General features: G+C 45.0%; 1 protein-coding gene and 1 long non-coding RNA gene across 9 annotated transcripts; one reads left to right on the top strand and one right to left on the bottom strand.

The window, feature by feature from the left end:
• Positions 1-51,085: 51,085 nt before the first annotated feature.
• Positions 51,086-73,320, bottom strand: LOC101692197. Of its 4 annotated transcripts, none has more exons than XR_001178266.2 (9): positions 73,256-73,320; positions 66,484-66,587; positions 64,003-64,034; positions 60,528-60,670; positions 58,063-58,164; positions 56,422-56,592; positions 53,918-56,026; positions 52,625-52,779; positions 51,086-51,607 (listed from the first exon to the last, which is right to left on the bottom strand). It is a non-coding gene; the product is annotated as an uncharacterized LOC101692197 (long non-coding RNA). The 4 variants fall into 4 exon arrangements; XR_006609179.1 differs by lacking the exon at positions 66,484-66,587 and having other exon boundaries at positions 53,918-53,970; positions 55,823-56,026; XR_006609178.1 differs by lacking the exon at positions 66,484-66,587 and having other exon boundaries at positions 53,918-53,967; positions 55,823-56,026.
• A 2,592-nt stretch (positions 73,321-75,912) lies between these two features.
• Positions 75,913-285,783, top strand: DGKG (diacylglycerol kinase gamma). 5 transcript variants are annotated; one of them, XM_004745197.3, is made up of 27 exons: positions 75,913-76,201; positions 113,540-113,850; positions 126,058-126,134; positions 134,135-134,297; positions 134,865-134,927; positions 143,316-143,486; positions 148,543-148,592; positions 151,806-151,880; positions 152,548-152,670; positions 157,256-157,373; positions 158,959-159,047; positions 162,288-162,404; positions 163,362-163,454; positions 164,933-164,992; positions 167,665-167,744; positions 168,886-168,960; positions 171,140-171,225; positions 175,140-175,229; positions 177,250-177,410; positions 185,881-185,945; positions 216,910-217,000; positions 237,247-237,424; positions 259,448-259,568; positions 262,167-262,227; positions 272,603-274,919; positions 284,552-284,693; positions 284,793-285,783. In XM_004745197.3, exons 2-25 carry the CDS (start codon positions 113,784-113,786, stop codon positions 272,699-272,701), a joined length of 2,373 nt encoding a protein of 790 aa, XP_004745254.1. In that variant the 5' UTR covers positions 75,913-76,201; positions 113,540-113,783; the 3' UTR covers positions 272,702-274,919; positions 284,552-284,693; positions 284,793-285,783. The 5 variants fall into 5 exon arrangements, with proteins under 5 accessions (XP_004745254.1, XP_044944652.1, XP_004745255.1 ...); XM_045088717.1 differs by having other exon boundaries at positions 272,603-275,227; XM_013052597.2 differs by lacking the exon at positions 75,913-76,201 and adding an exon at positions 127,814-127,974 and having other exon boundaries at positions 113,834-113,850; positions 272,603-275,227.
• The last annotated feature ends 2,575 nt before the right edge of the window (positions 285,784-288,358 follow it).

Genomic DNA, 288,358 nt, shown 5'->3' with positions numbered 1-288,358 from the left:
TTTAAAAATGTGAAGACCGTGCAGTGCCAAGTGAAGACTGGGCAGATGACCCCGACTGATGAAGCTCAAGGAGGCCAAACAGTTAAACGCAGTGCGGAATCAAGTGTCATATCTGGACCAGGAAGAAAAAGCCAAAAAGAAAGATGCTGTTTTTGATGTTGTTGTCTTTCTATACTAGTGATTATTGGGATAATTGGCAAAAGTTGAGTTGAGTCTGTACCTTAGATGGCCAATTGTATCGATGTAAATGGGTTAATTTTGGCATGTTTTGACTGTAGGCAAATGTCCTTATTCCTAGGAAGCATCCACTGAAGATTTGGGGATAAACTTACAACTTAACTCCTGAATGGTTTAGAAAAACAAATATGTGTGTTTGTGATTGTATGTGTATGCTTGTGTGTGTGGAGAGAGAGAGATAGAGAATAAAACAAATGTATTTTAAAAAAAGAGTATATAGGAGTCTTTTTTTTTTCTTGTAACTTTTCTGTAAGAATAAAATTATTTTTTAAAAAAAGATTAGATAAAAAACATTTAGGGGCGCCTGGGTGGTGGCTCAGTTGGTTAAGTGTCTGACACTAGGTTTCAGCTCAAGTTGTGATCTTGGGGTCCTGGGATAGAGCCCTGTGTCACTGCTTCTCCCTCTCCCTCTGCCCCGCCCCCCTGCTCATATGTGTGCACTCTCTCTCTCTCTCTCAAATGAATAAACTTTTAAAATATAAAAAGCATTTAATAGATTACAAAAAAGATTTGAAAAATGTTTAAAAATCAAATACCCGTAGAAGGGTAATGGGCTCATCAACTGTTCACATCTTAGTGTGAATGTATCCAATAGAATTGCTTTTCTCCTAAAGTCTACTTGACAGCAGCTGCTCTGAGGAAACAGAAGTTTGCAGGGTCATGGGAAAAGATAGGCTGTTTGAGAATTTGAGACACTGGGGAATAGAATAGTCTGGCAAAATAGAGGTACTTCCAGGGGGAACTTAATAAATAATAAAAACACAAAGGACCGAGGGACAAGGACCTGAGGAGGTAGAAGAGGAATTCAGGAAATGAGGCAAGAGGAGACAGAGCCACAATTCCTTTTGGAGCTGAGAAGACTTCCTTTGCTCTATCACGGTATTCTTCTCAACCCAGCTGCACCTTAGAATGCCTAAATCCGGGGTGCCTAAACCCACTTCAGAACAATTAAATCAGAACCCCAGGAGGGGAGGGCTGGGCACCAGTGAGTTTTAAGACGGTGACTCTGATGTGCACTGGGGGTGGGTAAGGCACTTGGTCATCTCACCAGCCTCCCATATGGCCCTCCCGTGACTACCCTTTCCCACTCCGAACCAGTCTTCCCAGGCTGGGTCTTCACCAGGCTGAAGTGGTTAATGCATGTGGGTATACTGGAGGGTGCTGGAAAGATATCTCTCATCAGAAACTTCCGGGATTTCTAACGTCCTGACCCTGATGTACAAGTCTTCCTGGTGTCTATTCCCAATGACCTGGATGCATAATCCCACACCATTCTCTTCTTTAAACATTCATTCTTTTATTTTGATTGGTTTTGGTGACACTGTATTGTTCCCAGCTCCCCAGGACTCAACAGGTACTAGCTCCTGCCTTTCCTGACCAGTTCCTCCTTCTGGCTTCTAATCTGAGACTACAGAAGTCCTCTCATTCTTCATGACGCATGTCCAATGTTCTTTCCTTCATGAAATCCAATATCACTCCTTCCCTGGAGCTTTATTGACTTCTATCATAGCACTCAAATATGGCCTGCTTTGTTTTATCGGTATTCGTTCCAAGATTATTTTACCATTAAATTGTACATTTACTCAAGGGTGAGGTGAGGGTAGGCCATGAATGATGGACAGGCCAGGTCTTTGTAAGTCACCAAACCTTGGTTTGCCTTTGGGGTGGATTTAATCATGTGTCCACAAGTTCTTTGATACTCTCTCCTTTAAGAGGTAGAGTTTCAGGGCATCTGGGTGGCTCAGTCAGTTAAGTGGTCAGCTCTTGACTTCAGCTCAGGTCATGATCTCAGGGTCCTGGGATAGAGCCCGCCATCAGGCTCCATGCTTTGTGGGAAATCTGCTTGAGGATTCTCTCTCTCCCTCACCTGCTGTCTCTCCCCTAATCATGCTCTCTTTCTCTCAAATATACAAATAAATCTTAAAAAAAAAGAAAAAAAGAAAAAAGAAAAGAAGCAGAGCTTCATTTTTCTCTCTTTGAATGTGGGCTAGCCTTAGTGACTCGCTTCTAACAAATAGAATTAGGCAGAGTTAACAGTGTGACTTTGAGACTGGGTATTAAAGGCTTTGGAACTTCCTCCTTGTTCCCTCTAATTCTGTCTCTCTGTCTCTCTCTCTCTGATGACTGGATCTAGGCAAATCAGCTATCATGAGGAGACTCAGGCGGCTTCTGGAGAGAGAGAGCCTGAGTAGTGTGGTTTCTGGCCAACAGTCAGGTAGAAGATGCCAACACATATGAGTCAACCATCTTGTGGTGATCCTGTGGCCTCAGTCAAGCCTTCATTCCTGTAAGGTTGGGGTCCTGTGAACTAGGAAGTAAACTGATCTTTCTGGGAAGTTTATATAAATATTGTCTTCCTAAGTTCCATTAAATGAGCATTATTCTAAACTATGACATTCCAGGCAAGGCTTTAGTTGCATAATTGGGAACCAATTATATTTTGGTTAAAGAGATAAAAAGATTTTTACTAAACCTGTGCAAATAACTATATTGCCATGTAAAGTATGGAGACTTAGTAAGAGTTTCTGATTTCACGGGGAATTAATCAGAATCAGATATAATTTTGAAATGTTTTATTTCAGTACTTAAAGGCATGACATTGTTCATGAGTTATGGAAAATTTAGGAAGGAAACAAATAGTTGCTTTTCTATCTGAAAAATAGAACATTAAAAGATCAACAATATTCTAAACAAATAACCACATCGCATTCTTCTCATAGGTTCATTCAGCCCTATGTAATTAATTCCTATTTTACTGGGTCTTGAGTTAGGTTTCGGGTCTAGAGCCTGCATACTTCTTAAAGGAAAGAATTCTGGAAATTCTGCTCCAACCCGCTGGTATGGCCTGAAAATTGTCCAAGTGATGCATCAGAGGCCTACCCAAGAGTCTATTCTTTGAAGGGTTAATACTTTATAATACCTGGTATAGTCCTTTTCCATGGAGCTCTGCGATCATCTTTCTTTGTTGAAGACACACACTCAGGTCTGTAGCTGATAACAGACTTTAGCAAGTGTCAGCAAAAATAAAAAGTATCTTAGATCACAGGGAAAATGGCTATGGTTAATTCGTTACAGATAACTTTCAAATGTAAAGGGCTAATGAGAGTTTATAATAATAATAATAATAATAATAATAATAATAATATAACTGACAAGGAAATTTGCCTGCTTCTTTAGCATGCAAAACAAAATGATAAAGCCATTCCAAAGCAAATTCTAGACAACTTGTCTCTAAGAATAATGATAAAACCCAGTTTCAGAGAAGTCAGAGAATATCTGATTTATATAAATGGGTAAACATAATTTTATAGGGAAGAAACTGGAGACATAATAACATAATACTCTCGAGACATAATATACCAAGACTGTACCAAACATATACAGGAATATATCAAGAATATAAAGAGATTCAGTAAGTCTGGCACAGGTCCTAGACAACTGTATCTTTATAAAACTATATAGGTAAGTCTCATGTGCATTCCCAAATTGAAAACTAGTGCAATAAAAGATACTCAATTCAAATTAAAGAAGACTGTGACAGAGTTAACATTTTCTTTTCTTTTTCTTTCAGAGTTAAGTAATTATGTAATTTTAATTTAATGTAATTTTTAGTAGTAATGGAAATGAAAGCTAACATCATATTGTTGTTGTCTAACATTGGTTGAGGAAACGCTAGGATTCTGACAAATGTAAGAAAACCAGACAGAATCTAAGCAATGTTTCCTCTGAAGCTAGACCTATTACGAAAAGTAAGGAGACAATCTAGAGACTTCCATGATATATAATTTCTGAGATCTTTATATTAATAATGTTTTACCCATCTGAATTGAAATCCAACTATCTCTTTGTTTGATAACTTTTCCCATGAAACTACAATAGTAACATATAAAAAAAACCCTAATTATTTCTAGCATCTTTCTTTTTATAAGGTGAAGGAACAAATCTTTTTGTTTTTCTAAAGATCCTCTGAGAAATCTCAAAATACATTTTGGTGTAAAAGATATCCTGAAATATTCTTTTTTAAAAAATATTTATGTATCTGAGTGTGATTAGAGAGGGAAAAATAAAAAAAACTGTTAGAGGAGATTTGGACATTTGATTAAGATGGGATCATGGGTACCTGACAATCTTTAGTTATCTATTTAATCAAAATAGCTATAATTTTTTAAATATTTTATTTATCTATTTGACAGACAGAGATCACAAGTAGGCAGAGAGGCAGTCAGAGAGAGAGAGGGGAAAGCAGGCTCCCTGCTGAGCAGAGAGCCCGATGTGGGGCTCGATCCCAGGACCCTGGGACCATGAACTGAGCCGAAGGCAGAGGCTCTAACCTACTGAGCCACCCAGGTGCCCCAAAATAGCTATAATTTTTTTAAAAAACAAAAGCATTAGCATGACTATAAAGAATATATAAGTTCTTTCATAACCAAGATTCTTTTCCTAAAAAATCAGAAATATAAAAAATTAACATAAGAATTTTGCCATGTAGGCAGATTACACAGAAAGTAAAGAATAATCCTTCATATTGTCAGCAAAGGTATCAATCAAGTAAATAGAGTAGGCAAAATCAGTAAATCAAGAAGGCAAACCCATTAAAGTGAACCAAACTTTACTTAAATTTTAACATATTCCTCAGCTTCTTTTGAGATTCAAGTATTAAAAACCAAGGAAAGTAAAATTCATTTGCCAGATTTTGTTCTTTATCATCTTCCTTCATATTCTGGAACATTCTGATACTTTATGATGGGCCTCAGGTTTCCATTAGGTCAAAAGCAATTTCAGAGTATTTATACTAAGGTGTTATTTTCTCAATGTGCAATGTGTTCCTCACCATTATCTTCAAATGAGAAGTATTTCAAAATGTTCTCCGTTTTAGTTTCTAATACAGTATTGATAGTGATCACCCAAATAAACAAAAGTCCTCTGGAGGTCCTCAATAATTTCTAAGAGTGTAAGGGGTCCTGAGACCCAAAATTCAAAAGGCGTGAAATATCTTCCACAATATGGTGCTGTCTCCTTGGTAGGTAGGACACACGGCTCCAGAAACTAAAAGACAGAATTAGGAGTTGCTCTGCTCACCATCATGCCTAGCGAACCACCCGTGGAATTTGTGTTTCCCATGCCCAGAACTCCAAGAATTACAGGTTTAGAGAGAAAATGCTTCCACCAGGGAACCCAGCAAGGTTCCCATTACACTTTTAGCTATGGCTCTCAGGGGGCCAGTGTTGATTCCTTGTGTGAGAGAGCAGGAGAGAAGGAAAGGAGTCACCATCCTGGCAGGTAATTATGAGGAGGTTTACAAGGCTTACTGTTACTCATCAGGGACAGGAAGAAAATATTCAGCATCCAATTTTGGTCATAAATAGGAGTATGCGCCAGTCATGACTTTGAGCCCCTCCTGGGGTTTAGTCATCAAATCATGCGAACCACCTAGACCAACAGAGTTATTGGGTATGGATGGGAGGTACTCTGGGACGGTGGTCAAAGGAGACAATGAGTATTAGTTGCAATTGGGCTCCTATCTCTTTTCTCCTCTATGTCTCCCCAAATAAAGGGACTAACCAGAATTCCGAAGGAGCTGTTTCCAGAACTTAAGGCACAAAGCAAGTGGTGCAGAATGGGCTGTCGTAGAACTTGTGGCAATCCCCCTAGATGCCTCTTTAGGACTGAAGCACTCCACCTCCCTACTGGTGATGGCCTGAGAATTGGAGACTCCAGCTGCATCCTTCCCCAAGAACTGCCCTCAGCTGAAAAGAACTGCCCCACCCAGGGTCACACTCCTGCCATGGAGGCAGCATGGTCACCTCAGGGTGAGGCCACTTGGTAGGGCCGTCCCAGCTTCTGCGATTTCCTCCATGATAGCCTGAGGCCTCTGTGGCGGCTCAGAAATAGTTCAAACCCTCCCTCTGCCCATGACTATGTCTTAACTCCCCACGGGTGTTGCTCCCGAGGACCCCACCCTGTACACTTCCCACACCCAAGTTTTTGTGTCAGAATTTGCTTCCTGAGGAGCTGATTGGAATCAAGGCCTATACACTATACTCACTCACAAATGCATTTTTGCATTTTGCATATTTTTCCAAAATATACACTGGCCCTAAAGTTTACAAAAAACAATATATCCTAAAATTCGGATCTGGGGAAGCAGGAGACAAAAATCAAAAATGATTAAGTGTTCAGGTAAATCTGGAAAAAGCCTAGCTAACAAAAATAAATTTCTTTAAGACGGCGCTTCTTGGGACTTTACATATTCTGCTCAGAGACTGTGTGTCCAAGAGAAGGCCGTTGTGGAACACAAATTCTTCCTCGAGTTTTCTGACCATGGATTTAAATGTTTTGATTTATTTACTTATTTTTGCTGCGTATCAATGAACATTTCCCAGAAGCTGTTTCTACAGGGCACGGTTTGGGAAATACTAGCTCATGTTTATAGATACTTAATTAGTAATCGTTCTGTGTGGCACCTTGAAAAGTTAAAATGGCATTGGGGATGCTGTTGACAAGTCACTTACAAAAAGCATCGTGAAACTGAGAGCTAATGTCTGTGTTTTCTCTCAATAGAGCGCTCAGTCACAGAGATCCTGAAAATCAGTTCTCTGAGCCACGAACTGCCTCAAAGCTGGAGTCATTATTCGGAAAGTTAGCCCCACCATGACTTTAGCCACAAAGGTTTATAAAAAATGTTCCCTGAGAATAATTACATTGGACCCGGGGAGGGGATTCCTTTGCCAAGGCCTTCATGCCCGGAGGGCTGACTGGTTCCCTTTGGCAAGAAGGACTTGTGCAGGCTCCTGTCGGCATCATTGCCATGGTTCTTGCCAAGTGAATCAAGGGGCACCATCCTGATGACCTCACCCCACACGATGGGCCCACGGGTGGACTGAACAGAAGGAAGGCTAAAGGCTGTGGAGAGGGTTGGCGTGAATCATGTCTCCTCAGAGGCACTTCATTCAGAGGTTAGTCACCTAACTCAGTCAAACTCTCTATTTTTGGAAGTACAAATGCCAGGGCAGCTCTCTCCAGCTAAGGCTGTAACCCAAGCCACCCTGGGCTTTTTCTCTGCTTCTGTACTAGGGTGGTCGCACTTCTGACTCCCAGCAGCACCGGGACCCCGATGCCAGGGTTGCCCGGGACATGGCTCCCCTCGTCCCTCCACCAGTCCCCATACCAGTGGGAATCTTTGCCGTCATGTGAAAACCTGCTGCATACAGACACTGGGACAGAGCGTGTAGTTCCAAGATGGCTCAGTGGAGGCACGGACTGGATCAAAATGCCACCGGCTGGAGGAAAGTCAGAATACCCATGTTTTGCAGACGAAGACTGGCAGGTGTGTGGTTGGGAGCAGTGAAGCAGTTAATTACACTCTCATATTTTGGTCTCAGGATCAAAGGGAGGTGCCCATCCAGGTTGAGGCTCTGAGGCAATGACAGATGGCACGTCAGAGGCTAGGGAGAAGTTTTAGGCAAGGACAGGTAGGTTGTTTCTAATGGCTCAGTGTAACCTCGGGAGAGGAATTGACTCGCCTGGCTGCTCTAGGTGAATAAAGCAGCAGACCCCATTCACGAAGTATCTTTCCCTGGGATCCATTTTCTTGTAGACAGCTGCAAGAGAATGCGATCAGAAACTGATTTGACTCTGAACTTAAGCTGAATTTCTAGACATAAGTGTCTCTGTCAGTGCGATGGTCCTCTGGCAAACACAGGAATTGTGAAAACTACAGTGATATCTGCGAAATCTCAGGTAACCAAAGAGTTAAATTATTCCCAACATAGCTGGAGTTACTTCTCCAGATAGTCATTCCCATTTCCACTGGACATAACCCTCTGCCCCAAAAGGTGTAACTTGTGACTATAAAGTAAGTTCAAATTCATACTCAACCATGCTGTGTAACTCAACCATGGAAGAGAAAAATTAATTCTGAATTCATAGCAGGCATGGAGAGAGAGAGAGCGCGCACGCACTAGATTTCAGGGAGGGGACACGTGGAACTGGGCATTACGATCAAGGGAGAATGACCACATGCAGGACTGAGCTAATTTTAAGTGTCTGACTTTGACCATGAGTGTTGACTTTAATGCTTGCCTGGCCAGAGCCTTTGTGTATTTGGTTTCTATATATTAATAATGCCCATAGTAGAAATTATTATAAACATGGCTTTAACATGTGGAATCCAGTAACAGGTCTCTGGGAACCCAAGGGATCGGCGGATCATACTTTGGGAACCGCTCAGCTGAGGACATTTTGGGGTTTCCTGGAACACCACCGAGGATTTGTACATTTTGTGTGTTGGTTTTTATGATAAACTAGAGTATGCATCTGTGAACACATGGAGGACCACAGCGGGAACAAAACCATGTGCCCTGAGGCCCACATTTACACGTGTCCGGCTGTCTTCACATCTCACTTGGAAACCGTAGTGAGGGGGAGTGCAGGAAAGTACAGGGAACCTGAGCAGGGACACACTCATGGGCAGAGGGGATTTACTGCAAGAATCTCAATTTAGGAGCAAGGATATTTGAAAGTAGTCAGTGAAAAAACATTCCATTTCCAAATCTAGAAACCCAGTGGAATTAGCTGCCCATTTCAGATATCAATATTGCTGTAAATACAGCCCTTACCTACAGATAAAACGAGGGAGCCAATGGAGTCAGCAAGAAGCACCTCATTAAGACTCGTGCTCCAGGGCAAGGCTTTGGCTAAATACGAGTCCCAGTTCTTCTGAGCTAAGAAATCCAGTTTGTTTTTAACATGACTCTGCACAGGGCATTCTTGGTATTATTAAATTTAAAATACGGAAACGCAGTTAAGTAAAAAACGGACACCAAGATACAACTTTTTACTGTTAAGCTCAGCATGGCAACTTAGTTTCAGTAACACATTATCACATGAAGTTAAGGTCGTTGGGTTTATTTTTATGGATTTTGCAGTCTTGTTTGTATTTAACCTAGAAAGCCTATTTGAGCTTGATAGTTGAATGCATATTACAGGCATAAGGAATTGATACTCTTATCGGTACACACCCATCTGAGATGATCATAAAAACAGCTCAACGCTGAGAGCCCATGAGAATTTCTCAGCCTTTAGAATGCACGGGTGCACGCATGACCCAGGTGAGGAGCAGAGAGAATGAACAGATTGCTAGAGAAAGGTGTGGCTGGTCGCAATTTTGTGGGTCAGGACCCTCCTGGACAAGGTCAAAGGTGTTTCTCTTTCACTGACAGTGAATAGTGGGCAGATGGGAAGGGCCCCAGCCTCAAGGGAGCTGGAGGGGGCGGGCCCTGGGAGGTGGCTGTTAGCAGGAGAGGCCAGTGGAATAGGATTCCTGGGGCTTGAGAGCCGTGACCAATGAATGCGTGACCCTACCTCTCTTTGGATACTCAGGTCGGGCAGGTTCAGCCCTGACATCTGTGAGAGCTCAAGGCCCAGTGTTCAAATGGAGACCTCCATACCATATGCCTACACTTAAAAGTTATAAATCTCAAACAGTCCAACAACATACTTTCTATCCTCCTTTCTTGACAAATACATCTTCATGACGATTGGGCAGAAAAAAATAGGTGTGAAGCTGAAGGTTTCTGTGTTGACAAAACATCAAAGATGACTGGACATAATTATTATCGCATATGCTGGGAGTTCTGCTAATGAGTGTTCGGATGAGGTACAGATGAGACACTCATAATTTGTAAATTATTATTTTTTAAACAAAATTTATTTTTTGCCTTTGTTCTGGCAAACTCACTAATTATGTAGTCATATCAAGACTTTTATGTAATTTATATTCTAGGGAGAGTAGGATCTAAAGCTTCATTGTACGATGAGAGCCACCAGCTAAATGAGGCTATTGAAATTTAAATTAATTAAAATTATATAAAATAAAAATTAAGTTCCTCAGTTGCACCAGTCACATTATAGGAGCTCACTGGTCCCATGTGGCTAGTGGTTACCATACTGAACAGCACAGATGTAGAATATGGCAACATTGCAACAAGTTCTATTTGACTGCACTAATTAAAAGGATTAAAACTTAAAATGTCATCATATTAATATTATTCAAAATGGAGTATATTTAGTAAAATTATAATTAAAAGATTAAATGTAAAAGATAAAAAGATAAGATTCCTGTCTATTTTTAATGTTATGTTTTTTAAAATATTCAAAATTATTTAAATTAAAAGACAAAATACAAATTATAATGAGCAGAATATCAGTGTTTTAAATACTTAATAGGATATTCAGTAAAATATATTTTCAATATTTAATCAAATGTTTAAATAAAGTTGAACTATAACTTATTAAATATTTTAATTAAATAATCTTAAATTTTTATACAAAGAACACTACTTGCAAAACGCTTCCACCCTGCAGATGTTTCCCACATTTCAAAGCAGTGTCCATCATAGTGATTGCAGGGACACAAGTCACCTACATACTTTCCCAATGGTTGAACACAGTAGTCTTTTGTCTAAAGAACATAGGGAAGAGAGGTAAAGACATGCTTCCCTATATTAGTCCTTGGATTGGACGTTAGGGTTGTGGGTTATGCTGTGCTGGTAACAGAGGGAGCCGTGTGTTCTTTTAAGCTTGTGATATATGGGGCCTACTAACACGGGACCAAGATAGAAGCCTTTTTGCCCAGAGCCATGGCCAGAGCACCCCACATAGAGGGCTGAGCTTTTTCCTCTTACAGTCTGTTACTGAGCACTTTCAGTGTTCTTTCTTCTGGTTCACCACACCTGGGCCCTGCTGGTCTGGAAAGCTTAGTGCCTGAAGAATGGAAAGTGGTTGGAATATCTGGAGTCTCAAAACTTATTTATTCAATTATTTTAAAAGTATTTACATAGGGCTTATTAATAATCAGGCATAGTACTTTATATATATTCATTTACCTAATTCTCATAATAACTCTGTGAAGTAGGTGCTATCATTATCCTAATTTTATATATGAGGAAACCGAGGCACAGAAAGATCAAGGAACTTGCCCAGGATCAGTCAGCTTGCTTGTGGAGAAGCCAGGATTCAAACCCAAGCACCCCTGCTTCTGAGTTCACGATCTTAACCACATTATCAATTTGCTTCTCTTTCTGCAAGGATTATATCCTTCCCATTTAAAAAATTATTTAATTCTTGGGTAATATATTTCTCCTGTTTAGAAAAAGCAAAATGATATTAAAAGTCGTGTGTTCAGGGCTAGGACGGCTGCACATGCAACTGTCCACATGCAAAAAGAATTAATTGGAACCCCTACCTCACACTATGTACAAAAATTAACCCAGAAAAAGGGCTTCTGGGTAGATCAGCTGGTTAAGTGTCAGACTCTTGATTTTGGCTCAGGTCATGATCTCAGGGCAGTCAGATGGAGCCCTGTGTCAGGCTCCATGCTCAGCATGGAGCCTACTTAAGTTCTCCTCTCTCTCTCTTCTTGTGCCCTTCCCTGCAACCTCCACTCACACTTTCTTAAAAAAAAAAAAAAAAATTAACCAAAAATGGATGAATGAACTAAATAAAAGAGCTAAAACTCTTAGAAGAATAGAGAGGAAAATCTTCATGCCCTTGGATTTGGTAATAGATTCCTAGATACAACACAAAAAGCATGAGGAACAAAAGAAAAATAGACAAATTGAACCTCATCAAAATTAAAACCTTTTGTGCATCAAAAAGCATTTCTAAGAAAGTGAATAGAGAGCTATGGTTTCTGATTCAGCATGTAAGAAGCTTAGAGGTCACTCCTTTGTCCTAAAAAGTAAAAAGCTGAATAAATTGAAAAAATCATCAACACTTCATATATCAAAAAGAGAAGTGAGGTTACAGGGCAAACTGCTGCCCCCCTCTACCCCCAGACTGGAGGCAAGACAGATGCAGAGAATTACAACTTACCAGAGCAGGAGCCCATGAATAGGTCTCTCCATTGGAACCGGTGTGGGGTTAGGAAAACCAGAACTGATATTGACAAATTGCTGGAGGCTCAATGAGGACCATTCTGAGAGTCAAAAGCTCCAGGGGAACCCAGTCATGAGAGCGGGGGGGCAGGTGGCAGTGCCCACCTTTTTCTGGGTTTTACCTTCTCAAAGTGAATACTGGAGCAGGGAGGGACATTCTCACATGCTTCTGGCAGGACGAAAGGAAAGGAAGCATTTTGAAATTCACTAGCGCATTCTGTTCCTAACAAGATTCTCTTCTTCTTTTTTTAAAAGATTTTATTTATTCATTTGACAGACAGAGATCACAAGTAGGTAGAGAGGCAGGCAGAGAGAGAGGAAGGGAAGCAGGCTTCCTGCTGAGCAGAGCCGGAGGCTGGTCTCTATCCCAGGACCCTGAAATCATGACCTGAGCCAAAGGCAGAGGCTTTAACCCACTGAGCCACCCAGGCACCCCATCGGCAGAGGCTTTAACCCACTGAGCCACCCAGGCACCCCAAGATTCTCTTAAAGATTCTCACTCATCTTTTCCTAGCATCAAGGAAGACTACACTTCCCAGTCTCCCTTGCAGCCAGGTTGGGGCCATGTGACTAATCTGGCTGATATAATTGGGTGGATGTGATGAATACCAAGTTCAGGCCTGGCCATAAAGCCCCCAGTGTGATGTCCACCTTCTTCCTAGTGTCTTCCTAGTCAATGGCTAGAAGTGAAAGATTCTGAGATAGCAGAGCCACAGGATGGAAGGAGCGGGGAATCTGAGTCACCATTTGGAGGACAGCTGCTGTGGAAAACTTTTTGCCTCACAGCGGACTGTCATGAACCAGAATCAAACCTTAATTGTGTAAAGTCACTGACACTTTGGGTTTATTTGTTACAGCCGTTAGCATAGCAATTAACTTCCTTTACAGGGCTGGCCTTAGGGTTGTTTATGGTGTTTCTATCTTGAGGGTCACTTTCTTCTGCCTAGAAGGGAGTCTAGTACATAAAACAGGTGCTCCTATGATAATGATTACTACTATCAGTTTCCACAAGAGCTGCCTCCTCCTCCCCAACCTGCTGCTTCAGCCTTCCTAGGATCCTGCCAAGTACCAGCATTGTAGGTATTTTGACTCCTTAGACCTGTTTGACATCACTTAGGGACAAAAGCTCAAAATGAAGGAGTAAGAGTATGAGCTAAGGTGTAGACTATTTTTACACAGCCTCAAATGAACATATAAATGCTAAACAGTAGAAGTTGGGAACTGCCTATAGTCACTTAGAAATTTCTTTTAATAGGGGCGCCTGGGTGGCTCAGGTCATGATCTCAGGGTCCTGGGATCGAGCCCCACATCGGGCTCTCGGATCCTGCTTCTTCCTCTCTCTCTCTGCCTGCCTCTCTGCCTACTTGTGATCTCACTCTCTGTCAAATAAATAAATAAAATAAAATAAAAATTTCTCCTAATAACCTGAGACTCCTTTCTTCCCTCTACAGCAGGTTTTGCTATAAGCAGCTCAAAATACTTTTGCTATGAACCATCCAGCCTTGACATAAATGAAAACTATTGCCCTAGGCTGTTTTAATTAAGACATCTGATTTCTAAGTAGGACAACCATACATCCCAATTTTCCTGGGATAGTTTTGGTTTATGCCTCTAGTCCCAGGATCCTACCCGGTTGGCACCCTCTCTCACTCTCCAGAGTGTCCTGGTTTGGATGATAAGTTATATGGCTACCCTATTTCCAAGTCTGAAATGTGTGCTATTATGTTATTTCCCTCAAGTTATTTATTTTAAGTTAATGAACTGTTCTTGACTTACTCTCTGAACCATCACTCTTACTCTACAGCATGTTTTCCCTTTGACTAAAGACAGAATCATCAGAGAAATAGAAGCGTAAAGGAGCAGAGGCTGGAGAATGAATAGGCAGCAACAAAAGTAGAAATAAAAAGTAGATGAGTCGATATTTCTCACCTTACCCCGCTCATATTTCTAGAAGTTGCCATCTCTGTATTTACTGGTAGCTTTCCTAAACCCATAGTGTAAATACACAGGATGAGGACTCTATGCTTGGATGGTTGGCACACTTTTCTAAATTCTTTTTTTTTTCTGGGTGGCTCAGTGGGTTAAACGTCTGCCTTCCGCTCAGGTCATGATCCCAAGGTCATCAGATCGAGCCTGTGCAGCAAGAAGTCTACTTCTCCCCCACCTACTGCTTCTCCCTCTCCCTCTGCTGCTGTTGCTCTCTCTGTCAAATAGATAAGTAAAATTTAAAAAAAAAAAAAAACAACCACAAATAATGTTCCTTTCCCCCAGTTTTATTGAGAAATACTTGACATACATTACTGTGTAAGTTTAAGGTGAACAGCATGATGGTTTTATTTACATATTTTGTGAAATGATTATTGCACTAGGTTCAGCTAACATCCATCATTGCAAATAGATACATTAGAAAGAAAAGAAAGAAGGGCACCTGGGTGGCTCAGTTGGTTAAGTGACTGTCTTCAGCTCAGGTCATGATCCCGGAGTCTGAGGATTGAGTCCCGCATTGGCCTCTCAGCTCCATGGAGAGTCTTCTTCTCCCTCTGACCTTCTCCCCTCTTATGCTCTCTCTCACTCTCTCTCTCTCAAATAAATAAATAAGATTAGAAAAGAAAAGAAAGATGAGAAAAAAATTTTTTTCTCTTCATAATGAGAACTCTTAGGATTTACCCTCTTAACAACTTTCCTCTATATCATACAGCATTAGCTATAGTCAGCATCTTGTACATCACATCCCTAGTACTTACTTATCTTGTAACTGCAAGTTGATAACTGTTGATCATTTTTCTCCTATTCCCCCTCCCCCTTCCCTCAACCCCACAGGACCAGACCTACGTCTGATCTCTTTTTCTATGAGTTTGTTTGTTTTTGATTCCACATATAAGTGAGATTATACATTGTTTGTCTTCTTATTTGACTTGCTTCATTTCGCATAATGCCCTCAAGATCCATTCATGTGTTCACAAGTGATAGATTTCCTCATTTTATATGGTTGAATAATATTCTATTATATATATATCTCATAACTTCTTCATCCATGCATCCACTGATGGACACTGAGCTGTCTGTCCATGTCTTGGCTGTTGTAAACAGTGCTGCTATGAACATGTTAGGGGCAGATATCTTTTCGAGTTAGTGTTTCATTTCCTTTGGATATTTTCCTGAAAGAGGATTGCTGGATCATATAGTGAATCTATTTTTAATTTTGTGCAGTTCTCCATATTGTTTTCCCTCATGGCTGTACCAATTGACAATCCATGCCAGCATGTGTTATGTCATCTTTTTGATGACATAATCTTTTTGTTGATGGTCATTGTGACAGGCTTGGGGTGGCATCTCATTTTGATTTTAATTTACCTTTCCCTAATAACTAGTGACGTTGAGCATATTTTCATGTACCTGTTGGCTTTTGTATATCTTCTTCAGAAAAAGTCTCTTCTGGTTCCTTTACCCATTTTTAAATTGAGTTACTGAGTTTGGTGGTTTTTGCTTTTTGTCTGTTGTTGTTATTTTGCTATCGAGTTTTATGAAATCTTCATATATTTTGGATATTAACCTCTTATCAGATGTATAGTTTGCAAATATTTTTTCCCATTTCATAGATAATGTTTTCATTTTGTTGATGGTTTCTTTTGCTATTCAGAGTTTTTTAGATTGATGTGGTACAACTCATTTATTTATTTTTTAAAAGATTATAGAGTGCTTTTTTTCTCCTTCTGTAAAATGCTATTGGAATCTTGATAGGGATTGCATTGAATCTATATGTGGCTTTCAGTAGTATTAATATTTTAACAATATTAATTCTTCCAATACATGGACACAGGATACTTTGCCATTTCTTCATGTCTTTGATTTCTTCCATCACTGTATTAAAGTTTTCAGAGTAGAGATCTTTCACTCCCTTGGTTAAATTTATTCTCAAGTATTTTTTTTTTTTGATGCTATTGTAAATGGGATCGATTCTTTATTTCTTTTTCAGAAAATTCATTGTTAGGATATAGGAACCTCACTGATTTTTTGTATCCCGACACTGTAATTTTGTATCCTGCACCTTTATTGAATCTGTTGATTAGATTGAACAGGCTGGTTTTTTTGTTTGGTTGGTTTTGGGTTTTTTTTTGGTTGAGTCTTTAGGGTTTTCTTTTCTTTTCCTTTTTTTTTTAAGATTTTATTTATTTGACAGACAGAGATCACAAGTAGGCAGAGAGACAGACAGAGAGAGAAAGAGAAGCAGGCTCCCCACTAAGCAGAGAACCTGATGTGGGGCTCGATTCCAGGACCCTGAGATAATGACCTGGATCGAAGGCAGAGGATTAAACCACTGAGCCACCCAGGCGCCCCATGTCTTTAGGGTTTTCTATGTATAAAATCATGTCATCTGAAAATAGAGATAATTTTACTTCTTTCTTTCCAATTCTGGTATCTTTTATTTCTTTTTCTTGCCTGACTGTTCTAGCTAGCTAGTACTTCCTGTGCAATGTTGAATAGGAGTGGCAAGACTGGCATCTTTGAGTTGTTCCTGATTTCAGAGGAAAAGCTTTCAACCTTTCACCACTGAGTATAATGGTAACTGTGGGCTTGTCAGGAAAAATATGTGCTTGTGTTTTCACAATGTCAATAGCGACTTGTTGGGGGAGCTCAGAATCCCATTTATGTCTCCATGGAGATAACTGCCAAGTTCTCTACTAAGAAGTTGGGCTAAGCTCAACCTCCTTTGACATAGGCTGGGGAAATATTAGCCTGAGAATAAGGCAGCATGAAAGATGGGCCAGTAGTAGTCAGGGGCTTACTCTAAGGGAAAAATCCTTTTGCCTTCATGAAATAAGAGAGAGGTTCATGGAGGAACACAATAAAACTCCAAATCCAGGGCTTGATTGAACTCTGGCTGCCAAGCCTTTTATTTTAGGTAGCTAGAAACAACACAGTAACGGACATTTATCAAAGAATCCCTGTGTTCTTACTGAGCTAAGATTTGTCTAGGATATAAAGGTGATCTTTGTCCTCAAGTGGCTTTTATTGTATTAGAAACTGGAAACTCAGCTGCTTATAAGGGTCAGACAGCAAGAGTAAATGAGGAAGACCTGATGTAAGAAAAATTATGAAGCAACCGCCATTCAGTATCAGAGTCCAAGGGACAGTAGGGAATGACAGGTACTATGAGCACCTGGAGACCACGTCCTTCAGAAGGGACAGCCACCACTCAGATCCAGGAGGTTATTGCCTGGAGGGGCCAGTGCTGCCAGATTTTATGCTTTTCTAAGATATTCCAGAAATACAGGTTTTTATTCCCAGTGTGCCTATTTTTAAATATCAGGTGCTTTTTTTTTTTTTTCTTTTTAAATTCTTTGCCCTTCTAACACTGTCAGCCAAACAAACCATCTCTACAGATTGGATACAATCCTTGAGCCTCTGGCATGTGCTTGCATCCTGGATTTGAAGTTAGCACTACAGCAAAGATTTCACAGGGTGAATGGGGTTTGGCCACATCCAAACACTTGAGAAGCAATTGTTTACCTGCAAGCGGCTCTTATCAAATCCTAAGGACACAAGGAGCCTTAGAGTTCATCCAGTGTATTCTTCATTTCACAGGAAAAGGAGCTGAAGTCAAAGCACAGAGAATAGGCACTAAGGCCCAGCCCAAGGTGAGGTTCTGTCTGCCCAAAGTCACCATATGTAGTCAGAAGACACGTAAGGCCACAAAGGCCACACTGTGGCCATCCACCTTGTCACACCTCAGCAGAGCTGTGCCCCCCAGGGTCCTGGGATGCAGCGTCTGTGCCTGGGCACACCTGATAGGTGAATGCCTGGCCATGGGGCCCTTGTTCATCCTGGAACCCACTGGGAATGTTTTACAGGCTAGTGTGGAGAGATTTGGTTCAAATGTAAGGAAGTAAATTTTGATCGATGATGAGATCAGATCATAGAGAAGGCTCTGAGTAGCTCCCTCTGGGAGGTCCCTGGGCAAGTTGCTATTCAGTAGTGATCTGAATTTAGGAGCTAAGAAAGTTGTCTGGTCTGTCCCTCTGCCTCCAAGGAGCCTTGCCTTTGCTCTACATTCTCTGGGAATTTCCAAGGGAAAGTAAGGCCACTTCTGCCACTGGGCCACTGTTCTGTCTTTATATGGGTGTAGCTAGCAGAAGAGCCCACAGTTTTTTTACTTTGGTAGCAGAGACTTCTTAAAAATCACATTAGGATTTTTCTAAGGCCACTTATAGAAAATACAAACTATAAAGAAAAGGATAAAGAAGAAAAAAATTATAATCGAGCTATCCAGAAATAATCTGATATCATATTTATATTTTTATACACATGTTATAGATATATATTATTATATGTGTAATACATAAGTATAATATTTATATACATATATTATAATTTCTAATAATAAATACATAATCTTTGGTGATCTGTTTTTTACAGTTTTACATATTTTTAATTATTCTTTTACTATTTTTTAATGGCTTTACCATATCCCATGAAATGAGTACCATAACTCGTTTTGGTGGCATTTCTGAGGGATCAAAACCTGCTTAGCAGAGGCACCTGGGTGGCTCAAGTTAGTTAAGCTTCAACCTTCGGCTCAGGTCATAATCCTGGGGTCCTGGGATCAAGCCCTGTGTCAGGCTCCCTACTCAGTGGGGAATCTGCTTCTCCCTCTTCCTCTCCCCTGGCTCATATTCTCTCTCTGTCTCAAATAAATAAAATATTTTTAAAAAATACTTTTTTAAAAAACTGCTTAATAAGGAAGTTTCTCACATAGTTCAATGCAAGTGTCTTGGCTCTTTTCCTGAATAAAGAACTGCTTTTGATTTATCCTAAAGCCCGATAATAGTGAGATACAGTGTCTTAAGTGGAGAAGGGAGATCTGGAGAAAGATCTAAACCGTAACAGCTTTCTGGGACACCCATCACGTAGCTAGTCGGTTTATTGGGACACTTGACCTCAAGCCCTCATATACAATAGGGAAAAGTTCATAAAGTTGGCATGGCATCTGCCTGGAGGTTTGGCTAGTATTACCCTGGGTGGGGCACCAACCCATTTATGTTGACACCAAAAATGGGAATTCCTGGTGTAAAAAGATGAGGAGGAGGTGACTGACCTCAAGGTCAGCCAAATCCCTTGTTCCTCCCACCGTAAACATCCCCTTTCCGACAGAACTGCTGTATCCACAAAGCCTGGTTGGCAAATCCCTCCCTGCTCGTGCAGCCGGAAGGGTTGTCTGCACTTGAACATGGAGGGTTTCTTCCCCAGACTGCCAGTGTCCTCCTGGCTGCTGGCCCAAGGAGTAAACAAGTCCTTCTCCAGAGGCAGATGGGTCCTTCCAGAAAGAGACTGCAGCAGATCACGTGCAAAAAGGTTGTCCTCAAGGCACGAAGTATAGTAAGCTCAAGAGCCCCTCCCAGTCCAGATGCAGCGTAGGCGGGATTCACTGCCGGTAGTTTTCCTGCAAAAGGCTACTTATCTTCATTCTTTCCCCAGAACTCCCCTCCCCCTTCTTTGGCTGCAGAAGCTATTTTTAAATTGCCCTGGCAACTGGAGGACACAGGCAGGGCCTCCTGTGAAGCTGCAGTCACCAGAGACTGATCTGGAAGGTGGTACAAGAAGAAGAGCCTGTTTCTTTCCCTCTAGCCAGTCATGATACCTGGTCCCCTCCCCCACCTCCGCCTCCGTTCCCAGGTTGGCCATCATCAATTTATTCTGAGAGAGCATCTCAGGCTTTAGCTCTCAGACAACTGTGATAGGTGTTCAGAAACTTGAGCTCAAACCTCGCCCTGTGGGCCAGGGCGTAGCTGGATAGGGGACTGAGGGTAAGGAGCTATGGGGGTGGCCCAGCCCACACAGTAAATAAAGGTACACTGTCTGCAAAGAACGTAGAGTCCGTAACGAAACCAGCTTAAAGCTATCCTTGTGGACCAGCAACTCTTTAGTCGGTGATCAATATTCCCTGATGATCCTCCTCTCTTTTTATACCCTGCTGCTTTGCTGCCTTCCCTGCCCCTGTGCTCCCCCTTCCCCCACGTCCGGTGATGACCCAGCTCCCAGTGCCTATGCCTAGGAAACGAAGCCATTGCTCAGCTCAAATATTATCCAGCCCCGCTCTGGACTGAATGTGTTCCCCCAAACTTCCTATGTCGGTGGCCTAATGCTCCCCATGATGGTATTTGGAGATGGGGCCTTTGGAAGGTAATATGTTTAAATGAGGTAATATGTTATGGATGAGATTAGTGCCCTGACAGGAAGAAACTAGAGCCCTCTTTCCACACACCCCCAATCCCCACCCGCATGTGAGGACTCAGCAAGGAAGCAGCCACCTAAGCCCTCAAAAAGACTCTCCGGAGAACCCAACCAAGCTGGCATCCTGATCTCAGACTGCCAGCCTCCAGAACTGTGAGAAGTCACTGTGTGTCATTTAAGCCACCCGCCTATGGTATTTTTGTGAGAGCAGCCCGAACTGATTCAGACACATTCCTCACGCTGTTGCTTGGCTGTGAGAAACAGAGCCTTCCAGGCTGCACGAACCACCCCAACCACACCCCTCAAACATAAAGTGCCCACGGCTCTGCGCCTTTTCACACCAAGCTCAGGAAAAAGGAGTCAGAGTGAGGATGCCCCTGATGCCCTCTCCCACCCCCTCAAGATGGTGCCCCAGAGCCTGCTGGCAGAGAGAGGGTCGCTCCTCTGGAGCCTGAGCGGAATGTGAACTTCTCACTTTCTTTGTAAAAGGGATTACCCCCTAAGCAAAAAGCCCTGGTCCCTCAGAGTGGCTTGGATTGATCACAGAAGAGAAAACAGGAGGAGGGATGGAAGACCAGATCACACATCAGGAAATCATTTTGAACATTCTGGGTGGGGGCTACCCCTGCATTTTTCAGTTCTGAGACCAAACTTGTAAATACAATAAATACATGCTAGGTGAAATCTTATCACATGGCCACATTTCGTACTGTACTCTAAAGGGGCGTCTTGTAAGTGCTGTGAGCCCCAAGAGCGTAGAAGCATGTACTGAGCTGGGGCCTTCGGTAGCATTTACTTGTTCCGGGAATTCTGTGTTCTTTTGGCATTTTTGTACTACGCCATCTAGAACTGTTTCCTTACCCTCCCTTAAATGTCCCTCAGTTGAGCTAAATTCCCTGTTGCTTTGGTAAGAGCCCCGTTCACATCAAGGTGTAGAAGAAACAGGCGTTCCAGACTTTGGCAGGCTGAAAATACACTTGTGGTTTGGATTAATTTTCTTTTTCTATTTTTAATCATCTTGCCTATTTACGTAGGACTTGCCTCCTCTGGGGTTCTTACTGCTTCTCAGTAAGGATTTGTTCTGGTTCCCAGCATCTCCTCGAGGCATCAAGTGGGTACTGTTGAACTACCCAGCATTGCGGAGAATCCTCTTTTCCATCGTCTGCCCAAGAGCCCTCAGAACTAAGAGCCCCTGGCTCAGTGTCCCTGGACAACCTCCCATCTCTACCCATCTCACTTATTCTGCACCAGGTTACTTTTTAATGACTTCCTGGTTGGGTAGCTGGTATCACTTGTGACCACCATCTGAGAACAGACAGGATAACTGAAGGGGCGCTATGATGCTAGCTGGAGACCCTTCAGAGCCAAGCAGTCCCCCTTTAGATGCTGCAGGGGACAGAAGGTGGGGTCCCGGGGAAGAAGCTGGGAATAACAGGGTAGCTGGCAGCGCCCAGGATGGTCCAGATGGCAGTTCTGTGACTAAGGGGTACAGAAATATTTTCAACACTCAGAACACCTGGGACAGCTTTGTCTGTGGCTGAATACCAGTCCCTACCAAAGAATAAAGACAGGACTTCTTAGTAGGTATACCTTGAGGGAGAACAAAGGTAACTTAGTCCGTTGGTTTGCTGGGTTTATGCAGGTTGCATGCAAATTAGAAGGAATCTTACATAAGTTTCCCCCTTCAAAGAGATCACAGTAGCCCTTCTTGCGCTCTCAGCGGTTGGCCCCAAAGTTATGTCAACCCTCCCGTGCCTCCTTTAGTGGTGCTCAGGTCAGATCTGCCCCCCTATCTTTTCTTTCTCTTCCCTGGGAACACAAGTAGCCAACTGAGGGTCAGAATATGACCTAGAATGGAGAGTATGTACGAAGGGCAGACCCGTGTCTGAGCACATGTCAAGGATGAAGACCCAGGGCACCTGGGTGGCTCAGTCGTTAAGCATCTCCCTTCGGCTCAGGTTATGTTCCTGGGGTCCTAGGATTGAGCCCCACATTGGGTTCCCTGCTAAGTGAGCATCCTGCTTCTCCCTCTCCCACTCCCCCTGCTTGTGTTCACTTTCTTGCTGTGTCTCTGTCAAATACATAAATAAAAAATCTTTAAAATAAAAAAGCGGGGGGATAAGGACCCACTGAGGAAACATACTTTCAGAAACTTCATTTTTAGAGGAAGAAATTATATAGAGACAGCTCTCAGGACAGCTGTGTGTTCAGGTGTAGCCTTAAGGAAAACCAGCTGAGCAGAGTCACCCCTCATCCCCTGTCCCTGGTACTGTGTTCTGCCTCCTCGTTTGCAGCCATTCCCACCACTGACCAACTTCTGCAGACCCACCACTTCCTCAAGCCGTTCTGGGACCATCCGGGCTGGCTTTCTTTCTTTCTTTTTTTTAAAGATTTTATTTATTTATTTGACAGACAGAGATCACAAGTAGGCAGAGAGGCAGGCAGAGAGAGAGGGGGGGAAGCAGGCTCCCTGCTGAGCAGAGAGCCCTTGAGGCGTGAGGTGAGGCTCGATCCCAGAACCCTGGGATCATGACCCAAGCGGAAGGCAGAGGCTTTAACCCACTGAGCCACCCAGGCGCCCCCATCCGGGCTTTCTTAAAAGGATTCCAAAGAAGGATTAGCTTGAAGATTTAACTCTTTCATGAAGTGACTCTAACCACACTAATCACAATTACATTGCAAGAGCCTAAATACACACTGGGGCATTGCTACTGTGCTCCAAGTGACCATAGCACCAAACTGTTTGCATCGGCATCTTCTTTTTTTTTTTTTTTTAAAGATTTTATTTATTTATTTGACAGAGAGAAATCACAAGTAGACAGAGAGGCAGGCAGAGAGAGAGAGAAAGGGAAGCAGGCTCCCTGCCGAGCAGAGAGCCCGATGCAGGACTCGATCCCAGGACCCTGAGATCATGACCTGAGCCGAAGGCAGCGGCTTAACCCACTGAGCCACCCAGACGCCCCTGCATCGGCATCTTCTGTTCATGTCGTGTCACCATTCCCTCACGGTGTTTTTTTAAAAGTGAAATTTCAGGGACGCCTGGGTGGCACAGTTGGTTGAGCCTCCAACTCCTGGTTTCAACTCAGCTGGTGATCTCAGGGTTGCGAGATCAAGCCCCAGGGCGGGCTCTGCACTCCGCACAGAGTCTGCTTGAGATTCTCCCTCTCCCTTTGCCCCTCCCCCCTAAAATAAATGGATGAATCTTCTTAAAAAATGAAATTTCAAGTTTTATTTCTATTGTTTGTTGCCTGAAGTATATTTTTTCAGAATCTGAGTGAGACGATAAGGATTCACTTGGGTGCTCAACATGACTCTGGAAATATTGGAGTGGGGCCAAGAGGTTGATTAATACAAGAATGTGCAGCTAATGAACAGTGCTAATACCACTGCAGGGTATGTAGGGTATCATCTTGGTGAGCAGACTGCTCGTTTTGTTAGGAGACTGGCATGGAAAAAGTCAATCTGCAGGAAGTTGTTTCCTCCAAATGTAAATTTCAGACTTGACAAACTGTAGCTGCTTTGATCGTATGAGACTCCTCAGAACTCAGCATAAAAGCTAGTACTTTTTATGATCTGGTAGAATGGGAAAGAAAATTTGTTTGGCTATTGGCTTCCTGAGATCAAAATGACAAACAGCCCTTCTGTGAGATCATCTCGAAAATATTTGAGTTCTTTAAATCAGTGGGTGGTTGAGCCCCAAACTTATTAGCTAATATGTGAAATTGTTGGAATTATCATCTTTAATCTCTTCTGGGGGTAATGAGATTCATGGCATTAGGATCTACTGTGCTTGTACTTTTAAGCTTCCCCAGTCATCCTCTACATTCTGGCATTTTGCAAAAAACGCCTGTGCATTCTCTTTAGAATGCTAATACTTCTATGGCTGATCATATTCTATGTCAAGGTTTTTTATTTCTAGATTGAACCTCCTTTTTTTGCTTTTTAGTTTTTGTTTTTTCTTTCAGGCTGGCCTCCTGTGGCAGCATTTCCACCCCCTACATAAATCCTCAGCTCAATCATATCTGCCCTAATATGAGCAGCCAAGATCTGACTTACAGTTTTCTAGTCTGGATACCCCCATGGTTTTATAGTGACAGGATAATATTTCTGATCCATATTCCATATAAAGGCCATCCACATCCCATTAGGGGTAAGTGATGTTGCCTGGCCCGTGTATTTTTTGGATTGTACAAGCTCCTAGAGTCTAGAGATCATTATTTTGTGGGACTACAAAAGTCATTGTCCTTAACTCATCCCTAAGCTGCCCATCACCTTATAAGTATAATTTTACTTACCTAAAGCCTCCAACTCTGTAAGGTTCCATGAGTTTGTTCCATTTGGATCGACACTCACAAATCAGAGATATTCAATATCAACTTCATTTTCCATAGGACACATAAAAAGGTTAAATAAGGCCAATCCGTGACTTGGAAACCTGCTCTTTCTAATTTGTCATACACAAAAATATCCTTTTTTCATATCTCTTATGTCCTATATCTTAGGCAAATCCTTGGACATAATCATGGAAAACTGAATTATCATTGATACTGGAAAAATATTGTCATAAACTTTTCACAGAATCTTACTACAGTGTTATTGAAAATATCAATAATGTCCTCTAATTCATTTTCTCATGATTGTTCTTTACCCCTCTAAAAACTATGGTGTGTAAGTCTGTCTTCATTTTCTGAGAAATATCCATTTATTCCTTTACTACCTTATGTTGTATTTGCCTAAGATTTCAATAACTTATCCTTTAGTCTAGCATCTGCCACTTACCTGATATGACCATTACCTTCCATGCTTCATTGCTGTAACATTAAACTTGCAAATTTTGGCATTTTTTTCCCAGCAAGGAACACACAGAGAACCTGGTCCAAGTAGCTCACTTGAAAGATATGGAAACTGAGATCCAGAATGTTGAACTGGCTTGATTAAGCTGTGCAATGAGTTGTCTCCAAGATCAGGTTTCTCACTAGCTCTCCAGCATTTCAATATGCCCATTTAGATTTGGGTGACTGTCATTTTTAAGGAAGCATTTTAAACATTCTGATGGGGAATCTGTGCCATGGGCCAGTTGTCCGGAAAGATGGGTCAGTTATTCAGTCGTGTCCAAACTTAGCCTGTCATATAGCTTCTTCCTCATATTCTAGTAGGCCCTTGACAATGAAGGATGAAATGATTGATTCAGACTTTATGTTTGGCCAGAGGATATGCAGCTGTTTCTTTCTGCATCTTATCATAGTTCTCATTGACCTGTGTTTCTCCTACACTAGAGAATAAACACTTTATGGACAGTCATCATTCCCGATCAGTATCTTGGATTATGGTGGGTATTTGACAAACACTTAAATGAGTGAATGATTATAGGACTTACCAAGGACACATCAGTAAATAAATTATAATCAACTCTGTGTGTTCTTGCTGTCCAGTAACCTATGTTACACACCACTCAAAAGTGGCAATCAGACAGCCAAATGTGAAAAACCTGATCTGTGCCTGGCATCGTATGTGGAAAATGAAAACAAAAACACAAATAACCCTGAAAATAGATCATAGACCTAAAAATAAAACCTAAAATTATAAAACTACCAGAAAACATAACAAAGTCTTTGCTGTCTTAGGTTAGAGGAAGATTTCTTAAGTATGATACTAAAAAGTATCATATGATACTAAAAAGTATGATATGATACTAGCATAGCATTCATAAAAGAAAACAAGAATTACATGGGACCTTATCAAAATTAAAATATCTGCTCTTCAAAAGATTAAAAGACAAGGTACAGAATGGGAGAAAATATCTCCAAAGCCCATATCTGATAAAAAGTCCTTGATTCCAGAATATATAAAGAACTCTCCATGTAATAGTTAGAAAGCAAACAACCCAATTTTTTAAAATTGTCGGAAGATTTAGCAGACCATTCAGCAGAGAAAAATGTGGCCAGGAGATAAGCACCCGCAAACATGTTCAGCATCATTAGGTAGGAGGGAAATACAAATGATGTGCACTTGAACCACCACGAGCCTGCTGCATGAGTCTATTTGAATGAAGGAAAAAACCCGGCCAACAATAAACCTCTCCTACATTCCAGGGGAGCACACAAAATGCTACAGCCATTTTGAAAACAGTTCGAGTGTTTGAAATAAAACTAAACATATACTAACCACACGATCTAGCAAATGCCAATTTGGAATAAAAAAAAAGAGAAACAGAAAGAACACCTATGTTCACATAGTAACCAGTACCTGAATGTTTATAGTAGCTTTATTTGTAACTGCCAAACCCCAGAAATAATGTTCTTCCAAGTGTCCTTCCACCAGTGATTGGATTTAAAAAAAAAAAAAAAAAAAAAAGTATGGGACAGGTACCCAATTGGACACACGCCAAAAAGTTGATGGATCTCAGCAGGATTCTGGTAAGTGAAAGCATCCAGACTCAAAGAGCTGCCTAGTAAGTGATTTAAAACATTAAGGAAAAGGTAAAAGGTAGTAGGAGACTGAAAGGTGATTGACAAGGGTTGAGAATGGAGGCAGGGGCAGATTATAAAAGGCATGAAAGTATTTTGGGGGTGACGGAAATGGTTTACTTCCTAACTCTGAAGGTAGTTATACATTATATGTATGTGTTAAAATTCACAGAGCTGTACTCCCCAAAGGTGAATCTTACTCTAAATTATATCTCAATAAACTTGACTTCAAAAACAGTATGGGGGGGGGTGCCTGGGTGGCTCAGTGGGTTAAGCCTCTGCCTTCCACTCAGGTCATGATCCCGGGGTCCTGGGATGGAGCCCCACATTGGGCTCTGTGCTCAGTGGGGAGCCTGCTTCCTCTCTCTCTCTCTCTCTCTCTGCCTGCCTCTCCACCTACTTGTGATCTCTGTCAAATAAATAAAATCTTTAATAATAACAAAAACAGTATTTGGGGCTCTTCCTTTGTTTCCAGGTTCTTAAATTCTGCAAAGTTCACTTAGGTCTTATTAAAAACAGAACAACAGAACTGGGTGGATACCTGTCCACACCCCACCGAGTACCTATTTCAGACTTTGGCAAGACGCTCCACTAGGATCAGAGTTATCCAAATATCTGTTAATCCATACAGAAGCTGTTTATGGTTTGGAGAAGGCACAGGAGTTTCATCTTTACCAGGAATATAAATTTTTATAAGACATGTCTGCTTTGGGGGCACAGAACCTTAAAACACTTTCCATCACACATTATCCTGAGCTTTCAGAGACAAAACTGTTAAAGGTACTACCTGATACTGGTTGTGAACACAAATCATAGTGCCTGGGTGTGGTGCCTGGGTGGCTCAGTTGCTAAGCGTGTGCCTTCTGTTCATCTGCCTTGCAGGACCCCAGAATTACCTGGCATGGGGCTCCCTCCTCAGTGGGAAGCCTGCTTCTGGCTCTCCCACCCTTGTGTTCCCTCTCTGGCTGTGTCTCTCTCTGTCAAAGAATAACTAAAATCTTTTTAAAAAGTAGCAAAGACACAGTCATCCCTTCTATGTCTAATAAGCTTTTGAATATAGTATGAATTTATGTTAGGGTAAGAACGTTATGTTAGTGTAGGAATAATAATGTAAGCAATATTGAAAATATTAATGTTTATGTCAAAATAATGTAATTACAAATGATTTTTTAAATTTATAAAAACTTTGTACATAAAAGAAAATTGTCTAATGGGCTGTTAAAACTGCAACAGCTTCTATTTTGGCGTCTTTTATTACTTTCAGTTTCCAAAATCATGAATGTTTTTAATCTACTTCCAAAAATAATCCACATCGGTGGTAGAGATTATTTTAAAAATACTGGAAAACGTGCGGGCGCACATGTCCCTATTTTCAAGCCGATTAATATCACCGCTCTAAACTTTGGCGGCACCGAGTCCCACTTCTTGAAAAAAAGGTGCATAGTATATAAATATGTTCCCCATTCTTTCACAAACATGGACTCATCCTACTTCACAACAAGCACTTTTCCACTTAATGCTATTTTACGATCCCAGATTCCTCCGGGTCTGCACCCGCTGAAACGGACCCGGCGGCAGGAGACTAATGTTCTCCGCGGCAGCCTGATTTGATAAGTGGCCCGCACGCTAAGCAGACTGTCTTTTCCCAGCGCAAGTTTTCTAGGCTAATGCAGGAAAAATGTGTAATTGAGATAAATGCCCCCTAATGTTTTCCCAGAGTGTCATCAAGCTTCCCGAAGGCTTGTTTCTGTGCCTGTGGTGGGGCCAGGGAAGAGGCTCTCTGCAGCCCCAGGCTTACCTTTACCACCACTGCTCTGCTTCTTTTGGAAACCTAACAGCCTTGATTCTGCAAGGCAATTGGGAACCGCGTGGGAAAGCGCCCTTCATTAAGCGCCCTGAGGCTGCTCTATCTGTACCCCTAAGTCACCACGGGCCGCTCCGAAACAGTGACCAAAGCGAGCTCTTCCTAAAGTTGCCACCCTGCAAAGATAACCCCAGGCCCCCGGACTCCTTGGTTCTCTGAGCCAGCAAGGTGGTGACTTTGGAACCACAACCACCACCACCCCCCCACCCCCCAGCATCACACACCTGCCTTCGGGTTTCCTGACCTCTCCCACCTGGGAAGTCTGCCTAACACTGTGGCCGGCTGAGAAGACCTGCCTGGGAAAGAGCTAGGTGAGCCGAGGCCTGATCAGATGGCCCTCTAAGCAGGTATCTGATCTGAGCGATGCTTTAACCTAGCAGCTACGTGCAGGACCTACTGGAGCCCAAAGGGGCTTTGAGGAAGGGGACCCCGGAACAGCCCAGTTACGGGTTTAGCGCAGATTACCTTGGACTCTTCCTCTGTATAATGAAGACGCGATGACCGCAGGTGAAACCCTGTCTCCCTCCAGTACTTCTAGGTCTGGTAGAAGCAGGAGGGGCAGCAAAGGACCCTGAGAAACCACAGCCAGCAACTTGGGGGGCGGGGCAGGTGAGTGTGGGGATCGAGCAATCACCCCTATTTCAAGAAGGAGGCTATGGATGACTGCACCCAAAGTTGCCAAGAGATTCAGTGAAGAGCTTTCTCTGGAGGGTTCACAAGGAGTCCCATAAAGGTCAAGCTGTCCAAGACATTTAAAACATGATTTAACCTACAAAAATACAAAAATTCGATTTACCCACAACTTCTTGGTAACAAATCAACTCAACACATATGGAGTTACTACCATGACTCACTTATTTGCTTAGAAATCATTGGAACAAAGGCAATTTTGTTAAGTGTCTCAAATTAAGGCAGCCTACGCTTAGGGGAGGTGGGGGAGGGCAGACAACGATTTTTCCTTCCAGAACTGCAGAGGTGGGGGGGGGGGGGCGGCATGGGGGGATGCAGTTTTTGATTATCGGTGCCAATCAGAAACACACAGGGTAGGGATAATAGAACCCATCAGTAACTACACAGTCCACCGATGATGACTTTCTAGGCGAAGGTTTTCATCTCTTCCACCATTTAGATTTGAAGTCAGAGATGATAAGAAAACTGCCTTATATTGAACTGATTTTTCTTTTTTCCTCACTGCTTTTAGGAAGGGGAGAGAAGAGGAAATAAAATCACCTCAGGGCACAGGGAAAGGAAAAATGAGAGCAGAGGGCTTCTGGATGGTCAGTCTGGTTCACAAGAGCTATAGGAGGTGAGGTACCACGCTGTGCCCTGCCGGGCTGGGAAGGCCCCCACCAGGCAAGCACCTGGCCTGCTAAGACAGCTTTTCACAATTCCTGATTTGCATTCAAAAGACGACTCTTTCTGACCCAATATGCCACCGGCAGAGGCTTCTCCGCCTCCTGCCACGTCTCAGCTTCCCGTTCTCGCTTTAATCCCTTCCCTCCGCTGACCGAGTCTCTCCTTCCTGCCCCTGCAAATAGCAGATAGGCTTCCAGAGGCTGGGAGGTGCGGTGATGAAGGGAGTACCTGTTCTATGAGGAGGATTATAAAGCTTTCCCCAGCTTTTGCCTCCAACCTTGAGCCTGGTAATGCCCCCCTCAGGGATCAATGAGCTAAAAATAGCCCGAGGCTTGTAAATGAACTGGAACTGTTTCTGCTGCCTTCTTAGTCCTTCACAGTCCTGGGGACACAGGGGAGGCCCACAGCTCCAGTGCTGTTGCTTTTCCCTGCCATGTCCCATGGAGGCCAGAACCCCCCCCCTCACCCCCCCACCCCCATCCTCCCACTGCTTGCGGACCAATGATGGCATTTCCCTCCTTTAGCTTCCCTGTTTCCCGAGAAGGTACAGCTAGTCCCTGTTCTGGGAGCCCCTTTGGCATTCCTTCTGGAGAAAGTGCGTCGCATTTCAAAAGAAATGTAATGCCACATTGATGGGTTGTACATTCACCAGCCTGACTGTCAGAAGTCCCATTTCCCAGAGCTCCAGCTCTCTTCTCCCTGAGGGTTCTCCTTGCCTGGCAAGCTGCACCCAGGAGACAGCGTATCTGGCCCATCTAGCCGCTAATATTTTTTGAATGCCTGCTAGGTGTTATGTGCTATGCAAACTACTGCTGGGTACTAAGCCAGATGCTCAAAATTCACAGATGAATAAATGCAGTTTATTGGCAACTCCTCATTTGCCCTGGGAGGTTTTGGGCAGTCAGCACGTCCTCAAGGTCTTTCGGTACAGCTCAAGAGCAGGCAAGGTCAAAGCTGACTCCAGGGGGTAGGGGAAGGGGGAGTATTGTCCTTGGGAGGCCCCAAGGCATGGCCTTGACTGCTGTATTTCTAGGATGGTCTTATGCTCTATTTTGGCACCTACTAGGCACTTGGCAAATGGTGAGAGAGTATAGTTGTTAAGAGTATGCGTTTTGGGGATCAGACCAGATCTGCCTTACTCTACTTACAGGTAACACGTCACCTCTCCAGGCCTCAGTTTCCCCACCTGTAAAACAAAGGTCCATTGAAAAACTCTTCCTGGTAGGGTGCCTTTGAGGCTTGAATGAGACAGTGTGTCTTAATCAGTTATCTTCCTGGCTGGCACAGAGTAAATAAACAGTAAATAGGATTGTTTTAACATACAGTGTATTTGTACAAAAGTTAAGGTCCAGTTGGCCAGTAGACCAGGACATGATGGTCATTGAAAAGATAGCTTAGGGACATCTGGGCGGCTCAGTCGTTAAGTGTCTGCCTTAACGACTGGGATCAAGCCCCACACGGGGCTCCCTGCTCAGCGGGAAGCCTGCTTTTTCCTCTCCCACTCCCCCTGTCTGTGTTCCCTCTCTTGCTATTTCTCTGTCAAATATATAAAATCTTTTTAAAAAAGAGAGAAAGAAAAGATAGTTAATTACAGTTCCTAAGAGGAGGGTGTACACTAGGCCATGAGGGCCACATAGGGATGCTCCAGGGTGGGTCAGGAGGCAGAGGGAATGAGGGGAGGATGTAGATAACAGACCTGATTGTGGTTTCCACAGGAAGGAACAGGCAAGGCAGAGTTTGGGATTGGCAAGTTTGAGTAATCTGGGGATCGCTAGAGCAAAAGGGATGTTCCTAACTGGTACTTTGCTCCGAGGTGATTAGGTAAAGGAGGTGGTTGGGACGGTGGGCTCTGACTGGTGTACCGGAAAGGTACACCCTTGAGCAAGTTGTGGATTCTCTCTAGGAACTGACTAACTCTGGGAGGGGCAGCTGCTCTCATTCAACAAAGCCCCAGATGTCAAAGCGTCTGCATACAGAAAATAAAAGACACGGTTAATGCAGGTATCTAGCATTTTCTATACCTATGTAGAGAGTATGACACTCCGTCCACAAAATTGGGAAAGTCATGTTACTTTTCTTCTAATTAAAGTTAAGTCTAGGGATGCCTGGCTGGCTCAATGGGTAGAGCATGGGATTCTTTTTTTAAAGATTTTTTTTTTTAATTTATTTATTTGACAGAGAGAGATCACAAGTAGGCAGAGAGGCAAGCAGAGAGAGAGGAGGAAGCTGGCTCCCTGCTGAGCAGAGAAGCCCGATGCGGGACTCTATCATGACCTGAGCCGAAGGCAGCGGCTTAACCCACTGAGCCACCCAGGCGCCCGAGCATGGGATTCTTGATCTCTGGGTGGTGAGTTCAAGCCCCATGTTGGGGATGAAGCCTACTTAAAATAAAAAAATAAATAAGTGAATTAATTAAGCCTGACTTGGAGAACTTGATTCTGCTGGGTTGCAGTAATCCACTCTGTTTCTCTTAGGGCCCTTCTCTCACAGCGCGAACCTCACCTCCTGGAGATAGAGCAGAAACCTCTGGATTCTTCAGCAGAGCAAAAAAGTCTAGGAGGTCTCCTAGTCCACCAGGCCTCAGTGGTCCCTGCTGAAGTCCAGGAAGTCCAGTGGGGGAGCTACTTTTCTGCCATGTGGGCATGAGTGCCATTGCCAAGACCAGGAGCCTCCCAGATGCATAGGGTCATTACTTCAAGGCCAGGGAAATGTGGGCAGCTGAGTGATAGAAACTCCTCCAGAAGCAGAACTTAGATGCACACATGGCCTGGCCCTGCCTTATTTGGCTGCATTGCCCTTAACAACCCCCAGAGCTACTCCTCATTCTTGCCCCCTTTACCTCTCTGGGTGGACAATGGTATCTTAACCCTCCTTGCTGTTCTTTTTGCCCAAAACTCACTTGTCTCTCTTCTTTGTTCATCTAATTTGTGTTCACATTTAGCTAATATTTACTCAGACCCTGCTATGACTCGTTTAATCTGCATTCTATTCTTACAATAATCCTATAGGATAGTCACTCTTACTGGTACCCATTTTCCAGATGAAGAAAAAGGCTCAGAAGGGTTAAGTGATTTAATGTATAGTCAAAAAGCTAGCAAAACCCAACTCTATCTGACCAGAAAGCTGTTGTTCTAAAAAAATGTGTCATACTGCCTTTTACCAGTGTTACCTACTCCAGGAAGCCTTCCCAGATCTCTCCCTCAAGGCTGAACTAAGAATCTATGGGAAAGGACCAAATAGCTGCTCACCAAACTGTCTCTTCTTCTCCTTCTCCTTCTCCTTCTCCTTCTTCTTCTCCTTCTCCTTCTTCTTCTTCTTCTTCTTCTTCTTCTTTTTCAAAGCCTTATTTACTTGGGGGGGGGGAGGAGAGGAGAGAGAGAGAGCGCGCCAGCACATGAGGAGAGGGAGGAGCAGAAGGAAAGAGAGAGAGAAGCAGACTGTCCCCTGAGCTCAGAGCTAGTCATGGGGGCTCAAGGTGGAGTCTGAGATCATGACCTGAGCAGAAATCAAGAATCAGACACTCAACCTACTGAGCCACCCAGTACCCCTGTGTTTATAGCTAAACATTTTATCTGTGCATATAGCTAAACATTTCCCAGCCTCCTTTGTGGTTAGGTGTGGTCACGCGACTGAGTTCTAGGTGATGGAATATTAGGATGTTAGTGGAAATGGTGAGGGTGACTGCTAGGCCCGGCTCATAAACACCTCCCATGGGTATTCCACGTGTATGGGCTGGATGCCCCTTGCCTTTTAAGCTACAAAGGCCATGGGGTAGTGGCAGCCTGGGTCACAAAGCACTGAGTAGATCAGATCGCCCCTCCGCCAACCTCCACCCCCAAAGCGTTGAACTACTGCGTATGAGAGACAGCAAGTCCTATTGTGTTAAGCCCCAAAATTGATACTTATTTCTTGCCGAGGCTGGTGTGACCTTCACCAATAGCTTCCTTTGAGGCTTTCTTTTATCCGTACGCTTCCTAATGATCGATTTACATAGGATCTCATAGAAGTGACCTGAATTAGATTCCATTGACTACCAAACGCAGTTTGGAAGGGGAAAGATTATAAAAGGCGGCTCACAGGGTATATGTACAAAGAGGAGAAGAAAGGAGAGTTTATAGGTAGATCAGATTTGTCCATTCCAGACCTTTGGCTTGTTGATGGCCTGGTGGCCTCTGCCAGCCATAGCCTAGGCCCACTGCCACTCCCATACCCAGCCTTAGCCGCTGTGGGGGCTGCCAAGCCTCTACTGCAATGGTCTTCAAATTCTAGAATCCATACCAATTACCTGGGGGCCTGATTGTAGAACAGATTCCAAACACCCCTAATCTCTAAATTCTAAATGACCCAGTTGCATGAGGAGTCTAGATATCTACATTTGTAACAGGCTTCCCCATGAGGTGAGTGGCTCACACATAGACCAGACACTTGGATAAATGCTTCTCAAAGAACCCCAGGTCTCTGTCTCCTGCCGGCAAGCCTAGGGTGGCTATCAGGCCCCATAGGCAGGACTCATGGGACTAAGGGCTTGACAACCATTTTGTTTCTGGATAGCTACTTTGTGGGTGATGTGGCATTCTGTATACTGGTCTGGAATTTACCTTATATCGAAGTGTTCCTATAGGAAAAGGAGCTCCAGTTTAATTACAAACTAACTTTGGTAGGAAAACCTACTCTTAAGGAGAAACTGTCTATACTGATGGACACGGTAGAGTAGTTCAGACCTGGGGACTAGTGGGAGACTGTCCTCCAGAACCTGAGATCAGAGGGTCATCTGAGCAGGGTCACTCTAAAATCAGCACGTGACAGATGGCCTGATGAGCAACAGGAACATCCACCCTTAACTGGTACCCAACTCATTGTATTCATTCACGGTTCCCCAAGCTTCCATCCTTGTCTCACCTTCCCAGTTCTTGAAATATGTGCCCATCCTCTGTACGATCATTATGTAACATTTCCTTGAAATTGACAGCCCTGCATAGTTTTTAAAAAATTTAAAATATTGAAAAGGAAACTCCTGGGTAAGTGGAAAATACATACAAATAAAAATTAGGACAGATCCTGGGCCCAGAAAAAACGTGACCCTTGTCCCCTGACCAGAGTGAGCGAGCAGATGAAGAGGACCAAGGGCAGGGAGGGCCTGCAGCTGGTGGAGGAGAGAGGGAAGGGGTAGGCGGTGTAAGGGTTAGAGAGGAAGAAAGAACTCCAGCAGGAGAGGGAACACCATTAGCTCTAATGTCAGGAAGACAGGGTGAGGAGGACTGCTCGTGGAGGAGAGAGACAGGTCGGCAAGCCTGCATCTGGAGAAGGAACCTCAGCAACTGGGAGAAGTGTCGGGCCTAGAGAGGGGGTGCCGGGGGATCACCAACGCCAGAGGAGGCACGGGCGAGGAGACAAGATATCTGACACTGGGGTTTGAAGGGAGAGGATAAGATGGAGTTCTGGGGTAAACGAGGTCCAGGGTGGGATACCGGCACGGGTTGGGGGGGGTGTTAGGGAAAGGGAGGTTGAGGTGGGGGGATGCAGAAGGGAGAGAGCCAAAGAGGCCACAGCGAGGTCACGTGGGCAAAAGTCCTGGAGAGCAGGTAGCACGGTGAACCCTCAAACACTGGGCCCCAGGCATTGTCTTCCTAGGACAGGTCGGTGGCAATGGGGTGCTGCCCGCAGCCATGGACTTGGGTTTGACCTTTTGGTCTAGAATTTGCTAAATGTTGTTTTGAGCAAATCCCCCCCCCACTTCCTGAACCTCATTTTCTTCAAAAATACAAGAATTGGGGACGCCTGGTTGAGCAGTTGGTTGAGTGGCTGCCTTCAGCCCAGGTCATGATCCCAGCATCCTGAGATCGAGTCCCACATTGGGCTCCTTCCTCAGCAGGGAGCCTGCTTCTCTCTCTTTCTCTTCCTGCCACTCTGTCTGCATGTGCTCGCTCCCACTCTCTCTGACAAATAAATAAATAAAATCTTAAAAAAAAAAAATACAAGAATTGTTGCCACATTGGCTCAATGAAGGAGTCATTCTTACACCACAACCCCATTGCACAAGTCAAACAGTGTAGACAACAACACTCAACAGAATATAAGAGACAAGATTATAATGGTATCAGAGTTCTGTGGCCTCACGCTGTTGAGATGGTTTGGGCCCTAAGAGCACAGCACTGTCTCCTTCTTCTGATTCCCTAGGCCCTGACTCGGAGCTCGTCTTTCCAACAAGGGCCTGAGGGCCATGACCTTGTCTCAGTGAGGACTCTCCCAGGGACCTGAGGCAGGCGTGACAGACAGGGAGGGTCAGGCCAGGGCCAGGAAAGCAAAGAAGAAAGAGACACCCATTCTCCATCTAAGGCTAAGGTGGAGAAATTGAAAACCCTGAGAGAAGGGACTTCTCCACATACTTCTGGATGGTTGACTAGCTGGGGGAACCCATTCCCTTACCTGACCTTAGCTCCAGGTAAACCCATGCCTCTGGGTTAAGGCTCTTTCTGCGAATGACATGGGCCATCCTGACTCTTTCTGGCTCCAGTCACTGGCTGAATAAGAGACCCTGGCAGCTACCTCCCCAACATGTCTGACTGTCTTGGGTTTCCTCAGGGTGGCTCTCAGACCCTGGCGACTCTTCCCAAGCTGGAGGCCTGTTCAGAATCTGCTCAGATCCACTACAAGCCCTCAGGGTCTGGGGAGTCTGTGCTGCTCCCTGAAAACACCCAGGTCCTGACCCTTCTCTTTAGGGGGCAGCCTCCACATGGGAATAGATGTGGTCACCACCCCAGAGACACGCCGTGGGCTTGGGCAAAAACTTCAGGCCCCTCAGAAGCTTTACTTCAGCTAGGGACATCTCTGTTTTTCTTTTTCCACTTAAAGGGCAAACGAGTCTATTGCCAGGCTATTTTAGGTGAACTCACTGAAAAAAAAAAAAAAAGAAGAAGAAGAAGAAGAAAGGAAAGAAAAAAAAAAGGAAAACAAAAAATCAACGTCGGAACGTCATAGCTATTTTTAGCTGGATCTTCTCTCCCTCCAGGACTCAGGCTCTATTTGGGAACCTTGTGCCTTGGTGGGCAGCCAACCTTGTGCTTTTTCACAGAGTTATCCCCTGGCATATGGCAAAGGCTCCTGGTCCTTGTCACTGTTTTATGAGGAGGAGTTTATGGGGGACAACCTCCGCTCTTTCTGGCTCCTCACACATGGGCCCTTGCCTCCCACGACTCAGTGTCTTTCGCGCCAGGCAAAGCCCTTTGCAGTCAGGACCACTGTTCTGCCTCTCTGGGCTGCAGACATAACAGAACAGGACAACTTTCCATACATTAATGGATCTGCATCCAGGCCACGTGGGGTTATAAGGAACAGTTCATTATTTGCTAGCCTAAGAACCCTTACCAACCTCAGCACTAAGGTCATGGGCAAATATTGTCTGATCTGGGATCCTTTCTCCTGAATATACAGCCTAAGAGTCACATTTCCCTTTAATTCAATTAGACGCAGCTTCTTTGGTTCTGAGACAGGTCACCACAAAAACAGGAAAGGACAAACATAAATAAATGGGATTGAAACCCCAGGCCAGGGGCCAGATCTAGGAGTGTTGAGATCCAGCCCTGGCTGGGATGAGGTTCAGTATTGGGGGGTAATCGAGCATTATAGCGGTCCCCCCAAAAATAGACCATGGAGAGACCCAATCCCTGGTTTCTTATCACCTAATCTCACTCCCAGAAAGAGCCATCAAGGATGGGGAAACCTTGGCTCCCACTTAGGAGCTGTTGGAGTCAGAAATGTGGGAGAATCCGATCTCTGTTATCAAGTGTTGGCACAGGGAAAGTACTCAGAAGAGTGTTGAGTATTTGGCCAGAAGGAACACTATTTCTTGGGATACATGGAGAGTTTATTTTTCTTTTCCCTAACAGGAGGGGCTTTGTGTTCTAAGTATAAAAATAATTGACTTGCATTGTGGAACAGAAAAGCATCCCAGACTTCACCAGCCAGAATTCATCAGTTACCATTACAAAGAATAACATCCAGGCAGGCACCTAGATGCACATGTGTTCACTTGCATCCAAACAGGTTCATGCAATTCTTGAAGAATGGCCTTACTTTGATGGTAAGAGACCCAGTTATCTGCTTTCAAGGACATAAAACAGATAGAGGGACCTATGTTCTCAGGAAGGGGCAGAGGAACAAGTTTCTTTTTCCTGACACATCTATCCCAGGGCAGTCCTTGGGAAACTAGCCTGTTTATCTACAGGGGGTTGCTTGCCTTTGGAAACATAACGATTTATTCCCTCCCTCCATCCTGGACTCTTCAGCTGGGTGGGAGAAAGGACTTGTATCTAACTTTTTTCAGGGGTGGCTAAGAATCCCTCCCTTACTCAGATGCTGCAACACAAGGTGGGTGACATCCCAGAACTGGCCTGAGGGGGCCAAGGACTTTGAAGCCAAGGAACCTAGGGGCAGCCATGACTTCAGGAGCCTACCTACCTCTGACTCTACCAGCCCTAGTGATGGAGCTGAGTTCCTGCTCTTCATCACTGTGAGGCTGGCTGCCTCAACGGTGATAGAAATTGTGGTTTATGCAAGCAAATGCTTCTGGTTGACAAACATCATCCACCTGAACATGCCATTGTTCTTTATCTGTGACCACATGGCCTGGTCTGAGACGTTGGCTCCTGGGACTGGAGGCCTCTGATTTTAGTTCTGGCTGCTCTTACGGTCAGACTCCTTTCTCCCATTGACTGACTGCCATTGGGTAAATAAACAAATGTGCTCTTTGTCTTAAAATGAGGGTATTAAATGGTCGTGACTTTACATTTTGGTTTGTTTCAACCAGGATCCAGATGATATTCATCCATGGCAAGTAATTGATCTTGTCTCTTAAGTTCCTTTTAATTTATAGACATATTTTTTTCTCCCTCACCCACTTCTTATCTTGTTTGTTTGTTTGTTTTCTGTCAACTAATTTGTTGAAGGATCTGGCAGTGTTTCTATCGTTTGGATTTGCTCACCATGTGTGGTTTCATTACTCTCTATTTCAATCTATTGCAGTTAGTGTCCTGTTGATACTCAAATTGGCTTTATCTTTTGTCAGTGAGTTTCTTCAGTTTGGCTCCTGAATCCTTATCCTCCTCCTCCTCCTTCTTCTCCCTCAAGATTTTATTTATTTGAGAGAGAGAGAGAGAGAGAGCATAAGCAGAGGATGGGGCAGAGGAAGAGGGAGAAACAGACTCTTTGCAGAGCAGGGAGCCCGATGTGAAACTTGATGCCAGGACCCTGGGATCATGACCTGAGCCAAAGGCAGACGCTTAACTGAGGGAGCCACCCAGGCGCCCTGTTCCTGAATCCTTCTGATACAACCTCAGTAAGTCTTTATTAGCTTCCTTGTTCTCTGTATGGTAAGACATCCTAGGCTCATTTTATATCATTCCTTCTATAGACCTGTATCAGTTTCTTCTCCAAGGAGCCCTGGTCCCTTGTCATGGGAAATAGAATTTAGGGGCCACAATTTGGTCATTAGGGACCCTCATTGCCACCGACTGGTCATTGTCTCTTGTCCTCTTGAGTAAACTAGGGAATATGCATTTATACTGTGATATGATAAAAAAAAAAACCCTCATGAATTCATATGGATACTTCAAATTCAAGGTTTTAACTTAATATCATTGGTCTTCTATCTGTACTTCTTTCTCCTATGTCAAAATTCCCAGCTCTCAACAATATCTACATAATTACTCATTTTCTTTATCTCATACACAACAGTCTTGAAATAATGATACCATCAGTACCCCCAGCAATATGATTACTGAGAACAGTTTAAGGTGTGCGTGTATAGATTCTATGTAGATTCTATCTCTGTTCCTTCCTGTACCATAGGTAGCATTATTATTACTATCATAATAATAATGCTTATTTTAATGGCTTATCCATGCATATTTTAATATAACCAAGTATGTATAAATTAAGTTGAGCTATATGATCCTAACATTTTTATAACTCAAAAATAGTCCACTTATGAGTAATTTCCTTTGGTCCTATCTAATACTTTGATATTCTTCTTCATAAATAAATAATAGCATACAACATATACTTTTCTCCACCTTGCCCTTTTCATGTATCCTAGAAATTCTTCTATAATATCAATACCGTCCCTTGCTTTAAAACACTTGAGGGTACTCAGTCAGAAGAGCATGTGACTATTGATCATGGGGTTGTGAGTTCAAGCTCCACGTTGGATGTAGAGATTCCTTAAAAACAAAATCTTTAAAAAGAACTTAAAAATAGGGGCACCTGGGTGGCTCAGTCAGTTAAGCGTCTAACTTCCATTTGGGTCATGATCTCAGGGTCCTGGAATTGAGCCCAGAATTGGGATCCCTGCTCATCAGGGAGTCTGCTTTTCCCCCTCCCTCTGGCCCTCCCCACACTCATGCTCTTGCTCTCTCTTTCAAATAAATAAATAAATACCTTTTAAAAATGCTAAAAAGCAATAAAACACTCAGTAGAACTTAGTTACTAGATACTTCCCTAATGTGATGAAATACAACTATTTGAACCCCAAGGGCCTACTGCTTGCTTAAATGGCATTAGACATTTCCCATAAAGTTATGAAAAAAACAAGTCCATATTTGCTACTACTTTCCTTTCTTTCTCTCTTTCTTTTTTTAAAATTTTATTTAGAGAGAGAGAGAGAGCATGAGTGTGAGTAGAGGGAGGGGGAGAAGGAGATGGAGAGAATCCTAGGCAGACTCATACTGAGCACAGAGCACAGCGCACAGGTCTCACGACCCTGAGATCATAACCTGAGCTAAAACCGAAAGTCAGAGGCCCAACTGACTGAGCCAACCAGGCACCCTGCTATGACTTTTCTTTAAATATTATACTAGCTTAAGTAACAAGAATATACAAAGAAGTTAAAGCTATAAAATAGGAAAGGATGAAAAAATATCTATAATCTTTCATTCTGTGTTCCAAGATGGAAAAATGTTCAAGATGTATGAGATGAAAGCAACAAGGGTAAAACTCCAAGGGCGGGGTGCCTGGGTGGCTCTGTGGGTTAAGCCTCTGCCTTTGGCTCAGGTCCCGGTCTCAGGGTCCTGGGATCAACATCGGCCTCTCTGCTCAGTGGGGAGCCTGCGTCCCCCTCCCCCTCTTCCTGCCTCTCTGCCTACTTGTGATCTCTCTTTCTCTCTCTCTGTCAAATAAATAAATAAAATAAAATAAAAACTACAGGGCTACTGTAAAAATGTTTGCATAAGCATGGGGTGGAAGATAGAATATATGTTTGGACTGGTTCATATAGGCTGAGGAAACTGGAAAGCTATCCAAGAAATTGGCAGTGGTTGCCTGGAGCAAGGAGGAGAGCTGTGTACGTGAGGGTTGGGGGTAGAGGAGTGACTTTTTGCTGTATATACTTACATATTTTAAAAATGTATAAACTTTGTGAATGTATTACATATTTAAAACTAAAAAAAAAATTTCAAAGGTGAATTATGAAGTTAAAGAAAAAGGGTGCCTGGGTGGCTCAGTCTGTTGAGTGTCTACCTTCTGCTTAGTTGTGATCTCAGGGTCCTGGGATCGAGTCCCACATCAGGCTCCTTGCTCAGCAGGGAACCTGCTTCTCCCTCTGCCGGCTGCTCCCTGTGCTTATGCTCTCTCTCTGCCAGATAAATAAATAAAATCTTCTAAAAAATTTTTTAAAAGTAGTTATAGTAGTCCCAGCCCAGCTTAATTCCTGCAGTCCCATCATTGTTACCAGTTTCCAGCAGCTACCTCGTGAACGAAGCGCTGAGCTCCACAAACACTGGGCAACGAGCCATGTCATACCTAACTGACAGAAATAAATTTAGCTTGTGGAAAATAATAATGTAATCGGGAATGTAGAGAACCCGAGGCAGGTTTTTCCAAGGGAAAATCATAAGCTTATTAATTTTCACAAGTTGTGAGAGTGTTAATTAAGTATCCTATTATTGAAATAAAGTTTATTTTTTGAATGAAAATTGACAAGAGGAGAATGAGAATTATGTTCACCCTGTATTCTTCTCCCTGAACAGAAATCTCTGTGAGAGTTTTCTTTTTACTTTTTTTTGGAGAGTGAACGAGAGTGCACATGGGGTGGATGGGGGGCCGAGGCAGAGAGAGAATCTTAAGCAGGCTCCACACCTAGCACAGAGCCCAACATGGGGCTCAAGCAGACAACCCTAAGATCACAACCTGAGCTGAAATCAAGAGTCAGATACCCTTGGGACACCTGGGTGGCTGAGTGGGTTAAGCCTCTGCCTTCAGCTCGGGTCATGATCCCAGGGTCCTGGGATCAAGTCCGCATCAGGCTCGTTGCTCGGCAGCGAGTCTGCTTCTCTCTCTGCCTCTGCCTGCTTGTGCTCTCACTCTTTCTCACTCTCTCTCTGTGACAAATAAATAAATAAATAAAATCTTTAAAAAAAAAAAAAAAGAGTCAGATACCCAACCAACGGAGCCACCCAGGCACCTCTCCTCACCTTTTTTTGTTCACACTTTTGATAGTCTGCCTGTGGTGAGCTCCAGGTACATCTCCAGCCCTTTGTGCACTGTTGCAAACTCCCGAGAAACAGCCTACTGGTCCTCTCTCCCAATAACCCCACGGGTCCTTCAGCTCCACCTGCCCAACTCAACACACTCAACACATGGCTCCTGAAGTCTGTTCTGATTTACTGCTGGTGGGACAGCTGTCTGCCCAGTTTCCTAGTTAGGCACCTGAGTAGGGGTCATTCATTCTTCCCCTTTTCTGTTTCCTCACCAATCATAAAATCCCAAAGCTCTTACCTCCTCAGTCTGCTTTCATTCCTTGAAAAATATCCTTATTTTTGTCTTTTTCCACCACCATCATCTCCAATGGATTCCCAGTCCCACTTAGGCGTGTACAAAAGCCTCCTAAGCCATCCTCCTCCTCTTCCAACCCATCCCCCCATATCCATGTCTGAATGGACTTTAAAGAAAGTAAGCGTGATGTTGCCACCTCTCTGTTAAAGCCTTCAGTGTTTCTTCATTGTTCATAGACTGATGTCTAAATACTGCAGTGTGGACTTTAGGTGAGAATGACTATATACCCCAGGGGCCCAAGGACAGTTCCAGTTTATCCCTCCTGTCTTGAGGTCCTAGCAGGCATGATGCCCTTTCCCACTCTCAAAGTATCCTGGTTTGGACAACACATCATTCGGTCTCCCTAGCCAATAGGCCATCCACAGTCCAGCTCTTGCCTACCTCTCCAGCTTCATCTCGTACATAGGTTCCAGCAACGCCAAACTGCTGGTCATCCATGTCATAGGTACAACCGTCTCTCCTGTGTACGTGCTTCCTCCTGTTGTCTCCTCTGCCTGGAACATGACATAATCTCTCCTCTCCTACATACTCTTATTCACTCCTGATTGTTCTTTGCTTAACATCAGCTTTCCATAAAGTCTTTCCTGGCTGTCCTCCTCTGACACACACAAACGCACTCAGTTTCACTTCTCTGTTTCTATTTGTCTTTCTTTATTTCTTTTTTTCTTTCTTGAAGATTTTTAAATTTATTTATTTGAGAGAGAGAGAGGATGTAAGAGAGAGAGAGAGCATGAGATGTTGGAGGGTTAGAGGGAGAAGCAGACTCCCCACTGAACAGGAATCCCGATGCGGGACTTGATCCTAGGACCCCAGGATCATGAGCCGAGCTGAAGACAGCTGCCCAACCAACTGTGCCACCCAGGTGCCCTCTGTATGTCTTTCGAGAGCTCTAGTAATGCATTTGATCAGACTGTGTTACAATTATCTCTCTATGGTTGTACTTCCCATCACTAGATTGCAGATTCTTTTTTTTTTTTTTAAGATTCTATTTATTTATTTATGTGAGAAAGAGAGAGAGAGAAAATCTCAAGCAGAGAGTACAGAGCTTGACACAGGGCAAGATTTCAGGACACTGAGATCATGACCTGAGCTGAAACAAAGAGTTCAACATTCAACCAACTGATCCACCTAGGTGCCCTACTTGACCTCATGTGCTTTTTTTTTTTTTTTAAAGATTTTATTTATTTATTTGACAGAGATCACAAGTAGGCAGAGGCAGGCAGAGAGAGAGGAGGAAGCAGGCTCCCCGCCAAGCAGAGAGCCCAACGTGGGGCTTGATCCCAGGACCCCAGGATCATGACCTGAGCAGAGGCTTAACCCACTGAGACACCCAGGTGCCCCTTGACTGCATATTCCTAAGGGCTGGACTGTGTCTTACATATCTGTACATCCCCAGAACTTGCAAATTTTCCTACCTTCCAGGCACAGCAGGCCAGAAGAGCAAAAGCACATTAGCAGAAACAGTCTGGATGCATTTAAGGAACAGAATGGGGATCTGTGTGGCTGGAGCATAATCAGGCTGAGAGTAAAGTAGAGGATGAGGACCCATGGGAGACAGAAGTCAGAACACGCCAGGTCCTCAGAGCTCCAGTAGGGGCCTTGACCACCCAGACTGTCGAGCAGGGAATATGGGGTTTGAAGTTCAACAGACTTGAGTTTGACAATTGGTTTTCTCTAGCTGGGTTGGTGGGGATAATTTTTAATAATTCTAAACCTCGGGGCACCTGAATAGCTCCATCGGCTACATGTCTGACTCTTGATTTCAGCTCAGGTCATGATCTCAGGGTCCTGAGATCTAGTCCGGTGTCAGGCTCCACGCTCAGCGGGGAGTCTGCTTGAGCTTCTCTCTCTCCCTCTGCCCCTCCTTTTCCTTGCTTGTGCACACGTTCTTTCTCTCTCTCAAATAAATAATCTAAAAAAAAAAAAAATTCAAGCCTCTGTTTCCTTGTCTACAAAACGGTCATAATAAATTTATGGTGAAGGGTAAATGAGATAAGGGATGCTAAGCCCTTAACCACAGTGTGAGGCATGTCAGAGTGATTCATTAAATGGGAGATACTAGGTTTATTTCCCAGCAAAAATGGAAGGAAGGGAGCCAGTTTCCAGAAGTCCCAAATGTGGTGTCAGTATCCTTAGGCACTAGAGAACTCCCTAGGTTGCTGTGGTGGTTGTTGTTGTTGTTCTTCTTCTTTTTTTTGTTTTTTGTTTTTTTTTTGCATTTACAGTCCCGTGCCATATTTATTGGGAGTAAGTTTATACCATCGGTTTACAAAATGAATTGCCTGAGGGCTGACAGGTGGCAGCAGACAGTGACTCCCAAGGTCATTCAAGTGTTGTAAGTTCACAAAGTCCTGCAAGAGCAACCCCATATCCCAATAGCCAGCATGAGCAGGCACAGTCCATTTCCAGCTCCGCCTGATCAGAAACATGTCCCTTTGTCAATAATGAGCTAACTACTCCAGTATGATTTTGACTTTTATCATGAGAATCAATAAGCCAATAGGGCTCATTTGAAGAATCAAATCACATATCTACTTCTGCAGGCACACATCTTCTCTGCATCATCAGGGATCCTTGAGCAAACTTTCAGCAGTGCTCAGAACCTCTCTCTATGTTCCAAGTTACCAAGTGACCTCTGACAGCAGGCTCTTCTCTTAAGCCAGAATCCAACTAAGCATTTCATATATTGCTCAGTGTCCAAGGGCCTCCAGTCCGCAACTCTCATTGGGTCAGATGGTAGTGATGCTAAAATTTATAACAACCACTATGTCGTGGGCACAGATGGCCAGTCAGAGTGGACAGTGACCGCAACATTGGGATGACCACAGTCCTGAGGTCCCTGAGACTTGAGCAATAACCCTTTAGCTAATGGGCTCTGAGGATGTTCTCGGGACCAGCCAAGATGCCTGGGGTACTGCAGAGTCACTTGGGTAGCCGTTTACCAACTGGCCAACATTTAACCAGCCTGCTCAGCCTTAACAGTGTGTATCTGCCGCATACCAATGAGGCACAGGTGAGCTTGCTCACCTACAGAAACCCTACAGCAGTTATCATTGCTTCCTTTCCCATATGTCCATGCCCTCTCCATCCAGAGTGGGCAAAATGAGCCCCAAAGCAATACAGTGAGGTTGAGACGTGTCCAGAGTGCATGGCAGGACCTTGGGTCCTGATCTGGGCTTTGCTTACCACCTCCTGTGTGATGCCAGGCCCATTAACCTCCTCACCTGTAAAATGGGATGGTTATATTACCTTAGAGACAAGATGAGAATCAAATAAAATAATGCATATAATGTGACAAACACAAGACCTGGCATGTAGTAGGCACTCAGTAATGGCATCAGACCTCCCAAGGGACCCAGAGACATAGCAGTGCCCTCTGTGACTTTTATTCTGGAAGGCCCAGCACCATCTACTCGAAGGTTGTGCTGCAGGGGCCATGGGTCAGGGCAGCTACTGGACTCTGCCTGCAGCAGCCTCTTGCACCCCACCCTCACTGCCCCTGGGGGAGGTGCCCACAAAATCCAGCCTTCGCAGACCATCCTGAAGCAGGATTGCGGAGCAGGGGTGTCGAAGGAGGGAGAGCACTGGATGATGACTCGCTCACGTCAGGACCACAGGCACTGGGGAGACAGGGGAGGGTAGCAGGAGCTGGCACCCTTCTTCCTCCATCCTGGTTTTCTTTCCTTCCCTGTCAGTACTCTCTGGGCAGTTTAATAGGGTTGCCATGGGAACAACCTGCGGTGGAAAGAACAAAAAAAAACCCTCTGCCTGAAGACGTGGGTTTGAATCCTGTCTCTACCGTTTTCTGGCCACACGACCTTGCCCACGCTAGGTCATGCCCACTACCCCCCCACATCCCCTTTGTTCCCTGAAAAATAGGGAGCCTGGACCCCCCCCCATAGAGTTGTTTGGCGCTTTTCGAAATATGTAGACGAAAGCAATTTGGGCCATATACTCTCTAAACACAATGCTCTGTAATGTGACTGTGTTTGCTTAATGTAAGCTGTATTTCCCCAGATCTGCCAGCCAGAGGGGTGTCTGGAAAGCAGTTAGCAGTGACCACCCACGCTCCACCAGCCAATACCTTCACAGGGCAAGCTAGGCCCTGGTGCCCGATGAAGAGCCCCTTGGGGTCTTGTCACACTCCCCGGGGACATCCATTAGGCACCCCACAAAATATGATTCCCCTGGGCACGCTTTGTTCCTCTCCTGCTCTGGGGTTGCCCCTGTGGGCATGCTGCCAATATCCAAGGACCCTACCCCATCCCACCCCCACCCCATGTCACATAGGGTGACTTGGGTGCCAACAATAGGAGTTCCTGCAGTCCCTCTCCCCTGAAGGCTCAGACAGCATTCCCAAGGCCAGACAGGGGACAGACATCCACCTGCTCTGTTCATCATTTCTCTTCCTATATCAAATCCGCCTTCTCATCCACTCAAACCAAAAGGCTGTGGGCAAGTTACTTCACAAAAACGGACTCTTCTGGGACCGTCTACAAGTTAACCAGACATGCTCAGAGCAATTTGGATCTCATTCTGAGCCGCGGGTGGTATGCTTGCTACAATATTTATTACAAATCTCCATTTTTATTCCTGCAAGTAGCAACACCCCCATCTGTGGTTCTTGAATCGAGGTGGAATGGTCCTGGCGCTATGTTTACCACATTCCCACACGGCACATGTGACCGTGGAGGCAGCCCTTTCAGATGTCTCTGAGGAGAATCCAGGCAGATGAGCTCTGGCCATAACAACGATGGAGAAAGACGTCTGTGTCAGAAAGTTCACCGCAAGCAATTCAAACTGAAATGTAAAGAGTGAAGTAAAAAACTCCAGAGAAGTGCAGGTCCCAGAAAGGTTTTGTGTAGGTCATGTTTTTCTAAGGCCACAGGTCGCATCTCTTTAGTATATCATGAAATCAGGTTAGTGGGTCGTGACTAGCATTTGGAAAGATGGAGTAGGAGAGAATGGAATTATCTCGGTGCATTATACATACTAAGGATGAGCATTGTTTTGTGACATTCTTGGTTCTGTCACATCATACCTAGAGATTGAACTCTAGGAACTAGCCCCTGTCAGGTCACACCCTTCAGATACCAGCTGTTCCGTATGACTCCCCATAACAGGATACATATATATTTGGCCTCATGTAAAAATTTCTTTGTGTGCATCACAATTTGAAAAATCTGAAGAAAGCGATTGGATTTGGAGTTAGAGAATTTGCACTTAGATTCCAGCAGCAGTCTTTACTAGCTGTGTGTCTTTTTAGCTTTGTTTCCTCTCTGTGATCTGCCTAGTCAATGGGACTGATGCGGAGAACTGTGGGAGAGAAAGCCTGTACTGGCACCTATGAGGTACTCACTTAGTGTCAGTTAAATGTGGGAAGAACCGAAGATACCAAGAGTGTGTTGCTCAGGACTCTTCAGCTACAAATGTGAAAGCCGACACAGAATACCGAATGCAAAAAAAAAAAAAAAAAAAAAGAGAGAGAGAGAAGGAAGTCCGGAAGTAGGGTGGCCACAGGCACACCTGGATTGAGGGACTCAGATGATGTTACCAGATCTCTCTTGGTCTCTCCCTCCACCCCTCAGTTCTACTTGCCTTCAAGAATAGGGTTCTTTGAGCAGAAGGAGAGAAAGCACAGTGGCCCACAGTGCATCACCGCACTAACAGCCTCGCAGATGCTCCCAGAGGAAGACTGACGCAGACTGGAACATGTGCTATGTCTCTGATAGGGAGATGGGATGAAACCCCTGGGAGGGGGGGTTGCTGCTTTCTCTTCTCTCCCCTGTGACCAGAAGTGGGATGTTGCGATTGATGGCTCCAGCAGACAGGAGGGGATCTGGGGAAAGGGGTGGGAGGGGGCTGCAGTTTCCAAAGGAAGAGCAAGTTGTGATCTCCAAGAAAAGGAAAGGAAGCTTGAGTAGACTCCCAAGATGGCAAGATGAGTAAGACGATCCGAGGGGCCTGTGTGGGACACGTGAAATCATATTTCTCCTTACAGAGGTCCATAGTGTCTGTTCATACAACACAGAGAAGGCGCCATGAACAAAGTGAAGCAGGTTATTATTCCCCATGGCAGTCCACATGCTCTCTGGGTCACAGCAATAGGGGCCTCAAGGCTGATAAAGGACTGCTGAAGGATGGAAGCCGTTCATGAAGAACCATCCCCATTACCAAGAGGCTAGAGAAGAACTGAGAGCCAAGAAAACTTTGTGCCGCCTGGAAATAACACAGGAGTAACTCCAGCCAGAGGGGCAAGCTGGAGAACTCCAGACAGGAACTGACACGGTAGCACCTGGTTAGAGGAAGTGGAGAGTGTCTTTCTGCTACACATCATCAAACTGTTCCTGGAGAAAATACCCTCAGCTGGGAACTCAGACTACTCTGTTCTGTGGAAATATTACTTGGCTAAAAGCAGAGCAACTGATGCACTCATAATGTGCCTCGCTGACTATTTTATGGCCCAGAAAGCCAAGGAAGCAGCAGATAAAGGGCCCTAAAGGAAATTCCAACCAAGAAGGAAGCTGGGAGAGTGACGCGGGAGGAGGCGTATCCTGGAGAGGAACTTTGGGGGAAAAATTCCCAGCAGCCGCAGAGCCAGTTCATGATGACAAGAGGACACAGCGGGACACGGAGATCCACCCTGGACCCAGGACAGGCAGATGTCAGAGCCTTCACAGACTAAACGTGACTTTACGGTGAAAGGGAAGCTGGAGAGGACTGGTGAGCTCTCCTAAAACACTTCTGCCGCGCGACTACCCATGAGGAAGGGATGGTGATAGCTTACAAAGACAGAAATGGTGAAAATTCACGTAAATGACTAGTATTCTGTTTACAGTGAAACCAAGTTTTTTTAAAAACCATTTTTATCTTCCTGTGAGCTCCCCCAAGTATTTGTCTTCAGCCAGTGGCGGTGCCAAGAGGTGCCAAGAGGACCTCTCATCCTCCCCCTTCCCCGCTCCTGGTCCGGCTCTAGCAAGCGCGCATGCGCCAGCGTCCATGCTGGGTCTCCAACAACTGAAGTTCCCCATTTCCCTAACTTCCTCTTTTTCTATTGTTGATGGAAAACTTGGCCAGTTACTCACTTTGTCATCGTAGGCTTGCCGTGCAATATTCAGAACATAGATACACTTAAGAAATGGGTTTATCTGAAATTCAAATTTAACAGGGCCACTGGTTTTTTGTGGTGTTGTTTTTTTGGAGGGGTACTAAACCTACAACCCTACCCCCTGTTGCCGCATCCCCTTCCTCTGGGAGCCTCCAGTAGTGGAGAGGACACTTAGTGGGCGGGGTGTGGGGCAGGGGCCTGCCTCCCGTTCCCTGGGTTCCCCAGGCTCCAAGAAGGGGGTACCCCAGCCTCTGCCCTCTCCTCTCCACCCGCAGATCTTTCCACCTGCTAAGCCTAGTCACCCTAGGGAAGGAGTGCTCCTTGGTGTGCCCTTTTGGCTACCCGGCTCCCAGGAGAGTGGTTTATTTTCATGTTCACAAATGAATGCTCTGCTCAGAGAGCAGAGCACCCTTCATCTCCCACATGGAGCTGTGTTCTCTAGGACCAACTGGCTCTTTCATTTCATAGAGCCTCTCAGGATTGTCTGTGTCACACCCGTCTGTCTTTGCCTCATTGTGTAAGCAGGTATCACCTCACCCTTTCTGCTGCCCACAGAAGCTTACCATGGAGCCACTGTCCCCTTCTTTCAGTCTTTTCTTCTAGCCCCTCAAGTGGTTATTTTAGCTTCCCTGTGAGCACACCGTACTTTGCTATGGCTTTCTGGAAATGAGCTGAGCTCTACTGGACCTAAAGTTCTGGGCAGCTCCCTTGCAAAGGGGGCCTCCAGGCATTCAGGGACAGAGACTACTGTTGACGGTGAAGGGGCCTTCCCAGTGGACAGAACACACCTTCTGGCTTGCTTTTAGGCTGCTGCTACTCTCTTTCACCAAATATAGCTACACACTGAAATTCTTTTATTTAAGTTATATCTCCTCTTTCCCCCTCATCAAATAATCCTTGATGAGAATTGGTAAGTACCATAGTTTTCTGGGTTTCAGGTTCTATATTTGCATGGGCAGTTTTCCCTTTCCTCCTAAAACAAGTTTTTTTCTTATTCAGTTCTAAATAAGAAAGAATTGGTCCCATGAGAAAAAAAATCAAGGTTTTATTATATACCAGTTTAAAGAAATTGAGAAAGTCATTTATTCCCAGGGAAAGCGTTTTATATGTCTGGAAGAAATACTTTGATGACGATAGGTGAGGTAGTAGAGATGGACTGGTTTATTTTAAGCCCTATTCACTAAATTGCCTTCTACAGAAGGTAGGTGGGTCCCAGTATTCAGAGACCCTTTGCTTTCCCAAGTCCCAGGATGAGCATAAGGCTGGGAAGCTAGGAACTTTTATAACAGTAATTTAAAAATATGATGGGGTTGGGGGAGTGGTATCTAGGAAGAAGGAAAGAAGGACCAGGAAAAACAAAAAAAAAGAAAACTCCTGCTGGCGTTCTGGCCGCACAGGGGCGTAATATAAATCAGAAGTTGAAGGGATGTGTTTATTAAAGTTATTTGTTGTAGGATGTATAATGTAAAATCTTTCTTTTATCTTTGCTGTGAAATCTTCAGTGAAAGTCTATACTGCTCATGCTCATTGTGGCTCTGGAATGAACTAATCCGTAGAGAGCTCGAGGAGATGCTGCTGAGTTCTGCAAAAAGATTGTCCAGGGAACAAAGAAAACGGGGCTCAGTTAAAGCACTGAGGGAAGGCCAACTCTGGATTATGCCTGTAAATCATTATTAATATGGGACTGAAGAATGTTATACAACCACTAAAAATGATATTTACAGAATATTTTTGGTGATGTGAAAAAATGGTTTATGTTAAATATTACATTTAGAAAGCAAGGTTAAAATTGCATATACTCTGTGATGTAAATTATGTAAGAATTATAGAAAAATGACTGAGTAGAAATGCACCAGAATGTTAATGGTAATTGACCCTAGATAGTGGAATTATGATGACTTTTTTTCTAATACTTTGTGCTTTTATGTACTTTTCAAGTTCTATGCAATGAGCATGGACTACTGTAACATCTAATATAAAAGAAAAAATCAGGCTTCTCTGATTCCATTTGATCTATAGAAATGTTTGGTCCTCCCTCCCAAGTATATTTCTATTGGAATCTGGGGGAGCCATGATGGGACCCCAGCAGCCCAGGTGAAAGAGTTTAGACCTGGTGGGAGGGGAGTTGGGGGACACGAAGTCTGTGCTGCTGCTGGTCTGAGGTGCAGATGGGTGGTCTACCAGCATGTGGGACAAAGAGGGTGCTGCCCTCTGGGTGACCAGGACAGGCTGCTGCTGTATCTGTGGGGCCCACAGCAGTGGCTGGAAACCCATTACAGATAATAAGCAGGAGATTCAGGGGAGCACCACAGACTGTGTATATATATATATATATATATATATATATATATGAATGAATGAAGGGACTCTTGGATTGAGACCTGCTAGAATGTGTCCCAGCCAAGCTCAGAACAGAGGTCCAGATAGACAATGTGAGATGGTGGGATGGAGATTACATGTAGGCAGGGATAATATTAATGGACATGAGAAGTTTGTGGCTGAAAGGTTCTATGGATGTTCAAGTCTCATTTCCATCCATTCAGTCATTCATTCACTCACGCACGCACCCCTTCATACATCAGTCCATTCCTTCACTCACCAACAAACATTTACTGGGTCTACCATGCTAGGCACTGGGGACACAAAGCAAATAAGACATTGCCCACAAGTGATCAGACTCATGCCAGGTACTTTCATCAGGGTGGTGCAGAGGTCATGAACACACCTAGGATTTTCTTTACGGTGTTGAGCGATCTGTAGATAAAGCACATCCATGACTCTAGGTTAGGGGAGCTGGGAAAGGGTTTACATCAATAACCGCCCCCCCACCCCTCCAGGATCCCTCGAACATTCTCCACTGCTTCCCATCACACAGAATCAGAGAACAAGCACTGGGAAACATGGGAGCTAGCAAAGGCCATAGAAGATTCTATCACCCTGACTCTTAGTTGCATTTCCTAAGGATTGTGGGGTGATATTGCTAGAGATCTTCCCAGGATTATGTCCAGGAAGCAAGATTTAATGAAAAATAATAAGGGTACATGGACAGAGCTTTAAAGAGGCCAAACTACTTTTAAATCATTCTCTCATGTAGTCCTCACGTGATGGAAGCAAGTAGTCAGGGATTACCGTTTGAATTTCACAGACAAGAAAACAGGCTCAGAGAGCTGAACTCCTCTCCTACTACAAATTGGTGACAAAATGGGATCTCCATTTCAGGTCCTCTCTGTACCTCCTAGTCCGTGGCTTTTTCCTCACAGCTCACCCAGAGAGTCCATATGGCTCTGTCGCTCTGAGGGAACAGCCAGCCCATGGCACACTCAGAACACGGGACATGTGTGCAGAATGTGTAGGTTTGGGGTGGGGGGAAGGAGGAAGCTGGGTGCATTTTTTTTTCCCTAGGGTTGATGTAATAGATTACCCCAAACTTAATGCTTAAAAAAAAAAAAAAAGGACAGAAATTTATTTATTCTCTCAGTTTTGGACACCAGAAGTCCAAAAGCAGTATTGCTGGGCAGAGATCAGTGTGTTGTAGGGCTGCACTCCCTCTGGAGGCTCTCGGGGAGAGAATCTGTTTTTGCTTTCCCAGCATTCCTTAGCTTGTGGCTGTGTTACCCACATCAGTCTTCAAGGCCGGCAGCTTCAAATGGACTTCTCCGAGTCAGATTCCCCTGCCTCTCATTTATAAGTATGTATGTGATCGCCTTTAGAACCCACCTGGATAATCCAGGATAATCGCCTCATCTTAAAAGCCTTCATTTAATCATACCTGCAAAGCCTTTCCCCTCCCTCTTCCCCCAAATAAGGTAACTCTACAGGTTCCTGGCTTCTGGACTTGATTGATATCTTCAAAGGAATGAACTCAGCCTCCCACCCTGGGCTAGGGACGTACGTGTTCATAACATCTTCTGCCTCTGGGTTGTCACTCAGGAGAAGCTGAATCTGCTGGTGGAAAAGGAAACATGGGAAGGCGACAAAATAGTTTTGAGGAACTTCTATGGATGAGGGTAGGACTAAGATTGCCTTCATGATGAAGCAGCTTGTTTATTGATTCAGTCTTAAAGCTGCTGCCTCTTCCCATGCTCCTGCAGAGTTGGCTCAAGTCCCCACGCTCTTAGCCTCCTCACCCTCCAGCCAAGTTCAGGGAAGATGAGATGGCCCTGAAATCCTGGAATGTCAGAGCTGGAAGGATCACCTCGTTGATCCCCGCTCCCCTCTTTTATGGACAGAGAGCCTGTGCTTTGAGTGAAACCAGGCCTGCTGAGTCTCTTCCCCCAGAAAACAGTCCTTCTAATATGTGAGTCTGTATTTTTAAGGACCCAGCACAGTATCTCCCAAAGAGACTGGGACACAGGATTGCGGCCAGGAAACTGGGATGGGCTGACCATGGGGACATCCTGCTCCTGCGCCCTTTTGAACTTGGCTATGGTTCTTCCTGCTCATCCTCTCTGGATCTCTCAACCATCTCTTTCTGCTCTGTATCCTCCTATCCCCGTTCGATACTCTCTGCTTCCCCTCACCCTCTCCACTCATCCAGTCCTCTGTTAGGCCTGCATCCTCACAGCACCCCCCCCCCAGGATATCCTCCTATTTCCCTCTCCCTCTGTCTTCCCCAGTTATCCCTCCTTTCCCAACCCACCCTATTCCCTCCTCCTTGGCAGTAGGCTCTTTGTCAGTTTCAAGGCCAACATGATGGAATAGAGAAGCACAGTGGCTTTTGGAGGCTTTTTTTTTTTCCTTTTGTCAAGTGTAAGACTTCTGAAACTGAGAAAGATAATGAGGAAGGAAGTGGGGATATGAAGCAGGAGGGCTTACCTTCACTTCTCTGTTTGTGGGTTTCACTTGCATGAATTTTCCTATCATGTCTGGGCATCTACTGGTATCATTGCTCAGTTGAAGCTTGTGTGCATCAGCAAAATAGACCCTCAAAGTTAGGATATCCATTACCAGGGTGGTCAGACAATTCTAATTATACCAGAGTTCCAATATCGTTTATTAGCATGTGGCCTTTGGACTCAAGTTTCCTCATCTTTGAAAAATCACAGGGATGATACTATCTACCTCACAGAGTTTTTGTAAAGCATAAATGAGATAATGCCTGTGAAATCCTCTAGCCCAGAAATCAGTGCAAGTTGATAGTCAGTAAATATTCGTGGAAATGATATCTGAGTCACTTCCTCTGTGAAGACTTTTCTGACCTGCTACTCCAAGGAGGACTGACCCCTCCTTTTTTAGTGTGCTCTTTATACCCTAGTTACAGCCCCTTTTAGAACCTGTAATACTTTATTACCCTACTCAGCCTGCATGTGGCCCCCTTTCTCCTCTCTTTCCAGCGCTAAGCATCTTGAAGACAGAGATACCTCTTACTCCTCTGTGTAATCCCAGAGCCAAGTGCAGTGAGAGGCTCATGGGAGGTGCCCTGGAAATATTGGTTGAATTGATTTGAAATAGTGAGAGTGCTGAGCGTAAGCCTTCCAGGCCAAGACTGCTTTGGATTTCTCCTGCCGGTTGCTGCCTTCTTGTATTTATTAGATCAATGGCAAAACCTGTTGAGAGGCATCTGGTTCTAGTAGCCCCAGGAGATTTGGTCGGCTCCACCTCAGGAGATGGGCCGTAGTAAGAGAGATCAGACGGTTTACCATGCTGGCAGTGCCCAGCCCTGCTTCCATCCCAAGCTAGCATGGTTTGCCATTCAATGCCATCATGTCATCGAAACGGCAAAGACTCAAGGGAGAGCCATGCACCTCATTTCCAAGAGGACCGCTTCACGGGTTCATTTGCCTAGGGGCAGTCCTACCTGGTTATCTCCAGAGTCTTTCAAAAGCTTTGGGGTTGGTCCAGCTTAGATGTGTTGGATAGGAGTGTAGTCCAGGAGGACACATTTAGACAGGACGGGTTCTGGGCCTGGCTGTACCAGAGGCCATTCAGAAATGTCTGTAGGACGTTGTCATGGTATAGTAACTCAGCAAAGAATAAGCCGCATGTCAAACCTGAGGGTGACCTAGAAGCCCAACAGAAGAAAGAGTCGTAAAGACATAGGCATCTCTAGAAGAGACAGGTCACAGAAGGAAGTGGAAGCTGAAGGGTTACTCATAACTAAAACTACCACGTTTGGGAAACTAGTAATGTGCCAAGCACACTATATACTTTATCCTTTGAATCATCATGACAACTTATGCAGTGGACTCGCACAAAAGGAAACGGAGGCTCAAAGGACAAACGACTTGCTTAAGGTCACACAATCAACAAGTAAGAGAAATAGGGTCAAAACCAGGCAGTGCGCCCAGTCTTCTACTGCCAGCATGGGAATGGAGGGTACGGACTGTGATATCCCTTCTGTGTTGTACTCAGTATGGGCCAAAGAGGCACGGGCCCAGCAGATTCGGGAGTCCATACCAGGAAAGGAGGCATGATGCAATGCATATCTTATAAAGACGTAATTCCTGTGTGCTCCCTTCTGGCTGACTTCTGGCTCTCATATCTTATATCACTGCACCATCCTGGGATTCATTGTTTGGCAACGTTGTTCATTATTGCTGCTGTGGCTTCAAGCAGTGCCTCTTCTTACTGTTGAGAGATGTGGTCTTTCCTGAGTCAATCACTCAAGCAAGAGGTAGGACCTGATACAGAAAACTAAGAAGGTGGGAGAGACACTTCCCCTTCCTCTTGGGGCCTTTTCTTCGCTCCCAGACTAGATGTCAGAAAGCATGGATTTCTAAGGCAGGACTCTGGGATGCTCGATGGTACCCAGCATGCAAATGCGGGCTGAAACCTAAAGGGACAGTCTGAGGAAGACCAAGCCCTATCTTGAGAACCAGATCGTCTAGCTGCAGATTACTTTCTAGGCTTATTTTCCTGCTACCATCTCTAAGATGTCATGAAAGATTGTTTAACCCACTGTGCCACCCAGGCACGCTTGCGAAGGATTGTTTAAATACCCGCCCTGACCTCTGCTCGACAGAGGAATTTTTAAGAGGAAGACTGTGGTCACGACATGAAACAGGTGCTCTAGGAAGTTACCACGAAAGGCGGATCGTTGGAAACAGGAGTTGGACTGGATTGTTTTTTTCTGCCTCTCTTCACAGGGAGAATCTTCTTCCCCAGCCAGCCCTGTGATGAGCATCACTTAGGGTCCCTTTGGTTGCAAGACACAGAGCATGTTGAATCAAACTGCTATCCACAATAAGAAAATGTCTTATTGGACGTGATGGGGGGAGGGCAAGAGAGAACAGGCGTAGGTTTGATGCAATCCAGGCATCAGATACACAAGTTCTTTCTGATGGTCCACCCTGCTGTGCTCGGTGTCAGCGTTTACCCAGAGCTGGTTTTTTCTGTGGTTTTAAGATAGCTGCTAATGGCTATGAGAGCTCCATCCGTTATGGGCCTCTCAAGAAATCTGATGTTTTCTCAAGCACGGATGCTAATTCCTTGGCCTGACTAAGTCCACATGCCAACCCCTGGACCAGCAACAGATGCCAGTGGAATGCCATGAGCTGGGAACAGGTGGATGCCTACAGTTGGCTAGAACGTGTCCTCACAGCCTGTGGTCCTTGGAAGTCCTAGGGAGCTCTGTTTGTGGACTGGCGACTCTGAGTTGGGCCCTCTGCTTCCTAAAGGCTGTTGAAGCTCCAAGCTGACTCCTTCCTTGTGCTGCGGTTACCGTGGCCTTGAAAACACTGGGGAGCTGCCACATCTGTGCCCCCAGCCCTCCTTCCCATCACCGACTGCTCATTTTCTGAGCACCTCCCACGAACGAGGCACCAAGAAGGAATGGTATTTGCATGTCCTCCCACGTCCTTGCCCTCGCAATTATTACTCACTCATGTGAGGAAGGAAGGGATCGGGTTAGAGGAGGCACTTTAGTGAGTCTGCGATTGGGGTGGTATGGCCGGGAGCGTGGGGGTGAAGGGAGAAGGAGTGCACGGAACAGGAAGAGCGCATACTTTTGTAGGGAAGGGGTGCTGGGGAGCACCAAAAATGGCAGGAGTCCTTGTGGGTCAAGGCTTCACGGAATCAGCCTTGCAAATATTTACTCACCAAGGGAAGCCTATAAATCACACCAGTGGATGTAGACCATACCGCGTGGGGGCTTCCTCTGTCACGTAGTCCATCTGTCCCTCCTGGCAGGTGACACAGGTGCTAAAACAACAGGAAGCCATTTGGCGGCCACGATGGCTGCCGTCGGGGCCACCCTTTGTGACTCTTCATCTGCTACGCTCTCACTTCAGAGAGGGAAACAGCAGAGTGACTTTCCTCACTGGTGGTGTCTCGATGACTAAGTCGGTTACAGGGCTGCCAGCACTGGGTAAGCAGCCCGATCAGGATGGCGGAGGTGGGCTCGTGGCGCAGTAAACACACACTCCATCCTGTGTCTACTGGCTCTTAAAGAAGAAGAGCATGAGCTTCTGTGGAGACTCTGTGTGTGAGTGTGAGCATGTGTGTAAGCTGCTTGGCAGGGGACCTGAGGATGGCTCCACCCCAACCATTCCCACAGAAGCCTTGAACTCTGCCAGGCCCTATTGTCTGGCTACCTGGGAACGGAGGACACTGGCTGTGTCTGGGCAGCTTCAAGCCTAGGCAACCATCAGAGCCACACAGCACCCTGAGCTCAACAGGCCAGGCAGGAGCTATGGGCTTTTTATTCTCCTCCCAGCAACGAGCTCCCCTGAGGCAACTGGGCAGTTGTTCGGGGTCCTGGGAAGGAGCTGGCCTTCTGCCCATCCTGGGCCTGGGGCTCCCCCTGTGTGTACTGGTTCCCAGGCCTTGGGGAGCTCAACCTACCTTAAATCTTAGAGGGTAGAACACCATTCCCTCCAAAACCACTACAAATAGCACTTCTGCTTGTATTCCTGCCTCTTCCTCTAGAGACACGTTCCCTCCTTTTCTAATCACCATCACTGCCACCACCTTCAACTCCAACCACATTCTACCACTTCCACCATTGGTGGCCACCATCACCACCTCTGCCAACATTGCTTCAACCACTGCCCCTTATTGCTCCCACCTCCATGGCCACCATCACTGCTCCTGCTGCTCCCAACACCACACCATCTCCATCGTGACCACTACCACCACATCATCTGGGTGCCTACAGCCTAAGCTTGTGTGTTGTTGGGGCCACACACCTCTTGTCACTATTTCTTACAACAGTTTCTCCTTTGGTGGCAACTTGTAGTCTATAAATCTCCAAGCATAGACTAGAAAGTTGCTCGATTTCATTCCTGCAACTTTAGTCCATGAATCAGAGATTTGCATTAAATGGCCTACAAATTCTCTTCCAGTTCCGAGAGTCTTTGGTAGGTGCATGTGTGTCTCTGTCTGATTGTGTTCACACCTGTCTGGGCCCATATGCCTGGAGTCTGCCAAATTGGTCTGTGATTCATCTGACTTTCCATGAGAATTTCTGATAGAATCTAGATCCAGAGCACATAGAATGAGACAAGGCACAATGATCCACTGTGGGTGTGTAAGCCCCTCCAACCTCGGACTATTCATCATTGCCTTCTAAACCAGTGATGCTTCCCAGAAATCCTGGCTTGTGGCAAAAATTGGAGGGTGTGTGACGTAAGGAAGAGTTATCACAGAGAATTAGAAGACTGGTGTGAAGGATCATTTAGGCCTTTTACTCACTGAGTGACCTTAGGTGAGTCACTTCTCTTAGCTTCAATTTCCTCTCTGCAGAAGTGGGACAATTTTACTCTCTTCTTAGTGTTACTGAGGGGATGAAAAGAAAAGCCGATCTGTGACAATACTTGATGCCTGGAATCCAAGGGACATTCGTTCTTTCCTTCCTCTCCCCCACTGCTCTGAGATCCTGTAGCCTTCAGGTGCTTGGAGAACACCATTGTTGATCCAGTCCTCTGAGACAGTGGGCTTCCTGTTCCCAGTTCTATATCAAATGGTTCTGAAGAAAGAACAGAGTGATCCCGCAAAATGTCACTGAATCAGAAGCTCAGTGGCTTTGCCAACAATCTGGGGGAGTGGACTACAGAGCAGCTACAGGGAGAGAGTGAGAGGACGCAGGCTTGGGCTTGAGTTCCAGGATGAGGATGGACCCTAGGACTTCCATCTTTTCTGCCTCTTCAATATGGAAATGCAACACACACACACACACACACACACCTCAATCCCATTGTTGGGACAAAAGACAAAGACAAGGAGCAAGTGAGATCGGAGTCCCTAGAAGCCCAGAACTGGTACCCATGAGCTTTGATTGATTCATGGCCCACATCCACATGGCTGCCCAGACGGTGCCTTCTGCTGCAGTGCTCCTGCGCAGAGCATACAGCTGAGCAGGCTGGTGGCCTCCCTGTCAGCCCCTCCAAGTATGTGTCCTCGCTCCACACCTCTCCCTTTTGACTGTGAGAGTCTCTTGCCAGCCTGTAGCTCAGGTCTCTTTCTCCATCCCACTGGACTCAGCAAGGCTGGTAGGGTCTCTGGACAGGGACTGGCTGGTAAGGGGGCCGTGAAAGTGCAGGTTGGGGGTGGTGATAATACCTCACCTCTGTCCCAGCTGCTAGCCCTGTCCTTGGAAGCCCAGAGTCAGCTCTGGAATCAGAGAAGGAGGCCAATTGGGTCTTCCTCTTCAGCAGTCATGGTGCTTCCTGGAAGGTGCCTTCTTATTTCCTTCTTGGCTCACAGTACTCTGCATAGGAACACATTCCAACAGACCTTAGGGTTCATGTGTTGGCATTCACTGGAGGTAGAGACTTCACTAAGCCCCGAGCCCTGGATTGGACCCCTATTATTCTACATACTACTAGTTAGATGACTTTGGACAAGGGACTTATCTTCTCTCTTTTTTTTGTCTTGCTATCTTAATCTGTCAAAATGGAAATAAATAATGATATCTGTTTAGAAGGCTTGTTGTGAATTTAAATGAGATTATTTAAATGAGAGTTAAATGAGAGTTATTTCTGGCACTTGAAGACTTCCTAGTGTTCTGAAAATGTTAGTGAATGCTGCTCTTACTACAACTACCCCCACCGCTACAACAATGGCTGTCACTATCAGCGAAGCCTGTTGGAAGAGGTAAGCCCAAACCTCAAACAATCAGCTTTGGGTACTATTTAACGAGTGCCTACTATGAGAACATTCTACTGGGTGCCTTTGCTGACACTGACTTGTCTAGCTATAGTCAGACATGTAATTTTGCAGCCATTTATAGATGAGAAATAGGGGGCTTTCCTCAGGTCCCAAGGTGGGGATTAGCGAGGGAACTTTGCATATTCTTGATTTGGCATTTATCTAGTTATCTAGATATCTAGTTATTGATGCCTTGCCTCATTCAAAAATAGTTGAGGGCATCCATCTATAAATCATCCATGTGCCAGGTCCCAAAATGACCCAGAAAGTACAAAAGCAACAAAATGGATGAGCGCGGGGTGGGAATCCAGCCCCATCCCTTACTAGCCAAGTGACTTGGATGGTTAAATAGAACCTCTGTGAGCTCCAGTTTCCATGGCCCACCGATTAGCTACACAAACTGAAAGGTACTCATCAGTATCCCTGTTTTTCTGCTGAGGAAATCAAGATCCAAAGATGTTGCAACTTTACAAGTTTGCAAAGCTATCAGGTAAGTTAGTAACAGCCAGATATTGGTTCTGGGTTGGTCTGATTTCAATTTCCAGAACTCTTCCCGCTGTTCTGAGCTATTTCAGAGGTGCCTTTTGCAAGTACAAAGCTGGGATTTGAACACAGGGCAGCTCTTCCTGTCACATGGCGGTGCTGTCCATTTTCCCAGGGGACTGAATTTAGGTAAGAAAAACAGACATTCTAACACCCCCATTGGTGCTTGTCCCATCTCAAGTGATGTTCCAAGTCCCAAGTACCTCAAGTCCTTCTTTCAAAAGCAATTAAAAATAATACTGCTTTCAAGGTGAAGAAGGAGAGGATGGGCTAGTGGAAAGTAAGGCAACCCAGAGCGTGCTGAAGTCACTGGCTCGCTTTCCCTTCGCCCCCTAGTCCGTGTACCATTGTAGTCTGCCATCAGCCCCAGGATACCGCAGGAAGATGCTTTCCTCAGGACCTCAGTGGTCTCCTGGTCCTCAGACCATTGGCCTTTAAACATTTTCCCATCACTTAGTACCAGATCAATCCTAACAATCTGCTACACAAAGGCACTGTGGTAGATGATTCAACATTTATAAAGGTGCCAGGCCTGAAAGGGATTACAGTCAGCAGTGGGGAAGGAGAAGATGAGATAAAACATAATACAAGGCAGGGTACCTGACACAAGGCATAGGCAGCTCTGAGTGCCATCCTCATCGCCATCTCTCCTTCTTCCCTCTCCTCAGCTTACTCTTCTTCCCTTTGTGGTCTCTCCATTTCCGTGAATGAAGCTACCTTCCCCTCAGGGTCTCCAGACCAGGTCTCTCTCCCTAATCAAGTCCTAATCACTCAGCTGCCATTTTGATGGCCTTTAAGACCAACATGTCCACAGCTCTAGTCACCGTCTTCCTGATGCCAGCAGTCCCTTCCTGAGGGAAGGCAATTCTGTTCATCCTTAATAGCTTTCCCTCCTCCTTCCCTCCAATTTAATTCGTCTCCAAGTCTTCTCAGAGCTTCCTCTTGCAGAGTCCTTGAACACATCTGCTCTTCTATCCTCTATTATCACCTGGTTTAATTCAGGCCTCTGTGTGTCTTGCCCCCACTGTTTCATTAGCCTCCCAGACTTTGTCCTTGCCTCTTGAGCACATCACTCATCCACTGTCCATGCGTTATCAGAATGATCTTGTAAAGAGCCAAATCTGATCTTATACTTTCCCATGTGTTAAAATCCCCTTTGTCTTTAGCATAAATCCAAAACTCTTCAGCCTGACCCACAAGGCTCATGAAGTCCTGATCCCAGTCTTCTCTCCTTCCTCCCTTCCCCCACTCCACATCCATTATGATCCATAATTAGAGTGACTGAATATTTTTTCTTCCAAACCAGAATGCTTAGGAGGGTGAAAGGAGGCCCTAGTCATAATTAAACTGGGATAAACTGGGATTCCCTGGGGCACACTTAGACGTACGTGTCATCTAATCCATAATGGCCATCACAGACCCCACATGTACATGAGTTTTTCTCTCTCTTCCCCAGATCCTAACTAGCAACTTCTCTTTGTGCCTCTAGACTCGGGTTTTCAGAGATAGAGAATTTGTCCCCGCTCATCTTTTCAAGGGCAAACCCAAGTTATAGCTCCTGCCGGCCTCCAGACTGGTAGGCTACCTTTATGTCAAGTGACCAGAATGGGCTAATTCAATATGGCTGTCCCAGGCTCCTCACTGAAGCAAGGCCTGTGGATGGGGACTTCCTTGGGATATTGGGTATTGGGGGGTATTGGCCTCTATGTCATCTGGAGCTGCCTTCATCAATACTTTAAAAACCCCCTCCCTTCTTTGGGATCATCCGCTAGGAGGTGATAGGCTGGGCCCAAATACAACCAAGGTCCCGGCCTGTTCTTCCTCCATACCCCAGCCACTCTGCCCCACCTCCCCCAGTATAGCCAACCCTTCAGCTGGCTGACTTGGAGGATGTCCTTTCCCCCCAGCTGAATTTTCTTCTTTCTCCCTTTCAAATCTTGCTGTGCTGTTACCCAGTAGTGGAAACAGCAGAAATCACTTTAGAAAGGAAGCCAGCTGGTTCATTAGTCTGATTAAACTCAAGCAATGGAATCTGAGCACAGTTCACATGATGAATGGTGTGCTTTCTCCTTGGCTGCAGTGAATTTTGCAGTGATTTTTAATTGTGGGGCTCAGTCACCCCTCACCTCTGCAAAATCACGTGAGACAGAGAGACAGGACAGGACTATGAGAAGAAAATCACAGGGCTTTCTGAGTAGAGTGGTCCAGTCTTTCCCTCTCTGTCTCTTTCTCTCTCACTGCAGACCTGGTAGACTGCACAAGGAATGCCAGGTTACCTGAGTCTGTTAGGAAGACCCTGGTCTTCAGAGATAGCAAGATTTGTCTTTAAAGTCAGGTTGTGCTACTTACCAGCTGTGTGTTTCGAGGCTCACATTTTTCACCTAAAAGAGGGTGTAAAAATAAATATTGTAGAGTATCATGAGGACTAATAACTACTTAAAGCTCCAAATTCAGTGGTTCAGTATGTATTTGAAGTATAGGCAGGAGTGGGCAGAAGTAAGAAGTAAGTAGGAGCAAGTAAGCAGGGCCAAATCACAAAAGGTCTTATAGATTGGGCGAAGGAGTTTATGATTTTATATTGAAAGAATGGGGCAGATTGTCAAAAGGTAAAATTTCAGAACAGTGATAGGATCAAATCTGCATTTGGGGACGCTCACTCTGGCTACAGGGCAGATTGGACTGGAACTGGACTGGGAGACAGAATGATCTGGACATTGACCCCAGGACACATGATAGGAGTCTAAGTGAAGGCAGGGAGTGGAGTAATGAAGAATCTGCCTCTCTTGCAGCAGACTTGGAAATCGGCAAGGAAACAGACTGAACTGTGCTTGCTGAGGGACTGAAAAGCAACACAGGGAGACAAGTTGATTGTGGGACACGTTGAATTGGAGGGAAAATTGCCAATGTTCCTTTTGATGGCATAGAATCTGATTGTTGGGGCACATAATTAGACAGACCCTGTCTGAAGAGGTCATCTCTCCAGGCCCTATTTCCGGGAAGATGAACAGCCAAACTAGCTAAAACCAATCTGAACGTTTCCCTGGGAAGTTCTTCTGAAAGCTGTCAGCAACCATGGCTGCGTCTGGAAATGCCTCCAAGTTTTCTAAGCAAGAAATCTCCCTTGCTGTGCAGAACACCAAAACCTACCATTTCTTGTTTGCCTTCATTGTAAATATGCCTTTTCTCTGCTGGTCGCAGGTATGGGAAAGGGAGGGCAGCAGCTTCAACTGGAGGATATAGCGAAAGGTTAGTGGTCCTAAGAAACTGGTCAAAGGTGACCCAGGGGATTGCTGCTACCTTGGCAGGAAAGTCACAAGCGTGGGAGGACTGTCAGAGCAATGCAGAAGGATCAGAGGGAAGCAGGAACAATGAGACAGAGTAAAAAATGACAAAAACCTATGTATAAAGGAGGCCCTGACGTGATCTACACTGGGCGAAACAAAGAAAGTAGAGCCCAGAGTTGCCTGCAGAGGACGGCTTGACCTAACAGAAAGAGCTTGGGTTCTGGAGCTCTGCAGTCTTAGGTTCAAATTTCAGGGGGAAAATCTGACTGTGTGACATTGGCCAAGTCATGGAAGCTCTCTGGGGCCCAGTTTCTTAATCTGTAGGATATGTAGGGTAAAACCTTCTTTGCAGGGTCAGAGTGAGAACTGGCCCAGCAAAGAGACAGTGCTGGGGAGGTACTGGGTTAATTTCAGTAGTTCTTACTATGTTATTTTCACCGCCACTCCAGCCATGTGACCTTGGTCAACTCACTTCATTCCCTTAATTTCAGCATCCTTATCCCTCCCTTGATGGGCATTTCAAGAATGAAGTGACATAACCTAGAAGACAGTACTGCCACCCATGGCACCTCCCTTTTCCCTTCTTCTCCTTTCCCATCTTCTCCTTTCAAGATCTTTGAGATCTCGGAGAAGATCAGAATTTAAGTATGAAACAGCTCATGGCTAAATGATATGAATCAATCTCTTAAGTTATTATTAAATGTAATTGTCAGCAGAGAGAACAGAAAAACAAGCATCCAGAATCCAACAAAATAAGCTGACTCTGATTTTGGGGATTGATGGCTAACTGGCCCAGTTCCTGTCCCTCCCTTTTTCTGATACTGCAGAGATGAGGTAACACCAATGCCCAGGCTGCAGAAGAAAATGTCTCAGTGCATTTATGTTTTGTGTCGTCTTTTCGAATCCAAGAAGCAGACAGTCATCTAGAATAAAGTAGCCCAATGATGCTTTCCACTTAAATGACCACTCAGCATCTGGAGCTCAGCTGGGAACTCTGCTATTCCCACTGACTGCCCAAAAGCAAGGGGATAAACAGCATATTTTTGTATTATTTCTCTTTGTTTCTGTACTGAAGAACCATGAAGGGGCGCCAGCGGCTCAGTTGTTTAAGCATCCAACTGTTGATTTGGGCTCAGGTCATGATCTCAAGGGTCTTGAGATCGAGCCCTGCCTCGAGCTCCATGCTCAGCAGAGAGTCTGCTTCTTTCCTGTGTTCTCCCGCTCCCTCCACCCCTCCCCCTGCTCATGCACACACACTCTCTCTAAAATAAATAAATAAATCTTTAACAAAAATCCTGAAATGATCATGGAGTTGAAGTCCAAATTTATATGTATTTTAATGGTGAAGAAATCTAAAGCTTGCACTAATGTGTTTCCAGTTTTGCCTTAAGACCTGAGGAGAAAGACACAAGTTTACATTCCAACAACAGTGATTTTGGAGGGGGGGGAGGGGAACTGTTTGACAAGTGCTATGCGGCCTATAGTCTCTACCTTCCTACCTTCATTACCCTTGGACCCACCGTCAGAAACCAGCTCATGGACTCACATCACAGTGGTACACGCTGTCACTCCTAGAGACTCTGTTGGGCTTCTGCTGAGGGACCCAGGGAAGGGCAGTGATCACGGTGAGTGTCCCCAGGAAGTGTTTACCTGGGAACCAGGGAGAGGTAAGAGTAGGCAGACAGGCAGACTATTCACACATTAGAACCAGAGACTAAGTGATTTTATCTCTTCTTCTTCCCAGTGACACTTTTTCTACCACGGCATGAGGGTGGTGGGACAGGACCAATATCATGTTCGCAGATATGATATTGACAGCCAGCTCTGGCGGGAAACGAGCAGGGGTACTTGATCTATAACATTTGCAGACTGCAGTTGTATAAATGCTCCCACCATGGCTGATTTCAAACTACCAATGTGGGGTCACACAATGCGGAATTGAGAAGAGAGGCACACCATTGTCTCCCGCACACCACTGGGTAGGACTCCGAGATCACCACTCCCTGCAGTTGTCAAGAGGTCCCACATGGAAGGTCCTGACTTGCCCTCAAGATGTAACTAAGGAATTGTTGCCTGCCTCTGAGAAGTGTTCCTGCAGCTCCCCTCCCCCAACCCACCCCGCCTGGATCCCCTGTGCCTCTCCATCTCCCAGATCACTTGTGAAGCCCTGGTGTCATCATTTGTCCAAACACCAGTCCTCTCATTAAACACAAGGCCCCGTCTCCATTTCCACAGCCCCAGAACCTAGCAGAGTGCTGAGACAAGCAGGTTCCTTAAGAACACTTGGTAAATCCATGTTTATTGGATGGACACCCAAATGAGTGAGTGAATGGTCTGGGGAGGAGAGGAGGCTGCTGTGAGGCAGCTGCAGTGATGTGCCATTAAAAAAACCACCAACAACAAAACCAATGGTCAGAGCTAGAACCAACACGAAGAAATGTCAGGAAAACATGTTTACGGTCTTTGAAAAAAATAACTAGAGCTCCTAGGCCCCACAAAGTGTTAGAGTACAAGGTTCTAAGTTGGCATGTCCTGCTGTTCACTCACTTGGAAACTAGTTCCAGTCTATCTGCCGGTTTCTGGCCCAGCTCCCGCACCCCAGCACAGGGAAAGGAGCTTTTGCTAATTGCCATAGATATTAAGGAAACATGGCCGGGTGTGTGTGCTTAGCCCAGAAGAGGTCGACATTACTCAAAGGAACAAAGTCATGGTCCTGAATATCTCTCTTCCCAGTATATAAATGAATCAAAGAACTCCTGCTGGGTGTTCTGGATCTCTCTTTCATCCTTCCTCCACTGACTGTTTGACTCTCTCCCCTTCAGAGTTGAACTCGGCGGCAGCACCCTTCTCACCACCGACTCCTTTCCCTGTGTGGTCTGTAATATTTGCTCCACCTCCTAGACTCTGAGCCTCTTGGGAAGGAGATTACTGTCTGGATCCCTAGCATAGCATCTGGTACATTGGAGGTGCCCAGGAAGCATTTGTTAAATGAACAAATTCACAAACGAGAAAAAAAAAATCCACTTCCTACACCTTCAATGTATATGTCCCAAATTGGCAAACCTCCCAGAAACGTAGACAAACAGTATGCAGATCAAGTAAGCCACCAGGCTACAGCCAGGGTTCTGTGAGAAGTCAATTTGGAAAATCTCAGAGTCCCCCAGCCCACATCCTTCTAGGGCCAATTATAAAAACCTTTTGCTTAGAGACAAATAATTACAAAAACTTTAAAATACAGACAGTTCCCTAGTTAGGAACATGTTGTGTTCCAAAAGTCTATTTATGAAATTGTTGTTTGGAATTCAGAATACACTCTCTGATAGAGCCCTGTTCAGAAGAGTCACTGACAATGTGGCTCTAACTTGAGACGTTTGCAAAGGGAAATAATAGGAAGCAATAAAGCTATACGGAGAGGCAACTTTTCTTTTAAACGTCATAAAATAGACATGCGGAATAATGGAACATAGACACACAGTAGCCTTTGGACAAGAGGCAGCACTGGGAAGCACTCAAGTGAAATTCTAAATGGTTTCTTTTTATTGATTATGGATGCTGACACTTGAGGAAAAGCCCGTTTTCTTCAGAACTCTAGTAGAGGTTAGAAGGTTCCCCCCAGTGGAGCAGCGTAGGCTGTGGTGAGTCACCTGCCAGACTTGTTACAACACAGGCTTCTGGCCTCTGCCTCCAGGGAGGGGAATGGGGGGGGTGGTCCCAGGTGGAGAGAACCCAGGGATGTGTTTTTGGTTTTTTTTTTTTTTTTTTAAGATTTTGTTTATGTATTTGAGAGAGAGAGCGGAAACTGAGGGAGGGCACAAGCAGGGAGAGGGCAGAGGCAGAGGGTGGAGGGAGAGGGGGAAGGGGAGATGGGAAGGGGGAGGGGCAGCAGGGAACTGCCCTGGGGCTGATCCCAGGACCCTGAGATCATGACCTGAGCCTAAGGCAGATGCTTAACTGACTGAGCCACCCAATCGGCCCCTAGGGGGATGTGTTTTTTAGCCAGCACTCAGGAGAGACTGACCCGGATGATAGGAGGACTTCACCTGGGCCTGCCTGGAGGGGAGGCTACATCACCTCAGCGGGGTTGAGATGTCATCACCCCAACCTTTCTCCCTTTGGTCCAGTGCCATGCCCCTCCTTCCTCCACCGTGTTCTTTCAGTGGTGGGAGAAGGCTACCTGTCAGTCCACAGGATATGCTTGCATTCAGGGTTACGAGCACAGATTAGAAAGATGAAAGAAACTCCATCACTCATTCATCACACATCTAGGGCTGAGATTCAGCTGGTATGCTGGTGATTAAAATAGCGAAACAAACAAACAAAAAACTACTTTGTACCTCTTGGAAAATGGCCTCTGCCCTGGGTCTCCCACACCCATAACACTTCCCTGCCAGCAGCTGCCTTGATTAAACTCTCTGCAAAATGGGATTAATAACATCTTCTTTGTACAATTCATGTGTCCTTGTAAAGTGCTAAATACATATGTGCTTAACAAATGGTTATTTATTTCTGTGATTATTTAGCTTTCCAACTACTTGGAGAATCAAGACAAAATTTCAGGCAACGATAAACCAGTTCTATAGAATACCGTTCAATTTGTTCACAAGGGCTACTATAGTAAGAGAATTAAGGCAAGCTCAGCGTGGGGGATGCTCTCTTAGAGGAAGTGGAGACTGCACGCTAAGACTTCTGGTTTCTAATACCAGCTCCCCTCACCCCTTACTGGCTGGGAGAACTTGAACCATCAACATCAGTGTAAAGTGAGGCTGGTGGTGCTCTCTTCCCAAGGCTCCCGGAAGGGTTAAGAAGCCAGGCGCCTGGCACCTCGAGGCGCTCAGTGAATACCAGCTCTACAGAAGATTTGCAAGTGGGAATAAACCTTCCCTTGATGGTAGAATCTCAGGGCCAACCGGGACATTTAATTGTCTTCTTTAAGTTCAATCCAGTTTTATTGATCCCCTATTATGTACACTACTCAGTGGGTGATAGGAAGATGATTAAGATGTAGTCTAAGGAAGATCAATTGCAGTCACAGGACTAGGGCAGGGCAGCCTGTTGTAAGTAGCAGAATAAATTATAATCAAAGTTCAATGGACCGGAGAGAGGATAATGAACTTTGGTGGGGTAGGTGTAAGAGGTGGTCCAACAAAAAGAGCCAGAGAGAAGACAGGCAGTTCTCTCGGCCGCAGGATCAGCCTGAGCAGGATACAGAGAGAGATGTGTGCGAGGTAGGCTTGGGTGATGAAGCTGGCGTACCGGGTCCTCGCAGGGCTTAGTGGATATATGAGTAAGAGGACTAGACTGGGGCCACGTAATGGAGGACCTTGAGTGTCCTTGTAGGGGATACCATTTTATTCTAAAGCAACTATAAAAATCATTGCAGTTGTTGGGAGCTTGCTATGTGACTGACACTTTGCTAACCTTTTTCTATTTCTTCTAAACCCCACAGAAGCATATGCATAAATACCATTAGTACATTTTATGGATGAAGAAGATGAAGCTTTGAAGGCTTTTAAGCGAAGGGAGGACTCTGGGGCTTATGCTTTCAGAAAGTAATTCTGGAAGCAGCAAATGGGAGGGATGAATGCGGTAGGTGTTAGCACTTAGGGGCCTTCCTTCAATTCTAACATATTGTGACATGTGGTCCCCCCAAACTGGTTAACAAGAGATAAAGAAGTGACCGATAGTTCTAAAGATGGACTGATGCTCTCCAAAGTCTTGAGTTGAGCAGGCTTTGAAGCATATGGTCATTTATGGAATGAGAACCTTTTCCTCCCTGTGGTTTTCCCCAGGGGCCCTCATGAACGCTTCTCCTCCAGGGAACACAGTGAAGAATTCTACAGCAGTGTCCCTGACCAGAGTAATGTAAGTGAACCAAAATTAGCCTCTTTACAAGCTCATTAAAGCATAAAGGTTAGCACCCATTGCCCAAAATATAACAGAAAGGTGAAAGGCTCTTCTATTTCTTTTTCTCCCTGCTTACTCACACTTCCCTTCTTTCCACCCTCGCCCTCCTGACAGGCAGTAATCAAAGCAGGGTCTTGGATGGGTGAGTATCTGTTTCATGGTCAAGTAAACTCCATCAAAGTTTCTGAGAAATCTACTGTGAGTAACTCAAGGGACAGTGCAGACTTCTTAGATGGCAGGCCTTCTTATTCAACCCTGAAGTTTGCATGTTAAAATAATACTATCCCTAGAAGTTTGGAGACAGTTGCTGACCCAAACTGTTCCTTCCTAGGAAGCAGACAAGTGAGTAGCTGATTCAACTGGGCTTGTTTTGCTTTGTTTTTTAAACAGAGGGTCTTACGGAAATGGACTATATTAACTATACATTTTCTGCACAGCACTTCTAAATATATGAAGTATTTTCCCACATACTTCCTCATCATTACCCACCCAGTGGTGCAGATCTTTCCATCTCCATTTTACAGAAGCGGGAACTGCAGCTTAGAGACACAGAGGCGAGACTTCCAGCCCCATCTAAATGGTCTATTATTCTTAACCTGATGGTTTCTCTCTTGTGCTTTTCCCCAAGCTTATCAGTTGGCATTATGGGAATTTTCCCAGCATGCTTTGGGAGAGGGGTCCACACCCTACTGATGGGTCAGTACTTAAAAGTTGTTCAGTTGATAGTACTTAGACTATCAGAACCAGAAGGAGGTGTAGAGACCATTTCCAACCTCCTCATCTTACCAGTAAGAAAATTGAGGCCCAGAGAGGAACTGACCTGCCAACATTCCCAGGGCTGGATCCAGGAATCTCATTCATGATTAACTGTGACCAGGAGCGAGCCTCCCGTCTCTTCCAACCCCATCCCACTGCCTCACAATCTCTCTTGAGCACAGCCCTCCCATTCAAAGCAAAGAGGAAAACAAAGGTCAGGTCTTGGCCAGGATCAGTCCCCATCCTGTACTTGTCGGATAAAATGGAAAGATCCCATCAGTTATGGAATCATGAACTATCCGGTGGAAGGCAGCTTGGAAATCATCTGGTTTCCAAGGTATATTCCATGGTATAATCCTCCGGTTCTGTAGGTGAGAAAAGTGAGGCCCAGAAAGGCAAATGGAGCCCCTGGAGAGAGACTTGAACACACGTCACGGTGTCCCCTGTCACTGACCCCACCTCTGGGACCGCAGCTGCCTGCAGTGTCAAAGGCAGTTCACCCAGTTTGTCAGGCAGTCCGACTTAAAGATTTCCAGACACAGGTACCCGAGCCCTGGTTTTGCCTTGGCAGCGGAGATCAGGCATCAGCTGCTGGCTTGAATGATGTGTTCCCCAAGCAACATGGCGTACGTGAGCTGCCAACATTCAAGTCTCAGGGAACGTTAAGTGTGGAGCCAGTTAAACATCCAAAAATGCCCTGTCTCTCAGAAACAAGGGTGACTCATCGGAGTGCTTGGGCTATGACTGGGAATGGCATTACAGTGGCCGGAGGAGCTAAAAACTCGCACTCACAAGCTTGTCTGCCACTGGCCCCCTTTTCACAGCTCCTTCTCCAACACAGAGCCCAAACACCACCCCCAGGAAGCCCAGACCTCCTCCTCCCTGAAGACTTGACTGCTCAAGCCTGGAGAAGCTCTCCCTTCTCAAGCCCTGAGACTCTGTTCTGTCTAACTGAGCACTTGATTTTATACTCTTTTATTCCTTCTTAATCATTTTGAGTGTTTGTTTCAGTGCTGCATGGACGGCAAACGCTCCAAGGGGAAGAAGTAAGCTCCCTTCTCCTTACCCTGTAGCTCATCTTGGAGTATCACTCCCAATCAGAGACATGTTCAGGCTCACAGCTACTCCTGGCTTCAAGGCTCTTCCCGCTTCACCTTGCATTCACACACACAGCAAACGCTCAATAAATCCTCACTGGTTTCCCTGTGGCTTCAGAATTTTCAGGCCTCTGTCAGCCACACCATGTCTCTGTGCACATTAGGGAAAATTCCTTCCCCCTGCAGACACAGCCCTGCCAGGCTGCATGGCTCCGTGGAACATGGCGGGACCTCAGCCCCTCAGCTGGGTGTCCTGGGCAGTGAGCCCCCTGCACTGCCCGGACTCTGGTCCCTCATGAGGGCAGCAACCACATCTCACTGGCCTGGGCCCTCCCCTGCTCTCCATGCTGACAGGGGTGGCCTTTATTGAGAAAGCTACCATCAGAGGCTTCCCAGCTTTTTCCCCAGCCCCTACTCTGTCAAAACCAAACAGGAACAGAAAAGGTCCCCCTTTAAGAGCTCCTTGGTACTCAGGGACTGAAGTCTATGGGCAGGGCACTCAGGGGCCCTCTACAATAGGGTTCCAACCATCCTTCCCTACAGCGAAGACCCAGAACTCACCGTGGATTTTCCTCCTACTGTGTCCTCAGCCTAGACTGTCCTTGTCCTGCTGAGCTTCGTGTCAGATCCCCACACCCCTTTCAAACACAAACCTTACCCCCTTCCTGATGTCACAATCAAAATAACCATTCTCGGGGCACCTGGGTGGCTCAGTTAGCTAAGCGGCTGCCTTTGGCTCAGGGCAGGATCCCAGGGTCTTGGGATCGAGTCCCACATCAGGCTTCTTGCTTAGCAGGCAGCCTGCTTCTCCCTCTCCCTCTGCCTGCCACTCTGCCTGCTTGTTCTTTTTCTCTCTGTGTCATATAAATAAAGTCTTTTAAAAGAAAAAAAAAACACCAAAATAACCATTCTCCTTGGTGCTTCTCCCCACCTACAGCCCTCCTTGCCTTCCATATCACTTTGCCCTCTGTTACAACCTTTCCGCGATATTTTCTTAGTGTGCAACCCAGGGGCGGGCTGTCTTCAAGCCCTCTGTCTACACAGGCTTCTCTGTGTTCACCCTGCATCAGGCCAGATCTTAAACTCAGCCCCACCCTGAGTTCCCCAGAGGAGTCCTCTCACAAACTAATTGAGGCACAACATTGTCTTTACAAATGATTGTGTTATAGGAAGTAGGGAGAGCAGAGACTTCACAGCCCTACACACCCCCCACCCTCCCTTCCCAGCAAACTATTTATGAATCTCTGCAAGTCCTACTGTTCTCCAAATCTTGGCTCAGGGGGTTTCTCTCCTTCATCTTCCTCAGTGAGCACCAGGTCGAGTCAGGCCTCCATACTCTATCTCTGCGTGGTTCCCACATTCCTTGCATCCGATGTATTCCCTTCCTTCTCTAAGAGGCCGAACCCCCTCCCTGCAAGCACGCACCCCCCCAAATCCATCATAGTTCTCAGCCAAATGGAGGCTCTCCCTCAGTTCTGCCTCCTTTAGAGAGTCGAATGGACAGAGCAAGAATGTTTCTCTTATGACATGCACGTGAGTGTGTTTTCCTTCACAGATAATGCAGTTCAGAAGGCAAGGAGTGTTCTTCCACGTCCACCCAACCTGGCACTGTGAGAATACAAATAGCAAGCCTGTGAGAAGCCTTCTCCTCTACAGCGGAGAGAGGCGGTTACAAGCCCTTTCTGTCTTCCGGCTCTTCTTTCTTCCCAAGGAAAGAAAAGAAAGGAAAACCCAGGACTAGAGTTAAGGGAAAGTGCCTGAAGACACAGTAGGAGCTTAACAGATAGTTGTGAAATGCATGAGTCAGTGAGTGAAAGGGAAGCAGGATAAAAGAAAAAACGTCAAGAGCACCCTCACTAGGGTTGTAACAGTCTAGCTAAAGGGAGTCCTGAAAACCAACCAGGGTGACAGAACGAAATGAGAATAGTGAGTGATAGGGTGAAGTGTGAACACGGGGTTCTGGTATTGGCTCTGCCTTCACTGCCACATGGAACCTTGGGGAAATCTCGGAACCTCAGTTCCTCATCTGTCCCATCTGCCTGGCTGCAGATGGACCATGATCACCCGGGTCCTCAGAGCTGTCTGACATTCATGTTGGAGCCTTCTGCCCCAAATGCCCAGACACCCAAGTCCCCTCGGCGCCTCTGCATCTGCAGAAAGCTTTTCTTGGCTGCAGTCCTGACCCGGGGACCTTCACTGCCTGCCGGCGGGAAAGAATTCTCAGTTGTGGAAAATGGCAAATTCTACATATTTTACAAATGAGAGTCCAAACTCCCGATGACTCTAAATGTTGTGTGAAATGGACAGAAGTCATCCTGCTGGTGTGACACGCCTGAGATAGTGTCCCTACCACCACCACCAACCCCTGCTGACAGGCACCTCATGGAAAAGCAGCAGCAAGTCAGGGCGCCTAGGCCAGTGTTGGCCCTCATCCCTAACCTCTAACCCTCCGACCCTTTTCCGTGCTTTCTTACATTTTTAAAGAACAGACTGTTTGCTGTGCAGGAAAACAGTCCACAGTCGCCTAAAAGTGAAGGAGGAAGGGAATTAACAGCTCTTAGACCTGAGCTCTGATCCGGCCAACGCCAGCGGGATGCCGTCTTCCCCACCACACCAGCTGAGGGGGAAATCTTTTCAGACTGAGTAGTCACCAATCTCCTGCCACCAGGGCCAGAGCTGTCAGAAAATGGGCCCTGGGCACGGGAAGCGATTTAGAGGTTACACATCGAGTTCCCAGGAAATGGAGAGAACTTGTTGATATTTAATTTGCCTTTTCCCCCATCTGATTTGGTCGGGATATTAAGGCAGCCTAGACTTCGGCTGAGATGTGGAAATGCCCAGTGGGGATTCGTTTGTCAAGCAGTTGTCCTCTGTCCCTGGAGTCAGCTGGCCTCTGGCTCCCTAAGGCGCCCCCACTCCCTGGGCATCCTTCCCGAATCCCTAAGTCTCTGACTCCTCCTTCCGGACCTAAGCTCTATCGGGGAGAAGTGCCCGAACTGCGCGGTGCCCGCGCGCCCAAGTTGCACCAAAGAGACGCGTGGTCGCTGCGAGCGGATCTGCATTCACGCGTGTGCGGAAGGCGCGCGCGCGTGTTTGTCTGTGGCGCGTGTGTGTGTGCGCGCGCGCGGGGGTGCGGGGCGGGCTCCGCGCCCGGGGGCAGGGCTCCGCGGGAGAGTGGCAGGCGGACTCGCCGCGCGGCTAGGGGCGGGGCGCCGCAGTGCCGTAGTAGCGGGCAGCGGGGACGCACTGCTTTGGGGCCGAGGATCCGCTGGCAGGCGCAGGACCCCGGCTCTGCCTAGCCCCAGCGCGGCCGCCCCGGCCCCGCGGCGCCCTCCCGGGAGAGGGGGCTGCTTCCCTTCTTGAGAGGGCTACGCCGGCGGGAAGGAGCCCAGACCGCAGCCTCCGTCCCCCTTCGGTCTCTCGGTTCCTCTTTCCTCCCAAGTAAGGGAATAAGCCCCGAGGAAGGAGCGCCCCGGGGAACCGCGCAACCAAGTGTTGCATGGTGAGGTAAGACGGCCGCCCGCGCAGCGGAGGGGGCTCGGGGCTCTCGGGCGCGGGCGGCCGCAACTTGGGAAACGAGGGCAGAGCGGGAGCCAGTCGCGCGGGCAGGGAAGGGAGCCTCGGGCGACGCCACTGTGCCCACCCCGGCGCCGCCACCTGCCGCAAAGCCCCTGTGGGAGGAGACGCCCCGCTGGAGGGCTGGGGACGCGGGACCGGCACGGGTGGGTCATCGACTCCCTCTTCAACTGAGAAGACCTTCCACGACCCAAAGGTGTGCAGGCGGGAGGCAGCCTTGCTCCCGGCACTTGGCTCCAGCATCTGGCCAGATTTTCCCCTTCTAGGCATACTTGCTTCCTTGGTAGCCTTCGCGCGCGAGGGTGCCCAAGGGCGGCGAAGAGCAGGGACACTTTTCTTAACGTCTGGCCGCCAAAGCCTCTGACGGTCTCGCGGGGTTCCAGGACTTCGGGACAGTCCGCAAAGCCTCTGAGCTAGGGGAGCTTGAAGGGAGGCTGGCGAGAACACAGACACCTTGGGCAAATACAAGCCAGGGAGGAAGAGGAGGGTCGAGAGAGAATATAAAGCTGACCTGTTTGGTGACCGAGTCACAACATGTGTGCCCGTGTATGTGCGTCTTGAAGGGCGCGTATCTAGTATCACCTGTGGGGCTTTCCAAAACTCCACTAGTCACCTCACCCCGAGTATTCGGACCTTTTCTTCCTCTGGATGGGTGGGCTAGAATTTGCGGAGGGGGCCCGCGGAGTTCTGGAAGGCCCTACAGGTGACTCTGCCGCGCCTCCCCTACGCCCGCCATCGCTGCAGCGGAAAGCCTGGGACAGGAGTGAGGAGGCGTCTCCAGATGTGAGCGATCCAGCTGCGGAGCTCAGCGTGGCGGGCACGACTCCTCCTCCCCACCGCCGAGGGTCTGCGGCAGCGCGCGGTGATCGGTGGCTGCGCCGCAGTGGTGCGCGGGAGAGCTGAGAACCCGCCGACGCGCTGGCGGGCTGGCGCGGCCCGACCCCGCCGGCTCCTAGGACTGCATTAGCATACGGTGACCTCGCCGTCCCAGGAGGGCCCGGCAGCGCTCTTTGTCGTTCTTTCGTTTCATGGTCTGGGGGGCACCATCTTGGGTCTGGAGGTGTGCACCGGCGGTAGAAACTGATGAGGGGCAGGGGTCAGGACAGAGGGCTGGGAACTGGCCCTCAGGTTCCAGTGGGGAGAACCAGTCCGTGATTACGGTGCCTGGGATGCTTTGTGTAAAATACAGTCCCCAGAGCCACTTGCTGGAGCACAGGGCACCCTCGTTGTCAGTGAAGGACATTAGATCGTCAGGGCAGTTGTCATCACGCTTGGTCACGTACATATACGCACATATGCACACACCCCTACCTTTGGGCTTTATGATCCTCTCATTCCAGGGAAGTGTCCTAATTAACGTGGGAAGGGACTTTGCGGCGGCTTGACGTGTTAAAAAGGGCTGGACTTGCCATTCTGCATATAAATTATATGCATTAAATAAAGCAGGTGCAACTAAGCTAACTTCCCTCTTGTACTCCTGGTCTAAGTCTTCTCTTTGCGGGTCACCCTGAATGTTTATGTGTCTGGGTAGGGTTTATGTGTATCACTCTAGGCATTATCTCAGGTATTTCTGGGAGGGGTGCCAGTAGAGGAGTCTTCCCCACCTTACACTTTTAGTTCAGTGTTTGGATCAGATCAATCAAACATGGGAAGAAAATGATAAATACCAGAGCATCTTCAAATCTAGACTCTCTGAGATAGGAGAAATCCCTTGGGACACCAGTTCCAACTCCCCCTACAACTCTCCACAACTTGCCACAGAGCACTTTCAACAGGTGGCACCCAGAGGTCCCAGCTCTGCACTCTGAGGCGCTGCCAGGGGAGAACCCACAAAGTACTAACTCTTCCCTCTCCTGCTGATGCTTGGGGGAGGAGGCTGCCCCCTGCTTCTGCTTTGGAAGAAGAAGGGACAGTTGTGGTAAAATTCTTAAAAAAAAAAAAAAATCGTATTGTATTCCATCGTTACATATACTTTTTTAGTGTGAAAATCATTTACTGTTGAATGAAAAAAAATGGGGAAGTTGGTAAGTGTGCAAAGAATCAACCACCACCCACAATTCGTCCACCTGATTTCCACATTGTTGCTATATTGGTATATTTCTTTTCTTTCCTTTTTTTTTTTTTTTTTTTGCCCTGTGATCATGTAACCTATAGTGAGCCTACATTGATTATCTACTAAATGTATGTTTTATGTGCTAATTCTTTTATATTCATTGTGTCATTTAATTCTCAGAAGACTCTCTGAGGCAAGTATTATAGCCAACCCCACAGAGTCAGGTGACTTGCCCCTCCCACACAGCTAGTAAGTGGTAGACCCAGGATTTAAACCCAGGCTGAGTCCTGAGTGATTGCCTGTCCTCTGTAACTATTGCTTCTCTGCTCTCCCTGTCCCCCTCAGTTAGTGTTAATAGCCAAAGTCGTTCACGAACATCATTTTCATGGCCATATATTATTACACCTATTTGCCATTTAGCAACTACAAATAACTTGGCATACATTTCCAAATACTTTGTTTGGATAGATTCCCAGAAGCAGCATCACTGGGCCACGGGGCATGAATGTTTTAAGACTCCTGATATATAGGACAAGCTGCTTTTTGAAAAGGCGACACCAGTTTACATTTCTATCCATCAGAGGTGACTCTGACACAATCAAAGCAAATGACCTCTACAGACTCAAATAGACCAGGGCCTCCTGAGACCAAACAATACCACCCGAGCATCCCCCTGGCCTCCTGGGAGAAAGAATCACAGGGATCATCCAGCTTTATACACACCCCTGTGTGTATGGAAACCATACAATATAGAGCCGTACCTGGTTTCATGTGAGCAATGGTCAGTGGCAGAATTCTCTGGCTAGATGTCACATATTAGCTTTGGGCAAACCAAACATTATGTAAAATACACAAAAGTGTGTAGGATCCCATTTCTCCATGTATGTCAAGAGAATAACCCTTACTCCTATTAAAGTGTATCACTGTCACAGCCAGATTCAGCCAGCCCAGCCAATCCATAGCAGCTTCTGCACACACTGGCCATATTCACAGAGCCTTTTGTTTTTACCAAGGAAAAGAATTCTACCACAAAATCACAGTGGGAGTTGATGTCACCTTGTATGTAACAGAGTTCATCTGTCTCCCTACCCCCCACCAAATCAGTTATGGTTAGTGACTACTAATAAAGCTCTAAAAAATAAGGTTATATACACCATCCAAAAAAAAATAAATAAAATGCACCCAGGTAAAGAAGATGTGGCTGCAGAAGAGCAATGAAATTAAGCAATACAAAAAAGACACAAAGGGGAAAGGTTTGAAGACAACAAATTGGCCCTAGGCTACAAGTTTTCTCTAAGACAGTGTTTGCTCCATGGCCACCTCTGCCACCAGCCCTGGGTCTCATGGCCCTGGAATATAACCTGTTGTTGTAAATTGAATAAATTTACATTTTGGCTCCCCTCTCTGAAATCTATTCAAGACTCTGCTCAGATCTTAACCATCTTTCTGGGGAGCCCTCCCGGCTTACCCATCTGGGTTAGAGACCTCTCTCTGCTTCACCCATAGCACCTGTGCATACACTTCCCTCACTATGGTGAATGCACTGCTCTGCATAGCCCCCACGAATCTGGGAGCTCATTGAAGGTACAGCTCTCACCATACCGTGGCTCCAGGGATAGAACTTATGCACCACAAACAATTGAATGTGGTGAACGAACAAATAACAGAATTTTCCAGGTGGTGTCCTGGGTGCTTTATGTGCATTTCTCTCTCCATGCATTTTTATTTGTTCAGACTAGGCAGCCTCAGAAATGTACCAGGAAGGTATCTAGAGCTGTGCTATGTTCACATGGGACTATTTCCATTTCATGTGATTTATTAAAATTGGATAAAACTGAATGTTCCATTCTTCAGTCACGTCAGTCCCATTTGCAGTACTTAAATGCCATATACAGCTAGCACATTAGAAAATGCAGATGCAGAATATTGCCATTGGAGTAGAAAGTTGGTCTAAACAGTGGTGGTTGGGTTGTGAGCTTGGTGAGGACAGGAGATGTGAATCCACCATATTCCCTAGAACCAGCCCAGTACCTGGCCTAGAGGAGGGTAGGAGAGGGGAGAAAGCAAGCAGAGGGATTCTGGGTAAATAAATGGAGTAGTAACATTAGATATACTATCCACTGGTCTCCTACTTTGTGCTCAACATAGTGCTATATTTTGTATATGCATTGCCTCACATAATCTTCACATCATTCTGAGTCTGGCATTAACCCTGTTGTACAGACAGGAAAACTGAGTCTCAGGGAGTCTTAAGTAAATGCTCATGAAGTTAGAGGCTGCATTTTAACTCAGAGTCTTGTGATTTCAGAGCCTGTTCTCTTAGGCGTTTTTCTTTCCTGCCTCCGTTTATGTCGTATGTGGTATTGGAGATGTGAACCGCCATCAGCTTGACTTCCCAGGGAGCCAAAGAAAGGGTATATTTGAAGGCTTCCTGAGGGAAATAATTGGTATAATTTGCAAGTGTTAGTGGCATTTCAAGAGTGCAGAATTTTTCCTGGGCGCTCCAGAGGCCTTGTCCCTGGGTGAGTGACAAGGGAGAAAGGAACCCACCCGTATTGTGGTCTGACCAGAAGGCCAGAACTGAGGAGGGCAGACCAGCCAACCACCACCACCCAGGCTTCTCAGAGAGGCCTATCACCAGCTCTGAGAGAAATACTGGCTTGGCTAGGATCTCATAGCCAGTTCATGGCCCAGTCCAGCTCCTGCCTCCCTAGCCAGTGCTCTTCGTGCTGCTCTGCCCTGCCCCATACATCATTGGCATCAGTGTCTTCACTATCATTGTCATTCTTCTTTTAGTTTTCCCTGTCTTTGTTCTTTCTTTCTTTCTTTTTTTTTTTTTTTTAAGATTTTACTTATTTATTTGAGAGAGAGAGAGAGAGGGAGGAGAATGTCAGAGGGAGAAACAAACTTCCCATGGAGCCAGGAGCCCGATGTGGGACTCGATTCCGGTTCTCTGGGATCATGGGATCATGACCTGAGCTGAAGGCAGTCGCTTAACCAACTGAGCCACCCAGGTGCGTCCCCCCATCTTGTTCTTAAAGAGTAAAATACAGAATTTCAAGGGCAACTGAATTAGTCCCAAGTAGAGATTATTACCTCCTTCATTTTACGTTTCATATATATTTTTTAAAAACTCTGTAAGGTTGAATTGGGAATCTAAGCCAATAGTAACTGGTGAGTCTAGTGCCAAATGAAAAAAGCCAACTCTTTTTCAAACTTCCTCTCAAACAGTAGCACCTGCAGCACACCCCCATGTGCTACCGTCGTACAGATGCTACCTGGGATGTGAATATAGAGCCCTTGCTTTTATCACTCATTTCGTCCTGTTCAACTCAACTCAGTCACTCATTTTGTCTTGTTTAGTCTCTCTTGCCAACTTGACTAAATATTTTTAGCTTTGATTCTGTTATCCAGTGTATTTACTGTCCCTTCCAGCTGGCCTCCTGTCATCCCCAAATCTGACGAGTGTGTCCTCTTCAACTATGTCATCAATAAAAATGATGAACGTCACGGGAATTCTGAGGCATGTCACTATTTGCTCTCTCAAGGTAGATGTTCATTCATTAAGTAAACAGCAGCCTTTCAGAAAATTTATTCAACTTTTCCTACCATTACCCGGCCCATATTTCTTCAACTTTTTCAAAAATTCATCAAAGGAATCTTCTCTAAGGTTCTGATTAAGTTCAGATACTTTTTATCACTGGCATTTCCCTGATCCACCTGCCAATTATGTTGTCAAAGCAGTTATTTTGCTAGTCTGACATAAGCTACTTTCAGTTAACCCTTGTTGGTTCTTAGAGGGCACAACTTTAGTCATAATGTCTTATTCCACATCTGTTCCAGAATGTTCTCTGGGATTAATATCAGCCCCTCAAGTTAAGAAATTTTCATATATTATTTCTCCCATTAAAAAAATCACAACTGTCTTTGCCTTGGAGGTGATGGTGTCCATCGTAGTGATGGTGGTGGAAACGATGGTGGTTGGCAGTGAGGATGGTGGTAGTGGACCCCTTACTCTGGATTCTGAACAGATTAAGGAGAGTGGTCTGGTGATATCAGTTGCATGTTGTCTTAGCACTCTGGGGCATTATTCATTTAGGCCATAACACTGGATTAGTTTGAGGCCGATAAAAGCGTTTCTATCATCATAGAAAATGAAATGAGGGAAGCAGCCTAGAGAGTACCCATTCCAGGGCTTTGTCTTCAAGCGTGGAATCCTCTTCTTTCTAAAGGTGAAGTGTCCTGCATATCTGATAGGAACTGATGTCTCCCACTCTTCCCCAGGGCACAACTCCAGCTCTTCATCTTCATTTCTGAAGAAGCACAGCCTTTGTTTTTTTGTTTTTGGGGGGTTTTTTGTTTTGTTTCATTTTTTTAAAGAAATGTCCACTTTCCTCTTGGAATTAACCTCTGACGTTATTGATGCCTCAGTGAAAATTCAAGATCCTTTCCTGGTATTGTGATTTAAAAGGAGAACGTAACAGAGGTTCTCGTTTTCCAAGTGGGACATGGAGCCAAAATGTCTTCAAGGCAGGAGAGGGGCACAGAGAGAAAAGGTTCAAGTTAGAAAAGATTTTTTAAATTAATAAAAATCATGAGAATAATAATCATCTTTTGGATGTGTACCACACTTAGAAGATAACAGGGGCTCATATTCATGAGATCTCCTGATTCCAGTCATGATTGTGAGACAGCACAGACATCCCTAGCCTTCTTTCAGCTTTGGGGTGAAAGGAGTCTAGAAGAGTCTCTTGTGGCAAGACAAGGGATGACAGGTAAAACTCAGTGGTACATCGCTGCTGACAACCCCAGACCCATCTGCCCAGCTGGCCATTTGGGCCTACCATGCTCTTCTAGTGGTCTACATGGAGAGTTGGGTCCTCACTTAAGGCACAAACAATATTTCATCTACACAGAAACTGAGTTTTCACTTCCCTAGTGGCTGATTAGATGTGAAAGTTCCAAGTAACCAGAGGTCAGCAAGGCCACTTTGACCCTTAGATGCTGAAATGCTTGAAATGTTTGGCCCAAATATTTTCATTCCTTCCTGTATTTCTCCACTTCTCTGCTCTGGGACAGTGGCCCACAGCCCATTACCAGCTGCCTCAGTGCCCCTGCCTTTCAGTTAAAGTGGAGCTAGAGAAAGCTCTTTCAGTCTCTGAGAGGGCCAGAGGATTCCTTCCAAAATCCATGAAGTCCAATGCGAAGTGGGTTGGATGTTCTCATCCAGTTTCCCATTCTCTCAAGCCAGATTGTCATCAATAAGTACGTTCATGATCCTCAGAATCTGACCCCAGGACACCCACTGGTGGAAGTTGGTCCCCTCCATTTTCTCATACATGGATGTCCAGCAGCCTTTGGCTGATCACAAAGTGATCTTGCCCAAGCATTAGGAAGTGAGTAGTTATATGTTCCCACAGCTGGAGAAATTTCCACTTTGCTCCAAAGCTTCCATTGTTCCTAATCTGTAAATCATGCAAATCATGGCAAATACATTCTTGAGGAGATTCACCCAATCATTTGACTAACATTAAATCAGCAAATATATACTGAACATCCCCTCTGTGGTGGGCAGAGGAGTAGTTTCTGGGAACAGGACTCACTGCATTTCCAGGAGCTGGATGGGACAGATCCAGAAACAGATACCATGTACCTTTATGTTTAGATGAGATTTGGAGGAGGGTCACCTCTCCAGCCTAGGAAGGTATTAGACCAAGGAGGTCAGGCATTACTTTTTGGAGTAAAAGAACTTCAGCTGAAATTTGAAGGATGGGTTGAAGTGAGGAAGTGGATGTGGGCAATACAGCCTGAGTGTGGGTAATGGAACAGCATAAGCAGAAGCTCAGAAGGATTCTTGTCTCCAGTTCAGTGTTGCTGGAGCAAAGCCATGATTCAAGAAATGCTGGGAGATGAGACTGGAAATGTGGGCAGGAGGGGCTTGTCGTCAAATAAAAGAATGTGGATCTTTCCTGGTAGACAGCAGAGGGCCACTGGCAAATTTTAAGTGGGAACTGACATGTCCAGATTTTAAGATTAGAGCAATCCTTCCAATTACAACGTCAAGAGGGGAGAAGACAAAAAGTGGGGCTGTCCACTGAGGGGTTTCCGTGGGAATTTAGGTAATATGAGGACTGAACAAGGTGGTACAGAGGGAAGGACAGAATCAGGAAAGAACCTGTAATTAAGTGGATGTGAGTATAGTGAGGGAGGCAGATGAACCAAGGGTAGCTCCCAGGCTTCCACCTGGTGTGCCTGGAAGGGTAGTGGTTCCATTGACCACGAGAACCAAGAAACAGGATAGGTTAAGTAATGAGTCAGTTTGGGATATGTTACATTTGAAGTGTCCGTGAGAGATCCAGGTGGAGATGTGGATGATAGATGAGCTCTGTGGCTAGAAACCCAGATTAGGGAATCATCACTCTAAGAGGTAGGTGAAACCACAAGAGCTGATGAAATCATGGGAGTCGATTTTCATTTATCTTGATATATATGTACTGCCAGTGTCTGAAAGATCCATGTCAAGGAGACCCGTGTCTCTTCAGGAAGGGAAGGACGTTTCTCACAGCACTGAGAGTCTGGGCTTGATAGACAAGCTGTGCCAGTAGCCATCTGCTGACTCAGCTAGACCTTCAGTGTCCCTTCTGCCAGGTGCATGGTCAAGGGTGGATTTTTTTTTTTTTCCTGAAACACTTCTTTTCCTCTGCTGCATTCGAGCTTCACAGATTTATAATCAAGGTCCTCTTCTCAACATTGGTTGAATATTAAAATCACCTGGAGAATACTGCAGCCCTAACAGTTCTGGGTTCCACTCCTAGAGATGCTAATTGAATTGGTCTGGGGTCAAGGCTGGGCCTGAGGGTTTTTTTTTTAAGGATCCTCAGGTGACACCAGCATTCAACAGAGTTAAGAACCACTGCTAACCAAGAAGTTCCCTCAGTGATTCCTCTACGGTGTTTTTAATTCCTTACCTTCTCTGGTAAATCCTCAGTGCAGTAGGTTTTCTCTAAAAGCCCTCTTGAGCATGTCAGAACCTACACTGGACACTGCACTCCAGTCATGATCATGTCTGCAAATTATCCCTGTCTTTGCATTCAACAGTAATTTCTCCCTCATGCCTGAGAGGCTTCTGGGAAGCTTTGTTAAATATCCTGTCTCTGAGCTGCATAAGTAATATACCTGTCAAAATGACTTAAGAATCACCTGCTATGACTTCTGAAACTTGGTTAGTTCCAGGGAATCATTGCTTTCTCTCCCAAGTTCTCACAAGGCAGCCCTCAATCTCGCAGTTCTTGAATTTTGATTTTTTGCCTGGTGACTTTCCCATCAGAAATTCTGATTCAGAGACGTGCAGTGGTGGCCCAGAAGCAGCATTTTTCACCAGCACTCAGGGTGATTCTGGTGCAGGTAGACTGCCTTTAAGAAATACTGTGTTAAAAATGGGAAGTGAAGAAAACACATTTAACTCATGCCTACTCCCCTGATTTTTTATTGAATTGATCATATTAATAAACAAATATTTGAGGATATTTATTATAGTACTGACAGACAGAAAAGGATACCAGTGTAATCCACATGTCAGAAATTTTGACAGCAGTCCATGATAAAGAGTATTGGGGGAAGGCTCAACTAACCCATAAATCACCATAGTGGAAGGAAAAGTTGGCCTACAGATGAAAAAGAAGGAACTCCTAGAAGAATTTTCACTAGCATCTCTAAGGGTAGAATGACAGGGACTACAAAAAATGGGAGAAAATTATTTGCAAATTGTATATCTGAAGGTGGGTTGATATTTAGAATCTGTAGAGACCTCAATAAGCTCAACCAAAAAACCCCCCAAATAATCCAATTAAGAAATGGGCAAAGGATTTGAAAAACATTTCTCCAAAGAAGATGCACAAATGACCAATAAGTACCTGAAAAGGTGCTCAGCATCACTAATTGTTAGGGAAATGCACATTAAAACCACAATGAGATACTACTTGTATCCATTAGGATAGCTGTTCTCAAAAACAAACAAACAAACAAACAAACAAGAAAAAGAGAAAAACAACTGATGGCAATGTGAGAAGTTGGAACCCTTGTGCACTGTTGGTGAGAATGTAAAATGGTGCAACCACTATTAAAGACAGTATGGTGATTCCTCAAAGAGTTAAAAATAGGAATATCATATGAGCCATCAGTTCCTTTTCTGAATATATACCCAAAAGAATCGAAAGCAAGAATACAAAGAGATATTCATTCACTTAAATATATAGCGGCATTATTCACAATGGCCAAAAGGTGGAAGCAACCAAGTGTCTATTGATGGACAAAGGAATAAACAGAATGTTGTATATGTATAACATACATGTTGTATATGTATAACAGTGGAGTGTTATTCAGCCTTAAAAAGGAATGATTCTGATGCATGCTACAACATGGATGAAACCTGATGACATTTTGCTAAGTGAAATAAACCAGTCACAAAATGACATACACTTATGGTTTCACTCATAGGAGGTATTTAGTGTGGTCAAACTCCATAGAGACTGAAAGTAGAATGGTGGTTTCCAGGAGCTGGGAAGAGGAGAATGAGGTGTTATCATGTAGTAGTATAGAGTTTTAGTTTTGTAAGATGAAAAAATTTTTGTGAATGGATGATGGTGGTAGTTGCACAAAAGTATAAATGTACTTAATGCCACTGAACTGGATACTTAAAAATGGTTGAGTGGTAAATTTTCTGTCATGTTTATTTTACCACTGTAAGTAAGCATAAATTCTATATTAGGTATATTTTGCCACTATTTTAAAACATATATAATATTTTAACATATATCTTAATATATTTTATATATGTTATATATATGTTAAATATATAAATACTGTGTGTATCTGCTAGCCACGTTGGTGATGGGAAGCACCACCTCAGCATCTCAATCATGTTAGTTTCTCCTCAGACACACCCTGGCCAAAACACATGGTGATGGGCCATGGGACTCACTCAGAGTCAACACATCGTCAAAGCTCACAAAAACAGTATTTAGTGGTTCAGAAGAAGGAAGACATCTAAGAATGTGAAACTAATTTCTCCCTGTAAAATGGACACTATTAAAAAAAAAAAGAAAGAAAGAAAGGTCCAAGTTCTATTTACAGAGATTCCAAAGAATGTAACAGGAACTATCAAAAGAAAGCAATCTGAGATTAGGAAACTTTCCTTTCTTTAAAATAAAAATATTTTGCAGAATTAAAAGCATGCAATGGAAGCATGGACATTAGGACAATGCAGAGCAATAAAGATGAGCATAAATTCTCACAGTTTTGATAGAAAATACATAAAGAAAGAAACCAAAAGGGATTCCTGGGTAGCTCAGTCGATTAAACAACTGACTCTTGGTTTTGGCTCAGGGTCCTGGGATTGGACTGGAGATGGGCTTCCTGCTCAGTGGGGAGTCTGCTTCTCTCCCTCTCTGCCCCCTTCTTACCCCCCACACACATACTTTCTCTTTCTTCCTCTAAATAATTTTTTTTCAAAAAAAGAAACAAAACTAATGAGTGAAAAAGAGGAAGCTATTTCAACACATTAAAATATTAAAATATGGAATTTTTTAGGAGAAGAGAAAATGGAAGATGAGTTATAAAAAGTATAGAGAAATATTTTTATGATTTCAATTCAAAATACTCATTGTGTACCAGGGAAAATTAAAGATACGTTCTGGTGGATGTTGTTAATTTATAAGAATCTATTGGTGTGCAACCGGGAAAAGAAACAGTATTTTTAATAAGCATGTGTCAGATATTTTGTAGTGGTAAATGTTAGAAGGAAGTTGATACATAGCTATGGAGTTTTAAGGTAATAAAATTGTGACCCAGAACTGTATTCAGTACCACATGAGGGGAAAAAAAGATATTGTCAGACAAAAGAAATACACAGAAAGTAGACCACCAAAATCATTTAGTGGAAAAAGTATTCAAAATATTCTGATCAACAGGGAAATTAATGAATATTAAAATTGGGGGATGGAGATGATGTGATATAAAAGATAAACAAAAATCAGAGCAGATTTAATGTTTAAACTTTATTAATTTGGTTATGAAACAATGCAACTGTCAAAAATAGTTCTTAGTTAAAAAGATAGATAAGAAATTTAATGATAGTAATCTGGATCTAAAAACTCAGATTACTCCAGAAAAACAAAAATGCTTGAAGTACTAAAGCGCTCATTTTGTGCTGAGAGACATCAAATACTAAATACATTTTTAAAAGAAAAGAGAGTAGATGAATATAAGAGTAGAAATGCCATATTTAACTTCAAAATTAGGAGAAAGATTTGGACTGGTAAGGCCAAGATTAAAAACTAATAAAGAAAATAGCAAGGGAACATAAAAAAAGAAAGTATAAAATAAGACGGTAGAAGTGAGGTCAAACGTGTTATCACATTAAGTGTGAATGGCTTAATTGTTTCTATTAAAAGACAAAGAGACATGGATCGGGCAAAAACTAATTCTAAATATATGCTGTTTAAAACAAAGTGGGACAGAAAGGAGAGAAAAAAAGGAAAGACAAAAATATACCAGGAAAATGCAAACCAAAGGAAGAAAGGAGAGCAATATTAATATTAGACAAAGTAAAATGGTGCATTAACTGTGGCTAAAAGATATAATCCATTAAAAGGCATACCCTCCATGAATACTTTTATTCTAAATAATATAAATAGTAAAATATATAGAATAAAATTGTCAGAACATTCATAGTGGGAAACAATATATTTCTATCAATCTTTAATACTTTGAGTGACAAAACTGAATGAGTATGTAAAGAATTTTAAGGATATAAGGAATTTGATGCAATGGATATATATGCAATGTATTTCACATTCTAGAGTGAAAAAATATATATATATCTGTTAAAACATTGATAAAATACTGAGAAATTTTGATCATTTTGTAACCCTTGTGATGCATTCCAAAAAGTAGAAATTGTCCTGGGACCAAGAGGAAAATAAAATTCAAGTAGAATTTCTCTAGGATAATATATTCTAGAAAGTTGATGTAGCCTAGGATGTGTGCATATCCAAAGTAGAATTTCTCTGGGATAATATATTCTAGAAAGTTGATGTAGCCTGGGATATGTACACATCAACCTGCCACTATTAATTCAACATTCAGTGAGAACAAGACTAAAAACCTTTATTTGACAAGCATCAAACCTGTAGAATGCTTCCTTCTCTAAGAATGAGTAAAGAGTAAAACAGATAGGAACTAAGGAAAACACAAAATAAAGGAGCAAAGAATAGCAAACAGAATGAAAATAAATGAGCTCCTCCAGCTGGACCTAAGAAAATATTTTAGGAGACTGGAATGCTTTTAAGAGGGCAGGAAACCATGGCCTTCACAAATCAGAAGAGAATGAAAGCAGGCAGAGATGAAAATGAAATGCAGTATGCAGAGGTACAGATGAGATTGCAAGGAAACTAAAACACAACAGAATTAAAATCTCTTAGATGCAACTAATGAGCAGAGTTTGTTTTATAGAAAGTCGAATCCAGTATGTGGAGAAGGTAATGTTATAAAAGGTAGAGGATTAGTACTGAAGCCAACTTAAAAAGAGATGTTTAAATTATTGTGTGGATCCAGTTTTAAAATTATGTGGAGGGGGCACCTGGCTGACTCAGTTGGTAGAGCATGCAACTCTTAATCTCAGGGTCATGAGTTTAAGCCCCACATTGGGTGTGGAGCCCACTTAAAATTAGGAAAAAGAAAAACAAAAAAAAATTTTAAAAACACTAAAAAAATAAGGGCTCCTAGGTGGCTCAGTTGGCTAAACATCTGCCTTCAGCTCAGGTCATGATCCTGGAGTCCCATGACCGAGTCCTACATAGAACCCCACGTTGGACTCTCTGCCCAGTAGGGAGTTTCCTTCTCCCTCTTCCTCTGCCCCTCCCCCTGCTTGCTTTCTCTCTTTCTCACTCTCAAATAAATAAAATCTTTAAAAAATGAAATGGTATGCAAATTCAATATATTCAAAAAAAGATACGCATTTGATACAAAAACTTATGAAACAGCAAGTTGGGGTTTAAAGCCCCAGACTACATTCTTAAAAACCTGCAAAGACTGGTGTTTGTCTGACGTCTATGGGAAGGGATAGGACAGTGAAAATCAAATGTTCTGAATTCCTTGGTTCAACTATGAGAGAGTCATTCTGTTCTTGACATTTAATTTTAGAAAATAATAGTTATAGAATTTCTTTTTCCACTAATCCATCTTCCAAACCCAAGGACTCTAAGGAAACATATATACTTCATATGAAACAAGACAAAATAAAGGAGATGCCGAGGAAATGTTTAAAAAGAAATTAAAAGGACCACGAAAATGATGAGATCAAATAGTCAGTTATAACAGCTCCCATTAATGAACTAAATGACCCATTTTTAATAAAGGTCTTCATTGTGTGCCAGAAATTAAAACTCAGCCATACACATTGTTTACATATTCATCCCTGAAATGAAAGGATGCCCAAAGATTAAAATGCTGAGACAAGGTGTAGTGGACAGATGACACAAACACTAAAGCAGAAGTCATGACATTGATCTAAGACAAAACACAGCTTAACACAAGTATCATTGAATAAGGCAGTGAGGGTTGTTTTATATAAACAAAGGGTCCAGTTCACAGTGAAGCTACATGGTCGTGAAAATATATGCATCAGTAAATGTTGACAGATGCAAAACTAATGTTGCCCCCAAAACACAGTGGTGGGGAAGATTTAAAAATGCCGCTCTCGGGCACCTGGATGGCTCAGAGGATTAAGCCTCTGCCTTCGGCTCAGATCATGGTCTCAGGGTCCTGGGATGGAGTCCTGTGTCAGGCTCTCTGCTCAGCTGGGACCCTGCTTCCCCCTCTGTCTGCCTGCCTCTCTGCCTACTTGTGATCTCTTTCTCTCTGTCAAATAAATAAATAAAATCTTTAAAAAATAAAATAAAGTGAAAATGCCACTCTCGGGCTTTCAGAGTCCAAGTAAACAAATAAGAAATAATATAAATTACAGGAATTGTATAATATAATTATACAATTGATATAATTGAAATAATTATATAATTCATATACAAGATTGAATATATGCTGCATAATATCTAAAATACAGAGAGTGACATTTTTTTTCCAGGATCCAAAGAACATTTACAAATATTAATTATTAGGGTACAAATAAGACCTTAGGAAATTCCTCAAAGCAGAAATGCTAAAGGTCATAGTCTCTGAATATTAGAAATGAGTAATAAAAAAAACAATATGAGGGACAAGTCATGAATCACAGTTGATTTATATAATATATATGTGTAAAATATATAGCCATGGAAAACAATATTGTATGTCAGAGAATATTTAATAACACCAAATAATAGTCACCATATTCTGTTATGTGAAAGGAGTAAAAAAGAGATAAAAGGAGTTCAAAACAAAACAAAAAAATGCATGCATCTATTCATGAATTTAAGTAACATGTTACAATTGTGGTTGTAGTTGGTAGTGGAATTATATGTGATTTTTCTTTTGAAATCATTATAAAATATGTTTTGGATTCTTGACTAAGATTAATATTATGCTTATACTGTTTATAGTTTGTAGAATCTATATTCTTCCACATTTTTGCTAATTAATCTAAGATTAGATAAGCTTATTTCTCGACCTTTGGCCTTTCGTTGTTGCTGTTATTGTTCTCCAAAATTCCTCAAAAGTCAGTAAAAGTGGTTCAGTAACCACTGAAAGTTCTCCTGGTCATACTTGTTCCCAAGCAATAGACCAAAGTGTTCTTTGCTCTTCTTGCTCTGGAATTAACCAGCCCACTTCCCAAACATCCCCCTAACCTTTTCCTGGCTAATATAGTTGTTGTTTTTTGTACTGGTATTTTCAGATCAATCTCAGCTATTTTGCATGATGTAATTCATATACATCTTCCTATGTATTCCATGATTGTGTACCCTTACCCTTATTTCTAAATATTGTTTTCAGATGTGAAACATGCATTATCATGTTTCACAGGCACTTTTTTTTTTTTTCAACAAATCATTCCTTTTTCCTCTGCCTAAATATAGAGACCTTGGCTTTTTTTTTTTTTTTTTTTTAAACAACCTAGTGTCTGCCTAAATCTAGAGACCTTGGTTTTTTTTTTTTTACAACCAGGTTTCTCCTTGACAATCATGACCTCTGAGTTGGAGTGAATGCCTTCTCTCAAGATGCTTTCTATGCCTGCTTCACTTAGCAAGTTAGTTTCTGATTTGGTATTGAAATTTTGGGAGAAGGAAGGAGGTTGAAGGTAAATAATACAAATTATCAAGTCTATCAAGGCTGTTGAATGTGGAGAAGGACATTTCCATTGAAAAAGTGAGGAAAATCTGTTGGAGTGCGGTCCAGAGGACTTTATTCCATTAAATTTCTTTACTCCATGTCAACAAAGGAAATAAAAACACTAGTCTGATTTTCTACTATTAGCCAAATGGGCTTTCTGCAGACATTCAGCGGGTTCAAGTTTCCTTTCTCTGCTCCTGCTTCCTTTGTCCCAGAGCAGTAGTGGTTAGGAGAGCACCCCTCCATTTCCTTCTTGTGGCCAACTGGCCTATAGAAAAGCTTCACAGTGATATTGCACATGTTTCTCTCCCTTTTCTGCTCAGTCATGAGCTCTACCTTTAGAGACATGAGTCCCCATTATAAATCAATTTTAGATCCAAAGCCGTGGGGCCATAGTGACATGCCAGTCCATAAATACAGCTTCTAGCACTCTTAGTAAACACATGTATGTGTGTTGTGTGTGTATGTGTCTCCAAGCACCTGCCTCTCATGTTTGTCTTTGTTTGGCCAGTTGTTCTACACTTCTGAAATACTCATGGCATTATCCCAGCTCTTCGCTCCTTCCCCATCAGCCTCTAGGCAAATATATGCCCGCCCCCCCCATGCTCAAGAGGGGCAAGCCTCTCCTTACTACACATGAGTTCCCCCTTTTAGCATTTGGTGAATTGTGGCTAGAAAGCAATAGCCAGTGTTGACACTGTTTGTTTGGGTTTTTTTGGTCCCAGAATCCCAACTGTTAGCAGAAAGAGTGGATGACAACACCATCCCCATACCCAGGTTTCCCCACCATCTTGCCTAAAACTAGTGGGAGATCAGGTCACACTAGATCATAAAGGACCTCCAATGCCTGGAAAAGGAGTTGAACACAAATTGATAGTCAATAAGAGGCAAGTATTGGTTCTTGAGAACCAATATTGGATTTTGTAGGGTAAAGTCCTCAGGCCCAGGGAACGCTAAAATGGAGGGAGGCAATTCTAAAGATCAGAGACAGAAGCTGGAGCCAGTTACTCAGAAATTGGGGATACTGTCTGGCACAAGAAAGGGACATTGCTGAGAGATAATATAAAACAGTTGCTAAGTTGGTTTCTGATTTCGTATTGAAATTTTGGGGAGGAGAAAGGAGGTCGAAGGTAAATAACACCAATTATCAAGCCCACTGAATGTGGAGAATGACATTTCCATTGAAAAAGTGAGGAGAATCTGTGTGATTTCATTTTGGAGGTGGAGGTAGGAGGAAGATAAGTTTGAGAGTAGATCTATTTATATATTTAAAAGTCACACCTAGGAAATGGTTGGAGGACTGAATAAATGCATGTGATTTCATCAGCAGCAGGATGTCTTTCTGACCAAACTAAGCTCTGCATGTTCTTTCACGCTCTGTTCGAAACAATGTCAGTCAATCAAATCAAATGATTTCTTTCCTTCTTTCTTCTTCTTTAGTGGGGGCTGATTTCTGTTGGCTATTTTTGTTTAATTGAAAGTGATTCACCCAGGGAGGCCTCTCCAATTGAAAGATAATTTATTAAATTCATTCAGCCAAAGGACTAACTCTGTGCTCTCTTGAAGCCTCCCAGTGTCCTAAGTGTAGCTCTTATATTCAGTCACTCCTAACCACTTCAAGTAAAAGTTATGAAAAAACTCTCATGTCATAGCCTGAGACTTTATTCGTCAATTGCTTCTAGAGGTGAAACTAAAATTTGTACCATTTCAGCCGGCTCTGAAATGCATCATCTTTCCCTTCAGTCCCTGAATTCATACCTTCTCTCATCTTAGACCCCTTTCTCCATTATATGAGGGCCCTATTTAAAGGTATCAAGGAATATTGGCACAGTTACCTGCATTCAACAAGGAAAAAGGGAAAGTATTTGGCACCATGGAGCCATATGTACCAGACACTGTGCTGGGAAATCTGTGTTCATGATGTCTAATCCTACTCTGTAAAGTGACACCATTAGTCCCATTTTCCCCATCTGGGAAAACCTGGGCTCAGAGAGATTAAGTAAAAATAAGTAATATGCTCAAGACCACGAATCTAGCAGATGTCACAGGTGAGAAGCAAACTTGGGTTTGTTGGACTCCAGAGGGATACTATTATCTGTTTTCTGACAGGTGTAGATTTCCATGCATAGGATACTGTTGGCATGTTGTTGTCATTGTCAGAACCCAGTAGTGTGAAAAAGCAGTGGAAGAGAAACCGTTTACAGCCCAGGGGCCCCAGGGTCCTGGCCCTTTGATGTCTCACCCATTGCCAACCTGTGGAAACCGATGAGTGAACAGGACTCATGAGTCTGGAAAATTTGGGGGAAATGAAATGGCACACTCTACTAATTAGCTTAAACTGAGGAATACATTAACTGTAATTTTTATTGAAATTGAAAAAATAAGACAGTTTTGTAGCATGGGGGAACCTGTGTGGCTTAGTCGGTTAAGCATCAACTCTTAATCTTAGTTCAGGTCTTGATTTCAGGGTCATGAATTCAATCCCTGTGTCAGGCTCCATGCTAGGTGTGGAGCTTACTTAAAAAAAAAAAAAATCTCGTAGCATGAAGAAACTCTTAAATCAAATTGTGTTTAGGAGTCTTGAGGTTTTGATTTCAGTTGTTCCTCCCTGCAGTGTAAGCATGTTGGTTACACTTAGTAAATGAGTTTTTTCCTCTATCCTTTCTTCCCAGTCAACCATATGAGCATCCTTGTGCACTGAGCTATTCTGTCTCTGAACCCCACAGCTTTGAATTCACACAGCTAAGCTTTTATTGCAGCTTTGGGGCATCCCCCATGGACTGTCAGTTCACTGAGGACTGAGATCATTCCTTTTTCCTTAATCATCCCTGAAACCCTCATGGCTCCTAGCAGAGTATTGTACGAAGGGATGGGCAAATGTACAAGTTTAATTGCCCTTTGAACATCATTATTTTAACCAAACTTCCTAGAAAAAGAGAAATAGGAGATAGAATGGGATTTCAAGTTGGAAAACAGTCCACTGTGGTGTACAGAATAACAGTGTCAGGGGTAGGAAATTCATTTATTTAACTGTGGTCTGTGTTTATACATAGTTCACAAACACTGAAATTCACATATATGCATACTACTTATAAAGTACAAAAAGATGTACCTTGCTCATACTATAAGCCCATACACAATACATATCCATATGTAGTCTGAATACCTTCAGGTACTTCTACCTTCAAGTCAGTGTTCTTCAATCTCTAACCAATATAGGTAAATTTGGAGAAGTTTGATTTGGACTGTGCCAGAGGAAAAAGAAAGAAGCAGACCAAAATGGTGGGGGAAAGAGGAAATCTCCTTTATACTTAAGAAATTATATAAATAATATATTCTCCCAGGTATCTTATGGTTCTTGGTGCTATAGTAAATGGAATCGATTCTCTAATTTCCCTTTCTATATTTCCATTGTTAGTATATAATAAAGTAACTGATTTCTTTTTTTTAAATTAACATATAATGTACTATTAGCCCCAGGGGTACAGGTCTGTGAATCGCCAGGTTTACACACCTCACAGCACATACTCTCCCCGATGTCCATAACCCCACCCCCCTTTCCCTGCCCCCCTGCCCCCGGCAACCCTCAGTTTGTTTTGTGAGATTAAGAGTCTCCCGACCCCATCTTGTTTCATTTATTCTTTTCCTATCCCCTAAATCCCCCGTGTTGTCTCTCTACTTCCTCATATCAGGGAGATCATATGATAGTTGTCTTTCTCCAGCTGACTTACTTGGCTAAGCATAATACCCTCTAGTTCCCTTCACATGGTCACAAATGGCAAGATTTCATTTCTTTTGATGGCTGCATAGTATTCCATTGTATATATATACCACATTTTCTTTATCCATTCATCTGTTGATGGACATCTAGGTTCTTTCCATAGTTTGGCTATTGTGGACATTGCTGCTATAAACATTCGGGTGCACGTGCCCCTTCAGATCACTTCCTTTGTATTTTTAGGGTAAATACCCAGTAATGCAATTGCTGGGCCATAGGGTAGCTCTATTTTCAACTTTTTAAGGAACCTCCATGCTGTTTCCCAGAGTGGTTGCACCAGTTAAGCAACTGATTTCTGTACATTGATTTTGTGTCCTGCCACATTACTGAATTGCTGTATGAGTGCTAGTAGTTTGGGGGTGGAGTCTTTTGGGTTTTCCATAGAAAATATCATGTCATCTGTGAAGAGAGAGAGTTTGACTTCTTCATTGTCAATTTGAATACCTTTTATTTCTTTTGTTGTCTGATTGCTGCTGCTGGGACTTCTAATAGTATGTTGAACAACAGTAGCAAGAGTGGACATCCTTTTTGTGTTCCTGATCTCAAAGGGAAGGCTGTCAGCTTTTTCCCATTGAGAATAATATTTGCTGTGGGGCTTTTGTAGATAGATTTTATGAAGTTGAGGAATGTTCCCTCTATCCCTATACTTTGAATCATTTTAATCAGGAATAGATGCTGTATCTTGTCAAATGCTTTTTCTGCATCAGTTGAGAGGACCATGTGGTTCTTCTCTCTTCTCTTATTGATTTGTTCTGTCACATCAGTTGATTTGTGAGTGTTGAACTACCCTTGCATCCCAGGGATATATCCCACCTGGTCATGGTGGATAATCTTTTTAATGTACTATTGGATTGTATTAGCTAGGATCTTGTTGAGAATCTTGGCATCATATTCATAAGGAATATTGGTCTGAAATTCTCCTTTTTGGTGGGGTTTTTGCCTGTTTGGGGGGTCAGGGTAATGCTGGAATGCTGGATTCATAGAAGGAGTCTGGAAGTTTTCCTTCTGTTTCTATTTTTTGAAACATACTGAAAAGAAGGGCCATCTGTACCCCAATGTTCATAGCAGCAATGGCCACAGTCACCAAATTGAGGAAAGAACCAATATGCCCTTCAGCAGACGAATGGATAAGGAAGATGTGGTCCATATATACAATGGAGTATTATGCCTCCATCAGAAAGGATGAATACCCAACTTTTGTATCAACAATGGACAGGACTGGAGGAGATTATGCTGTGTGAAATAAGTCAAGCAGAGAGAGTCAATTATCATATGGTTTCACTTACTTGTGGAGCATAAGGAATAACATAGAGGACATTAGGAGTTGGAGAAGAGAAGTGAGTTGGAAGAAATCGGAGGAGGAGATGAACCATGAGAGACTGTGGACTCTGAGAAACAAACTGAGAGTTTTGGAAGGCGGGGGTTGGGGGATTGGGTGAGCCTTGCGGTGGGTATTATGGAAGGCACGTATTGCATGGAGCACTGGGTGTGGTGCATAAACAATGAATCTTGGAACACTGAGAAAAATAAAATAAAATAAATAATTTATCCTCCTTTTTAAAAGAACTAAAATGTTACAGATAATGGAAACTCAACTTCTAATTTCTATGTGTTCTTTGGAGGTATTAATTATGGTATTTTATGTGTATCCTTTCATAAATCTCTTTTTTGAGGTTACATATATACATTTGTTCCATTAAAATATTGCATATGATTTTGAGGGTTTTTTCAAAATGCTATTTACTTCTTTTTTTTTTTAATTTAAGATTTTATTTATTTATTTGATAGAGAGCACTAGAAGGGGAAGCGGCAGGCAGAGGGAGAGAGAGAAACAGACACCCTGCTGAGCAAGGAGCCCGATGTGGGGCTCTGGAGTTTGATGTGGGGTTCGATGTGGGGTTCAGTGCAGGGTTCGATCCCAGAACTGTGTGATTGTGATCTGAGCTGAAGGCCGACACTTAACCGACTGAGCCACCCAGGCACCCCAATGCTATTTACTTGTCCTAGTTCTAATATTCACAATAACTGTAAGGGAAATTCTGTTATTCACATTTTACATGTGAGGACTCTGAGGCTCAGATAGATTAAGATTCAAAAATTTTTCCAAGGTCACATGCATAATAAGTAGTAACAGATCTAATTTGAGCTTTCCTTTCCATGAATAAGGTATTTCTCCATTTATTTAGGTTTTCCTTTATGTCCTTCAGTACATTTTTATAGATTTGGTCTTACATAAAGGTCTTACACATTTCTTGTTAGATTTATTTCAGGGAACACTACTTTTCATTAGAATTTTGAAAGAGATCTTTATCTAGCCTCATTGACTATTGCTTGTGTAAATGGGAAAGCAATTCATTTTTTAATATTGATTTTTATATACAATCACTTTGTTGAAATTCCTTAATAGTTTATTTTATTCTCTTGGTTTCTCTAGGTATACTATCATATCATTTAAAAATTGTGACGGTTTCCTGTTTTCTGTTCTAATATGTACACCTCTTATTGCTTCTTATTTAATTGCATTGGTTAGGAGCTCTAGTAGTGCGTTGAATAGTAGAGATCATAACATGCATCCTTATCTTGTCCCTGATTTTAATAGCAGTGCTTCTAATAGGTGGCCATTTAAGTGTGGAGTTTGCTGTGGGGTTTTGGTACAGGGTTATTGCAAAGTAGAGGGTGTTCCGTTTACCTTCAAATGTGCTTAGAGGTGCATTTGCTTTTTCATCCTACTTGGATATTGAATTTTGCCAAATTTCTTTTTCTGAATTTATTGAGATGATCATATGAATTTCTCTTTTATTCTGTTAATATAGTGAATTATGTAAGTTTTATCATTTTGCTCTATCCTTGCTTTCCTAGAATAAACTTTATGTATTGTCCTTTGTCCTTTTAATGCCGTACCAAATTTGGAGGGTTCATGGGGGGATTGCTTAATTTAGTAGGGAGATTGGTCTGTATTTTCATTTGTGTTCTCCTTATTCCATTTTTGTAACTGGGTTATACTAGCCTCATAAAATAAACTGTAACTTAACATCTTCTTCTTTGCTCTGGAACAACTTATATAAGAGAATTATCTATTCTTTGATGATTCTTAGAACTTGCCTGTAGATAATACTGTTTGGACCAGGAGGGTGGGGCAAGTAGACTTTTAAAAGATTTTATTTATTTATTTGACAGAGAGAGAGAGAGAGAGATCACAAGCAGGCAGAGAGGTAGGCGGTGGGGGAGGGGGAAGCAGGCTCCCCACTGAGAAGAGAGCCCTTTGTGGGGCTTGATCCCAGGACCCTGAGATCATGACCTGGGATGAAGGCAGAGGCTTAACCCACTGAGCCACCCAGGAGCCCCATAGACTTTTTTTTTTTTTAGATTTTTGAATATTGATCCACTGTCATCTGTTATTATTGGATTCATTAGGCTTTTCTACTTTTTGAGTCACTTTGAAAATTCCTATTTTCTCAGAATTTTGTCATCTGGTTTTTCTAATGTGGTTCTATAAAATTGACTATCTTATTTTTTCATAATTCAATAAAATCTCTTAGATTTATAGTTATGCCTCCTTTTTCATTCCTAATATTGCCGGCTTTCTATTCTCCTCCTCCTCTCCAGCCTCTCCCTCCCCCTCCTCCCTTCCTCCTCCTGGTCCTCCACCTCCATCTCTCCCTTGGTCTTTATCTCTCTACCTGAAAGAGTTGTCTGTCTTACAGACTTTTTACCCCCCAAACAATTAAAAGGGCCTTTGCTCTTGTTTACTAACCATCTGGTTGTTTTGTTTTGGTTGCTAGCTCATTCCTTTCAGCCTTTATCTTTAGTGTAGCCCTCCTCGCTTTATTTAGATTTCTTTTCTTCCTTTCCTGACTTCTTTTTTTCTTTTCTTTTCTTTTTTTTGAAGATTTATTTATTTTTTTGGTAGGCAGAGAGGCAGGCAGATTGAGAGGAGAGAGCAGGCTCCCCGCTGAGCAGAGAGCCCGGGATCATGACCTGAGCCGAAGGCAGAGGCTTTAACCCACTGAGCCACCCAGGCACCCCTCTTTCCTGACTTCTTGAGTTGAGGTTTAGGTCATTTTTTCTTTTCATCTCTCTTGTTTTCCAAGACATTCATTTACGGCTTCAGCATGTCCTTTAAGCATTGTTATGTCCAAACTACACAGCTCCTATGTTTATATGTAATGCTTCCATGTTTTCGTTTTCTTTTTAAACAAGAAGTTATTTAAGAATATGAGGGTTTTTTCCCTCCTTTATTTCCATATTGTTGCAGATCTGATTTCCTGGGGAGCAGATTCTGAGATGGAGTTGGCATGGAGGGAGGGGTATTAGTTTTAAAGGGAGTACTTTTGGGATCACCACTTATGGAAGGGAAGGGACAGAGAGGATTTAGCAAAGAAGCTGGGCTGGGACAGTGCTCCTCAGTTGCTTTCAGTTGGCTGAAAGGACTGGGCCTTTATAGGCAGCACCCCCCCCCCACCCCCTTGTATCATTCAGGAATTGCCTGGGGGTTGCCCAAGGAGGGGCCATGACCTTGGGCAAGGCAGCTCTTACCAGCTAAGGCAATTCCTAAAAAGGGTTGACAGCTAAGAGCAGTCTGCCAGCAGCACTTCCAAGCAGCTAGGGGAATAAATCTTTCTTTCCAAAAGGAGATCTGGTTGGCACAGTTCAGCACCTACTACAAATATAGTTTTAATAAGTTAACTGACTTCTGGCTGTTGATGTTCAATCTGTATGAGGCGTTTCTCCATGGATTCTTTTTTCTTTTCCTTTTTTTTTACACTGAGTTTCACTGTCTTCAGGGTATTTACTTAGATCTATGTAACCAAAATATATTTAACAATCCCATACTGTGAGACATTTAAATGGTTTGGAATTTCTAACAGTGCCGCCACAAATATCCTTGGAGTTGAAATCTTGTAGAGGTAGTAATAGTAATTGTAGGCATAGTGCTGTTATTATTGCCTGTAGTTAATTTCTGAAGATAAAATTACAGAAATAAAATTACATGGAACTGTATATTCTGAGGCTATTGATAGAGCGTGCCCATGCTATTTTGGCTATTATACTTCCAGACCAGCAGTGCTGGAGAGTTTCCATTTTCTTGCTTTCTTACCAGTAGGGATATTAACTATTTTTTAAATGTTAACAATTTGATAATGTGGCAGAAGTAGCTTACTATTGTGGCTATCCAATAAAGTATGATTTAAATGAATATAAAAACAAATGACCTTTCCCAGCTTAAAGTGATGGCACCAGATACTATGTGTCAAAAGCCAAGTGTTGATGTCTAACATTTCTAGAAGGAAAATGGAGTTACAGTTAGAAAGAACCTTAAACGTTACTACTCCACTCTCTGCAGTTATCAGATGAGGAAGTTGAAGTCTAAAGAGTAGAAGTGGCTTGTTCAAAATCACCCAGCTACTACATGTCAGAACCAGCATTAGACCTGAGGGCTCCAGGGCCTGTCACTCCACCTTCTCTGATCTCCTTGGGAAACTAATGTATCTTTCTTCCCAGTTTCCAAAACTTCACCAAACTGTGGTGTTTCTGAAGCTGGGATTCATGAGGCCCCATGAGATGTTGTAGATTTTGTGTCTTTTCAAATAAGACTCATTTTATTTTATTTTATTTTATTTTTTTAGAAAGGAAGAGGGAGAGAAAGGAGGGGCAGAGGGAAAGGGATAGGATCTTAAGTAGGCTCCACGTCCAGCACAGAACCCAGTAGAGGACTCGATCTCATAACCCTGAGATCATGACCTGAGCTAGAATCAAGAGTCAGACACTTAACCGACTGAGCCACCCGGGTGCTCTCAAATAAGCCTCTTTTAAAATCATTACAAATGAATTTGCCTTTTTTTTTTTTTTTTTTGATGACTGCCTTACACCAAGTACTGCACTATGACCTCAGTGCCCCTGTTATCTTTGTGTCACATGGCATAATGGTGAAGAACAACCTCCAGAGAAATATTACTTGGACTGGAATCCTGTCTCCAATCTGCCAATCGCTACGTGACCTAGGACAAGCTCCTTAAACCTCTATGCTTCGGTTTTCTCATCTTTACAATGGGCAAAATATTTGTATCTACCTCATAGGATGGTTATGAATAGTCAGCCAGATAATTCACATGAATTAATTAAGATAGTCTGGCATGTTGTAAAAGTTAGTTTTTATTGATGAGGTGTTTTTCATACTGGGGCCTAGACACGTCTGGGGTGAGGAGGGCAATCCAGGGATGTTTGTCTGGAGTCAGAATGAGATGTAAGCACCCCCGGGAGCCGTTGTCCATGGTGCTTAATTATTATTGCATGATTGCCTGTAGGGACATTGTTATTCTCTGCAGTTGGTGGAGGAAGAGGCACCTGACAGCTCAGAACCTTTTATGAACTAAGGCCTGGGATCCTCAGATGAGGCAGAAAACTGATCCTCAGGCAGTTTATAATCTCGAAATGGTATTCATGATCTTACTAGGTGTTCAGGCTGACTTGGGTTTGAATGATGGCTCAGCTGCCTGCAAAGAGTCTGATGCTAGGTATGGTGGCATAATAATTCTTACTTTGAAAGATTTTTCTGAGGGTTCTGTTCATGTAGAAAGGCATTAGATTCTCCATGAATGGTAGCTGTCGCTGAGGTTGTTATGAGAAGCAGAAAGTGGGAGGAAAGAAACAGAAAGGAGAATCAGAGAATGGGAGGCGTAGAGTTGCAGAGGAGGGAGAGGAGAAAGAAGTAGAGAATGCTCTCAGGCCAGCTCACCAGGGCTCCTCCTGGTCTGCAGGGCCTCTCCAAACTAAATGGGGTTTCACACACTGTTCCAAATGTGAATGTTGTTGCTTTGGTGTGGTTTTGTTGTGGTTATTGTTACCACACACATCATCACAAGCATGCCGCATGTCACGCTGTGTTTTCCAGTGCTCTCTTCTAGATCTGCCAAGCCCTCCTCATGCCTTGCCATGTCCCTTCCCTGACAGGTCCATTTCTGATGCAGGAATGAGCTGTGGTGCGAAGGGGCCTGCCACTTTCTCACCCTTCCAGCCTTTTCTGTTTGTTGGGTTTTGCCCTTTGCTTTATTGTAGGAAACTCCTGTTATCTGTTCTGTACCCTCTCCAGATGATACATTTGGCACAAAATGTCACAGGAGGAATATGATCCAGATTGTAAAGAAGGGAAAATTCTGCAAGGAATATAAATCAAAACATGAAAATTTTAGTAACTAGGCAGGGTAACAGGCATCTGGCAGTCACAGAGCTCTAGCTTCCCGAGAATGTTTTCCTGCCTCGGGAAAGTGGAACTGAGAGATCTGTAATCTGTCTGCTTTAGGGGCCTCTTAAGGAGAAGGAGTAACTCCAGGTATTCCAAGCTTCTTTCTCTCTCTCTTTTTTTTTTTTTTTTTTAAAGATTTATTTATTTATTTGGCAGACAGAGATCACAAATAGGCAGAGAGCCAGGCAGGGGGAGAGCGGGGGAAGCAGGCTCCCCACTGAGCAGAGAGCACAAAGTGGGGCTTGATCCCAGGACCCCGGGATCATGACCAGAGCCGAAGGCAGAGGCTTTAACCCACTGAGCCACCCAGGTGCCCCCAAGCTTCTTGTGTTAGTTCTGTCCATTACATTAAGGTAAAGCAGAGGTTACAAAATACTGGCATAAATCAGAATCTCCAGGGCTCCGAGAAACAGATTGTTGGGCCACCCTAAATTTCCCGAGGTCCATGGTGTGTTCCAGGAATATACTTTTCTTTCATCTTCCTGGCAATACCAGTAGCTGCTGGTGAGAGTACCATGCTTTAAGAACCACTGTTAGGGGCTGCCTGGGTGGCTCAGTGGGTTAAGCCTCTGCCTTCAGCTCAGGTCATGATCTCAGGGTCCTGGAATCGAGCCCCGCATCGGGCTTTCTGCTAGGCAGGGAGCCTGCTTCCTCTCTCTCTCTCTCTGCTTGCCTCTCTGCCTACTTGTGATCTCTCTCTGTCAAATAAATAAAATCTTAAAAAAAAAAAAAAAAGAACCACTGTTAGGAAATTTTACTTGCTAAGACTTTCATAAAACTTTATACAAATTATTCTCATACCAATCCCTGTAAAACACGTGTTACCATTATTATTATTATTTTCATTTAGAGATGAAGACCACGTGTTTAATGTCACATAGTTGTAGGTGGTAGAGCCAAGATTTAAATTCTGGTCTAATTTCAATACCAGACTGGTGCTTAATGCTTTGGGAAGAAGGTTCCCTGACACTGGATAGGAGTCATTTTCTCCAAGCAGTAATTTCCTGAAGGAGGCTTCCCCTCACAGTCCAGCACATAGCCCCCACACCCTCCAAGCTCTGGAGCGAAATCAGGCCATGGTGTTGCTCTTTGCAACCCCATTTCCTTAGCATTTCCCTTGTAGCGCCCCTAGTGGCCAAGCCAAGACTACATTCTCCCATGTGGAGAGAACAGAGACGTCCCAAATGTTAAGAGCAGTTTTTTTTTGAAGTCTCATGTGTTTTTGTTTTTGTTTTGTTTTTTAAAGATTTTATTTATTTATTTATTTATTTAACAGAGAGAGATCACAAGCAGGCGGAGAGGCAGGCAGAGAGAGAGGGGGAAGCAGGCTCCCTGCTGAGCAGAGAGCCGGATACGGGACTCCATCCCAGGACCCCTGAGATCATAACCTGAGCTGAAGGCAGCGGCTTAACTCACTGAGCCACCCAGGCACCCTTGAAGTCTCATGTTTTACCTCAAACTCCCTGCATATTTCACATTCTTCCATTCCAGTATGTGCTTGTGCTCAATATAATGTAGTTATTTTCCTCAAATACTGTTGGCTTTCCAGGAGCACGCCAAGGTTTTCCCTCTGGCTTCCAGTTCACCTTCCAGTTTGAGGATGAGGGTGTAAGTCCTCCCTAGTTGGCTTATCGATGGCATCAGCACCTAACACAGGACCTGGCACTTATTCATTATATTGTATTATAATGAATGGAAAGATCATGGGCTTTGATCAAAGACCAAACAGACTTAAGTTCAAGTACTAGTTCGGTCACCTACTGATGAGTGAACTTGGGAGAATCACTCTGGGATAGTTCTTGCCACTGTAAACTGGGCATAGAAAGGACCTTCCTCACAGGGTTTGGTGAATAAGGCAGACGAAGTGTGCAAAGCACGGGGTGTGTGGTAGTCTAGAAATGGAGGTTCATGCTGTGGCTTATTGTTAGAGTGATATGTTGAACGGGTGAATAATAACATGAATGAGTGACCCACACTCCTGCCCTGACGCCGCTGGGCTATAAATGCTCCCCCACCTGACTCTGCCTGCATGTGCCAAAGGCAGCCCCCCTCAAGACACAGGTCTCCACTTCTCCCCAGAAACTGCACGCCTCTCCTGGGTTCCAAACTCCCCAGCCCACACCCAGGCAGCTTCATTCCCCTAGACATTTCCACACCACCCCCCAGAGTAGGGATCCCTAGGCTTGGTCTGAGGCTGCGAGTGAGATGCAAAGTCCCTTAACTACAGTTATCTCTGAATTGTTCTGGGTAGCACGCCATCCCCAGACTTCTATTTTTATGTCTGTATAAGGACTGTAGCCTAGTAATTTGTTAAATGAGTTATTAGAAATTACTCATATTTGCTATTCATAAACTCAAATTAGCTCATTACTAAGTTCCCCAGGGGGCTCTAATTCAGTTATCTGTGGGGTCCAGCTGCTTTTCGACACTCAGCCACTGCTGCCTCCTCACTCAGCAAGACGGTTAGAATGCTGAGACCTGGGGGAAAGTCATGTTGTCTTGCAGCATCAGGCTTGCTTTGAGTGGTTGTAGTGTTCAGCGACTGCTAGGCTTGCCTTTTAATTAGAAATCAGAGTTCATTTACCTTCATTATTATCGTGTTAGCCTGTGGAGGATATTTGGTTAACCTAACAGCGTGTAGTGACACATATCTTCCTCACAAATATTTGGGGCCTATAATTTTCCAGTTACTAGATTTTAAGACACAAGCAAGTTTCAGTTCGAGCATGAACCATGCATATTCTCTTGCTATACAGGTACACACATTCTCTGCACCCAGAAGGGCTTGTGTAGTTGTTTTAGTGATCTGTGAATGCATGATTAACTGCCTTAGAATTCAGTGGCTCAACCATCATTGTATTATTCAAAGTCATTCTGTGCATGAGGCATTCAGACAGGGCTCAGCAGGGACAGCTTCTCTCTGCTCCATATCACGTCTGCCGAGGGGCCAGATCCAAAATAGCTTCTTGTCTTCTGTGTCCGGAACCACAGCCAGAACAGCTTAAGAGACTGCTTGTTGGCCAGGAGGGCTTACGTAGGATCATAGAGTGGGGTCTTCGGTTTCAACATCAGCTGGATTCCTCGCTTCTCCTCCAGAGGATGTTCTGCCTCCCTCTGTCCACGCAGTGCCCCTGTGATCTCACCAGCAAGATGGCCAAGCACCTGACATGGCAGTTCACGGCACTCTCAAGAACACAGAAGCGGAAGCTGCCAGGCACAGTCCCACTTCTACTGCTTTCCCTTGGTTAAAGCAAGTCCCAGGCATAGTCCAGACGCAAGGGGAAGGGACCAAAATGGGCACGAGTGTCAGAAGGCATGGTTTGGGAAGGACCCCCAGTATGATAAACTACTACCCTATTGACAATGTATTAAGGAATTCAAACAACTTAAGTAACTCGGAGCATACTGTCAAGTTAAGCTGAATAAGATGACTGTTAGAAGTTTATAGATGGTAGTTTAGTTATAGATTTGCAGGTCCTTATTTTCATATGAAAATGTGTGCAGTTTCATATTAAAATTTGGATTTTAATATTAAACTTCTTTTCCTATTGGGAGGTGCCAACAGGTACGGTAAGATCTTTTGCTCCATGCAAATGGTCTCTGTTGAAAAAGGTTGAGAACTACTTTTCTACTGGTCAAGAACTGAGCCATCATAAATACTGTAGTTGTTGGGGCCACAAAGGAGGCAGGAGGACACTGTTTCTACCCTGAAGGAGCTCAAGAGTCTCACAGGGAAAGTTGGGAGGTATATTCAGTGTGGCAAGTGCCCAGGAACTCATGAAGAGCAGAGAAGACAAGCCCAGGCCTGACCGGGCCATTAAAGGGGCTTCTTGAACTGAACTCCAAAGGCAGTATAGGCATTAAAGAGTTTAAGAGGGATCAGCAGGAGCACAAGTCAGAGATAGGACAGTTATCAAGAAGGGACTCATCATAAGTTTGATATCTTTCTAGCTCTTAGTCATTCTTCCCATAGAAAAAAGTACTCATTATGGGATTGTTATAAATCATTGCGTGCATACCAATAAGATCCCCCAATCTGATGCCATGTTCATGAATTAATGTTTTTATGAGAGCAAAGAGGAGATGAAGAGGTGTTTGTTCTGGGTAATTGGCTATGGCTGATTCATTCAGATGAATACAGACCTGGGGCTCGAGTCAATACCCATTGAATATGCCGTCTTCCTTCTGACTCGTGATTTCCATGCTGACATCTGTACAGAACAAATAGAGTTTGATCTGGGATCTGAAATTGCAGAGCTAGAAAATGTGTTAGCAGCCATTTTTCCCACCCCCTCATTTGACAGACAAGGTCACAGGAGCCTGGGGAAGCTGAAGCAAGTGCTTAGAGCGGCATCGCCGTCGGGAAGTAAAACACTTTGCTCCCATCCAAGCCTGACAATACCCAATCTGAGTGTTATTTAGAAAACCCCATTACATTTTCCCCTGTCAGGAAAGATATTCAGGGTGGTAATAAGAAGATTGTGCGTACTCTACAGGGCCGCCGAGGGGGCGTGTCAGGCGGGCTGCTGAAAGGGATGTGCTGAGTGATGCCAGGAGCAAACCTCTTGCACGGTGGCTGCTGTCTCTGCCGAAGGCAGAAAACCAGAGGGGCCGTCACATGGGAGTGTGGTCAGCAGTGACCATCTGGACAATCAGGCCCCTAACGTCTCCCGATGGAGAGAAAAGGGGCAGCTTCTTCCTTCCTGAAGCCAAGCACTGAGCTACCACGCAACAAGGATGATAATAAGTATTTGTTGAATTATTGCAAAATATACCTCTTCACCTTGTTACTCCTCCCAGCTCCTTCACGCGTCTTTCCTTGCCCCTGTGGCTGCTACAAGAGGGCCTCCTCGTAGCCTGTACCTGTCTGCACCGCCACGCTTCCCATCCTGTGTGTTAACTATCGATCGGGGTGCCTGTCTCCTGCATGGGACTGTTAGCCACCACAAGAATGAAGCATAGAGGACCTATATGTTCAGTGGGAACAGCTGGGAGAACAGCTCAGTTTGCTCACAAGAGTCGGAAAAAACTGGAGAAGAGAAATGACCTTTCAATCTGGACCCAGATATGCATAGTGGTTTGTTATGGGAAGGAGAGAGCAAGGGACATTCCTGGTAAATTAAAGGCACAGTGTGTTTGTGAGTCCACTAACTGATGTTTATGAGATGCTGCCACGTGCCGTGTGCTTGGCCTGGTGCCAGGAGGAGGCAGTAGGATGATTTGGCTGGAATGTGGAGTGTGTGGGGCAGGAGATAATTGGAGTGAAGATGGGGAGGTGAATTGTACCACAGGGAACAGATTTTTCTGGAACTGGCGAAAAAGCCTGCCCAAAAGAGTCCAAGAGAAGCCACTGAAGGTTTTCAAGCAAATAAGTGTTGAGGTCCAATTTAATTCTAACTGAGAAAAATCTCTATGAGCAGATACAGAATGATTCATGGGATATATTGTTAAGCAAAAAAAAAAAAAAGTACAAAAGACTGTCTTGAGTGTAATAAAGAAGGGGAAATAAAAATATATCCAATAATCTGTTCACTGGGGCAAAAATAAACAGGAAAGATGAACTCAAAACTAGAAGGGATGAGTGGGAATAAGATGGAAAAGAGAGGGATGGGCACAGAGTAAAACGAATGGGGGCAGCCAGGCCTCTCTGAAGAAACCATATTAAAAAAAAGAATCACTGGGAATGGAGGGGAAAACTCTAGAGTGAAATACAAGCAGAAATGAATAGAAGTGTGAAAGAACGGATCTAAGTAACTTTTGCAAATAGGACTTGGAAGACGTGCTTTGTTGGCTGAAAACAAAAGAACTGTTAACAAATCTCCAACTCGTTTTTGTTTTTCACAGAGTTGTGGCTAGCAATTCTGAAACTCTCTTCTGTGTATTTAAGGATTGAGCAAATAAATATATTGTAGACAATGGAAATGAAGTTTGTTGGGGAATGGAGCTGAAAAATATGGAATGAGGAGAGTCTAGAGTTGACACAGTAATATTGGATTATGGCTGGAGGTCTGAGTATGAACTTGGGGTTTTTTACATGAACAGGTGGCTGGGTAGACAACCAGCCAGCCAGAGACGAGATGTGTGTGTATTCCTGCATGTATTTCCAGGCCCTGATAAAGTCTAGAAGCTACAACACTCCAGTAGCGATGCACATACCTAGTGCCCAAAACTTGATTTCAAATACTATTCTCCAGCAAAAGGAATCTGTGCTTTGGAGAAATGACTGATTTCAGGACAACTGAGGAAGTGCAGGGTGAGACTGAAACATTTTGTAGTACTAGAAAATAAAGATGTACTCAAAGAATGATGGGGAGGTGTCTGAAGAACAAGAAATCAACTTGAATGAGTTCCACTGGCCAAATCTGGGACAATTCCAATCAAAACAAGTAATGATAGTGATGGATTATAATCCCCTGAATAAAATAAGAGTCTGTTAATAGAAATATATATCTAATATGTAAACATAACATACATTCATACTTACTTATATATTTACATATGTATTTATAGTTTATATAGATATAGCATTTATAATATAAAAAATATAAGTAAACTGATATAAAGAAATAAAGAGAAAGCTCTTCCTTACAGTAGAATCCAAACTAATAAATACAGAGGGAGTGACAGAATTAGAAATTCTCTTTCATAATAATAATTAATCCAGAAACGCCACAGAGGTGGCTCATTGGATTAAGCATCTAACTCTTGATTTTGGCGCAAGTTGTAATCTCACGGTCATGGCATAGAGGTCTACGCTGGACTCTGCACTGGGTGTGGGGGCTGTTTAAGATTCGCCCTCTCCCTCTCTCCCTCTGCACCCTCCCCCACTTGCGCACTCTCCCTCTCCCTAAAAAACAAATAAAATAATAAAATAATTAATCCAGGCAAGATTCATCACTGGGTGCTAAAACTCGTGGATAAAGTCTGGTGAGCAATTATAAAATTGCAGCAGTTTGGAGCAGAAGATCAAGTTCAGAAGTCTGCCACACAGCACAAAGACTTGACACCTGACTGCCGTCAGCTGATTGCTTAAGTCATATTGCTAAGTGCTGTATTTGCAATTAGGATGATGATGATTACTTATTGAGTGCCCACTGCATATTAGGCATTATGTTAGGTGAGGTTTTGGGGTTCTCTGTTTGGGTTTTGTATATATTAATTCTCTCCTAGCACTAGCTCAGTGAGATTTTTATTAGTATCCCCATTTTTGAAGGGAAGAAACCAAGGATCAAGAAACACAAAATTTGTCTAATGTCAAATAGCAAATAGGAGGTAGAGCAGGTTTCAAAGCCCCTGTCTTGAGACTTGGAGTTCCATGGTGTTCTCTCAGGCAATGCGTCTCTCTGTCCCCTCCGCCCTACCTCTGTGTTTCTGGAAGTATGCAGAATGATACGGCCAAAGAGTCATGCTTAAAAGCTTGGAGGCTCCTTTTTTCTCTGTACCATATTTACTGAACACCTTGCCTCATTTTTCTCATAAAAATAGGGAAGGCGATGCTGAATGTACATCTTCATTGGGAGGACAAATGGGCTAATCTCTGTAAAGCATGTAGGGTACAGTAAGTGTTCTCTAAATGACAGCCACAGCCATAGTAACATCGGTAGTAATGTTGAATTCCCTGGTATGATGGAAAATGTTTCTAAAGGTCACCCCTCACTTTTGGACTGAATTGATCATCAGAGGGCAGATCTTAAAGAGCTTTATGTATCACAAAAAGAAGATTACATTTTATTCTGTAGGCCATAGAAAACCACTGAAGAATTTTATTGCCGGGAGAGATGTGGACTAGTTGGCCATGTAGAGCAGACCCAGGGCAGGAGAATAAAAGGCAAGGCGGGAGCCCATTGGGACGCCGTTGGTAGAGACTGGGCGTGAGGCGATGAGGGTCTGAGCTGGCATGACAGAGGAGGGGACACACAATGGACGGTCACTCTGGAGAGCGGCACCTGTCTTTGGCAGGCGAGGAAGGGGAAACAGCTGAGGCTGAGCCTTGGGCTTCTGGCCTGCGTCCTCGCTCATCTCAGGGTGTGACCAGAATGTAGAGGAGGGACAGGTTGGGACCCTGGGAACGTGCTGATTGGGGGTGGTCTGGGACACACAGAGGAGTCACAGCAGACAGTTGGATATTCAGATCTGGACTGAGGAAAGAATTCAGGGCTTGGGGACAGCGGGCCTGGGGTCACTGAAGCTGTGGCAGTAGGCCCCTCAGGGAAGGAATATGGAGCCAGGAGAGAGCCTGTTGGGATTTGGGAAATGCCAGTATTTAATGATGGCCAAAGAAGTGGAAGGAGACTGAGGGGGAACACTGTAGAAGATAAGATAAGATGGTTTCCTGCCATGGCAGAGTTACAAAGAGAAGCAAACGAAGCAAGGAAGGCCTGAAAATGCTTACTGGATTTGACAGTTGTGTCCCAGGGACCCTGGGGAGAGCAGGTACCAAGGAGCAGAATCCAGATGGGCAGTGGATTAGGGAGAGAATCGAACATTTTAAGAAGAGAAACTGGAACTTGTGCTCCTGGGGATGCAGATAACCTCACTCCCTTGCCATGCATTCCCACCTGCTGGTGGAGCTCTCTGATTGTGGAAGGTCCTCCTTCCAGAGCCAGAGTCTCCTTCCCACCTCTTCCCTTAAGCTTCTGGCCTGTCCTTGAGGTCCACACCAACCAAGTCCACGAGCTCCCCCAGAGAGCTGCACAAACCCGCCTCCTCACCAGGTGGTCTCATCCAGCCCCTCCACCGTCCCTCATAGGCTCCAGGCTTCCAGACTTAACTTGATGTCTGACCCCCCAGTGTGGATCCTGTTTTACGAAAATCAAGCTTCTTTGGTAACATCGGTCTGTATTTCTCCCCCTATTAGGCTGGTGGCTTTCCAACATTTTTTTTTTAAACCTCAACCCAGAATAAGAAATACATTTTTACATTATGGTCAATAAACATGTATTACGAAAGGAGATGTGCTCTTATTTTTTACTCCATTTCATACCATCCCACTCTATCCTATTCTATTTGGTGCTTTGTTTTTTTGTTTTTTGTTTTTAAGATTTTATTTATTTATTTGACAGACAGAAATCACAAGTAGGCAGAGAGGCAGGCAGAGAGGAGGAAGCAGGCTCCCTGCCCAGCAGAGAGCCCGATTCGGCGCTCGATCCCAGGACCCCGGGATCATGACCTGAGCCGAAGGCAGAGGCTTTAACCCACTGAGCCACCCAGGTGCCCCTATTTGGTGTTTCTAAATGCTGGCCTTGACCCACCACATCAGTTTCAGAACTCGCTCAGTGGACTTCATGACTGAGGGTATGACTGACTGCCAGAGCTCACTGTGCTAGGAGGGCTTCACGGAAAAGATGTTAAGCTTCTGTCTGAATCCATCCCCTTTCCCTCCCACAAGTTCCCCTGCACTGGGACGGACAGGTCTTTTTTCTAACCACCTTCGTAGAAAACCACCTCAGTCACTGGGATGTTAGCTAGCCTTGGGGGTATTTAGGTGTCCAGAGTAATGGTGGAATTTAGAAATCCATGGAGGAGAGACTGGCTTAGCTTTCAAATCACAGCAGTTAAGTACTGCCCCTACTTAACTCATGAGGCATCTGGTAGCCTGACGCATTTTCACACCTTGAGGATGCCCTCAGGTGGTCCTACTACACCTTTCCTGAGTGTGAGTACCAATTCAGACAGGCCACCCAACTGGAATTGTGCTGGTCTGGTCCATACGTCCTCTGCAGACTTCCCAGAGGAGACCCCCACACACACCCTGGGAACCGCTACCTCCTGTAGGTCTTTCCCCAGAGAACAGTTGGGGATTTCTTAATGTAAGAAAGGTGACTTATGAATTCTAACCCTCCCATTCACAATGTCTTTTCTACTTCTGCCCAGGAGGAGACAGGATTTCTGACGACATTGACTACGGATAGAAGCATGCTGTTGGAACACTAGCACAGGTCTTCTCGCATCTGCTGAAAGGGGCCCACCACTGCCAGAGACCCGCGGGTCCTCAGAGTCTCCCGAAGGGCCAGTGCATCACCTTCCTGCAATGAGCTAGGCCCTGGGCTGGGCCTCAGTTTCACCCTGGTGACCAGAACTCCATTGCCTGCCTCAAGCACTCACACCCAGCTTAAAGATGAGTGAAGAACGGTGGGTCTCCCTCACGCCGGAAGAATTTGACCAACTCCAGAAATATTCAGAGTGTGAGTAAATGGGTTGACCCACCTGGGGCAGGATTTCCTCTTGGTGGGGGAGAACATTTCTGGAGAGAGCCCAGTGGTGTAATTGTTGCAAAGCCACAGAGAATGAGGTTGAGACAGGTTATATTTCCTTATAAACACAGAACCGGTGTCCTTAAACATAAAAACAATTATCTTTACACTTCATAAATGATACCCGCTCACCATAGAAATTTGGAACATACAAGGGAAAAAATAAAGAATAGGTTGAAAATCACAGCCAAAATCACGAACATTTTGGAGTACTGCCCTCCTGTGCTTATTGTGTTATGTGGTTGAGTTCCTGAGTATACAGTGCCTTTTTTTTTTTTTTTAGTCTACATTTTCTGCCTAACATAAAATGGTATTTTCTCAAGTCATTAACGCCTGTTATTATAACATAATTTTTGAAAGGCTGAAGGCTGCATAGTTATAAAGTTACTCAGTCACTGGCTTTAATATACTCTTGTGTTTGGACCCAGGGCCTTTTTTCAGTAAGATATAGAATTCTGATGTGTGTCTCTTTCTTGACTTTGTTCTGAATAAGCCTGACCTTTCAATGGGGGCTCTTGGTTTCCTGGTGGTTATACCCAGGAACAATTGCAGTGTATCAGGACACACTGATGACAAAGCCAATGTTCCCATGGGGGCACAACAGCTGGGCCCTCCTTAGACTACTCCTAATCCTGACAAGATGGGAATTTACCCGGGCTGGGACTCCACTGGACCACTGCCCTCGGCACACGCGGCAACCATAGTGTTTGTGCAGTGACCCCAGCGTTTTACAAGAGCCCTTTGCTGGGCAGACCTCTCCGTGGCATGCCTGCCCCGTCTCTTTGTTCTAATCACCTCTCCCTTCCTGTTAATTATACTGGCGCTTTTGTAAATCACTAGGCTGCTGGCAAGTTGACCTGCCCTACAAAGCTTGCCCAGGGAGCCCTTGTATGCCCTTTTGGCAGCTGCCCTGCTCCCACAGGGCCAGCAGCTCTTGTCCACAGTACTGGTCTGGGAATCTAATGATTGGGTTCCAGTACCACCTGCGGCTCTTGCTCTCTGTGATGTGACAGCCTCGAGCCCTCCAGAGCCTGTGTCCTCTTCTATATGATGAAAGAGTTGGACTAGATGATCTCTTCCTGTGATTCCTCCCAGGCCTGACACCCATGACGCTGTGCTCCTCACAGTCAACCGGAACCCCCATGGGACTTCTGGTTAGTTTCCCTCTTGGCTCCCTAAAGCTCAGCCTCCTGTCTGACCTGGATGGGCTTAGAGAGACTCTATAATGTATTGACAAGGAGCAAGATGTCATCTTCTGGGGTAAATTCCATATAATTCAGCACACTCTGTATGTCATCCAAGTACTGGTCCCTCTCAGGGATGAAAAGGAAGCACAAAGAAAAGGTTTGCTCTTGAGGAATCAGAATCTGGTTTGGGAATCAGAAATGTGTTCATAACACAAGCAAAGAGCAGGTTTAAGGCAGCAGGCAAATACTTCTGGCAGAGCTGTCTAAACTGAGCACACAAGGGAGAAGGGAATTGAAAGCTAGAGGAAATTGGTATGGGGGAGTGTATTAGTTTGCTAGGTTCCTGTGACAAAGTACTCACAATCTGGTTGTCTTAGACCCACAGTAAGTATCTAATGGTTCTGGAGGTTAGAAGTGCAAAGTCAAGATATCAGTAGGGTTGGTTCCTCCTGAGGACTGTAAGGGAAGAATTGTTTTAGGCTTCTGTCCTTGGCTTGTAGATGGCTGCCTTCTACCTGTCTCTCCATGACATTCTCCCTAAGTGTGTGTGTGTGTGTGTCCATATCCAAATTTCCCTTTTTATATGGACACAGTCATATTGGATTAGATCCACCCTATTCCAATATGACTTTATCTTAACTAGCTACATCTGTAAGGATCCTATTTCCCAATAAGGTCATAGTCTGAGGCACTGGGGCCAGGGTCGAGACTTCAAAAATATGATTTTACAGGGGAGGGGATACAATTTACCCCACAACAGAGGATTCAGCTGGGAGGACCGCTATGGAGGACAGAAGTATAAAATGTGAGTACTATGTAGATAGTAGGGGAGGGCAAGAAACAACAGGAACAAAGGGAGAGAGGCACAAAGAGGGTTGTGTATGGGTGGTGAGGAGAACCTATGGGCTCTGTGGAGAGAAGGAGAGGAGGGTGGGTTTAGTAGGATGCCTTGGGTCAAAGCATGGCTTGGGACCAAGGTGGCTGAGTCCAGGGCCATGGATCTGGTGGCCTGAATATAGAAGCTGCCAGATCAGGGAGGTAGAGCAGGGTCCGTGGGATGAAATCTAGTCTGAGCGGAGTATCGGGGCTAGGGAGGACTGTGGCAATGAACAAATGCTGACCTGTGGAAACCTGTGCTGGAAGAACCAATGGAAGCCAGCAGAGATAATCCCTGGATAATCCCTGTGGACCCAGGGCAGATGCCGACATTATTATTCAAGGCTGGTGGGGACGGGTTGGCAAGGTTGATTTGGGGATAGTGATGACATATCCCCTTCTATATTCAGACGCACCAGGTTCCAGGGAACCAGCAATGAGGGAGACGCAAGCCCTGCCCTCAAGGAGCTCCCCGCCTAGTAGGGAGAGATAGCTGGGACTCAAATGATGATGTTCCGTATGACAGGTGCTAAGGAGTGGGGAGCACCGAGGAGAAGACCTCGCCTAGCCTGGTGGGAGGCTTCCTGACGCAGGGCTGGTTTCCGGATGCCAGAAACACTAGGAGGAGGCAGTAGTGGAGAGCACTGCAGGCAGAGGAAGTGGTTGGGAAGGCAGGGAAGAGTGGTCATCATGGTACTGCAAGCAGGTCACAGACTCGGAGCCTAGGACCCGTGGTGGTGGTGGTAAGAAAGGATTGGGGGCAAGAATGATAAATAAGTGCCCATTGTGGAGGACACTGCTTTGCAAGAGAGGTTTCCTATGGGCCTGGGAGGATTGGTGATGGGAAGAGAGTGGGAAGGAGAGCTAGGCTCCAGCTCTGACATGGGAACCATTGTGTGGAGGCAGCAAGGAGGGGCGACAACAAGAATGAAAGCACTTCAGATAGCAAGCACATGAGGGCCAAGGGTCTGCCTGCAGCCTCCGGTCAGAGAAGGGAAAGAAGTGAGAAGAAGACAGAAGAACCTGCAAGATGGCCTGGCAAAAAGAGGAGTGGGTAGAGGGAGCAGAGAAACAGAGGGGTCCACATGTGGCAAAGCAGTACAGGAGGCAGGGGTCAAAAAGAAGCCGGAGTATTTACTAGGAAGGGGTTCCTTTGTGGCTCAGGTCTCTTTTTCAACGATTAGCGTTGTCTTTTTCTGACCCCTCCTCATCTTGTTTGTGTCCTGGGACTGAACAAGGTTCCCGGGACTGCACAAGGTGCCCTGGAGCTGTTATTGTAACAGGAGAGGGAAAAAAGCTACAGTTCTTGGAAAATGGTTAATCCTCAGAGGAAACCCTGGAAAAGGCACTTCTACCAATTTTAGACACATGCTGGTATTCAGTCAGATTGCATTACCATAGCAACCGCTCTTCCGTAACTACATAAACAGGAGCTTCGTGGTAGTGGAATAGCCAGAGTGTACAGCCCAAGAATGGGGAACTTTCCCCAGTGGGGTTACCAGGTAGAGGGGGCCAAGAATTTCAGGATAAGAGGCTCTTGGTGTATTCTGTTTATATAACAAAACCCCTATACCTTCCTGGTGGCCTTCTGCTGTGGGGGGGACGCCATGTTAAAACTGTCCTTGGAGATGTAGATAAGTATTTTATATGCACACACACATACACACGGAGTTGATACGTTTCTATCTGGTAAGCTTAATGTGATTCAGTAAAATGCTTGTAAAAAACATACTGTGGTATTAAGAATATTTTTGTCACAAAATAAAAACAAGTATAAAAATGAAAACAGATGAAATGTAAAGCTACCCACGATCCCGTCTCCCAGTGATAACCATTATGTGCCTGTGCATGTGTGTAAAATAGACATGCGAGGCTATTTCGTATGCTGTTCTCCTCACCCTAACAATTATCTGTGCAATCTAGTTATCTACTGCTGCATCAAAACAACTTCAGCCTCTTGCGTTCTAACAGCCATTTTGTTTTTTTCCCATGATTCTGTTGCTTGGGAATCTGGACGGGGCCCAGCGGGGATGGCTGGGCTCTGCAGTGTGTGGGGCTTCAGGTGGGATGCCTCACAGGGTCCAGCAGGCTTACTCACTGCCATGCTATTACCTCAGCATTCCTCCATGGGACTGCTTTCTCCCTAAGTGCTTTGTCATCTCCCAGGGCCTCTCCACGCAGCCTTTTTCCAGCCGGCTAGCCTAGACTTCTTACATGTGGCCCCGAACTCCTAAGAGCATAAAAGCAGGCCTTTTTAACACCTGGACTCTGAGGTCCCTAAACAGAACTATCTCCACATTCCACTGGGCTGGCCCAGTTGCAACGGGGTGAGGGCATGAACTGCGCTTCTCATGGGAGAGCAGCTCACACAGGGTGCAGGGAGACTGTGGACAGTGCTCTTTGGAGACTAGCTGGCACAGAGTATATCATGAGGTGTTCCTGTGTTGTTCAGTACTTTCCAGAAGCAAGACTTCTAGGAGCTGGGGAGATATCTTTTGATACATTATCTTATTTAGCTGAACAACTGATTGTGATCATCGGATGTATTAATAGTCTCACAGTATGTCACAAGGCAAACTGGTACCCACATTCTGTCTACCCTAATCAGATTCCTTTGAAAGCTGAATTCGTCCCTAGGCACCACAGTGTACAATGGATAGGGACAAACCAGGAGGTGTTTGAGAAGTGTGGCCAGTATGGTGAGGGGCCTCACAGCAGGGTTACGAAAAAGTGCCTGCGAGTACTATGCCTGTTTGCAGGAGAAGGGGAGATTCAAATAAGTAAATAAATAAAAAGTGCTGTTGGGGGAGGAGGTGTGTAGTTAATTTTGAATGGTTTCCAGAAGTAGCCCTAGGACTGGGAGAAAATCATCAAAGAAGGACTTAAAGCAAGGGATTCATTGACCTGCCCAAGATAGAACAGAATTGACTTCAAAGCAATTGAGTTTTCTTTCCCTGGGTGTCCAGTTGATTAAATGACCATCTTAGCCCTTCTAATACTTAGTTTCTATGCTGAAACAGGTTTCTTTTCAGCCTCAGAGGGCATGAGCTCATGGGGAAGCCTCCTACTGACCCTCTTCTAACAGCTTCAAATAGAGATAAAATGGGGTTATTGTACTAATCCTGATATTCGGGGAGAGGCGATTATTTTTCCATAATTTGTCAAGGACAAAGCTATCAGCTTTTTCAGAAAGGGAAAAATGATAAAGCATCAATTTTAACTTTTAATTCTCCAAAAATTAAACATTTTCGACATCAGTCCATGGTTGCTAGATTTTGTAGACTTTTTTACACCTGGGAGAAATTTTAAGGCACCATCAGATCTAACTCCTACCCATCTTACAATGAGAACACTGAGTCCTGTGTTCAATCACTGAGAATCGCTCCATGATTTCCCCAAGGTCACACAGAAAGTCAGTGGTAGAATAAGAATTAGAACCAAAGTTCTCAGTCCCAGGTCAAATTCAGTTTGCTTCAATCCAGTTCCAGTAAATTAAACAAAAAGTACCCACTGGAGCTCAGCCTTCAGTGATACAGTGGAGGGATTAATGTATATATTATATATTTGCATGTCAATTAAACTATAATAGAGCAAAATTTTAAAGTACATTTAAGAAGCATGAATCAGATAAATTGTGCTATTCAGAAATATATTTCATTAGAAACAGATCAAGATCAACGCAAAGTCTCTGACTTTAAGATGTAGGTAAATTACAGTTCAAAATTCAAACCTGTCAGTGTTAATACGGGAGCCAGAGAAAATGTTTAGGGCTAGTTTATGGAACAATGTAAGACTCTAAGTAAGCTCCATTGAAACCTTATTATTTACATGAGTCAGTGGAGTGAGAGTTAATCCAATGTTCTTGAAGTCCTGGGTCCATAAAGGGTCATGTCTCATTGTCATTGTTTCCAACTCGGAAGGAAACCACCACTATTTCTCCCTTACGTCTCTCGTAGCACAGCTGGCCTTCCTTTCATTCTGATGACCAGGCCTCTACCCACAAGCAGTCAGAATCTATGGATAGGGTTAGGCTTCTATGGAACAGTAGCTCTCAGGTTTGAATATGCATACGAATCTCCTGGAGATCTTGTTAAAATGCCAATTCTGACTCAGTAGATCTGGGAGAGTTCTGAGATGCTGCATTTTGGACAAGCTTCTAGGCTGCTGATGCTGCTGGTCCATGGGCCACACTCTGAGTCACAAGAAGATGCAGATTGTCTGATCCATTCCTCCCCCTTCATGTGGGCTATGACTAATGAGGCCAAATTATTTGAAGAAAAAGTGGGAAGTTTTGCTATCAATACCAATGTCCCTTGTACAAATAAGCCGTACCAGTCATTCATAGCACTTATGGTGAATCAGAAATTCTCAGTTTCTTAAAGAGGGCTCTCGGATATGAGCCCCCAAACCCTCTACTTTTGATGTAAAGTAGTTTTCTCTTATTCTATATGTAGCACTGTGCAGAATTAACCACCTCCACTGGTTCCCCTTAGTAGATTCGCAGACCTCAGAGGTCCTCAGCCTTGGCTGTGCACTAGAAATACCTAGGAGGCTTTCAACCCTTCCAGTGCCCTGTCCACCCATAATCCCACCCCAACCCCAGGATCACTGAGTCCTAATCTGTAGGTGTAGGATCCAGGCATCAGTGCTGTTTAAAGCTCACCATGTGAGTCCACCATGCAGCCAAGGTTGTCCACCACTGGTCCAGCTTTTCTCCCTATGCCCCTGGAAATACAGGACATATGGAATGAGGACAATAATCCCAGTGCCTTTTCTAGTCCTCCTTCATTCCACCAACCTTTATTGAACGTTGAATTTATTCCAGGCAGTGGCTCTAGGCTGGGCAGAAACAGTGCACAGGAAAAGAAGCGTAGCTGGGAGAATGTGTCGATGCTTCCAAAGCTGGGCTTCTTACACGTGTTCCCCACATTTCACTTTGGGGCCTGACTCCTCCTGGATGAAAAGGTGGGCCTCTTGATGTACGGCTCCTGGATCTGGCATCTCTGTTCTCACCTCATTCTCCATCTTTCCAGAACCCTTGGGAAACTCCACTCTTGCTTTTGGGCACCTCACTGTGTTCTTGACTCCCTGGAATACTTAGAAAACTTATTCATACTTCCAAGCCATCATCGAAAGAAGGAAAATCTAGGTGGTGGTGTTGGTTTCTTCCCCCTTTCATGGGCCAACTTTCTCTTTTCTTCTGTGTCTTTGTCTCCCAGGTTTGAGTCATTTTCAGTCTTCTCAGTCTATGGACTATATTCCTCTAGCCTCAGCATCATGGTTTTGTCTATGTTGTGACAGGCAGGCCTTACTAGTCAACCACAAATACACAAGAGCGTTACGGAAGGCCTTCTCATCAAAAGTGAGGTCCATGCACCTGCATAATTAGTGTCACCGAGGGTTTTGCCTGAAATGCAGAATGTCAGGCCCGGACTCAGTCCCTGCTGAATCAGAATCTGCATTTAAACCGGAACCTCAGGCAGTGGCTGCATGTGTTCAGTCTGAGATGCTCTTGGGGGACTTTGAGGCATGGAGAGTCATTATTCACTTATAATTTCACGGCCATTTATGGGTTTTCAGGTTCCCATTTCAAAATGTCGAGTTATAGTTATTTCAGAGTTTAATGGTCTGACTAGTGGTCACATACTCAGGGTTCTTAGCTAGAAGATGACTCATCAACTTTGGGTTCTGGTTTAGGCAGCATCACTGCCGTTCTCCTGTAAACACTGAATCTCCTAATTTGTCTGCTTGTTCAGTTGGAGGGCATCCCTCTCCCACACAAGCGTGGCAGTGAAGGTGCCTGTGAGTTGGGCCAGTTTTTCTCCTTAAAAAGGCTTTGAATGTGCTTAAACACTAGGAACGAGTGTTTGGTTAAGGTCCCAGAATTCTTGGCACATAAAGCAAAAGAGACAATTTTGGATCAAAACTTCTTAGGGTAGTTGTTACTACTAGTGACCTTGATCATGGAAAAGAGGCTCTTGACCCCTGATTTGGAATAAAACTGCATGCTGATGGTTCTGCCAGTGCGAGTTACAGAATGTATCCCTGCCTTGCCACAAAGCTGAATAAGTCGACCTGTTGGGTAAAATTCCTTCATTTTGTCCACTTCAGCAATAGAGAGTGTCTGCCAAGCGTGGTTGATTTTGGATTTAGCAGAGTTACAAACTTTTCTTCCTTTTGCAATAATTATCCAACAAGTTTAGCTGCTTCTTAAGATAGTCTTCATTTCTAACAATAAAATTACATTCACAGAACAGCAGTTCTTAACCTTGACTGTACATGTGAACATCCAGGAAGCTTTAAAATATTTTGATTCCTGAGTTTCCAAAGAGATGCTGACTTAACTGGTCTTGGGTGAGTCCTGGGTTTCAATGTATTTAGGCTTCTCAGGTGGTTCTGGTAGCCAGGTAGCCAGGTTTGAGAGGCACTGTTGCAGAGGAAAGGCCTTATCTTCTGATTTCCCCAGGTTCACATATCCAGTGACTTTAATAGCTGTGTCACATTATTAAATATGCTAAAAATCAGAGTCACCCACTCACTAGCTATGTGCCCCTGAAAGAATCATCTAAATATCATAAACCTTGTTTTTTTTCTTCTCTGAAATAAGGACCACTGGTGGGCCTGGGGGTTCAGTCGGATGAATGTCTGCCTTCAGCTCAGGTCATGATCCTGGGGTCCTGGGATCAAGCCCCACTTCAGCAGGGGAGGGCGCCTGCTAAGCAGAGAGTCTGTTTCTTTCTCTGCCTTTCCACCTGCTGTGTTCTCTCCCTCTCTTTCTCTCAAATAAAATCTTTAAAAATAAAATAAAATAGGGATCATTATTACATTAGCGAGTAATTATGGAGATTTAAATAAATCATATAAGATAAGTAGGACGGTACCTAGCATACAGTAAGCACTCAATAAAATAGGAGTTCTTACAAAGAACTGTGGACATGGCCCTCCTGTAGACACTTAGGAATAGAATTGGATCTCCTCTGAGTCTGGTGGTGATGCTCCTGTATAGGCTTCTGCTCTCTACTGAGGCTATGCGGTTGGACCCACAGACGGTGCCTGGGGTAAGATCAAGGAATGTTCTGAAGATGACCCTCATTGTTCCTTGCTGTCATAAGATGAAACAGAATGGAGCAGTACCCACTTACTCCTCCTTGGGCAAATAGAAACCCAGTCCAGAAGCCTGTCAAAAATAGAACTAATAAAATATCAAAGGACATCTCAGGAGAAAGGAATGGGTCTCAAATTTGAGAATTAGATTTTCTCCCTTTTTTTAAAAAAGGGACAGGTGTTAACACTATGAGCTCATTAAAGCCCATGAAGCAAATGGAAGTAAATGTGTGGTGAAGAACAACTCTCACAGAAATCTAGGAACCAGCAATCTCTTGGATGTTTTTTTCTACTTAATTTTAGGCTAATAATTGGAGATTTTAATATACTTTTTGTGTTTTTCTTTTTAAAGTCTATTTATTTGAATGTGAACATAGGATGAACATACTTGTGTATGTGTATATACATATGTGTGTGTGTGTCATGCATTTATAGCATACATTTAAATATAAATCAGGATTTTGCAAATATATAGTCACTTAGAACCAAAAATAGGATTTCTGCTAGGATCAACTGTGGAATTTCCAAAATGTGACAATAATATCAAGAGTATGAATTCAAGTGAAATCACTTCCCTGGTTCTCAGTCAAAATGTTGGCTCTTTACTACTCTTGCAGAAGCAACACCAAGGGTACCCATGCTTCCAAATTCGTACTTTTTAATGCAGTCCAGATTTGGCCACTCTGGTTGGCCTGAAAACCTCCCATTAAAATAGATTATAAAATGTAGTCTTCTCTAAATAATTGAGCTACCCATAGAATGATTTGAACATAATTTATGTGTAATGTTAACTGAGCTCTGGCCTAATTCTAAGTTGTCTTCCATTCTGTTGCCAGAGTGGCCTTTAGAAAACAGACTTGATTTCAGTACTCCACTATTCAGGAAATCTTTAACAATTTCAAATCAATGTCCTTAGCTTGGCACTCAAGACTCCCACAAATCTGGCCCCAAACTATTCTCTGGTTCTGACCTTTCCTAGATGTCTTATAATGCCCATTTCTGTATTTTTGTTCACCCTGCCCCTTCTTAGAATAGTCTTTCCACTTTTTGTCCATCTTTTAAGCCTCACTTATTCTTTACACCTCAGCTCTCAAATTCTACCTCCTGTATGGGACATCCTTGGACCCCCACCCAAGTTTACTGTCATCCTAACTTTACTTCTTTCCTGCTCGTTCTACTTCTCTGGTCTGTTCTTCATGGAGCTTCTGTATTATAGCTATTATTATATTTTCTCTTGTGTCAGCCACGGTTTGGGGAGTAACAGTGAATAGTGCTCAAGGGAAAGTAATATAGACTTTGAGCCAAACTAGACCTGAATTAAAACCCTTTTACTCAAGTCACTTAATTTTTCTGAATTTCAGCTTCTTCATCTGTAAACTGAAGAAAATATAACCAAATGTGCATGGATCAGCAGGGGAGAGTATATGAGACTATGCAATAAAGGCCCCAACTAGAGGCTGGCCATTAGAACAATTATTCAGATAATCTCCCCAGCTAGTTCATCAATAGTACCTTGCAGCCTCTCACCCTCCATAGTGTTTCCTGAATTGAGTGGAAGCAGCCCAAATTGATGACATCTGCTGCCTGGATCTCACTGAGCTATTAGTTTTGAATTTCAGGAAGAAATGTCCATTTTTAGGCAACATCAACATTTTCCTGTGGCATTTCAATATGTCTCAATTCTAAAATGACTATAACTTGTGCTTGATCGAATCCAAGTCAGCAGAGCTGTGGAGAGCAGCCCATGTGCACATCTACTTTATGCAGGCCTATGAGAGAGTATAGCCCTCTGTAAAAACACCAAGGAACACTATGTCAATTTTTAATAACATTGCCCTTTGCTCAGATCTTCAAATCATGGCAGTAATGGAGCTTGGGAAGCTCTTAATTATCTACAGTACTCTGAGACAAGGAGAGCACAGAGACCCTGGTTTTCTCTGATGTCTAGAGTTCTGATAACTGCACAGGATATACTCAGGATGGGTTTATAATGACAATTATCGAATCCCTTTTCTAGACTCCCAATTTCCTTATAAAACTCAAAAGAAGAAGAAGAAGCCATACTTTTTTCTGTTAGTTTCCAGGTTATTTCCAATGGAAAGGAGAATTTTCTAAGTCATTATGCTTCACGGACTCTGAGTCTTTGTTTCAGCACCAAGGACAGAGCATCAGTGGACTGAATGCCCATCCATCTTATTTAGTCAACAAAAATTTAAATGTTTTAATATTTCTGCTCAGATTTTATGTAGTCACCTAGTAAACCGGTTTTCTGAACCTTTCTTATGTGTCAGACTGTGATATGGTATACAAAGACTCACTAACCAATTATAGATCTCAAGGTAGAACTGGGGCAGGAGAGGAGTAAGAGAGGCAGTTATAACACTATATGGCAAGCTCTGTTACAGAATTGTGTACAAGTCATGTGGGATGCAGGAGAGGGAACTCTGACTGATAAAGGAAGACTTTACAAAGGAGTTGTCATTTGAGCTGGATACCAAGAATTGAGTGAAGTTTACAACATAGAGAACAGACTCCATGAAAGAACGAAGGAGTGAATGAATACACAGTGTAATCAGGGACTGATGGAAATGTGATTTGATGGGGCTGAAAAGCAGGGTGAGTAGAGGGTTAAAGAAAGAGATGAGGAATGGTCTAGGTCAAATCACCATACTTATGTACCAAGCAAGGGAGTTAAGCTTTATCCTGGGAAAACTGAGAGCCATGGAAGTGTACTGAGTAGGGACATGATCAGATCACATTTGTGTTTTAGAAAGATAGTTAATAAAACAGGAGAGAGACTATAAGTAAAGAAATAAGAGGGGAGAAGGGCAGATAAGGGTGAGATTTTTCCAGATAGCCCTGGGAATGAGGATTGGCGCCATCATAACCAAGGTTAGACAGGGAGAATGTACTTGGCCCAGCTCCCATGAGCTGTTCACCAATATTTCACATGTGCATTATGTCTCTCTAGATTCTTCCAAGAAGATAAGGGATGTCTTGGCTGAATTTAATGAGGGTGGAAGCCTCAAACAATATGACCCACATGAGGTAAGAACGTTTCCATTTCAAGCCTTTGAAAAGCCCTATGTTCTAGCTTTTCCATAATTTGTTCCATTCTTAGAAGTTTAGCTCCTTTTAAAGAACTTGTTTCTCAGCATATATTCTCCTAAGTCTCAAATGAACCATTTATATGTTTGCCAAGTTTAAGCATTCTCTTAATGTCCTAGAAGACTCCATCATACTTTCCTGTCTTCAAATTTTCCCTTTTCCTGTCCTCATGCTAAGTCATCAACCATGCTTTCTACTTCACTGAGAAAATAGAAAGAAATCAGAAGAGATCTTCAATAAGATCCTCACATGCCTCTGTACCTTTAATCCTATAACTAGGAATGAACTCTCCATGTTCCTAGTCAGTCCAGCCCCTCCAAGTATGCACTCATTCCCATCCTCTTCTAATCTATTGGGAAGCATTGCTCTCTCTGTATATGTATATGTATCTCTTTCACATCAGCTTTCCACTATTTGCTAGGTTTTTCTCATCAACATATAAACATACTGTTATTTGTCCTCTATTAAAATTGTTTTCCTGACTCCAGTTTTCCAGTTACCTCATTTCTTTCCTGTCCCTAATAGCAACACTGTGCAAAAGATTTGTCTGTAATCATTGCCTCTAATTTCTCTTTTTCCCACTTTCTTGAAAGTTCTTCAATCAGAGCATAACCCCCTACTCCTCCACTAAAACCACTGGTGAGGATTGCCAAGGATCACAATGTAGCTGAACTCAATAGGCATTTTACTCAATGCCAATAGGCATTGGACACAGTTGGTCAGGTCCTCCTCTGTTGTCTTCACTTGGATTTCAGGACACTGGTTTTCCTTTCATCCCTCTAACTTGACATTTCTATTGAAAAATCAAACTGCTGTCTCCTACTTAACATAAGCTAGTCTGAGTTCTTTGATCTTCCCTTGTGACGCCTGTTTTTCCGGCAGTCTACCCCATTTCCATAAATGACAACTCCTTTCTTCAAGTTCTTCAGTCTTAAACTATGGAGTCATCATTGAGTTTTCCTCTCACATCCCATGTCCAATTCATCAGCAAACTCTGCCACTTCTACCTTCAAAATATATCCAAAGTCTAGTCACATCTCACCACAGGCACTGCTTCCACCCTTACCTGCACTACCATATTTTGTCCAGATTATTGTAATAGTCACCTAACTGAGCTCCTTCCTTGTTTCTGCTCTTGACCTTTAAACCCTATTCTTCACACTCATCCTGAGCAATCTGTTAAAATTTAAGTCAGATCATGTCACTATTCTGCTCTACAATCCCTCATGGCTCCCCAACTCCCTACTCAGAGTTAAAATCAAAGTCATTACCATCTGTACCTCCGTCTACTCCCTAATCTCATCTCTTGCTACTCTCCTCATCCTTCCTTTCCAGCTCTTATAGCCTTCTTGATGTTGTCAAACAAGCCAAGGTTGCTCTACCTCAGTACCTTTGCATTTGCTTTCGTCTCTTCATGGAATGTTCCTCCCACAGATACCCACGTTGTTTATTTCCTTACTTCTTAAAGTGTTCGCTCAGATCACCCTCTCAGTGAATGTCACCTTCTCTATTTAAAATTTTAAGCCCTTTTTCCTGATGTTTCTTATCCCCCTGGTCTGCCTTATTGTCCTCCTTAGTATTCCTCACCAACTGTCATGCTATATATTTGTTCATTTCAGTATCCCCAGTGCCCAGAGGAGTATCTGGCTCATAGCACGCACTCAAGAAATATTTGTTGAATGAGTAAATGAATGCAAGACCTCCCCTACTTTCCGATTCCACTCATCTCATGTTTCTTGAGCATCCAGGCACCGTGCTGGGCACTGTAGAAGATATTAAGGTGAGGAAGCACGGTTCTTGCCCTCTAGAACTTACTCCCTGTTGGCAGGCTCTGAAGGTTCGTGGTCTTAGGTTAGACTTCTGCCTTTGCTGCCAACCAGCAGTGTGGCCTGAAATAATATTTCACGTCTCTGAGCCTCAATTTCCTCATCTGTGACCTGAAGATCACAACAAGCAAAGACATTGAAGTTTGCAGATGAGTGGATGGATTGAGATAATTTTTGCAAAATGTCTAACACTTTATAGGACACTTAAAAAGTGGTATCCATTATTATTCTGACTCCTTTCCCCAGAATGTGTTAAATTCAACTTCCTTTTCCCTGATCCTAGGTCCTTTCATGAGGGCTAATTGCAGAAAAATGACTGATCAGCAGGACAGACTTGGGACAAGGCAGGTCATTATTTATTGGTATTGTCATCCTTTCAGTGACCCTTGAGTCAACTCTGCTGCTGGGCACTGGCAGGGAACCAGCAAAGCACATGTCCTTGAGGTTTACCTGAGCAGGGGCTTTGGATAAAGTGCACAGTCCTCTGGAGAATGAAACAGGAGGAAGATTGCCCGTACAGGAGACAGACTGAGAATGAGCCATTTCAAAGAACATTCCTGAGGAGAAGCCATGCAGAGAAGATGGGGAAGCCGCAAAGAACTTGTTGCCCCTCCCACCCCTCACCCCCAGCTCCAGAAACACAGGAACAAAGAAGGGTGGGGGCTGCTAATCAGCCCGACAGCCTTGAGGCTGAAGAGTGGGAGGGGAACAATTTGGTCAGGGCCACCGAGGGTGTGAAGGCCACGGGAGCTTTCAGAAGTGGAGAGCAGCTTGGCTGTTAGGAGCCTGCTGCCACCCACGCCTCATCCAGCTGGCCCCCCACTCTTTGCATGCCTGGAACTGCTGTGTCGCCGGGAAGCTCTGTCACTCTGGTTTTATTCTCTCTCCCAGTGTGGCTGGCTTCTAGTAGGTGTAATGTCCCGGCACGGGGTGGGGGAAACAAAAAGCATGTACTTGCTCTTGAGCTTGATGGCTTACTGCTGCTAAAATGTCTCAAGGAGGCATGAGTTAGTCGTGGGAAGGGCAAGTAGCTAGGAAAGCGAGGCCAAGAATAAAAGTTCGCATCTGGCCGTGACAAGCGGGGCCGCTGCCCATAAACACTGAGTGATACTCTGGAGAATCGAGTAGAGCAAAAAACAGCCAGAAAGTGAACCAGTACATGGTGGAGTAAGAGGAGCAAGGTGGCTCGGTGGCCTTGTGATCTTGGACTCAGACATGTGGAAGCACAGAGCCCAGCTCTGCCCAGGCTGTATGACTCTGAGCAAGTTATTCATGTTTTCAGAATTTTTTTCATCCACTGCTATTACTAGCGGTAATAGTCCCACCTCACACGGTGGTTGTTGTTGTTGTTGTTTTAAGATATTTTCTACTTGTTTGACAGATACAGCGAGAGAGGGAACAAAAGCAGGAGGAGTGGGAGAGAGAGGAGCAGGCTTCCCACTGAGCAGGGAGCCCCGTGTGGGGCTTGATCCCAGGACACTGGGATCATGACCTGCACCAAAGGCAGACACTTAAGGACTGAGCCACCCAGGTGCCCTGGTTGCCTTAAGACTTAAATGAGATCATGAACGTAAACTGCCTGATGCACAATAAGCTGTCCATCTAGTTCCCCCCTCCTTTTTTGACCTGTGCAAGAATTCACTCTTGAAGCAGACTGCAGAAAAAGCAAGTGCCCAGTTAGTTCCTATATGAAAGTGGCAGTTTCTGGGAAGAAAACAGGCCTGCACCATGACAGTGCCCAGCATGTTATTCCAGAACACAGAGAGTTGCCAGCATGCCTGAGTGTTTGTTTGTCTGGCTTGGGCAGAGTAAGCCACTTTCTACCCATCACACATTCACTGGCAGCGCATCTGAGCCTGGCCTGTGCTCATAAAGAACTCACTCTCCACAACTCAGATACTGCTCTGAGAGTGGCACACAGCCACATTTTTTTTTTTTTTTTTTTTTTTGCATACTATACTTGAGGTTCTTAGAGAGAGTGGCAGGGAGCCATCTGTTAGCACTGGGACCTAGAACAGACATGGGAGCAGGAGCACTGGACTGGGGGTCAGAAGATCAGGCTTCCGGTTTTACTCTGCTGCTGGGTGGCTGGGGCAAGTCACTGAACTTTCAGAACTTCAGTGACATGAGGAGGTCTGGGCTTTTCTGATGTGAATGATCTTTGTTTCTGGGCTTATTCTATGACATCCTGTTCCCCTGATTAGGGTCATGAGTGGTTGGACATGCCTTCCATCATTGTTTTCTAAGTTCTTATAGTAGTTTGTCAGTACTTTTCCCATACTCATCACTATTGAATTATTTCAATACCTGAGTCTTTTGAAGGTATAGACCTATGTGTGTGTGTGTCACAGGTGTGTTCCCCAAGGTGTTTCTTGTACCTAGGAGGTTCAGTACATAGACATTGACTGAATAGGCCCTACAATAATCGATGGGAGCCAAGTATACAGCAAGATACCCCACATCCATTAAAATACCTGTCATAGATGGTTTGGGGGGATACTTAGATGAAATAGGATATTTCACTACCTTCCCAGAACTCTAGATCTAGTTGAGGAACTAAGGATGTAGTTATCATAAACAACTATGTATTAAAAAGAGAGCAGCTGATGAAAGTGTCATAGGACATGAATGGAAGGGACAAAGTACAGAAATTCAGGTACCAGGCTTTCTGAAGGAGGTGCATCTGGGCTTGACCTTAAAGTCTAGCTAAAATATGTTGGAATATTAACCGGTAGAGAAGGACGCAGTTTATGAGATACGCGTGGAGGCTTGACCAGGAAAGAACACAGAGATAAGTGTGGACAGAGTGTAGAGGTACACATAGGGAATCATAGGAGAAAAGATCAGAATGACCTCAGAGCTTGAAGTAGCTATGGATCTAGGTTGGAGTGGGATTATGGGAGGGCTGTGAATCCCAGAGGACTCAAGGAATACAGGAGATGACCCACTGGAGTGTGGGAACACTGCAAATTAGACCTTCCAGTCACATTGATTTTTTTTATCTTATCTTCTGTTTTCTAATTTCTTCTCTAGTGTATGTTTTATGGGGTATAATAGAGGAGCACAGTAGTACATGTATTAATTTGTAAGTATAGGGAAATGGGAATGCATGCTCAAAAATGTTATAGAGGGTCATGTGATTTTAAAACTGATCTCACCTCTCCCATGGGCAATTAGGAGGCATGGAAAGTTTTTGAGTAGAGAAGCAATCTGTTCAGAATTATGCTCTGGGAAGATCAATCTGGCAAGGATAGATAAGATGGGAGGACTGACAGATGGGGGTGGAGGCAAATTGAGAAGTATTGCAGTGGTCCAGGTAGGAGGCACAGAACAGAAGTCTGAAACCAGGGAACATTGGGCCTCCAGAGCCTTCTTGTATGGGTGGAGGCAGCGGAACAGTGAACACACAGAAAAGACCCAGAGGTGACAGAGGTGGCAAAAGAACAGTGAATAGAAGGAAGGGACAACACCTAGTCTCCGATGACTGGGAGTTCAAAACAGAGCCTGGTATTGTCAAAGGTAGCAGAAGCTGCAGGGTCAGGAGGGGACTGGCCGAGGGAGGGGGCTACTAGAAGTTGAGAACTTGAGATCTTCTCAAACTTACCATCTGCTGAGGAAGAAACTGAGGTTCACAAAGAGAGGGAAATGGGGTAGAGCTGAGACCAGTCACGAGGTCCCCTGAATCCCATACTGCTTTCTTTGATGATCTTTCAGCTTTGGTTTTTGAAGAGTGTTATATTAGATGTGTTAACCAAGTGTTCTCTTTTTTTAAAAAAATCATTTAGTATAGTCAGTGTTCCAGAAATATTTTCTGCTGCTAGTTCTCAATTTGATAAAAAAAATTAACGGGACACTTTGGGGCTCAAAACTATAGTTGACCCTTGAGTAACATGGGGGTTAGGTTCGCCAATCCGCAACATAGTTGGAAATCCACATATAAATTTGACTCCCCAAAAAGCTTAATTACTAATAGCCTACTGTTGACTGGAGGTCTTACTTTTAACACAAACAGTTGATTAACACATATTTTATATATTATTTGTATTGTATATACTGTACTATATTCTATAATAAAGGAAGCCAGAGAAAGGAAAATGTAATTAAGGAGATCATGAGGAAGAGAAAATACACTGATAGTACTGTACTCTATTTACTGAAAAAAATTCCACAAGTAAATGGGCTCGTACAGTTCAAACCCATGTTGTTCAAGGGTCAGTTGTACACTTCAAACAGTACTTGCCAATTTAAATAGTGTGAAGATGAAGACCATGCAAAAGGAGCCTTCTAAAGTATAACTGTGCCATCAATAAATACTCAGGCAAATCAAAGTAGAGAATGAAGAAACCAAAATAGAACAACAATGTGGAAAACAGAAAGTTCAAGTAAAGAGGAGGGAATGCTACAGAGAAGCCAAAGATGAGCAAGTCAAAAAAGAGACACCTGAATTGATGACCTTCAAGAGAGTGGGTTCAGAGGTGATGGGCCAGAACCCAGACTGAATAGGACTGAAGAGTTAACAGGCTAGTGTGGTCTGGCCAGGGAACACAGAAGGGGAAGAGAAGAAGGACAGGGTAGTAACTCAAGTATTCAGTCATTTCTTTGGAACAGTGACCTTGAACATGCTTACAGGTAGAGAAGCAGATGCTGGGAGATGCCTTCAGAGGGAGGGCAGGTGGAATCAAGGGTCATAGTTGGTGGGTTCCACTTGGAAAGTAGAAAGAAAAGCTTTTGCTCTTGCAGACTGATAAAAAAAAAAGAGAGAAGGTTGTGTGGGGAAGAACACTTGGGTGATGAGGCTGTGGAGATAGGGTCAGAAAGAGAGACACAGAGACTCAGGAAAGACAGAGAGATAGAGACAGATCGGTGGTAGTTGTCACAAGAAATATGAATCCACCATTTGCTTAGAGATGCCTTAATGAGCTAAGAGCCTGCATTATCCTCTGTTTAACCAAATCAGGCTTCCTCCCCTCGGCAAAGGACAGCCTAGGGCAAGTGAAAACTGCCTCCTGAGCTCCCTCCCAATGGGGTCAGGAGATCATCCCTTGTTTTGGGGGCCAAAACTTTGCATCCCAGACTTGATGGCATATATTTGAGCCAGCTCATGGCTCCGGAAAGGCTCCCAGATTTTCTAGAAGAGACAAGGGGTTAAATGCTATCAGCATTTTGGAAGGAGAGCCAAGTAGGCTCCCTAAAAAGGGATTTTTTTTTTCTCTCATGGCTGTTATTATTTACAAAAGCCTGCACAGCAGATCTTAGAGGAGAGCTTCCTCAGTGATTTCCAGGAGCATCTGCCGATTTGATGAAGAATCTGATGCCATCAGAGAACGAGCCAGTGATGACTCATTGCAGACTGTCTTTGTTGAGCGTTTGCTGAGTACAGCAGCCCTTTCTGGCACGGTTGCTCCCAGCCCGGGACCAGAAGCCAGGCAGTGGTGGGAGAGAGGCAGCTGGGAGAGGTTCTAGTTTGGGGCGCGTTTCTTGATTCTACCTTCTGCCCTTCGGCTCTTCTCCCAGTGCCGAAAACCTTCACAAGGGCATGTTTTGAGAACAGCTGAGCCAAACACATACCCTCTCCGGTTCTCTTGAGGTTCATCCAGGGAAGATCAGTTATGAGACTCCTGAAGGATGGAGCCTGTTTTTCCCTCTTTTCTGAGACCCGAGCACTCAGAAATCACATCCCTCACAGCCTAAGTAGAAAAATGGAGACCCTACAGAAGAACCATCTTTCCATTGTGTTTTCCACTCCGTCCTTCTTCATCTTACTAGGATTCCGTGACACTGACCAAATCCAGCTCATTAGAGAACCGTCTGGCTTGTGGGCATCGACTCAGGCAGAGTCCCCCTGTGTGGTCATGTTCATTCCCCATCACCCGCTTTCTGCCTAGTCTTGGACATGTCCTGTTACAGAAGCCTCCTGCCAGTCCCGACATGCAACCACCAGTGTCATCTCTTTCCTGCTTCCTGTCCCCTGCTCCCTGTGCCTGCCATTCTCCATCACCTCCTGGCCTTTTCATTCCTGAGCCCACCAGTGCCCCCCACTTCTTTCTGCTTCCCTTCCATTTCTCTCGCCTGCCTGCCCTCCCCAGTTTTTCTGTCCTCTTTGTTTCTTCTCAGCCAATTAGCTACGATGTCTTCAAGCTGTTCATGAGGGCGTACTTGGAGGTGGACCTTCCTCAGCCACTGAGCACGCACCTCTTCCTGGCCTTCAGCCAGAAGCCCAGACAGGAGACCCCTGACCACCCAACAGAGGGGGCCAGCAATGAGGCCAGTGGCCCAGGTATGTAGACCAGTGTTCCCCGAGACAAGAAGGAGATTTTGTAGCTCTGACGCATTTGGCACAGGCACAGCTGCATTCCTAGGGGGTCCCCTGTGTGCAGTAACTTCTTTATGGGGTGGGAATGGGGACTGGGGCACCAGGACTCCTTTCCCCATAGGGACTCATGGGAAACCCTGTCTGATGGCTCTCTCAGAGGAACAAAGAAGGGCAAAATTCCTGCCCCCAGGATCAGAGGGGAGGATGGGGAGAAGAACAAAATAATGTATGACAGGGGGAAGAGAAGCTTCTGCAAAGAGGGCAGGAAGCCCTTGAAGGGAACACCTTCAGGTCATGTGCCCAGGCTGGGCTGAGCCCAGTAGTGGCAGAGGAAGGGGGTTATGATCCTTGTCTGCTTGGTCTATAATGGGGGTGACACAGCCAACCCCAGTGAGTCAGCATGAACCCAGCTGACACTCAGGGACGCACAACTCAAGTGATCCAGGTCCCCACAGGAAGGTGTGCCCTTCCTGTGTCTCTAAGAAGCTAGAGATCATGGGCTGGTCCTCAGATCTTCTTTTTCCTCCCCAGATACCAACATACAGAATGTGGATAATGCTGCCAAAGCAGATGAGGCCTGTGCCCCTGATACAGGTAAGTCTTTATAATACGAGATTTGCGGGTTGGGGTGGAGGAAGGGGACATCTAACCAGCGGTTTGTTTCCATGTCCTTTAAGCACATCTTGTCTGCTTCCATCTTAGGGGCCTCCACCACTCACATGTGCTGGGATCATGAGGCTTGGTGCAGGCTCTTTCTTTACTTGCCGTGAAACAGGGTAGCTCATTAGCTGTTTACTTCTGATGGGGTTGCCTGGCCAGACAGGGGAGAAGGGGAACCTTCTGGGGAGTAAATATATGTGGAGGTTTGAGCGAGAGTGTGTGTGTGTGTGTGTGTGTGTGTGTGTGTGTGAGAGAGAGAGAGAGAGAGAGAGAGAGAGGTGCAGAGAGAGAGAAGCAGAGCATATTTATAAAGAGGGATCTAGTGCTGAGATACACATGACTGCCTGTGGGTGGTTGAAGGTTGGTCGGTCAAGAAGGGAGGAGTGTGTTCAAATGGGCAAAACTGTATAGAGCTGCACTGTAAGAAATGGTAAAGGGAATCTTTTTAGTAGAATTATACCATATGGAAACCTGGGTTTACACATGTAAATGAAGAATGTTGAAACTGGTAACCACATTGGGACATATGAAGAATATTTTTCTTATTAGTTAAATCTCTTTGAAAGGTAATTAACTATTGAAGAAAAAAAAAGACATTGTGTTGTGCAATTTCTAACATATGTAAAAGTGAAATGTAGAACAAGAGCACAGAGGCCTAGATGGGAAAATTGGTGGTACTTACATGCACCGGTTTTCATAAGTCAGGAGGAGGAGCCAGGTGAAGCAGTTAACATTATTTTCATCTATTTGCCCGGGACCTGGAAGGATGAGAGAATTTCTTCAAGAGGATACTAGCTGTATTTCTAATCTTTTCTCTAGTCATAGCAAAAAGGGCAACTGGAAAGACTGTAGAGTTTTCCGGGTATAACTGAAGGACTGGTGAGATCAAAAATTGATGATGGATGAAAAGCAGAGCATGGTTGGGAAAGGAAAATTGCCCTAGAGTTCCATGAAGCAAGGCTTACAGGCATCAGTGCCTTCCTGAGGCCTTCAGGGGCAGCATCAGGGCAAGACTCTACAAAATATGGCTCACCCACCCACTCTTCCCAGCATCCCACCCAGCCATGCGAGGTCCATAGCCTCTCTGGTAGAGAAGCTGATGCTGGGAGATGCTCTTAGGTAAATGGATTTAAGTTATAAATAAGTCTTAAATCATATGTGGAATAAGAGAGGCATATGATGACTTAAAATATTCTCATAATAGGAAGAGAAGGGTGAAATTGGGAACCTTGACATTCTAAACTCTGAAAGAGAAAATCAACCATGACAAGCATTTGGGCCCAGATTCTTTACCCAGAGACTTTCTTAGTCCAAATATCTGGAACTTCAAGAGGAACCCGAGAAAAATTACACTTTATTCCTTGAGGTTCCAAATTGTCGGAGCAGGGTTTGTTTTAGTGGCTAAAGTTTCTGAGGAACCAAGGAAGGACTTCCTGGGGATGTTGTCAATACATGATATTTGAGAAAAAGTAATCGATGATGATAATGGAACTTGGCCGGTGTATTTGACCACAGTGTTTATTGGCAACATTTGTATCATTCTGGGTCTGAGATCAACTTTCAGAAACTTCCTCCTGGAGAAGTGATTTGTGATGTGCCATTTTCCTTGTGTATGGAGAGTGTCAGTTTCCTGTGGTCAGATAATAAAAGGGTAATGATGTGAATGCTGTCTCAGGGAGGTATATACCATTTTTCCATCATCTTTTGTGACTTGAGATGTAAAGCAGAACATCCTTTTCCTGTTAGACCACCTTCTGTGGATGTCTTAATTAGATGCCCCTGTTCACCAGAAACAGGAATGTAGGGACAGACGGATACCACAGAGAAGGGCCTCTGCCAGTAAGGAAGAGCCAAGTTCTGGTATCACCTTAGATCAGGCCATCTGTTAAAAATCCCAGCCTTTTCCTGTTGTCCAAGCTGAAGCCAGAGGAAACTAGATTCTCATTTGCTGTGGCCTACTTAGGCCTTTCAGAGCAGTCTCCAAGCTGGGATCCAGAACAATCCAGTTCAAATTATTCATTTCCAGAACCAGGTAGGGGAATGTTTGGGTACATAGACACAGTAGAGAGGGGCTTCCACTGAGACCAGACATAGGCTCAGAGCCTCAAGTGATCTGTCATTTCAGGTTGTCAGCTAGGAAAGCCAGAGTGCATCCTTCCCTTAATGCCCAGGACTAAGTCGAATAAACAATGTGAACTTCAATCTCCTAGGTTTTATTTCATTCCTCAGGCTCTTGAGATGTTTTCCGCAGCTTGACATATTAGACTCTCAAGGAAAGTTCTTCCCAATTATAAAAGTAACACATTATATCATAAAAAATTTGAAGTGTACAAAACAAATAAAAGGAAACAACAAAATCACCCATAATTTACCAATGCAGTTACACTTATGCCTGTATACACGTATCCTTGTAGGTTTTTTCTTTCTTTTCTTTTCTTTTCTTTTTTTTTAGATTTTATTTACTTATTGGATAGACAGAGATCACAAGTAGACAGAGAGGCAGGCAGAGAGAAGAGGAAACGGGCTCCCTGCTGAGCAGAGAGCCCGATGTGGGGCTTGATCCCAGGACCCTGGTATCACGACCCAAGCCGAAGCCAGAGGCTTTAGCCCACTGAGCCACCCAGGCACCCCTCCTTGTAGGTTTTTTCTACAAATTTTTTATGGAATTGGAATCAGATTATGCATATAATTTGGGAACCAGTTTTTTTTTTTCACTTAACATTATACTCAAACATTTTTCATATCATTCAAGACTTTTGGTAAACATCAATTTTAATGCAAGGCCCTCCTTCCATAGATGAAAAATCTGAGGTTGGATATAGGAGTAAGCCCACTCATGCAATATCACACACCATTTAGCACAAATCCAAAGCTAGAAACTCAGTCCTCTGCCTCTAGCTTGGTATTCTTTCCTTCATGCAACCCTGTCCAACCGGAAGGCAACAGGTAATACAGAGAGAAGGTGGAACAAATCAGGTCTGCCTAAGAACCCTCAAGCAAAATGGTTAATGACATGGCACCTAGACAGAACTTCTGTAATCTGGAAGAGGGTATTAGTCTGTTGTTACTGATGGTCCCTGAGGGATGTACTTGAATGGCGTGGGTTGGGGGTGTTTCACATAAGGCAGCTTGAGGAGGAAAAGCACTAATAAGACTAAGTGCCCCTCAGTCCTTCTGTGCCCTGGCATTTCCATGACTAGAATGAATAGTTCACTTCAGTGTAGACTAGAACTGGTGGTTCAAGATCCAGTCATAGTTCTGGTAACCCAGAGATCTTTGGAAAAGTCTATAACAATGTTTTAAAACAGATTTGTTGAAATATAATTGGCATAAAGTGAATTGCATGTTTGAAATGTACAGTTAATAAGTTTTTACAGGTGTATACACCTATAAAGCAGTACCACATCAAGATAATGAAGATATCTATCATCTCCAAAGTTGCCTTATAATCTCTTTTTCCCACCTTCCCTACCACTACCCACATGTCTGTACTATCACTGATCTGCTTGCTGCCACTATAGATTAGACTGCATTTTCTATTCTTATAGACTCATACAGTATGTACATTTTTTGGTGTAGCTTCTTTCACTCAGTATAATAATTTATAATATAATAATCAACATGTTTTTAGTGCTGATTAGTATGCCAATATATAGGTAGATATTCCACAATTTGTTTATCCATTCACCTACTGATGGACATTTGGGTTGTTTCCAGTTTGGGGCTATTACATATAAAACATTAATATTCTTAGTACACATCTTTATATGGACAGCTTTCATTCCTTTTAGGTAAAGATCAAGAAATAGAGTGTTTACAATTATTATGTTCTTGTGATGATTTGACCTCTTTATTATGAAGTGACTCCCTTCTTTCCTGGGAACACTCTTTGATTTGAAATCTAGTTTATTATAATTCATAATTAATGTAGTCACTCTCATTAACTAGAGTTACAGTGGCATCTTCCTCCATTCTTTTAATGTATTTGTGTCCATATTTAAAAAGACTTTTTAATAGGAAGCATGTAGTTGGTTGGATCTTCTTTTTTTAATCTAAGCTGACAATCTCTGCATTTTAGAATTTTAGAACATTTACATTTACTGTGATAATTGCTATCATTAGGTTTAAAAGTGCCATTTTGCTATTTGGGTTTTTTTTCTCCATCTGTCCTTTCTTTCCCTTTTGCTCTTTTTCTGTCTTCTTTCAATTAGTTAAATTATTTATGATTTCACTCATCTTCTTTTTAACACTATTAGCTATAACTCTTTGTAACAGTATTTTAGTGATGGTTTTAACTGTAATAGTCTATATTCAAGTAATATTATTCCACTTTGTATATACTCTATGAAATTTACCATAAGAGTGGTGCCTTGGTGGCTCAGTAGTTTAAGTGTCTGCCTTCAGCTCAGGTCATGATCTCAGGATTCTTTGATGGAGCCTCACGTTGGGTTCTTTGCTTGGTGGGGAGCCTGCTTCTCCCCCTCACTCTGTCTGCTGCTCCCCTTGCTTGTGCTTTCTCTCTCTGTCAAATAAATAAATAAAGTCTTTAAAAAAGAAATTTATTGCAGTATCCCTCCATATCTTCCACCTAGGCCTTTGTGCTACTGCTATCATACATTTTCCTTCTATACATGTTGAATTATAAACTGCTCAACCACATTGTTATTATTTTTGCTTCAGTAGTTAATTATCTTTCAAGGAGATTTAACTAATAAAAATATTTTTTATATTTACCCATGTGGTTACCTGTTATAAAACTCTGTATTCTTGTGTGTAAATCTAGGTTTCCATATGGTATAATTCAACTAAAAAGATGTTCTTTATCATTTCTTGTATTGCAGCTCTGTGAAGTTTTGTATACTGAAAAATTATTTTGCCTTTTTTTTTCTAAAGATATTTCACTGAGTAAAGAATTCTAGGTTGGCAGGGGTGCCTGGGTGGTTCAGTCAGTTAAGCATCTGCCTTCAGCTCAGGTCATGATTCTGGGATCCTGGGATCAAGCCCCCAGTAGGGCTTCCTGCTCAAAGGGCAGTTTGCTTCTCCCTCTCCCTTCTGCTTGTGCTCTCTCTCTTTCTCTCTGTGTCTCAAATAAATAAATAAAATCTTAAAAAAAAAATTCTAGGTTGACAGGTTTTTTTTTTTCCCTTAGTACTTTAAAGATGTTGTTCCACTTGCTTTCAGCTTGCTTTCTTTCCAGTGAGAAAACTACAGGCATTCTCCTCTTTTTTTTTTTTTTGTCTACATAAGGTCTCTTTTCCTGTGGCTTTTATGAATTTTTTTTCTCTTTATCACTGATTTCAACCAATTTGATTATAATGTTCCCTGGTATAATTTTCATGTTTCTTCATGTATTGGGGGTTCATTGAGCATCATGGACCTGAGATTCTATAGCTTTTATCAAATATCAACAAATTTGGAAAATTTCCAGCCATTATTTCTTAAAATTTTCTACTTCTTTCTCTCTTCACGTATTCAAATTATACATGTCTATTTGAAGTTGTCCCCCAGCTCACCGATACGACACTATTTTTTTTTTAAAGTCTTTTTTGGATAGTTTTTATTGCTGTTTCAAATTCACTGATCTTTTCTTCTGCAAATTCTAATCCACTGCTAATCCTATTCAGGGCACTTTTTCATTTCACACACATCATATCTAGACAATTGTTACGGACATTTTTTACGTATCTTTTTTGTCTCTTCTTAACATATGCAATCTTTCCTCTAGCTTCTTGGAGAGATGGAATACATTTGTAATAATTATTGTAAAGTTTTTATTATATCATCTGTGTCATTTCTGGCTCCATGTCAATTGCTTTTTCTCATTATTATTGTTCTTTTTTTTTCTTGCTTCCTTGTATACCTGTTAACTTTTTTGTGAAATACCAGGCATTGACAATTTTACATCGTTGGGTTTTACATTCTTAGAAAAATTATTGAGTTTTGCTTTGGGGCACTGTTAGGTCACTTGGAAATAGTTTGACCTTTTTGGTTTGGGTTTTAAAGCTTTACTAGGCAGGACCAGAGAGGCGTTTACTAATTTCACCCAACTACCAAAGCAAAACTCTTCTGAGTTCTCTACCCAGTGTTTCTTGAGTTTTCTGCCTTGATTGGTGAGAAGAGACACTATTCTTGCATTCCAGGGATTGTTCCCACCAATACTGATTCTTTCCCTAGCCTCAGGTAGTCTCATCACACATCTATGCTAATTGTTACTCAGCTGAATAATTGAGGGGAAACTCTACTGATTACTCACAGAGGACCCTCTGTAGATCTCTAGAGTTCTCTCTGTGCAGCTTCCTCCTCTTTGGTGCACTGCCCTGTGAACTCTAGACACCTTGGACTCCCCAAAGTCTGCCTCTTCAATTCAGAGAGACTTGCAGGATCTGTCTGGGCTCCCCTTTCCTGTGCTGCAGCCCTTAAAACTCTTTCTGGACAGTAAGATGTGGCAATTATAGGAATCATCTCATTTGTTTTTCAGTCTCTTGGGAAAATCACCATTTGGTGCTACCACATCCAGTGTCCTGTGAACCATTGTTTCATATCTTTTGTCCAGTTTTTTAATTGTTTCAACAGAAGGGTATATCTGGTACGTTATTCCAATTTAGTCAAAATAGAAGTCATTGTAATAGTGTTTTAATGATGGATAGTTTGAGGATGTAACAGTAACATGAGATATAATGGGCTATCCAGTACAAAGGATTTTTCTCATTTGTCTTTTTTTTTTTTTAATATTATCTATTTATTTCACAGAGATCACAAGTAGACAGAGAAGGAGGCAGAGAGAGGGGGGGGAAGCAGGCTCCCTGCTGAGCAGAGAGCCCAATGTGGGGCTCGATCCCAGGACCCTGAGATCATGACCTGAGCTGAAGGCAGAGGCTTTAACCCACTGAGCCACCCAGGCACCCCTCTCTCATTTTTCTTATATATTAGTATGTTTATCCCTAACTTTTCCTCCAGTGATTATTTAAATACTTCTGTTGCATATGTAATTTTATTACAATTTCCCCATCTCACTATCCTTATTTTTAGCTCAACTTACTCACCCTTGAGGCTTTCTGCCCCTACTTAGTAGAGGTTATATCTTCTTGCAACCTCTTAGGGTCTTGTCCAGTAGGAAGTGGTTTCCAATGATCTGGAAGCTTCCTTTCCTTGTGTTGCAGTTCTGTTTCGTAAGATCTGTCTTGGTCTCTTCAGAAGGCCTCTTGTAGTATACAGAGTGTCATTGAGACAGTGGTCTCACCTGCTGTCCATCTGGATCATTGTTAACTCCCTTCTCAGATCATAGCCCAACTCCTGGGACCCAGTTGGCTTTCATGGAACACAGCTCTACTGGCCTGACACAAACCGTTTGCCTTTGCCTGGCACTTTGGCTCTCTGAACAAAAAGTGGGCTGGTAATGTTGCCTTCCCCAGCAGGCATTACTCTCAGGGCTGCCTGTCTGTGTGCTCTCCATTACTTAGTGGATTTTCCACTGCCGGTCTTCCTCTTACTTTTCACTGTGTTTTCTGTGAGTTGCACCCACTTCCTGGATATTAAGAGATTATTTCAGATGGGCATGGATTTAGAGAGACTGGGAAAAGAGAGATAGAGCTCTTAAAGTGACTTGAGAAAGTATAATTCACACAGTAGAATATAGGTGCCTGGTTTTCTCATTAGTAATAACCTCATATTTCTGAATTAGAGGACAAGAAGTATAAAAAAGACAGCGTTTTCCTATCTAAGAAAAGGGGAAACTCCAGAGGGAAAACACTCCATTCCTGCTGAATGATAAACCACTTTCTGCATATTCTTAATCCAATTGATTAGGCTTGCAGCTAGTCAAAATTCATCCTAGTTTCTGGAAACTCGTTGAGTGTTGGTCTTCTGAATATTCACCTTTTCATTTATCTTTTAATTTATTTGAGAAGAAAATTGTGAAAGCAGGCATTGATAAATGACCAATAGTCTGGTTTTTAGAATCCTAGCCAAAACTCTATAAACTGGGTGTGTTCCCAGACCCTTAGGCTAAATGCCATTTACCTGTTGCTTATGGGCATTACTAAAAATCACTGTCATCTTTTCTGAAAATTCACAGGGTATAGGTGAATTTCTTACAAGGATATAGATTCTTAAAGGGGTCAGAATGGGACCCATTCAGAGAGTATGAACCCCACAAATTAGATATCTAGGACCACAGATTGGATCATATTTAAGTGACCAACACTTTTGAGGATACTTGTTTAAAATTCTTGCCTCTATCAAGAAAATGATGGAGTAACAAAAGGGATTTAATATTTGTTAAATACTAAGTGCTTTTGGATGGTTTGCTTTTGGCTATTACAGAATTGAAGATCACTGAGAAGCAAGAGCCAGCTAAAGACCAAGTGGCTGCAACCCCCTTGGGAAACCCTGTTGCTCCATCTCCAGGCTCGGAATCCCCCATAGTGTACCTGAAGGATGTTGTATGTTACCTGTCCCTGCTGGAGACGGGGAGACCTCAGGATAAGCTGGAATGTAAGTGCTCACCCTCTCAAGGGCCTTCAACTTTTCCTTAGAAGATCTAGTATCTTGTCCTTCATTCTAAGCATGCCAGAGAGTGACCTGGGATCATGGGTATTGGTGACACCTGCTTGGGGAAGGTGCTTCGGTCCTGTCACCAGCAGTGATCTGGACACATCTTACAATCCATGCTGGGAACCCAGTACCAGTTGTGTGGAGAGTAGGAAGTACATCTGAGACCTTGCCATTGAGAATCTGGATTTGGAAATTGGAGAAGTCTCAACGTGGGGTTGAGACTCCCTTCCATTGCTGGCAGGATTTTCTGAAAGTCTCTAACCAGAAAGTTCCTACCTTCCCTTATTTTTCAAGGGAGGCTATTCAATATCTGTCTTCCTTCTATTCTGTACCCAAGTATGGGGAATTCCTTTTTCTTTAACTATGAGGAATTCCTTTTTCTTGATCAACCTCTAGCTTGTTAAAACTTATTTCTGTTTCTTCACCCACCCCCACCTCAAGTTTTTTGGCCTCTAGAGAAAAGGGGCTAGTTAAGTGAGGGAGTTGGTTCCAAATGTGACTAAAGTTGATTTAAAAAACATATCTTCAGAGAGAGAGAGAGAGAGTAATGGCTGGTGGCAGAAAGGAAAACCCAGAGCAACTGAAAGAGCCTGGAATTTTTTTTTTTAAGATTTTATTTATTTTATTGACAGAGAGAAATCACAACTAGATGGAGAGGCAGGCAGAGAGAGAGAGAGAGAGAGAGGGAAGCAGGCTCCCTGCTGAGCAGAGAGCCCGATGCGGGACTCGATCCCAGGACCCCAAGATCATGACCTGAGCCGAAGGCAGCGGCTTAACCCACTGAGCCACCCAGGCGCCCAAGAGCCTGGAATCTTATAGAAGATTCACTTCAGGGATGGTTTCCCCCACCTCCAAGAGCCTACAGGCAGACTTTTAAAAATAGGAAATAATAGGACCTTGTTAAAAAAGATATATTGTTTTGGCTCCTCTTGGGAACTTAGTAGATATTAAGGGAAAAACCACACGTATCATAGCAAAAGTCAAAATTCCAGCTAATAAGATGACTAATCAACAAAACTTCAACAGTAACTAGGTTACTGTTTAATCTACTGGCAAGGTTAACCCTTGCCAAAACCAAAATGAAACAGTTCATTCATTAGCTGAGCTTAAAATCTCCCCCGTAGTTTTGAGGTGTTAACAATTGCAAGTCTGAAGTGCTAATTTGGTGGCAAATATAGCAGGTTTCTGTATCTTTTGGCTAATGTTAAAAGTGAAATGTCAAATTATTTCTAACATTCAGCTGAAAATTGGAGTTTAAGGTATTGAATTTGTTCATATTTACCAGAGAGGATGTGGCAGATTTTTTCATATTAGTGGCTCTCAGATTGAGTCTGGTAATGGCAATAAAAAGAAACTGCATTAAAAAAAATTTTTTTTTGTTACAGAAAATTGCCAACATAGATAAAAGTAGAAAGCACAGTAAACTTTCCTATACCTATCAGCCACCTTCAGTAATGACCCTGCTTATAATCAATCATGTTTTATTTATACCTCCCATGCACTCCCTCTGCCCCAGAATATTTTGAAGCAAATTCCAGACATCTGTATGTACCTCTTAAATACGACTTTTTCTTAACTATAACCTCACCACCATTATCACATTGAAAGACAACGATTCCTTATTACTGCCTGTTCACAGAGAAAGCAGGCAGAGCTAAAATAAGAACAAAAGTATTCGTTTAGGGCCTCAGAATAGCAATATGGAGAACACAGATTTGGGTAGAAACCCATAAAGTGTCCATCCCAAAGGAACAAAAGTCAGGGGTGTTTAAAGACAAGAGGAATTCTCATGTATGTGTTTGCAGAGAATTTTGATTGGTGTTGGTAGTGGAAAACTAATCTTAATTGATATATAATTGGTGACTGAGGTTATCACTAAACAAAGTCTCTTTAATGTAGCAAATTGCAGGTGTTCAGGTTGAGTCCTTGGAATCTTTGCAGCTTGGCCCCATTCAGAGTTCACGGTTCCGCCCGGTTAGGAACTGCATGAGGCCCATCTCCTTAATGGTCCCCCAGCTCCATTTTAAAGCCCCTTGACATAAGTGACTCCATTTAATTTCACCTTTTATATACCAGATATTCAGTTGGTGTTCACATTTTCCCAATTATCTTACCTATTTTTAACTGGTTGTTTGAATCAGAATCCAAATGTGGTCCCTACATTTGCCGTTGCTTCTTATGTTTCTTCTATTTTAATCTTCTGCTTATTATTTTCCTTGTAATTTTTTATTGTAGAAACTTGGTTATATTTGTCCTCTAGAGCTTTTAATCTTTTTTTAAACTAAACTAGATGAATTCAAATCCTCTCCTGATTTTAATGACTGAAAACAACTTAAGCTTTTCTCTTTTAATAACCAAACGTGCATTTTTTGGGAAATAATATCCTGAAATCCCACCTATCATCTGTTCATTAACAATTACTCTCATTGTTGAAGACCTTTTATCTGCTAATCACTTTTTTTCTTTTTAAAGATTTTATTTTTTTATTTGACAGACAGATCACAAGTAGGCCAAGAGGCAGGCAGAGAGAGAGAGGGGGAAGCAGGGTCCCTGCTGAGCAGAGAGCCCAATTCCGGGCTTGATCCCAGGACCCCGAGATCATGACCTGAGCGGAAGGCAGAGGCTTTAACCCACTGAGCCACCCAGGCGCCCCTCTGCTAATCACTTTAAATGCATTATCTCATTTTAAGCTTACAATAACCTGAGAAGATCAATGTGATTATTCTCATTTTAAGTGTAAACGACTTGCCCAAGGGCATGCTGGTCTTAAACGGGATACTTTCTTCCTGTTCTTTCTGGTTCAGCTGTCCCTGCGTTATAGGACCAGGGGAGCTCCCCACGGGAGTCACCCGGGGCCCAGGGTCTGGGAACAGCAGTGGTGGGAAAGCCTGCCCTTTCCATCATCCAGCATCTGCTTGGCAACTCAGCCTCCTATGCTGAGTGCCTCTGACTAGGACATTCTGAAGACTCAGAGAATAAGAAGGCCATGACCCTACTTTGAAGGAATCTTGACTCCTGGCACAGTCACCCCACTGAACAAGGCGCAGGGATGTCACAACATTAGAAAGATGTGATGACACACAAGCAACCTAACAGGAGTGTCGTGACCTGTGGGTACATGCTGAGAGGTCTAGAGCGGGTATGTGGGGGAAGGGTCAGTCAGGGAGGCCCAATGAAGGGTTCCAAGAACAGGAGGAAAATGAAGATGTGTCAGCTCTGCTCCTGACTCCGCTTACTTCTGAGATCACAAACAGGATCTCTACCTTTAAGATGAGTGAAATGCAGTTTCCCAAGTCCCAAAAATGAAAATTTAGTCCTTTGCCCAAATTTCTGTCCCAGGTCTTCCTTATCCTGCATCACCTCCCTACAGCTAGAACATGCTAAAGGGTGTTTCTGAATAGCACATTGACATTTTAAGAAAAACAAATACAACAGCTTCTATAATGGTAACTACATCATAGCTTTGTTGAGGATTCCATCAGCAGTAATGATAGCGTGTACAGCACAGTGCATCATACTTATTAAATGCCACATATAAATGTTTGTTAATGAAAAAAAGCAACAATAAATAACATCTGGGGGCACCTGGGTGGCTCAGCAGGTTAAAGCCTCTGCCTTCGGCTCAGGTCATGATCTCAGAGTCCTGGGATCAAGTCCTGCATCGGGCTCTCTGCTCAGCAGGGAGCCTGCTTCCTCTTTCTCTCTCTGTCTGCCTGCCTCTCTGCCTACTTGTAAAATAAATAAAATAGTTTTTTAAAATTAATTAATTAAAAATTTTAAAAATAAAAATAAATAACATCTGTTGAGTGCTTTCTCCATTTCAGGTGCCATGGGACGAGGAGTAGGGCACATGAATCTGTCTGTATAAGCTCGATCTTCCTGAAATCTTTAAAGAGGCCAAAACATTTAGATGTCACAATATTGATTTTTAGAGTGATCATAGCTGGCATAAAATTCTGAGGTTAAAGAAATGATGTTGGACTTCTTTGCTTGCTCTGGGGATGTTAAGAGAAAGAACACATCAATTTAAACTTCCCTGAATATCTTTTTTAGAGAGTGAAGTTGTCAAAACCTTCTCTTAAAGCCTTTCTAAGGGGCGCCTGGGTGGCTCAGTGGGTTAAAGCCTCTGACTTCAGCTCAGGTCATGATCCCAGGGTCCTGGGATCGAGCCCCGAATTGGGCTATCTCCTCTGCGGGAAGCCTGCTTCCTACCCTGTCTCTGCCTACTTGTGATCTCTGTCTGTCCAATAAATAAATAAATAAATAAATCTTAAAAAAAAGAAAAGAAAAGAAAACCCTAAGTATTAAAAAGGCCAGCAAAAATATTTACTATGTATGTAGTCTTACTTGGCATGTTTCTTTCACGAACATTTTATATTTATTTTATACATATCTTGTAGGATATTGTATGCTTATTTATATTGCTTACATAGAACAATTAAAATTATTACAGAAATAAAAATTGACCGATCATTTACATACTAATCCTCATTTAAAAAAAAAAATACCTAGGAGGAAGGGGAACCATTGTAATCTCCATCTTGCAGATAAAGAAACATGGCTCAATGAAGTTAAATGACTTGTCTGATGCCCTTGAGGTAATAGGACAAGGCCTAAATCCACACCCTTTCAGGGTGCAGTAAAAGCAGTGTCCCATTTATAGTTCTGGTGCTCCCACCAGCCGGGCACTTGTGAGCTGTGTTCCAGTGATGCTGCGAGGGTATGCACCCTCCACCAGGAACCACACTGCCACCTGGATCTCATCAGCCATGGAGTTATTGCTTAGACAGGTCCAGAAGCCAGACGGCTAGGTTCCCCTCCCTTTTTCCACCCCCTGTGTAAGAAATCAGACTCTGTACTTTGGAGGGTGGGTGAGCTGGCTGCAGGGGCCTTTGCCCCAGCGACAGAACTGAGCTAAAGACCGGCAGCATCAAAGCCCCAGCCCATCTGTGGTGCCCAGAGGACACCTTGAGCCTCACCTCTGTGTCTCTTGCAGTCATGTTTCGTCTCTATGATTCGGATGAGAACGGTCTCCTGGACCAAGCGGTAAGCTCTCATTCCAAATGTCCCTCCTGAAACCAAGAAAATCTGGGGGAGAAGGGAGCAGGTGGAGGAAGAGTCTAGAAACCCCCAGTTCTAACATTAGAGAATAGCAGTGTCTTGATAGAGCCTGCAGGAATCAGGGCAGAACCCCCCACTGCTACTTTCCAGAGGGCCAGCTTGAGGGAGAACAAACTCCACCTGACGTTTTCATTCCCGAAGCCTTGGATCTCACCATTTCGGAAGGGGAGTTGCTTTAGTATCTTATCTATTTGAACTTCCCAGTATTCCTCTTATACCCAGAGCAGTAGCTCAACCAGTCTGGTTCTTTCTGCTCTGAGCAAATGGTCCCGTCCCGTTGTACCCGGGAAGGCCTGAGACCCGCCCCCGCTCTCCCTCAGGAACAGGCAAGGACACAATAGGGATCATGGAGTGAAAAGAGGTATGGAAGGGAGAGAGGAGAGAAGGCAAACTATCAGGCAGCCCTGCGCTCATCACCAGCACTGTTAGAGACGGGGCTCCTTAACAGAAAGGCTGTGAGGTTGAGAGGCATAGGACAGAGTCACACCAGCTCCACAGGGAGGAAGGAAACAAGTCCACTAGACCAATGAAGTCATCCCCAAGTCCTCTAAACCCCAAGGCTCCTTTAAGGGATCCCATAGCCACAAGGTAATGCCGTGGGCTGCATCACACTGGAGAACAACCAGAGAATCACAGACTTCCAAAGCATTTGATCAACACACGTTAATGGAGTGTCTGCCCCACGTCAAGCACTACTTCAAGCGCTGGGGCTATGTCAGTGAAGCCAACAGACACAAATCTGTGCCCTCATGAAGCTTTTGTTCTAGGGCAAGCATGCGCCCTACAAAGCTGAGCGAGGTATGTGTCAGAGAGAGGTGCGAGTCGGAAGGAAAATAAAGGAGGGAAAGGAAGTGTTGGAGGGAGCAGTTTAGCTAGAGGAGCCAAGGATGGTGTCCCTCCGGGGATCTGTGAACAGGGACTGGAAGGAAGTGAGGGAGTGAGTCAGGGGGACATCCAGAGGAGACCCCTTCCAGGCTGAGGCAGCCCCAAGTGCGAGGGGCCAGAGGGGTGCTTGGAATGTCAGCAGATGAATGAGGAGGGAACTTGATGGAACAGAACAGCAAGGAGGTCAGAGTTAGAGGTAATAGAGATGAGATCAGAGAAAGAATGACCAGGAGTGGTTGTGGGGAGAGTTCACAAAACCCAGCAAGTTGTAGAGGGGATTGGAAGTTTGTCTTTTACTCTGGAGGAAGGGAGAACCATTGGGGGTTTTGAACAGAGGGGTGACACAACTTCGGTTTAACCAGATCACTCTAGCTTGCTGTGTTGCAACTAGGCTGTAGGGACACCAGCAGGGACGCCAGTTTGGAGGTTATTGGAATAAACAAGATAAGAGATGCTGGTAACGTGCACCAGAGTAGAAGCATTGCAGATGGTAAGAAGGGGTTAAGTTCCAGATCTGTTGGGAAGACAACACTGGGGGATGGAAGTGAGTGTCTATAGAGACACCCAATTCAATTTTCCATAGAAGATCTCCAGCAGATGGATGCCTAGGATCTATGTGAAAACTCTCAGGAGTGGAGAGTTCACCCTCTGCCTCAAGACCGTGGTTCCACTGTTGGGAGAACAGGTAGAGAGGGCTTCCTTCCTGCACAGAAGGCACCTCTCATCTACCAGAGAAATTCTCAGCACAAAAGAGGATTCTGTTTCCCTCTCCCCCTCCCCCAACCCAGCAGTGAGACCAAAATAGGCCAACCTCCAACCGCTCCTTCCCTATACCCCTTGGCTTACTTCTGCCCTGTGTAGGTGACCAGGACAGCGGACCAGTGGAAAATCGATCCTACACCATAGGTCTTTAAGATTTAGAAGGTACTGTCCCATCTACCCTAAGACCTTCACTAAGCTCAAATTCCCCCAATATTCTACGCTGTTTCTCATAAGGCAGGCTTAAATAACCACTCTGACCAAGCTCTGGTTTGAAAGTGCCATTCTTAAAATATGACACAGAACCTAACCTATTCCTCTATGACTCTTTAAGCAGTCACATGTGGCCTGAACAGAGTGGACATCTGGGGAACAAGTTCTTCCTAAGATCTGCTATTCTGCTTCCTGAAAATGCCTTCCTATTCACACAGACCAAGACTGAGTCTAATTCTTAGTTCCTGAATCACATTGTTTTAATCAAGGACTCTTGAACCCAGCTCAATCCACCAAGCTCTTTTTTTGTTGGAAAATCTGTTGCACCCTGTCCCCACTGCTTGGCCCACTACTTTACCTCCATTTATTACCTCATCTGTGATTTTGCAATGAATTTTTAAAATTTTAAATAGAATGTAATTTTTAAAATCCCTCCTGGTTTTTAGGTTGCTTATTTTAACCCAGCATCCTACATGGTGGAAATAACACTTTTGAACTTGGCTTCCATTCACCAACGTGTCTCCCCAGATCAGTCTTACTATGAACATCTTCCATGATGCCCAAGAGATACAAATGCCTCCTCAGTCTAGTGTGTTGCCATGCGACTCTTGGTGCACTGATTTCATTCCCATCCAGCAGTTCTGTGAGGTCTTAAAGAAAGCCTGACCTTGGTACTAAACAAAAGTCTTGCTTACCAGGCAGGTGTAGCCCTTATAAATGTCCTAATCAGAGTCCTGGGCTCAGGGCTAGGCAAGATGCAGAGGAAAGAGAGACACTCAAAAGATAGAGTTAAGACCTGAGCTAGGACCAATACAGTGGCCCTACATCCACCTGCAAATTGACCCCTGAGGGATATAGATGGATGCCAAGTTGCTAAAGCTTTGGGAATGAGGAGCAATAAAAGAGGGTGAGGGGAGAGAACTGCCTTGGTTTAGTATTTAGGAAGTATTTAGGAAGCAAGAATCACAAAGGAGAAAACAGGAGTGCCTTCTCTCCTGAGACTAACAGAATTGAGGAAGGAAGTTGAGTTCAGGGGGAGTCCAAGAAGAAGACAGTGAGCTTTCTGCATACCTGTGGCTTGCCCATGTTCTTTGTTTCTTGTGAGCGTCTACTCTCCACAGAGCTTTGTAGTCGGGGCTGTAGTCCTCTCCTTAGGAAAGGCCAGTATGTTACATGGCTGCTTCTCACGCTTTGCCCTGCCCATCTTCCCACGGGGTTTGGTTTTGGGTCTTGCTCATGAAAACACATCTTCAGTGGTTCTGTTCTCTTGATGTTTTCTAGGAAATGGATCGTATTGTCAACCAGATGCTTCACATTGCCCAGTATCTGGAGTGGGATCCCACAGAGCTGAGACCTGTAAGTTTCCAGAAGCAAGGGGAGATGTCCAAGTGAACTTCTGAATGAAAGCAAGATAAAATGTTGACCGTGCATGCGCTCCCAGACTCACCCTCTCATAGGCAGCTTCTCTGGGGTCCTATGCCTTGACCTCTGTTTTCTCTAGGAAAAAATTGAAAAAGAGGAAAAATTGAAAGACATAATTTAAATAATAATACCTAATAATGCTCCCTAACCTTTCCACCAGAGCTAAATTTTTATAACAAGGGTTCAAGGAATTTAGAACTAGAAAGAATTTTAAAGATTTTCTCAATCACGAGATATTAGTAGCTACATTTGGGGGCTCCTATGAGTCAGGTACTAGATGAGACATTTTCTATACCTTTTCTCTTATCATCACTACACGGCTACCCACATAGCAATATTATTTTCATTTTATAGGTGAGCGAAGCCGAACCCAGAGAGTGGGGGTGGCTTGCCCAAGGCCACGTAGGACAGGGCAGGGCAGGGCATGGGACCCTGGCCTCCTCACTGCTGTTTGCTCCCTCACTGCTCTGCCTGCTGTAAATCAGAGCACAAAGGGGTAAAACACAAAGCGGATAACACAGCAAAAGAGAAAGAAGGGGACAGAGGGAGGCAGGGACGTGCAGGATGAAAGTGGACAATTGTTGCTCTCTGGGTTCTGCAGATACTGAAGGAGATGTTGCAGGGGATGGACTATGACCGGGACGGCTTTGTGTCTCTAGAGGAATGGGTCCATGGAGGGATGACCACCATCCCACTGCTGGTCCTGCTGGGCATGGACGACTCTGTAAGTCAGCAAGCCTGAGCTCAGAGAGCTCTTATCTTTCAGAAGCATCAGGTTCCATGCGGAAATCAACATCTATATATGGCCTTGGCTTCTTCCCTTCCCCACTGGGCACACCATAGCCTCTAAGCCAGCCCCAAAGTCCTCTTTTTCCACCTGTTAGTGCCTGGTATATATTCATTCATTTGACTGAGAACACTGACTAAATTAAATAAAGGTACTGTTCTGAACACAGTAAGGGGATTCAAAAATAATATTCCCCTACCAGAAGCTTAGACTCAACCAGGTGGTTTGAGGGTTTGTGTGGGGGGAGTCAAGGAAGAATCCCATCATTTCAACAAATTAGGGTAAAATATGCTAAGAGTCTTGACAAAAGAAGGAAAGGAGGAAGGGAAGGAAAGATACTGATGTGTCCCCAAAGTAGAGGTTTTTCAGTGATACTATCTTATTTAACCATCAAAACAACCGGATAAGATGTATATTTTTTCCCCAATTTGTATAGATGAAAAACTGAAATTCTGGGCCTAAAGAGCAAAGGAAGAGCCAGAATTTATTTGCACTTAACTCCAAAGATCCCATGCTTTCGAAATCTCCCATACTGAGGAGTGAGAAAGTGGGAAGAAGCCTTGGGGTCGTTTGGCCTGGTGGGAAGTACCATGTGGGAGTCTGAGGTCTCATCCTTGAGTATAAAGGTCAGGTAGAAAGCCCTTAGAGGTGATGTTTGATCTGGTTCCAAGGATGGGTATGATTGGCCGATGGGAAATGATAGAAGAGAAAGTTTATGGCTGGGAGAAAAGCTTGATCAAAGACCTAAATGAAAGAAAGTTCAGAGCGTATTAGAGAAACCTCCCAGTTTTACCAGAATAGGGAATCCATATAGAGGCTTGATGTGAAATCCATGGTAATATAAGCCGTATCTGATCTGGTCTGCTTATCTCGCAAGGGAAATCGCTTCCATACACAAAGGAAAGATAAGAACTAGATGGTGGTAAATGCTTGATGTCACTGAATGGTGGACTGTTGCACAGGTTGTGGACAACACCTCTTTGAGATTACAGAAATGCCATAGAGAGGACATTCAGTTGGGTTAGCCTCTCGCTGGCTGCCATTGCCCATAATGTCTCCATCTGACTGCTCTGCAGTTAAGAAGCTGCGCCTCCGTTCCCAACACTCAAGAACAAAGAATCCTGCAATCATCTTAGCATGTCCAGCACTTTCCAAGTGCTAAGTAGAAATCAAGGAACCAGGAACTATATAACTTCTGCCTTCTTATTCCTTAAGACCCAAAAAGTCAGAGCTGGAAATGATGTTGGTGATCCACACGTTAGTCTCTCTCTTTTACAAACTGAGGGTCAGAGAAGTAAAGGGACTTGCCCTCAGGCACACCCAGTTAGTACCAGAGGCCAACCGCCATATTCCGGAAGAGAATATGCTTATTCAGTGATTCCTTACCAAGAACCTGTCATATGTAATAATCCACCTGAGCTAGGGCATGGTGGGCTCAGATAAGGAAGGCACAGTTTCTGCTATCGGTACTTGAATCAAAGTGGAAGTTCCAGCATTCCTGTTTTTTTTTCCTGAAATGTGAGAATGGAGGTGAGACATTTTAACCACAAGGAAGCAATTTCTATTTCCTATTCTGTTTTGGACTTGCTAAGTCCAAGGCAGCATACAACTCTTTTCATGGAGGGGATCTACTCTCATATGGCTGGAGGAGGGAGAGAGGTCTATTTCTTCAACATTACCCCTGATGTCTCCCCCAAATGCCAAACCAGCCTCGTAGAAGACTGTAATTTACATCAATAAAGGGGCAAACAAAAGCAAATGTGAATGTAGCTTTTATCAAAAGTCTTAAGTGCATTTAAAAATATGCATTAAATTGTAAGTTTTTACATTTAATATTCAAGATTCTAGAGAAAGCATCCCTCGGTAGCTTAAAAAAATCACATAGCCCCTTTAGTTTTTTTCAAAACCCACATGGGACAACTAAAAAGTCAGGAGATCTCTGAATGGCACAAATGCAGAGGAGAAATGGTCTGCCCCCCCCCACCAGGATGGCACTGGGGAGGTGACACCCACATCATGCAGACTCCGTTGTGCGGAAATGAAAGGGCCACATGGTGGCGCTATAACCCAAGCAGAAATGTTATTTCAGCCTTCATCTGGGTCCTTTTGCTTCTAACCCCACATCCACGAAAATAGTATCTAAGAAAACAAAACCATCTGATTGAGTTAATAAAGGGATTTTCAGGTAAAATGACAGCTCTGTAGAGTAGATGAAGAAGCTGTGCTGAAGACTGCTGTGATTTCCCTTCTGTCCATAAAGGAAAACCCTAGAATGTGTAAGTAGGGGGAGGGAAGAAAGGAGCATAGACTCAGGCCAGCAAGACCAAGTTATGAAATAAGTCGTTTGTTATTTTATAGTCTTGGACTATTTATATAACTTCTCCAGGGCCCTCTTTCTTCATTTCTGGGATAGGCATAAATCTACCTCCTTACAAACACTCTACTTGCTTTGTGTTCTCCAGTGTCTAACACAGAGAGAAACTTAATAAAAGTTTTAATTCACGATGTGGTAAGCGCTGGATTAGGAGCTTGACTTAACGTTATTTCACTTGATTCTTACAGACATCCTTTGGATGTTTATCAAGTGAATGGATGAATCAGTCTTTCCCTAAATCATTTAATCAATCAGTAAATCTGTTTACTAAAGTGGAAGCCATTAAACAACAAGCTATAATTCTATAAAACTCAGATCTTTAAAGAAGCAGTGTTTTGAGGCAGTAAGAAGAAAAATGCTTAGCCCTTCTTTGGGGAGGGGACCAGCATTCGGAAGAGCAGATGGCACTTCCCTGGAGACCATGAGGAGCCCAGTCTGGGCACAGAGATAGATCTGGCTGCCGTGACCACCCCAAACCAGAGGTGCGCACAAGTAGGACCTGGGTGTGAGTCCAGCACGCTGTCTCTATGTCAGTGCCCCCCACCTGATTCCAGTAGTTCTTACCGCCCTTAAGACCAGCCCAAGGATGTTAGTCTTTTGATGGAGCCCAAGACAAACAAACGTTCAGAGACAGCATACACGGAGGCATGTTCCTGAAGCCACAGCCTCCCATGAGGCTGTGCTCCCAGAGCTAGAAGTTGGAAGATCTAATGGCACTTAGCAATATGGTTTTTAAGACACCAAAGGATGCTTTCTTCAGAATTTTGAATATCAAATGTAAAAAACTTATAATTCGGTGCCTATGTAAAAATAAATGCATTAGACTTTCAATTAATAGAAGTTACGTTCACATTTGCTTTTGTTTGCCTCTTTACCGTTGTAAATTATGGTCTTCTAGGAGGCTGGTTTAGCATTTGGGGGAGACATTGGGTGTAATGTTGAAGATACAGTTTCTCTCTCTCCCTCCTGCAGCCTTAGGAGAGTGGATTCCCCTCTCATATGTGGTTGTATGAGGCTTGGCTTCACTCGTGGGTAAGGATGAATTTGCTTCTGGGCCAAGTCAGGAGGAAGTGGTTTAACCTCTCTCTATCTCTCTTTATTATTTTATCTGTGTACAGAAAGTTGAAAGAAGTGGGTTGTTTTTGCTAAATGACTTTTTCCTGATTACAAAACTGGTACACTCTCACTGTAGAAGAAAACATGGAAAACATATTTTTTTTGGAAAAAACGGTAAGGAGAAATTAGAGATTAAAATACATCTGTGGTACTGCTAACAGTAGCTAACTTCTGTTAACAATTCAGTGACGTTTCTTCCCATCTTAGATCTTGTGTTAAACTGAGATTATAATACATCATCAAATTTGCATTCACTTAGCATTGTATCATGAGCACATTCCAATGCCATTAGATAATCTTTTTAGTATCTTTTTGATGATCCATTAACGATAAATCCAACTAACCTTTGGAAAATTTTTGCAACCTTCAGGATATTTCCAGTTTTCCATTTTTTAAAAACAGTTTTGGATTAAACACCTGGAAGAGCACAAAAATGTTCATCTGACTTTCAAACATCATTTTTTGAGGGGGTCCCTGGGAGGCTCAGTTGGTTAAATGGTAAGCTCTTGATCTCAGCTCAGGCCATGATCTCAGGGTCCTGGGATCAAGCTCCACGTTGGGCTCTCTGCTCCAGAGTCTGCTTCTTCTTCTCCCTCGATCCCTGACCCCCCCTTCAAATAAATACATCATTTTTTAAAAAAGAATTATTTCTTTAGAATAGAACCCAAGAAGCAGAATTTCTAAGTCAAAAGCTGTAAACATTTAAAGGATGATGATGGACAGATGGATGGATAGACAGACAGACGATGGATAAGGAATTTGTTCTGACTTACCCTTCTGCCAGCCACATAGGAGAGGTCTTCTTTTATCCCCACTCAGATATTCCTGATTTTTAATATTTGCTAATTCTAGAAACAAAGGATTTTATCTTGATTTGCACTTCTTTTGAAAGAATCCCTAAAACCGTTCAACGACTCTCTTGTATTCCACATGTGAGAAGAGTCTTTTTAGAAAAAAAGAGAAATGTCCAGGAGCCACCACCCCCGCCCCCTGCCAGCCTGCTCAGCCTCTCCTTTGCTCGTACCCCTGCAGGGCTCCAAGGGGGACGGGAGGCACGCCTGGACCATGAAGCACTTCAAGAAGCCCACCTACTGCAACTTCTGCCACATCATGCTGATGGGCGTTCGGAAGCAAGGCCTGTGCTGCGTCTGTGAGTCAGCTTCCTTCAAACCCCTTACCCCGGGAATGGCCCTGCTCTGCACATACCTAAGCCATTCTTCAGGACAGTCTAGGGATTGCTACTTCTAGCTTGAAGGACCCCACAGCAGGGAATAAAGCAAGAGCTCTCTGTCCTTTTTTTTTGCGTTACCCATGTGAAATGGACAACCGCTGTCCTGTGATTGGAATTCTGCCAAGGGCCACTGAGCCCTGGCGGGGGTGCGGGGGAGATTCACGTTCATACATCATTTTGAAACATCTCACACTCATTTGAGTTGGGTTTTGCTAGCGAATGTTTATTTTGCTGAAGCTGGGGGTGTTTCTTAAGAAATAAGATAAAACTGCTATATAAATGCAATGGAAATTAAAACTCTGCTGTTTCTCTTTATGATCCATTTAGTAAAGTCAGAAAAGAGAGGAGGGAAGAAAGCTCAGGGAGAAAGGAGGGAAGGAGACCAGAAAGGAGAACCGGAGAAAGATGGAAAGGGGAGGAAGGAGAAGGGGTGTTGTAGGAAGGAGAGTGGAGAGAGAGTGCAGGGGGAGAGGAGGAGAGGCTACAGCACACAAAGGCTTTATAGGGCCCAGGGGCTGTGGCACAGAGTCCCAACAGCTACCTTATCACAGAGGCAGCAAACCCTCTGCTGGGACCCACCAGGCCCTGGTGAGCTGCGGCTGCAGGAGAGCCCCTGAGTGCAGGTCAGGCCACTGAACGTTTATCCAAGCTGCACACATGAGCTAGTCAGCAAGTGACATGGCCACAGAAGCCACCTGAGCAGGGCTGGGCCGTGGGTCTACCAAGAGCAAGCGCCCATGGGAGAGTGAAGGCCCCCCCCCGAATCCCTCCAGCACCCAGTCACGTCCAGCCCTCACATACACTCCTCTTATAGAAGAACCCAGTCTCATTGCTGGTAGGTTCGAGGCCTGTGGGCCTTCCTGTTTGCATAGTAAGAAGTGGTAACAACACAATAATAATTTATGGGAGAGCTATTCTGACACACACAACGCTATACAAACTATCTCATCTGATGCTGTAAAAGCCTTGCAAAGAGAAAGAGAGCCCATTTTATCCCAATTTTATAGAAAATACTGAATTTTAGAGACAGGAAGAAAGTTACCCACGATTGTGTGTGCGGTGACCAGTGGCAGAGCCAGAGTTCAGGCCCAGGCCTGCCTAATTCCAAAGTGAGGAGCACCCCTGGTCTTTCCGTTTCCTCTACAGAATGCATGGCATTAGTTGTACTGAGCAGGTTACACTTCCCTTAAGTGGAACGTCTTTTCTGGGGATGTTTTCTTCCTGCATTCATGCTCTGCAGAGGCAGTGTGGTGGGGTAGAGGGTACAGAAACGTGTCTGGGAGAGAACTATGGACTCTCCTCTCAGTGAGCAACTGGAGGCAGTTTCAAATTTCCATTTGGAAAGCCAGTGCGCATAGGTTCCCGGCCTCTAACCGGTCACCCAGAGGGAGGCACAGAACTCGGTTGGAGTGGAGGTGGTGGGCAGACGGCTGAACCTTCCTAGGTAACCACTCACAAGCACTTTCTTTCTTTCTATCTTTCTTTTTTTTTTTCTTTTTTCCAGACTGCAAGTACACTGTCCATGAACGCTGTGTCTCCAAAAACATTCCTGGATGTGTCAAAACATACTCAAAAACCAAAAGGGGTGGTGAGGTTAGTGATCTCTCCTGCCTTGTTCTACTGCATGCTGCATCCCAGGCAACATGTCCATTACCACAGACTCTTGGGCAGGAAGCTTTCTCAGGCCCCTGCTCTGCCTCGGGGACAGCCTTTATATCATCCTGTTCATCCATCAACCCATCAGCATCTTCCCGGTACCCACCATGTGCCAAGCACTGTGCTAGGGGATCCCCAGGTTACAAGATGGTCCCCAGTTTGTGCTGTCTTGTAGGAGAGCTACAGACACGCAAGCAAAGTATAAGCAAGTGAGATGTAGGATAATGGTAGGGCTGTGTGGGACAGACAGTGGAGACACCAGGGAGGAGGCTGGGGAAGGTTCCACAGAAGAAGTGGCATTTGAGTTGTGCCTTGAGCCCAAATTGGGAGGACTTCACAAGGCATCAGGGAGGACAAGGCACCCCAAGCCGAAGAAGCCTTGAGTGCAAGGCATGGAGACGTGGCCTAGTCTAGGATCTGTACTTAGTCTGGTGGGACTGGAACAGAGGATGCTTAAAGGGAAGTGACAGGAGATGTCCTCCAGAAGTGGTAGGTCTGGCCTGGGGAAGTTCTCGCGAGGCCAGCTGAGGTGTCAGAAAGGCATCTCCTGCACAGTGAAGGGGCCTCTGCAGAGTTGTAACCCCGTGAAGAGACACGAAGAGATGATTGGGTTTGCGAATTAGGTTAACTGCTCTGACCTTGGGGCAGGAGAGAGATCAGAGCGAGGAACAGAGTTTCTCCAACAGTTCAGGCAAGAGGCAGTGCCACACCAAGGGACTGCCTCAGGGGGACGGGGGTCCTATACTCACCATGCTTAATACACTCACGTTGACAACAGCAAACGTGGCAGTGGCAGTGTCTGTGTTGAGGGTCCCCTGGCCATGCTGGTTGTTGCATATTTTGGTTGTCTCCTGGCTGAGGGAAAGGAGAGGAGGGGAGAGTTGGAGACATAATCTGGAGGTAGCACTAGGACTTGGTGATGGGGACGTAGTGGATGGGAGTGAGGAAGAGGTTAGGAATGGCTCCCAGGTTTTGGCCATTGGGTGGTGCCATTCACAGAGTCTGGAACTAGGCTCTCCTTAAAATGAGCAGGGGAGGGGCACTCTTGAGTCCATTCAACCTGAGTGAGGAGATGATTAGTGGCAGGGAGTGGCATCCAGCCCTCCACAGGACTCCTGAGGGAGAAGGGTGATCCAGGACACGCGTGCATGCCTCATGAGATGCCGCATGGTCTCTTGTCTACGCCTGCACCACGCCCATACACACCTCTTTTCATGTCCATACCTTTCACCAGGACGCACCACCTACTTCCTGGGCTCAGGCCCTAAGCCTACATCTGGCCATTTGCACACATGCCACAGAGGGAGGCCGCTCATGGGCCAGCAGAACACATTCTCAACCTTCTGAGTCTTCAGGGGTAACCCAGGTCCTTCGCCATCTCTTCTGATCCCAGAAGAGGTTGGAGAAGGCAAGACGGTGGTGGGACATAGCCATGGACTTGGAATCAGAAGACCTGGCCATGAGTCCCTACTTGGCCACTTACCAGCCTGGGACCTACGACCAGTCACTTAACCTCTTTGAGGCCTCATGTTTTTTCTCTGCAAAATGAAGATAACCAGAATCTCAGAGCAAATTCATTGCAACCACATGGGTGACAAATTGATCAGCAAACAGGTTATTTTATACGAGTGGGGATGTGCAGCAGGTGAGAAGCTACAAAATAAACATGACACTTCTTCCAGAGCAACAATTTCACCGAAAACCTTTAAGGGAGAGGACATGGTAACTTAATTGATAAGTAACTTTAATCAAGCTTTTACTTAATACACATATGGATGGAATCATGCAAATATTCCGTGTGTGTGTGTGTGTGTGTGTGTGTGTGTGTGTGTGTGTGTGTGTGTTTTTAATTTGTCAGGGAGAAACAGAGTAAACACAAGCAGGGGGAGAGGCAGGCAGAGGGAGAAGCAGGCTCTTTTCTGAACAGGGAGCCCAATGTGGGACTCAATCCCAGGACCCTGGGATCATGACCTGAGCTGAAGGCAGACGCTTAACCGACTGAGCCACCTAGGCATCTGTCCATGTGTTTTTATTATCGTGTCTGTAGTTGGCTCTTCAGGCTGTGCCTTCATCCCTGCAGAGGCCATACCCTCTCTATTCTGCTGTTTAGAGTGGCCAGCAGAAAATCTTGAGAAGTTCTGTAGAATTCCTAGATAGAGCTAACTGAGGGTTTAGGCTCCCAGAAGGTGGTCTCATGGGGCACTTCGGCTTCACTTGCATTCACACACGTACTCGGACTTTCCCACCTGCTTCCTAAGTTCCTGGGTGGCGCTAGTGGCATTTCCAGGGCAGGGAGCAGATAGAAGCAGCTCTCTAGGAAACAGATACACAGACTGCTGGCTGCTGACCCACACTAACGTCTTTGAACTTTTTCCTCTAACTTCCTTCTAGAGGTTTTCTCAATCTTAGCTGCACATTATCACGCATGGTGCTTTAAAATAAACTAATGACGAGTCCTGTCTTTGGAGACTCTGATTTATCTGATCTGGAGTGAGGGCTGGGCATTAGGACTTCTAGAAGCTCCTAGGCAGTTCTAATGGACTGAGCGCCACTGGCCAATAGAAGATGGGAGCGTGAAGGGAGTTATCCCTCAGCAGGTACGTCTCAAGGCCCAGAGCTGTGCCAGGGAGCCTCTTCCACGTGCGCTCTCTTTAACTGCCCCCAGAAAACCCAGCGGGGGGGACTTATCATACCAGTTTCTATAGGTGAGGGACCTGAGACTCAGGGAGGTCCAGGAACTGGCCCAAGGTCACCCCGCTGCAAAGTGGAAGGTCAGTGACTCCAGCGGGCTCCATCCGTGGCCCGGGCCCTCTAGTGCTTGCCTGCATCGCGCTGCCTTCCAGGAGAGGGCGCACACAAGCACACCACTCCACAGGGAGTTCTGCAGGACAGATGGACTGCCAGACAAGACGCTGCTCAGAGGCTTGCCTACCAGGGTGAATGAGTTATTCAAAGTGCAGCCCAAGTGGTTTTTCCTCGACTTTGATTAGCACGATGGCAGTTAGGGAGGGACCGAGTCTATGCAGTTCGGCAAAGCAGCCCCGTGTCCACCAAGTAAAGTCCACTGAACAGAAGGCAGCCCGTCGGCCCTCCCCAGCCCTGGGCTCCTCTCAGACCCTTCTCCTCAGGGTTGTGGCCCTGCAGCCCTCCCTGGCACCCTTCCCTTCCCTCCTGCAGGTGATGCAGCACGCGTGGGTGGAAGGGAACTCTTCCGTCAAGTGTGACCGGTGCCACAAAAGTATCAAGTGCTACCAGAGCATCACCGCGCGGCACTGCGTGTGGTGCCGGATGACGGTGGGTCGGCGTACAGGGTGGCCCTGTTTCTTTTCTGTGTGTTTTTGCTCAAGCTGCAGCCAGGGAGCAGTGGATGTCCTGCCAGAGGGCATGAGCGGAGCTAAGGAGAGCAAGACCAGGAGGACAAGAGCCCCCGCTCCAGGCTCTGAGTCTAACAGTGTCTCCAGGGCTTCTCCAGGCTGCCTGGAGAAAAGGTGACCCCAGAACCAGGGAGCGAGAGCTGCTGAAGAAGAAGGGCCGGTCCACTGCCTATGTGGCCAGGGAGCTGTGAGCAGTCACCAGACCATTAGCTGTCTCACCTGGGTGTCGTCTGGGGCCAGGGGCACAGGGTAGGAGTGGAAATAGACACGAGAGCCCCTGCTCCTCAAGGCATCTGTTGAAGGCACACCCCTTACAGCAGCCCCACTCCACAGCAGAGGTCTATGTCCCCTTGGGACACCTGACGCTGCCCGCCCTGCCTGCCGTGGAAACTCTGTGTCTTGTCTTGTCCCCCTGACCAGGTATCAGCCTCAGAAAAGATGTGTCTGCACATCAGGCTGTAGATGTCTTAAAATGTACAGGAAGAGTCTCAGGTTTTATTTCCAGCCTCTCACAAGTTTGTTCAACAAGCTCTCCTTCCTTACAGAGTCTCAGAGCCTAGGTCCAAGGGGGTTTCTGGAATCCACAGGGCCATGCCTCACCGAAGGGTCCCAGCCTGCCCATGACCATTTCACTCCAGCAGTCGTGGACGGCGCTCAATCTCCTTTGTCTCTGCCTGCAGCCAATATGACACCCCTGACCACATCACGCTACACACACACACACACACACACACACACAGCTATCCTGCCAAAGCTGGCAGTGCATAAGGATTTGGGGGAGTATTGCATTGCTGGTTCCCTGGCAAGTCTCTGAAGGCTCACACCTGAACTGACCCCGGTTAGCCTCACTCACTTGCTTCTTCATTCTTCCCTCCAGTTTCACCGCAAATGTGAATTATCAACGTTGTGTGATGGTGGGGAACTCAGAGACCATATTTTGCTGCCCACTTCAATATGTCCTGTGACGCGGGTAAGTGCTGCCCCACCAGGCCTCTGGGCTCTCTGGGTTCCTGGTTCAGATGCAGGTGGCATTCAGACAGCCACCTCCTTCCGAGGGCTTCCCACAACTCCTAGGTTTTGTGTTTACATGTTTGAAAGCTCAGGGCGGCACTCATCAGCTTGTGAGAGAAAACTCCCCTGATTGGGGCTCACTGTTGGCCTTCTTGAATGCTCCAAAATGGCCCATGGAGAAAGCACGTACATTCTACGCACTTTGCCAGCCCAGCAAGCTGCGGGAATTTCTGTCCCCACCTGTGTGCGGCTCGGCCTCCCTTGTCCCTGTCAGCCTGTCTCTTTTGTCGAAACATGAATCTCTCCCCTCTTAGGCGTCCAAACCTTGTTTGGAGATGAAAGCAGGAATATTGATGTCCCTTTAGGTCCTTCTGAAATTTTCTGTCTCTTGTGTTGGATATTCCTCTTTTGGACCAAACACCGAACACCTTAACGATCCCTTCTATCTTCAAGATGTTGCCAGGGCCTGCGGGCCCCTCTCACCTCACCCCTGACTTGACCAGCTACTCCTTTTTCATGAAAAAAAAAAAAAGAAAGAAAGGAACAGCACTCCCTTGGAAAACCAGTTGGCAGTACCTACTAGGTTGGAAAAACACTAACTCCATGACCCAACATGTCCTCCTGGGTATCTGTCTGAGAAATACAAGGGCTTGTTTCACCAAAAGGCCGGCGCAAGAATGTCCATATTGATCTTGTTCGTAACAATAAAAAACTAGAGACCGGCTAAATGACCGCTGACCACAGGGGTCTGAGGCATACCCGTGTAATGGAATACCTCATTGCAGCGAGAGAGAGCCATGCTTAGCTGCAACAGCACGGGCAGTCTCAAAGATAGATGCTCAATGGAAGAGACTAGACTTAAAAAAGACATGCCCTATGATTCCATTTATGAAATTCCAAAGCCAGGTGTCAAAGCTTGACGAGACCGTAGTGACAAGGGCATATATGTATATAGAAAAACTGGGGATGGAGATTTGAGGATTTTAACACATGTGAAATAAACATCAATAGAAAATAATCAACATTGAAGAAAACAAACAAAACTAAAAGAAATGACTTAACGCAGTATCCCATCGTTTAGATAGTGCTGAGCAGAAAAGCCAGGTCTAAGACAAGGCTTTCCAGAGCTTGAGCTTCTAAATCAACAAAGATTTCTGTCAGTTTTAGAGTTTCTTCTCCCCAGGTCTGTTCCAGTGTCTCCAAGTTAAAGTCAGAGCAAAGAATGACAGAGGCCTGGGGAGTCCTAGAGAGACCCATAGGGAGCATGTCTTTTCTTTTTTTTTTTTAGGTTCAAGCCCCATTTTGATAAACTCCTCCCTACTCTCTACTGGTTTTGCAGTATCTTTGTATTAACTATTTGGTTTTTTTCTGATTTTTTGTTTTTTTATTTTAACTAGGGCATTTAAAAAATATATACGTTTGTCTTTCTCGTCACAGGACAGGCAAGGTGGGAAGTCTGATGGCAGTGTGTCAGCCAAGACTGAACTTGTGACGCAGGTACTTCAGCAAGTCCCAAGTCCGGTCTCTCGTTCTAAGCGTGTCCAAGGCTGCCTGCGGGGAGGACAGGGTTTGGATTCTAGAGAAATAAATCTCAACATTTGCTTTCTCATCTGATTAATTACATAAATACATCACACAAGAGGGACACTTTATTTCCAGCTTCTGATTATTTTTGACCACCACTCTATTGACAAGTGGTAAAAAGTGAGGTTGGCTGATTCCATTGCTGGTCATATTAACTTTATCACCTCTTTAGGAACAAGTCATGTAAAACTTATTGAAAACATACAATGGGTTTCCCAAGACGGTCAAGCTGTTTCTAGAATGTGATTTGCCAAAACAAAGTTCACCAGATCCAAAAGTTCCTTTTTATCCTTAAATGTATACGTAAGAATATATACTTAAGAATTTTTTAAAAAGATCTTACGTATTTGAGAGAGAGACAAAGCACAAGCAGGGGGAGGGGAAGAGGAAGTTGGAGAGGGACAAACAGACACCCACCAAGCAAGGAGCCTGATGTGGGGCTCCACTCGAGACCCAATCCCAGGACCCTGAGTTCATGATCAGAGCCAAAGTCGGACTCTTAATGGATTAAGCCACCCAGTCGCCCCTTAAGAACTCATTTTTTACTTGGGTTCACCACGTAAGAGTATTAGAAAAGGAAATGGAAAACTAGGGTTTCCTCCTCTGTCTCCGAGCCTCATGTTTTCTTGTTTGGAAAAGGGCATTGCAGTCCCTACACTGCCCACCTCCCAGAGATGCTCTAAGATTAAATGAGAACATGAAGATTAGTATGTCTTGAAAATTAAAACATAAGCAACAATGATGGAGAAACCATAGTAAAATGGCATAGCCCTAGACAAGTAGAAAGGCAGAAAGTCAGGTGGAACAGATACACACACACACACAAAGAAGGTGTACCATATACCAGCTATTTACAGCTTGCAACTGTCTGGTTATCCTGCATCTGTTTTGATTGGGAATGTCCATGCTGTACAGATGATTAACTATTTTGAATATCATCCCCGGAGGTAAGGAATTACTCCTTAGGCTCCAAGATGCTTCTGGGTGTCACACAGACAGTCACTCTGGGCAGATGAGAAAATTCTTAAACATTCATAAAGAATGCCAGCGTCCATTTCAAACAACACAGTGCTGTGCTTGCTGAAATTTCAGCTTGCGATCTGAAAAGGTAGGCCTCACGCATCTCCCTATCAGTCTGTCCCTCAGCTGTGTCCACTGGTGTTTATTAAGTCCCCACTGCCCAGTCTGGTGTCACGGGGTGCTTGGTAGGAGGGTTACACGCACACCCACCCTGCTTCTAAGGCATTTAAAATCCAGTTGATATTTTGAGACATTTGCCTAAGAACACATGAAACAAAACCCACATGAATGGACAGCAAAGGGAACCCAGAAGATATTCTGTGTTTCAAGTGCAGTGGTCTTAGCTGCAGTGATAGAGGAAAGCTTCATAGAGGATATAGCTCTTGAGTTGGACCCTAAGAATGCAAAGTTCTTTTTAAGAGATTGCAAAAAAGGAAGAGGGCTCTTCAGAGCATCAAGGGGGAGAAGAAACCAGTGCGAGCAGACCCCCAGGGTGGGAAGGCAGGGGACACACTGACTGGAGAGTCAGAGCCAGACTGGACTGGGACTGCCACTGAAGCCCTTAGCATTTAAGAGGCAACAGATTGGGACTGTGTTAAAATGTCATGGATACCACATCAGGAGATTGGGATTTTTATCTTCTGGGCAACAAGATGTCATTAAAGGTTTCTGAGTGGAAGTGGCAGGACTGATGTCATGGGAAGGAACTGTATACAGGTCTTACCTGAGGTGGGAAAGGCCCGAGCAGTGTGGGTACCATGGTGACTGCCAGAGATAAAGGGACATTCGAGGAAGTAATTGTCAGGATAGGGTCTTCCCTAGATGATGAGCAGAATGATAATAGTATGTTTAAGGGAAACAGTTCCAGTTTTGTGGGGCACATGAGTTTGGGCATGCAAGTTTGCAATGATAGTGAGATGTTTGGCTAATGTATCCATTGGACAGTGAGAAATGTGGAACCAGAGCTCAAGAGAAAGACGAGGGCTAGAAATGTGGATGTGGAAGGTGCTAGTGGAAGTGATGGTTAACTTCACGAGTGTAATTTGGTGGGTGTGTATGGCCAGAAGACCACAACTTCTAAAGTTATACTCAGTTGTATCCCTCACAAAGTGTAATCTTGTGCTTACAGCCAATGCCTGACTGACTCAGTGGGTGGTGGTGTGACTCTTGATCTCAGGAGCTGTGAGTTTAAGCCCCACATTGGACATCGAGCTTCCTCAAAAAAAAAAAGAATTAAAAAATATATCTTTAATCTTGTGCTTATAGACATAATACCACACCATTGTTGAATGATTTGAAGCTATGGTGCCATTGCCGCATCTCTGATCCCAGCCTCAAACTCACTGTTAACACTGCGTAGGTCCACTTACGTCAAAGACACTTAGCTGCTTAACCCTTCAGGAAATTCAGCCGGGGAACAAAGACCTACCTCCCTACTCCCTCTGCTCTGTGCCAGGAACTGCTTCCCGTCCACCTTTTCTGGAAGCCATCTTAGCGTCAACTCTCATCTCCTTCGTCGTCTCGGCTGGACAAAGAGCTAATTTCTTTTTCTTTTATCTTTGAAGTATAAGATCATTCCCACCCCGGGTACCCACCCCCTGCTGGTCTTGGTGAACCCCAAGAGTGGAGGGAGACAAGGAGAAAGGTATGTTCTCTTCTTTTTCAAAATGAGAGGCTGAGACAAGTTCACGCAGGTTTTTTTTTTCTTCCCCTTAAGAGGGTAGACTGCAGAGCCAGGCAGATGTGTGTTCCGACCCCCAACCGCTTTCTGACCTGGTTCAGCTAACTGCTTAACGTCTCTATGGTCTGGTTTCCTCCACTCCTCTCATAGCTCCGTGGTGAGGATTAAAGCAGACACATCCTTAGCCTAGGGCCCATCGAATGAACCATTATTACGGCTCCCAAGTTCCAACCAGGTTCGGAGACGAAGATTTCCTTCCCAGCCTCACAGGCCCTTCTTTGATTAAGAGCAGTGGCAAGACTTGCCTGATTGGGACCTCTTGGCCTGTCCAACTCCTGAGAAAGTAGGGCACGACCTCCTCAGGGAAGGAAATGCCCCATCTCCTGGAAGCACTGAGGGAATGGGAGGAGAGAGGGAAATTGGGTGAACCAGCTCTGCCTCTCCGTCCTGTTCAGCTCAGGGTCACGGACAGATGAGGCAGTGATCTGGAACCCAGGTTTACAAACATAATAAGTAGGGTTAAAGCAAGAACTATGAGAACCTCTCTTCTCCCACCCACCATCATCCAAGGCGCAGGACACCCCTCCTGAACTGACCTGATTAGTCCCAAGTTGGAACCTGACACCAAGCCTAGAGGTGGTCACTGCCCCTGGCTTCCCCTGCTCAGCCCCACTTCCTGCATTTCCTCCTGATCCCAGGTTCTAGTGGGCTTTCCAGAGAGGGTTCCTTGTTACCTTTGTATAGTCCACAAAGAGCAGAATTGCACGACCTAGAATATATGGAACTTTTGGGAGAAGGACAGAGCTTTAAGAGAATAGAAGTTTTATTCATCTGCAAGGGAGGATAGTCCTGGGGTTGAATGCTACTTGGATGGTGGGGAGGCCTTGAGTCAGGGCGTGGGGGTATGAATGGTACAGCTGGACCTGGGACTTCAGGGTCTACTGGGCCTTGTGCTGTCTTCTCCCCTCTTGGGTTGAAATGCACCCAGATTCCCGCCACTGGTGGGCTCCAGAGGTGTTTGCCCTACTGTGACTTCTCACAATGACATTCTCCCTCTCTGTCTCTCTTTCTGTCCCTCTTTCTTTCTTTTTTGTTTTTTCCATAGAATTCTTCGGAAATTCCACTATCTGCTCAACCCCAAACAAGTTTTCAACCTGGACAATGGGGGGCCTACCCCAGGGTATGGAGAAACAATCGTCACTTCTCTCTCCTCCTCCCCCTTCCATCTAAAGAGGATACCTTTCTCTGGTCACCCTCCTTGTCTCTCCTTCATCTGTGGACTTATCCTTCCTGCCCTTTTACTCTGTTTTGTCTTCATTTCCTCACCTCTGCTCTTACTCGCTCCTGGGGTTGCTCCTTGGGGCTAGCTCCGGAAAGAGGCCTCCTGGTGTACTTCACCCTAGAAAAAGTTGTTGTTTTTGTGAAAGAGAAAAAGCACACATGCCATTCGTTGGAATGACAGGAAGAGCGGGCTAGTAAATTACGTGAACATCTCTGCAAGGCTGTGTTCGCGGTGGCTTCACACTGAGTCATCAGGGAGGAGGAAAGCGTTTTCCTAGCGCAGTCAGCAGTTCGGAAATCTGTACAGCTGACTCAGAGTTCTGCGGCATGTGCTGCTGGGGAGGATTTTAGGATCGAGGCAATTGGTTATTCAGTGAAATCACTCCCCCCCCCCACAGGATTATCCAATTTAGAGGTTATTAAGCTGCCCCTGGCCCTTCTCCTGCAGGTGACTGTTGGCTGTTTCACTGCCCATTAGAGCGGGAGAGTGAGGCAAGGACGCAGGGAGCCCCTTGCAGCCGTTCGCATCCCATCCCCCACCCCCACCCCCATCTGGTAGGAGAGGCTGGGCCCCATGGTACACTAATGTGATGGCTGTGGGTCCCTGTAATCAGAGGCCGCTTCAGCATCGGGCCTGGAAGGCTCCCAGCCTGGGCTTCTTACCAGACAGAGCTGGTGCACTAGGGACATCTGCTGGCATGCCTGAGCCTGTCTGTGTCCAGGCCGGCTTTTCAGATCCGTGCACCCTGGGCTGAGCTTCCCAGCACAAGGCTGCTTGGCCCAGCCTCCCAACCTTCGTTCCCAGGCTCAGTCCAGCAAGACCCTCAGTGGGTGGGGGCAGGGGAAGGGGCTGCAGGAGGGACTCTAAAAAGGCACTATGTCCCAGTCTTTTGTTGTTTGACACAGAGCTGTTATTTATATGGCTATGATGGTGCCAGACCCAGTTAAAAGGAGAAAGAAATATGAGTGTAAGTCCAGGTTTTACGTGTAAAACCAATTTCTAAACAGAGCCCACCGATGCTCTGGGTGTGCCCTAGTCACCATGATCGTTATCACTCCCCCATCGTGACCTGTGACTGGAAGGCAATCTGCAAGCCGCTTTACTAGCCCCCTCTCTTTCAGGGCTGGTAAATTGTTTCTGCCCCATTTGGCAGCTTGTTGAAGCCAATGGACCTCTTCTCAGAATTTTTCTTAATGCGTAAAATGAAATATACATGATCCTCAGGGAAACGAACTATACTGAAAGACAGTAATCAAAATATTAAAAACAAAAGTATTGTGATACCGGAATATATGTGATTTACTAACACATTTTTGGTAAGATCCAGAGGCGGATCTAGTAACGACCGTTAATTAAAGCAGTGATGAGCATAAGTGGTAGTAAGGGCAGCTGCCAGAACTGTAGTATAATATGAAAATACCTGTGAATTTGACTTCTAACAAAGTCATCGGTATTATTCGAACCTCTGTGATTTGTTGCCCACTTCGATAATTGGAGAGGCTAAATCTCAGGCCCTACACAAGGTAAGAATGTACCATTTTTTCCTCCCAAGTTCATGGCCCTCTGGATTCTATCTACAGATGCCTTAGAGCTTTGTGAGCCCCCCATGAAGAGCCGTGGTGCTCCCTCCACTTCGGTCCGGACCCACAGGACAGTGGGATGGAGATCCAGCTAGTTCACTACATCTGAATTACAGGAGAGCTTGGGAGGACAGAGCAGGAAGGAGAGCCAGAGAGGAGTGGGAACATTGGGGTTGATTGTATTGGTGCCCAAAGAAGTAAACAGTGGCCTCCTCCGTACAAATAGCAGCGGATCTAGAAAAACCATTTTCTTTTGTGTTGAACATTGAGTCAGATTCTCCTTCTACAAGGAAGGCTCCCCAGGATTCTTCCCGATTCTTCCCTATTCTTCCGCAGCCCTGAAGTTCTGGTCTCAGAATACTAAGTGATCCCCTCAACCCCAAAAGGAGTCAGGGCTGTAACATACTCCCAGGGAACAGGGGAGACGCTGACTCAAGCAGTGTCAAATGTCAGCCACAGCCTAGTAAATAAGACCATTTTGGCCTTTTACTTCTCAGGTTGAACTTTTTCCGTGATACTCCAGACTTTCGTGTTCTGGCCTGCGGAGGAGATGGGACAGTCGGCTGGATTTTGGATTGCATTGGTAAGAATGGACTGGGAGGGCCTTTAGAGTTTATTAATGATAAGTATATTGAAAGTCAGAGACAGGCAATCAACAGGAGAGAGAAATGGAGCCATGTCTTGTTCATCCTTATTTCCACTCTTGGAGTGCTGCTTAACTACACATCTGCTTTGGGAGGAAAAGAAAAATGGAAGGGTGCCCACAGGTACAGGTGTGATAGTTTAGTTTCCGGCCTCACCTCATGAACATTTCTGATGGCCGGGGTTTGGGCCATGGCAGGACAGGTCCGTTTGGGGACCTGCACGGGAGAGAGGGCAGGACTAGGACTCTGGCCAGACCCAGGGGAATGGGAAAAGGCCACAGAATTAAGCATAGGTGCATCCATAGCCTGAGGCAAATCACCTTGAGACGAGCACCAGAACCTGAGTCCAGAAAGCATAGATCAGTACAAGCAAAGAAAGGTCACGCTGTTCTGTGTCCAGTATGCTTAGATTAGAAGGCTAATGGGGAGGGCTGAGGCTGAGACTCAGGAGGCCTGGGTTTCAGTCCAGCTCTGTCTGGATCTGCAGGTCCTTGGAGGGTCCTTGGACATCTCATCCCCCGTAAATAATGAAGACTAACTCTGGAAGTGTCTGTCATTCCTCCCACACATACTGCATGGACACCTCCATGCGCTGAGCTCTCCTCCAAGCACTAGAGATGCAGTAGTGAACAAACGCATAGAAATCCCTCTCTCCCGGAGCTTCCTTTCTAGAGGGAGGAGAAAGGCAGTCACCAAAAAAGTGATGGAAACATGTAGCATATCAGAAGGTAATACGAACATAGCAGGGAAGGGGCAAGGTAGGTAGGGTTGGGGATGGTCTCCAGTCTAAGACCCAGTGTTTGGGGAAGACCTCACAGAACAGATGACATTTGCATGGAGACCTGGAAGAGAGGTGAGCTGTGAGGATACTTGAGGAAAGAGCAGTTCCAGCAGAAGGGACAGCATATAAAAGGCCCTGAGGTAGGATCAGGCTAGGTGGCTGAAGGCAGCAGGTGGGCTGCAGAGCATGCTCAGAGCAGGGTGCGTGAGGCGAGAGTGCCAGAGGATGAAGCAGAGATGGCATGGGGCCAAGTCACTAGGATGTAGGGGACAGTAGACAGAATATGACTTTCATACAAGAAAGGTCCCAAGACACTTCATGGTTTGGAGCAGAGGAAAGACACAAGAGATCATAAGAAAAGGGCAGCAGCAGGGAGACCCATCAGGAGGCTCCTGCAGGAATCCGAGTGACAGGTGACCAAGGCCTGGACAATAGGAGATACAGAGGAGGTGGTGAGGAGGAGTCAGCTTCTGGATATTGTCTGAAGGTGGAAGCAACAGGATGAGAGGAAGAGAGGCATCAAGGATGGGCAGGAGCAGACCCTGACCAGGGCAGGGAAAGCTGCCCCTGTGGAGGTCGTAGGCAGCCCACCGGGAGGGGACCACACCCAGCACACCTGCCACCCTCTGCTCCCCACAGGAGCTCCAGTTTCCATGGACACAGCCCTGCCAGGCAGCCACCCACGCTCTCCTGTCACCTCCAGCTCCGGAGTTGTTTGTGGGAGGGGGGGAGGCATCCTCTGGGAGCCCAGGGAAGAAAAGCTGGGTGGCTGCTGTCCTGGGAGCTGCTCACATGGTTCCCTCTCCATCACGAAGGAGAATGTCGGCCTTGGTGGTTTTATAAAATTCACCTGCAGGGAAGACCAGGGAAAGGACATGCCCACAACTGAAAGAATAAAGGTCATACGACAGTTTGGTGGCCTAACAACAGAAAGCAGTGGTGAAAGGAGTATCCACATCATGCTCGTTCATTCATTCCAGAATATTAAAGCCCTTATTCAGTGCCTTCAGCCGCCCCCACTTTGATCCCGGTGCCGATCTGCTTATGCTGTACAACCAGAGCAGTCTTTTTTGAATGTCAGCGGGTTCATGATGTACGTAAAGCACATCAGTGGCCCCCCATCATTCTTAGGAGAAAAACAAAAGCCTCTTAAATCACCTAGAAGGTCCTGGTGCTCTAATAGCTTCCAGGCCTTCTGACCCTACTTCATACCTCCATTCCTCTCCCTCTAAACTCCAGGCACCCAGTCCATCTCTTAGACCTTTGAAGACACTAGTCTCCCTTCTACCACAGGGCCTTTGCACAAGCAGTTCCTCCTGTCAGATATGCTCCCTGGCCATTCCTTCGTCAATTTCTACTTCAGATCTCAGTCAAAGTGTGGCTTCTTCAGAGGAGGCTTCCCTGACACCCAGCCTCAGTCACCTTATTATATGATTGTAGTTCTTCCCTTTCCAGTATGAATTTGAAATTATGCATCATTTATATGAAGACTTTATTAATATCTGTCTCTCTCTTTCAGTTGTAAGCACCATTAGAGCCTGTGTCATGGCACTTTGACCCACTATGAGAGCCACAGTACCTAACACAGCACTGGGCACATAGTAGGCACTCAGTAAATGTGTGCAGAGATACTATGATGAATGAGACATAGTTCCCCTAGGGGGGTTACAGTACATTCAGAGAACAGACAGGTAGTCAAATACAAGAAACACTCTAGAGAGGGAGAGGAATCATGTACCTGAACTCAGGCATCACCAGAGGAATAGTGACAAGAGATTGCTGAGAGATCTATTAAGGAAGCAGCACATGGAAACTGCTGTGTGAATGGAGGCAGGGTAAGGAAGAGGGACAAACCTAGGATGACATCCGGGTTTCTAGCCTCAACACCGTGAAGATGGGTCACCTGTTTGAGATGGGGACCACAGAAGGAGCAGACAGAAGGCAAAGGGAGCAGCAGGCACAAAGGCAGGGAAGCAGACATGCAGACCACATGTTCCAGGAGCAATGACAGAGCCCATCGCTTTGCTCTGTCCCCCTCTTAAACCTCCCGGTGTTGAGCTCAACCCTGGGCCTTGCCTGAGCTCAGCAGGAGCCAGACAACCCCGGGGGGCCTGTGAGCTCCCCTTTTTCGAGGGCAGCCATAACATTTGGGCCACTTGTTGATTCCCCCGCCCCCAGGTGCATCCACGGACACAGGTGTGTTGCAGCTTCTGTCCGTGGTGCCCCCTGGAGCCCAGGAGCTGCACGTGCCTGTCCCTCCTTCCTCCGTGTGGCCAGGCCAACCTGTTGCTGAGTGTCTGCAGCTGGTGAAACCAGGCATGTTCGGTCTGCTTTCTCCAGCGGTTCAGTCTGATGAGTCCTCACAAGTCACAGGGCAGAGCAGCTTGGGGATTGGGGATTTGCGATTTGCGAGTCTGGGAGGTGCGGGAAGTGACGAATTCATACCCGCGTGCTAAATAACACTTTGAGGTTTTGTTAGACACAATATTATTTTTAAACTTTGAACCTGAATGACAATTAGATGAGACAGCTCCTGTTTCCCAAACGTCCCACCATTCCCTGATTTCTCAGACCTGCCTGTGTTACTCTCTGTGCACCTGCCTGGCCCCTGAAATAAGGAGGAGCCTGGACTTGGGACCACAGAGATCTGGGTTTCATCCTGACCCGGGACTTACTTTCCCCCTCTGAATCTCTCTCCCGTCATCTAGCAGGAGCATGATAATACCCCCGCAGAGTTGCTGTGAGGGACAAAGGGAGAAGGTGTTAGCTATGATGACAAATGAATGTGTTTGAGGTGTACGTTGTCACCTCAAAGGAAAGAATTTGGATGAGATGTAGAGAAGCAGGTACAAGTTCCAGGGAGACAGAGGGAGCTCAGTATGAAAATCCTTTGGAGTGGTTCCCATGCTATGGACAGAAGAGACGGCTTTAGGAAGCAATGGTACTTTCCATCATGGGAACTCTGCAAACAGAGATGCTATGAAAGGGTTCTAAGGCTCAGATCAGGGATAATTAAATAACCCTCAGTTTTCGTAACCTGGGCCTATGGTTTTGTCTTCTGCATGGTTGCAGATAAGGCCAACTTCGCGAAACATCCACCGGTGGCGGTCCTGCCTCTCGGAACAGGAAATGACCTGGCCCGCTGTCTCCGCTGGGGAGGAGGTGAGTCTGTGTGCCGGTGGCACCCCCCTGGGGATAAGCCCTCCCGTCTCCAGGGGAGCTCGTCAGGGCCAGGCTGAACTTCCCTTTTAAGAATTAACATTTCACAGAGTCCTCCATACCCCATGACCATTCCCCTGCCCTCCAAGTCTTGCTGAGACCTGTGCTAAGCCCTCAGTCTATATTCTCTGATGCAGAGACTCTCAACCTAGAGCCTGCTCCCCTCAACAGAGCATAGCTTTAGGGTCATATCTATTTCGCCCCACATTGCTCGATCTAGTAGGGGCTCATGCAGGCGTCGTCGGGATAAAACTCCCTCCTGTCCAAGTTACTGGTCTTCTTCTGAATTAGGACTCAGAATACAAACTGAGAAGCTATATGCTCAGCTACTGGGGCGTCCAGCTCGCCAGAGGCCCTCATTTCGCAAACCCGCTGGGAGAGGATCTCAATGTGGTGACCAGCTCACGGGACAAGGGGCTAGGAGCTAAGGAGAACTCTGCAAACTGCAACCGCCCCCATGGAGTTGGGAATGCTCCAGAACACAGAGGAGGTCAGGGCAGCACGTGGAAGGGACATAGCAGTCTGGCAGGCAGAACAGGGATGGGCTTCCAGATGGCTGATCGATTCAGCAAGGATTCAAGACCAGCTCAGGCAGTGGTCAGTGTTCAGAGCTGGGTGCGTGCCTGGCGGCAGGAGCAGAGGAAGCAGGAGCCAGCCCCAGAAGGAAGTTGGCAGGCACAGATGTCCTCAGCCACACACTGAGGCTAGGGAAGAGCCCTCTGTTCAAGAGGAACAAGCAGAACGTAGTCTCATGCTGCGCACTTCTAGGCAGCATAGCTCCGCACCAGGGTTGTGCGGGAAGCCCAGCCCCGTGCTTCCAGAGAGCCCCCAGGCCCTCAACTACATAGTTGCTACCATTGCTGTCTTGGGAGGCATCCCTGAAGAGCTGACCAAACTAACAACTTGAAAATACTCTTTGGGCTTGCCCTAAAATAAGGACAGCAGAAGTGTCACCTGAAGGAAAAGACTCTTTCTCCCACTAACCTCTCATGATTTGCAATTCTATTGCTGCATAACAAATGATCCTAAATGTAGAGGCTCAAAACATTCATTTGTTAGCTCCCAGTCCTCTGGGTCGGAGGCCTGGAACAGCCTAACTCAGTTCTCTGCCTCCCGGCCTGAAGTGAGGGTGTTGCACAGGCCATGCTCCTCTCTAGAGTCTCTGAGGGAGAATTTCCTTCAAAGCTCTTTCATGTTGTGGGCAGAATTGAGTCCCTTGTGGTTCAAGGACTGACGTCCCCATTTCCTTGCTGGCTATCAGCTGGGACCACTATTAAATCCTTTAGGCTTCCTTTATCCTTGATAGATGGACCCCTCCATCTTCAAAGCCAGCAAGAGAGAATCTCCTTCATCTGAAATCCCTCTCAATGAGAGCTTTGAATCAGTTTCTTAAGGAAAAGCCCTGTCCTTTCTAAGGACTCAACCAATCAGGTCAGATCCACTCAGATAATCTCCCTTGCTTAAAGTCTCCTGTGCCAAATAGTATAGCTAATCACGACAATGACTGTCCTGTCTTATTTATAAGCCCCATGAATTGGAGGGTGTATACCCCTGGGTGGAGGGTGGTGGAGAGCTGGGGAGACCATCCTAAAATTCTGTCTACCACACTCTCCATCTCTGACATGACCTAGTCCTGGAACAGACCCTTTGTTCTCCCGTGTGCAGCTTCCCAGGCCCCCAGCCCACCAGTTCTCTAGGACTTGATGTGGCTACACAGGTCTGCCTAACTTTGGCCAGCCCCCACCCCTTTGCCTTCCAAATCTACCCAGCTTCTCTCTGATTACACTGTGTTGTCTCTCCTCCTCCATGGCTCAGGGAACCTAAGTGTCTCTGGAGCCCCAGACACGCTGGGAAGTCTCCTGGTCACAGAAGCCCACAGAGTTCCCTGTCCTGATAGCTGCCTGTATGTTGGTAACCACTTAGCCTTTCTGCCCTGGGTCAGATGTAATGCTGTGCTCCACAGGTTATGAAGGGGGCAGCTTGACAAAAATCCTGAAGGACATCGAGCAGAGCCCCTTGGTGATGCTAGACCGTTGGCATCTGGAAGTCATCCCCAGAGAGGAGGTGGAGAATGGGGACCAAGTCCCGTACAACATCATGAACAACTATTTCTCCATTGGTGTGGTGAGTTGGTCAAGGATTGCCTTTCTGCATGGATGAGAAACGTCTTGGTGGGCAGAAGGCTCTGGTCCCCCGTCCTCCCCCTCTAGGTCCCTACTCTTCACCTCTCCCAGCTGTCCTAGTCTCGACTCGGGTCCAAGCATCTTGTATGTGGCCTGGGTATGTTCATCCAGAATGTACCAAACCCCCACCCTAGATTAGGGAGGAAATTCCCTTCCCTATAATTGGAATTACCACAAGAAAATTAGAAAATATTTTTAAAACAGATTTACCCTTTGGAGAATTTGAAACAGTTTAAAAGAAGTAATAACCAAGGGGCAAAGTCAGGCTAAGACTCTCATGTGAGCTTCCAGAGTTAAGAATTCGGATCCTTTAAAGAGAACCAGTGGTCCCAGGCTGGCTTAGCTAACTTAGCTGTCAGAATTCCTTTTCTTCTGTTCTCTCCCATCTCAGCTGTATTCCCCACACTCTGGTGTGCATAAACCTCTGGAGGCATCTCCTCCCAGCTGACCCCACCCTCAGGTGAGCTCCACAATCCTTCTAGGTGTTTTCCACAGCCTTCTGTGTTCACCCCACCAGTGTACTCTCTGCATTGGATTGGAGGGATTGGTTTACTGTGCCCATTTCACACATCCCCAACACACATGCATGCATACACACACATCCCCAACACACACCCCTAACAGACCTCTAACACACACACACACACACACACAACATACCTCCTACACACACACACACAGAGCACAAGGACAGCTCCACACTCCTCTTTCTTCCTCCAGCCCGCAGCACATCAAACACAACTCAGTTTGTTATACTGAACTTTTTGGACCAGAAACTGTTAAGGATGAGATCTGGAAGAAAAAAGATCCATCCATTCCATAGATAGAGCCGGGTTTCAGGAGGGGGATGCATCAAAGACACTAGCATTTATTGAGCACCTACTGTGAGCTCTCCACTATTATAGACCTTATATATCACAATCCTTTGCAGTCTGGCAGGTGTCACTGTCCCCATAGTCCCCATTTTACAGACGAGGTCTGCGGACACTTGACTAGTGAAGACCGGGAACTAACACAGCCTGCTGTGCCCTACAGGCTTTCCTCTCAGTTTTCTTGCCTCTAGAATTACCCTGCTCATGTCAGGTGCATAGAAATCCCTCCAAACCAACCATCTGGGCCCAGATTGTGTGGTAGTTGCTTTTGTCAACCATCCTCACCTGTGCCTCTTTTGAAAACTTTTGTGGCTTAAAAAGAAAAAGGAACTAGATGGGGAAATAATACAAAGCTTAAGAGAAGAGCAGATTTAAAAAGAGTTTTTAGTAAGACTAGAAGGGCATCCGGGTGGCTCAGTCAGTTGAGCATCCGACTCTGGGTTTCAGCTCAGGTCATGGTCTCAGGGTGGTGAGATCAAACCCCACGTCAGCTCTGCACTGAGCGTGGAGTTTGCATCAGATTCTTTCCCTCTTCCTCCTCCTCTACCCTCCACACTGCATGCACTGTCTCCTTCTCTTTCTCTCTTTCAAATAAATAAATAGATAGATACAGTCTTTAATAAGAAGACCCGAAGAAGAGCCATGGAAGGGGAAAGGATGTTTTAAAATACCATATATTTACAGAATTTAAAATTTACCATATTTATAGGTATTTTCTTGATTCCTTTTTTTTTTTAAGATTTTATTTATTTATTCAACAGAGATCACAAGTAGGCAGAGAGGCAGGCAGAGAGAGGGGGAAGCAGGCTCCTCGCTGAGCAGAGAGCCCAATGCGGGGCTCGATCCCAGGACCCTGAGATCATGACCTGAGCTGAAGGCAGAGTCTTTAACCCACTAAGCCCACCCAGGCGCCCCTATTTTCTTGATTCTTGTGACTGCATTTGAGCAGCCATAAAAGTAGTAGCTCCATTTTGTAGATAAGGAAACAAAGAGTCAGATGAAGCGATTGGCTATCATTTTGGAGCTCCTAAGCCAGCACTGTTTTTCTATTGCTACAACAGAAGACAGAGGCATCACTGGACCAACAGTCATGGTCTGAGAGAATGGGAATTAGGAGGGGAGGAGGTGGGAGGTTGGGTGAGCCTGGTCGTGGGTATTATGGAGAACACATATTGCATGGAGCACTGGATGTGGTGCGTAAACAATTCTGGAACACTAAAAAGCAATTTAAAAAAATAAATAAATAAATATTCATTTAAACTTCTTAAAAAAAAAAAAAAAAAAGAATGGGAGATTGGACTGGCGGCATGTTCAGGGCCCTGTGCCCCGATCTGGTTTATCTCCCCAGCTCACCTGGCCTCAGTTATGGCAGATGCCTCTCCCTAGACCTCTTCCAGCTGCCCCCACTCCAATGACCTAGGCAGACCCCTCCTTCCTCTTCTTGTTGGCTCAAATGCTTCTCTCCTTTTTGGCCGCCAGCTCAGGCCCTACTTCCCCTAGCAAGAAAGCACAGCCCTCAGCTATTGCCAGTGGGACATGATCGACAGGTCTGGTATTCAGGAGGCTTCTAGAACGTGGGCTTCCCATCATGATAATTTCACAAAAACTTGAGTCTTTTTCCTAGAGTAACCAGAGTATAGCTTGCTAACATTTATTGAGTCCTCACTGCACATGAAGCGACCTTGATAGTGACATGATAGGTATAGTCATTACCCTTTTGCATTTTGTAAGAAGGAACTGCATCTTAGAACAATACAGAGACAGGTCTCAGCTGGTGAGTGGTGTTGCTGAGAACCACTGGGGTTGAGCTCCAGAGCCCCTGAGCTGTGGACCAGGAGCCATATAACCTCTGAACAGCCCTCTCTGTCTTCAGATGCTTTCCTTCATAGTAGCACTGGTAGCGGGCAGGGGAAGTCTGAACATTTAGTGTGTGATGACTCACTGGTGCCCTTTGTCGGAATGTAAATTCCACCCCCATGACAGATCCTGGTTTGCTTTCTGATTCGGTTGGCCTGAGCAAGGTGTGGAAGTTTGCAGGCCTATGAGATAATTCTGATGTAGATGGTCCCCACCAATCTTCAGTGAGTGGAGACAGCCTATCAGAACAAAGAAGATGGTCAGAAGAAGTGTTCTTACACAGGAACAGAAACCAGAACTGAACTAGATGGAGAAAAATGATAAGTGAGGATGGGACACAGACTCTACGAGACAGAAGGGAGAGAGGAGTAGCAGGGCCGGGTATCCTGCCTGGAAACTTCTAGATGGCAGTTTACAGCTGTGGCTGCCTTCAGAGTTTTTAGCCCCTTGACACACTCAGCTCTGGCTGCCAAAACATGATTCTTGATCCCTCCTGTCTGTCTCTACACAGTGCCATATGCAAAAAATTTCACTCAGTTAGTACTTCCTGACCATGGATAAACACACCAAAAAGGAATAAACAGCCTCACCTAACCTAGATAACCTCACTCTAACCCCAAGAGCCATGATTATCATGGTTTTAGTTCATTTTTGCAACTAAGAAGGAAGGAAGGAAGCTGGGGGACAGGAGGAAGGAAAGGAGACCACCTAAGTGTCCCCCAAGGAAACGCATACAAACAGATTCTCCATCACACTCACTGGTCAGGGTATTTATTTGCCTAGGGCTGACTTATAATAACCCAGTCTGTTCATCTTTTAAGATATAAAGAACTCCACAATATCTTTCTCACAATTTTTTTTTCCCATACACATTTCGCTTAGGTGTGTTTAATATTTTATTACAAAGCAGTGAGGAACCAGGATGGTTTTTATCTCTTTGGTGTACCCTAAGGCTTCTCTCAATAAAATGTTTGCAGGGTTTGTATGCTCGCTCTTTAAAAGTTGGAAAGGGAAATTCTTGAGAAAACAAGTAGCCAACACGCAACTCTGACAGAATCTGGGGCTGACATTTGCAGAAGCTCTTCCTCCCTATTTGACTTCCCAAACTTTGTAAGAGGAGAAGTAGGTATGTAAACCAACTTACAATTTTACTTCCTTGTGATAATCAGAGTCAGACTCCTTTGGCAAAGAGAGCCTTGCGAAGCCTTTGCCTCTGTTGAAGGACTCAGGGTATCTGAGTGATGTCAGGTGTCTGCTGCCTTGCATATAGAAAGGTGATGACCGTGACAGTGACCGCTGCTGTGGTGGCCCTTGGTGGGAAAGCATTTGTCCTGACGAGTTCACTGGGGCCCCAGGGTACTAGCAAAATCCACGTCACGCATGGAGGGATAAACAGGGCCACACAGAGAACTGCTATGGCCCCATCATTACCACATTCCCCTCCCCTACACACATGCTGGTCCTCTACCAGTGACGAGCCGAGAGTCGGCCTTCTCAGTCCCTCTAACTGACAACACCCCTTGGCAGGAGATTTTAAACACAGTCATTCAGGCTGCTACTTCCTCTGGCTTCTCTGGCCTTCTCGTCCTTTCTCTTTATTTTTGGATTTGCAGAAATGTCAGGATGGCCAGGTATCAGTGACAGGAAGTTTGGGCCCGTGAAGTAATTCCTGAGGTATGTGTGATGCCCAGTGCCTCAAAGGCTCTGCTGTCACTGAGCCTCCACGGGAGGAGTGGACAGCTAATCCCTTGATTCAATGAAATCTATTTCTGCTGCTAGGGGATCCCATGGGCCAAGGAGAGGCCACAGTCTCCACACTAACCCGCACACCATTCTCCACCTTACAGATTGTAGTTCTCAGTCTTCACCAGCTGAGTTTCCAAAATGATGAGCCCCCTACCCATTAGGGAATTTGCGGGCTCCTGCACCTTTTCCCTGCAACTTTTTGGATTCCCTCAGGGTTAAGTTCTTGTGTGTCACCTGAGAGCCCTTGGAGTTCCTAAGACAATGGGACTCACTGAGAGATATCTGGGACAACAGGTCCACACTCTTTTTCATCTTCCCATCTGCCATAATTCAGAACTATCCAAATTCCAAATGATCTGTTTTATTGTCTCCTTTGTCCTTTTTATCTCCATAAGTTGCCCAAGTGACTTGGACCTGCATTGTCCAATATGGTAGACATTAGCCACATAGGGCGATTGTGTACTTGCAATGAGACTAGTCTAAATTGAGAGATGCTGTAAGGATAGAATATATACCAAATTTCAGAAATGTAGTATAAAAGAATTTTAAAGATCTCAGTGGTTTTTTATATTGATTACATGTTGTAATGATAATATTTGTCACTGAAAATATATTATTGAAGTTAATTTCACCTTTTCACTTTTTTAATGTGGTTACTAGAAAAAATTTAAATTTATTTCTATCGGACATCACTGGCCTAGACATCCAAATATCTCAGAGTCCAAATTATGGTTGCTTATATTGGGAAGGAGCACAAAAAAATCTTTTGGACTTTTAGTTTTAGTTCAGGAAAGAGCAGCCCATCATCTCCTCTGTTCCTCACACCTCACAGAAGGGACACTGGGGAATGACCTTCAGAAATGCCATCACTTCCAACGCTTTGCAATTCCCATCTCCATCCACCTGGCCCTTCTAAATGGAAGTCTCATGTTGCTGTAATTATTACCAAGAAAGGGTCTGGACTCTTGAAGTACTAGTTTCCAAAATTTAAAGAAATCACTCCCAGCTCAGGGGCTGACGCAGAGCTCAATAGAGGGCAAAGGAGTCTTCACTCTTTTAAATCCCCAGGTAGAGAAATATGGTCAGAATCAAGATCTTTTAAAGATTTTTTTTTAATTTTTATTTATCTATTTGACAGAGATTGCAAGTAAGCAGAGAGGCAGATAGAGAGAGGGGGGAGGGGAGGCAGGCTCTCCACAGAGCAGAGAACCTGATGCGGGACTTGATCCCAGGACCCTGAGATCATGACCCAAGCTGAAGGCAGCGGCTTAACCCACTGAGCCACCCAGACACCCCAGAGTCAAGGTCCTTATCAGCATCTCCTTTCCTGCTCAGCTCTCCCTTGCTACCTTGTGCACTTGTCGGGAGGTTACAATGGAACCCCATGCTTAACTAATAATATTACCAAGGCTCTGGTCTTTGTGAAAGGAAGCTTTGCAAAACCTAGTTTTAAAAAAAAATAAAAACAGCAGGGAAACCTGGGTGGCTCAGGTGGTTTAAGTGTCTGCCTTTGGCTCAGGTCATGATCCCAGGGTCCTGGGATTGAGTCCCACATCGGGCTACCTGCTCAGCAGGGAGCCTGTTTCTCCCTCTGCCTCTGCCACTCCCCCTGCTTGTACTCTCTCTTTCTCTGTGTTGAATAAATAAGTAAAGTCTTTAAAAACAACAAGGATAATCAGAACTGTGCAGAGGGAAGGAGCCTGTGCCCATATCCCTAAGAGTAAGAAAACCAGACACCAATCCTAAGAGTCTTAGAGGTATGTTGGTGGGGGGGGCAAAGCACAGATCATGCCAGGCAACATGTGATGACTTTTTTCTTTCCTCCTCTTTTTTTCTCTTCTCCTCTGACAGAAGAAAATTAGTGCTTCAAAGGAACACAAGTAGAAGGAATATTTTCTTGAATTCTAGAGAAGCATTTGACAGATGTCACAGGAATCTTATTCAGAGTGTTCACTGAAACTTGCTCAGAGCTGGGGTGGGGGGCGGTGGGAGATGAAGGCCTGCTGCCTGAGAAGCCCCCTAGGACAGAGGCTTGGAGGCCCTGCACACGTCCTACCATGTGTCCATGGGGAGCCTAACGAAGACCTTCAATTCTCCATGTGTCTTAAAGGAAAAATGAAACAATCAATAACTAGAGTATAAATGTTAAAATCCTGGACGCCTCTATGGCTCAGTCGGTTAAGCATCTGCTTTTGACTAGGGTCGTGATCCTGGGGGCCTGGGATCAAGCCCCACTTCAGGGTCACTATCAGCAGGGAGTCTGCTTCTCCTTCTACCCCTGCCACCTGCTCGTGAGATCTCTCCCTCTCTTCCTTCTCTCTCTCTCAAATAAATAAATAAAATCTTTTTAAAAAAGAAAAAGAAATAAATGTTAAGTTCCCAAAACATTATTTCAGCAGGAGTGTGGCCAACCACACACAAAAAAAGCCCTTGGCCTAGACTTGCCTCTGTAGTGGGCTGCCCACTGGGTTTACTCTTCTGCCAAATGCAAGTATGACAGAAGCCCCTCTTTGCCCCCTAACTTGCTTCCAGACTTTCTGTCTCCCACCATTGGCCTATATTTTACTCCCCACACACAGAACATATTCAAAAAAAGCTGCTCCACTGAACGATACCTCCTGATGTTAAAAAATAATGATAACATTCAGAATTTTTCTTTTATGAGTACATACCAAGAAATGGGATTAATATGCATTCACTTAAATGGAATTTCAGTTCTCTTTTAGCCACACAGTGTAGTAAATGAGTTTCTGTAGCTTTTTTTTCTGCACGTATCTGAGTCAGCTCCCTTGTTTCTGTGTCACTCCCTGCCCCCCAACCTGCAGCTTGATTCTCCTATTTCTTTCTAAAGCCCAGCACCTGCACCTAACGTGTTGGCATGAGGCCTGAGCAGTGAGGGGGCTCAACACATTCTTCTGCTGGACAAGGAGACCATTAATGAGGGTGAAAGACCTAGCGTGAGGAGGAAAGATGAGCTTGGTTTTAGGGCTGAAGCTGAGGGTTGGTTCTAGAAATAGACACCGTGGAGACATCAGAGACATTAGTAATAAGTGTGAGAACTCGAGATGGTCTATGACATGGAGTGTAGGCTGCAGATAAGACTCGGGGCTGAGAAGGTCTGATCAGAGGATGGAAAGCCCAGAAACATGGTGTCATGGGAGCCTTCCTAATAGTGAGTTCTGAGGAGCAGGTGGCCAATAGCGCAGCAAAGCAGGTGTGCAAATAGAAGGGCAGCATAGAGTCTACAGAAGGTGCTAGTGAGACTCTTTTTGACCTTGGGGAAGGTCCTTTCTGTGGAGATCAAGTAAGAGAAGCCAGACATTTAAATATACTACTAAGCTATGTTATTCAATGCTACTAATTATTTCTCCTGATGCAGATGACTAGAATTTATATATAATAGCATCTACTGAAGTCAGTTTTCTGGTTTTGACAATGTACCATCGTTACATAAGATGTTATTGGGGGAAGCTGGGTGAAAGGGATACAGGAACTCTCTGTACTATTTTTGCAACTTCTTGTGAGTCTTAAAATATTCCCAAATAAAAAGTATTTTTTAAAAAGAGTTAATATGGCAAGGCATTTCCAGAAATTCACACTCAACCCCACGCACAGGCCTCTGCACTCTAACTGCCCCCACACCCAGACACACGCTCTCCCCTCAAAGGGCAGCGGCTGCCCCCTTCATTCACCCTGAACTATGGCGGAGAGTGAAAAGCGCAAGGAGCAGAGCGGCTTGGGCTCTACCAGCTTTGGTGGCTAGCCCTTAACCTTAGACCTGGTGTTCCTCCTTTGTGGGACCCTCCTTTTCTCCCCTGTGACCCCAATTCTCCAGGTTTGGGGGCTTTCGGTGAAAGCCTGTGTGCTTCCATTCTTTCCACATGGCACGGTCATGACCACTAACCAGACGTCTGTTTTCCTCTCGTTCCCTTTCAGGATGCTTCCATTGCACACAGATTCCACGTGATGAGAGAGAAACACCCTGAAAAATTCAACAGCAGGTAAGAGTGTCATGATGCTGCATCCCTCCCCGTAGGCACTGCCCGCCGGACCCGCCCTGCCCCCACGCAGCCGGCCAGACCCAGGCGTCCACCTGCTCTCACCCAAACGTTCTTGGCCCGGTCGCCCAGGGACTTGACTTGGCTTTCCTGCCACGTTGCCGGAAGGAGGGTTTCCATTTCCAAGCAGAAATGGTGTCAGAACCTGCCGCAGCCTGGCCGCCTGTCCTCTCCCGGAGGGTGCTGTGCAGTGGGAGGGCCGGCGGGCCGGCAGGGAGGGCGTGGTATGCCGGTCTTAAGAGGTGGGGATCTGCCCTTGGCTAACTAGAACCCCATTCCAGGGGCTTGGCCGCTTTCTCTAGGCGGTAAGCTTCCGCAGCCCCCAGCCCCCGAGAATTTCTGTGGGGAGGGACAGGCAGGACGGCAGGGGCCTCAGCTCCTCTGGATCTCGAAGGGAGGGGGAGGCAGCGGTGGGGCCTGAGCCGGAGGGCGGAGAGGGCGTCGCCTCCGCGTCCCCCGACAGCAGAGGGCAGCAGAGGGAGGCCCCTGCAGGGGCTGTGAGACCAGAAGCCGGCCAGGTCCCAGCCTCCGCCCCTGGGTGAAGCCTGGATGTTAGGTCCAAAAATACAAGGAGAGAGAAAACCAGTCCTCTCGCAAACAAAACTAAACCCTTCTTGCTGGTGGGAGGCAATATGCTAGAAGTGAGTTGTGACTGGCACCTAGCTAACTTGGGATTGCTAAAATACCTTTCTCCATTCTTCTTTCCTTTTTTCTTCTCTTTGGTTGATTTCCATCCCCGTTCCTCTTTGTTGCGCCATGGCAAGATGACCGTTGGGTCCTTCCCCACCCTCCAGCAGGTGGGGAGGAGGAATGCAGACTGAGCCTGAAGGGAGTGACGTATTCAGCCTGTAGGATTCCCTTCAGAGCAGAGGTCCAGTGTTGTCTGAAGACATTTGTCTAAAGCCTTGCACCCTCAAAGAGGGCCATCATTTTCCTTCCTGCTCCTTTCCCCTGACCCCACTGCCCGGAAGGTTAACCGGGAAAAAGAAAGTCTTATCACAACATACTTTAGCTGCAGGAAAAGTTATCTGCGATCTACTAGCTGAACTGATCTTCTTAGTGTGGTCCTTCTGTCCTAGGCCTGTTCCGCCTGGCCCTCTCCTACATCCTGCCCACAATCACGAATCACTATTAACAGGTGTACATCCAACTCCCACCCTTACTGTAATCAGCCAACCGTCCTTACACATACTTCGTCATTTTCCCGTACATGCTAAATTATTCCTTCTCTTTCACCTCTGAGGTGCTCTTTTCCCAGAGGTGACCTTACGCATACCCTTACACACATACTTGTTAAAATGCCAGATGCCTGTGAAATCCATAGCGGTTCTGCTCATTTGTTCATTCCACACTAGCTTTTGAAAACAGACTCCGGGGACGCCTGAGTGGTTCAGTGGTTTAAGCCTCTGCCTTGGGCTCAGGTCATGATCCCAGGATCCTGGGATCGAGCCCCACATCAGGCTCTCTGCTCAGCGGGGAGCCTGCTTCCCCCTTCTCTCTCTGCCTGCCTCTCTGCCTATTTGTGATCTCTGTCTATCAGATAAGTAAATAAAATCTTAAAAAAAAAAAAGAAAAGAAAAGAAAACAGACTCCGTACCAGGCACTGTTCTGTAGGTGTTTTGGACAGAGGGGCTCACAGTCCAGAGATGCAGACCAGAAGGCAGATATGCAGAGTGACTTGTGTTTAGTGGTATGAATAGAGCTAACCTATGGGAACACAAAGGAAGGACATGGAATTTGGTGTGGAGGGGCTTCTATCTGTGGAGATGCCAAGACCTGGGAAACAAGTATATATCTTCCAGGTTGACAAAAAGAGAAGGACAGGGGTACCTGGGTGGCTCAGTGGGTCAGGCCTCTGCCTTTGGCTCAGGTCATGGTCTGAGGGTCCTGGGATTGAGCCCCGCATTGGGCTCTCTGCTCAGGAGGGAGCCTGCTCCACCACCACCCCCCCGCCCTCCGCCTGCCTCTCTGCCTACTTGTGATCTCTCTTCTCTCTGTCAAATAAATAAATAAAATCTTTACAAAAGAGAGAGAGAGAAAAGCAGCCCAGGGAGAAGGAAGCAAATGTACAGAAGGATAATAACAAGGAATGAGAAGAAGCAGCATGCTCGGGGAAGAGCAAAGGAAGTTTGTAGAGTGAGGAAGCAGAGGAAGGCAGAAATTTCTCCATGTTCCATAAATCAGAAGGTCCTCACAGGACATATAAATAGGGTGGTTGTCAATTGCCCACATGATTAAATATAATTAGAAAGATACCTCTGTCAGAAAAAAGTTGTAATTGTGCCTTGCACTGTGATCCGGTGACTGTTTTTCCTTCCCACTTTCTCCATGCCATTAATAAGACTAGGCTACAGGTAGTTGCACACCCTTCCCCTGGTCAAGGTCAAGGTAGTGGGGTCGCCCGGGATGAGAGGCACACAGATTTGCGTGCCTCCAAATAAAGGGAGACCTAATGGCGCAGAGGTGGGTCCTGCGGCACAAGGTCCTAGCAGCCGTCCTAGTAAGAACTTTGAGTCCCTGCTGCTTCTACCCCGCCTGCTTGCTCTGGTGGAAAACACTCATGAGTGCCTGCTTTGTCCACCAAGAGGCAGGCGAGCAGCCATTTTCTCCAGGCTTCCTTATTTAGCTTTGGAGATGGTTTTAAATAGGCAGGTGGTTGTTGCCATGGTTACCCCATTACACCAGCAGCTAAACATAGGAAGGGCCACAAGGGATAGGAAGAAAGCTTGATACCGGGGATTTGGAAATGTAAACGATATTATCAAACAAGGCTTCATTTTACTTGGCTGAACTTAGGTTTTCCAGAGAGTACCCACTGCTTGCTTGGCTAGATGTCCTTACAGTGAAGGTGCTGGGCCAAGCCCTTGGGGACAACCCTGAGGTTAAATCTGGGGAGTTGTAACTGTTTTGTTTTGGTTTGAACATGGGCTAGAATTTATCAGGAACTTGAATCTTTCACAGGGCTCATTCACTTTTCTGGGCTATTCTAACAAGAATCCTCAACCTGAGTTACAAAGGTTGCAGGAGCTCCAGGAACCCCCTGAAATTATATAGAGGACACTGAATATAGTTTTCTGGAGAGAAAGTCCATACCTATCAGAAGGCACTCGCAGGGACCTGTGCCCCTCTTATGGCTTAAAGTCACAATTCTGAGGCCTCCTTAAATCCTAAAAGGGGGTGGGGGTTTGGTTGGCGTTTTAGGAAATTCTTCCTCCTTTGGCTTCTCTATACAGTTGTTGCCAGAGAAGGTGGCTGGTTGTACAAAACTAAGTTATGTTCGTTAGTGGAATAGCTTTGTTGATGGAGTAAGAACCAGACCCAAGAATGCAGGAACATGAGCCAACTGCGATAGGCAAGGATAAAAAGGCCTTTAATGGGGATATTTTTGGTACATTCTGCTTCCTAATCATTGGCAGGCTAATAATTAATTGCTAGTTTAGAAATATTATGAAAAACTATCATCTTGTCGTTGGCAAAAACAACAGAAGACAGATTTAATTCAACTAAGATTCTGACATGTGTTAGAAGGTGTTCTAGGCTACAAGGGTAAATAAACCCTGATTCCTGCCTTCAGCGAATTCATGTGTAGGAAAGAAAGAAGAGTAATCTTCAAATATTTTTTATGAAGTGATTTTCACGTACAAGGAGGTTCCATTTTATAAGTCATAGAGCATAAAGGAAGCTGGATAGTGTAAGACACTTACTAATGGTTGTGTCCCTACATCACTTATAAACGAATGGTTTAGAGGACAGAAATGGTGTTATAGGGAACCAAAGAAAGAACTATTATTTTCTGAGCTCCTACTAGGTGCCAAGTGATAAACTAGGTTCTTCAAATACATTATGTTATTGACATCCCATGATCATCCTACAAGGTAAATATTAGATAAAGGGATTTTATAGGTAAAAACACTGAGGCTGAGAGAAGCCGAGTCACCTGACTGAAATGAGACATCTTTATAAGCACTGGAGCTGACGTGATTCTAAGCCAGTTCCTAACTCCTCCAGACTTCAGACTCTGTCTTCTGCACTTGCTTTCTCTTGTGGATTTCATTCATCAAATACCTATTGTATATCAAACATGCTGATGGGTACTACATACACTGTCCCACCCAGTGCTCACAGTAACACGCAAGGTTAAGTGCTGTGATCTCCATTTTAGAGAAGAAAATACGGAGGCCAAGGAGGGTAGAGCTTTTATCACCTCTGTCCATCTTTATGGATTGTCTCTGTGGGAAAATGCCTGCTGAGTTCCAAAGGGGGACCACGGGCACGCCACCCACTCTCAGTTGTGTGGCATGACTCTTCTCCCTGTCTCCCTGTCCATGGCACGGAGCAGGATTGAATAGGTGGGGGCAGCCAGTGCAAGGTTAAGATGCAGGGCCCTTTAAGAATTTCAAGTCCACGGTAGTAGAGCTTTAATTAAACCAAGAACAGAGCCCTTCTGGTGTCCGGCTCCTTGCACTTATGTAGATTTCTCTTTCGTAAGGTGGCCCTGGCAAGGAGAGAGGAATTTATTTAAAACAAACAAACAAACAAACAAAACCTCACATGTTCCAGGGCTCTTGGAGGGGGGACGTTTGCAAGAAAGGCAAAAGGAATGGAGGAAAGATGGCTTTAACCAGGGAGGAGGGAAGGAATGATAAGTCCCTCAAACCAGCAGTAGTCTGTATTAGCAGATGAGCTGATGACACTACGGAAGTCTTGCTGGTCTCTAAGAACCTGTTCTCCGTGGAGTTTCTGGATGAACTCTCTGTGAAGGGTTTTTTTTTTGATTTAAGGAGTATATACACGAAAGCTCCCAAATCCCAGTGTCACTGTGGCTGAGTGTCCAGAAAGAGAAGTCTAGCAATGGAATTCTTTTCGTTGTTGCTCTGCTCATAAACTCCGAGCACTTGGAGAATGTGTTATTCCAAACCTGTTGAGTGTCATCCACTTGAATATGTCCCTCAGCAGTTTAGGCTGAAGCGAAGTATTTCCTGTTAGACACTTCAAAGGCACCGAAACAGTGCTTCATTCCTACCAAAAGCGGACCACCTTTCCCAAAAGCCCTTGGGTAATTAGTACATTCTGGAGTGTTAGCTTTCTTGGACTCAGGCCCATGGAGTAATTGATGAGGGGTTTCCCTAGAAGTCCTTATGTAGCCTGAGACCTTAGGAGGTTGGAATTACATCTTGCAAATAACGGAGCCCTTACCAGATATTTATAGAATGAGGCAGCAGGGTATAGTCGAAGTTGGCATCCAGAGTTGGCTCTGCCCCGTACTAGCTGTGTGACCTTGGGCAAGTTACTTAATCTCTTTAATCCTTTGCTTCCTCCCCCGAAAATCTTGCAAGGTTGCTGTACGTATACGGAGATCGAGTATAAGTCCATGGCACACCGTGGGTAATCAATGAACATTTGTTGTTGAGTATTGTTGAATAACAAGCATGAGTAAAACATTGCCTGAAATTGTCAATGAAATCAGTCACCATGAAGTCTTTGCTTTATTGGCATGGCCCTTGAACTGAAATTTGGAGGACAACTGAAAGTTGGAGGAGATCTCTTCTGTGATACATTAAATCCCTCTCCTAGGGAACGGAAGGATAGCATCAATTAGCCAGGATTGAGTTGGATTCTATAGGACTGGAGCTATAGAGAAAATTCCCTTTATAGGCTCCATGGGTGTTCAAAGAGGCAGAGATTTGGCCTCTGAACATCAGAGATGCTAAGTCCAAATGCCAAGGCCAGGCTAGAGACAGGATCAAGACTGGGACCTCAGACCCCAGATGACATGGAAGGAGAAGGAAGAGGGTAGGAGTAAGGGGGAGTTGCAGGGCAGATGCTGTGTGCTTCCTGGGATACCTAGGGCTTACCAGCTGGGGCCATGGAGTGCACTGTTGGTGGGTAGGGGGATGGCCAGGGGCAGTCAGACACGAGACATAACGACCCTTCATTCATACTGGCTCTCGCCTCACCCACGGAGCATCTCTCCTCGTACTTTAGATAACACAGAGATGTTCTATAGGAGGCAAAATAGAAACCAGCAAAGCTCAAATCATACAATTCTGAAAATGAAAGGGCCTCCCCTATTGAATATGGGTAGTATGTGATGAGTCCCAGGCATAGACTGTATCACCATTTATGTAAGATTTTTTTTTTAAGATTTTATTTATTTACTTATTTGACAGACAGAGGTCACAAGTAGGCAGAGAGGCAGGCAGAGACAGAGAGAGGGGGAAGCAGGCTCCCTGCTGAGTAGAGAGCCCAATGCGGGGCTCAATCCCAGGACCCCGGGATCATGACCTGAGCCGAAGGCAGAGGCTTAACCCACTGAGCCACCCAGGTGTCTGTAGATACTTTTTTTTTTTAATTGAAAAATGAAACCATTCTAAGTTACCCTTTCCAGGAGCCCTATGAGGTAGCCTAGTGTTATAGCCCAGGTGTTTGACTTTCCCAAAGCATAAAGGTACAAAAGAGCAGACACAGTAGGTAGAGTTAAAATCCTCACCATTGGAGGCTTCATTTAGTGTCCTGACTTGGGTTTGTCTAATAGTCAGCACCCAAAAGAGACCTGCTCTAGGTACCCAGAGATCCAGACTGTCTGCACCTGTTTCCCTCAATACAACAAACTATTTTTTCAAACATTTGGGATTCAGAAAAACCCCAAGTGAAGTTGATTGTGGCATTTCTATTTTTATTGTTACTCCCATAGGTATTTAGAAAGGAAATGCAAACCTTATGCTTGTGTTCAAGTACCTTTGACTCTTCAAGTCACTTCTGACAGAGCAGCTTACTTAATTACTGGGATGTTTATATACTAGCCCACAAAAATGTTTTATCCCCACCCTCCCCACCCATCCTTGGAAGAGATGCAGGGAGTGAAATGAATGAAATATGGGTTCATGTTTTTTTCACCAAGCATTCATCATTATGCAACTGTATAAGTTCAGGGATTTTTCTTGGCTGTCTTATTTGTTTACAGTCAGCCCTTGATTATTTGCAGAAACAAGGGAACAGCAACATGGATCATTTAGAGCTGTGGATGTTACTAATATTTGTGTGCAGGTCTCTCTACCTTAACGACTCACAGTAATTTAATATGATGAAATCACATTGACTCTTTTTTTTTTTAAAAGACACATTTATTTTTGAGAGAGAAAAAGCACAGGGGAAAGGGACAGAGGGGGAGAGAGAATCTCCAGCAGACTCCCCACTGGGCACAGAGCCCTGCGCAGGGTTCCCTCTCGTGACCCTGGGATCATGACCTGAGCCAAAATCAAAAGTCCTGTGCTTAACTGACTGAGCCACCCAGGTGCCCTGAAATCACATTGACTCTTAACATTTCTTTCATTTTCCTCTTGCCTCCCCAGCACACTGGAATGGGTAACACAGCTTCAGACTGGCACATTGGAGAAGCCTATGGTATCTCAGGGCTCCTTATAAAGTTGCTGGTTTGCCAGAACAGTTCCTTACTGTAGTTTAACAAACCTTTTCTTCTTGCGCCTTCCCAACTAAAACAAGAAAGGTATGACTCATGTCAATAAAGAGTGGAATCAGTTTGTGGTAATATCAAAAGGAACTTGAAAGCAAGCTATAGTTTCAAGTCATTAGAATAGATAATGCAAAAATTATCAGTATTGATGGATTGATATTTAGAAATATTTCCATCAAAGAGCTCAAGATAGACTATATCAAGTTCAGAAGGGTTAAGGTCAGCATGATAAGCACCTGGAAGAAATCAAAGTAAGGTTAAGAACTGCCCAGGTCCTCAAATGGGTGTCAACAGTGTGAATGATTTCCAGAGGGAAGAGGTCAGGAAAGTGCTAGAATTTAATATCTTAATAAGGAAAGACTGAATCTGGGTTTGTTCCACCCAAAGAAAAGACTTAGGGAGAAGTGATTATTGACTTCAAATATTTAAAAAATATTTCTCATAAAGGAGGAATTGGATTATTTGGCCTGATTAATCAATGGGGAAAATGACTGGAAAGACCATTTTAAGCACCAAATATTGGACATCATTTCTACCAGTTAGAGCCATTCTCAGGGGCAGAGGGCTACTGATGAGAGCATTTTCAGATTTTAATGTTCACGCAGGTGCAGCACAAACATCTGGGGCTCCAGTGAGGCCAGGTGCCTGGGGGTACAGGCGATATCATCAGACAGCCTGGGCTCCAGTGCTGGAGCTGTCATAACCACTTATATGCGGCCTTCCTCAAGTTACTCTTCTAAGGCTTAGTCTGCTCACCTGCGAAATTGGGATATCATACTTTATTTGTTTCCTACGGATGCTGTAGCAAATTACCACAAGCTCAGTGGCTTAAAACAACGCTAATTTATCATATTGCAGTTCTGGAGGTCAGAAATCTGAAGTAGGTCTCACTGGGCTAGAATCAAGGTATTCTCAGGGCTGCATTCCTTTGTGGAGGCTCTAGGGGAAAATCCGTTTCCTTACTTGCTGGCATCTGGAGTTGTCTACATTCCTTGGCTAGGGCCCCCTTCTATCTTGAAAGCCAGCAATGACCAGTTAAGTCTTTCTCTCCATGGCATCCTTTTGATAGTCTCTTTCTGCCTCCCTCTTTCACTTACAAGGACCCTTATGATTATACTAGACCCACACAGATAATTCAGGATTATCTCCCTATCTCAAGGTCAGCTGACTGTCAATTTCAATTCCACCTGCACCTTTAATTGCCTTTTGCCATATGAATTAACATAGTCACAGATTCCAGGAATTAGAAAGTGGACATTTTCAAGACATTATTCTGCCTACTACAGATACCTTACTTAAGTACCATAGAATTATTCTGAAGCTCCAATGGACCAATGCATTTAAAGTGTTTATTACAAAGGCTTGGCACACAGTTACTATATTGCTACCATTATTATTATTATTATTATTATTATTATTATTTATATTATTACAAAAATAGATCCTACATGAAATAATAGTCATCTTGGATGACTCAGAAGCCCTTAAATTCTGAGATTTGGTGATTTTCTGAAAGGGACAAATAAATACCTGTTGGTCATAGGACATGAGTCATCAATACAGCAATATGTGACGTCCTTTTTCTCTTCATTTTTCTTGATAAATTTTTTTCAATGCATTTATCACTATTTAATAATAGATCATAAAGTATGATTACATAGTACATTGCAGTATTATTATAAATAATTTATAGGGGTGACTGGGTGGCTCATTTGGTTATGTGTCTGCCTTTGGCTCAGGTCATGATCCCAGGGTCCTGGGATGGAGTCCCATATCAGGTTCCCTGCTCAGAGGGGAGCCTGCTTCTCCCTCTGCCTCTGTCTGTCACTCCCCCCACTGTCAAATAAATAAACAAAATCTTTTTAAAAATTTAAAATATTCAATAAATAAATAATTTATAAAGTTCAGAAAAGTTAAAAAAGAAATGAATCACTTAGAGTGTCATCACTCAGAAACACAATATTACCTTTTTTCAGTGGTTTACTTGATACACGTATTTTTAAATATTTGTAGAAACATGTTTTTATAGTTATATGTGCCATTTCTCAAAAAACTTTTCTTTATACGAGTAATTAAGGCTTATTATGGAAAACAAATCCTACTGTCCCCAGGAAATAAACACTTTTAGCATTATAATATATTTTTCCCATACTTGCACTGTACGATTTTATTTACTTGAGACCACACTGTACATACTGGTTTAAAACACTATTATCACAGTAGGGGCACCTGGATGGTTAAGTGTCCAACTCTTGATTTCAGCTCAAGTTGTGATCTCAGGGTCCCGGGATCAAGCCTACATTGGGCTCCATGCTCAATGGGATGTCTGCTTAAGGATCCTTTCCCTCTCTTTCTGCCCCTTTCCCCACTCACACTCACTCTCTCACCCCGCCCCCGTCGATAAATAAATCTTACTTAAAAATACTATTAACACAGTAGTATTTACAGGGTTTGGAGGGAAGTAGATATAAAGGAGATGATTAGAGTAAGTTTATCTCCAGTGGGAATTTTATTAGTCTTCTCTGATTAAAAAAAATCCCAATGATTTTGTTCAGTCACTATGAGAGTTTTAAAGATACCATTACTCAGGTCCCTTTGCAAGTGAAATAACTGTTTGATAGGTTATGCAACTTTATCTTTGTGGAAGGAAAATTTGAAAAATTGACCCTCAGAAGCACAGTTCTTCCTCCTGTACGTGGTTTTGCTGTATGGGAATAAAACCAGTTTGTGTTTTATGTGACCATGAGAGGCAGCAAGAGTTACCATCTGAACTATGCAGTGATGTCATGGTTTAAGCACACAGACTTCCTGGGTGTTTATTAAAGTCCTTAAAGGGTGGTTTTCCCCACGTCATCAGCATTGCTCCAACTGACACCAACAATGGGAGCCATCATTTTCTAATGTTTTCAAGAATTTCATGTACGTTATTTTTAACCAGCACAACTCCCCAAGTATATGGTAACTACTGTTGATCCATTTTACAGATGAGGAAATTGAGGCTCCACTTGTATGTATCAAAGAACATACAACTAGGTAACAGGGCAGCTGCTATTGAAACCTTGTTCGGTCTGGCTCCACAACCTCCACTGATCCTGCTGCACTCCCTGCGTCTCTGGAGGCCCAGTTTGGTGCCCCATGACCAAGGAGACACCCAAGAAAGAGACTAGAGAAGAACCACAGAGCTAATTAACGGCCCCATGAGGAAACCTTAAGTAAACCAAAATAGTTTTTTGCAGGGGAGAGTTTTTTTGTTTTTGTTTTGTTTTTGTTGTTGTTGTTATTTTTTGTTTTGTTTTGGTTTTGTTTTTTTTGGAGAGAAGAAGCAGAGAATATATTGGGACTAGGCCTCAACAGTGTGAAGGATTCACAACAGGAAATAGTGACCACACCTTACTTTTCATCTGGACTCAGGAAAGAATGAGAGGGAAAAAGTGTGCTTCTAAAGTGAGGAATTGCTGTTTTGGATGGGAGGAAGATTCTCCTGGCCTGGAGACCTATTAAAGGCTAAAATGAGTTATTGAGAGACGTTGTGGAATATGTTGCAAAGGTTTCTAAAAAGAGGAGCTGGATTCATTCATCTGGATGACACACACATCATCTTCTCTGAGCCCAGGGGTGAGCTTATGGTACCCACTGAATGAGAGCCCTCTGCCCCCCACCCCAACAACCAACTGGGGTGCCCCCGGGAGATCTTTACCTCCTTAGTTCCTCAGCTCCCAGCTGGTCCCCACGTTGTCCCCTCCTCAGGATTTCCTCATTGGGCCCCTGGCCGTCTTCATACTCTTTGTTCTCAGGTCCTCACTTTGGCAGCTGCCCGTGTTTTGTCCTGTTTCTGTCACACAAGAACCTGCTGCCACAATCCTTGCCCCATCTTATAGAAAGGCGTGCTTTGCCTTAGGACCCTTTATAAATATCTTTTCCCAAATGCCAGTCTGGCCTTATCACTTGCTTGCTCCTTTGCTCCCCCTTCCCTACACCACCCTGACCCCTCAGTCTAGTGTGGCATCTCCTTCTGGGGCCTGATCATCACCCATTATTTCAAAATGCAGTCCTAAATATTCAAAACACTCCCTCCCTGACCAACCCCAGCCCTGACCTCCACTTCCTCTTACAATCCACCTACAAGGTTTTTGACACATTTTTTCCCACTTTTTCTGCTTGGTCTTTTCTAAGTCATCGTTTTGATGCTAACCCGTTATCTCTCCACCTCATTCCTAAGCTTGCTCACTCAGGGAAGTGAACCCTCTTGGGATCCACTGACCTAAAAGCCGAAGGATGGTGCTGAGAATGTTCCCTCATTTGGCCAGAATGTGTTGAGCATCTATTCTGTGTCAGTATTGGTACACAGGGATCACCACAGCCCCTACTTCCAGGAGCCCATGGGTCTAGTTGGGAAGATGAGCATATCCAGAAGCTATCACCAATGTATTCACTTCCTAAGGCTGCCATGACATACTACCCCAAACTGGGTGGCTTCCAATAACAGAAACATATTCCTCCATAATTGTGGAGGCTAAAAGTCTGAGATCAAGGTGTCAGCAGGATTGGTTTCTTCCCAGTGTCTGAGGGAGAATCTGTTCGTGTCTCTCTTCTTGCTTCTGGTGGTTGCCAGCAATTCTTGGCATCTTTTGGCTTGGAGCTACAAAACTCCAATCTCTACCTTCATCTTGACATGCTTTCTTGCTCTGTGTCTTTCTGTCCAAATGTCTCTCTTCTTTTAAGGACTCTGAGTCATTGTATTTGTCCCACCCTAACCCAGGATGATGTCATCTTAACTTGATGACATCTTCAGAGACCCCCATTTCAAACACAGTCACATTCGCAAGTACTGGGGTTAGGCCTTCCACAGAGCTTCCTGGAGAACACAAGTTAACCAATCATATCCACCTTCCCTCAAGCTATCACCAAAAAAGGATATACAGTATAATATGGTGGGCTTTGTTTGAACAAGGAGCCATGAATAATGAGTGTGTTGTGGGAGCACCTAACTGAGAGAGAGTAGGATTAGACTTCAGAAAGAAGGTTCCATTTGAGCTTGAGAAAGAAATGGGAATGCCCTGAGGAAAGAAGGACCCAGGAGGAGAGAAGCAGGCTGGGCAAAGGGCAGACGTGCTTTGCGAGAGGATGCTGGCTGTGAAGAGAGAGGCAAGTGGTTCTGAGGTGGAGTGGGAAGACAGGGAGGGAAGGCGGCGGCAGCATGGCCTCCATGCTGTGCACGGGGTGAGTGAGTGGATGGGGAGATGGTTAGTCAGCAGATACTTTGTGAATAGGTCCGCAAAGAGATGAATTATCTCGCAGAGTATTTCCAGAGCCCAGATTCCAGGACTCCCAGGAACATGGGGACTTTTATACTGAAACATATTGGGTGTACAGGGTGTTAGGTCAGAGAGAGATCCAGAGAGACAGGAGATGAAGTAAGCCTCAGGGAGACAGAAAGAAGAGGGCTGTCTGGAGAGAGGCAAACAGGAATCAGCTCTGCTAACCTGGGGGAGTTCATGCAAATCAGGGCCAGGGAAACTGTGGAAACCAACCATGGGGCTTTTTTCACAAGCCCTGAACTGTGAAGCGTGCTGTTTGGTTGGGGAAGTAGAAATTCATATTGAACAAAATTCCACACGTCATTCTCTCTTCCTCACTGCTACAATTTCAGATTCTCTCAAGCAGAAATGGACTTAGGTGGCCTCTAAACTTAGTTCAGCATGGTTTTTTTGGTTTTTTTTGTTGTTTGTTTGTTTTGGCTTGGGTTTTTTTGTCTCCAAAGAAAAAAATTCAGAGTTTATTATCCGTCTGTTATATTTTACTAATTAGAACTTTGGAGAAGTATCATCCTTTTGTATTAGGGGTGTTTCTGTGATACACCAGAGTCCATCTTTATATTTAAAACTGATATGATTAGCATATTCAGTCTCATATAGTTTCCTTAAACTGTTCATACTTGCCATGTTTAATGAAAGAGATTAAAAAACGATAGATATTCCAAGAAAGATTCCAATGATTAATTTTAATCCTTCTTTTCAAACAGTATTTACTAAACACAGTTTTAATGTATTTGTTGTTTGCCAAAGGAATTTTTTTTTTTAAACTTTATTTATTTATTTGACAGAGTAAGAGAGAGCACAAGTAGGCAGAGTGACAGGCAGAGGGAGAGGGGGAAGCAGGATCTCCACTGAGCAGGAAGCCCGATGCAGGGCTCCATCCCAGGACCCTGAGATCATGACCTGAGCCGAAGGCAGAGGCTTAACAACCGAACCACCCGGGTTCCCCATGGCCAAAGGAAATTTTGAAAGCAGCCTTTTGCTGTACTGATCAGGAAACCAGGTAACTCCCTGGTAAAATAAGCAAATAATCTCTCCAGAAACACCAGGCAAATGGCCTTACAACTCTATATGTTAGGCTGCATTCCCCTCACATGAAACATAGGTACTAATCCCTGCGTTTCACTGCATCCAAAAATCAGAGCTGAGTTTCAGCTTCTACCCTGCCTCTTACTTACTCTGCCCTGGGGAAAGTTACTCACTTCCCTGAGTCTTCATTTTCTGGTGTGTAAAATGGAAATCACAGCTATCTCACAGGATGCTTCTGAGAATGAGAGCAGATAAATGAGTGGATGTGAAATGTTTCAGACGCTGGTGTGATACTGTGGATTATTATGGGAATTTGTAAGAAGAACCTTTCGAGGTCCATAAGCAAGTCCACTGTAGCCGCTCTCGTTTCCGGGAATAGTGCTGTAATTCTTAACTGTAGTAATAATTTGCGGACTCCAGGCTCTGAACTGGCACTTGGGTTTCAGCCCCCTTCCCAGTGTAAGCATCTTTCTGTAAACACGCCTCGGAGAGGGGTCATCAGATCTCTACTTTGAAGATTATAGATCTCTACTTTGAAGATCGAATGAGTGTTTAAATTCTTTTTTTCCTTTGGGCTTTACCACTTCACCTTTTACTAAGAAAGCAGTTTCCCTATCTTCTAATGCTCTTCAATCAAAGAGGCTCTCCTCATTCCAAGAATGTACTTATACCCTCCAATTGCTAAAGCATCAGGGACTTACATGCTAGGTATAATAAATGCTATGTAGTCATGTTTATTGGACCTACACTTAGACTGAAACTCCTCATTGTCTAGTAACAAGATTTTTCTATTCTGTTGAATCAAGAGTCCCTTTAATCTCCAAAGTGGAGCTTTTTGGAGAGCATTCCAAACTGCCAATCAAGCCAAGTACCATACCTTGCCTTTGAACTCAGTGGGCTGAATGTGTGTCTGCAGTCTCTGGTTTTGGATTACCATAAGGCAAGAGGTGGTAGGAACATCACGGGTGAATTAAAACCCCAAACTGTTAGTCTTGTGAAACTTACTGGAGCTATCAATGCATTCCTATTAATTAGCTTCTAATTCATCAGGTTCTCCCTTTCCTCTCCTGCATCACCTCAGCCCTAAACTTGGCCAGGGAGAGGAATGGAGGCTGCTCATCATCATCAGGGTTTCTGCAGACATGTGCAGTGTTGAGGCAAAGATAATAAACAGAATGCTCTCTGACTTGAGCCGATGGCCTGGTTCATGATTTGTACTTTTAATTTTGCTCTCCACCAAGCTAGTGATAACTATACTAAGGAAAAATGAAACCACCAGCAATAAGCCAATGAGTTAGAAAAGAAGAGATTTGAGGACTGGATAATAATTTGTCCTTTAATAATCAAGACTTGATAGCCTAATGTTAGCGTTCATAATAACCATCATTTGTGCAAAGTAGAAAATTCAGGGGAAAGGTAAACATGAGCTTGAGCTACTTCTTCAGGAAAGGATGAGTTCATTAGTTGGGTGTTCCATGCTGGTCAAACAGTTGATAAGCCTGACATGTTGTACCTAACCTGTAAACACAGGTTTAGCGACTGAAAATCATTTTTTCTCTGAAGATGTGGCCTTGGGATGATACTCTCTTAGCACATGGTCAGTGCAATGCCAGTGCCAACGGCTTCAGTTCTTACTCTGCCATAACTAATCAGCCCTTGACATTAGACATGTATTAGGACTCGTCCAAAGGTACCAGCAGCTCAAATGGGAGGAATCAGATGGGGAAGGAGGTGGGGGAGACCCTTTTGAGGCAGCTCCTAGGAAAACTCCTAGGAGGAAACTGCAAAGGTCTCTGTGAGGGGTCACAGATCAAAATGGCAGTAGAGGCAAGGTAGTTAATTTAAGTGAGGGGGGTGAGAGGATGTGGGGCTCTAGGGAGTGCCGCGGACTCTGGCAAACTGGAGAGCATGTGCTCTGTGTCATGGGAACAGCCAGAACTCAGCTCTGGCCAGTTGCTGCCAGGTTGGAAAGCAACCTAGTACTAACAAATCCAATATCTCAAGAGGAGCTGGGCTCCAGGTGTGTATAAAATCCTCCAATTTAAGAAACCGTAGTGCAAGTCAAATAAACTATTTCCAGGCCTCATAAGATCCAAGGGCCTCCAAGGTGTCACATTATTGCTCAAGAAATATCACCTTAGGCATGTGATGGGGGCCAGTTATTGATTTATCTCGCTTGACCTTGGTCACAAATTACTGGTGTTGCACATGTAAATTGGTCTCCTCCCAGAGGAGGGAATGAATGAGCTCCAGGAAGCTTAAGAGATCAGTGTTTTTGCATTGATGAAGGGTTTCTAGATGGCCTAAAGGAAATGATCCAGAAAGAAAATGAACTCAGTAGGTCAAGGCAACATAAAGCAAGGTCAGAGGCTGACTAATAAATAGACATAACATGGAAACAAAGAGAAAATACCCCATCCCTGTTTGGGGAGGAAAAAAAAAAAAAGTCTGAGACTGTATCCAAGGTGAAGTCTTGGGTCTTCTGGAGAAGGGAAAGTGGGACAGCCAGCAGACTCCTCATAGGTAGCTTCTTAGGCTGTCTGCTTCAAGCATGCATCAAAGCAGCATTGGTAAGAGTGCATTCTGTGGGATGCTAAAAGGAAACACACAGGAGGGCAATCATCAAATTCATTTGGGAAATTCCAAGTTAAGTATATTTCTTTTCTGTGGAATACTATAGAGCCTTTAGTGTAGATTCTAACCTCTTGATACCATGCAAAAGCAAGATACTGGGTTTCCCTGACCATAGAATTCCCCATCCTAGAGCATCTTATGAAACCAATATTTTGCTGAATTGACTTTGATGAAAACGTCTGCACTAGAGACAAAAGGAGGTACACATACTCCTATAACCCCCTGCTGCCTGTGGGTGTGGGGGCAAGTAACACATCCAGAAGAATCCTGGTCAGTATCCCTAGTGACTCTGGTGTCTTGTGTAGGAAATGAAGGGACGTGGGGCAGAGGTGATGTTCAAGTCTCTTCATCAGGCATGAGTCATGGTTTTAGAAGAAACAGGCACGTATGTGGAACACAGAGCTGCTCTGTAACCGATCTGAGAACGACTGTTCTTCAGGACCATGGATCTCAGTGCTGATTCCTGGCAAGGAATCAGGAGCTTGTCCCATAAACCAAGAGGAATATTTTTGGCCAGAGACTTGAAGACCAAACAGGAGAGCTTTAAAATGAGATTTAAAGGGGATAAAGTAGAATGTTCACATGAAACTCTACAATCACAGCCCACGGTGGGGCAGCAGGTGTGAGCTAGAAATAAGAAGCCTCGCAGACGAGGTGCCAAGCAGTTCTCCCGAGGAACTGGCAGGCAGGAGCAGCAGGGTCACATCCACAGTGGGGACATGTCTGCCAATGGCACCATGAGGGGGCAAAGGGAACGGGTTGGGCTTCTCAGGGGAATGAGCATGACCTCTGAGAGACCGTGGGGATTTGGTGGGCTTGAACACACAACCAGAATGCCAGGCTCATGAGGGGGACGAGTTCACATGATCACAGTCACTGCAGTGGGTGTTAGGAGTGCATACACAAGTATCAGAAGTCACAAACATCAGAGTGGAAGCAAAGCCGAGAGCATATGGATGAGATTTTCTAAAGGGCAAAATAGAAAGGATTCTGCTGGCAGCGTATACTGCAGCCTTCTCCGGCAGAGTGAGGCTCTGGCGAGTGCTTTCCTAGTTAAGATTTTTAAGACTGGCACAGGAAGAAGATGCAATCGGGATGGGAAGGGGGTTTTATCCAGGCATGTGCCCCATCTAATGAATCGTTGGCTTGCCTTGCTAACGGTTTCATGACTTAAAAGGTACAAGAAGGAGGGGAGAACGAGTTAGTCTGTATTGCACTATGACTAGGAGGTGTCCGGCTGTTTGGTGGCGTGGAAGGCACAGGAAACGGGAAGAAGTAACCATAGCATCGCCTACTTTTATGAGAGCAGAAGGAAGAAATAGGATGCCTACCTACGTTGTGCCCTTACTCACCTACTTACCTCTGCTCCTTCCTACTTCTCTCTGGCACCTCCTGTCCCATTCTAAGAACTCCAGCCCAGACTTCAGGGTAGCACCAGAGATTGGAGGACACGCCATGTCCCTTTCCCAGGAAAGCAAAAAATTCTCCAATCCGAAGTCAGCCAGAAAGGTGCACTGCTTATATTTCAAATTGGAATTCAGAATCCATGGTGCCACAAAGCCAATTTTATACATGGCAATGGATCTCTATTGTGCCGTATATCAGATGGCCCATTTTGAACATTCCCCTAAACGCTGCAAGGTAGATGATATCATCCCAATGCAAGATAAAGACACTATGGCACAGAGACTAAATGACTTGCCCAAAGCTACATGGCAAGTAAGTGACTGACCTGTGGCTTGAACCCAGGCCTTTCTGGCTTCCAGCCAGAGCTGCTTCAGCTCCACATAGCTGTCTCCAAAACTAGATACATAATCAGTTAATTGGCTTTTGTAGGTTAGCCGGGGAACCAACCTCAACATCACATCGTTTCTATGGGGAAATGTGCTTGGAGTGACAGCAGGCGGCTTAACCACAGAGCTGTTGTAACCTGACCTACCATAAGTCTGGCACAGCCCCCTGTTCAGAAAAGCTGCTTGTGGGAGAGAGAGGAGAGAGCAGGCTCCTCCGTTGCCTCCGACACCGTAATACTGTTCCAGTCAGCTTTGCAGTTTAAAGATTTTTTATTTATTTATTTATTTAACAGAGAGAGAGAGAGAGAGAGAGATCACAAGCAGAGCAGCAGGAAGAGAGGAAGGGAAGCAGGCTCCCCGCCGAGCAGAGAGCCCGATGCGGGGCTTGATCCCAGGACCCCGAGACCATGACCTGAGCCAAAGGCAGAGGCTTAACCCACTGAGCCACCCAGGCGCCCCCAGCTTTGCATTTTAAAGGATGTCTCAGATGCATGGATAGAAAAACCACTGAGTGTAGACGTGAGAACCATGAGAGGGGGACCCTTGGGTCTGCAAAACAGCTAGTGCAATGGGAGCACACAATAAACATGGGGTGAGTCAGGACTGAGAGGACTCTCAACGGATGGAGGGGGGCTGGACAGAAGGGTGTGTGGAGGGAAGGCAAAGCTCTGCTGGGGGTCCCACTGGCGATCACAGTAGGGAGCAGGTGTGGACCTGCTTCTAGGGTGCCTCTACTGACCTGGATGGTTTCTAGTTTCTAGCCTTGGTTGGTCAGGACCCAGGAAGCGGCCTTCTTGGACATGAGCTCCATTCCAGCAAAGTGGCTTGCCTTTTCTAGGCATTTGGGACTTATGTTCTAATCAGCCATCTCCTCTTGCCTGGGCCTTAACTGTCCCCACCTCCCTTTGAAGACCAGCTTCCCGGGCTGATGGATGTGTGAATGCTGGTAAAGCATAGTTCAGAATCAAAAAGGTACATAGCAGCGGTGCCCTCCTGGCTCAGTTGGTAGAGAATGTGACTTGACCTCAGGGATACGAGTTCAAGTCCCACACTGGGCATCCTACTTAAAAAAAAAAAAAAGAAAGAAAGAAAGAAACACAACAACTAAGCGGTCATTACAGAACCTTAGAAACACACATTGCCACCTGCCTTTGCTCCCTTTCCTCCAGGCACAGGATTTCTTTTTGTCCCAGTATTTGACTCTGCTCTCTGAGACCTGGGAGAGAAAACTTACTCAGAGCCCTCTAGCATTGGCCAAATTGGCCTGAGGGGGATTTTCATTCCATGAATAAATCTTCAAAGGAGCCAAACTCTGAGATTTTTTTCTTTCTTTCTTTTTTTTTTTTTTTAATTTTTGGATGGGGGAAGGGAGTGATTTTCTTTTGGCAAGGACAAATAGTGACTGGAAGAACATTCCAGATACTCAGACCCTCAGGGGAGGAAAACCCTAGCTGCCTCACTAGCTGTCGCTCCCGAGAGTCACCCCCAAAGTAGCAGGACCATGGGGTGGCATGGTCATCACTGCAGCAGATCTCAAGTCAGGCTGTGGAAATTCTAGAGACCCTGTCACCTCAGAGAGGCCATGGCTGTGAGTGTGCTTCGCAGCAGAGTATCAGAGAAGCCTCGCTGTGCTGGCCTGTGTGTGTCTACACACACACACTCACACGTGTCATTGATGCTACCGTGGGGGAGGATCAGATTTCAGACTTTGGCAGCCTTCATGCTGGAGTCCTGCCCTTAGGAGGAGATTTCGTCAGGTGCCAGACAGAAATGGGGAGAGCTTACCAAAGGAGACTATGTCCGTAGTCCATGTAATAGTGTTGCATGAAAGAGAAGCATCATTGTTCAGAGGGGATAGATTGTCTGGACCCCAGATTCCATCAGAGTGGTGGAGAGGCTGCCCAGTGGGTTTGGCCTTTTGTTGCTTCGGTAGAGAAGTGTGGAGACCAGAGGCCGGTAAGGAGGCCCAGATCACAGACTCTGTGGAGAAGCGCGCCACGGGGCCCTGAGCAACCAGAGTCGGTCAACCTAGAGCTGCCCTCTCTCAGCCATGCCTGTGGCTGGGGAGATGTGAACAAAGCCACTGCACCACTGAGAATGGCTGCAGCTTTGTAGGCACTAGGTCCCCTGAAGTGGCTGACTTTTCCATTTCTCTCAGATGCATCCCAGGCACAGCAACACGAGGCAGGGCAGGGGGAAAGGTAAGGGATGCGGACTAGAAGTTGGAGCTGGGCCTTGGATTCCAGCCAGTATGTCACTAAGGACTGGTCTGAGCTTCCTAATCTGTACCATGAGAAGACTGTTCTGGCTTAGAAGAGAACTACCTTCCAGAGCTGGTATGGTCTAGCAGTTCTGCATGCACCCTATTTTTCTTCATTCCTCATCCCTCACCACCATGGGTGCCATATTGACTAAGATTTCTCTCAGCCATAAAGCTGTTCCAAGTAATAATTTGTTTTCCCATTTTTATTATTCAACACCACCCATTTACTAAGCAATCAGTGACTCTGGTTACCATGAGGTGACCAATGTAATACTTTAATTCCATCCCATGGCAAAAAATTTTAACCCACTAGATAGCCTATGCGGTCTTTATTATGAGCAAATGCACAAATACTGTTTCACATTAAGAAATGTTGACAGCAACTCATGGACTCCTTTCATACTTTGGAAGATTCCTTGGAACCTGTGATCTTCTGGCTGGGAATCCCTGGACCCCAAAGGCCCCTTAAGTGCAAACGATCTGTCATCTGTGATTTTACAGGTAATTTTTCACACATGAAAATGAGCTAAGAAGTTATTAAGGCGATTATAACATAGGTTACTAAGAGGATTCCGTATTTATATTGCAAAATACATGCTAGGCATGTCCTTCCTCCTTTCTTGGCCTTCTTGTTTCCTTTAGCTCGTTCTTGAGCCCTTTCCTCTTTTTTTGTTCCCCACAATTCTACCCACCCCCTCCCGGTCTCTGGTCTCCAGTTGTCTAATCTAGTCACCACCCTAGATTTTCCTGAGTGCCGTGAACACCAATCTGTCCCCAGTATGGAAAGCAGCCAGCAAATACCTTGCCTCCTTGAGGCCGAAATACACTGAGCCAAGACAAATCTGTTGGCAAGAACCGTGGGCACAAGAGTCACACTCGGAGAACAAAAACAGCTATTTATAAAGCCTGCTTCCTGATTGCTGGGGGGTCACTTTCCCTTATAGCACAGGGGCCAGTGCCCCCTCTTGGAAAAGATTGTTTCACACACAGCTCCGTGCCTCAGGGTCATGGAGCGCCCATTCCAGTGAGCAGTGAGAACAGGGAACAGCATGCAGGGTGGATTAGATGCGGTGACAAGCTCTCTGATGGGCCAGGACAGCTGGGTGTGCGGGTGACACAGATGGCCTCAACAGCACCTGTGAGGGGACAGTCACAGGGCCCTTACAGGACTTAATATCCTGGCCTTAGAACCAAGCCCACCTGCCTTGGCTCTTTTTTTTTTTTTTTTTTAACCTTTGATCTAAACTTCAGTTAACACAATTACTAAATTTCTAAAGGCCCTGGATATTCAAATAGTGTAAAATGTTAACAGATAAAGTATTCTCACTATTATTACTGACCTTCATCATTCAATTACAATTCAGCTCAGGTTGCGTTTGTTCTTCCTGTGTTATCACATCTGTTTAATTTTGCTAGATTATTATTCACCTTAGTAACCTGACACTGGTCTACTGTCTTCGGTAGGAGTAGCAGTAGCTCCAGCAGTAACTCAACAAATCCCTGAGAACAGTAACTGAAATTCTTTGCTTTGTTTTCTGATTGAGCTGAACCTTGTGAAAATTTCTAATTAATGTACTGAAATAGTGTGTTGGCTAGCTATAGTTTTCCTCTGATGTGTAGATTTGGGTCTTTTAAAAAATCTTAATCAGGGGCTCCTGAATACATTTTTTTTATTTTTTTTTAAAGATTTTATTTATTCATTTGACAGAGAGAAATTACAAGTACACTGAGAGGCAGGCAGAGAGAGAGAGAAGGAAGCAGGCTCCCTGCTGAGCAGAGAGCCCGATGTGGGACTCGATCCCAGGACCCTGAGATCATGACCTGAGCCGAAGGCAGCGGCTTAACCCACTGAGCCACCCAGGCACCCCCATTTTTTTTTATTTTAAATAAAATTTTATTCAGGGGCATCTGGATGGCTCAGTCAGTTGAGTGTCCAACTCTTGGTTTTGGCTCAGGTCATGATCTCAGGGTCGTGAGATCCATCCCCACATCTGGGAGAGATTCTCTCTCTCTCTCCATCTGCCCTTCCTCTCACCTCTAAAAAAAAATAACCAAAAAATGAGTTTGTTGCCTAACTCTAATAATCTCAGATTTAACATAAAGACATATTTCTGGCTTTTCTGTAAAAGATGATAGTTCTGACAATACTGGGGCCCATACCCCAACATGGTGACAGAGCACATGGGCTCTCCCACTCTGTCCTGGATTGTGTTATCTCTAGTTGTTTAGAGAGCTGGGAGAAACCTTAGAAATCCGCCATTCCAAACCCTTCATTGTGACGAGGAAACTGAGGCCAGGACACCCCAAGTAAGTCATGGAGTCACATGCCAATGTGTATGAGAACTAGGCCTACGAGACTGAGCCCCTGCCGGCTGGCCCAGCACGCCCTCCACCACATCAGTCCGCCCCCTCTACACAACACAGAACCCATCTTGCGGGGAGCATTTGCTTGACAAGGCCGAGAAAGAAGGCCTGACTGACTGACTCATGACCCACTCAGGGAACCTGATTATCAAAGTCCAAACCACAAAGAGGAATACCATCACTTCAAGGGCTCCTATTTCTAGAAATAGCTGTAGTGTCCTCTTTGTAGCCTTCTAAACTCAAAGAAATGTTTTCATGTTTTCATGACTTCAAAAGTCTGTTGCCCTTAAAACTTCCTAGAATATCAGAAAAGGGCCATCAGAAGTTCCATTGCCTTTGTGGGTAAAAATGCCCAGCAGCTAGCTTGGTTTTACTTGGGGACATCCTTGAAAATGGCCTATTCATAGGCTGTCGGGATGATGACTGAATCCAGCCTTAAACTGCTGACAAATACAAAAGAACATTTTTAATTAGTCTCATTTGGCCCTCATCTGTCAAATGAGAGATTCAACTCACTCGTGTGCAATCGATGTTATTTTCTTATAAAGCCGGGGGAAATTAAGAAAACCCAGAAATAGAATCAACCCATGGTGTCACTCCTGCTATGTGCCTCTCCTCCATGTGACTGAAAGCCCTTGAGGAGCCCCAACGAGGGTCTTCCGCCTCAAGGATGGGCTTAGCTGGATGGTAGTTTCGAGGTTGACCATGCATCTAGGAGTTTTGTGGACATGGAAACCTGCCCTGGGACAACTGGCTAAAGATTAGTCATCTCCAGCTAAAAGGTGATTATGAGAAGGGAAGTTATGGTGAGCCAAAAAAAACTCAGGAAGAGAGATGCAGAAAAAGCATTCTAGAAGTCACTAAAACATTGTTAGCTTTATTTTCTTCAAATACACTGGCTGTCTAGGATAGACCCCTGCACCCCACTCCTGCCCCTCCCCCAGCAGCCATAGGGGAATGAGCCTTCCAGGGATGGCATCGCCTAGTAACTAGAAAGAACCACTAGTGAGCCCTTCCCATGCAGTAAACACTGCTTGGTGCTGTGTATTTGCCACAGGATCTTCACAATTTTGTGGGATAGAAAATCATATTCCTGGGTGTCTGGGTGGCTCAGGGCCTTGAATGTCTGACTCTTGATTTCGGCTCAGGTCATGATCTCAGGTCATTTGTACTCAGCAGAGTCTGCTTGTCCCCCTGCCCCCCCCCCAAATAAAATAAAATCTTAAAAAAAAAAAAAAGAAAGAAAGAAAGAAAATAATCCCCATTTTGTAGAAGAAACGAAGCTTCAAAGAAGTCCTATCACTCACCTAGCCAGCAAGTGGCAGAACACTAGCCTTTCAGATTCCAAATGCCATGATCTCGTACAACTGAAGGTGACACAGACAGAAACCAGCACCGTAGGCAGGGCAGGAACCCTCCAGCAGGGGCTAACCGTCAAGTGTCTGGGGAGGCATCTTCAAAAGAGAAGAAGGAACACTGTCATTCAGGCTCTGGTTGGCAGGGTGGGGTAGGGCTGTCTGTCCCTCTGCCCCTTGTACATTATCACATGCCTGTAGGCTTTTACCAAGGGCTTTGGAAAGGTGCTGGTGCTGGTCAACGGGAGGGTGAAAAGGGAAAGTGAGGCAGAGGAGAACGTACTTCAGTCTGTGAATTTTTTATTGGTAGCAACCAGACCTATTCATAGACTTCTTCTAAGACTGAAAAGAGATAATATATGTAAAATGTTTAGCAGAGTACAAAATGAAGAGGCCAGAGCCTAGTTCCAGATCAACAAAAAACTCGCCAGCACTCCATGCTATACAGATCTGCTCTTACAGTGTAGACAGACCCTAAGTATCCCTATTGCCGCTCCCCTGGTGTCTGGCTGTGCAATGATGGGAGGCTGGGCATTTGGTTTCCCTCCTGAGCTTACAGAAGCAGAGAAAAGGGGCAACTAGGAACCTGCGAGGAGCCCTGCCTCAGATACGCCTACCAGTGAAATCCTTGGCAACAACACTCCAACATGTATAAAGAAAGGTTCTGTGTTCTCTCCTCTTACATCAGTTGGCTTGAAGCCAGCCTCCACCTCGGGGCCCACCAAAATGGCTGACCTCAGTCAGGCAGGGTGCTGGGAGCCATCTTAACCTGATCAACCTTTATCCCAGTAGGGGTCCCTTCCTTTCTCTCGCTCGACCCTCCATGGCCCCAGCCTTCGTACTCATACTTTCAACCATTTTGGTGGCTAGGACAGAGACAACCAAAATAACTCCCCTTTATATTATCTCAAATAAATGCTAGTGGCTATCTTTTCTGATTAAACACATAAGTGACCTTCTTATCAAGACAGTGCTTTGATTACTGACAGGCCATCAGCAACATTCAGTCAACAAAATGTGTATAGGGGATGAGCGCCTTCCATAGGTCAGGACCTGTTCTAGATGATTTCTCATGCCTCTTAAACTGGCTTGCCTTCCAGCTTTCCCTGTTGCACTCGGTGTTGGGGATGGTCCCCAGGGCCTGCCCCTGTGCCATTTCTGGGTGAGATGAGAGAAGGCAAAGAGCAGGGTGTCTTGGGAACATCTTTACCAGGGTCCGTTCTGGTCTCCCTGACTCTGTGAGACTGTGTAGATTCAAAATCAGGAGGTTCCTAGGACAAATCCAATCCCAGCTCCTCTCGAAGCCCCCTGGCTCCTGGGAGCTGGGAGGGCCTGACACTGTGCATCAGGCAATATCTCCTAGGAGATAGTCATGACTGAGAGTCTCTGGCCTCACAGAGCTTCCATACTTTGAATAGTCAGTCACAACTGACCCCCCGCCCCAGATCCCCAAGTGCATCCATTTAACAACCTGGGGAAGGAGAACCACAGAGGTCTAGGAAGTACGATAGTGACACAGCAGCACACCACAAAAGCACACAAGGCTCAGTGGCAGGGCAGCAGAGCACAGACAGGGCTGGGCATCACTCTTCACTAACTGGCTATGCAACCTTAGACAACTTACTTATCCTCCCCAAATCTTAGTTCCCTCATTTGTAGCAATATTGTCTACTTAATGGGGTTCTTCTGAGACTTGAAAGAGAGAGCCTATGTAAAATGTTCAGCAGCCATGTCCATAGGCCAGGAAAATAGAACGTATCCACTTCTATCAAAATGTGCCTGAGTTAGAAAAAGAAGTAAAAGCTCTTAAATTTTGGACACTTCATCTTCTGTGGGTCAGAGGTCGAATGTTAGTGTCTGGGGGAAGCTATTCAAAGTATGGAAGCTCTGTGAGACCAGAGACTCTCATTCATGACTATCTCCAAGGTTTACACAGTGCCTGGCCCATAAGACGACTCAACAGATACTCTATGGACGGATGCATGGACGATAGGCCAAAACACTAGAGAGCTGTCCTTCAGTTACAAAGACCACCACCACTGGAGCACTGCTTTCCTGTGTCCCTCTCTCAGTGAATGGCACCTGCCATCTCTCATGCTAAGACAAAAACTTGGGTGTTTCTGTGATGACTCTTTCTCATCCACTCCTCACACGCAATCAGCTTTGTCAATTCCACCTTCTGATTTTTCTCTTGAAAGCATTCTCTTCTCCATTACTCTACTGTCACTACCTTTGTTCAGGCCCTTCCCAATTTGTTCTGAATTTCTACATCACCTCCACACCACTCTCAAGGCTTCAGTCTGTACCCACCCTCTTCAAGCCACTTTCCACACTTGGAACAGAGTGATTTTTTTTTAATTTTTTAGTTTTTTTATAAACATATAATGTATTATTAGCCCCAGGTGCACAGGTCTGTGAATCTCCAGGTTTACACACTTCACAGCACTCACCATAGCACAGACCCTCCCCAACGTCCATAACCCCACCACCCTCTCCCTAGCCCCCTCCCCCCGGCCCCCTCAGTATGTTTTGTGACATTAAGAGTCTCTTATGGTTTGTCTTCTGCCGGATCCCATCTTGTTTCATTTATTCTTTTCCTACCCCACAAACCCTCCATGTTGCATCTCCACTTCCTCATATCAGGGAGATCATATGATAGTTGTCTTTCTCCGATTTACTTATTTCGCTAAGCATAATACCCTCTAGTTCCATCCACGTCATCACAAATGGCAAGATTTCATTTCTTTTGATGGCTGCATAGTATTCCATTATATATATATATATATGTATATATATATACATATATATATATATATATATATATACCACATCTTCTTTATCCATTCATCTGTTGATGGACATCTAGGTTCTTTCCATAGTTCAGCTATTGTGGACATTGCTGCTATAAACATTTGGGTGCATGTACCCCTTCGGATCACTACGTTTGTATATTTGGGGTAAATACCCACTAGTGCGATTGCTGGGCTATAGGGTAGCTCTATTTTCAACTTTTTGAGGAACCTCCATGCTGTTTTCCAGAGTGGTTGTACCAGCTTGCATTCCCACCAACAGTGTAGGAGGGTTCCCCTTTCTCCGCATTCTCGCCAGCATCTGTCATTTCGTGACTTATTAATTTTAGCCATTCTGACTGGTGTGAGGTGGTATCTCATTGTGGTTTTGATTTGTATTTCCCTGATGCCGAGTGGTGTGGAGCACTTTTTCATGTGTCTGTTGGCCATCTGGATGTCTTCTTTGCAGAAATATCTGGAACAGAGTGATTTTTAAAAAGCGCAAATCTGATGAGATAATTACTGGCCCCCTCACCCATCCCCCCCAACAGCCTCACATAAGGATGGTCCACGACACACTGTAGACTTAAAGCCCAAACACCTAAGCGTAACATCCCCATCCTTTACAGATGTGCTCCTGCCTGTCTTTCCAGCCTTACCTGGCCAATCAGCAGCCCACTCACCTTGAGTTTAGGTCACCTGCAGCAAGTTTATGCTCTTTCTTGCCCTGTGCCATTGCCTAGGCTTCTTTCTCTGCCTGGAATGCTCCCCTTTCTTTGTTCCCTTCCACAATCTTCAGAACTCAACCTTGGCATCACTCCCCTCCAGGTTGCTTTCCCTGATTGCCTCTGGCCTCCCTAAGAACTGGATGTCCCTTCTCCTATGCACTCCCAAGGCTTAAAGCTTTGTTCATAACTCTGTGATCTTTTTCCTTGTCTGTCCTTCCCAGGTGCCTGGCTCATGTAGTGCCATGTTTTAGTCTTCGGTATACCTAGTAGACCCCCATCTAGTTCCAACACAATGAGTTTCTAGAACTGATAAATGCTGTCTTGCACCAAAAATGCACTTTCACAGAAGCATATTCCTAATCAACATCATGTCTTTGGACAATTGTGTGACCAGTCAAGATAATTAACCCAAGGATTAGGGTGTGGTCCATGATCTGGAAAAAACTATTAGAATTAACATGTGGAGAACATATGTTTCTGACCACAAGTCAAGACACATGATCCAATAAATAAGATCACATTTTTTCCTGTCCTAGAAAAATACGCACGTATGTCCATAGCCACCCAGCCCGATCTGTCATTTTTGCCCTACTATGTTATCCAAATATGTCAACCCAAACATTGAAATAATAGCTAATACGTACATAGCTAATGTTCTTGGTGAGCTCACTGTGCAGCCAGCATTATGGGAGGTGTTTGGCAATCACCTCATTTAATCTTCTCACTTCCCCTTTGAAGCAAATGTTTATCAACTCCATTTTACAGGTGAGAAAACTAAGGCTTAAAGCTTCTCAGAGATTACAGAGCTGCAGCAGGCATCTTACCAGCCATAGACGAGGAATCTGATCTGCTCAGTCTTTCTGCTACACTGACCTGACCATGACCTCTTAACCTTATTAGATTATCAGAAGAGCCACTTCTGGGGCAAAAATAGCTGGTGGCTTCCGGAAATTTTTATTAAAACTCTAAATCTCCTGGCAATAACTTTCAAAAGTCATGATTCAGACCAGAAGTGATATTTGAAAATGGAATCACAACACAGGTCTCTTGGCTACAGAGATGCTCTTACTGCCAGAGAGGAATGCTCAACCTTGACATTTATGACAGTCTGTGTTATTCCTGTCCTTGGGTCTGTTGCCATCACGGTCTATGGAGAGGCGTTGACCCTCATTTTATCCTCCTTGAGGAATCCTGTCAAGTTTAATCAGTCCATTCTCCTCCTTGGCCATCACTTCATTGGTAGCTAGAGGAATGCTTCTTCAATTCGTGACCACTAACCACCTGCATAATGATCCCTGGTTGCTCTTCCTGGGCCCCATCCCATAGTTATCACAGGGACTCTCTATAGCTCGAAGCCCAGGAAGCGGCATGTTAATCACATTCTCAGGCAATTCTTAGGAATACTAATGTTTCAGAACTATCCATCTGTCTCTTCATCCTCACAGCACCAGGTGTAATCCCTAGACTGACATCAGCAGCTTGTTAGGAAACACAGAATTCTCTGGCCCCAGCCCTGAATGACTAAATGAGAACCTACATCTTAATGAAGTCCCCAGGTGATCTCTATTCACACTGCTGTGCCTACAGAGAGCCAGTGATCTAGAACAGTGTTTCCCAAGACTTTTCACTTCATGGCAGGCGTAGAAAACAAAAGCACTTGTTTGGCACACCAATGAGAATGCCCACTGTGACGGCAGGGCTCAGTCGGCCCCAGACGCCAGCCTGGCCACCCGAAGACCAAGGGGATCCATAGTCTAGGCGGGCCTGATTGCAGCACACTAGTTGAGAAGCCCTGGTCTGGTTACAAGTATACCCATTTCGGCTAACTTTCTTCATTAGGCACAACTCCCTACAGCCTGCCTATCCTTACTTCCCTCAAAATTTATTATTTCTTTCCATACATACATAGAATCAGAAAAGCTACTTCCCAGTCAACTAGGTCTTAGAAATCATATGCAATGAACACGGTCTCGTCATCTTTATGTTCTCTTTGAGAAATGCAGAGATAACTGATGTCTTTTATTCTGAAGACTGTCTCCTATGGCCCAAGAAATACTAGGAAAAAATAAGAGCCTTCTTCCCTCCAAAGAATGTTCCATTCCTCTTAGGCCACAAATCTGAGGTTGGAGGGTCAGGAGTGCACAAGATGACTTCCTCTCCTGAAGACTGTGTCAAGAAAGATGTGATTTTGTTTATTCCTTCCTTAGCAAAATCTGCCAGCTTCTCAGCCGGACAGGTGCCCCTTCTCTTAGCCAGCCCCTCATAATGAGATGACAGGTGGGATGGAAGGAATGGAAGACCAGCAGACACACTTCTTGGTGAGACCATCTGATCAAAATGACCAAATGTCAGGACACAGTGTCTGACTTTGCCAAGTCCGCAGCCATGCGGGAATCCCTTTCTTTTCCCCCCACTAAAGAAAATGTTGAAAAATTTTAAAGCTCAAACTGGTGAACTCTTCAAAGCAAATGACAAGTTCTCCCCCTAAATGAAATATTGCCATGACCTAGGCAGATGCAGTTGAGGAGTAGGGGATGGCGGGAGCTCTTGCTACCAAGCAACTTGGTTTTTTTTCTTCTCTTTCCACCTTGTCTGCAAATCTCTGTCTAATTCTCTCCACTCTGCTTCCCTCAGGCAGAGCACATAGACAAAGCAGCACATGTTTTGGTTGTTTCCATGTGCGACTCTCTCTTCTCTGCCCCAAGACTGTACATACCCCAAGTCTGAAAAGTCTGTCTGAGCTTCCCTTCATACCCCAACAATACACAAGAGAGAGGGCTCTACCGGAAGTCCCTCTGCATTAGAAAGGATTCCATAGAAAGGATGGCACTTCCCGCCCTCTGGCTGGTTTTCATAGAACTCTTTCCTTGGTCCAGATGCAGAGGCAAACACACCTTTCTGCTGCTCTGACCAGGAAGTTCAGAGCCATTGGCAATTCAGCCAAGTAGCCATGACGTCTAAGAAATGAACGGGTTTTTCCTTGAAGTTCATAGCTGGAAGAATTGGTGAAAAATGTCTTCCCCAATTGTCTGATGAACAAGTGCTGAGAACATAGGAGTGGGGAATACTGAGGGCTTGGGCCTCCCAGCCCTAAGAACATAGCTATTTGCCATGGCTGTTCCAAAGACAGATTACTGAGCCAGCTCTCTTCTTCATCGGGCAGGATGAAGAACAAGCTGTGGTACTTTGAATTTGGCACCTCAGAGACCTTTGCCGCCACCTGTAAGAAGCTCCACGACCACATAGAGTTGGAGGTAAGGCTTCCCAGAACTTGATTCTGGTCCTGGACTGTCAGACCCCCTCAGAAAATGTCTCCAGGGTCCTTAAGAAGAGCTCCCAAGTGGAGTCCATTTGTTGTGTCTCCATCCTGTTCCTAGCCCTTTCTTGGCCTGTCCAGGGAGGCCCTGGGGCTAGAGATCCATTCCTGTCCTCAGCCCTGTCCCCACCATGGCCTTGGGATTGCCCCTCCCCTCGCCGCCCCACTTCAGAGAGGCAAAGACACAGTTGCCGGCAGCACAGGGAGACAGGCTGCTGGAAGGAGGAGAGGCAGTGCCCCAGGGCCGGTAAAGGTCTGGGAGCCCACAGGCACAGGGTACATATCTCCCAGCCCACTCGGCCTCCACTGTCACAGCTGCTTCAAGGAGCCGACTCAGAGGTATCCAGAGTCTGCTTCATGGGCGTGCAGTGGCCCAGAGGGGCCTCAGGTTAATGTTCTTCATGTCACCATCTTGAAATTCTTAGTAACTTTTTAGCAGAGGGCCCTGACTTTTCATCGCGAAGTGGGCCCCTTAAATTCCGTAGCTGCCTCTGTTGGCACATTCTTGTTTTCCTAACTCTCTAGGCACTTGCAGCAGCCTGCCTCACATGGGCTTGCCTGAGGCTTCCCTCCCGCTCAGCCCACTCCTACTGGGCTTCCCTCAGAAGTCTCTTCACCTCTAGGAGAAGGCCTTCTTGGTCTCTGGCCACCGGAGAGCCTGTCTCTGCTAGGTAGGGCCTGGGGTCTTGAGTTCCCTCAGCTACCGTGCCACCTTCCCGTGGGATTCTCGCCTGTGGCCTCTATTCACTTGAGAAAGACAAGTGAAAGAGGCGGCCAACCAGTTCGGCCAGGATGGGCTCCCCCAGGGCCCACCAGCGTTGTCCTTAAGCCTGCATTAGCAGTCAGGTGGGGCCTGGGCACCCCTTGGAGGAGGAGCATTTGGCTTAAAGCGGTGTGGGAAAGCCCCACCATTCCCAGCCGAAGGCAGCCTGTGCTCCCAGGGAGTTTTCACAAACAAAACACAAAGCCAGAGATTCTCTGCTTCCATTTGACTCATCTGCTTGCCTCTCCCCTCCGGTTGCCGGTTGCCGGGTTACCAACTCCAGGGTGGGAGGAGCTGGTCAGGGCTAATCCCTAGAACTTGTGCCCAGCTCAGTCGGAGGACAGAAAGGCCCAGGTGCCAGGGCTGTGTGTCCCCAGGTGGGACCAGCTGCACCTGGGAGAGGCCAGGGAGCTAGGCCGCTTCTCTCAACCCCCTGCCTGAGCGATGCAGTGAAGGACGAGGCCGGGGGCTGGGCCTGGAGACTGAGCCAGGCCGACAGAGCCCTTGTGTGTGCATTTTTCCTGTTGGCATGATCGTCTGGTGGGGTCTCTTTAAATACACCCCAAGTGAGGGACAGCCCTCGCCGAACCACTGCCAGCTGCAGACGCACAGCGCCTGCTTGTTCTCCCTGCAGCTGGCCTTGAAACTGTGCCCAGAATAGAGCAGCTCGGCTCCCCTGCCTGTGCGGCTCGCCCTCCCAGCTCCTCCCACCTTGCCCATGCTTCCTTCTGGGCCCAAGACACAAGGCCTCTTCCTCAACCACAGAGGGGGCTGGTGGCCTCAGGGCCAAGGACGCTGGGGACCTCTGGAGGGCGTGGGTTTGTTCAAACTATGGGTCGTTGGTGGCTTGGGGGAGCATTTCCTGTGTTCCTTATCTACCCCAAATGAGTCTTTTTAGTATTTATTCATGCAGGGATAGGGTGGTCATGTGCAGGCCGTTTTCTAACAGCCTGCAGGACTGAGGCGGACATGGCTTCGGCATCCAGAGAGCAGTGTGGATATGGTCCGGGGCCTTGCGATCCAGAGGACAGAGAGGCAGATGGGGGTGAAGCGTGTGGGTGACAGGGGCTGGGAAGCGGCAAAGCACCACGGGAAGATGGGAGAGCATCAGGAGCCTCAGGGAAAATAGTGGGAGAGACTGCTGAGGTGGCCTGCTAAAGCAGTTGCTACACAGAGCAGCCCAGGCCTGTGAGAACCAGTACCCTACCCAGTTCAAGGTCAGTGACCCCAAGAATATCCCCCGCCCCACAGGTATCTCTATGCACATCACTGTTTTCAAAGCCCAACTCAGCTCGTTGAGTAGTCACCCAGCAGTCCTGTGAGCTTCAATGGCCAGGCGTTATTACTCCTATTTCACAGAAAAGCAAGCTGAGGCACAGAAATTTAGAAGGGTAAACAGAAGGAAGAGAAAATTACAAAGGGAAGAAGAAAAAGTCAGATGCTTTGACTGCCTACCATTATGTGTCCTCATTTGACACAAGCACCCGGTGAAGCAAGTATCTTCACATTTTTTAAATAAAGACACCAAGGCTCAGATGCATGAAGTAACTTGACCAAGATTCTGTTGCTGGAAACCAGTAAGAGAGAAGATTCTAGATCTCCTGGAATGACTTTAGCTTAGAACTCACTAAACAAAGATTGACCTTGAAAGTGCAAAAAATTCACTCCGTGAATTCTTCAGCATGGCTGCACGGTTTCCTCCTCCTCCATTGAAGGTGAGCCCATTTGGTTCCCTCTCAGCCAAGGCGGCTAGGTGGGTCTGCTGAGAGATGCTTTAGAGGAACAGAAGACACAATCCTAAACAGCTCCCTTGAGAAAGGAATGGGTTTGTGCTGGACCACAGGAGGGTCGTGGCTGTGCCTTCAAGTTTACAAAAGGCTTTCCCATGCAGCACTCCTTTCATTCAGAACATCCAGGGCAAATATTTACATCCTCACTTTATGGTTGAGGAAGCTAAGGCCGAGAGGTTCAGCAACTTGAGAAGGAGCACACAGGTTAGGGACTGAAGGCAACACATTATCAAGTCTATAGAGTTGCTGTGCGCATGTGTCATGCTGGTCAGAATCTGGGTGGTAAGACTTAAAGCTAACCTGAGATTACTCAGGGAAGGTCTTCATTAAAAGTCTCTCACAGAAAACAGAGTCTATTTTTCTGAGGCTCGTGGCTTATTGAGAAGGACTAGGAGACTTGGTTGCTTCTCTGGAAGCTTATGGCCCAGCGAACAGAACACATTACAGCTGGTTAATATAGTATCCTCACTTAACTAGTCCTAAGGAGATTAGATCCAGGGGTCCTGGGGAGCCACGTGAGCCAAATCATTCCAGATGCTGTTTTGAGCTGCTCAGAGACTCAGGCAAGGGAGAAGACAAGTCTAGATCTCCTGCTTACCCACAGAGATGTTGCCAGGGTGGGCACCATTAAAGGTACCTGGCCCAGACACACAAGACCAGGAGGTGAGCCCTGTTTTGCAGTTAGGCAAGTCACTTGCTGAAATATCCGGGCCTCCGTATTCTCGTCTATAAAATGGGATGACAGAGGTTAACCTACTTCCCAAGGCTATTATCTGGGTTAAAGTTTTCACATCTGTTTGTTTGTTTTAAACCAGCAATGGAGCTAAGGGTCAGAATCTGCAAGCAGCCCCACATGGCGGGCGTCACAATCACCCTTCCAGAGTAGGGGCTAGAAGCAGAGAGAGAGGGCAAGGAGCTCCCTTGAAGTCTACAGCCTACGAATGGTCAGGCCAGGCAAATCCTGGATACCCCTGGATGCTGGCACACAGTTTAGAACCCAGATTCTCAACTAGACATGGGGCACATGTGATCTCCTTTTATTCACATGCTTGTATTTAACATTTCAGAGAGCATTAAAAGTAAGCATGAGATTTTTACATTTATCAAAAAGAGAGCATGAGAAACACTGCCCATGCTCACTCTGAATGCTTCCTTCCCTGTAACACAGAGGAAGGCCTATAAAAGCTAGTGTTGTTCTGGAAAATGGATGCTCCTAAATTATGGTTGATGCTAATTAAGAAGCCAGTATGTCACCCCCGCGACTCTCATCATCCGTGGTCTAAGGCTTCTCACACGATCTCTTGTCTCTGACTTCTCTTCCCTTCTGAAGCTACTGTTAAGGTTCATTTTAATCTGATTTCACCTGAATAAACAGATAGGGGCTGGGGTGAGGGAGGGACACAGTGAGTCACCTCCCCCACCCCAGGCCCAGAATAGCTTTGGAAAGGTTCTTAGACGTGATCATAGTTAGGCGGAGCCAACCAGGCAGGCTTCGACTAGAGCACTTTATTTTATATGCTGTGGAAATTTTTCATTTTACTGGCTAAAAATAAGAACTTCCAAAATTCCTTGATATTTTATCTACTTTAAAACAATGTTCGCAAGGGAAGGCTAGCTGGCTCCACTAATACGAATTTCTGCATGGGGAGAAGTGAATCCAAATTTGGAAGCTGCTCAAAAAAATCTGTTATCCTGTGTATTTTGGGAAGCTGCACATCACTGTCCTCCTCCACCCCCCCCCATTTAATTGAGGATTTTAAAAAATGCAATAAAATCTCAAGAACAATATATCATATACTCCCATTTCCCCCTCACTTAGAAATGGTATTTGTCAATATTTTACTTTATTCCCTTCAAGTATTTTTTTAATCAAAGGGAGAAAATACTACAGAGAGAACTGAGTTCCCCCACAATCCTTTTGTGCCCCGCAACTTGCCTTTTTCACTCACCACGATGTTCTGGAGATCTGTCTTTGCTGATGTGGACGGAGCTAGTTCGTTCCCCACGCCCTGTGGTGGTGAGCATGCGCAGAAGTGGGACCCTCTGCCGCCTCCATGGAAATTCAAGTGGCCACTGCTTTACAAGGCGGTTTAGCGGTATACGCTGAACTGAAAATGCATTTGTAGACCATATGATCCAGTAGGATCTTTGCAACGCAAGCCTAGAGAATTTCCTGCATGCAAGCTCACGAGAGGGTAAGCACGGAGGTGCAGTGCAGCATTTTGTTATTACAACAAAATGGAACCAACCCAGCTGACTGTGTTATTCTAACACTTTAAAAAGACAGTGTGAGCGGAAGTACTAAATGCCACTGAATTACACACTTTAAAATGGTTACTTCTGTGTTATGTGAATTTCATCTAAATTTTTAGAAATTTACTCTTACCAAAGGGAGTGTGCTGGGCGCGGTGCTAGGGAGAGCTGATCCTCCTTATGATATGGGCCTTGTCCACAAGAATCCTAAATGCTAAAACTAACATTTAGCACAGCCAGGTGCGCATAAAGAAGTTAATAATGAATGCATCAGATTGTTTCAAGATTGGGCAGATACCTTTAGCTACTTCAAGCCAATCAAGTGCCATTATTTTTCAAAAGAGAGAAATCAAGGGCTTTACGACTTTAAGTTCACACAGCCAGCTCATAGCTCCAGCTCCAGGGGGAGGCATTCTCTTATTCTGCCTCAGTCTCCACCTGCAGTAGTGCACACCCTTAAATGAGAGGGGAAGAAATCTTCAATCCAGGCCTCTTCTGGCATTCAGACCTTCTCAGCGTGGGCAGGTAGAGCCCTTCAGAGCCTGGAGTAATGAAGATGGGAACGGGCCAAACACTCAGGCCATCAACCCAGCCGCAAATCCAAGGGAGATGAAATGAAAACATGCTCCTGGGGAAGGAAGACGTGAGAAGAACATTCAAAGGGATGTGCAGTTCCTGGAAAATAAAAAGGTGGCAACCTAATTATGCATGAAACCCTGGAGTCAAAAGGAGGCTGGAACAGGCGTTAGAGAGGCATCCTCCTTCTGGTCTGTTCCCTTCTTCAGTCGGGAGCAATGGCTTCATCACTCCAGTACCATCGTCCCACTGAGACCACCCAAGGCAGCACTGGCCACCAGCTCACGGTCCTTCCTGCCCAGCGCCAGCGCCTTACTGCTGCTGGTGGCCCCGCCTCAGTTGCTTCCTCCCTCCACCTATGCAGGCCACTCGTTCCCTGATTATAAAAGTAACCTAAATTCTCAGTAGAACACTTTAAACTGTAGAGAGGCAGAGGGGAAAGGGAACTCATGCTCTAAGCAGTCAGGTCAGCACTGTTTTAATGCAGGCCTTATTTCAAACTTTAAGAATATTAGCCCTTGTTTCTTGAAAATCGGATCTCTAGGAAGACTTCTGTGATCCTTCGATTTCTTTGAGCCATGTACTGTCCTCAAGTTTCCTCCCCTTAAAATCTTTCAGCCAAATAAGAAGAAATGGTTTCTATCAGTTTTCTCTTACAGAATGCCACTGTCTTCTTACAGTTTCAGCCCCGTCACTTTTTTGCTCTCTTAAACGACCCCTTTTTTTTTTATTTCCCACAAATGTGAACCCTGTATTTCACTTCAAGCCTCCATTCATCTATATGCTCTTATTTTCTTGTTCTTTTCCATTTCCTTTGTTCTTCTTGAATTGCTTTGATTTTCTGTGTCTGCAGACTCCTGGTTATACAAACTTTGGTATCCTCCAAGGACCTTGGAATAACTTTTAAGGATGAATTCTCATGCACACATTTTCACAAACAGTGGGGGGATACATGCCACAGAGGCTAGATGAGGCCGTAGGCAGTCTCACATGACCCGGATTGGGGTCATGTGACAGCTTGTCACCCACAAGGGGTTCCTGGAAGATCGCTAGACTAACCTCTGCCCTGGTGAGTTTAACTTTTCTACCTTCAAGGTCCCTTAGTCAAAGAATAACTTCCCTAAACAATGGCCACCAAAGAGATGCATCTTCCAAGTAATGACAAACTGTGAGCTTCTGTCAGTGGGAAATGTATCATTTCTCTTAGACTTTTTAGAATATTGAAGAGAATTCATCATCTTCATCTCCACACTCAAGAGATTCAAGAACCTCAGGGAATAGAAGCATTCCAATCCTTCACTGCTCCTACAACTGGGTTATATAACAGACAGGGGATATTATACACAGATATGACTTGTGCCTCTAGTGGATAGGCCTTCATTTATCTATCTTAGGGAGGTCATAAACTTGCTGATCCTAGTCTTCTACAGAAGAGGAATTAAGAAAGTAGAATTGACTCAGGAAGGGTATCTAATCTAACAAAGGATTACATAAATATTTCTGACTCAGGAAGGGTATCTAATCTAACAAAGGATTACATAAATATTTCTGTGCACACATAAGTGTTATATCTCAAGTCCATTAGGATCAACTGATTAATAATAGCAGCGGTCATTTACCTTGAGATAAGCTCTGTCCGGGCATCTTCATTTGTGTCTTATTGAATCCTTATAACAACTCTGCATGGTGTATGTTATTCCTGTTACTGATACAAGGAAACTAAGTCTCCTAAAAATCAGTGAGAACTCTAAGATTGGATGAGGTTCTGGCCCAGATGCCCCCACAGTCCCTTCTCTTCCTGGAGGAGATGATCTCTGCATTACACTCTGCTTTCCACCTAAAGCACAAGTCCCCGAGTTGATAGTAGGGATCCCATGAAAGGGTTTGGCTTAACTATTAGGACATCAGCTGCCTGAAGCAGGGTCTCTATCTTATTTATTCTGGATCCCCAGCGTCTAGCACAGTGCCTGAAATGAAGTAATGGCTCTATAGTGATTCATTATAAAATTGAACCAATGTGTGAAAAATCCCATAATTAGTGTAAACATTAATACAAGTTACCACTTGACCAGCCTCAAGAGAGAGCTTTTTGCTGGAAGCCATGAAAATAAAAGGGATGCACCTTGCTCCATTTCAAACACAAAGGGGAAGGTGGCTGAGCTTACAGCGGGCACTTGTGCCTTCTAACTGCCTTAAGTGGGAAGTCCTCCCACACCCATCCCTGAGCTGTTGCTAGGACCTCTGAAAGTAGCAGAGGGTCTGGGACAACTGTCAACCCAGGGCAGGAAATGCCAGAGTTCTCCCACTTCTTTCCCACCAGAGAGAGTTAAGACAGCGAGTGGGCCGAGCCCATGTGACAGCAAGGGTCCCAGGCGGCTGTGGGGTCAAAGAAAGTGACTCTGTAAGGCAGAAGAAGGGGTCTCCATTCTGTGCCCTCTCTTATGGCTCAAAAGCTTACCTACCCCTGGGCCCTGCTTGTCCCCATGGCCATCAGCCCTGCTCCGTCTGCCAAAAAGCTGGACCTTTCAGTAAAGCGCTATCCACGCCACACTGGCCTGAGTGACCCAGACAGACAGCAAAACCTGTTCATCTGCATCCAGAGCTAGAATACCTCAGTACACCAGTTTTGTGTTTGGGTTGGGTTTTTTTGAACTTGGGGAGGGTGGAGCAGTGTATAGGAAATGGCTTTGCCTTCTCTCCAACTCTGAGGCAACCCACCACCATGAGCTCTGAGAAACAGCAGTTTTGTTTTGGAAACTGGCACTCAGTGCAGGCTTGCTCCTGGAAATGAATTTGCACCCCCCCCCAGCTGCAATGTTCTACTTCCAGCCTCCCTGCCAATACCCCCTTCCAGCTGCCCCTCTCAAAGGCACCATTGTGCCCGCCTGGCATGGCAACAGAGGAAGGCTGAAGAGGAAGAAAACATTTTCTGCCCATGGGATGTTCCTAAGCAGGTTGTGTACATGGCTTCAATGCTGCATTCCTTGAGCCCACACAAACCCGCCAAAACTCCGTCATCCCTGTCACAGATGGTGGCCACTTTCCAGTCTTTCTGGCCCATCGCACCTCCCTGTCAGAGAACGCAGAGCCTGCAGCTGGGTGGGCAAAGCCGGTGGGGTTGGGGGTGGGGGGTCCGGATGACACATTTTCAGTATTGCAGTCCAGCCCAGCAAAGCAAAGCTGAACCAGACACTGAATCTCTGAACTGGAAGGGGAATCAGTCCCATTTGCCATTCAACAAAAAGATTCGTTCTGGCACATTCTGATAAGTGCATATCCAGCCTCTTCGTGGATTCTCCAAGAAGAGCAAGCTCACTACTTTTCCAGAATCCCATTCCATGGCTGGACAGCTCTGACTTTTCGAAAGTTCTCCTGGATGTTGAACAAGGATGTGTGTCCTGTTCCTCACCACGTCCTTCCCCTGTCAGCACTTAAAACAATGCCTGAAACAAAGTAGGTGCACAGTCCATGTCTGTGGGATGCGTGACTGAGATCCCCATCTGTCTACATGCAGTGGGCTGATTTCCACTCTCTGAGGCCCACAGAACATGCCTTCTTGCTCCTCGTGTGACTGCCCTTCATAGCACTGAAGATCTCTCTTCCACAGCATCTCCTACTATCTTCACTGAGCTAACTATCCTCAGTTCCTCGTGTGACTCGATGTACAGACCTGTGACTCTCCTGACAACTCTTCTCTCGATAGACTCCATTTTTTCCAGCAACCTCCTTGAAATGATGACTCCAATCTCTTGGAGCATACTCAATCTCTTTCAAGAATACTCAAAAAGTGGTTTTGTAGATAACAAAGGACAAAATGATCAGGCGTCAGGTACGTGCTGTGTAAGTTAGACTGTCTTCTTGAGCTCACTGTTTGCATCTCATGCAGGAAAACTTCAGGTTCTTGAAGCCTACCACGAACCCGCATAAATTGGGAAAAGAAGGATCCTTCCTTTGTTCACTGAGGCGATGTTTCCTCATCCGTAAAAGTGAGGCTACAAATACCAACAGTGCAGAGTGGTAAGGCTTAGACATAAAATAATACGAAGTATGCCTGGTTCACAATAGTTACTCAATAAATGATCTATGTTAATATCATCATACAACATTCGTTGGCATTAGTATCTAACTGCCCATGCCAGACATCAGCTCCTAAAATGACCTAAAACTGCCCCTCCGGCTACAGGGAAAGCCATGTCTCCTAAGATTTACCTACTTGCCAGGCCTTTTTTTTTTTTTAAGTGTAGATAGTACTATCTTTCCAATAATGCTATCATCACTCCTCAACACCACTCAATTTATCCTCCTCTTCCCCCAGGATACAGATCAGATTATCTCTTTTGTTATTCTCTAGGGAAAACAGACGGTCATTGTTTGTCCTGTCCGCTTTTCTTGTATTCCCAATACTTGTCTCTGGCAACAGGCCCTACAGATATGCAGATAGCCACTTCCTCCTCCGTGACCCGCTGGAGCCTGCTTGCTTGCTGGTGCCTCACTTCCCGCCCCACTTTGAGTGATGGTGAATGTTGGTAGATTGAGATTGGCCGTACTGGGAGTATTTATACTATAGACCACCACAATCAGAGCTGCTGCTGGGCCCCCCCCACGTCCCGCCCCACCCCTGAGATCCTGCTGCTAAGCACTTCGTAGCACACCATTGCTTCTAGCACTGACCTGCTGTGAGCGCCTTGAAGACAAGGACTGTGTCCCATTTTGCTCTATCCCCAGGGTCTAGCCCAAAGTAAGTAGATTTTCATCACTCTTGATAGATGAGTAAATGCTTTTGTCTTCTGTCTCTTGCCCCATGTGCCCTAGTCTTGTTACAAGCTGTTCAGCTATGGATTTCCCTTAGTTGTGATCAGAGGACTACTTCTTGCAGACTTGGATTCACCTTCCTTATCTCTCCCTAACCTGGACATTTAGGGCACTTTATTTGGCCAATATATTCCTTCTTGGAAGCTGTGGGAATGCACCTAGAAGGAAAGAAACTTTGTCAGTTTTCTTTAAAGAACACCTTGATTTCACCTCCCTGCCTCCCTCCCTCCTTCTCTCTCTCTCTCTTTCCTTCCTCCCTCCTTCCTTCCTTCCTTCCCAGTAGTGATATTGGACATCTGAGGTGGGGAAGACATTCCAGGTACACTGAAATACACAGAGCCATGTAACATGTGGTCCCTGTCCTCTGGGAACTTAAAGTTTCCTCGGAACGGGCGAATAATACATAACAAAACATACATTCTGTACTGGAGAGAGAAACAAGGCAATGAAAATTCAGAAAAGGAAAAGATCGGTTTCTACGTAGATTGTTGGGAAAAGCCTTATTGAGGAGATAGCTTTTGAGCTGGAAGGGTAGGATTCTAATAGGTATAAAAAGGGTGATTGGCAATTTAGGGAGTGAAAAAGAAATAATAGCAAGTAGGCCCAACTCTGTGGCCTGTATACAGACCAGTTTGGGGTATCATGACTGACTTTTGCTAGGGCCCAGCTCACCCTCTTCCTCAGCTACTCTCCTCTTTCTAAATCAAAGGATACCCTGAACCAGTGCCCAGCCTTCCTTCCCCATAATCTAAGTTACATTCCAGCCTGCCAGGCCAGTTCACAGAGAGAGCACCCTCCCCACCGACCAAAGCAGAAATGTGGCCACTATGAATGAACACTACCACCCATGCTCTCCTAGGCCCTACAGGACCCTGGGACTCTAGAGGATGGTACAGATGCTTTCCCTTTTCCTAATGCCTATCAGTATCCTGTTCTCTCAGAAGGGTTGGGGGGCGGTGGGGAATCCTAGGTCTTTATGTCAGCCATTCCTCTGCCCTTGAGCGTATATCTAAGGCCCTGACATAGAGCCCAAGCATCAAGTGAGGCCCACCTCTCTTCATGTCCACCCCCTATTCACCCCATCAGAACCCTTATTCAAGCACATCTGGATATCGTCTGCCTCTTCCTCAGCCCTCTCTCTTCTTTCCTAGTGTAACTGAGATACTATTTTCCCTAGACATCACCCAGTACTTCCTTACTTCACTCTTCCAAAGACACCCCAGTTCTCACTCACCAGGGTAGGAAAGGTCTCTAGTATCAACCCCAGACCAATGTCCACCACGGTCTTCAGCATCTTCTCTTTCATTCCAATCTACTTGCATTCTAGGTATCCTCAATGTCCTCCTCCCTCTGTGCATTTATCCAATATGTATTCATTGAGTACTTTCTCTGCCTCAAACCTCCCATGGAAACCCTTTTCCTCAGTCGTACTAGGAAAATCTACCTAGTTTTAGATCTAATCTTTTAGATCTAATCTACCCTTTAGATCGTACTACCCTTTAGATCTAATCTTCTTTCTCCAGCCTCATGTACCCCCAAAACACATGGCTGTTCTGACTCTTCCCTCACTACTACCCCTATTCACCATGCAGTCAGTCCTTGCTAAGCCCTAGATCATCCAAGAATTAGCTGTGTAATCTAGGAGGGCCACTTACCAGCTCTAGGTCTCATTGTTCTCATTCTGATAATTAGAGATTACCAAATCTAATATTCCATCTGGCTTCACCGTTCTAAGATTCCATGCTTATGCCTTTATCCAGCTGCGAAAAATCTTCTTTACAAAATCACTCATGACCTCTTGGTTGCCAATCCAAATGACCAAAAGTCTAATTTCAGGCCGGCTGATTCTGATTAGTTCTGTGACATTGGACCATTCCAATTTAACTTCCGTTTTCCCATCTATAAAATGAAGTGATTGGACTGAATGGCTTTTAAAACTTGATTCCATGAGAACACAGACACAGAGAAGAGAGAGAGCCCTCTTGGAGAGTGGACAGGGAAGAACTCATAGAGAAAAATGACATTTGTAGATATTCCAAAGAAAGGCACAGAAAGAGTACTAAGGTGTCCTCAAGGGTGTCCTTCCAGTAAGGGACTATAATAATGGGTCTAGACAATGATCAGCATCCACTATTTAAAATCTCTAGAAATGGAAGATTCAAACTGACCACACTGGAACCCACTAATCAATCTGAACATAACACCAACAACAAAATGAGATAAGCTATAACCACCTAATGACATGCACTAGGAAATACACACCCCCTCTGATAACGTAATCTTGCCAAAAAGTCAACCCAAGTGTCAACTATACTCAAATTTTTAGAAGTTAAATGAATTAAGTGATCAAATTTGATTAAAAATGTCAACCCTGAATCTGATCAAGCCTCTAGATCTGTAAGTACCATCTTAGTGAACATACAGGAGATGGACTGGGAATCTGTTTAAAAGATACCTCATCAAAACCAGTTATATACCATACTGTGGCTAACTGAACATAATAAAAAAATAAAAATAAACATAAATAAAAGACACCTCAGATACAGAATCAGCAAAATCCAGAATCTGGGAAGCTACGGCTTTACTTCTAGTGTGGTCCATCACACACAGCACTCAGGATCACTGGGGAGCACGTAGAAATTTTAAATGCAGAGTCTCAGGCCCTACTTTAGATCTCCTGAATCCCAATCTGCATTTTAATAATCCTGAAGTGATTTGTATGCCCAGTTGACCTGAATCCCAATCTGCATTTTAATAATCCTGAAGTGATTTGTATGCCCAGTTGACCCATTTCTTTCAATAAATGTTAAACTATAAGGGAAAAAGAACAAGGAATTTATAGATCAAAAGAAACCTAAGAGGGGCACCTGGGTGGCTCAGTGAAGTGTCTGCTTTCGGCTCAGATCATCATCTCAGGGTCCTGGGATCAAGTCCAGCATGGGGCTCCTCGCCCAGCAGGGAGTTTGCTTCTCTGTCTCCCTCTGCTGCTCCCCCTGCTTATGCTCTCTCTAGCTCCCTCGCTCACTGTCTCTCTCTCAAATAAATAATTTTTTTTTATTTCAAAAAAAGAAACCTAAGAAACATATCAAATACATCCGTAGACCTTTCAAACAAACCAATTATTTTTAACAGTGAGATTATCAAGGAAATTTGAACAATTACTGGGTATTTATTGATATTAAGGAATTGTTACCTTTTAAGAGTGATAATATTGGGTAATTCTTTTTTTAAAGACTTGTCATCTAAAGATACATACAGAAGTATTTGTAGATGAAATGAGAGAATATCAGGAACTTTTTGTTAATAAAGATTTTGGGGGCGCCTGGGTGGCTCAGTGGGTTAAACCTCTGCCTTCAGCTCCGGTCATGATCTTCCGTACTGGAATCGAGGTCTGCATCAGGCTCTCTGCTCAGCGGAGAGCCTGCTTCCCCCTGCTCCGCGCCCCCCTTCTCTGCTTGCCTCTCTGCCTACTTATGATTTCTCTCTCTGTGTGTCAAATAAATAAAATCTTTTGAAAAAATAAATAAAGATTTTATTTATTTATTTGAGAGAGGGCGTGCACAAGCAGAGGGGGAGGGGAAGAGGGACTAGCCGACTTCCTGCTGAGCAGGGAGCCCCATGCAGGGACTTGATCCAGGACCCTAGGATCATGACCTGACCAGGAGGCAGCCACTTAACCAACTGAACCACCCAGACACTCCCTATAAAATAATTCAGTATGGACATGGGGAAACAAACTGAGATACAGCTAAAACTAGATTTAACTGTGAGTTGCTGATTGCTTAAGCTGAGATGTGGGATACATGGGATTTATTGTTCTAATTTCGTATGTACTCAGAAATACCCATAATAAAAATTCAAAAAAAAAAAAGGAAAGAAAGAAAGAAGAAAGAATCATCAAAGATGGGGCAGACAAATCTAGATAAAGCAGTGCAGGGAACCCAAGAAAGAAAATGTCAAGCCGAAGGGGGAACAAATGCCCCAGAGCCTTTGAGGCCTGGGTTACACCTCCGATCTGGCCCGGGAGGGGTCATTCCAAAGAGCAGACAGACACAGTCCCAACCGCAAGAGGATGAAACAAAACAATCTGCGTTCTAAACCAGAGAAAATCAACGTAATCCGTGGCCCCGTGAATCGAGGTTAGAAGAAGGGAGAATTTCCTAGTTGCTAAAAACTGAAACAGGTCATCAAGTAAATTATGGGATCTCCTTCTCAGAGGACCTTCAGAAATAGGACCGACGGGGCTGGAAAGGAGGCGGCCTCGCTCAGCGGGGAGGAGGTTCAGATCCGCCGCCTTTTTCAGGTCACCGAGGCCGGCAGGCACTGGGGCGCGGAAAAGCCTGCAGCCGGAGCAGAGAAGCATCAACGCCTCCCGCATTTCCTACGCTCTCGCGGGTCCTGGTTGTGCCCAGAGTAACGGGAATTTTAGGGATCCAAAAGCTGAAGGCCAGAGGAGAGGAGAGGGCCGGTGGGGGTGGGGGGAGGGGAAGGAGGTATGTATTCCCAGTGCTTTGCATTTGCACGGAAAGGCGCTCCGGTTCCCTAACCCAGTCTCTGCTTGCTTACTCACTAGCCTTCCGCCAGACGAACCAACCGTCCCCAGCTCACAAAAAAAAAACTAAAACTAAGGGCACTGTGTTGCAAGGGGGGCCGTGGTGGACGTGGCGGACAGCTGCGGGCAGGCGCATCGTGGCTTGGGAGGAGACGGGCGCGGGCCGCTCCCGGCCGGTGCTCTGGCAGATTCCTGAACGCCTTCCAAGGGCGCAGGGGCCGAGCTGGACCCGGAGCGCCCCGCCCCGCGCCAGCAGCGCAGCCTCGGACCCTGGCGGCCGGTCGTCCCAGTGTGACTGCGAGCACGACTTCGGGCATGTGCGCGCTCGCCGCCGGGGACAGGAGTTCTCTGTTTGGGCCGCACAACAGGCTATAAAAACCTGGGTTCAGCGCAGCCTCAGCTTGGAAGGGGGCCTGCTAGCCCAGTCCTAGGTTAGGGACGGCTAATAGTGCGCTCGGGACCGTCCGCTCTCCTTGCACTCTCCCCTGGAGCCCCCTCCCCCACCCCACCTCCAGCCGGAGCAGGGGGAGGGGGCCGGATGACGTCATGGAACTAGGTGGAGGATTTAGCTCAGAAACCCACCCGGGAGCAGCCCTGGGGCCGATGTTCTATTTAAGCAGACGGTGTAAGACGCTAGGCTCCACTTTCCCAAGTGCAGCATGGCAGCTTTCCACCTAACCAAGATCTAAGCAGGGTTGGGGTTCTGAAAGAAATCAGTGTAACGTCTAGGCCAAGGACCCTGGAGAATGGGCCTGCAGGGATGGGCTGGCCAGGCTTTCAAAACCATGGCTGGGGCAAAGAGGCCATTAAAATTCTTCCCGCAAGGTCTCAGGTAGTGGGACCGCTTTGAGTCTGAACTATGCCTCGTGGCACAGCTAATATTATTATTAACTATAAAAACAATGCAAACAGTTATGGAGTGCTACTGCTTTCCAGAGACCAATCAAACAGTAGAAGTCATTCCAACACCCCACCCCCATTTTACAGATGCTAAACTAAAGTTCCAAGAGGTTAAGGAGCTCTGAGGCAGGATTTAAACCCTTATCTCTTTGTCTTCGGGCCCAAGCACCCTCTTTCTGAGACTGCATTGTCTCTCGGTTTTCAAGTAGGTACATTGCAAAAGTGATGGCATCTAGTGTCCAAGAGTCTCCAGGCTCTCACATCTCTTCTGTTTCTCCCAGTCTGCCTATGGCACAAGACATAATGGGAGAAGGGGACAATCCGTCAGAAAGCAAAGGAAGACTGTTTGCTCTTCAAGAGAGAGGTTAACAACTGACGGAGTTAATAGCTAACATTCCTAGCTAGTTATGAGTGGAGAGGGAGGGGACAGGGTACACTTACAATGGCAACAGGGAAGAAAGGTAACTTTGTGGATTACAGTGTGCCAAGAGCTGTGCTGTGCTAGTGGTATACTTTTTTTTTTTCAACAAAGTTGGCAACAAGGCAAGATCTAATACTATTATCCAACATTGATGTGCCAGGCACTGCTCTAAGTACTCTGCAAGACTGAGTAGTGGTGGGAAGATTTCAATTATTCAGACAACAGCTGGAGTTTAATTTTGCTATAAGTCTAGCATCAGCAAAAGTTCCGAATTGCCTCATTGACTCTTTCATCTCCAGAGTAAGACCTGGTGTCTGCCTGCCTGGGTTTGTGTCCTTGCTCTGTCAGCTTGTAGAGGGGCAAGTTCTGTAGATTCGAGCAGGCACCTTACCCCCGTGACACCCTGTAGTCTGGGGGCAGCAGTGGTGCCATGAAGATCCCAAGAGAGAGAGCAGGGGAAGGACCAGCACATTGCCCGAAGAAGCTCTTGCCAAGCAAGAGCCTCTCGTTCTGTTATTATTGTTACCTCTAGAAGCAGAAGGGGCATTTTGACCCCCGGTAAATAAATTGAGATGCTGTGGAAGTAACAAAACCCAGAGCGAAAGTGACTGTTTTGTCTCAGAGGTGATAAGGGTAAAGGACAGCTGTGCTTGACGCAGAGTTGAGCCAAGCTAATTTCAGAGAGTTTGGAAAAACGTCTGACCCACTGGGATTCTAGCCTAAATCCTTAAATAAGAATTTCTGTATAAAGGATAGGAAGGATGGAAGATACTCTGAAATAAATTGTTAACAATTGATTAGTTCCATTGGGAAGAAAAAGGAAAAGAGTTATGAAAACCATCCCGACTGCGGTGAGGAGCTCTGGGTCGGGCCCATGCATTCAGGAGACCATACATGTTCGTGCAAAAGCAGGGTATGACCATGCAAGCGAGTGTAAATGCACAAGCGCAACACAGACCTGATGCTAGATGGCAAACAGAGTGTGCGACAATGAAGCGAAAGAGAACACGGGAAGAATAGCTCATTAGGACTCTGATCTCCAAAAGAATGATCCGTTCCAGAGAGAGTAACCTTAACCAAAAAAAAAAAAAAAAAAGGAAGAACAGATGCTGAAGGTGGGTACCAGACCCCAGGGCAGATCAGTAGAAAATTAACTGGCCTTGGAAAACACACCCATTAGAATCCAAGTTGCTGGACAAGCCTACAGATGTCTTTCCTGGACCGCTTTGACAAATCTAGAAAACAAAGTGGGATTCAGCCAATGAGAGACAAATGGATAAATGCCCCAGTTTTCAAAAAATTAGAAAAGGAGACATCCTAATCCCTGGCAGGTTTCTGAAGTAAATTATTAACCAAGTATTTGCCCTTTGCACACAGATAATAGTGATATTACTCTGAGTTCTCTTATTTCTTTTCCGACAGAAAGGGTAGGGTAGTCATTTAGAAAAATGCCGTTTGGTCACAGCACAATCTTGTGTTTTAAAGGAGAGAACACAGGATTGAGGTCTGGAGACGTGGAAACTAGTCTGGTTCCACCATTAGTAAGTTGAGTGACCACAGGCAAGTTTCTAAACCCTTCTGGGCCTCGTTTATGAAAGTTGGGGCAGGTTCTTTTAAGGCACTCTCATTTTTAATTTCCATGATTCCACACTGTAATGAAAAGGAGACTGAGAGACAGTTCAATCCAGAGGATACACCCTCCCCACCCCACGAGGGCTGGGTATTGTACAGCGTCTGCTTTGTTAGACTGATCAAGGAGAGGGCTCGGTCCCTGTTTTTGCCCTTCATATACGTGCATTAATGATTTAGTCCACAAATGATAGCACAGCTATGGCGAGGGGTCATAGAATGAAGGAACTAGATGGAGGAGGAGACTTGGGCTAGAAACCAGATGAAACTGATTGACATAAATGTAAAGCCCTATGTCTACATTATTAAAAAAAAAAAAATACCCACACAAGTTCACAATAGGGAAGAGCAGGCTGAGAAGGACATAATGGGCGGAGGGTTCGGGTGTCTGTGATGACCACCCATTCAAGCTGAAGCGATCCAGCTGTCATCTAGCTGCTAACAAAAGAGCTGGTGCCACTGTGCTCATATTTAACAATAAAGATAATGGTAACGGGGGACATGTGTTGTATACTTCCATGGGCTTGCCACGTTATCTCATTTCTGGAGGAATGACAGTATGAGAGAATCCCAGCCCCAGGATGTGCTCCTGCCTTGGCCACCATCAGATTCTGGGGCAGTGCTGAAGAACTTAAGAGAATGGGAGACTAACCAACAGTAGTCTTTGCAGAACAGGGCAGCCAGGACAAGGAAATCTGAAAATCAGGTCCCACAGGAGCAAATGAGAGAGCTGACCATGTTCAACCCAGAGGAGGCACAACCAAAATGGCAGTGAGAGAGGGAGGAGAGATGAAGGGGCCGTTAGGACTTAGGCTCTGACTGCCTGCCATCAAGTCTGTGTACTTCCATGTATAGGTTGTGTGATTTGGGGAAAATTGTTTAACCAATCGTGTGTCTCAGTTTCCCCATTACGAAGAGGAGATAGTCACAGTAACTGACTTGCAAGATTATTAGGAAGGTACTGAATGAGCTGTGTCCAAAATCTTACCAGGCAGGTGGCAATGCTTAATACTTGTGAACAGTGATAGTGACGATGGTCATCATGTTGCCGGTGGGCTGTCCCCATGGAGGAGGAAGGAGGGTCATCCTGTCTGGCTTCAGAAGGGAAACGAGGACCAATAGGTAGAAGCAGGAAGAAAGAGGATCTGGTTCAACATAAAGAGACAAGCTTTCAAATAATCAGAACTTCCCAGTGAAGAAATGAGTTTCCAGTCATAAGAGAAACTCACTCCATTCTATTTTGTAGTCGGGGGACAAGCCATGGGGATGATAAGGTACCATAAACGAAGAGCTTTGAAGAAATCAGGAGCTGAGCAAATCTGAATGGCAACAAGCCCTTCCTTCCTGTTCCTCCTCTGTTGAGAAATCTCTGGACGTTTGGGTTTGTAGGTAACCCCGAAGACGGTAGATTTTTGTTACATGCTTTTCATTTTTCTGCCTCTCAAGAACCACGATAAAGACCTTGGGCTTTACAGTCAAAGTCCCTAACTTTGAGTTCTTTCTCTTTTATGTGTCAGCTGTACAACGCTGAGTAACTTAACTCCCCCCTCTGGGTGGGTTGTTCCCTTGTGTAAATGAAGAAAACTACCTACAGTTGTGCAGAACCATGATCAGAACTAATTCATTTCTTGCTGCATTGGTAAAGAGTATGCCAAAAGTAGGCATATTTGAGACAGGCACATTCAGGCCTTCTGGCCTTTTGTTACCTGACCGAGGATGCGGGTGGTTGAGAGAGGATAAGGAAACTGCAAGGTCAGCAGGCATAAGGGCCAAAATTGCACTTAAAATGCAGATACGAGAGACAGGCAAATTCTGAAAGCCTTCCAAATCTTTTTTGTCATTGAAGTATGCTTGACACACAATATTACTTTCATTTTAGGGGCACAATATCATGATTTAGCAACTATATAGCTTATGCTGGGCTCACCCCAAGTGTAGCTCCCATCTGTCACCGTATAACGCTATGACAATACCTTTGACTCCGTTCCCTGTGCTGTATCTGAAAGCCTTCCAAGTCTTCCCGTGTTGTCCTTATCACAGGAGGGATAGGATAAGAGGGGGTAAAGTGAAACTTATTTGTCCTTTGTTCAGAATCTACTATGTGTTAGGTTCAGGGCTCAGCGTCCCACCATATCTTCACATGGGTTAGTCAGGAACAGAATTGACGATAATGAGGTTGGATCAGAGAACATGTTTGCAGTTTTCTCGAGAACGATCCCTGAGCCCTTGTAGATCTGTAGAGGATCTCTGAAGCCTTGTACTTCGATCCTCAAAGCTGAGCAGGATTGTATCTCCCCAACCTATTGCAGGGGCCAAGGCATTAGGCCTCGGTCACTTTGCCCCAGGTTGAGCATCTAACAGAGGCAGGCAGCTGGCCGAGGGCCCATCACACACCCTTCACGAGAACTCCTGCCACACACACATATAGCGTCTTGGGTTGGGATACACTGAGAACACTAACCAATGATCTTTTCTCTCTGCCCCTCAGTGTGACGGGGTTGGGGTGGACCTGAGCAACATCTTTCTTGAAGGCATTGCCATTCTCAACATTCCCAGCATGTACGGGGGCACCAATCTCTGGGGAGAAACCAAGAAGAACCGGGCTGTGATCCGGGAAAGCAGAAAAGTTGTCACTGACCCCAAGGAACTGAAATTCTGCGTGCAAGGTAAGCAAGGCATGGGGAAAATTGCTCTGGGTTGGCGCCCTAGTGAGAGGGAGACATTCAGATGGGTGTGTTAGCAAACTGTATCAGGGCCTACAGCAGGCTCTAGAACATCCTACAACCCAACAAGGACCCATTGCTCTGGGAATATGCCATTTCATCATCCCTTTTGTTGCAATGTTTACTGTCCGACTGAGAGGAGAAAATTAACAATAAGGAAGCCCTAAATGACAATCAGCAGTCAGACTGAACTCTGAGGTCAGGAGTCAAGCGCTGCTCTCAAGGTCACCAGTGCCCTTCCATAACTAAATCCAGCAGTCACTTCTCACACTTGATCTTCCTCCTCTCAGCAGCGGTGTTTGATCCAGTCCCTGTTCCTGCAGATACTAGGATTCCACAGGTTCCTGTTTTCCTGCTCCTGCACTGGTTACCCCTTTCTAGTCTCTTTCACTGATTCCCCATCTCTATCATCTTTTAGTGCTGGAGGCAAGGGCCTCAATTCTCTTTTCTGTCTGTCCTCACTCTTGATGACCTCATCCAGGCGTGAGACTTTATTTAAAAACCACGTGAGCGTTAGTGACTCAGCATGCCCAAAACCGAACTCCTGATGTCCCTCCCACAGACCTTCCCCACCCATAGCCTTCTCCATTTCGGTTGATGTTAACTCCAGCCTGCCCGTTGCTCAAGCCAAAACACTTGGCACCATCCTTGACTCCTTTTTATCTCACACCTCCCATCCCACCCATCAGAAAATCTGCTAGCTCTACTTTTAAAAAACATCCAGGATCCAGTCACTTCTCACCCCTGCATTTCTGCCACCTTGATCTGAGCCACCTTCTTCTGTTCCTTGGATTCCTACAAATCGTCCTAACTGGTTTCCGTGCTTCTATTCCTGCCCTGTAGAGTCTGTCCTTAGCACTGCATCGGAGAACCCCTGCGAAAATACGTCAGATTATGCTACTCTCTGGCTCAAAATCCTACAGTGGGTGGGTTGGAGTAAAAGCCAAAGATCCGTATGTGGCCCAGAGTGCCCTAGATGGTCTGGCCTCAGGTTACCTTAGTGACTTCATCTTCTGTTACTCCCCCCTCATCCCGCCTCTGTTACCATGTCTCCTCTAACACAGCAGGTTGCTTCTAGGAACTGACTACTTTCTGACTGGAACAACTGGGAAGTATGCCTTAGAGGCCATCAGCTGAACCTTCCCCTCTCAATCCACACGTTCACCCCTACACCTTACCAAGCCACTTCCATCAGTGAACCAAATGGGAAGTCAATCAGAGTACCTGTGCAGCTCTGATTTCTCCATGGTTTGGGTGAATGGCCCCCACTGATCCTCAGGGGTTCGTAACAGACTGGTGAGCTGAGGGAGGAAAGCCATGTATGAGTATGAGGGTATTGGCAAAGATACCACGTCAAGAGGCAAGAGACTGGGTTTGGGTCCAAGTATAGGCTCTAACCTATTTTTGACATCTCAGTTTTCTTTGTTGTAAAACCAGGATCTCGTGTAAACTTTTGATAACTGAATGAATGGGGTTGAGCCAGATCATTGGTTCTTACACCAGTCCTGCTTATTGAAAATGAAGATTCCTAGGCCCTACCCCAGATCAACCTAATAATCACTGGGTTGGTTCCTAAATTTGTAATGAGATCCCCAGACAACTCTGATAGGCTGCCAGGTCTGAGAACCACTAACACAGAAAAAGTATGTGTGGATCTGGATCTCTGTTCTTTGATGTCCCTGGTTGACAAGTACTAAGACTGGATGTGATCCTACCACAGAAGGAGACAAAGCTTGGCTGACCACCAAAGGGAGGGGTTACTTGCTTATTTCAGACCCATCTGTTGCACAGTCAGATCGTTCTATTCCAAGTCAAGGTCATTAAGGGGGTCATCTCCACACCTCCGGCCTTTAAGAGAGGACTCAGGAATTTTTATTTCTCTGTTGCCCTTTTAAGTCCCCTTTGTTTCACACAGTAAAGTTTTCAATTTGTGTAAATTATTGAACTGATTAATGTGTTCCTCCTTCCTTCCTTGGCAAGGGAAGTTGTGGTTGCTAGCAGAGGGTGGGGGAAGCATTGGAGGTTATAGAAACTTTGTACAAATTTTCCCACCCTGGTGCTCCTACCCCAACCTCCACCCTGACATTCAGTTCCAGCAGAACAGGATCAGGGTAGATTCCTTCCCCTACCCCTGCCCAGCGTATGGGAAAGCTCTTGCTAAAGATGTTCTGGTTAGGACTCAAGGACTTATCTTCTCCTTACATATCGGCCCATGTATCTTCCTCTTCCAGCAAGAGTAATGTGTCTGCTGATCACTCCTACCCATCATCTACAGGAACTCTCTTCCCCAAATCCCCCTTTCCCACCCCCAGAATGTGCTTTCGGAGCTAAAAACGAAGCTACTTCCTGTTCTTTAGATGAGGACATGAGCTGATCAGAGCAGAGGCCCAAGAGGGGCCTGGCTTCTGGGCTTTACAGAGACAGCAGCATTGAGTTTTCTTCTGAAAGGGCCATGATCTCATTTAAGTTGAGATGTTAATGGGGGAAAGCTAAAGAGACAACCTATTTTAGTAGAAGAGGTTGGCCTGGGAGTCAGGAGACCTGGGTTCCAGTGATGCTCTCTTTCTTGCTAGTGTGTGATGTTGGGCAAGTCTTTCACCCTGCTGGGTTTCAGTTTTCATTATCTGTAAAATATGCAAGTGTGACAATCACACAGGCTTCTATAGATCATAGCTTCCTTGCAGATCTACAAAATTAAGGCATGGCCAGTTTTCCGTCTAGGTGGGCTCCTTGAGCTAAATCATATCACACGCTCCCTCTATCTTTCAGTGTGTTTTGTTTCACAGTTTTTAGGCCAGCTGCTGAGAAGGCAGGAATGTCTTCTCAACAGGCTCTTCATGTGCTGGGATTCTTTACTCCTTGGCGGTTTCATTAGGATTAGAGGTGAGGAAGAAGTCAGGAGGGAATAGTGGGAGGGAAGTGATTTCGCTCAGGCAGTTTAAGAGGAAATGACACTAGAAGGGGTTACTGTCAAGCCTCCTCATCACAGATCAGTCTTTCTACTTAGAAAAGCAATCTAAGAAATTTGGTCGTTCAAAATGAGCATGGAGTGAGTTCTATACAAACACTGCCTAGTTAGAATGCAAGAGTGCTGGGAAAAGCACCACACTTGCAACTGAATGACTTGGATTTACATTTAGGCTTTACACCTTCCAGATTTATAAACTCGACTTCCTGAGAGTCTCAGCTTCCTCAACTGTAAAATGGGCATAATAATATCTAACTTATGAAGATGATGGATGTGTAAGTGCCTGGAACATAGCATAAGCTCAAACTTAAAAAAAAAATATTTCCTCTCACCTTTTATCCTAGTTTATTCTGGAGCATACCAGTTGGATTTCTGATTTTGAAGTTCTTAACTTTAGCATTGCCATCTACCTGAACTAATAATAGAAGGGAGCAGAACTCCTGCAGAAGTCCAGCCCCTGCCTTTGTCCTAGCACATTAAACTTACACCATCAATTGTCCCGACATGTCCTTTCCTAAACCTTTCGTGTTCCAAGCATGGAGGCTGGGGTTTAGTCATCTTTGTATTCCCAGTGCCTGATAGGTAATTAGTCAAAACAAGGTTGTTGGATAACGAGCAGTGCATGGGCATTGGTTCTTGTTTTTTTTTTTTTTTTTTTTTTTTTTTTTTTTTTTTTTTTTTAATGATACTAGTAAGAATAGCAATGGATAGTCTCTTATATTTGCATTTCATTTTGGCTTACAAATAATTTTGCCTCTGTTAGTTTCATGTGACCTAACCAGAAACCCAGGAGCAAGGTTATACCCACTCCTTTCCACATCCCTACTTCATAGCTGAGGAAAAACAGAGGCCCAGAGAAGGGGGCCCTCTTACACAATTTACATCCAGTGGTAGCATCAGAACCAAGTCCATGATTCCTAGCTAGCCCCTAGTGTCTAGTGTCCAACCAGAAAATTAATTTGAAAATCCTACTGCATGTATTGCACAAGCCAGACTCTCAGAAAACAGGAAATGTTTATATACCAAGCTAAGGAAAGGCTCCAAATAGACATGCAGAAGTTCTACTCCTCCTTTAAGGTCTAGGTCAAGGGCTTTCTCCTTTCTGGAGCCTCTGGTGGCACCTCTGGGAGTGAATCCAGCCCTTGTCTTACTAGAGCACTTGACTTTGCTGTCTTGACAGTACATTGATTACGGGTTGGTCCTGTTGCATGGGTGTGTGTATCCTTGTCACTTCTTTCTTCAGCTAGGACCTGGAAAATAGGAAGCATGGGGTCCTCATCTGTGTATCCCCCTCAAAGCTTAACATCCTTCCCACCTGGCTCATGTTGTCTACAGAAATGTTTTTTGGAGGGAATGAGAAGGGGAGAGAATCTTGCCTTTGGTCTTCCAGCACAGTGGGCAGTAGATTCTGGAGCTGGGCAGGAACAGGCATTCAGTGGAAAATCTTGAAAGAAAAAAAAAAAATGTATTTTAAAGAGTTATATGTGAGTGTTTATGAGGCTGAGATTTTCAACCTCGTGATACCATTAGATTCGACTGATAAGTAAAACATGCCAGCTATCTGCAAATAAGTAATTCAAATCTATCTTGAGGACTTAGAATCAATATAGGATAAGGGGCGAAACACTGAGCCAGAAGCTGAAAGACCCAGGCCTTCCCACCACCAGCCATGTGACGTTGGTTAAGTCATGAAACCTTCCCAAGCCTCCATTTCAACCCGTAGGAAATGGAAACAATTATGGTCTCTCTCACTGAGCATTGTTTTGATGGTTTGTTTTTTTTTTAAGATTGTATTTATTTATTTGACAGAGAGAGATCACAAGTAGGCAGAGAGGCAGGCAGAGAGAGAGAGAGGAGGAAGCAGGCTCCCCGCTGAGCAGAGAGCCCGATGCGGGACTCGATCCCAGGACCCTGAGATCATGACCTGAGCCGAAGGCAGCGGCTTAACCCACTGAGCCACCCAGGCGCCCTGTTTTGATGGTTAAATGAGATCATCCATGTAGGGCATTTAGTAGAGTGGGTGGAACATGGGGACTGTTTAATCAATAGTAATCTGAATTATTATTAAGTGATAAATGGAGAGTGATAGTGTATGATAAGAAAGGGGCCAGATTTTTTTTTTTTTTTTTTTTTAGATTTTATTTTTTTTAGAGAGAGAGAACACAAATGGGAGAGAGGAGCAGAGAGAGAGGGAGAAGTAGTCTTCCTGCTGAGCAGGGAGCCCGATGTGGCGCTCCATCCCAGGATTCTGGCATCATGATCTGAGCGGAAGGCAGAGGCTTTAACCCACTGAGCCACCCAGGTGCCCCAAAAGGGGCTGGATTTAGTGTTTCGTTCTTTTAAGCTCTACTTCAGAAATTTGGTCTAGATTATTTTTAAATTACCTGTGGCTCTGAAAACCTGTATCTCTATTTTTTGGCACTCTGCTTAAGTTGGTTTGGCTATTGCTTCCAATTGGGAGTTACCCCTAAGCTGAGTTTCCAATGAAACAAGATAAAGGGTAAGGATGCCAATGTTGAATCCACGTGAAGCTCCAAGGGCATGACACAAAGCCAAACCAGTCCCTGCAAGGCTGGGGAGTGAAGCCCTGAGAAGTTCTGCCATCGTCTCTCCCTAGCCCCACCCGAGGTGTAAATGCAGGGACTTCCTACACTTTTTCTCACATTCTTCACGGAACCCCATATCTGTCACAATCCAGCCTTCAGCCTTAAAACAACAATAGCCTTGAGACTGTGTCATCCACACCTAAGCCCTTCTGTCTGTCTGCTATTAAAGCAACTCTTTTCTCAGTGATTTCTTAGTCAATCCCAATTGAACTGTCAACAGGATGTCCTATATGAGGTTCTAAGCAGAAAGGACAAAATCTCCCCAGACTTTCATTGGTAATAATTTTTTAATACCTGGCAAATGAAGACAGGAAGAGAGACCATGAGGGAGCCATCAGGGAGCATGGGAACCAGGCTTCAATAAATTAATCCAACAGATAGGCATACAATTAGGATCTGTGATAAGCAGCAAAGAAGGAGCCCCCAGCGAGGCCAGCCAGCCAGTGTGGGGCTCATAGAATGCCTAGACTCGGTGGCGCCTGGGTGGCTCAGTGGGTTAAGCCGCTGCCTTCGGCTCAGGTCATGATCTCAGGGTCCTGAGATCGAGCCCCGCATCGGGCTCTCTGCTCAGCAGGGAGCCTGCTTCCTCCTCTCTCTCTGCCTGCCTCTCTGCCTGCTTGTGATCTCTCTCTGTCAAATAAATAAATAAAATCTTTAAAAAAAAAAAAAAAAAAGAATGCCTAGACTCACACTCCAACCCACCAACCAGGCATCACACAGGTACCCTGCTAGCAAACAGAGTCCTATATCAGCCCCAGTGCAGATGTCTTGCTTGGGAAGGGGATAACTTGCCTCTTCAGCTGACTCCACTACTTCAAGGGCACACGTGGTTCTGTCTGTCTCTGTACTGTGCCCATGTGGATTTTCACAGATTGTATGGACCATACTCTAGATGTCAAAGCAAGAGAATGGGCTGCCATCCAGTCATCTCAGGCTCACATTCCCGGCTGAGAAGTTGGAGCTCAGACGAGCCAAAAAATAATTGTGAGCTTGTGAGTTCCTTCTTTCTCAGGGCTTTCTTTCCACTTCCATGAAACCATAACAGAAGGTGGCCCATTGGGTTGAGGAGCTGTCCAGAGTTGTAGGTTCCCAATTTTCCCATTTGGTGGGGAGCTGGCCAGAAAGCCAGTCATAATGAACAGTAGTCAGCTATTTACTGCTCATGGGAATTGAGAGAAAGTTGAAATTTACATCAAGTATGCGTTCCACAGAGTTCTCTCCTGGCCAAGGTCTCTCCTGGGGCCTGAGGAGGAGGAAGGCAAGGGATCCCTAAAGAGCCTGGGGGTACTTGGGTGTGCACTGGGACTGAAGGAGGAACCATGGCAACATACACGTTGTTCCTCTTAACCATTGCGGGCCTGCAGAGAGACAGTGTGTTGCTTTTCACAAAAAATCACAGCATTGACTTTCAGTCCTTTGGGTGCCCACATTAGAATCATCATGTCCCAAAAGAGGGGACAGCCTCTTTATACAGCCTACCCCCTCTCCGTCCCTGCTCCTTGCCTTGTTAATGGCATCACCTATGGCCCACACTAGAGACCCAGAGTCATACTTTTTCCTTTACATCTAGCTTGTGGAAGTCTCCCACAATTATTTCCTTACCTTGGGTCCCCCACCCAGCTATGGGCTCCTCAGCTCCAGATGTCATCGTTCTTTCTATATCCTTGTGTCCGGCACAGTCCCTGAGACCTGGAAAGGGCTAATATTTATATTGGCTGACCAAAATCACCCAAGGTCAGGGGCACCTGGCGCGGTGAGTTAGGAAGCTGTGTTTGAGTTATCTCCCAGCAAAGTGGAATTTGTAAGTGTAATGTTGGGGCACAACATCCCAGGGCCCCCTGTGCCAGCATCGGCCTCTACCAGAGGCCAGGAGGTCCACTTCCCAATCCACACTCTTCCCTCTCCAAAGCCATATCTGTTCCCAGCTGACCCTACATTAGGTGTGGCTCTAGGAGCACCGGTCAGAGCTGCCTGCTCGATCTACAGGTTAGGCCAGGTAGGAATTTTGCATCTTCCAAATCAAGGCCAAATCTGGTTCTCAGAAGTCTGTTTCCATAGATACTATGACTTTTCCTACGTAGCACTGAAATCCCAGAATCACAAGTCTCTTAGAAATTCAGAGATCACTCTGTCCTCTAGATAAGGAAAGTGAGAGCAAGGTGAAGTGGCTTGCCCTTGGCCCGACCTGGACTGAAGGGCAGGTTTCTTGGCTCACATGGGCCAGTTCTTGGTAACCAAGAGCAAGCATTGGCCAAATTTTCCTGTAAAGGGTCACAGAGTAACTACTAAAATAATTAGGCTTTGTGGGCCGTACAGTCTCTGATGCAGCTACCTCACTCCATCCACTTAGTGTGAAAGCACCCATAGATAATATACAAATGAATGGGCTCAGCTGTGTTGCAACACAACTTTGTTGACACAAACAAACAGCAGGCTGGATTTGGCCCTCGAGCTGTGGTTTGCCCATTTCTGCTCCAGACCACATGCGGTCCACAACCAACAAGGGCATCCCCTGACTATGTCAGCAATGCAGATCCTTGAGTCCTCAGGCAGGCCTGGTGAAGCCGGATCTACATTTTCACGAGACCCCCCGGGGGGATCCTATGTGTACTGGAGTTTGAGAAGCAGGAAACTGGTGAGCCTGGTCACTCCCCCTAAGAATGCCAAGAAGAAACTTCATAGATTAGAAAAATGAGACCCAGGGAGATTTGTGGACCTGCCCGTGGTCATACAAATTGGTGGGTATGGGACTAGAGCCCAAGTCCTAGTATTTCAACATAGAATTCTTTCTGCACATGCCAGAGTACCCGCCCCAGTCTCCTCCTTTCTGGCTGGCCCTGACCCAACTAAGTTCACCGGAAATTCAAGTAAAGTAGTCCCTCATCCTTCCTTGGCTGACTTCTGAATCTAGAGGGCTCTGACTCCAGCTGTGTCTCCTCCTCTTCCCCCAGCTCATCCCTGACCAAGACCTGGGAGGGGCTGGCAAGCTAGAATTGTGCCGCTGGAGGCGGCCCAGCATTGGCAGGGGCAGACTTGCTCACCCAGCTTCAGGCTGGAGTTAAACTTCAACTTAATTCCTGCCTTAAGAAGTTCGCTGCTCAAAATAGAAACCAGAGCTAATGAGCCCTTCATTTTTCACATGCAGAAGAAACTTCTGGGGTAGCTCTTTGGCAGGTCTAGACCTGTTAGATTTCTCCCCCTTGGCTTGCCCTCCCTTGGCCCACGCACCAGTCCCTATTTCTCTGTAGCAGCTTCTTAGTCATTCGATATCAGACGTCTGCTAAGACTCAATCCACAGCAAAATCCAGGCAGGCCACTCCACTCCACGTGGCCTGGACACTGGTGTTCTTCATCTGCTCCTAATTTGCGTAAGAAGTGTTTCATGTTCTTAACTAATCAATTAATACATATTGGGCTGTTTTTTACTGAGCACTTGCTTATGGGCCAAGCCTGTTGCATATTTAACTACCAATATTCCTTGACTTACAATGGGGTTACTTCACTAACACCATGAAAATACAGTAAGTTGAAAGTGTATTTACTATGCTTAACCTACCGAATATTGTAGCTTAGCATAACCTACCTTAAATGCGTGCAGAACACATATGTTACCATACAATTGGGGGAAAATCCTCTAACACAAAGCCTATTTTACAATAAAGTGTTAAATAGCTCATGTAATATAGTGAATCCTGTGCTGAAACTGAAAAACCAGAATGGCTGTCTGCATAGCAGTCATCTGCCCCTTGATCACATGGCTGACTGGGAGCTGTGCTGTGCTGTCCCTGCCCAGCAGCATGACACAGTATGGTACCGTGTATCCCTGACCTGGGAAAAGACCAAAATTCAAAATGTGAAGTATGGCTTCTACTGAGTATATTACTTTTGCATCACCATAAAGTCAAACAATTGTTAAGTTGGAAATGTTCTGCATTTAATCCACTTTATGGCTGAGGACTCTGAGGTTAATAGGGTCCCGTGGCCCACAGGACGGGACAGAGCATGGATTCAAACCTGCCTTCAAGGACCTGTAGGGCTCCAGGTGCTGTGGAGGACACAAGCAAGAGTGTGGGGGCTCCAGGAGCTCACAGTCTACCTATAGGAAATACATGGAGAGCAGTTCTGTTAATGCCGGTACCATAGATGAGCACCACAGAGTGGCAGAAGCAGAGTATCGTTAAGAGTGTGGGGAGCAAGACAAGGAGGGCTTTCCTTAAGAACTTGATCCCTGGCTGCCAGTACTATGCCCTGCACCCAGGAGGTGACCAGGAAGTATTTGATGTCTGAATGAATGAATGAATGAATGAATGAGTGAGCGAGATACAGAATATGTATGTGCTGACAAGTGAAGCTGGCAAGAATTTGAAAAGACAGTGAGTGAGAGAAGGGGAGCATTGGTTAGAGCACCAGCATGCAGAGCTGACGGAAAGAAAGGCTGGAAAGGTAGAGATCTATGAGTCCTGCGCCATGGGCTTTGTCCATGATCCTCTAATAATAGGAAGAGAGGAAAAGGTGAAGGTGTTCAAGCCCAGAGCAATAAGATGGGAGACGAGTGTGCGGTTTGGGTTAGAGGACAGGGAAAGGGAAGGGCAGCAGGCGACAACGGAGAACAAAAGCCAGCAGGCAGTGGAGGGCAGAGGAAAGGGGATGCTGCCCAGTGGGTGGTTCTGCCCTCCCCCACAAACCACCCAACAGCATCCCAGCTTCTACCCACATGCTCCGCCCTCCTGTCTGCCCCCACACCCACCGCAAGGCTCCCTTGTTCGAAGAGCGGACGCCTTACACCGGAACCTGGGTCTTTTCCGCCTCCAGTGTGCCGCCTGCACCCTCCTCTTCCCATTTTCAGGCCACTTCGTCCAATACCGGTTACGCATCTCCTTGAATTTAGCACTAGATGCTAGAAATACTTTATACTCATCATCTCATTTTAATCCCCTGCAGCACCCTTGAGAAACACTTTATAATTAGAAAAACGAGGCTCAGGGAGGTTAATTGACCTGTCCGAGGCCACACTAATGGGTAGATCTGGGACTAGGGCCAAGTCCTGGTATTGCAAACATGGCGTTCCCTCCATGTGCACCGCAGTACCGTGCCCCCCCCCCCCATCTCTGGCCAATCCTGACCCAACAGCCGAAACCGTCCCTTCCTGATCGCAACTCTCTACTTTTGCCTTTCTGGGGCAGGTGGGTGGTGTGCACATCTCTCCGAGCTGTGATTAGCTTGGTGGGTGTAGATGTCTGCAATGTACCTTATTATATGTGTCATGCCTGAGAATCAGGTTTGAGTTGAGCTGGAAAATCTCACCACTAATTGATTTATTCTATTATATACACCGTACCTGGAACCAAAGCTTCTCAAGCTCAGTGAGCAAAATAAAGCCAGCTAATATACCGGCAAAATACCAACAATAGCATTTCACATTCTAGCCGAGAAAGTCAGCATTCCATTTAATAAGATCATGTAGCCAAGAAGTGTTCCCTGAGAGGAACCCAGGAGAGGTTCAGCCCCTCCATGCTCATTTCCTGGCCATTGGACATCCTATCACTCCTAGGTATTTTGTCTCTGCCTTGAGTTTTTTATTCCTAGTTTATTTTTGGAGTCAGACAAGCCTTGGTTTGAATTCCAGCTATCCCACCTGCCAGCTTTGTGCCATTAGGCAGAACTCCTCAAGCCCTCTGAGCCTCAAGAATTTTGGGGGGTTTTTGTTTGTTTGTTTTCTTTTGTTTGTTTTTTAATGTCAAGATAATAGTTTCCACCTAACAGAGTTGTCATGAGGGCTAAAAGCAATAACCTTTGTAAAGCTTTAGGCCTGGCCCAGAGTCTGTGCTCGCTATTTGTCATTCTCTTCATTTCTTCACTGGGACCATGCGGTCAAGATTCCCCGTATCTCCACTGCCTCCCAGGCCTTCTAAGACATTCTCACTCTTGGTTTTTCTTGGAGGAATAATGATGATGTCAGGCCCTCACTTCAGAGCCATTTCCAGGAGGCCATTTCTTCCTGAGAAATTTCCTGCCACACGACTTCCCCAGCACACTGCATCTCTCCTCCTCAAACACCCGACCCTTGGGCATAGAGGGGATTAGAAGCCCCCCTTCCACAAAAGACAGAGCTTTCATCAGAGCCCTGCCCAACCCAGGAAGAGAAAGTCACACAGAATGGAGGCCCCACTCTTTCCTCCCCACCTCACCAAACAGCAGGCTTTCGGGAGCCAACAACAATGGCTGTGAGGAACCCACCCTTGCTCTTTCTCTTGCCTCAGTGTAGGGTTGCATAGAATGTTCTGTCTTCTGCACAGTGTAAGGAATGGTAGGGGTTGCTGCCACTCTTCACTTGACCCAGACAGTCAGGCAATCCAGTCTCTACTTCTGTAGGAGCAACTCAAATAGACTCGAAGGTTAGACTGCCCCCACCCAAGTCAGGGAGAATGGAGGCCTTGAGGAAGAACATGACTTGCCCGAGGTTACTCAACTGGACAGCCAGAGCAGAGACAAAAATCCCAGCTCCAAACCTTCTAGATCAACACATTCCCTTTCCCTCCAACCCTACAGCCTCTCCTCTTCAGAATGCAGAGGTTCTGGGCTGTTTCTCCTTCCTACCTGTTGTCATCTGGGATTATCAAGAGCAGAGACCACTCAATACCCTCTCTTATGGGGCTTTACATGGGGAGTAGAAGAAACCTGCAAGCCAGTATGATCACAGCAGGGCACAAAGGAAACGTCCCTAAAAGGAGGTGCCTAGCTAGACCAGGGTGTCAAAACCATGCCTGAAATATCTCCAGATCCTCCTTGACTCTCGTTGCTCAGCCCAGGAACAATGGATCACCGTGGAATTGTATCTCTCTCTCTCTCTCTCTCTCTCTCACACACACACACTCACACACACACTCACACACACATGTATGCAGGAATTCAGGGAAAGGAAAAGAACTAAAGGAACCCTTTTCCAAATAAAATGCTGACCCTCCATCCTGCTTCAGATTTAAAGAAGTAGGAATAGGGATGCTACATTTGCCAGGAAGGGCAGTCATCCTAAAAGCTCAAGGTCACAGTATCTGGCCATCCTGCTATGCCTGCTTTTCTTCTCAGCATTTTATTCTTCCCTGATCTTCTCCTCCCTCTTTTCCTACCCACCCCTCCCCCACCATCCCTCTCCTCTTTTCCCTCTTTTTTTCCCCTCCTGCACCACCTGTTCTGGGTCACACTAATGACCACCTGCAGAGGGCCGCTCACTTACCGTGTCGCAAAGACAGGATATTCTGGAGATACCCCTTCCCAAGGAACATAAAATCACAATAACTTCTACTAGTCCTTGAGGGCTTTCTGGGCAGGGCTCCTGATTGGTTCACTTCTAAACCATAAGCCTGCCAGTGAGTTATTATATCTCCATTTGCCAGATAATAGGGGGTGGGGGAGGATGCACCTGAATGGCTCAGTCAGTTGGGCATCTGACTCTTGACTCAGCTCAGGGTCATGGATTCAAGCCCCATGCTGTGCATGTTGCCCAACTTCAAAAATAATAATAATAATAATAATAAGACTCGGGGAAGCAAAGTGACTTCTCTCAAGGTGATAAGACTACTGTGTGCCAAGCAGTAGTAGTTGATGTAAGTCTGTCCAGGGCCTATGCTCTGGGTCCCACAGCTTATCTCAGGAGCACATTCTTCACACTGGGTTTGCAGAACGCCAAGGAACAAGGCCTCCTGCCTGCTTGGTTTGCCGGCAAAGGTCTCTCTGCCTCTATCCTGTGTCTGAGCTTGGATCCCTAGGAAAAGCATTGGTCCTGGGTTATTCTTCTGGGTAGCTGTGGTTGGGATACCCGAGAGGCCAGCTGGGAACGCGCCTGGTGAAAATCCTGTTTGTCAGTTACAGCCTTCCTTACTCACCCTTTTGTGCCCAAGGAAAGCCCAGAGCCCCTCCCCTCCAGAAAATCAAGAAAGAATCTTGTGGGATTCTCCATCTCCCCATACCCAGACTATTTTGGGGATGCCAGGTTTCTGAACTGGCTTTGAAGCTCTTTAGCCTGGAGCATTCTTTCATCTGTGCAGACCAGACCCAGTGGGGAGCCGAGGCGGTCTGCTCAGTGCCTGGCTTTGTGGGGCTCTGGATGCCTGAGCCACCGAGGGAACGTGGCCCATCTCCATGGAAATTTGGACCCAGGAGAAGGAGCCCAAGGTGACAGCTGCCACAGCCTTGGCAGGCCGAGTCTGAGAGAAGCCTGCCAGCTGCCACTCACCTATCTGGACCATGGGGACTGAACCTGGCCCCACCACAAGGCAGAGCTCCACTTGCATCCTTTCCTTCTGAGGATCGTAAGAAGGCCTACCAACCCCCTACTCCCCTCCAGTGTAGGTCAGCTTCTCCCTAGAAGAGGGATAAGGAACATTTCTAATAGCTGTTTATAGAACACCTTCACATTCTTTAACTCTTTTGTCCTCAAAGTAACTTATGAAGTAGGTTTTATTATTGTGCCTGTTATGGGGCAGGGACCTGAGGGGAGTTTTGTTGAAGCCCTTATCCTCTACCTCAGAATGTGACTGTGTTCAGAGATAGGGTCTTTGAAGAAGTGATCAAGATGGAATGAGACAGTGAGGGTGGGTCCTAATCTAATCTTACTAGTCTCCTTTTTTTTTTTTTAAGATTTTATTTATTTTATTTGACAGACAGAGATCACAAGTAGGCAGAGAGGCAGGCAGAGAGAGAGGAGGAAGCAGGCTCCCCGCTGAGCAGAGAGCCCGATGCAGGACTCGATCCCAGTACCCTGAGACCATGACCCGAGCCGAAGGCAGCGGCTTAACCCACTGAGCCACCCAGGCGCCCCCTAGTCTCCTTTTAAGAAGAGATTTGGACACACACAGAGAAATGCCAGGGACACACAGCCTCCGAGGAAAGGCCATGTGAACAGGTGGCCAGGGGGTGGCCATATGCAGACCAAGGAGAGAGGCCTCAGGAGAGACTGAACCTGACAACACCTTGGTCTTAGCTGTCCAGCCAGTGCAACTGTGAGAAAATAAATTTGTGCTGTTTCAGCCCCCCCCCCAGCCTCATGGGATTTTGTTACGGCAGGCTTAGCCAACTGACAGACTCAGAAAAGATGCAAAACCTGCCCTATATGGACACAAGCTGTTGGCCCTAAACTCCAGACCTTGTACAGAGTTTCTCAGAAGCTGCCGTGAGCGCTATGACTCCTTATTTGTCTACCAGAGGCCATTTATCAAGTAGGGACAAATTCCTTTTTCATTTCTAATTAGTCAGACAGGTACCCCTGCCAGGAAGACCTTCAGGTGAGCATCAGCTAACCAGTGTTCCCCCACTGAGCTGATAGGACTCCAGCCCAAAGCAGGGACGCCCAACATCTCAGCTCACTCATGCTGCTAGAACCCAGGTAAGGGGACAGTGCCCACAGGCGTTCTAGGGGGTGGGGCTATATGGCGGGATGGTTCAGAAACTCTCTGGATGCCGTCACGTGGGGTTTCCACACGTCAGTTGGGGGTTGCTTGGTTCCATGGGTTGGCCCATTGCTGTTCTCAGCCTAAATCTGGAGTATGACTGACTAAAGAGGAAACAGATAGGATTGGGGTTGAGAGTAGCAAGGCATCCTGCTAGGCTAAGGATCTCCCATGCTTCTCTATGGTACGGCAAGCAAGGAGTTCAAATCACACACGAATATATCCTGAGCTTCCTTTGCTTCTGAAATGATTGAATTTTCATTAGTGTGAACCAGAAGTCAAGATGAGGATGGTCATTAGAATTATGCATTGAGAGAGAGAGGCAATGGGCACCTGGGTGGCTCAGTCGGTTAAGCATCTGCCTTCAGCTCAGGTCATAATGCCAGAGTCCTGGGACTTGGCCCCACGTGGGCCTCCCTGCTTGGTGGGGAGTCTGCTTCTCCCTGTCCCTCTGCTTCTGCACCCCACTCATGCTCTCTTTCTCTCAAATAGATAAATAAAATCTTTTTTAAAAAGAGAGAGAGGCAAAAACCAGAATGGGTCATCATATTACCTGCATGTTACCTGTTATATGCAGATTAATAAATTAATTCATGGAAAGCCTGCTACCAAGTTCAGTCTAGGCAAGTAGTTATTATTTTTATTATTATTATTCACTATCATTTTCCTCTTTCAGGTCAAACCTATTAATGTCTTTGGCACTAAAACATGTATCTTATACAGTTTATTCAACCAACATTTATTGGAAGCCTTCTGTATGCCAAGAGGTAGGCCAGTTGCTAGGGTTACAAAGATAAACAAAACAGAAAAGCGTCCCTACTTTCCACTCTCACTGGAATTGGGAGAGTGATATGTTCAGAAACAGTTGTCTTTCTCAGAGATCCACTGTCTGAGCAAAGGACAAGGAATAAGCAGGGTGCTTCGGGTATCTCAGGAGGGTAAACAGGAGTTATCTAAGCAAAAGGTCACCTGTGGAGGGAATGGGGCCAGCTACAGTAACTTCGCATTCTGTCCCTTGGGCTTCCAGGGCCCCTGAAGGGCCTGAAGGAGGGAGTGGACAGATCAGACATACCCCTTCACTATGAATGCTCTGCCAGCTTTACCTGTTAGCAGTGAGCTTCAAACCCACCTGCCGACAGTGGGCAGGACTAAAAAAATAAAAGCAAAAATGGGACCATTGAGATCAAAGTAGGAAAAGCAGAGAGAAGGAAGAGATAAGAGGAAGGAAAAACAAAACATTTAATGGAAAGCTCCTCTAATTTGTGGCCTCTGTGTGGAGGTGTGAAACTATGAGGACCACAGAAGATGTTTTAAAAAATTTAGCCTAAATACTGGCATTTGGGGACATTTGTACGCACAGCTCTAGGAAGGTAGCCAGCTGGATGACTGGGAGCTATCAGGTTGAATCTGGCAGAAAAGGAAAGTAAAACTAAGAGATTTTTAGTGCCCAGTCTATGCCAGACACTTTAGCATTCAGCTCTGCCATTTCGATCCCATAACCACACTTGGTTATTATTCCTAACTCCTAATTTTCAAGTGAAAAAGCCCTAGGTCAAAGTAATCAGGAAGTAACTTGTTTATCATCTTTTTCACTCCAACTCCTGCTATATATTTTGGGCAGTTCTATTGCCTAAGGCTCAGGTTCTCAATCTTGAGCGTACCTCAGAATCTTCCAGAAGGCTTGTCAGAACACAGACTGCTGGGCCTAACCCCCAGAGTTTCTGATTCAGTAGATCTGGGGCGGGGCCCGAGGGTTTGTGTTTCTAACAAGTTCCTGGGTGACATTAATGCTGCTGCTACAAGACCTCACTCTGAGAAGTGATCCACCCAATATCCCAGCCCAGCGGTTCCCAAACTGTGCTGCCTTTTGGAATCGCCTGGGGATCTTTAAAAACAAGCACCGACACGTAGCTCCCAGGCCCACACATTCTGATGTAACTGGTATAGATGCAATCTGGGCATTGTTACGGGGAAAAACTCTCCAGGTGACCATAACCTGCAGCAAAGGATGGTGACCATTGACCTAGCCTCACTTCGCCTTGACGCTAACACCCATCGCCTCCCTCTTCTCCAGCTGCCCAGCACTGGGGCCACGGGAGGGACTTGGAATGCACGAGCACTGCTCACCGCATCTCTCCCAACCCTCCTTCTCCCACTGGCTCACAACACCTTCTAGAACTCATTACACCTCTCGCCCCCTTCTCCCTTTCCTTTAGTCCTTCATCTCCTTCCTTATTCAAACTAGACCCTGTGCCACAGCAAGTGTTACAGCCATCTCTTGCCCACCATCATGGCATCAATGCCCTTGTTTTTTCCTTGACAACACTTACCTGCAAAAGTTCGAGGATCTAAACAATGCAGTGCAAAGAGGCTTCGTGAAGTTGATGGTGCTTGACCCGAGTCTTGATGAACAAGTAAAAGTGGAAGTGGGCATTTCAAGCAGGGGTACGGCATACACAGAGGCACAAAGGAGAGATTACCTGGAGATCTTCATGCTGTTGTCCTTGTCAAGCACAGGTACCTAGCCCTACAGTGTCAGGAAAAGGCAGCCTCTTGACAGATGGGGACAGGCCTTGGGGAACAAGCCAGGGAGTTTACATCAAGTTTACAAGCATGAAGAGCAGTCAGTTGATAGGGTTTTTTTAAAGATTTTATTTATTTTATTTGACAGAGAGAGAGATCACAAGTAGGCAGAGAGGCAGGCAGAGACAGAGGGGGAAGCAGGCTCCCTGCTGAGCAGAGGGCCCGATGCGGGGCTCGATCCCAGGACACCGAGATCATGACCCGAGCCGAAGGCAGCGGCTTTAATCCACTGAGCCACCCAGGCGCCCCGATAGGGTTTTTTAAAAATGACTTTTAAATTATAACATTAAGATGTACTTCTAGAAAACATGAAAAATGTAGAAAAGCATCAAGTAGAAAATAACAGTGGTCTTGAATCTAATGATCCAGAACTCAACACTGTTAGGATATTAAGGGAATTTATCCTTTTCTCCTATGCATATTCTTACTTAGCTGAGGACGTGCTGTGTATAAATAAGTGTGTATCTCACCTTCACACTTAACGTCATATACATAGTTAATGTTTTCGAAGTTTTGTAAATATCTTAATGACAGCGCAAAAGTCCATCGTCATGGATACTGTATACTTCATTCTCATACAGACGGAAATGAGGAAGGGGGATGTCACTGCTATAAATGAGACAACAGTGTTCATATTTGTGTGCACTTAGATCCTGTCAATGACTTCTTGTGATTGGTACCAAAAAAGAAATTAATGAATCAACAGTATGAAAATTGTAGACTCCCATTGTCAAAGTTTTTGCCAATTTACACTTTCATCATAGGTGTGAAAGAATGCACATTTCATCTTCTCTTGCCAGCACTTGGTGTTATGATTGGTGCCACTGAAGGATTTTTGGTATGAGGATGACATGAGCGGATTTGCATTTATAAAATCGCACGCTGGGGGCTGAGTCAAGCGGGCCAGATTGGAGCTGCTATTGCCATCCTTGCTGTTCTTGCTTTGCTTCCACATTATCCTTTTTGCCATTTTCCCATTCTTCATCTTTTTTTTTTCCTCTGTAGAGAGTGTATATTAAATGTTCCCTGCCCACAAACACAAGGATTTTTACCAGGGGCAGAACTGAAAGGCCTCACTCTAGTGGTTGCGGCAAACCTGTGCCCAGCTCAGCGACCCTCTTCCTATAGGTGTCAAAAACAAACAAACAAACAAACAAACATTCTAGATAATAATTCTCCTTATGTAGATTTTTAAAATATTTTTCAAAGAATTTGCCAAGTGATTTATTGCTAAATTAGTTTCTTTCTGCATTCTGTGACCGTCCAACCCTACATATCATTCTGTCCCTGGAACATCTTTGTCCCTTCTCCTTCTGAACCCAGCATTTATCCTTCAAGACTTTCCTTAAAAGTCTGTGACATCTTCCTCCCTTACTTAGTCCTCCTATACTTACTCACGCCTCCCTGTCCTCACAGTTCAGTTATAGCATTTTCTACACCTACTACATTTTCTCCCTCTTGACCAAGAGTCCTTCAAGAGTAGAACATTTTGTATTCCCAGTTCTTATCTGGCACTCAGTTGCTACTCAGTAACTTATGAATGAATGAATGAATGAATTCCTATTTTACTAAGATACATGAACATTCCAGCTTAAATACTAATGAGTTGAAAAGTGTAAAGAGAGACAATATGGAGGTGATGTGAATTGCCAAAACCATACTCTGAATCACTGGTACCAGGTAAAACAGACACCTGGTATACCAGATGTCTTGATCCTGGATTCTAAGCTCTAAATATTAATTGTTCTGTGTGCTTGGATGTTGACTTGCACTCTATTCTTTTTCACTTTAAGTTCAAATTTAATTTATGCATAAGTATCTCTGTGCTAAAGGAAGTAAAGGGAATTAAGTAATGTCAATCCCAAAATGTGTATCAAAAAAAAAAAAAAAAAACTACCATGGACTGTTTATGGGTATCACACAAAAGAAAAGACTTGTGGTCCCATAAGTTTGGGAAACAACATTAAATAGATTTCCTTATCTCAGAATCTCATGGGAGGCATTGTAAGAAAAGGAAAGAAAGATCAGCTAGGCAATGGTGGAGAAGTAGAAGAGCAGTCAAGTATTCCTCCAGTAGCAGACAAGTGTCATCGTAGCCTCTTTATGCCAGAGAAGATTCAGAGTACAATTTAAAAGCAGAACAGCAAAAAGTATACCACTATATCCTAGCCCCTTACTCTGCATTTATCTCCTCAGTCCCACATGTGTGTAAGCCTCTGCCCCCCACCCACCCACCATGTGGATGAGATCAGCCTTCATTACTTCTCTTCTAGAGCCAGGAAGCAAGGTAATGTGTGGGAAGTGATAGCTGCAAGGTAATGTGTGGGAAGTGATAACAACTTAAAGCCATTCAACAGGAAAATTTGTTAAAAGACCAAGACATTGTAAAAGCTGAAACACTTGAGTCTATTAAGTCCCCTGCTTCTTAGAACATTTTGTTACCAGGAAATGTTTCAAGGAGGGAAAACACTGAACTATAACAGCACTGTCAAATACTGAAGCCTGGTACAAAGAGCAACGTTTTACAAGACATCTGTCTTTCTGCCATTAGGGGAACCTCTGAAAAGTTCTGCTTCTTTTTCCTCCTACCCCGGTATAACTCCCCCACCTTCCTTGCCCTAGATACACTCCTCTGTTTCTCTCCTCCCTCCTCCTCCTTCCTCCCTTCCTCACCGCTCTCTCATTCATAACCTGTGCTGATTTCACAGACACTGTTAAAATGGGACAGTAAGCTAAGACTACCCAATGGTTATTTAATGCTCTTTAGTAAGAAGGGAACTAATTAAATGACTAGAGGTTTAGATATTTGTTGTTTATTGGAGCCAAACTCTTTAAGAGAGCCTGGAGCGTTCTCCTAAACAAACACTGCTCTTTCACGGCCTCTTGGTCCAAGACCAAATGAGATGGAGAGTTTAAGAGAGTTTAAGAGACAGAGGAGACAGTATCTCTTCATAGATATGGGGGGGGGGGGAAAGAAAGAAAGGGGAGGAGGAGGAGAAGAAGAAAAGGAAAGAGAAGAAAACAAGAAGGGGGAGGGGAAGTGGGGGGAGGGGGAGGAGAAAGAAGAAGGAGGGGGGGAGGGGAGGGGAGGGGGAGGAGAAGGAGAGGGAGGAAGGAGAAGGAGAATGGGAGTGTGGGCTGAAATAGAAAATACAGGGGAAAGCTTCTGTGTCTTTCACAGGAAGACCAGTGAGCACGGTTTGTCTGTTGGCAGCTGCTGTCCATCAGTGATCATCAGGAGGTTGGATTGGAGCAGTGTTGACACATTTGTAGTCAGCCTCATAGTCTGCTTAACTCTTCATTAGAAATATGCCCATCAAGACAATGTTTTTAAACAATAGTCTTCTAAACAAAAAAGTAAAGACAAGCCCAAATATCTCCTTGGCAATCTTAACAAACACCATTACGCTATAACCAGGAGGCACCTTTGACAAAAACCGTCTATTAAATAAATAAAAGCATTAATTTTCTTGTTTGGGGATATTAGTAGGATGAAAAAAAAAAAAAAGGAAGCTTTAAAGAATCCTCCTTTTTGTTTTGTTTCTGTTTTAACTGCTAAAGTTGTGTTGTAAAAGTGAATCTTGTTCCCAGCATCAAACCTTGATCCTGCCATTTCACAAGAAATCGGGCAAGGGCAGCCCTCAGGAACTCTGAACAAAAGATATCTTCCAGGTGCTGAATCAGGAGGAACTGCCACTGTGAGAGACCTTCGAGCCCATGGGACTCTGAGCCTGAGACTCATATTTTCTATCCCACTTTTTCTACTGTGGACCCAAAATAATCTGGTGGAGGTGAAATATTCTCTTCCTTGGCTCAGATGAGGCACCTGGTGTCCTGAAAGAGGTTGGCTCACCACTGGCTTCCCACAGGCCAAATTTGAGGTTAATTGACCATCCGTCATCATCAGTAGGGCCATGATGTTGTTCCGACATTCAGAGAAAAGAAACTTGAACCAGCTACAGAGAAGGACTTCTGTCACCATCACTTCCTATCCTAAACCCAAACCCATGTGTCTTTAGCTGCACTGGTGGTGGGGTGGGGGGTTGAAAATCATTTCGGAAATAGCTGGTTCATCATTTGTTACTCTCCCTTTGAAGAAGCTTCTAGAATTGCCAACCTATTCATTGGATGCATATTAATGTTCTGAATGAAAACCTTTTTTTTTTTCCATTAGAATTGGGTTTCTGTTCATGAAAAGTACATGTATTGACCTTTGGGGGAAATTCTGTATTCATAATTAGTTTGAAAATGCTGTTTGGTGGGAGATGAAAGGATATCATTGACAGATCTCGGTTTCTGACCAAAACCAGCCTGAGGAACAGAGAGATGTGTATGCAGTGCTTCTGTTTGTCTCACTCTGCAGACCTCAGTGACCAGCTCCTTGAAGTGGTGGGGCTAGAGGGAGCCATGGAGATGGGGCAGATCTACACTGGCCTGAAGAGTGCGGGCAGGAGGCTAGCCCAGTGCTCCTCTGTCACCATCAGGTATGTTTCCTCATTACCCAGCAGCCTCCAGGTCTTCTTTCCCCTCAGTGTTCTTACGGACAAGGACTAGGGAGCCATCTTTGGATTTCAGTGCAGGGAGAGTGCAGGACGGAAGCCTGATTAACTTTTATAAAGCATATCTTTAGAGACATTTAGTTTCTCAAACCAGGTAAAATGCAACCATCTAAGACATCAACCATGACCTGTCTGTTATTCCCTTGTAATGAATTGGTGAAGTTCTCTAAATAGTATAAGATTATGAGGTCCAGAGAACCAGAGGTTCAACTCCTTGCCTTTTCTTTTAAAATTCAGTTAACCAATATATAGTACCTCATTCATTTCAGATGTGGAGTTCAGTTATTAATCAGTTGCATGTGACACCCAGTGCTCATCACATCACGTGCCCTCCTTAATGCCCATCACCCGGTTATCCCATCCCCCCACCCACCTCCCCTCCAGCAGCCCTCAGTTTGTTCCCTATAGATAACAGTCTCTCATGGTTTGTCTCCCTCTCTGATTTCTTCCCTTTCAGTTTTCCCTCCCTCCCCCTACGATCCTCTGCTCAGTGTTGCCTTTCTTATCTTTACAAATTAAGATGCTAGATGTATGCCAGGGGTTACACTGTGACAGAAACCAGGTTCTCTGCTCACTCTTTCTTGGATAGTGGCCTTAGAAATACTATGTCCTGTGTGCCTTTGTAGAGCCAAACCATCAACATCAGCCCATCTGTCATAATTGCCTAAGAGGGCGATGCTTCTGCAAGGTGGGGCCGTCACAGGTCTGTCACTACAGACTGCTGGAAAGATTCAGTCTAAGAGGGCATCCTCTGATTTTGGTTGCTTCTCTTTAGTCAATAAAACTCATCAGATTCTTCTCTACCTGGTTATTTGAGAAGTCTTTATTCCCTTCCTTTTCCCCATTCAATTTTTACAGTTCAAAGCTTTTAGTGTGCCTTAGGGATCTCCTTGAAGGGCCAGAGTATGCAGATTTCCCAAAAATATTTGACCACAGAACTCTTTCCTCCCAAAACCCCTTGGGTGAGTGTCCTCAGCACACTTTTAAGAAAGTGCTACTCTAGGCACTAACCAGTATCTTTCACAAAGATCCCCAGAGCTGGTTCCCTGGCAGTCTGTTTGCACAGCCAAGCCATAACTGACACAGATCACGAGAACATAACATCTTAGTCCCCGGGGAATCAAAAAAGCCACATGTCAGAGGGAGGACTTTTTCTTCACATTCAGTAGACCTATTTTCAGATAGAATGGGGGGGGTCCAAGATCCCCATCCTCCTGGGCATTTCCCAGACACCCTCTTCAGCCCCAAGAACCTAAACGCTGCTCTCTCCGCTTACGATCGGTTTTATTATTAGGTTTATTATTTTTTATTATTAAATATTCTCGAGATGAGTCAGACAATGATCGACATTGACACATAGCCTGTGTTCCTCGTTTTATCATTTCAAAAGCAGGGCCGATGCCAAACCCAGGTGACAGCTTCCCAGCCAGTGGGTGGCAACTGTTTGTTCCCTGCTGGCCCAGACCAGAGGCTTCCGAAAGGACTTTCCTTTTCTCCCAAAGGCAATAGAGAACAAATTCACAACTCTTCCCCAGAAGGAAGTCTAAAGACCTCATCTCTCTCCTTCTAAGAATCCGTATGGCGGAGAAGCCTTGTCCCCGACGAGAAAGCAACACTGTCTTCTCTCCTCTCCTCCTACCATGGGGATGGTATTCACAATGACCCCCTTTCCCAGCTAAGCCAAGTTCATAGTCCATGCAACCACGGAGTGCCCTGCTGTTCGAGACATGAATGAGAGGATAGTTAGGAGCGGGGGCAAGGCAAACACACTCAGACCTGAGCAGTACCTTGCATAAGTTAGAGACATTACTTCATTGACATGGTGCAACCTCTCAGTCAACAGGGAGACCAGGCCTTTTCCCATTTCATAACCTTTCCCGTTTCGCTGTGGAGTTTCTGGCACAGTCTGCAGGCCCTCCGGCTGGTTGTTGACTGAGGGTCTGCTCAGCACCGGTGTAGCCATCCCTGTTGCCGCTGTTTCCCAAACTTCCAGCAGTGGACCTCCCTCCTCACAGCTCACCCGGCACAGTGTTTCTCAAAGTTTGGTCTGAACACCAAAGCAACAGAATTGCCCATAGCCTGAGTTGTGACCTCAAGACCTGCCTGGTCAGAATTCCCAAGGTGGGCTCAGAAATCTGTTGTTGTTGTTTTTTTTTTTAAGATTTTATTTATTTATTTGACAGGCAGAGATCACAAGGAGGCAGAGAGGCAGGCAGAGAGAGAGAGAGGGAAGCAGGCTCCCTGCTGAGCAGAGAGCCCGATGCGGGACTCGATCCCAGGACCCTGAGATCATGACCTGAGCCAAAGGCAGCGGCCTAACCCACTGAGCCACCCAGGCGCCCCAGAAATCTGTTTTTAACAAGCCCTCCAGAGGAGTCTTAGGGAACCACTCCAAGGTGGGCAGAGGAGGTCCTCCCACTTCTGTCTCCTTTGGGGGGACCACCCAAATTCTTGGGTGGGCCAAATTCTTGGCCTCCAGAAGCGTCGGAGTTCACTGTGTTCTCTCGGTGCTTGGTATTGCAGGACAAACAAGCTGCTGCCAATGCAAGTGGACGGGGAGCCCTGGATGCAGCCCCCTTGCACGGTGAGTGCCGCCAATCTTTGGGCCAAGGGTTAGAAGCTTTATCTTGGGCCCCTGTGGGGGCACTGGCAGTGGGAAACCGCTGACTCTCAGAGTTGCCTGGCATTTGGGGAAATCATCCAGTGCCGCCTGTTTTCTACTTTATTCATCCACCCATTCACGTCCCTGCTGAGACTTCATAGAGCACCCACTCTGTGCCAGGCACCGCGAGGTACCAGTTCCCAAACCCAATGAGACAAAGACCTGTCCCCTAAAGTGCTCACACATACAGCTGGCAAATTCCAAGACTTCTCTGCAATATCCTTGGGCATCTCCTCTTGAGTCATTGCAATGGCAAAGAACTTGGCCCCCCAGAAGGAAATCTGCTGTGTTGATGAATAAGTCTAATTGTTAGAAAGCATCTCTTTGTGTAGAAGCCAAATCGGTACCCTGGCCCTGGAACTTCTGCCCAGGCACTGTGACCCCTGGAGCCCAGGGGTTATTGCGGGTTATTGTTACACACACACTTCACCACCAAGGCATGGACCTGAACTCCCCTCTGCAAGGGGAGACGCCGAGTTCTCGCTCAGCATCCAGCCCTGTGCCTTGTATGGAACAGGGGCACAATGATACTTGCTGAACAGTGAGTAAATGCTGAACAAATGAGCAAACAAAAGAAAGGGAACATCCTCCTTCCCCGACTTACCATACCTACAGCCACCCTCCATTTAGCACAATGACGGGGCCAGGCGTCCTTCCTGCTTAGCTAGAAACCCAGCTAAAAACTCAATGGTGAAGAGAAACACTGTCTCAGTGTTCGGGGCCAGGGTGCTCCCTAGGCCATTACATTAATATCACCTTCAATACTGTGGTGACTGTGCAAACCTCCAGAGGCAAAGGCAATGCTTCTAAGCTCCCTCACTTGTGGAGTATTCAAATATCTCAAGAACCTGCTATTTTGAGCCCTCGGAACACCAAGTTTTCTTCTACTAGAGGAAGGGTTTGCATGAGATTTCTACCAGGCCTGAATCGTAGATGTGTTTCCATCACTCTTGGGTCCATGTGACTTCTGTAGATTATAAAACTGGCCCTTAGAGACAGACTCTAGGGATGGCAACTTCTATAAAGGGTATCAAAAGCAGAGATTTTTCTGCAAAACCTTACCTTAATCTTCTGGCTTCTATGAAGACTAAGAAAAAGATGAAAACACACTACAGCAAAAACTAATAATAGCTTACCACTTTGTTAGAATTAGAAAGGATGGAGGAAATTTCTACTACTTATAATTTCGATGGAGCTAAATTGAGAAAAATCTATCCAAACTCCTCTTGTCTTCTAAAAAAAGGCTGGAAGAAATCAAATCCTCTCCCACCTGGCTCAGCAAGATCTGGAAACTGGATTGCCATTTCTCTTTGTGCAAGGTTTTTGAAACAGCCCAATGCTTCTCCGGTCCCCACCCTGACCCTCTCTCCGGACCCACCCTTCAGAGATTTCAGTTGAATGGGAAAACACGAGATGTGACCCAGTGACCTTAAGACACAGTCCGAAGATAGCCGCATGTAAAGATATAGGCGTCTTTTCAGGCTCCCGTCACAAAAAATCACAGATTGGGCATCTTCAATGACGGAAATGTATTACTGTCCCACCGGGACGCTGGAAGTCTAAGACCAATGTGCTGGCGGGGTCGTCGTGGTATGGCTTTTCTCCCTCACTTGCAGACAGCTGCCTTCTCTCCGTGTCCTCACATGGCTTTTTCTCTGTGCGTGCACACTCCTGGTGTCTCTTCTTATAATAAGGATGCCAGCCCTCATGGTGTAGGGCCCCATCTTTCTGACTTTATCTGCCCCTACTTACCCCTTAAAGGTCCTGTGTCCAAATATAGGCGCAGTAGGGGCTAAAACTTCCACGTAGGAATTTGGGGGAAACATAATTCAGTGCATAACAGAAAGCCACCTTCAGCTCGCAATAGTGAAAACGAAAGTATCCTTTCTGAAACATTTTCCTGAAGACATACATCAGCTGGGAAGTAATTCTGAATGAAAGGCTTAATGACAGGACATCGTGACACAAAACAACTTTTGGTAAAAATTGAAACCAGTTAAATTAGAATGAAGGAATGCGGGAGGCATAGTAAAAAAATAATAATAATAAGTAAAATTTTTTAAAAATAAATAATTTTTAACAATTAAAAATAAGAGGGGATAGTAAAAATATAGTGAAATTTTTCATTGTCTGTCTTTACTTTGATAATGAAAAGCATAAACCAGAAGAAAATTTGAATAATTAGTGAAATAAAAAACAGGGTGCACACCTTTCAAATCTTGGAGGCTTTAAATTTCATGAACCCTAGGGGTGCCTGGGTGGCTCAGTGGGTTAAAGCCTCTGCCTTCAGCTCAGGTCATGATCTCAGGGTCCTGGGATCAAGCCCCGCATCGGGCTCTCTGCTCAGCAAGGAGCCCACTTCCTCTTCTCTCTCTGCCTGCCTCTCTGCCTACTTGTGATCTCTCTGTCAAATAAATAAATAAAATCTTTAAAAAAAAAAAATTTCATGAACCCTATCAATGTCAAACCAGATAGAAAGCAAATCACAAGCAAACATTTTAATTTTTTCAAGTTTTCGTTTTAATTCCATTTAGGTAACATACAATGTTATATTAGTTTCAGCTGTACAATATAGTGACTTGACAATTCCATACACCACCCCAACAATAACAAACAAACTTTAAATAAAAATGTTCAGGTAAGATGAAAGAGGTTAAGGCTAAATATATCAATAGTGACCCCCAAAATGTGCTAAAATTTCCTGTTAAAAGCACAGTACTCTCATATTGGGTTAAAAATTAAAATCCAATGATGTGTTTCTTGTAAGAGAAGCAAAAGGACATATATATCTTTTTATTTTATTTTTTTATCAAGCATAGAGAAATAAAAAGTAAAAAATGATATGATTAATTACATTAATTTTAGGCAAACTAACCTTCCAACATGCCAAAAGCATGGCGTGGAATAAGAAGGTCACTTTTCATTTGATAACAGGTACACTCATTTCTGAGATGTAGTAGTCAATAAAATTATAGGTGTGCAATAACAGAATCAAAATATATACTGGGAAAGACAGGATGAATATATATTCTGAGGGAAAAAAATAGATATAAAAGATGAAGTTGACATAGATACAAGTGTTGAGAGGCTTTAAAATATTTCTTTCTGCCTTTGAGGTCAAGAAGCAAAAATAAACAAAATCACAACATGGATAAGATAACTCTATAACCTACAAACAAATTAAATATCTCAGTTTTTTTTCAAGGATCCAGAGCATATTTACTAAAATAGATCTTAAACTAGTTCACAAAGAAGAAAATCTATATAAAGCCAGAGGGGAAAATCATAAAGCTTATTTTATTTGATCATAAGGCAACAATCCCAGAAATTAATAGTAGAAGGTTAAATGAATAAACAAGCAGAATCCAATCACTTGGAGGTTTTTAAATCTCCTAAAGAATAGTAGAGTCAAATGGAGATCAAAACCACCATCACAGACTATTCCAAAAATAATAAAAATCAGAAGGTTCTCATTGAAAAACTGCAGAATATATCCTGAACTGTATTTGGAAGTAAATTCAAAGTGTCATATACTTTCATCATTTAAAAAGGGGAAACAAGTAATGAATAATTGCAAAATTAGAAGAACAACATTAAAACAAACAGGAGAAGCAGAAGGAGGAAAATGGTAAGACTAAGAGAAGAAATTACATAATTAGGAAGCAGGAAAATCGAGAACCTGTTTTTTAAATATGTCAAATTTAATTTAAAAGCCTAATTTTAAAAACAAAAAAATAAAGATCAGAGACCTTAAAATATAAAATATATATACTGTAATAAAATATAAGTATAAATGTGATGGTTTCATTTAATTATAAGACATATCTTGATTCTAATAAACTTGACCATCTCATGAAAATTCTAGGTAACTTCTGAAAGAGAAAATACCTTCAAGAAATTACATCCAAAATGATCTTAAAACAGATGGTGAACTGGTGAGTTCTTCCATACTATTGGGAAATAAATATTCATGTAAACGCTTCTGAATTATAAACAAAAAAAAGGAAGCCACCTGATCCATTTCATGAAATTAGGACAGCTACAAAAACTGAATAGAAATTATCATTTTTTAAAAGATTTGTTCATTTATCTTGGAGAGATAAAGCATGAGCAGGGAGAGAGGGAGAGGAAGAGAGTCTCAAGCAGACTCCATGCTAAGCATGGAGTCTAACCCAGGCCTCAGTTCACAACCCAGAAATCATGACCTGAGGCAAAATCAGGAGTCTGATGCTTAACTGGCTGAGCCAGCCAGGTGCTCCTATTTTTTTTTTTTTAAGATTTTATTTATTTATTTTGAGAGCAGGAAGATGGGCACAGGGAGAGAGAGAGAGAATCTCTAGCAGACTCCCCACTGAGTGTGGAGCCTGACACGGGATTCAACCTCATGACCTTCAGATCATGACCTGAGCAGAAACCAAGAATGAGACACTTAACTAACGGAGCCACGCTGGCACCCCAAAATTGTGATTTTTAAAGAAAAAAACTCTTAGGACACTAAAACCAGAAAAATACTCAAAATATCCCTCAAAATAAGAAAAAAAAAGTATCCTAAGCAAATAATAAATATTTTATTTAATACTAAAACACTAGCAGAATTCTCATTAAAATCCTGGGCGAGACCTGTACGCTAATACCATTTGTAAGTTTTAGCCAATGCAATATAAACAACACAGAAAAAAAAATGTAGCCATTTGGAAAAGAGTCAAAACTGTCATTATTTGCAGATACTATGATTATGTATATAGAAAGCTAATGAAATCAACTGAAAACTCCAAAGATTAAATTATTTCAGTGAAACTCTATAGAAAGATAGACAGAAGTTAATAGCCTTTGTATATTTCAGCACTAACTAATCAGAAGAAGATAATAGAAAAAATTAAAGTATCATAACAGGAACAATCAAAACCAAAATATGAAGAAAAAATTTAAAAATTTTTTATGAAGAAAAAATTTAAACTAATAAGACTTAACCAATATTATATATATATATATATATTATATATATATATATATATGAATTTTATAACATCCCATGTTTCTAAATAGGGATCTCAACCAAAAACCCAATGCAATTATTTTTTTAACTTGACAAAACAATGCAATAGTTAAGGTGTTTTATGAAAGAGCTGTGAGGAAGGACTTACCACAAGGTATTAAAATAGAGAGCCATAATACTTGGCATGATATTGAATAGATGAATCAGTAGTACAGAAGAGAGCCCTAAGAAATCCTAGTATACATAAAGCCTATTAAAAAAGAAGAAAGAACACAAGTTAATTTGAAAAGAATAGGCTCTTTAATGTAGAGTGTCAAAGCAATTGCCAATTTGGGAAAATGTCATTATATACTGAAACCTCTTACCCCAAACTATACTCCAAAAACAAAATCAGAAATGAATTATTTAACAATTAATTAATTAAAAATTAGGACTACCGAGGGGGGAACATAGATGACTATAATCACACTGTGAGCTTGCACTTTCTGAGAAAAAGGTGACATATTTGACTGCTAGCACATTGAAGTCTACAAGTCAAGAATCAATGTAGAAATTGTAAAGGCCAAGGTCAAGATGTGTGCAACAGCTATCTCAGAGAACAGGTTCATTCCCACAGTGTCTAAAGAGCTCTTAGACACCAGGAGAAGAGGCAACAATGCAAGAGTGAGCAGACAGTTCACCGAAGTAATACCGTGGACATCCAAAGCCATGAAATTTTACTTAGTATCTTAAGTTAAGGAAAAAGGGGGAAAGAATTTCAGATTGAAATTGTGAGAAAACCATGCCATGTTTCCCTTGTCAAAGTAGCATAATTTCTTTTCCTTTTTAAAATAATATTCATTGCCATCGAGGTGTATAAGTGGTGAGATAAGTGTATAAACCAAAAGGGCACCTGGGTGGCTCAGTCGGTTGAGCCTCTGACTCTTGATTTCGGCTATGGTCGTGATCTCGGGTCCTGATTCCGGGGTCCCACCTGAGGCTCTGCGCTCAGCAGGAAGTCTGCTTGGGATTCTTTCCCTCTGCCCCTCCCACAACTCGCTTGTGTTCGCGTACTTGCTCTCTCACTCTCTCTCTCAAATAAGTAAGTTTTTAAAAAAAAAAAGGTACAACCAGGAAGCCATTCTGGATAACAGTGGGAGCCATATATCAAGAAGAACTTTACAAATACTAATATACGTTGATCCAGCTCATTTCCTTTGACCCTTAAAATTTTGTTCATTGTTCTTTTAGAAATTTATTTTAAATAAAATATAGGTTATCAGTAAAAAAAAGGCAGAAAAAAATCAACATTTAAGGAAAGGGTTAAGTAAGCTATGTGAGATTCATCAAATAGAATAATTTTCTGTCATTGAAAGCCATGTTAATTAACATCTAATGGCATCAGAAACACTTATAAAAGAACACTAAATTAAAACAGATTATCTGAAAACAGATTAAGAAGCTGATTTCAAAGTATTAAAGACATATAAACATATAAATAAACCAAAAAATATGTATAAATACCTAAAAGTTAACTGCAATTACCTCTATGTGATTTTTTAAATTTTTCCATATTTCCCAAATTCTCAAAAAGGAGCATATGTTTTTTTATACCTATAAATTTATGTATATCAGAAATGTATTATTAAGAAAACTTGCCTTGTGCTTACAGCACAGTCAGATGACCTTTCATGTTTTATCATCAGCTAGGCAGCATAATTTGAGGCTTATAATTAGGAATATTCCCCTGCAGTTAGGATCTCAAAGTGGAAAGGGATTCCGGTTATCTAGTCCAGTGAATCCCAAACTGAAGTGTGTGTCCAAATAACCTGAAAGGCTTTTAAAATACGGGTTGCTGGGTTTCTGATTCAGTAATTCTGGATGAGAATCTGCCTTTCTGACAAGTTCCCAAGAGATGCTGATTCTGTTGGTGTAGGGACCATACCTGGAGAACAGATAATCTAGTCAAATTCCCTGACTTATCAATAAATCCCAGATTTCTCCTCCACCACTGGCAAACCCAACTGTCCAGCTATATCTAAAAGCCTCTGGTGGCAAGAAATCGTCTCATGAAGCAGGGCATCCATCCAAAGAACTTAGACAGCAAAGACCTAAAAAGATGGTACAAGTGCTCTCCCATCTCCCCGAGGCTTGCTTTAAGCAGGAGTGTTTCCCAAATGACTTGGGAAGGGTCCACGCTTACAGTTACTGGCCATTTTGCGGGACATCATCTGAGTCATCTGCCCAGAGGGGGCAACGTTCAGGAAGGAGTCCCTCAGTTTATTGCTTCTCTTGGAGTAATAAAAATGTGTTGATTTGCCGGAAATGGCCCCCAAAACAAACTCAACACTCAGTACTAGTAAAATTTTAAAATGCACTCCATTCTAAAAGGGAAATTACATGCTGCAGTGGTTTTGTGAATTTTGAGCTATCACACAAGAGCCTATGAGGGTTCTCTCCCTCATAGAGCAGAGAACTAAGAAAATGAGGCTGCTATTCTCAGTGCTTGTTCCAGAATGTTGTAAATCTCTTGAAAGGTCTTTAAGAAAATCATCAAGACCTCAGTTAATTGCCTGACAAGCCCAATTAGCAGAGAAATTTGGGGTGTAATTACGAAGATATGGGATGTTGTCTTTCCATTGGGGGTTAAAAAGGCTAGCTCCACCATGTCCAATTACCTCCTCCAGTGGGCTCTGAACTAGTTAACCCACTAGTTAGCCTCTCCCAAATGAGAGAGAAGGGGATAAAAGACTGACATCTCTTTGACTCAAAAATATAATCTACTTCTTACCTTCAGTTACCTATGGCACTGGACTCCATAGAACACATCAAAAGCTCATGTTAGCCAGCATCTCCAAACTCCTACCCCATCCCATCAAGACCTTTGTCAAAACTGCTGAAAAACCAAATGGGAGATCTGAATTTCACTTCCTCCTCTTTGCCCTGGAGGTGCTAACAAGCAAATAAATTGCTCAGCTAGAGAAAGAAAAAGGAGAAGTAAGGGTCTTCCATCATCCAAAAAAAAAAAAAAAAGGGCTCTATCAGCGGGAAATGTAGGCAGTATATATCAGCTGTCCCTATCTGTCCCAAACATAGCCATCTCGACTGCCAGGACATCCTCTCTCTCTCCTGGGTTGTGCTCATCCGTCAGTTCTTCCACTGCCTGCCTGTGCTGTCAAAAGGTTGCGCGCTGGTTCAGGGAGTAGTGTCGTGAAGAAGATGGAGTCTTTCCTCACAGCGGCTCTGGTGCCCAGGAATGAGAAAAGGCTCACCACGACACAAGGACATGTGCCACAAGTCACTCTGGTCAATTAGTGCTCAATCACATGACACAGACAAGCTCCATCAGAGTCCCTTGTCTATGCCTCACTTCTGTGAATTCTGAAATAAACATAATGCCCATCATAAGGCCCATAACACAAAGTGGTACTTGATATATTCTTGGTTTGCTCTTCTGGGGACTGCCACAAAACGGAAAGATGTCCTCCCCTTCTGGAGGTCCTGGGTGGTGAAAACCAACATTAAGAGCCATTTGCAGCTTCCATCACCCAAGTTATTCTAATTCTCCACAATGTCTTTTGGTTTATCCTTGTCTTTCCATATCCTGAGGACTTCTAAATTTAAACCTGGCTCGCTGTAGTACCCTTTTAGCCAGAGTCTCCCCCACTCCAACTTACCCTGACAAGAGCTGTGGAATAATTTCTCTGGAACTCTTTTCTTCATCATGTTTTTATTCTCCAACTTAAAAGTTATCATGGCTCCCCATTACCTCATATTAAACCCGGCCTCTGCCATCTCCCCTTGAAAACCCTAGACTAACCACCCCACCTGCATCCCTGACCCCATCTCTCATCCTTTGCCCTGCACCCAACCAGTTCATCCGTGGCCCTTCCACCTGGTGCCTTCCCTTTCGATCTTCACCAGTACATCTCCTTCCTTTCCTTTTAGCTCTTAAAACTCTTTCTCAGTTGCTCCATTCAGACTCTTCTCCTTCCTTACCTAACTTCTTTTTGACCCCACTTGGTCTATCCCTATGTTAATTCAAACTTGTGGATGGGTCTCTCTCTTCAAGAGTTCCTCTTTAGTTCTCTGTGGCCACACTGTCATTTCCAATGACATAGAAACCATGAGAATGAGCTCATAGATGGCTTCTCTTAACATACATCTTTCTCCTTCACCTCCAGTGTAAGATAACAATTACTCAACTAACCATTACATTCCATTTCACAATTCACAGCAGGCTTTCATGGACAGCTTCCCATTGGATCTTCACAACAACTTTGTGAGGAAAACAGGACAGATGTTACTACCCTCATCTTACAGTTCAGTAAGCATGGCTTTGAAGGTTAAATGATTCGTCCAGAGTCTCACAGCAAAGAAACAGGAGATCAGGGGCCCAAACCCAGTTCCTTGAATCCTAAGTGCCTGTTGTTCCCACATCATCTTCCTACTCTGGACATGTGTCACACTTGATAAATGCTGATGGACTGATAATGCAGATTAGTAATGTGCAGTGTCATCAGGCCACATTCAAATAGGGATTTAGCGTTCTGAAGCCATGCCCTGAGGATAAGTTTGGGAAGAAAAGACCAAAATGAGGATTCACCAGTGTCTTTCACTTCCAACTGACTTAAAGTCTGCAGGAGAAAAAAAAACAAAAAACACAAAAAAAACTCGTAAAACCTAAAATAAAAAGAAGAAGAAGCTTTTAAAAAGAAAGTTGGTTTTTTTCCTGGAAAGCTAAGAAAAGAGGAAACACCTAAGGGACTCACTTGAAACTTTCCACATGATGTGGCTTGGGTCAGATGTCAGACTAAAGCCTCTAAGGTTGACTTGAAGTTGACTGGCTAATATCTGTGTACCGCCTGGAGCAGTGGAAGTGAGGAGTCTAAGAGCTGGACTGTAGCTGTTCTGTCCTCTCTGTGGGACCTTAGGCTAATCCAAGGCTCATTAGAGCCTTGGGCCTCCATTCCTTTATCTGTCCTGCAGAGAGGTTGAATGAGATGGTCCCTGAGATCTCCTCCGGCTGTGACATTTTGAGAATCTATGAATAGCAAGGACACAAGACAGGTGCGAGCTGATCACCACGTGGGCAGCTCACACCTGTCTCTCCCCAGTGTTTCCGCCCCTCACTTCCAGCAGTGCCAAACTCCAGGCCCAGTGAGGGTCCAGTTGCCAATTTTGAAGCTGTTCAAGGACAGTTGTCCTTCTGCATGGGGCTTGTTCCAACCCAAAGCTGGCCTGCCTTCCATCCTCTGCAACTCCCTCGTAAGTTACTGGGATTTGCATGCCACTAATTCATTTATGCCTCTTTGCTTTTAGATTAAAATTACTCACAAGAATCAAGCGCCTATGATGATGGGCCCTCCCCAGAAGAGCAGCTTCTTTTCACTGAGGAGGAAGAGCCGTTCAAAAGACTAAACAATACGCCAAATGCCAGTTAAACCAAGAGAGAAAACAAGAGACTGTAACACACACACACACACACACACACACACACACACACGCACACAGGCACACTCATCTCTAACCAGTGGAAGCAAAGCCACCCATCAGGAAGAAATCTTCATCTTGCCCTACATTCTCTCTGCTTCAACAATGGACACACCCCAACAGATCCAGCACCAACAGAAAATTCTGAATGGACTTAGGGCCCACCAGGGTGTGGTTGGCTCATACAGCAACCTCCATATTCCCAGAAGGCCATGAGTGGGACTTTCTGAGACTGAAGGAGAAATCCCCCCTTTCTTCCCACCAGTCCTGCAAGTTCCCTCATGGACGCTCTCAAGAAGCAGGCTGCAGGTTTCTTGCCTATGTTGAGATCGGATGCGGCCAAGGAAAAGAGCTCCCATTCCAGAGAATTTACACAAAGGTCCCTCTGTACAGGGACAGACGGCCTCCAGCTCTCAGAGCACAACCCTTGGCAGGGCTCGGCAAGCTCACGTTGGTTTCTTAGTCGTCCTTCAAGCGGCAACTTCTCCCTGAACTTGCTGAGGAGGCAGAAAGGCTGTGGAAAGCTGTGTTTCCATTCTTGGTTCTCCACGCTGTCAGTGGGCACTTGTTATTTTCCCAAAGCTTTCTCCTGGTGGCTGTGTGTTTGTTTAGAGACGGCTCCAAGAGCCCCCAGAGCTGCCTTCACGGCACACCTTAGATGTGGTATTTATTTTCTTAGTTCTGTGAACACCTGGGAGGGAAAGCAGAGAAACTGGGATTTATTTTTCAAATTGGTGTCATAATATTGTGTAAAAAGGGAAGGAAAAAAAAAAAACCACCCCCAGTTTCTTTCTTTTTCAAGCCAAAACGTGTTTCCTGTTTGAGTTCCAAGCCCTGGTGGCAGACTATTCCTGAAGGCAGAGAAGAGGATAAGGAAGGGCCTTTTGCTCAGAAGACCAGGAGACAACCCATCAGGTGGTTCCCACCTGCCTCTTTGGACCTATGACTCCCAGAGCCTGGCCTGAGAGCCCTTCTGATGGTCTTATGTGTGTACATATATGTAGCATATATATATATATATACACATATATATTTATTTAATGATGGACTTTTCCTGATTGGGGGGAAAAATCTGTAGACTAGGAACAGAAAGTGGGAAAGAAAAAGAAGGTTTTTACTCCCCCATTCCACCATTTCATTGTTAAGACACATTTCCCCATGGCGATCATGAGACTTAAGGGAAATGAAAGTAGCTTCTTATCGTAAAGAGACTGAGAATTCCTATTCTGGATTCTCAAAACAGCCATGAAAGATATGCTGGACAGAATTTACTCTCCCACTTGCCAGAGATAGCAAGTCTCAGGAAAGTTAAGAGACTTGTCCACGGTATCTTAACTAATGTGGTTTGGGAGTAGGTGCCACTGAGAGGATATTTATTAGAGAAAAGAACCCACACATCTTAGAATAGGGTCATTTCTGGTCACGGAGAAATTATTCCATTTGAATCCAGGTTTCCAGGGAAGAGTGAATGTGTAGCACATGTGTGGATGGGACAGGCCCACACAAGGAAATGAGTGCCGTATGATGCTTCCCAGAGATGCTCTCTGGCCTGAACTGGTAAGAAGTTGGTCTGGGTTGAAGGCACTAGACAGATCATGAGATTAAATTCTCCACATGTCAACTCATCGTGGTCGTGATAGCCTCTTAGTCTGGAAATGCCTCTGGCTGTAGGGATGACCTCAGTTGGAGGCGCGCAAGAAGGACCAAGGCACCTTCTGCAAGGTGCTACCAGCCAGTTCCCAGAGGGGTCCCAGCAGTGCTCAGTGGGCTTCATGCAGTTGGTGCCAGCATTGCCTTCCTTTCCCCGAGGGCAAGTCTGTGTAGAGCATTTGCCTTGGCACCTTTGCTCCATTGGACCTCCATCCCCGAGATGTCTTCAGAGGACATGTGGGCCCACTCGACATCACTCCACTGAACTCTCTCTAATCTCCTTGCACTGAGTCAGGAGCTTCGCACAAGGAAGGGAAATTAAGATCGTGTGTACACACGGATCCTAACTCTGAAGGAAGCAATCATTTAGGACCACCCTGCTGGATGCAACAGCGCGAAATAGTGGGTGAGGGGACAACCAGGCCACCTGAAGAATGTCTTGAATGATGGGATCCTTGGTGACGGGACAGACCAGCATGCTCCAGAATAACAACAGGTACTATCTTGGAAGACACTTGACTTTGAAACAGAGGCAGATTCGGATTTGAGGTCACTGATTCGGAGATATTTACAGCAGTTTTTTGTGTGTTTCGACCTTGATCCCCCAAGATTGAGGCTGTTGACATGTGGCACTGTGGACAGGTGAAACTGAGTCTCAGAGATTCACAAGTCAGAGTGGCCCCTGCCTGTTCTAGTCTGGTGCCCAGGACTTGGAGTGTTGCCTGAGAGACATGTCCCAAGGCCCCCCTAGAGCCACAGAGTATAACAAGGCAGTGGAATAGTACTTCCAGTTTGGTAACCTCGGTAAGTCTAGTGTTGTTGTTTAGTGTGCTATCGCAACTCATCCCTTAACTACTGTGACCGTGGTTTCTTCTGGCAGAGTACTTCACCACAGTGGGCCTCCCAGCAATCTCAGAGGTTGGTGGAGAAGGTATTAATATCTCGAAGTTAATAATGAGACAGTGAAGCTTAATGAGGGTTCAGTGACTTCTCAAAGTCACACAGTTAGGAAATCAGGGCAGAATCCAGTCCCTTATTCTTCATCCTGTTCTGATTGTAACCATGCCACAGACTTGTTCCCACCCACCCCCACGGCTCTACCCCACCAGCAATAAAAATAATGAAACAGAAAGTCTTCAATACATTGTGTTGCCCCTGGACTATTCAGCTGAGAGTTGCATCTCATTATGGCTTGGTCTTTGTGGATTTCCTCCAGTGAGTTGAGAATGGAGATAGGCTTAGTAGAATGATTATATTTCAGGTCAGAGACCAGCTCCTCTCAAGATAGTTCTTTCCACAGATGGAAAAGATATGTTAAAATTGCCAAATAAATTAGGAAATACTTGGCAGAATCTGGAAGAGCCTCCAGACTGGCGTTACATAACATGCATATACATTATACATATGCACATTATATAAGGTGACATAGTACTTAATGTGCTGTATATATTATGCAAATTACATATTTGTGAGTAATCATGATAAATATAGAGACCCACTAATCACTTTTTTACACATACTCAGTGACAGATTAGGAAGTTACTTTGCCAGAGAGTCTTAAAACTTACTCTCTCCTGCTGCTTTGGTTCCAATTCCTGACAAAAATAATTGCATCAACTTCTCCCATCTCTAGCCCCCTCTCCTCTTGGCCAAAATCCTCAGTTACCTCCTGTCCCAGCTAGGTTGTACCTTCCGTGGAACACACCACAATTGTGTTCATAAAAATAGAATCATGGGGTTGGGAAGGATCTAGACTTTCAGATTTCCCTACGTCCCAGGGCTGCACCTTAATATCCCTAGTCAAGTGGGTGCCTCATGTTAATATCAAGGGGAGAGGGAAGGGAGGAAGAGTCTACCAACACTCCAAGGAAAGAAACTTCATAGTGTTCCTTGGCCACCAGTTTTCAGGATTCAACAATAACCAATCAGGAAGTTATTTCAAATGTCTAAGTCTCCACAGCATATCTGAGACCATAACTTCCTAAGACATGTTTCACAAAATGCTAGTAGCTATAAAATGTTCCATGAAAACAGAGCTCTTTGATCAAGTACTAGCTCCCTTTCTAGGAGAGACATAGAGAGGCTCAACTCTAAGAATTCACAGTAAAGAATTATAGGGTCCTTTATTTGTTTTCCAACATCTTTAGAATAGAAATACTACTTTATGCCCACCACTTCTTCTTTTTGTTCTCAGTAAAGACAGGGACACACAAGTAACCATCCTTAGCAATAATGTTCCAAAAAGAACTTCTCTAGGACAAGGAGTCTCCAGTCTTAAGACACTCTTTAGTTTCTTCTAATTGACTGTTTAAATATTTTTATTTTTCCCCTCTACATGCCTTAAAGCAATAATTAAGGATCTGAACTCTTTGCCCCCTGGGGGTTAGTGGGTGGGAAAGGAGGGATTGGGGACACATCATAGCTGCCGGGGGTCAGACTTCATCTGTGTAGCTCCAAAGAACAGAACCAGGTCTAAACAGCACAGTTCTAGAGAGGTTGATTTGAATTCAATGTAATGCCTGCTTTTTGAACTGGCCAAATAGGGAAGGGGTTGCCTTCCAGGGGAGTGAACAGTTTACTCGCTCTTACAGAAAGGGTCTTGACCTTGTTGGGTGGGGAACAAGCAATGATCAATCTACCTTGTTCAACAAGCTATTGAAACTGTTTTTGTCAGCAATAATGTTAAATCAATATCTGTTACTTCCTTTTGAAAGGGTTACCTCAGTATCCCCTGTTTTCTGAAAGAATGAAAATGACTCCCAGAGACATTTCTGGATCAGTGGGTACTAACCAGATAATCCACACCTAATACATGGCAGGGTTGACTAGAATCATTGACATCCTCCACAGACAGCTAGTGGTGGTGATGTCCCCTCAATAGCTTAGAGAGTTAAAGGAATGAGGTTGAGTATTTAGACAAAAAAAGGTCCTGCCTTTCTATTGGGGTCCATATTGTCAGTGTGGAACTCTTCTAGTCACAAATATCAGACCTGCATCTGGTTTGCAATAACAAGAAAAAAGAAACCATCCTACATCTCAAATAACAGTCAAGTTTTAGATAAAACAAGAGAGCAGAATTGTATAGAATTTCACATGGAGCCATTGTTTGTAGCTCACCTTGATGTCCCATCATGCTGGAGTATGTCTTTCAACTTTGTGCTACAGAGAGAAAACAGGAAAAGGATACAGGAAAGGGAATTCCCATTTATTGCTTACTGGATACAAGGCACCATGTCAAGGTCTTTTAGGTCTTTTCATGTGCTGTCCCATTTAATCCTCAGAACAGCCTATGATATGGGCATTGTACTTATTTCACAGATAAAGGAATTAGTGCATTGAAAGGTGAAGTACCTTGTCCAAGGTCAAAAAGATAGTAAGTAGTAACAGCTAAGAACTTGACATGGATTTGTCTCACCAAAAATGAATGCTTTTACTACTATACTTCAGTGCTTTTAACATTCTTGTCCGTTCCCAACCCTACTATCATTCTGGGTGAGGTTACATGGCGCTAGCAAATTGATCTATCAGGTCTACCTCTGTATAGCCATCTAACCACGTTCCTTCTAAAGAACTTCCAGTGCTTGTTCATATTTAAACTCAACAGCCTCCATGGACAGCTGGAACCCCAAACCTCAACTTTGCAATCAGATTGGCAGCAAAAACTTAATCTTCAATGTTTCAAATTCTAGTGGAATGGGAACGTCTCCCAGGGCTCCCTAATAGATTTTCTGTTCAGTTCCGTGGGTGGGAGAGCAGCAAGCAGCCTTCTCAGACATAAATGCCATGGTCAACGGTGACTGGCCTGCACAGGGAAGGAGGGCTGGTGTTGTTGAAGGGAGCCTCCAGCAAGAAGGCTCTGCATGTGCTCCTCATTAGTGATAGGCGTGGGCTGGGCCATCTGTATTCCGCAGGAGAACAGAATGGCAGGCTGCCTTTCAGATGCCAAGAGAAGCTATCTAATAGGAAGATCCAGAGAGCTCAAAAAGCAGACAGGCCTCTTTCCTCATGGGGATCTCTGTGGGAAACCAGGGACACAGAGAACCAAGGGGTTTGGGAAATTAACGGCTTAACCTGCTGGGCATCCACACTGGCCACCACTTCATTCTTCATGCCTGTGGTGCAGAATGGCAAGCTGAGCCCTGCGGCCTCATCAGCTCGCTCAGCTCCCTTAAATGGAGCCCACGTATCCTGAGATCTGTGGCTGCAGTGACAGGTGCATTACAGCAAGCCACCAGAGTTTGCAGGGAAGCCCTCAAGTCTCCCAAGGACCAGGAAGCCCTGCAGCTAAGAGAGACCATATGATTGGATACTCAGCACAGATTCTAGAGAAATAATCAGAAAATATGAGGACAACTCTAAATGTTCCAAATGAGGAAAACGCAAGTTGGAAGCAAAGAAGAGAACGTATAACCCAGTACCAAGCATGTAGTAGGTAATGAGTAAATATTTCTTAAATGAATGAATAGCTAAACTGGGTATCTGCCCCTCTATCCTGGAATGGGTAGGGGAAGGGGAGGTAGAGGCGATGAAAGCTTTTTAACTAACAACTTGGGAACTTGAAACCACAGGATGTAGAGGGAGCTCATGGGGGCCTCTAACTACCCAGACATCTGTTGAGTGATGGACACAGCTAAATATGGATCATCAAAGGGCTTTCTAGGTCACATGGAGGGCAGTTGCATGATTCAGAAAAAAATGAAATTCAACTTGGACAGAAAGATAGAAATATTTGCAATCTACTTCTTAGCCATCGGGTCAGAATGGACAAAGACTAAAAAGGCAGCAAAAGTGTAGTTACAACACAGTAAGAGATCGGCATAATAAGGTACAGATTCAAGAGATGAAAAGACAACTGGAGAACGGTTTTTTTTTTATTTTTTTAGATTTATTTGGGCAAGGGAACTGAGCACTATAGTTCAAAAATGAAAGAAAGGACCGACAGATCTTTTTTTTTTTTTTCTTAAGGCAGCTTAAAGTTGAGTTAATTGGAAGATGGGCATGTCCAGGCATTAATGAAATTGCTAGTAAATAACTGTCATTTATTGTGTGGTCCCAAACCTATTACTTTGATGACCACTGTTAAATATCACAGGCACTCTAATGAAGTTGGTGGCATATGGTTCCCTACTTAACAGACGAGGAAACTGAGGAACAGAGCAAATCTCCCCATGGCAGATCTGTCAGTATTCCTCTTCAAAGCCAGGCTTGTGCCTGCAGGACCACTGCTGATTCCTCAGAGCTCCAAGCACCGGGTTAGGGATTAACTACCCCAAACCAAGCCCATGTGCACAACTCACTGACTTCCGTGTCATACTGGAAACCCGAGTCCACAAAGCTGGAGTGGGAAACAGCCGCAGAGGCCCATGGAGGAGGAGCGGATCTGGGCTGTGGAAGGTGCGTGCGCACCTTACCCTCGTTTCTTCTTAGGCCCTCTCTCCAAGGCGCCAGCTGGGCCTGGTCCTAGGACCTTGCTCAGACAGCAGACAGTCAACAATGGCAGCTGGTAAAGAACTCACCAGATCAGGGTGTTCACATAGTAGGAAAGATCACCTTAAAGGACACAGAGACCATATTAAGGACCAGGAGAAAGTGAAATGAGGTCAGGAAGTCAAACATCCGAATTCAGTAACTGATACATAAAGGTGGAACAGAGTTCCAAAACATCCTTTTAAAAATCTGTTGGGTAAATCATAATTTGGGGTAAAGAGACTGCTTCTAGAATGATGCAAAAAATTTTTTTGAACTTTTTCCTTAACAAAAAACCCCCCAAAAATCCTTTTAAAAATGGAAACTTAACAAGAATTATATAAGTTGAGGGGTAATGAAATAATTTTTTTCCTTAGACAAGACAAAAGGAAATTAATTTCTAAACTTCGCAATGTAAATGGCAATCCAGAAAAAGACTCCAGAAAGTGAGCATTTTCTGTTGAGGGATTAAACATTAGTAGTTTCAAAATAATTAATGAACTTTTTTTTTTTTGGTCTTTTTTAGTTTTTAAGAAAACTGGTACCAATTGGTTACCAGAAAATGGCATGATCTTCAAGAAAAGAAAAATTTTCTTGGTAAATATTTCCTCTTTCCCTGAGTCCTTGAGGTAAAAGAACTGAGAACTAACTAGATCTTTTAACTCAGAGCAACGAATGTCCATGGAAGGGATGAATAAAAGGGGATATTATTAAATTGCTGTTTGAGGTTTTCTATTATCATACTCTGTTACCACCAGGCATGTCAGTAATGATAAAAAAGGATAAATATAAAATGATAAAAAATGATAATGATTTAAAAATGATAAAAAGGATAAAGTAATCCCACCTCCCTCCCTCTTCCTGTCAGCCTCTTAAAGCTTCCCACCATGGCCATCCAGGTTAAATACACTTCCTTGAATTAGAATATCTGGGAATAATCTCTTTTTATTATGGAAATTTTCAAACATACAGAAAAGCAGAGCCAGGAGTATAATGAGAACATATATACCTGTCACTCAGATTCAGCAGTCGTTACCATCTTCCCATATTTGTTTCATTTTTTTTTTAACTGAAGTATTTTAAAGTAAATTACAGATGTCATGACATCTCACACCAAAATACTTACACATATATCATTATAGGGGATCCTTCCTTATGTGGGAAAGGCACTGCTGTCAGAAGATGTGTGGGAGCTCTCATAAGCTCAGTCATTTCTCAGTCCCAAATAGAAGTTAATCAGGACATCGCTCTAACAATTAATGAGGAGTAAGTTTTGGGTGGAACCCAAGGAAGGTCTTAGCTGTATTTAGAACATTCCTGATTGATACAGAGAGAGGAAAGGCAACCGCACATTAACTAAATTTTCAAAAGACACAAAGTGGGGAAGTGGGGAAGTCTTATACACAATAATGATGCCAGAGAGAAAACACAAAGCACTTGTGTGGAGGTAGAAATTTACATGAACACTGCATGTTCTTATTTTTGAAAGAAAAATTGTTTAAAACGTTGGTAATGACAGAATGACTGGGCACAGGTAAAACAGTAAAACATCCTATCAGCAGATTCCTTTAGTCATAGAAAAGACCATTGTGGTTTTTGCCCCCACCATGTGATGAGCAAGGCACTAGACCCAGCAGGGTGGCAGGTGGTGGTAAGCTGCTGAGATGCACAGACAGGCCCTCCCCCTCCACTGGGGCATAACTGAACGGGAAGTACATCAACTCCCAGGAGAACGTCTGGGAAGCTTGGTTGAGAAGCGCTGGCTCACTTAGGCGAGGTAAGATATCATCTTCAGTAGGCACACTTGCTCTGTGCTTTGTTGCTGGGGTCAGGGCAGGCGAACTGCGGATGTTGTAGACAAGATGGCGGGCAAGGTGGTTGGGTAGTTTGCTTGCAAAGGTCTGCTGGCTCAGTGACTCTGCCGAACAAAAGAGAAGCAGGCAGAATGAGTGACAGCAGGTTCCAGAATGTTCAGCCTGTCTCTGTCAATAAATGAAATTCGTTTCCTATTCAAAACAGCCTAGGTGGCCTCAACAACTGGAGACCAAGGCCTGATACCCAGTCTGTGGCTGGTGGACCTAACTGAGCACGCATTTGGCTTTTCACGCATCCGATGGAAAAGCTTCCTTATCCATACCCTCAGGGCACATTTACCTCTTGACTCATGAAGCACCCCACCCCACTACCCCCTTCCCCACACCATGGGGTTCATAAGAACAAGCACCACCTTCTTTCTCCATGACATTGCTGCCATAAGGAAGGCAAGTCTCTGTTGACTGACTCGGCGATGAAAATCCTTTCCACCCTCCAGAGAGTAGGAACGTGTTTTCTTCCCAGAGCGCCCCCTCTTTGGAAGCACACAGTCTCTCCTGAGCTCCCTCCTCCAGCCTCACCCCGGGCCCCGAAGCCCAAGCCCAAGATCCGCTGATGGGTGAGAAAACACATGAGCTCATTGGAGCTTATATAAGAGCTCTTGGCAGGCCTTCCCCAGGAGCATGCTCGCATTTGCCTTGTCTAGGCAATGTGATTTTTCTCTTCTCTATCTCCTCAGAACAGAGAGGCTGATTTGTACTCCTGTTCAGTAGTGGTTTTGTAGCAGGGAGAAGGAAGCACAGTGTTCCCTCCCAAATCCCAGTGATTCAAATTGGTGGACTTTTCCCAAGGGGCAGAAATAGTATTTAAAGGACGGAATCCACCGGCATGTGTCAAGCCCCTTCACACTGGCTCTATCCCTTCTCTCAGCTTCTGTCTCTGAGGAGCCTATACGCTTTCATTCACCCCGGAGGAGCAGTGAGAGCTATAAGGGCCAAAGCTGCCTTGACATCTAAGAGGACTCCCTCTCTGATGTCCCTTCTGAGATGTTTGCGAGCAAGGTCTAGGGCAGAGAGAGACAAAATAAGATGGAAATCCTCCTCTTCCTCCAGAGGAAGAAACAGAACATTTATGGAGGTCTTTCAAGTGTTCCCATCACAGGAAATTGATCCTGCCTCCCGATGACTTGGTGACAACTCCCTTCCTCTCCCAGATGCCGTTGTCTTGAGGGAGGAAAGAAACTTTGGGGGAATTTGGGGGAAGTGCACTGTGGAAACTCAAAGAGAAGGGGGTAGAGAGAGAGAGAAAGGGAAGGCCATGAAACCAAAATCCAAAGTCAGGGAATGTTTTACATAGCTCCCAAGAGGAGAAGGAACTTGGCTCTTCTCCTGCCACTGAAGGAAGAAAAGGAGGGGGAGGAGTGGGTGCCCTTGGCAGTGATGGGCTCCCTTCTGCCCCCAGTCACTCCAGGCCTGGGCCGCTCAGGGCAGTGCCAGACAAGACAGAGAAACTCAGCCCGGGGCTCCTCATTCTCCTCCTTGAGCCTCACAGGCCATGACCCAGGGTGTACCCATAGGCAAGTAGGGATATGCCCTCTTCTTCCTCTGCTCCTCTCCTGGGGCCAGCACCATTTCCTGCCTGGCACCAAGGAGTGGTAGGGACATGGGCAAGTGTCAGATTATGTCTCAGCTTTCCCACCTGTGAGATGGGGCCGGAGAGGGTGGTTCATACATTTGTTCATTTATCCATCAATAAATATTGTTATTAACCAATGTCTATTTGCCAGGCACTAGAAGGGTCTTTAACCTGTTTCAACGCAGTTCTCTTGCTTTTTCTCCACCATTTCCCATTGCGTTCTGCTTTTCCCAACTTCCATCCACCCCCAATGCCTACTTCTTCCACCTTTTCTTCTTTTATTCTTGTGATGTTTCTCTTCCCTTTTCTCCTATGATACTATTTTTAGAGTTTTCATACATAAAATCAGAGGATCACAGGGATCTTAAGGGGACACTTGCCCACTTTGTTATCTCCAGGCAAGGCTGTGCTGAAAAAGCCCAGGGAAGATCAGAGAACATAGTCCAGAGCTTGATTTCAGGATGTAATTTGAGTGTCTCACAGCTTCTCCCATCCAGAAATGATCTCCAATGTCTAACTGAAACCCCTCTGTTCGGTACTACTCTTCTTTTTCTTTTTCCCTTTTGAGTCACATCTCAGGCATAGAGCACCTTTTTGGATAGAGAACCATTGGGAAGTTTAACGAAAGCAACATAGCTGAATATCCCAGACCAGAGAGTATTAGCTTCATTATGAAAACAACAGAATCAGGAACAAAGGGAGGACCGGAGGCCAGGGCAGAGAGGTGGGTGTGACTTCTCTGAAATCAACAAAAACAGACTAAGCAATAACCCACAAGCGTAATCCTACTGGAGTTGCCATTTTGGATCAACTATCTCAGTTAACACAAAAAGTCCACTGAGCAGAAAGTTCGGGAATCAACCCCCTGTTGCTGGAAAGGCTCTCCCTTCGATGTCCTCGAGTTCAGCCTTGCACGCTTTGTGGAGTACAAAGTCTGTGGTCTGTTGATCGTAGTTGAGTTTCAAACGGGCGTCATTCAACCTTGGTTCCAATGTGACCATATACAGAATTCCTCTCCAGAGTCATTTTTCCCAGCCTCTGGGAAGGAGGCAAGCCAGGTCTACCCTTGGACAGGGCCTGATAGCCCTTTTGGATCTGTGTGAACCTGCCGAGATGACTCACACTCTTGATGGAGGCAGTGTGCCTAGAGAGTAGGTCACCAGGCAAGGAGGCAGATTGTAAGACCTACAGAATTTTCTTTCTTCCTTTCTTCAGATGGCAAGAGGCAGGAGATCCAACTAAAGAGAAGAGGGTCTAACGGCAAGTTGCTGACCCAGCTTCTAGCACAGCTGCCCTCTTCCACAGAATGGGAACAAGTAACCTTTTGTGCCTCTTGTACTATCAGTCTCCACTCCTGGTAGGTATCTCTGGGCAAGTGTTATTGTTAGCCAGTAAGCATAGTCCCAAAGGAGCCACTACTAGAGGGGTTCTGACAGATGCTTTTCTCTCTCTGCAGGAAACAAGTTAGACCTTTCTATCTGGGAAAAGTCTGGCCACTGTTCCATAGAGGCGGCTGTGGAAGGAGCTATCCCACGTGCCAGGATGATCCGAGATGAAACCCTGCCTGGGAAACAAGAGCAACATGGGGAGTGGGCCACAGCGCTGTCTCAGCCACGTGGCCTTGGACATGTCCTTCTGGGACCTCTCTTTCTCCATCTATCAAACAAGGGGCCTCTAAAGACTTTCCCTTTTCAACGATCTTGCCTTTACCTGGAGTAAACGCTGCGGCCATGGGAGAGGGGGCATGGTCCTTGTTCTTCTGGGTCTTCCACCAGGCCCAAGGCTTCCCCCAGCCCTGCTATTCTGGAGGGCTACCCTTAGCCCTTTAAAGAATCTTCCCTTCCCTCTTACGGATTGATCATGCTCAGAAATCCAGCTGATTTGGGGGACCAACATGAAAAAAAAAAAAAGAACCTTACAAAGAAACTCTTTGAGAAGCCCTCCACGTTTACACACACGCACACAGACATATACAAACACACATACTTAATCCCTGACGTGTAAACATTTTCCCTTCTGTGGCTCAAACCTATTTTACCCTTTCTCATTGCCCATGTGTTCAGAGAGACTCCATTCCCACCCATGGAAAAGCACCATTTCCTTTTAGAGAACTTAGCTAGACCTCAGTGTTTGGGGGTCACCCTGGGCATAGGTTGAAGCTAAAGGTCCTAACACACCTCACCTGCGACCCATAAACGCAGACTCACCTGCCAAGACGGAGGCAGTGACTGGCTGGCACAGTGCCAGGGTCCAGAATCTTTGTTCCTTACTCGTCCATCTCCACTGCCTCCTCCGCCCGTAGATACGCTTCTCTGTCGCGGTGGTTGCCTGCTCAAGCCTGCCTGTCCGCCTGCCAGAGTGCCGTGGACTTCTTCTGTAATGTACTGTGTGTATGTGTGTCTTCCCTCTGCAGTTTACTACAAATAAACATGACAGCGGACAGCTGACCCCTGACCTCCTGGTGGTTTCTTTTCAAGCCATTGCTTGAGAAATCGGGATCGGCTGATCAGCCACAGGGCACTGGAGACAAGCAGGCTCCTCTACACTGTTCCGTGGCATTTCACTGGTGCCCACTGCCAGGGGTTCCACTGATAGGCCAGAACTGGGAAGAAGGGAAAATTTTTGTCGCCCCTTTCCTGGTATTGCAGGATGGGGAGAGGAAGCTGAAAATCCTATTAAATAAGCCTTTATTAGACATTTCAAAGTCTTCATTTCATTGATATGTGAAAACTCCCCTATGAAGTAATGAGCCATTTTACAGATTAGGAAACCAAGGCTCAGAAAGGGTCATTAACTTGCTCAACAAGTAACATAATAAGTAACCCAGTTCTTCTCTCAAATCCCAAAATTCTCACTCTTTCCTCTAAACCAGTATTTCTCCAAGGGGGGCGGGGGGCAGGGACTGCTAACATCAGAAACACCTGAGGTCTGGATCTGTGGCCCTTTCAGACCTCCTGAATCCTGGGCTCTGAGAGTAGGACCCTCAAATCTGGGTCGGTCTATAGACCCTCACACTCACCGTGCCGCAACCTGCGGGGAGGGCAGGACCTGTCTGAGAGGACTGAGCCAAGCCAGCATTTCAGGAGAGCTCAGAAACCAGAGCCTGCGGAAGAACGCCGTGAGACAGGAGAGACCCGGAGAGGAGACAGATGTGGGAAGAAGTGAGGCTGTGGACTGCACATCAGAGTGGGTTGACCCCTCACCCCAGACCAAAGATGCCAACAACAGGTCCATCAGCTCGGCTCTAGGTTGAGCCGTCTCCAGCCAAGGCTTCCAAGTCACACCCAGGCGGGGTTAGGCAAGGAGGCAGGGTCTCAACCTGGCAGCCTACAGGATAGGGGCCTACGATGGTGCGGCAGCCTCCGGAGGAGGAGGCCGTGGTTGCCCAGCGGCTGGTCATCGGCCTCCGCTGCCTTTGCAACCCCCATTGCCCTGGCCAGCCTGGCCTGACTGGCCAGTCTCGGGAGCCAAAGAGCCATTGGCTTGCCTCTCCAGGTTCTTCCTGCCACAAGTGGCCGACAGTGTTCCAAAAGACCCAGAACTCAGGTCCTGAAGTCTGTCTTCTCTGGGTCCCTGCTGTCATCCTCAGGGCTGGGCAAGGACTCTGGCCTCAGGGAACCTCACCAAAATGTTACTCACTCCTACCCACTCCCTCCCCTTTCTACCTGGATCTGCCGAATTCTATTTTGTGCCCTGGAGTCTAGGTGGAGGTTTCTGAAATAACGGTGGGGATGTTTGAGGTGGGGCGCTGTGAGGTGGAGGCATCATTGCTACTGGGGACAGGACGAAATTCTGGAAATAGCTCCACGGCCACTCAACTGGGGACATTCAGCTACGGTCTCACCCGCCCCGCTGTAACACTCACCAGTCTCCATAGCTAGGGAAAGAATTGGGTAAACAAGGAAAATTCTGGTCCATTCAGGAACAAAGGCCCTTAGCAGTTGTGTTTGCATTTTAAACAATAGTGAAAAATAAGCGATTTGCCTTAGCCTTTACAAGATTTTCTAACACATGTGACCGTGTTCCTGCTCCTTCCCCCACTTAACAGGTTACTGTATGCCTTTAAAAGTAACAAAACTGCCTTTGTTTTTAGATGTTCTTCCCTCCTACTTTCCATTAAACCAGACTATCAATTATTACCGAACTATTTCTGAATCTAAAATCTTCAAGCCATTCACAGAGGGAGCAGAAAGTCAAAGAGAGTCAACGTGGTAAGGAAGTGCAGAAAGAAAAACGGGAGAGATTCGAAGGAGAAATGGTGGTCTCGGACTGGAGGGCTCGCAGAGAGAACTGAGTCTGACCTCTCAGCCAGAGCGGGTCTCAGCTCTATGGTCCCTGTCCTGTGCACGGCCACCTCTGCCTCTAGACTACCCTGGGTGGGCAGCCTACCTCCTTTCCAGGGAGCCCCTCCAGAAGATCTCTGAGCCTTAGGTAGGCTCCTATTACACCCAAGTCTGCCTCCCATGGACTCCCAAGCCCGGGCCCCGGCTTGGCCCCTAGCAACCACCGTACCCCTGCAGCAGGACAGCGCGCATTTATCTCAGAACAGCAACCCCGTCCTCTTTTTTTTTCCCCCTCCAGACCAAACATCCCCTGAATCTTTAAATCACCCATTATATGTCATGACGCTCAGACCCTAAGCTATTCTTACGACTTTCTCTGGAACAACAACAGGTTGCCAAGGTCCCTCTTAAAATGGGATTGCCAGAACTGAGCAGAGTGCAGTGCCCCAGAAGCGGGCAGAGACACACCCCGCGCTCCAGGCTCCAGGCTCTGCGTTGGCTTTCCTTGGCAGCCTGATGGCTCTCACAGAGGTCAACTCCCACCTCCTGTGAGGGCCAGTCACTGCTGCTGGGGTGGTGCTTTACTGATCCCCAAGTCCCTTCGGAAACACGGCCTTGTTTGCTCTTCAGCACAGCTAGGGGAGGGTGGTTAAAGATGAGGAAGCTAGGGACGCCTGGGTGGCTCAGTTGGTTAAGCAGCTGCCTTCAGCTCAGGTCATGATCCCAGTGTACTGGGATC

The sequence above is a fragment of the Mustela putorius genome, unplaced genomic scaffold (genome assembly GCF_011764305.1).
Source record: "Mustela putorius furo isolate JIRA1106 unplaced genomic scaffold, ASM1176430v1.1 tig00003834_pilon_pilon_pilon, whole genome shotgun sequence".
Taxonomy (NCBI): Eukaryota; Metazoa; Chordata; class Mammalia; order Carnivora; family Mustelidae; genus Mustela; species Mustela putorius.
Note: the sequence above shows the minus strand (reverse complement) of the source record. Positions and strands in the feature narration are given on the sequence as shown.

Bases quoted from the DNA above. Each gene is read 5' to 3' on its own strand.
- DGKG (XM_004745197.3), top strand. From the start codon at position 113,784: ATGAGTGAAGAACGGTGGGTCTCCCTCACGCCGGAAGAATTTGACCAA. The intron at 167,745-168,885 runs GTATGTTCTCTT...TTTTTTCCATAG, and splicing joins GGAGGGAGACAAGGAGAAAG to AATTCTTCGGAAATTCCACT. The intron at 237,425-259,447 runs GTAAGCAAGGCA...CTCACTCTGCAG, and splicing joins ACTGAAATTCTGCGTGCAAG to ACCTCAGTGACCAGCTCCTT.